The 268083-nt window shown below is 43.5% G+C and overlaps 2 protein-coding genes, 1 long non-coding RNA gene, 1 other non-coding gene and 1 pseudogene across 6 annotated transcripts; 3 read left to right on the top strand and 2 right to left on the bottom strand.

The window, feature by feature from the left end:
• Window positions 1-35598: 35598 nt before the first annotated feature.
• LOC116583799 lies at window positions 35599-35702 on the top strand. Its single transcript, XR_004282905.1, has one exon. It is a non-coding gene; the product is annotated as a U6 spliceosomal RNA (small nuclear RNA).
• Window positions 35703-58706: 23004 nt separating this feature from the next.
• Window positions 58707-68347, bottom strand: LOC116582426. The gene is made up of 3 exons (XR_004282427.1): window positions 68149-68347; window positions 66061-66194; window positions 58707-60138 (listed from the first exon to the last, which is right to left on the bottom strand). It is a non-coding gene; the product is annotated as an uncharacterized LOC116582426 (long non-coding RNA).
• A 15335-nt stretch (window positions 68348-83682) lies between these two features.
• SLC9A7 (solute carrier family 9 member A7) lies at window positions 83683-222614 on the top strand. 2 transcript variants are annotated; one of them, XM_032329784.1, is made up of 17 exons: window positions 83683-84150; window positions 146802-147001; window positions 149912-149989; window positions 155376-155452; window positions 158251-158363; window positions 168231-168336; window positions 168612-168753; window positions 170469-170574; window positions 171874-171962; window positions 172055-172168; window positions 175023-175134; window positions 178942-179095; window positions 188784-188843; window positions 192944-193007; window positions 201095-201177; window positions 213028-213133; window positions 216876-222614. In XM_032329784.1, exons 1-17 carry the CDS (start codon window positions 83826-83828, stop codon window positions 217125-217127), a joined length of 2181 nt encoding a protein of 726 aa, XP_032185675.1. In that variant the 5' UTR covers window positions 83683-83825; the 3' UTR covers window positions 217128-222614. The 2 variants fall into 2 exon arrangements, with proteins under 2 accessions (XP_032185675.1, XP_032185676.1); XM_032329785.1 differs by lacking the exon at window positions 188784-188843.
• A 1407-nt stretch (window positions 222615-224021) lies between these two features.
• On the bottom strand, window positions 224022-251288 carry CHST7 (carbohydrate sulfotransferase 7). 2 transcript variants are annotated; one of them, XM_032330890.1, is made up of 2 exons: window positions 249482-251286; window positions 224022-224459 (listed from the first exon to the last, which is right to left on the bottom strand). In XM_032330890.1, the coding sequence occupies exon 1, from the start codon at window positions 250979-250981 to the stop codon at window positions 249518-249520; it is 1464 nt and encodes a 487-aa protein (XP_032186781.1). In that variant the 5' UTR covers window positions 250982-251286; the 3' UTR covers window positions 224022-224459; window positions 249482-249517. The 2 variants fall into 2 exon arrangements, with proteins under 2 accessions (XP_032186781.1, XP_032186782.1); XM_032330891.1 differs by lacking the exon at window positions 224022-224459 and adding an exon at window positions 241943-242710 and having other exon boundaries at window positions 249482-251288.
• On the top strand, window positions 227137-227683 carry LOC116582994 (annotated as a pseudogene).
• Window positions 251289-268083: the final 16795 nt, after the last annotated feature.

The raw sequence follows: 268083 nt of genomic DNA, 5'->3' as shown, positions 1-268083 counted from the left end.
TCATGGCCTTTCTGTCCAAGTGTATGCTACAATCTCTTTATATCTTAGTTCAGATCCTCTAGGAAGATAACCACATAAGTTGCTGGCCAGTCAATACTAGAATGGTTCTCCATCGGTCAAGTGCACACCCTTGGTCTAACTGCTACAGCTGCAAGGATGAACTTCTCATCACAAACATGGGTGGGGAGCAGATCCTACGAAGGGGGCATGTGCTGGCACCTCTTAACTCCGAAGAGTCCAGACAGAAATTGGTTGATCCTTTGGCCTATCCCCCTTCTTTTACTTACTCCCTTGTGACTTCTTTTCTGTGGAATGCTGCCCTTCATATTCAGCTTAATAGATATACTCAGCTACATTAAAAAGTTGGGTTGTGGGTTTACACCTGGCCACAGGTTCCTGAGAGAGTCTGGGTTCCCATGTGTCTTGACCACAGAAGTGGCACAGTTACTTCTCAGAAGACAGACTTGAAGACGTCTGTCTATGCAGCATGAACAAGTCAACTACCCCAACAACAGCAGCTGGAAAAGTCCCTGTTCTTGAGTTGACCTGACACATACTTGCTCACTCTGCACTCAATGAAGACCACTTGACAAGTGAAGGAGAAGGGACAGGAAGGAGGAAGGAGTGTCCCCATCACTTATCGCTGCTCAGCAAATTGCCTGAAAGTTAAACTGAAACAAAACAATTACTTGCTTTGCTTACAAATCTGAAATTAAGGCGGGGCTCCACAGGGACAATTGAACTCTGTTCTATGATACATGCAGAGCCTCAGTAGGGAAGATTCAAATGCCTGGGGGACTGGCCAGAAATCACTCTACATGAAATCTCAGGGCCTTTCCATGTGCTCTCTCTCCAGCAAGGTGGCCTTCGGATGTTTGGGCTTCCTCTATCGTACTGAGAGCTCCAAGAGTGAGTGTTCCAAGAGACCAAGACATAAGTTGCTAGGCCTCTTAAGATGTGGTCTCAGACGTCATGCAGTACGGCTTCCCCTGAATTCTACTGGTCGCATGGGGATGGCCTTAACTCATGAAGGGAGGCGACTGAACAAGGGAATGAATACTGAAAGGAACTGATCTTTGGGGTGTCATCTCAGAGGCTGGCCACCACAGCGGGAGTGAACTACATCAGTAGTACTACATAATGTACCAAAGAAGATGATTGGAAGGTTAAAAAAATTGCATGGGCACATGACTTTCTTTATTTTCATTGATTTTTGAGCCAGCATTCTTCTCATACTTTAGCTTTTAGGTACTTCTTACCAAATTTCTTTTACTACCTTATTGACTAATTCTATTTCTAAAAGCATCACAAATTGTGTGTAATCAGGTTATAAAGACTTTTTTCCCACCGCTCTTAGCATGGGATATCCTATTCACTGTTGTTGGTAAAATTCTTAATGTAAGCCAAGTAAAAAATATTCAAACGTTAGTACAGGAGAGGAATAACAGGAGAAACAGACTTCTAACTCAGATTGGGGGGCGGATGGAAGAGTCTACAAAGACTTCTCAGAAGTCAACGGATTTAGCAGCATAAAATAAAAATAATTCCAGTAACTTTTTACAGCAAAGCAGTTCCAATGGAACTATTTTTTAAAAAATAGCTTCTGGACTAAAACATTTTTTTCTAGTGGAATTTCCATCTTCTAAATACCCATTTCAATACTTTTTAGGAAAGGGACAAACTATGATAAAACTAAGAGCTAATCAGAGTGTGTTAGTTAATGAAATTTATTTTTATTCTTGGGATTTTATTAACAAAAGAAAGCTGATTGCTCTTTCGCCCAAGCTAAATGAGATATAGTATTTTCTACTTTCCTCTACACATGGAAACAACAAGTAAGTCTTAATCTGACATCTAGAAGATCCCAGCCCACATAATTGCTACTCATCCACATTTGTATGGTATAAAAATAATTCCAAAGTAGTGAAAAAGAAAGATTTGGGCTACATAACTGATGCCACATGGCAAAAGTTTAAGTAAAAGGATATCTAATAACATTTCCTTAATCTTACACAAGAAAATGGTTATTATCCCATATATGGCCAATAGCTAGGTAGGCCTGACACTTCCTGCAACTTCTAAGAATGGATTTCTTTCCTCCTTCACCACCTCCTCCTCCTCCTCTGCCTCCTCCTCTCCCAGTTCCTGACAAAAGTAGAGAAAAGTCAGTGTTCATTCTAGACAAAAATCTTCCCTAAGAGCTGCTCTGCTGCTTTACTATGATGCCCACCTCCTCACCTCCCTTCCGCAACCCCCCAGCTGCATAGTACATTCTAAGACCAGGATAAGAAAGTGACCCAGGGGGGCACCTGGGTGGCTCAGTGGGTTGAGCCTCTGCCTTTGGCTCTGGTCGCAATCTCAGGGACTGGGGATTGAGCCCCGCATTGGGCTCTCTGCTTGGCGGGGAGCCTGCTTCCCCCCTTCTCTCTGCCTGCCTCTTTACCTACTTGTGATCTCTCTCTCTCTCTCTCTCTCTCTCTCTCTGTCAAATAAATAAATAAAGTATTTCAAAAAAAAAAAAAAGAAAGAAAGAAGCGTTCTCTTCTGCATTTCTTTCACGTGTTCCCTAATTCTCATGGTGTCAAGGATGGCATCGAATAAACAGCAATTCACTCTAAAACAGGGAGAAATCCAAGTTTCGTAGGGTTTGAAGTTTGTACAATTTGGGTTGAGTCCTTTTTTAAATTGAGATATAATTGGCATACAACATTATGTTAGTTTCAGAGGTATAAGGTAGCGATTCGATATTCGTATACATTGTGAAATGATCACCGCCATAAATCTAGTTAACATCTTGCCGTATTTACTGTAGAATTTTTTATTCTGATGATGGGGACTTTTAAGATCTACTCTCTTAGCAACTTTCAAGTATGTAATACAGTATTGTATACATAGTCTACATGTATGACTATAGTCACCATGCTGTACGTTACATCTCCAGAACTTTTTCAGTTTATAACTGGTAGTTTATACCTTTTGACCACCTTCACCCATTTTGCACATCCCTTTACCCCCCTCAACTCTGGCAACCATCAGTCTAGTTTTTTGCATATGAGCTTGATTTTTGGTTTTGTTTGTTTGTTTAGATTCTACATATGAGATCATGTGATATCATGTGATTTTGTCTTTCTCTGACTTATTTCACTTTGCATAATGATCTTAAGTTCCATCCATGTTGTCACAAATGTCAAGATTTCATTCTTTTTTATGCCTGACTAATATTCTTCTCTGTGTGTGTATTCGTGTGTGTGTGTACACATCTTCTTCATCCATTCATCCATTGATGAACACTTAGGTTGCTTCCTTATCTTGGCTATTGTAAATAATGTAGCAATGAACGAGAGGGTGCATATACCTTTTCAAGTTACTGTTTTCATTTTCTTCAGATAAAATACCCCAACGTATGATTGCTAGATTACATGGTAGTTCTATTTTTAATTTTTTGCGGAACCTGCATTCTGTTTTCCATACTGGCAACACCAATTTACACTGGGTTGGGTCCTTTTAAGAAAGATAATACAAAATTATGAATAGCAAATTTCTAGGACCCCTACGTACAAGACTTATACAAATGAAGGGCTCTACCGTTTATGTTTCATTAGTTATACTATAAGCTGCCCGTCCAAGGACATTAGGGATATTATTAATTTTGGTGAGTCGGGATCTAAGTTTGCACATACTACATCTCTTTCATGTACTAGTAGGCTTCAGAATGTATATATGACAGCCCATTATACAAGGATTAAGAAGTTTCCTGGCAGTTGTAGATCTGCCACAACTTATGAAAACCTCCAGTGGGAACAGAGAAGTCAGCCAGCTCAGGCTGACGAAAGCCAATCAAAAAGCAGCCACTAGAGTCAGATATGCAAAGAACAAAACTCCCAAACTCCCAATGCAAACTATACCAACCTGTTAACAATCCTTGGAGACTTTCAGACAACCAGAGGTACCAGTTTGGTCCAAGTCTTAAAAAATTTTCCAACGAGAAAGAAAAGTTAGGAACTTGACATTTACATGTGGACCCAGTATTTCAATTCTAAGTTGGGTTTGACTTCAAATTTTTCTTTTTTCAAACTGTTCATAAGACTGATGCTTACACTTCCTGTTGAGACACTGTAAGCTCTTATCGAACCTGCCACATTGTTCTTTCTTGGGAGCCCAAATAAATTCAGTTCCTATATCCCTTGCCCAGCTTTTTATTTTAACAATGGTAACATTCAATTTTATAGTCGCTTACCCCATTTTCTCCTTGTTGATAAGAAACCCTTCCTTGAAAAGTATCCTACCAGAGGCGCCTGGCTGGCTCAATCAGTTAAGCATCTGCCTTGGGCTCAGATCATGATCTCAGGGTCCTGGGACTGAGCTCCTCAGACTGCCTGCTCAGCGGGGAGTCTGCTTCACCATTGCCCCCACCACTTGTGTTCTCTCTTCTTCTCAAATAAATAAATAAAATGTTGTTTTTTTTTAAAAAAAATAAGGAAAATGGGCACCTGGGTGGCTCAGTGGGTTAAGCCTCTGTCTTTGATTCAGGTCGTGACCTCAGGTCCTGAGATCGGGCCCCACATTGGGCTCCCTGCTCAGTGGGGAGCCTGCTTCCCCCTCTCTCTCTGCCTGCCTCTCTTCCTACTTGTGATCTCTCTCTGTGTGTGTCAGATAAATAAAAAATAAATACATCTTAAAAAAAAAAAAACAAAGAAAAAGGTACTACCAAAGTGTGATTTTCACAATATTAAAAACACAATTCCTATACCAATTGACAGTGACCCAGTGTCCAATATTTATCTAATTCATTAACAAGGAAGCCCAAAGGTCAGCAAGTTGGTTCAAAGAGGATATGAGAAGTAGGGCATTGTAGAGTTTCATGAAGAAAAGGGGATATTGAAATAACATTTCCAGCATGGATACAAACATGGTTCACGTCCTAAATGGAAAAAGACACAGGAGATGTGGGATCTTTCCTACCAGGCAGAAAAGAAAATCATCACACTTTACCAGTTTTCTACAAGCTGACTTCTAACTTTACAGACTCATCCAATATCTGAGTACTAATCAGCAGTTTCCTGGATGCCAAGCAAGTTACGTTCCCTCAGAGAGTCAGCTGAACCTTAGCCAAGCTTATAGGAGAGAGCTTCCAGAACAGCACTTAAACGCCATGAAACCATCTTGCTTCTTTCCAGATTTTATCTCATTTTTCTTAACATTATCCCAGAGCGGTGTGATTGTCGACTACTGGTTTCCAGTAGTCAACAGTGAAATCACAAGATTCACAGTTTGGCATTGGTATGGCCCTCAAGAATTCTGGTCTTGAATTCGAAGCCTTGTCGGTTGTCTTCTTTGGGTTTCAGGCTTCCAAAAGAACGTTTCTTCATGATTCATCTTTTTAACCTCTTGGTCCAAAAGTAGACTTCCAAATTAGCCAAAGTGAGCAACTGGTGATGGAATGAGCGGGAACATCTTAGGCTGGAAAAATCTTGGGCTGGATGTATGGGTTGAATTGCATTCCTTCCAAAGTCACATGTTGAAGTCCTAACCTCCAGTCCCTCAGGATGTGACCTTATCTGGAGGTAGAGTTTTTATGGAGGTAATTGAATTAAAGTCAATGGCTTCAGGCCTCCAGAACTGTGTGACCAGGCATTTCTGTTGTTTAAACACCATGCCCCAACCCCCAGGCTGTGGTCATTTGTCCTGGCAGCCCGAGGCTGACTGTAGGAGTTTCCCTTCTGCAATCATGTGGAATGAGGATCTGATCTTGTTCAGACTTGTGATCAGAACATGACTTCTCCCAGTGGGAGAGGTTTAGTATACAGCTATCAACAGGAGTCACGGGATGGTGCTTTCAACTTCTGAAGACCGTTTCACTCCATTTATAAGGAAAAATGTTCCAGTTGGCACATTAGCCATGCTATCCTCCATCAAGATAAGTCCTAACATTCTCAGTGCACACTAAGTCCCCAGGAACCTCCCTGAGAATACCAGAGGCCTTTGCGAGGCCAGTGGATATGATGCGCTACTCTTGGTTCTGGCTGCACACATCTGTTCTCTGGGCCATCTCAAGGCACAAAGACACAGAAAGATCTGAGGAGGGTCTAGTGTTAAGCAGGTTCAACAGGTGCTGATCAGCAACAATTAGGGCAGCTCTGGCAACAGAATACTTGCTGGAGGTGGAGAATGTTCCTTGATCTTCTTGTACATAGTGAAGACACTGGCTTGTTTAAAGCTAGTGAGGTTCCTGTTCTCTATCTCTGTCTCAAATAAATACATAAAATCTTTTTTTTAAAAGGTCTCTTTCCTTTGATTGAATAACTTTATTTATAGGAATCTGATGTGAGGAAATGGCCAGAAATGGGGATAAAGCTTTATGAACAAAAATTTTTATTGTGATATTTTCAGCAATAATTAAAAATAGATACACAAAACATTCATTAATTTGTGATTATTGGGAAATCAGGACATAGGCACCTAATGCAAGCATTTATATGTTTATTTATTATTATTATTATTACATAGGCTCCATGTCCATTGTGGAGTCCAGTGGGACTTGACTCACAACCCTGAGACCAAGACCCCAGCTGAGACAAGAGTTGCAAGCTTAACCGACTGAGCCAACCAGGTGCTCCCAATGTAAACATTTAAAATTAGGTTAACAGGGGCACCTGGGTGGCTCAGTGGGTTAAAGCCTCTGCCTTTGGCTTGGGTCGTGGTCCCGGGGTCCTGGGATGGAGCCCTGCGTCGGGCCTCTGCTGGGCGGGGAGCCTGCTTCCCTCTCTCTCTGCCTGTCTCTCTGCCTACTTGTGATCTCTGTCAAATAAATAAATAAATAATCTTTAAAAATAAATAAATAAAATAAAATAAAATTAGGTTAACAAAATTTTTAAACTGTGTGTGAGAAAATACTCACATATGATGTAGTGAAAAATAGAACACAGGTTGCATATTGATAAAAAACAATGGAAAATTCATATAGGCACAGAAAAATGTGCAAGGAACTATGTTAAAATATTAATTGGGTGGTGGGAATGTAGTGATTATAATTTTATTACTTGTATTTTCCAAAGAAAAATAGGCTATGTGTTATAGGTATAACCTGCTTCACCAAATTATGTTAAAAAACTTCTCAGTTATTCTCTTTCCTCTGTCCTTATAAGCAGATACACCAGTATCTTCCCCCATAGGGAGTCCCCACTCCAGCTCCTACGCTTCCAAGAATCCTGAGGCTTACTCAGAGCAAAGGGCATTACTCCTGGGTAAAAAAAAAAAAAAAAAACCTACATAGAAATCATAACAATTTTGAAACCAGATATAGAAATAATAAGTATTACTTATTAAACCCTGAGTGTGCCAAACACAATTCCAAGTTATTAAATCATTGACGCTTCCTAATGGCTCTATGAGGAGGGACTCTTATTATCCTTGTCTTGCAGATGAGAAATGGAAGCACAGAGAATAACTTGGCCAAGGTTCCATAGTAAGTAGCTCAGCTGAGCTTTGAACCCTGACAGGACAGCTTTGAGCTTGCTCTAAACCACTATATAGGATGCATCCAGCAAGTACTGAAAAATGGGATCCATTCCCTGCTGCTCTTGCTTCCCAAACCCCCCTCCTCACCCCAGAATGGCTTCTGAAGTCTGGTTCTGCCTAAGCAAAGATGCTCATTTTTGGATGGGTCCCTTACAGGCCTTGGTGATGTCCTATCCACAGGCTCAAAAGTTGTGACTCCGTGGTTCATCTTCACATCTGGGCAACTCTCCCCAGCAGAACACCACACCAGGGAGCTTCAGCCTTGCCTACCTTTCTTTACCCTATAGTTCTGGGCTTGGGTTTCGTGCCAATTTCCCTTTCTTCCCAGTGAGTTCTTTCCTGGGATCATTGGTGTCCTCTCCCACAAGTTATTCGTGTGTGTGTGTGTGTGTGTGTGTGCGAAATAATTTATTCTATGCGATTTCCCAAATGCCCCCTCTCCATTAGGTACACATTATCTGAAGCAAAGAGCCCATATACTTCATATCAGCCTTGTTGGTTACTGCACCCGCAGCACTTACTGGGTCATAATAGAATTCGAGGGTACATTCATTGTGTTAATTTTCTTTAATTAAGCAGCTGGCTGACCTATTATGTGATTGGTAGCCTAGGGTTCTGACTACCAGAATGTGTTGCAATTGATCTAGAAATAATTGAAGATACTTCTTCAATATTAACTAGAATTCACACACACACACACACACACACACACACACCCCAAAAACAAAATACAAAAAAACTTTACCTATGAGAGCAGGATCATGTTGGTGTGAATGCAAGTTGGTACAGCCATTTTGGAAAACAATATGGAGGTTCCTCAAAAAGTTAAGAATGGAGCTACCCTATGACCTGGCAATTGCACTACTGGGTATTTGCCCCAAAGATACAAATGTAGTGAAAAGAAGGGCCATATGCATCCCAATGTTCATAGCAGTGATGTTCACAATAGCTAAACTGTGGAAGGAGCTGAGATGCCCTTCAACAGATGAATGGATAAAGAAGATGTGGTCCATATATGTAATGGAATATTGCTCAACCATCAGAAAGGATGAATACCCAGCATTTGCATCAACATGGTTGGGACTGGAGGGGATTATGCTAAGTGAAATAAACCAAACAGAGAAAGACAATTATCATATGGTTTCACTTATTTGTGGAACATAAGGAGGACATTAGGAGAAGGAGGCGGGAAATGAATGGGGGGATATCAGAGGGGGAGATGAACCATGAGAGGCCATGGACTCCAGAAAACAAACTGTGGGTTTCAGAGGGGAAGGGGTGGGGGAATGGATTAGCCCACAAGTTATTCTTAGTTGGAATCACCCAGGGCCTGAGCGACAAGCTTCTATAACCATCGATCTCAGGGAGCCAAAGCTGAATTTGATCCACACACCAAGGAGTATTAAGAGGGTTCTAACTTTGACAAGTCACAAAAAGTTCCCTCACACCCTTGCCTCAGTGGAAGGGGCAGCTTCTATGACTTTCCCCAACATTGACATAATGTTGGGAGGTTGCTGGTCTTAAGTCAAGGTGCGTAGGAGGAGGTTTCTGATACACTTTTACATCAAATGAACACTGCTGCTAGGTGTTACAGCCTGAATTATGTCTTCCTAAACTTCATATGTTGAAGTCCTAACCCCCAGTACCTCAGAATGTGACTGTATTTGGAGACAGGGCCTTTAGAGAGGTAACGAAGTAAAATGAGGTCATATAAGTAGGCCCTAAATCTGATAGGACTGGTGTCCACATAAGAAGGGGAGATTAGGACATAGACAACCTTCTGCATAGAGGAAAGACCATATGAGGGCAAAATGAGAAGGCGCCCATCTATAAACCTGGGAGAGAGACCTCAGAAGAAACCCAACACCTCCGTCTTGGACCTTCAGCCCGCAGAACTGTGAGAAAAGAAGTGTCTGTTGTTTAAGCCACCCAGTCTGTGGTATTTTGTTATGGCAGCTTGATCAGACTGATGCCCAAGGGAGAAGAATGGATGATGATACCAGCAGATGGCATGCAATCCTGAGGGGCATTGTGGGTAGAAGTAGGGAGAAGGTACTAAACCTGGACAGCCAATGACCATGTTGCCTCAGAAGCTTCCTTTCCTCAAGCTTCCTGCATTCTTGTCCTGGCTCTCTGAAGTGGAAGGAGGAAGGAGGCAAAGGGAGACCTGTGACAACTAATGGCCTCAACTTGAGATCCCCCCGAGATAGCTTTTCTCTCACAGTTGTCTTACAAGGTGTGTGTGTGTGTCTGTGCGTGTCTCTGTGTTTGTGTCTCTGTGTGTGTATTTGCCAATAATACTGCCTCCCCTTGACCTCTGCCTTTCCAAGCTTACAGAATCCTTGATTTCTGGTTTACATTGTCCAGTTATTTCTATTTCATGCTACTGCAGCCTTCACTATGAGACATAAAGTAGAGTTTTGTCCTGCTCGGTTTTTACGCTGAGGTCTGAAAATGACATGAGACTTTTGAATCTTGGGTGGATTGATTCTGAACAGCAACAAAAGGCAGAATATGTTAATATGTACAGTGGCAAGACCTAGAAGACGGGTTCATCGCTGATTAATAGCCACACCCGTCCCAACCTCCCCAAGGGAAAACAAGCCAAGTCAGCATATCCCAGTCCAGAGCTAGCTGTTGTGTGAATCAGTATTCTGTGCATAAACTTGTCTCTGCTGGCCTCCAGGCAGTTGGCATGGCAGCTATGACGGTCGCCAGAGTTCTCTCGTGGGGTATCCAGGAAACTCTCATAAAATCCTGGAAAGAAGTGCATTTTCTCCCTTGGTGGCACTGTTGGGGTGTTGTCACCCTCAGGGGGCAGTAAAAGGGAAGAACTGAGTCCAGTAAATACAATCACTTCCAGCCAAAATAATCGAATCTTCATTTTCATCCCATATTTCTCTTTGTTGGCTCAAGGTTAAGGGGATACAATCTGACTTGCACTTCCTTTTCTTACTCCTGGGAACCGTACCAAGAGGCTATGCTTTTTCTCTGCTCTTCTGGTGCTTAGCAGGATTGGAAAATAAGCAGAAGAATTTATTTATTTATTTATTTATTTATTTATTTATTTATGGGCAGGCAGGGGGGGAAAGATCACAAGCAGGGGGAGCAGCAGAGGGAGAGGGGGAAAGCAGGCTCCCCGCTGAGCAGGGAGCCCGATGATGACGACACGGTGCTCGATTCCAGAACCCTGGATCGTGACCTGAGCCAAAGGCAGACATTTAACAGGCTGAGCCACCCAGGCGCCCCCCAAGACCACTAGTTTAAATACTCCAGTTCTAATAACAAGAGAATTTCCTTCATGCATTGTTTGGGAACACGGGAAAAGCTCCTCCCAAACACAGTCTTAAAGCATGAGCCTCAAGTTTCTATCGGGGCTTAGGGTAGAAGGAATCTCAGATAGTAGGAGGTACAGCAGGAGCTTATGGCCCTTCATCCTAGTACTCTGCTCTTATTATGCTGAAGCTACTTTCAAATGTCTGCTTATCTCTTTTTTTTAAAAAAAGATTTTATTTATTTATCGGGGGGGGGGGGAGAGAGCGAGCACAGGCAGACAGAATGGCAGGCAGAGGCAGAGGGAGAAGCAGGCTCCCTGCTGAGCAAGGAGCCCGGTGTGGGACTCGATCCCAGGACGCTGGGATCATGACCTGAGCCGAAGGCAGCTGCTTAACCAACTGAGCCACCCAGGCGTCCCTGCTTATCTCTTTTTTTTAAATTAACACACAATGTATTATTTGCTTTAGGGGTACAGGTCTGTGAATCCTCAGTCTTATACAATTCACAGCACTCCCTATAGCAAATACCTTCCCCAATGTCCATCACCCAGCCACTCCATCCCTCCTACCCCCATCCCCTCCAGCAAACCTCAGTTTGTTTCCTGAGATTAAGAGTCTCTTATGGTTTGTCTCCCTCCCCAGTCTCATCTTGTTTCATTTTTTCCCTCCCTGACCCCCACGACCCCCACTCTGCCTCTCAAATTCCTCATGTCAGAGAGATAATATGATAATTGTCTTTCTCTGATTGACTTATTTTGCTTAGCATAAACCCTCTAGTTCCAACACGTCATTGCAAATGACAAGATTTTGGTTTTTGATGGCTGCATAGTATTCCATTATATATATATACTACATCATCTTTATCCATTCATCTGTTGATGGATATCTGGGTTCTATCCATAGTTTGGCTATTGTAGACATTGCTGCTGCAAACATTCAGGTGCCCATGCCCCTTTGGATCACTACATTTGTATCTTTAGGGTAAATACCCAGAAGTGTGATTGCTGAGTCATAGGGTAGCTCTATTTTCAACTTTTTGAGGAACCTTCATGCTGTTTTCCAGAGCGGCTGTACCAGCTTGCATTCCCACCAACAATGCAGGAGGGTTCCCTTTTCTCCGCATCCTCGCCAACATCTGTCGTTTCCTGACTTGTTAATTTTAGCCATTCTGACTGGTGTGAGGTGGTATTTCACTGTGGTTTTGATCTGTATTTCCCTGATGCTGAGCGATGTTGAACACTTTTTCATATGTCTGTTGGCCATTTGGATTTCTTCTTTGGAGAAATGTCTGTTTATGTCTTCTGTCCATTTCTTGATTGGATTATTTGTTCTTTGGGTGTTGAGTTTGAGAAGTTCTTTATAGATTTTGGATATTAGCCTTTCATCTGATATATCACTTGCAAATATCTTCTCCCATTCTGTCAGTTGTCTTTTGGTTTTGTTGACTGTTTCCTTTGTTGTGCAAAAGCTTTTTTTAAAGTCCCAATAGTTCATTTTTGCCCTTGCTTCCCTTGCTTTTGGCGATGTTTCTAGGAAGAAATTGCTGTGGCTGAGGTCGAGGAGGTTGCTGCCTGTGTTCTTCTCAGGGATTTTGAGGGATTCCTGTCTCACATTGAGGTCTTTCATCCATTTAGAGTCTATTTTTGTGTGTGGTGTAAGGAAATGGTCCAGTTACATTTTTCTGCATGTGGCTGTCCAATTTTCCCAACACCATTTGTTGAAGAGACTGTCTTTTTTCCATTGGACATTCTTTCCTGCTTTGTCGAAGATGAGTTGACCATAGAGTTGAAGGTCCATTTATGGGCTCTCTTTTCTGTTCCATTGATCTATGTGTCTGTTTTTGTGCCAGTACCATATTGGCTTGATGATGACAGCTTTGTAATAGAGCTTGAAGTCTGGAATTCTGATGCCGCCAACTTTGGTTTTCTTTTTCAACATTCCTCTGGCTACTTGGGGTCTTTTCCGGTTCCATATAAACTTTAGGATTATTTGTTCCATTTCTTTGAAAAAAGTTGATAGTATTTTGATAGGGATTGCATTAAATGTGTAGGTTGCTCTAGGTAGCATAGACATTTTCACAATATTTGTTCTTCCAGTCCATGAGCATGGAACATTTTTCCATTTCTTTGTGTCTTCCACAATTTCTTTCATGAGTACTTTATAGTTTTCTGAGTAAAGATTCTTTGCCTCTTTGGTTAGAGTTATTCCTAGGTATCTTATGGTTTTGAGTGCAACTGTAAATGGGATCAACTCCTTAATTTCTCTTTCTCTTGTCTTGCTGTTGGTGTATAGAAATGCAACTGATTTCTGTGCATTGATTTCATATACTGACACTTCACTAAATTCCTGTATGAGTTTTAGCCATTTTGGAGTAGAGTCTTTTGGGTTTTCCACATAAAGCATCATATCACCTGCAAAGAGTGAGAGTTTGACTTCTTCTTTGCTGATTCAGATGCCTTTTGTTTCTTTTATTTGTCTGATTGCTGAGGCTAGGACTTCTAGTACTATGTTGAATAACAGTGGTGATAGTGGACAGCCCTGCCATGTTCCTGACCTTAGGGGAAAAGCTCCCAGGTTTTCCTCATTGAAAATGATAGTCGTTGTGGGTTTTTCATAGATGGCTTTAAAGATATTGAGGTATGTATCCTCTATCCCTACACTGTGAAGAGTTTTGGTCAAGAAAGAGTTTTGTACTTTGTCAAATGCTTTTTCAGCATCTATTGAGAGTATCGTATGGTTCTTGTTCTTTCTTTTATTAATGTATTGTATCATACTGATTGATTTGCAGATGTTGAACCAACCTTGCAGCCCAGGAATAAATCCCATTTGGTCATGGTGAATAATGCTTTTAATGTACTGTTGGGTCTTATTGGCTAGTATTTGGTGAGAATTTTTGCATCCAAGTTCATCAAGGATATTGGTCTGTAATTCTCCTTTTTGATGTGGTCTTTTCTGGTTTGGGGATAAAGGTAATGCTGGCCTCATAAAATGAGTTTGGAAGTTTTCCTTCCATTTGTATTTTTTGGAAGAGTTTCAGGAGAATAGGTATTAATTCTTCTTTAAATGTTTGGTAAAATTCTGCTGGGAAGCCTTCTGGCCCTGGGCTCTTGTTCTTTAGGAGACTTTTGATGACTGCTTCAATATCCTTACTGGTTATGGGTCTGTTTTGGTAATTTATATGTCTCTAGGAATGCATCAATTTCTTCCAGATTGTCTAGAGAAGAATGTGTATTCTGTTGCTTTGGGATGGAATGTTCTGAATATATCTATGATGTCCATCTGGTCCAGCATGTCATTTAAAGACTTTATTTCCTTGTTGATCTTTTGCTTAGATGATCTGTCCACTTAGTGAGGAGGATGTTAAAGTCCCTACTATTATTGCATTATTGTGGATGTGTTTCTTTGATTTTGTTATTAATTGGTTTATATAATTGGCTGTTCCCGTGTTAGGGGCATAGATATTTAAAATTGTTAGATCTTCTTGTTGGACAGACCCTTTAAGTATGATATAGTGTCCTTCCTCATCTCTTATTATAGTCTTTGGCATAAAATCTGATATATCTGATGTAAGGATTGCCACTCCAGCTTTCTTTGGATGTCCAATAGCATGGTAAATTGTTTTCCACCCTCTCACTTTAAATCTGGAGGTGTCTTTGGGTCTAAAATGAGTTTCTTGCAGACAACATATCGATGGATCTTTTTTTTTTTTTATCCAATCTGATACCCTGTGTCTTTTGATTGGGGACATTTAGCCCATTTAACATTCAGGGTAACTATTGAAAGACGTGAATTTAGTGCCATTTTATTGCCTGTAAGGTGACTATTACTGTATATTGTCTCTTTTCCTTTCTGGTCTGTTACTCTTAGGCTCTCTCTTTGCTTAGAGGACCCCTTTCAATATTTCCTGCAGGGCTGGTTTGGTGTATGCAAATTCTTGTTTGTCCTGGAAGCTTTTTATCTCTCCTTCTATTTTCAATGACAGCCTACCTGGACATAGTATTCTTGGTTGCATATTTTTCTCATTTAGTGCTCTGAATATATCATGCCAGTCCTTTCTGGCCTGCCAGGTCTCTGCGGATAGGTCTGCTGCCAAACTAATATTTCCACAATTGTATATTACAGTCCTCTTGTCCCAAGCTGCTTTCAGGATTTTCTCTTTTTCACTGAGACTTGTAAGTTTTACTATTGGATGATGGGGTGTGGACCTATTTTTACTGATTTTGAGGGGGCTTCTCTGTGCCTCCTGGATTTTGATGATTGTTGCCTTTGCCAAATTAGGGAAATTCTCTGCTATAATTTGCTCCAATATACCTTATGCCCCTCTCTCTCTTTCTTCTTCTTTTGGGATCCCAATTATTCTAATATTGTTTCATCTTATGGTATCACTTATCTCTCAAATTCTCCCCTCGTGGTCCAGTAGCTGTTTGTCTCTCTTTTTCTCGGCTTCTTCATTCTCCATCATTTGGTCTATATCACTAATTCTCTCTTCTGCCTCATTTATCCTAGCAGTAAGAGCCTCCATTTTGGATTGCACTTCATTAATAGTTTTTTTTTTTTTTAATTTCAGCTTGGTTAGATTTTAGTTCTTCTATTTCTTCAGAAAGGGATTCTCTAGTATCTTCCATTCTTTTTTCAAGCTCAGCTAGCACCTTGATAATCATCATTCTGAACTCTAGTTCTGATATATTACTAATGTCCATATTGATTAGGTCCCTAGCCATTGGTACTGCCTCTTGTTTTTGGTTGGGTTATTTTGTGTGGTGAGTTTTTACACCTAGTTATTTTATCTAGTAAGAATAGATGAATGAGAGAACAAAATACTAAAAGTGTAGCAATGACCCCAGAAAATATACACTAACCAAATCAGAAGAGTTCCGAAACTCGGGGGAGAATAAAGGAGAGGAAAAAAATATAGAAATAGATATAGATACAGTTAGACCGGTGAATAGAACAGAGCCACACCCTCGATTTTGAGCATATTTTGATCTGCTAGAAGAATCTGCCTCCCAAAATTTTAAAGAAAGAAAAATATATATGTACAAAAATAAGGGCAAATATGATGAAGGGATAGAATATGACTGTAAAGATGAAAATTTAAAAAGTTTCTAAAAAAGGAATTGATAAGAAGTTGGTTGAAAAAAGAAAAAAAAGAGGAAAGAATGTGATCAGACTGGAGACTAGAACAAAGCCATGTGCTAGATTTGGGTGTATTTTGATCTATTAGAAGAAACTGTATTCCAAAATTTTAAAGAACTAAAAATCTATATGTACACAAAAAACAAGTTAAATACAATGAAGAGATAGAATATGACTATAGCAATGTAAAAATTTAAAAATATTTTTTAAAAGTATTGATAAAATAAAATAGTTCAAAGAACATTAACTTGGTGGTGGGTATTAAAGAGGGCATGTATTGTATGAGCACTGGGTGTGTTGTATAAACAATGAATCTTGAAACACTGAAAAAAAATAAAATTAAGATGTTAAAAATGTTAAAAATAGGAAAGGGGAAAATATTTAAAAATAAAATAGGAAAAAATAAAATTTACAAAATTTAACTTTGAAAGACTAAAGGATCATGGGAAGAAGGCCATGAATTCTATGTGTTGCTTTCCCCAGCTCTGGAGTTCTGCAGTTCTCATTGATCAATGAACTTGGTCTTGGCTGGATGTTCTTGCTGATCTTCTGGGGGAGATGCCTGTTGTAGTGATTCTCAAATGTCTTTGCCCAAGGTGGAATTGCATCGCCCTTGCCAGGGGTTGGGCTAAGTAATCTGCTTGGGTTCACTCTCAGGAGCTTTTGTTCCGTGAACACTTTCCATAGAGCTCTGGAGGAGGGGAATGAAAATGGCGGCCTCCCAATCTCCGGCCCCAGAAGAGCCGAGAGCTCAGGGCCCTGCTCCTTAGTGTGTCCTCAGAGAAAAGCAGTCAGTCACTCCCATCTCCCTGGCCTGCGTTTGCCCTTTGAGCTCACCCAGCCTGTGACTGAGCATTTCTATCTCTGGCACTCGGCCCCATTTGGTGTCTCCAAACCCAGTAGATTCCTGCAGTGTGCTCCCTTGACGCTCTTCCCGGAGGAGGGAGGAGGGGGTCTCTCCGGATCTGCTGCTTGTAGGGAAACTGCTCAAAATGCAGTGTTCTGACTGTGCCTTGGATCATGGTTTAAGGTAACCCTGAGCTGAGTGCTCACTCATCAGTTCTGTCTCTGTAATCAGCTTCCTTGCTCTGATCCCTGAGCTCCACAACACTCAGACACACCCGATCCTTCTGTGACCCCACGGGACCTGAGACCACACTGTCCCTGTGATGGCTCCACCCCCACTAAGTCTCTGGAGCGATGTCCCTCAGTGGAGCAGACTTCTAAAAGTTCTGAAAGTTCTAAAAGTTCTGTGCTCCACTGCTATCTCATTTGCTGGGAGCTGCCCCCTGCCCCTGGCCTATCTTCCCAAATGTCGCCTTGGATTTACTTCTTGGCATGTCCTACCTTCCAGAAGGTGGTTGCTCTTCTGTTCCTAGAATTGCTGCTTTTCTTCTCTTCTCTATCCTGTTGAGTTTGTAGGTGTTCAGAGTGGTTTGGTAACTATCTAGCTGAACTCCTGGGAGTCAATGATATTTAGGTCTCCTACTCCTCTACCATCTTGCTCCTCCCGGATGAGGGAAACAACTTGCACTTTGTAACTGGACAGGAATATCATTTGGTGACAGAGAAGGGTAAAAAAAAATGGAGGCTGGTGGCATGACCCTAGTACAGGCCTACCTTCACTCTTGAGGAAACTGCTTCAATCAAACAGCTCCTTGTCCATCTAGCAGGGATGCTTTTCCTATGGAGTCTCATCTTCTAGCTCTATCTGGTTATTTCTTTCCGACTACTGGTTTGTCTCCCCAGTCTCTATCTTGGCAGTACACAGGGCTCCTATTTTTTCAGTTTTATTGAGATATATTTGACATGGTAACATTGTGTAAATTTTTAAAAATTATTTTATTTCTTTAAAAGATTTTATTTAGTTATTTGACAGAGAAAGAGAGAGAGAGAGAGAGAGAGAGAGAGCGCACAAGCAGAGGGAGCAGTAGAGGCAGAGGGAGAAGCAGGCTCTCTGCTGAGCAGGGGACCTGATGTGGGATTCCATCCCAGGACCCCGAGATCAAGACCTGAGCCAAAGGCAGATGCTTAACTGACTGGGCCACCCGGTGCCCCAAACATTGAGTAAGTTTAAGGTGTACAATGTGATGACTTGATACAGGCACATATTTGGTACCTGTATGTATTGCAAAATGTTTACCCACAAGGCCAGTTAACACATCCTTTACCTAACATAATTACCATTTAGTTGTTTCGTTGAGACCATTAAAGCTCTATTCTCAAAGTGATTGTCAAGTACACAACACTTGTGTCACCATGCTGCATATTAGCTTCCCAAAACTTTTTCATCTCATGGGAGCATCTTTTCATCATTTTTTAAAGGTTTTATTTATTTATTTGGAAGAGATCACAAGTAGGCAGAGAGTCAGGCAGAGAGAGAGAGGGAAGCAGGCTCCCCACTGAACAGAGAACCCAATGTGGGGCTTGATCCCAGGACCCTGAGATCATGACCTGAGCCTAAGGCAGAGGCTCAACCCACTGAGCCACCCAGGTGCCCCTCATTATGTTATTTTTTTTTTTAATTTTTTTTAAAGATTTTATTTATTTATTTGACAGAGAGAGATCACAAGTAGGCAGAGAGGCAGGCAGGCAGAGAGAGAGGAGGAAGCAGGCTCCCCGCCGAGCAGAGAGCCTGACGTGGGACTCGATCCCAGGACCCTGAGATCATGACCTGAGCCGAAGGCAGCGGCTTAACCCACTGAGCCACCCAGGCACCCTCATTATGTTATTTTTAACTGCTGCAGGGAAATCGCTATTCATAGCTTTCCTTAGTCATAGCTTCTGTTCTCTCATCAGAGCCACCAACTGTCCAATTATTTTGGTATTCCCCAGTTAAATTTCTCAGATTGGAATATGACCCAGCAAAGTTCTTGGCAGGCAAAATCCTAGATTGTTGGCCTGACTGTGCATTGTTGCTTTTGGATCTGAGGAATCCCTGACCTTCAGTCTAAACATATGTGGCTAACAGGCCATCATAGAGCCTAATGATGCAAGCACAAGGGCTGTCCCTTGAGTGGGAGCTGTGGGTGGGACCCATAGTACACTTGGCATATGGATACAGTGTCCCAAGACTCCAAGGGATGCCCAGGTGGTTCCATAGGTTAAGTGTCTGTCTTTGGCTCTGGTCATAATCCTAGGATCCTAGGATCAAGCCCCACGTAAGTCTCCCTGCTCAGTAAGGATCCTGCTTCTCCCTCTCCCCCTGCCTTTTCCTCTCCCTGCTTTTGCTCTCTCTCTCTTTCTGTCAAATAAATAAATAAAATCTTAAAACAAAACAAAGCAAAGTCCCATGACTCCTGGCATTCAATGAACTCACTGGCTCAGTTACTGTTTACCTACCATCCCATGGATATTTTATATCTCTTCTTTCCTTGGCTTTAATTAAGAGTCTTAGAAATTTTGAAAGCTTACAAAGGCGTAGGGAAGTAACTGGCTGATCTACCGGGCTAAGAAATGTTCTCATTGGCTCTGGATGTGACATTGCTGAGCAGGAGGCTTATACAACAGCTGTGTAATACCTTAAAGCTTGCACATGGACAGCAGAGAGCTTCTTTCCAGGTCCACAGACCACAGAGGACTCCATCTCTGTTCTTCTAGGGTTAATTTTCCCACCACAGGTAAAATCTGTAGACCCTTTTTGGTGTTGTGAGTTTGTCATTAAAGATATGTAGTAAAACGTCAGATCAGGTGTCAAAGACCTTGACAATTACAAGGATAGCAATTCAGTTTTTGTTTTTGTTTTCAACTAAGCAGTCATCTAACTTTGGCTCTTAGAATTTATGAACAAAATGATGATTGAGTACCAACTAGACACCAGGTACTGGGTGCTGGAGATGTATTAGTGAGTGAAACAGACAACTTCTGGCTCTCCTGGAGCTTATGTCTTTGGGCTGTAAACAAACATGAATCATGTCAGGTGGGGATAAGTGCTGCAGTAACTAAGCTTCAAGGATAGCCCTTGTTACCATCCGTTCCTTCCTGCCCTGGGCCTGTGTGCTGTTCTTCCCACTGAGCACTGGGGTCTCTTTTCTCTCTCCTTTGTCTGGGCTGGCCTGTTTCCTTCCTTGACCACAAGTATGTTGCACAAGTGTTGACATATTAATTCTGGGTCTCGCTTTTAAAAATCCTGGCAATGTTCACTTCATCTAAAGTAAAAGCCAGGGGCACCTGGGTGGCTCAGTGGTTAAAGCCGCTGCCTTCGGCTCAGGTCATGGTCTCAGGGTCCCCGCATCGGGCTCTCTGCTCAGCGGGGAGCCTGCCTCCTCCTCCTCTCTCTCTCTGCCTGCCTCTCTGCCTGCTTGTGATATGTCTGTCAAATAAATAAAAATCTTTAAAAAAAAAAATGAATAAAGTAAAAGCCAGCCCCCAAGTAAGAAATCCAACTGTCCCTGAGGCCACCCCTCCATAAGGAACTCCAAACTTGCCATGTGATGGTGAGTCCCTCATGCAGGAGAACCAAGGAACCCGGATGATAAAAAGAAGTGAGCATGGAGCACTGGGTGTGGTGCAAAAATAATGAATACTGTTATGCTGAAAATAAATAAAACATAAATTAAAAAAAAAAAGAAGTGAGGCCAACTCCCAGCCATTATATCCATCCCAGCCAAGGCCCTAGAATGCCTCCATCTCCACCTTCCCAAATGCTGAGTAATTAAAAGGGTGGTTGTTTTAAGCCCCTAAGTTTTGGAGGTGCTTTTTTGTGTAACAGTAGACAGCTGCAACAAATGTTCAGGAGAAGAGTAAATCAGGATAAAGTGAGGTGGAGAGGCAGGGGTCCTATTTTAGAAAGAGTAGTCAGGCGTGGCCCCTCAGATCAGGAGACATTTGAGCAGAAACCTGAGGGCAGCGAGAGACCAGACCATCTGGCTATGTGGAGCAAGTGTATTGCAGGCAGAAGCAAAATTCTGGCACTAAAAGGCAGAAAATGTTTGGAATGTTCTAAGAACGACACAAAGGCCAGTGTAGGTCGAGCACAGTGAGCGAGAAGGTTAACAAAAAATCTAGGCACAAAGGGAGCCGGCACCAGCTCAGGTAGAAACATGACATGGAGTCGAAGGAAGTCTTGAGCAGAAGTGTGACTTGATCAGATTTACATGTAATAAGGGTCACTTTGGAGTGAAGAACGGATTGTGGGGAAGGCAACAAGGAAGCTGGGCAACCAGTTAGAAGGCTATTCTGATCATCCAGGTGAGAGATACTGGCTTGGATCAGGAAGGTAGCTGTGGAAATAAACTGGCTTTTGGTTTTATTTTGAAGGTAGAGCCAGTAAGATGTACTGATGAACTGAATTAAGATAGAGAAAGAGAGGGGATTCAGAGCTGTTCTCAGCACCTGACAGAAGAAGGTTGCTGTTTACTGAGATGGTGAAGAATAAGTAAGGAGCACATGTTTGGATAGAAGCATCATGAATTTCGTTCTGGAAGTGTTTAGTTTGAGGTGTCTATTAGACATCTAAAGGGGTTAAATATGTGAGTCGGGGGTTCAGGAGAGCACTCATGGCTGAGCTGTCGTGGTTGAGGGCTACTTACTATGGTAATTTGAGTCACGGTATTTGATGAGATCAGCTAGGGTTGAACATAGCTAGAGAAGACAAGAAGTCTGAAGAGGGAACCTTGGGGAATATGAGAAAGAACCAGTGACAAAAACTGATAATGAATGGGGTAAGCACTTTCCACCCTATTCAACCCACTCACTAGACAAAAAAACCTCAGAAAACATTGATAAAACAACAGAAGACTCTGGGAGATGGAGAAAAGGTAGACTGATGAGAAACCTCAGAACTTAATGAACAACCCAGTGGTGAGTCCTCCTGTGTGTGTTTTTTTCTTTTTTAATCTTGTACATGAATCATGGCCGGGGCAATTCAGAGCCCCCAAAGTCCAGACATGTTAATGGGTATAGACAAAAAAATACCCCAAAGAAAGTCCACTTGCTCTTGCCAAAGGACCAGGAAAAGGTTAGGTCAGCAGGCCAGAAACATTTCAATTATACCTCCTGCTCATTTCCAGGTGAACACCACAAATGAAGCCACACCCTTTACCCTCTCACTTAGAGAGTGAAAGGAAGATTACTGAGAACAGGGAGCTAAAAAAAAAGGATTTTTAAAATTATGAAATCCTGGGCAGACCTCTGAGCAGCCCATGAATGAATAAGAGAGGGAAAATAGGGGCGCCTGGGTGGCTCAGTGGGTTAAGGCCTCTGCCTTCAGCTCAGGTCATGATCCCAGGGTCCTGGGATTGAGCCCCACATCGGACTCTCTGCTCAGCAGGGAGCCTGCTTCCCTCTCTCACTCTCTGCCTGCCTCTCTGCCTGCTTGTGATCTCTGTCTGACAAATAAATAAATAAAATCTTTTTTAAAAAGAGAGAGAGAGAGAGAGGGAAAATAGATTAAAAAATAAGGACCAGAGCCTCAGGGACCCGTAGGACAATAACAAAATTTAATAGAAGTCATAAACGTAAAAAATCAAGTCGTTGAACAAATCCTAACAGGATAACCCAAAGAAATCCACAATCAGACACATCATAAGCACATTTCTGAAAACCTAAGACAAAGAACAATTTTGAAAGCAGTCAAAGAGAAACAATGCATTACCTATAGGTAGCATTCATAGATTAATCTGTAATTGCCAAGAACTCTAAACAAGTCAAATGTCCTTTAACTGGCAAATAGATAAACTGTGGTACAACCATTTAATGGAGTACTACTCAGCCGGAAGAAAGAATATGCTCTTGATATACACAAAGACTTGAATTCTTTTTCCCCCCTCATTTTATAAGGTATTATGCTGAGTGAAAAAAAACCAACCACAAAAGATTCTATTTATATTATACTCTTGAAATTACAAAATTTTAGAGATGAGAAAAGATTAGTGGCTTCCAAGGGCCAGGGATAGGGTTTGACTATAAAAAAGAGGGTTCTTTTCAGCAACAAAACAGTTTGTGTGCCGATCGAATTGTGTTACATGAATCTATACCATACATCCCACCCCCTCAAAATAAATGCATGGAAGATGGGGCGCCTGGGTGGCTCAGTTGATTAGGCATCTGATTCTTGATTTCGGCTCAGGTCATGATCTCGGGGTCATGAGATCGAGCCCTGTGTCAGGATCCATGCTCAGTGGGGAGTCTGTTTGGGATTCTCTCTTTCCTTTTCTTTCTGCCTCCTCCTCCCCTCTCCCTCTCTCCTTCTCTCTTTCAGATAAATAAATAAGTCTTTAAAAAAACACATGCAAGACTGCTCTGTAGTTTTCTTGTATCCATGTCAGTTTCCTGGTTTTTGTTTTTGTTTTTAGTTTCCTAGTTTCGATTATATACTATGATTATGTCAGATGCTATCATTAGGGAAAGCCAGGTGAAGGGAATGTGGGACTCTGTAGTATTTTTGCAGTGACTTGCGTATTCTAAATTATTCCAAAATAAAAAAGATTAAAGAGAAACTGATAAGGAATAACCAGCAAAGTAGAAGAAGAGTTCAGAGGCCAAAGGACGTCTTTCAGGCAGAACAAGGTGACCATGGGATGTGGTTACATGGAGGCCACTAAGGACTCAGACAAGAAGAATGTTTGTAGAGAAGTAGGGACAAAAGCCTTACCAGAGTATGTGTAAGAAAGCTTGGAGAGAAAGGAAGTGGAAACAATGAGTATAGTGTGGAAAAAAGTTAAGATTCTTTTTGTTAAAAAAAACAACAACAACAGACAAACCAATAAACCCGAACTTAGTAATTTCTGTCTCTCACAGTTGTTTTCATGTTACATAATCAATTCTAAGTCACCATTAAATTTTCATAAAACACCTGATTATTTAACTTTGTAAGTAGGCTCTGGTGTTGTAAAATATATGATGTTTTCCTGCCTTGTTTTGTAGCTCAGTTTTTAAAAATACAATTATGTCACTCTGAGGGCCTCTGAGGGATAAATTATACTACTTGTTAATAACCACGGCAGCGAGGGACTGTGTATGAAGAGAAGACGGAAAAATAATGCAGCAGATTAATTACTAATGTGACACATCTGAATGTTTTCAGCTCTCAGACGGCAGTAATGATCCTGTCTCCTTGACTACCGGCGCTTCTTCATGTTTGTCGTCAAAAACAAAAATGAAGAGACTTGCAGAAGTGTAAGCGGGAATGGTAAGTAGATAATTGCCTTTCCTCTGCAAAAACAAACAAACAAACAAACAAACAAACCCCACTGGAAGGCCCTCCCATCACAACAGTACGATTTGTTACAAACAAATAAATGATATACATTAAAGACAAAGCCCTTAGAAATAGCAAAACTAAGAGATTCGGGTGGCCCTTTCAGAAAAACAAAAAACAAAAAACAAAAAACAAACCAAAGAACTGAGATCCCAACTATAACATTTATCTTGGCGGGGTGGGGGGAGTCAAAAACAATAAAATAACCGAAGAATCAGGTTCAATGCTCTCTGTGATTCTAGCTCGTCGGGGTCCTGGGATGACATCACCACATTTTCATAGTAAATGGAGTTAACGAATGCCCAAGGCACTGTTCTTTCTTTTCTTTCCTTTTTTTTCCAGTTTTATTGAGATATAACTGACATACTGCTTAAGGTGTATAACGTGTGGATTTGATACACTTGTGTATTGCAAAATGATTACTGCTCTAGTGTTTGTTAATACACAAAGTTCTGTTCTTAAGGAATGAGAGGTCGACACCAGTCCATGTGTGGTTAGCAGTTCTGTTCATTTACATCCCACCACAAGCAAGTTTATTTACTCTCTTGCTGACTCACTCATTCATCCATTCATGTATCCAACAATTATCTATTGACTCTGAGGTCACAAGAATGGACAGAGTATGGTTTCTGCTCTTCTCACAGAGACTACCTTCAATAGGGAAAGCATAAACAAACAATTACAAGACAGTATAATAATAGTAATTATTATTTTTCCACTACCACTACCACTGACTGTGTGCTGTCTATGTGCTAGGCGCGATCTTAAATTCTCCTCATGCATCCTCTTGGGGAATTCCCACCACGGTCTTGTGCCTTTTGAGCTAAGTTTTACTATTATTCCTGTTTCAAACATGAGAAAGATAAAACCAAGAGAGTTTTGGTAACTTAACCAGAGTCATACAATTTGGACAATGCCAGGTCTATCTTAACTCCAAAGTCAAGTGCACAGTAAAACAGCATCTGAAGCCTAGGGGCTTAGGTAAGATTTGCTGGACTGGGGAGTGTTAACAGGAGGTGACTTTAGAGAGATAACCTGTCAAGCCCTTTAAGGATTTAGGACTTTATCCTGAGGTCATTTAGGGGCTTAATGCAAGTACCATTTAATTGCTCATGATTCTATTGGTTAGGAATTTGGGCAAGGCTCCTCTCTGCCTGGTGTCAGCTGGCAGTCCCACAAAGGCTGAAGGATCCCAGATGGCCTCACTTGCTCGCATGTCTGGGACCTTGGTGGAGGCTACGGCTGGATGCCTCCATTCTCCACCATATAGCTTCCAGAAGGGCAAAACTGAAGACTGCAAGTCCTCTTAAGGCCTAGGCCTTGAACCGTCACAGTATCATTTGTTTCACATTCTACTGGTCAAAGCAAGTTACAAAACCAGACAAGATTTAAGGGGAGAGAAGTGTGTTTTCCCTCTTGATGGGAGGAGTTGAAAAATTGCATTGAAACCAGGCATTCAGGATGGAAGGGATTGTTGTGGTCATCTTGGGAAATAGTCAACCACAACACTGCTGTGTTTTTTTTTTAAAAGATTTTATTTATTTATTTGAGAGAGAGAAAGAAAGAGGAAGGGAGAAAGAAAGGTGGAGGGCAGAGGGAGAAGGAGAAGCAGATTCCCCACAGAGCAGGGAGCCTGATGGGGGCTTGATCCCAGGACCCTGAGATCATGATCTGAGCCGAAGGCAGATGCTTCAATGACTGAGCCACCCAGGTGCCCCAACACTGTAGTGTTTTAAGAAGGGGTGCTGCTTGCAGGAAGGAGGAAAAAGGGTCCTGCAGTGACCTGGATGACAAGTTGGGTGGCCAGAATTAAAGTGCTGTTCTTCACCTGGTTGACGACCAGATTTGCCTGGAGGAGCTTGTTAAAAATAGAGATTCCCCAAACCTATCACAGACACATTGAATCAGAATCCCTAGGTGTAAAGCTGAAAATATACATTTTAATGCTCTTTCTTTCAACAGGTATTTTATTGAACACCTGCTTTGTGCAACCACCATTCTGTGCTCCAAGGATAAGGTAGTGAGTGAAACAGACAAGGGCCCTGATATCTCCTGCAGGCAGGGAGTAAGGTAAAAGAGAATTGGACCATTTCCTTACACCATACACGAAAATAGACTCAAAATGGATGAAGGACCTCAATGTGCGAAAGGAATCCATCAAAATCCTTGAGGAGAACACAGGCAGCAACTTCTTCGACCTCTGCCGCAGCAACATCTTCCTAGGAACAACGCCAAAGGCAAGGGAAGCAAGGGAAAAAATGAACTGTTGGGATTTCATCAAGATCAAAAGCTTTTGCACAGCAAAGGAAACAGTTAACAAAATCAAAAGACAACTGACAGAATGGGAGAAGATATTTGCAAACGACATATCAGATAAAGGACTAGTGTCCAGAATCTATAAAGAACTTAGCAAACTCAACACCCATAGAACAAATAATCCAATCAAGAAATGGGCAGAGGACATGAACAGACATTTCTGCAAAGAAGACATCCAGATGGCCAACAGACACATGAAAAAGTGCTCCATATCACTCGGCATCAGGGAAATACAAATCAAAACCACAATGAGATATCACCTCACACCAGTCAGAATGGCTAAAATCAACAAGTCAGGAAATGACAGATGCTGGCGAGGATGCGGAGAAAGGGGAACCCTCCTACACTGTTGGTGGGAATGCAAGCTGGTGCAGCCACTCTGGAAAACAGCATGGAGGTTCCTCAAAATGTTGAAAATAGAACTGCCCTATGACCCAGCAATTGCACTATTGGGTATTTACCCTAAAGATACAAACGTAGTGATCCAAAGGGGCACGTGCACCCGAATGTTTATAGCAGCAATGTCCACAATAGCCAAACTATGGAAAGAACCTAGATGTCCATCAACAGATGAATGGATCAAGAAGATGTGGTATATATACACAATGGAATACTATGCAGCCATCAAAAGAAATGAAATCTTGCCATTTGCGACAACATGGATGGAACTAGAGCGTATCATGCTTAGCGAAATAAGTCAAGCGGAGAAAGACAACTGTCATATGATCTCCCTGATATGAGGAAGTGGTGATGCAACATGGGGGCTTAAGTGGGTAGGAGAAGAATCAATGAAACAAGATGGGATTGGGAGGGAGACAAACCATAAGTGACTCTTAATCTCACAAAACAAACTGAGGTTTGCTGGGGGGAGGGGGGTTGGGAGAAGGGGGTGGGATTATGGACATTGGGGAGGGTATGTGCTTTGGTGAGTGCTGTGAAGTGTGTAAACCTGGTGATTCACAGACCTGTACCCCTGGGGATAAAAATATATGTTTATAAAAAATTAAAAATTAAAAAAAAAAAAACTAAATGGACAGCTAAATAGATGAGTAGCTTTGTGGATTCTGTACCACAATCATTCTTTTCAGAAGGAAAACAAATACTGTGAAATTGTAATGAGAAATTGAGAATACAGGTGGAGATGGAAAGAACGAACACATACGTGAAGATTCTTTATTACAGCATTACTTGTAGTAGCAATAGGTTTGTTAAAAGCAACTTTATTGGAATGTAATTTAGGTACAATAAACTACACTCCTCCGAACTAGACAATTTCAATGGACAACACATCCCCTTATTTCTGTCTCCCATTCCCAAGCAACCACCTATTTGCTTTTGCATCCAATTCTTGATTTTGGCTCAGGTCATGATCTCAGGGTCATGAGATCGAACCCTGCATCAGGTTCTGCACTGGGCATGGAGCCTGCTAAAGATTCTCCCCTGCTCCCTCTGACCCCCCTCCCTTGCTCGCACATGTACTCACAAGTGCTCTCTCTCTCTTTCTCAATAATAAAGAAAATCTTTAAATAAATATTATCTTGAAATATTTAGAATTCTATGCAAATGAAATCTATAGTATACAATAGCAATGGATCTTTAAACAACCTGAATGAACAGCAATTGTGTATTTTGTGGTAACTTTATTCAATGAAATACTGTGTAGCCATGGGAATGGGGAGTCAGCTTTTTATGTACTAATTTGGAGTGATTTTCTAAAGCTATTGGTAGGTGGAAAAGGCAAAAGGCATATGCAGAACAGGGCATAGAGTGCACTACCATTTATATAAAGTGAATAAAGAAAAAATATCCATATGTTTGTACGTGCATAGACGATCTCTGAAAAAAGCTGGCAATGCATGTTGCTTCATGGGAAGAGAACTGGGTGTCTGGAAGACAGGAGTAGGAAGGAGACTTTTCACTAAAAATCATTTGGTTCCTTTTGAATTTTGTACCTATTCAAAGGACAACTAAAATTTAAAATTTTTAAATCATAATAAGTACGATGATTGAGAAATTACTCCCAAACTTGGCAGAAGAATGTAATGTCAAATAAAAGGCCATACGTTTCAAATGTTTTTTTGTTTTTTCAAAGACTTTTCAAATTTATTTCAGAGAGAGATAAGTGGGGAAAGGGGCAGAAGGAGAGGGAGACTTTCTTAAGCAGACTCAAGCTGAGCGCAGAGCCTGATGTGGGCCTCAATGTCATGTCCCTGAGATTATGCCCTGAGCCACAACCAAGAGCCAGCCACTTAACCTACTGAGCCACTCAAATATTGCCCCTTCAAATATTTTTTTAAAAGTTTTTATTTATTTATGAGAGAGAGAGAAAGAGAACATGCAGCAGGGAGGAACAGAGGGAAAGGGAGAGAGAGAGAATACTAAGCAGACTTCATGCTAAGTGTGGAGCTCAACTCGAGACCCCAATCTCGGAACCCTGAGACTATGACCCAAGCCAAAACCAAGAGTCGGACTCTCAAGCAACTGAACCACCCAGGTGCCCCAGCTTCAAGTATTCTAATTAAACTTGGTTAAAGTTATATTAAAGCCAAGAAGCCACATGTCTCAATTATCAACTAAAGAAAAAAAACCCAATCATCTGCGAAGAGTGATAATTTGACTTCTTCTTTGCCGATTTGGATGCCTTTAATTTCCTTTTGTTGTCTGATTGCTGAGGCTAGGACCTCTAGTACTATGTTGAATAGCAGTGGTGATAATGGACATCCCTGCCGTGTTCCTGACCTTAGCGGAAAAGCTTTTAGTGGAGAAGGGAGTTGGGGGAAATTGGAAGCGGAGGTGAACCATGAGAGACTATGGACTCTGAAAAACAATCTGAGGGTTTTGAAGGGATGGGGGGTGGGAGGTTGGGGTACCAGGTGGTGGGTATTATAGAGGGCACGGATTGCATGGAGCACGGGGTGTGGTGCAAAAATAATGAATACTGTTATGCTGGAAATAAAAAAAAAAAAAAGAAAGAAGACAGACAAAAAAAGTAATCATGAATAAATCTGTATCAATAAAAAAAAATTAAATTAAAAAAAAAAACCCAAGAAAAAAAACTATAAATAAAGAAGTTGAGGATTGGAATTAAACAAGTTGATCCCAAAATTCATATGGTAAAAAGCAGCCAGAAAATCTGAAAAACAAACAAACAAACAAAACAAAACAAAAAAACCTAAATATGAGACAAGAATCCATCAAAATCCCTGAGGAGAATGCAGGCAGTAACCCCTTTGACCTTGGCTGCAACAACTTGCAAGATACATCTCTAAAGGCAAGGGAAACAAAAGCAAAAATAAACTATCAGGACTTCATCAAGATGAAAAGCTTTTGCACAGCAAAGGAAACAGTTGACAAAACCAAAAGATAACCGACAGAATGGGAGAAGATATTTGCAAATGACATATCAGATAAAGGGCTAGTATCCAAAATCTATAAAGAACTTCTTAAACTCAACACCCAAAGAACAAATAACCTGATCAAGACATAGACAGAAGACATGAACAGACATTTCTCCAAAGAAGACATCCAAATGGCCAACGGGCACATGAAAAACAGCTCCACATCACTTGACATCATGAAATACAAATCAAAACCGCAATGAGATACTACCGCACACCATTGAGAATAGCTAAAATTAACCAGTCAGGAAACAAGATATGTTGGCGAGGATGCAGAGAAAGAGGAACCCTCCTACACTCTTGATGGGGATGCAAGCTGGTGCTGCCACTTTGGAAAACAGTATGGAGGTTCCTTAAGATGTTAAAAATAGAGCTACCCTATGACCCAGCAATTGCACTATGGGGTATTTACCCCAAAGATACAGATGTAGAGAAAAGAAGAGATACCTGCACCCCAAAGTTCATAGCAGCTATGTCCACAACAGCCAAACTATGGAAGGAGCTGAAATGTCCTTCAACAGATGAATGGATAAAGAAGATGTGGTCCGGGGCACCTGGGTGGCTCAGTAGGTTAAGCCTCTGCCTTCGGCTCAGGTCATGATCTCAGGGTCCTGGAATCCAGTCCTGCATCAGGCTCTCTGCTCAGCAGGGAGACTGCTTCCCCCCTTCTCTCTCTCTCTGCCTGCCTCTCTGCCTACTTGTGATCTCTCTGTGTCAAATAAATAAATAAAATCTTAAAAAAAAAAGATGTGGTCCATATATACAATGGAGTATTATGCCTCCATCAGAAAAGGATGAATACCCACCAATTACAACAACATGGACCGGACTGGAGGGGGATTATGCTAAGTGAAATAAGTCAAGCAGAGACATACAATTATCATATGGTTTCACTCATATGTGGAACACAAGGAATAGCACAGAAGATCATAGGTGAAAGGAAGGGAAAACTGAATGGGAAGGAATTAGAGAGGGAGAAAAACCGTGATAGACTCTTGACTCTGGGAAACAAACTGAGGGTTGCAGAAAGGGAGTTGGGTGGGGGGTTGGGGTACCTGGGTGATGGGCATTAAAGAGGTTATGTGTGGTGATGAACACTGAGTGTTATACTCAACTAATGAGTCATTGAACACAACAGCAAAAATGAATTATGTACTCTATGCTGGCTCGTTGAATTTAAATTTTTAAAAATGCTTAAAAAAATCTGAAAAAACAAAAACAAAGTCAAAAAACAAATAAGAGCAACAATAGGGGACCAGAACCATAAGATTTTTTCCCAGAACCATAAGATATTAAAACATAAATCCTTAAGGGTGAAACTAGCATATCAAGAGACAAACCAATGGAATAGAAGAAAAAAATCCAGAAATGGAAATTAATACATGATGAAAGTGATATCTTGAACCAGTAGAAAAAGAGATGGACTTAGTGGGGTGCCAGGTGGGGAGCTGGGACACCTCCTTCATGGGTTCCTTGTTACAGAGAATCAAAAACAATAGTAAGATTGACTTAATCAATCTGCTTTAAAAAAAATCATAATCAGGCATCAGTGATTGTAAGCAATGTCAATGATAAAATAATAAAATTCTCCCTCCACTCCAGTGGCCAGGTGGACTGTTCCCACCTGCACCTTCTTTGGAATTCTGCTGAATGGCTCTTTAATACATTATGTTGGGACAACTAGGTAGTGTCACAGAAAAACAAAGAAAATGACTCAAATAGAGGTTAAAAGCTTTCTACAGCTCTCATGCCCCAGGAAGCATCTCAAAACATGATCGGAATTGCTCTAGGGCAAGGAAAAGAGTATGTGACTTTGGCATTGTCTCGGGTTGCAATTTTCTTTCTCTGGAACTGCTGCAAAACTTTCCATTGGGATGGTTGAGAGAGGTCCATCCAGCTTTTTAGTTCTTTCTTGGGATGGTCAATGTAGTGGGCAATCTCAGTTTGACAGTTCTTTGTGTATGTGTGAGCACAAGAGACAGAGAAAATTAAGCGGGGGGGGGGGGCAGAGAGAGAGAGAGAGAGAGAGAGAATCTTCAATCAAACCAAGGAATAAATGCTCTCTACTTGACATCTTTTAGATCAGATTCGGTCATGAGCCCACTTCTGGAACAATCAGTCTCCAGGGAGAAATGATGGATTGCTTGATTGAAGCTGGGACTTTACATTCCTGGAGAGGACAAAGGGATTAGCACAACTGGCCTAGGCTTCTCAGGACTCACCCTTCAAGTTGGATCACCTTCACACAAATTACATGGGCTGAAGAACAAGAGGCAGGATACCTAAATAAAAGTCAAGAAGTTGGGCGAGGGACAGGTACTGGGTATGTAACCGACAGCGACACCATATATGCTTATCACAAAGTGAGTCACACATGTAGATATTTTATTGCAACAAACTTTTAAAACGTTCTTACAGTTTTATAAGTAAATACAGGGACTCATGAGAAGGCAAAAGAGCACCGTGTTTAAAGGCATGACTGCCAGAGTTCGAATCCCAGGAAACTTGTGGTCAATGTTCTTGAAGTTCACTTTCCCATCATGTAAAATGACAATGGTGATGATGATGGCGACAGTACGGGAAGCTACAGATTTCCTGGGATTGTTGTGAGGAGTACATGAGACGACGGACACTAAAGCAGAGTACAGGATAAGGGCTCAGAATCACCGCTAAGTCATTGACCAATGACTGGAGCTTTTGTGAGAACGAATTTGATTAATAATCGTTTTCTTCGTGTTAGGATCTGATAGTATTTTCTGAGATGTTTCCCACCGATCCAGCCGACTAACGAATGTTTTTCTCTGGTGACATCTATGTGTGTCAGTAAGAACAACTGAACATTCCTATCCCCAGACTCCTGTGGAAAGAAAAGTTTAGGTGAAAATGCGTGGGCTGATCTGCCCAGCTCCACCACCCGAAAGGATCAAACCTATGATAGCATTTTCGTTGACCAAAGACCTTCTCCTTTCTTCACTTTTCAGGGCAACATCTCTAGCTTGACTCTCTTCTTACAAAGGTGGTTAAGCTCTAGAGTCCCAGCAGAGCTTAAATGTTATGGAACTTTCACTTGTTTCTTCAGCTTAGAGAGGTCTCCACATACCCGCGGATATTTCACTGACCCATTGCCTGGAACTAAACACAATGTCTCTCCTCTTCTTCTGACCCGAGGAGAATGCAGCAGAATGCAGGGACCACCGAGGGGACCAAAGTCCCTCCCCTTCGTCTACGGCTTCAGCTCCTCCCATTCTTTCAAACAATGATCAGCGTTTTCTTTTTTTTTTCTTTTTTTTTAATAGCAGTGTTACTTATTTATTTTTTACTTTAATCATTTTTATTAACATATAATGTATTATTTGCCTCAGGGGTACAGGTCTGTGAGTCATCATGTTTATACATTTCACAGAACTCACCATAGCACACACCTTCCCCAATGTCCATCACCCAACCACCCTCTCCCTACCCGCCCCCGCCGGCACCCCTCAGTTTGTTTTGTAAGATTAAGAGTCTCTTACGGTTTGTCTTCCTCCTGATCCCATCTTGTTTCATTTTTTTCCTTCCCTACCCCCCAAAGCCCCCACTCTGCCTCTTAAATTCCTCATATTAGGGAGATCACATGATGATTGCCTTTCTCTGATTGACTTATTTCGCTCAGCATAATACCCTCTAGTTCTATCCACATCGTTGCAAATGGCAAGATTTCATTTCTTTTGATGGCTGCATAGTTCTCCATTGTATGTCTATACCACATCTTCTTTATCCATTTATGTCAACTGTTAGACAAATGAGGCTCCAAGACAGATCCCTTAGAAGACCTTCATTCACCACAGATTGCCACCATTTGTTCAGATTAGACCTTTTATGGTCAGGACAAATCCTAAAATCATCACCATTTGAAATCTGGCTTCTTCCTTCTGTACTGCTCGGTTTACAGTGTAATCTGATTCTTTCTCCATAATCACAAGAAAGCAACTATCTTTCCCAAGGCCGAATTCCCAGAACATGACTCGCACCTTTCCATCAACTTTGACGCCTATCTTCTCAACTCTTACATCACCCTTAAAAATAGTATTTCCAGTGCCACTGACCACACCTGTCACGACAGGACTTTGTAACAGGACGGGTGACTGTAGTGTATGGGTTTGGGAGACAATAAGTCCAATGTGAAGTGGACAAAGCAGGAAGCCGGGACAGGGCAGGGGAGGTGAAAGAAACATTTAATAATGTGTAAAGATATAGTCAGCAACAGTTAATTTCATTTTATTTTTTTAAAATATTATTTATTTATTTATTTGACAGAGAGAGAGAGAGAGAGAGAGATCACAAGTAGGCAGAGAGGCAGGCAGAGTGGGAGGGGGAAGCAGGCTACCTGCTGAGCAGAGATCCCCATGTGGGGCTGGATCCCAGGACCTGAGACCATGTCCTGAGCTGAAGACAGAGGCTTAACCCACTGAGCCACCGAGGCTCCCCAGCAACAGTGAATTTTAATCCCTTACCTCCAGTGTGTGGGCTTGAATATTTATGTGTTTTCACTTTTGCCTAACAAATTCGTTTCCTCTGTAAACACAAAATCTACTCTCCATTCTTGGCTCACTCACTTCAAAATAACCCAAGAGTCTGTAAACTAATTCTTGTTTTATTTGTATAAATTTTATTTTCTTAAAAATGTATTTATATGGAGAAAGAGAGAGAGAGCATGCGCACAAGCAGGGAGTGCAGCAGGTGGAGGGAGAAGCAGTGTCCCAGCTGGGACCACGCCCATGTGGGACTCGATCCTAGGACTCTAGGATCATAACCTGAGCCAAAGGCAGATGCTTAGCCGACTGAGCCACGCAGATTTCATTTTTACGTCTGTGTTAACAACAAACCATGTTGTTTTATGTGGGAATGTTTTCAAAACACTTTAGAAACATTTTGAGTATCAAAGAACATCTGGTATTTTATGTATTACCTACAATCCAACTTATTTGAATGTAATATAACAGCCTCCAGGGAGATAATGAGAACTTTAGACATTTTGGGACTTTTCTTTTGTGCCTTTGCAAATGGAAGTGCCCAAGGATGGAGAGGAGATTTTTTTTTTCTCTGTATTTGGGCAAGGCAGGTGAGAGTATGGTGTAACCTGCACACAGATTCACTAAAATTACTTTCTTTTAAAAACAGGACAGAGGGGAAAATATGGGGGAAAGAAAAGCTAAGTAGCTGAAAGTCTTATCCCAGTGTGGATGATGGGATGGAAAGAGCTAACCCTTCGAATAGGGACCCGGGTCCATAGAAGCATTGATGACTACAGCCAGCAGATGGCAGCAGGGGGCCATGTCAGGAGAATTCACCCACATGGAAAAGCCCTAGTTGGACCTTTGGGCCCAGCCACTGGCATCTACTGGGAATTGGTAGAAGATATGATGCATTTCCCTGTAGAAAACAAAACAAAAAAACACCAGGGTCAGAGTCTTCCAGAAGCTCAGGGTTAGAGTCTGGCCTCGAAAATGAAGGGCCAGCATAGCACAGTGATGACAGTCAGCAATATTATAAACTTCAACGTGGCTAAAAGACTAGATCCCAGTTGTCCTCACTGCAGATAAAAAAAGGATAATTATGTGATGGGGTAGAGGTGTTAGCTAACACCACAGTGGTAATCATACTGCAGTATATAATGCATCAAATCAACATGTTATACCCCTTAAACTGACACGATGTTGTATATTTCAGTTATATTTCAAAGAGTATTTAAAAAAAAGAATAAATACAACAAAGGGTGCTCACTTCTGCAGCACAAGTACGAAAATTGGAATGATAGAAGATTTAGCATGACCCCTGCACAGGAAGGACACGCAAACTCGTGAAGGGTTCCATATTGAATGCAAAGATACAATGAAGGACCCAGAGCCCTTGGTTGCCTTAGTCTGCAAGATGAAGAGGGGTAGGGAAACCCAGGAATGAAGGCACAGGAGTGGGAGGAGGGTAAGTCTGTGACATACAGATGACAGTGGAGAGTAGAAAGCAGGTCAGAAAGGGTAGGGATCATTTCTTTTTGTGTGACCTGGCTGTGGCGCTGATTTTAATGCACTCTAAGAATAAGTGGAAGCAACCCAAATGTTTGTCAATGGATGAATGGATAAACAAAATATGGTGTCTACGTATGGTGGAATATTACTTGGCTTTAAAAGGGGAGGAAATTTTGGGGCACTTGGGTGGCTCAGTGGGTTAAACGTCCAACTCTTGATTTCAGCTCAGGTCTTCATCTCCGTGTCATGAGTTCAAGCCCTGTGTTGGGCTCCATGCTGGGCACGGAGCCTACTTTAAATTAAAAAAAAAAAAAAGAGGGAAGGAAATTCAGATACACATGACAACATGGATGAATCTTGAGTACATTGTGCTAGGTGAAATAGTCCAGTCATGTATACCGTAAAAATACAAATACTACATGAATGTACATATATGAAATATCTAGAATAGTCGAGTTCATAGAGATAGAAAGTAGAATGGTAGTTGCCAGGGACTGAGGGGAGGGAGGAATGGGAAGTTGTTGATTAATAGGTATAGAATTTTGGTTTTGCAAGATGAAAAAGTTCTGGAGGTTGGTTGTCTCACTAACAGTATAAGAGACACATGAAAAAATGCTCAACATCACTAGCCATCAGGCAAATACAAATCAAAACCACAATGAGATACTACTTTACACCAGTTAGAATGGCTAAAATTAGCAAGACAGGAAATGACAAGTGTTGGCAAGGATGCAGAGAAAGGGGAACCCTCTTACACTGTTGGTGGGAATGCAAGTTGGTGCAGCCACTTTGGAAAACAGTACGGAGGTTCCTCAAGATGTTAAAAATAGAGCTACCTTATGACCCAGCGCAGGGTATCTACCCCAAAGATACAGATGTAGAGGAAAGAAGGGGCACCTACACCCCAATGTTCATAGCAGCAATGTCCACAAGAGCCAAACTGTGGAAGGAGCCAAAATGTCTTTCAACAGACGAATGGATAAAGAAGGTGTGGTCCATATACACAACGGAATATTACTCAGCCATCAGAAAGGAGAAACACCTACGGTTTGCATCGACATGGCTGGAACTGGAGGGGATTATGCTAGTGAAATAAGTCAAGCAGAGACAGATAATTATCATGTGGTTTCACTAATATGTGGAACATAAGGAATAGCATGGAGGACCACAGGGGAAGGGAGGGAGCACTGAATGCGAAGAAGTCAGAGAGGGAGACAAACCTTGAGAGACTATGGACTCCAGGAAACAAACTGAGAGCTTCAGAGGGGAGGGGGCTGGGGTAACCGGGTGATGGGCATTAAGAGGAGCGCCTGTGGTGAGGAGCCCTCGGTGTTATACGCAACTGATGAATCACTGAACACTACATCAAAAACTAATGATGTACTATATGCTGGCTAACTGATCATCATCATCATAATAAAAGAGATAACAAGTGTTAGTGAGGTTGTAGAGAAAAGAGATCCTAACGCACTGTAGTTGGGAATGTCAATTGGTACGTTCACTGTGGAAAAAAAACCTCAGAATTTCCTCAAAAAATAAAAAACAGAACTACTAAATGATCTAGCAATCCATCTCTGGTGTATAATCAAAAGAAATGAAATCACTGTTTTGTAGCAGAAGCAGACTCAAGCAATTGTTTTGTTGCGCTGATGCTTTAACAGAATCATGAATATGTGAAAACTTACCAAGTTGTGTATTTTATTTTATTTTTTTAAAGATTTTATTTATTTATTTGACAGACAGAGATCACAAGTAGGTAGAGAGGCAGGCAGAGAGAGAGGGAAGCAGACTCCCTGCTGAGCAGAGAAGCTGATGCAGGGCTCGATCCCAAGATCCTGAGATCATGACCTGAGCCGAAGGCAGAGGCCTAACCCACTGAGCCACCCAGGCGCTCCCCAAGTTGTGTATTTTAAATGCATTCAGCTTATCTTGTATCAATTAAACCAATAAAGATGTTAAAAATTTTAAAAAATTTAAAAAGTAAGGTGTCTATTCATGTCTTCTGCCCATTTCTTAATTGGATTATTTGTTTTTCCAGTGTTCAGTTTGTTAAGTTCTTTATTTTTTTTTTAAAGATTTTATTTATTTATTTGACAGACAGAGATCACAAGTAGGCAGAGAGGCAGGCAGAGAGAGAGGGAAGCAGGCTTACCACTGAGCAGAGAGTCTGATGCGGGGCTTGATCCCAGGACCCTGGGATCACAATCCGAGCCGAAGGCAGAGGCCTCAATCTACTGAGACACCCAGGCACCTGAGTTTGTTAAGTTCTTTATAGATCTTGGATGCTAACCCTTTATTAGATATGTCGCTTGCAAATATCTTCTTCCATTTCATAGGCTGCCTTTTAATTTTGTTGATTTTGTTGACTGTTTCCTTTGCCGTGCAGAAGATTTTTTTTTTTATCTTGATAAAGTTCCAATAGTTCATTTTTACTTTTGTTTCCCTTACCTCAGGAGACATATCTGGAAAGAACTTGCTTGTGGCTGATGTCAGAGAGGTTGCTGCCTGTGTTTTCCTCTAGGATTTTTGGTGGTTTCCTGTTTCACATTTAGGTCTTTCATCCATTTTGAATTTATTTTGTGTGTGGTATAAGGAAATGGTCTAGTTTCATTCTTTTGCATGCTGCTGTCCAGGTTTCCCAACACCCTGTGTTGAAGAGACTGGTTTTTTTCCCATTGGATATTCTTTCTGGCTTTGTTGAAGGTTAGTTGACCATAGACTTGTGGGTCCATTTCTGGGTTCTCTGTTCTGCTCCATTGATCTATGTGTCTGTTTTTGTGGCACTTTGTAATTTACCTAGTTCTGCTGCAGAAATACCTTACCTTGTCAAGTCCTCCTAGCAACTAGTGTGGAAGGGGGTGGATCTCTGGGTTAAAAATAAATGGGTGGGGGGTGCCTGGGTGGCTCAGTTATTAAGCATCTGCCTTTGGCTCCTGGGATGGAGCTCCATGTCGGGCTCCGCAGGAGCCTGCTTCTCCCTCTCCCTCTTGTTCCCCCTGCTTGTACTCTCTCTCTCTCCATCAAGTAAAAATAAATAAAATCTTAAAAAAAAAAAAAAGAACATCGGTGGGCTATATGGAGGAAATGCAGGGAGTGAAGGGGTTAACATGGAACAAAGGGACACATGATAGACTAGGTGGGCAGGCGGCAGATATGGAAATTGAAAGAGGCAAAACAATCAGTTCACCATCTTTCTTGATTCCTCTGTTTTTCTTTGGACGTGAGAGTTAGTGATACAGCCTGTGTTTTCTGTTATTTCTGCACCTCATTTTTCACAAGTTCTGTTCCGAGAAGCAGAAGTCTTCATAATTAAAAGTGCTTGTGTTCAAAGTTGGGAAGGTTACTTACCTCTCTTGGCTTTAGTTTTCCCTCTAATAATAGTTATTATTGAGGTTTTCCTTCTCTCAGCTTGTCTTGCCACATTATTCTTGAGAACATTGTCAACGGCATCAAGCAGGAAAAGAACTTATTTGCAACATACAGGTTTCATGCTTGGTAAAACTTGATGACTTCAAGGGTTTGGAAGAAAACAATTGATGTGAGTGTGAAGTTGGCTGGCCCCCAAAACTTTTCAAAGGTTAGGTGGAAACTTTCAGGGCTGCTTCTTGCCAACCATCTCCAACAATTTCCCTAAAGTTTCTGATTACACTAGCTGGGGTGACATTCTGGGTAATAAAGGTAGAAATTTTCATTAGTTCAACTGAGAGAATTGTAGCCCTATTGAACACCAGAAAAATTTGGCTCTGACACTTCAAGAGGCAATGCTTGTTACATTGGGTACATCCTGACCTGCTGGAGGTGGGGTGTTCTGTTCTTTGCACTCAACAAGTCCATTCTAATGAAAACTTAATGTGGAATTCCTCACTTCTTCTGTTTGTTAACAATATCAATTACTTTAGCTGCTATGAAAATAAAACAACTTCCTTCATTTGGATTTTTCAAACACTGATATGCACTGCTCACTCGAGGGTATCTGGAAATAGTAACTAAAGGAGTTTATCTTATCTGGGGAGAAAATTCTGAGCTTTAAAACTATTTAACTAAGATGACTTGATATATTTTATGGCTAACACAACTGGACCAACCTGTATTCTAGGCTCGGTCAATGCAAAAATAAACAAAAACCTAATGCCAACCAGATTAAATTGTAGAACATTCATACAGCATCTAGGATCAGAAACTGAACCTGGGTGGCTGATGACAGACGTCCCACCTTCTCTGAGATATTTTTGCTCTTGGAATTTTTTTTAAGATTTTATTTATTTAGGGGAGCCTGGGTGGCTCAGTCGTTAAGTGTCTGCCTTCAGCTCAGGTCTTGATCCCAGAGTCCCAGGATCCAGCCCTGCATCGAGCTCCCTGATCAGCAGGGTCCCTGCTTCTCCCTCTCCCACTTCCCCTGCTTGTGTTCCCTCTCTCACTGTACCTCTCTCTCTGCCAAATAAATAAATAAATTCTTTAAAATATATATTTTATTTATTTATTTGACAGAGTGATAGAGAGTGCACAAGTAGGAAGAGCAGCAGGCAGAGGGAAAGAGAGAATCAAGCTCTCCGCTGAGCAGGGAGTCCAGTGTGGGGCTCAGTCCAGGACCCTGGGATCATGACCTGAGCCAAAGGCAGCCACTCAACAGGCGTCCCTTTGCTCTTGGATTTTTAAGGATGACCTTGACTCATTTGTCTTGTACTTGCCTCTTGAAGCAAAGCATATAGTGGACTAGTATTAATTGTGTTTTTAGGCAGTGCCTGGGTGGCTCAGTGAGTTAAAGCCTCTGCCTTCAGCTCAGGTCATGATCCCAGGGTCCTGGGATCGAGCCCCACATTGGGCTCTCTGCTCAGCAGGGAGCCTGCTTCCTCCTCTCTCTCTGCCTGCCTCTCTACCTGCTTGTGATCTCTGTCTGTCAAATAAATAAACAAAATCTTTTTAAAAATTGTGTTTTTAATCCGGGAATTCTCTTTTTGATTCTCCAAAAGAGAGACTTTCTCTAGGCCATTTCCAGGTTCCTGCAGAGCCAAATGATTCAGGAGAGCATATTCTGTAAGTGTGTGTAGACAGTTCTGAGAACTTAGCCCAGTAAGCTTTGTGATCCATGTGTTCTGGTTACTATTGCTTGGTAACAAATTACTGCCAAAACTGAGTGGCTTATTATAATCATTTTATTAGGCCCCCTAGCTTTATAGGTCAGGAATTCAGACAGTGCACAGTGAGAGTCATTTTTCTCTGCTCTGCCATGTCTGGGACCTTGGCTGGGAAGACTGAAAGGCTGGGGCTGGAACCATAGGGAGACGTCTCCAGTCACACATCTGTTGGTTGATGCTGGCTGTTGGCTGGTTCCTTAGGTAAGGATGTTAACGAGAACTCTGCTATGTGACTCTTCCATGTGACCTGGGCTGCTTCACAGCATAGTGGTTACAAGTCAATCACAAGCCCGTGGCAGTTCAAAGAAAGGGGACACAGGTTATACTTCCTAATGGAAGGAAAAAAAAAATTGTGGGTGGATGTGTGTGATGGTTAATTTTATACATCCATTTGACTGGATCATGGGGCACTCAGATATTTGGCTAAATATTATTTCTGTGTGTGTCTGTGAGGATGTTTCTGTGTGAAGTCAGCAATTAAGTCAGTGAAGTCAGTGAAGTGCTTTGCCCTTCCCTCTGTGGATACGTATCATCCAATCCATCGAGGGCCTAAACTGACCAAAAAAGTGGAGAAAGGGAGAATTTGGCCCTTCCTGCCTGATTGTTTGAGGTGGGACACCCACCCTGTGTTCCTGGTTCTCAAGATTTTAGCATTAATTCCCTCAAGGTTCATCCAAATTGTGGCAAATTGCAGGATTTCCTTCTTTCTCAGAAGAGATAATGACTGGGTGAATAACGGTCCTGTGTGTGTATGTGTGTATGTGTGTGTGCACATATATACCTTATCTTCTTTATCCATCCGTTCATTGACAGGAATTTAAGTTGTTTCTATATCTTGGCTGTTGTGAATAATGCAGTGAACATGGGAATGCAGATATCTCTAAGAGATCCAGATTTCAACTCTTTTGGATATATACTCAGAAATGGGATTCCTGGGTGCCTGGGTGGCTCAGTGGGTTAAGCCGCTGCCTTCGGCTCAGGTCATGATCTCAGGGTCCTGGGATCGAGTCCCACATCGGGCTCTCTGCTCAGCAGGGGGCCTGCTTCCCTTCCTCTCTCTGTGATCTCTTCCCTTCCTCTCTCCTACTGTGATCTCTCTCTGTCAAATAAATAAATAAAATCTTAAAAAAAAAAAAAAAAGAAATGGGATTCCTGGATCACAGGGTAGCTCTATTTTTTATTTTTTTTAAGGAACCTCCATACTGTTTTCCATAGTGGCTGCACCAATTTACATTCCCACCGACAGTGTAACAGGGTTTCCTTTTCTCCACAGCCTCAGCAGCACTTGTTATTTCTTGTCTTTTTGATGATAGCTATTCTAATTAGGATGAGGGGGGATCTCACTGCGGCCTTAATATTAATTTACCTGATGATTAGTGATGAAGATCATCTTTTCATGTATCTGCTGGTCATGTGTATATCTTCTTTAGAAAACTGTCTATTTAGTTTCTCTGCCTATTTTTTAAAATTGGGTTAATTTTTTTTCTATTGAGTTGTATACGTTCTTTATATATTTTGGCTATTCACCCCTTATCAGATGTATGATTTGCAACTATTTTCTCCTATACTTTTGGGTTGCCTTTTCATTTTGTTGATTATTTCTTTCACTGTGCAGAAGATTTTTAGTGTGATGTAGCCCCACTTATTCATTTTTGCTTTTTTTACTTGTGTTTTCACTGTCATATCCAGGAAACTGCTGCCAAAACCAATGTCAAGGAACTTTTGCCCTATATTTTCCTCTAGGAGTTTTATGGTGTCAAGTCTTTTTTTTAAGATTTTATTTTATTTATTTGACAGACAGAGGTCACAAGTAGGCAAGAGTGGCAGGCAGAGAGAGAGGAGGAAGCAGGCTCCCTGCTGAGCAGAGAGCCCGATGTGGGGCTCGATCCCAGGACCCTGGGATCATGACCTGAGCTGAAGGCAGAGGCTTTAACCCACTGAGCCACCCAGGCACCCCTAAAAAAGCTGAAATGGAAGGAAAACTTCCAAACTCTTTCCAGCATTACTTTGATCCCCAAACCAGACAAAGACCCCACCCAAAAGGAGAATTACAGACCAATATCCCTGATGAACAGGAATATCAAAATTCTCACTAAAATACTAGCCAGTAGGATCCAACACTACATTAAAAGGGTTATTCACCAGGACCCACTGGGATTTACTCCTGGGCTGCAGGTTGGTTCAACATCCACAAATCAATCAATGTGATACAATACATTAATAAAAGAAAGGACAAGAACCATATGATCCTCTCAATAGATGCAGAAAAAGCATTTAACAAAGTACAGCATCCTTTCTTGATTAAAACTCTTCACAGTGTATGGATAGAGGGAACATACCTCAATATCATAAAAGCCATCTATGAAAAACCTACAAGTGGGGCACCTGGGTGGCTCAGTCGTTAAGCATCTGCCTTCAGCTCAGGTTATGATCCGAGAGTCCTGAGATCGAGCCCCGCATTGGGCTCCATGCTCAGTGGGAAGCCTGCTTTGCCCTATCCCACTCTCCTTGCTTGTGTTCCCTCTCTAGCTGTCTCTGTCTCTGTCAAATAAATAAATAAAATCTTTTTAAAAAAAGAGAAAAGCCCACAAGACCATCATTCTCAATGGGAAAAAGCTGAGAGTTTTCCCCTAAGGTCAGGAACACGGCAGGGATGTCCACAATCACCACTGCTATTCAACATAGAACTAGAAGTCATCACCTCAGCAATCAGACAACATAAAGAAATAAAAGGCATCTGGGTAGACAAAGAAGAAGTCAAACTCTTACTCTTTGCAGATGACAGGATACTCTATGTGGAAAACCCAAGATTCCACTTCCAAATTGCTAGAACTCATACAGGAATTCTCACTCAGAAATCAGATGCATTTCTATACACTAATGATGAGACAGAAGAAAGAGGAATTAAGGAGTCAATGCCACTTACAATTGTACCCCAAACCATAAGATACCTAGGAATAAACCTAACCAAAGAAGCAAAAGATCTGTACTCGGAAAACCATAGAACACTCATGAAAGAAACTGAGGAAGACACAAAGAAACGAAAAAAAATGTTCCATGCTTGCCATCAACTTTTTTCACAGAGCTGGAACAAATAATCCTAAAATTTGTATGGAACCAGAAAAGACCCTGAATAGCCAGAGGAATGTTGAAAAAGAAAACCAAAGTTGGTGGCATCAACATCTTGGACTTCAAGCTCTATTACAAAGCTGTCATCATCAAGACAGTATGGTACTGGTACAAAAACAGACACATAGATCAATGGAACAGAATAGAAAACCCAGAAATGGGCCCTCAACTGTATGGTCAGCTAATCTTTGACAAAGCAGGAAAGAATATCCAATGGAAAAAAGACAGTCTTTACAACAAATGGTGTTGGGAAAATTGGACAGCCACATGCAGAAGGATGAAGCCAAACCATTTTCTTACACCATACACAAAAGTAGACTCAAAATGGATGAAAAGACCTAAATGTGAGACAGGAAACCATCAAAATCCTAGAGGATAACAGAGGCAGCAACCTCTGTGACCTCAGCTGCAGCAACTTCTTGCTAGACACGTCTCCAAAGGCAAGGGAAACAAAGGCAAAAATGAATTACTGGGACTTTATCAAGATGAAAAGGGTTTTTTTGCACAGCAAAGGAAACAGTCGACAAAACCAAAAGTTGACCAACAGAATGGGAGAAGATATTTGCAAATGACATATCAGTTAAAGGGCTAGTGTCCAAAATCTATAAAGAACTTACCAAACTCAACACCCAAAGAACAAATAATTCTATCAAAACATGGGCAGAAGACATGAACAGACATTTCTTCAAAGAAGACTTCCAAAAGGCTAACAGACATATGAAAAAATGCTCAACATCACTAGCCATCAGGGAAATACAAATCAAAACCACTATGAGATATTATGTTACGCCAGTTAGAATGGCAAAAATGAACAAATCAGGAAACACCAAGTGTTGGCAAGGATGCAGAGAAAGGGGAACCCTCCTACACTGTTGGTGGGAATGCAAGCTGGTGCAGCCCCTCTGGAAAACAGCATGGAGGTTCCTCAAGACGTTAAAAATAGAGCTACCTTATGATCCAGCAATTGCACTATGGGTATTTACCCCAAAGATACAGATGTAGAGGAAAGAAGGGGCACCTGCACCCCAAAGTTCATAGCAGCAATGTCCACAATAGCAAAACTGTGGAAGGAGCTATGATGTCCTTCAACAGATGAATGCATAAAGAGGATGTGTTACTATTCAGCCATCAAAAAAATAAAATCTTGCAATTTGCAACACCATGGATGGAATTAGAGGGTATTATGCTCAGTGAAATAAGTCAATCAGAGAAAGACAATTATCATACGATCTCACCGATATGTGGAATTTAAGAAACAAAACAGGATCATAAGGGACAAGAGGAAAAAAAACAAAACAAGATGAAACCAGAGAGGGAGACAAACAATAAGAGACTCTTAATCATAGGAAACAAGCTACTGGAGGGGAGGGAGGTGGGGGGATGGGGAAACTGGATGATGGACATTAAGGAGGGCACATGATGTAAAGAGTGCTGGGTATTATGCAAGACAGATGAATCACTGACCCCTAACTCTGAAACCAATAATACATTAAATGTTAATTAACTGAATTTAGGGGCACCTGGGTGGCTCAGTGGGTTAAGCCGCTGCCTTCAGCTCAGGTCATGATCCCAGGGTCCTGGGATCGAGCCCCGCATCGGGCTCTCTGCTCAGCAGAGAGCCTGCTTCCTCCTCTCTCTCTGCCTGCCTCTCCACGTACTTGTGATCTCTGCCTGTCAAATAAATAAATAAAATCTTTTTAAAAATGTTAATTAACTGAATTTAAATTTTAAAATGTTAAAAAAACAAAACCCTGGAGTTCTCACCAGGGCCTTTGGGGCCCACCATGGTGGGGTGTGCCCACCTCTCCAGCCTCCTCTCAGACCACCACCCCCCTTTGCTCACTCTCCTCCTGACACACTCGTTTTCTTTGCTGCTTCAAATATGACTTCAGAGCCTCACACTTACTGGTGCATCTGCAGGGAACACCTGGCACAGCTCATTCCCTCTCTGCACATGTCTGCTCTCTCCTTAGCCCCTCCCTGCCCATTTCACCTAAAGAACTCCAGCCCTACATTCCCTTCTGTTCCTTTATCCTGCTTTACTTCTCTTTGCCACACTAATCACTACCTGTATTATCATAAAGTTTGTCTCCCTAAGTAGAATGTGGGGTTCGTATTTTTGTTGTAGTTCACTGCTTTTCTCAGACTCAAAACAGTGCCTGGCACATGGTGGATGATCAGCAAATATTTATAAATGAACACACACATGAAGAAAAACAACTCAAAAAAAGTGATCAAATAAACTTGTTTGTTGCTCAGGTGTTAAAAAAAATTATTATAGTTCTCAGTGTACAGATCTTTCAACTCCTAGATTAGATTTAAGATTTTGTTTTATTTCATTTTATTTATTTGAGAGAGAGAGAGAGAGAAAGCAACAGAGGGGAGAGGTCAAAAGGAGACACAGACTCCCCGCTGAGCAGGGAGCCGGATTTGGGCCTCGATCCTGGCACTTCAGGATCATGACCTGAGCCCAAGGCAGTTGCTTAATGGACTGAGCCGCCTAAGCACCCTCCTTGATGAGGTTTATTCTTAAGTACATTATTGTTTTTGATGCTCTTAAGAATACGATTATTTTCCATAATTCTTTTTCATGTGTTTCTTTGTTAGAATATAGAAATGCAACAGTTTTCTGCATGTCGATTTTGTATCCTGCAACTCGATTGAATTTGTTCATTAGTTCTAGCAGGTTTCTGGTGGAGTCTTTAGGATTTTCTGCATATGAGATCATATCATCTGCAAAGGAAGACAATTTTACTTCTTTATCAATTTGGATACTTATATTTAAAATAGAAAATGTCTTTGTTTTATTTAAATTCAATTAGCCAACATATAGTACATCATGTTTTTGGTGTAGTGTTCGGTGATTCATCAGTTGCATATAACACCCAGTACCCATCACATCACGTGACCTCCTTAATGCCCATCACCCAGTTACCCATCCTCCCCGCCCCCCACCTTCCCTCCACCAACCCTCAGTTTGTTTCCCAGAGTCACGAGTCTCTCATGGATACTTTTATTTGCTTTTCTTGTCTGATTGCTCTAGCTAGGACTTCCAGTACTATGCTGAATAGGAGTGGTGAGAGTGAGCACCCTTGTTTTGTTTCTGATCTTAGAGGAAAAGCTTTCATACATTCATCATTGAGTTTGATATTGGCTGTGAGATTGTCATACATGGGCTTTATTGTGTTGACATATGTTCATTCTATATCCAGTTTGTTGAAAATTTTTAACGTGAAAGGATGTCATATTTTGTCAAATGCTTTACTGCGTCTATTGAAATGATCATCAGCTTTTTATTTTTCATTCTATTAATGTGGTATATCGCAACTATTCACATGTGTATGTTGAACCATCTTTGCATCCAGGGGTAAATCCCACTTGATCATGGTGAATGATGAATGAATGGTACTGCTTTTTAAACTTTTATTTGCAATTGTTTATTACTAGTATATAAATACAGCATTGATTTTTTAAAAATTGTTGTGTGTTGTCCTTGTATTGAATCACTTTGCTAAACTCACTGATTAGTTATAAATCACTTTATGGATTCTCCGGGATTTTCTATGCAGATAGATATCATGTTGTCTATAAATAGAAACTGCTTCATTTCTTTCTTTGAAATCTGTATCCTTTTAAATATTTATCTTGCCTATTGCTTTGGCAGGACTTCCAGTACCGACCCTATTTGTAGATAACATGATGAATTACACACCAGGAGCACATGGGATTTATCCTGGGAATGCAAAGCTGATTCAGTATTCAAAATCAATCAGCAAATTTCATCATATTACAAGAAGAAAAAAACCCACATGATTATATCAATTTATGCAGAAAGGCATTTGACAAAATCCAACATCAGTTCCTCAAAAACAAAAACAAAATCCAACAACAAAAACCTCTCAGCAAATCAGGAATACAAGAAGCTTCCACAATCTGGTAAAGGGTACACACACACACACACACACACACACACACACACACACACACACAGGAAATTGTATAGCTAACATCACGCCTCATGGTGAAAGTCTATGGCTTTCCCCTAAGATCAGAAACAAGATAAGAACGCCTACTTTCACCACACTACTTGGAATCAATATATTGTTTTCTTTCAAGTGAAATGTAGCAACTTTATAACTGGCACTGCAGCATTGCTTTCAGGCTAGGTGCAAAAGACCTGAGAGAAGATAAAGAAAAACATAACTGAAGATTTCCGTGCTTTGCATTTCAGAGCTTTCCCACCCCTCAAGCCTGAACTAGAGCACTTCTTTCGGAACTTTTTTTGTCAGTGTTAAAGCTCCCTTATGGGTTTTGGGCTGCATTGAGGACAGGGGGGCGCCTGGGTGGCTCAGTGGGTTAAGCATCTGCCTTCCGCTCAGGTCATGGTCCCAGGGTCCTGGGATCGAGCCCTGCATCAGGCTCTCTTCTCAACTGGGAGTCTGCTTTTCCCTCTGCCTACTGCTTTCCCTTGCGTGGGTAGGTGTCCTCTCTGGCAAATAAATAAACAAGATCTTTTTTTAAAAAACTGCACAAAAATGTGTAATTTGCCATCTTAAAGTATACAGTTCAGGAGTGTTAAATATTATTGTACAATAGTTCTCCAAAACTTTTTCACTTTGCAGAACTGAAACTCTACCCATTAGACAACTCCCCGTTTCCCCCTCCTCCCACCCCTGACAAACCACCCTTCTATTTCCCGTTTCTATGAATTTGACTACTTGTCATGTAGTCATGTAAGTGAAATTATCCGGTATTTGTCATGTAAGTGGATTCATCCAGTATTTGTCTTTTTGTGACTGGCTTATTTCATGTCACACAATCTCTACCAGCTTTATTTATACTAAATAAATTATTTTTAAAAGGATTTCACTTATTTGTTTGACAGAGGGAGAGAGCACAAGGAGGCAGAGAGGCAGACGAAGAGGGAGAAACAGACTCACTGCTGAGCAGGGAGCCTGACTCAGGGCTTGATCCCAGGATCCTGGGATCATGACCTGAGCTGAAGGCAGACATTTAACTAATTGAGCCCCCCAAGACGCCCCTGAATAAATGATTATTTTAAGCCACCAAGTTTTGGGTGATTTGTTATGCAATAATAGATGGCTGATAAGGGTCCATCTGATAAAGTTTGTTTCCTGAAAGGAAAAAACATTTTTATTTATCCATTGAAGGTATTGTACCTATAAAAGAATTAAGAAAATCAGCTTATTTTGCTGATAGTTTATAACACATTTGTTTTTTATTGTTATTATGTTCAGTTAGCCAACATAAAGTATATCATTAGTTTTTGATGTAGGGTTCAATGATTGATTCATCAGTTGCTTATAACACCCAGTGTTCCTCACCACACGCGCCCTCCTTAAATACCCCTCCTCCTGTTACCCCCTCCCCCTCACCTCCTCCCTCCTGTAACCCTCAGTTGGTTTCCTGGAGTCCAGAGTCTCTCATGACATTTTCCCATTCAGTGCTCCCTCCCTTCCCCTGTGGTCCTCCATGCTATTCCTTATGTTCCACATATGAGTGAAACCACATGATAATTATCTGTCCCTGCTTGACTTATTTCACTAGCATAATCCCCTCCAGTTCCAGCCATGTCGATGCAAACCGTAGGTGTTTCTCCTTTCTGATGGCTGAGTAATATTCCGTTGTATATATGGACCACACCTTCTTTATCCATTTGTCTGCTGAAGGACATTTTGGCTCCTTCCACAGTTTGGCTCTTGTGGACATGGTTGCTATGAACATTGGGGTGTAGGTGCCCCTTCTTTCCTCTACATCTGTATCTTCGGGGTAAATACCCTCAGTGCAACTGCTGGGTTGTAAGATACCTCTCTTTTTAACATCTCGAGGAGCCTTCATACTAGCAACTCTCAACATATAATAGAGTATTAACTATATCCACCATGCTGTACATTAGAGCCCCAGAATTTTTAATCTTGTAACTGTAAGTTTGTACCTTTTGACCAATATCTTACCCTACCCTCTAGTTCTTGGCAATTACCATTCAACTCTGTTTCTGAGGACTTTTTTAGATTCCACATATAAATGAGATCATACAATATTTTGTCTGACTTATTTCAGTTAGCATAATGCCCTCAAAAATCCATCCATGTTGTTGCAAATGGAAGGATTTCCTTCTTTTTCATGGCTGAAATAAACACATTCATCCATTGACAAATACTTAGGTTGTTTCTATATTCTGGCTACTGTGAATAAAATTGCAGTGAATGTGAAAGTGTAGATATCGCTAAGATTCTGACTTCATTTCCTTTGAATACATACCTAGAAGTGGGATTATTGGATCATATGGTAGTTCCGTCTTCTAATTTTTTGAGGAGCCTCCACACTGTTTTCCACAGCAGCTGCACTAACTTATATTCCCCCCAACAGTGCTCCATATTCATATACTGATTTTTAACAAAGATTTTATTTATTTATTTGAGAGAGAGAGAGAGCACAAGTGGTGGGGAGTAGCAGATGGAGAGGGAGAAACAGGCTTTCCACCAAGTAGGGAGCTCGATATGGGACTTGATCCCAGGATCCTGGGTTGATGACCTGAGCTGAAGGCAGACGCTTAACCAACTGAGTCACCCAGGCACTCCAGTGTTCCACATTCTTGCCAACGCTTGGTGTCTCTTGTCTTTTTGATTACAGCCATTTAAGTGGGTGTCAGGTGATATGTCATTGTGGTTTTGATTTGCATTCCCTGATTAGTAATGTAGAGCATCTTTTCATGTACCTCCTGGCCGTGTGTGTGTCTTCTTTGAAAACTGTCTGTTCATGTCCTCTGCCCATTTTATTTTATTTTATTTTATTTATTTTTTTTTTTAAAGATTTTATTTATTTATTTGACAGAGAGAAATCACAAGTAGATGGAGAGGCAGGCAGAGAGAGAGAGAGAGGGAAGCAGGCTCTCCGCTGAGCAGAGAGCCCGATGCGGGACTCGATCCCAGGACTCTGAGATCATGACCTGAGCCGAAGGCAGCGGCTTAACCCACTGAGCCACCCAGGCGCCCTCCTCTGCCCATTTTAAAATCAGATTCTCTCTCTCTCTCTCTTTTTTTTTTTTTTTTTTTTTTTTTTTTTTTTTTTTTTTGCTATTCAGTTGTAGGAGTTCCTCAGGCACTTTGGATATGAATCCCTTATCAGATCAATGGTTTACAAATATTTTCTTCCACTCTGCAGGTTGTCTTTTCATTTTGTTGATTGTTTCTTATGCTGTGCAGAAACTTTTCCATTTGAGGCAGTCTCACTTATTTATTTTTGCTCTTGTTACTTGTGCCTTTGGTGTCATATCCAATGTAACATATTTCAAGAACACTGCTTGGACTGGATCAAACATGCGGTTGGATAGTGTAGCCAAATTTTTGGAGCTTTAATTTTCACTGCTTGGTTCAAATTGGCTCTCCATATAAAGAAACAGGAACTGATGTTTAAAATTCATTTCATATGGCAGTGCACTTACTAATTCATAGGGTTGGGAGGGAACTTCATAGAATTTTTATTTAGTTCCCGTCTTCAAGCAGACTTGTACTTGACAAATAGACAGCAGGCCTTTTAAAGAGACTAGCAGATTTTTCTTACAGAAGCTATGTTATAGTGGTTAAGAGCAACTGGTCTTTAAAGTTAAACCACCTGACTTTAAGTCTGGTTTATACTATGAACTATCTGTGTGACCCTAGACAAATTATTTGCTTTCTTTGTGCTTCACTGGCCTCATCTGTGAAATGAGGATAGTGATAACACCTACCTCACTGTCCCCTAGAGGAGTAAACACACACAAAGTCATAGTAAGCACTCAGTAAATATTTACCTTATTAGTAAATCACTCCAGTGTTTAATCACACCTTCAATATATAAAACTTTCCTAAGCTTTCCTCTTTTTTAAGATTTTATTTATTTATTTGTCAGACACAGACACACACAGCACAAGCAGGGAGAGTAGTGGGCAGAGGGAGAAGCAGGCTCCCTGCTGAGCAAGGAGCCTGTGTAGGACTTGATCCCAGGACCCCAGGATCATGATCTGAGCCAAAGGCAGATGCTTAACTGCCTGAGTCACCCAGGCGTCTCCCTTAGCTTTTCAATATGTGTTTCTAAACGCATATTACAGAACTTAAAAAAAGAAGAACCCCTAAGGGAGAGTCTCATTTGAATTTTACCTCCAGCCATGAAGATAATAGTGTGTTTTCATTTAATAAATATAGACTGAGCACCTAGAATGTGTTAGGCTCTGTGTGAAAGGAATAAGAGACAACATTCCTGATCTTAAATCTTGCATCTTTTTATCATAATGGAAGAAATAAAACACATAAATAAGCCAAACCAAGATAGCCATAGATTGTAAATTTGCTAAGACAGAAAGAAACAAGGCACTGTAATAGAAAATACCTAGCCGGTGTAGGGCAGGAGTAGTACCTAGATATAGGGTCATCATCGGGGAAGTTGTTCCTGAGAATGACACGTCAGTGGAAACTGGGAGGATAAGTAGACAGACACAAGGTGTGGGCAAAGGAACAGGTGGTAGGCATTTTTAGGAAAGAGAACACCTAGAAGCAAGCCCTGAAACAAGGAAAACATGCCAACATGCCTCTTCTCTATTTCTCCACTACTTAAAAACACCGTGAAAGTCATTGTTAGCTGGTGAAACAGAAAACTGCTACCCAGACGTCTACTTTCCATTATTTCTGTCATTTTATTTCATTCATGAGCTGATAACAGTGTTTCATGATTACAGCAAATTGTAAGGACTGTGTGTACAAGAGCAAGAATTTAGACTCGCAGCTGAGGCTGTTCTGAACACATTTGATGACACGATGTGGTCAACTTAACCATCAGTGCTGCTCCTCCCACTCATCTTCCAAATGATGTCACCAGTCACTTCATTGTTGAAGCCGGAGCCAGAGGACCCACACAATCACCAAGTCTGGTCACTTCTCCCAAGTCAGTCTTTCATGCATCCTCATTGTCATTAATTTGGTTCAGTTCTTATCACTTATTTCTTTTGGAATTACAAAATGTTCTCTCCTGGCTGGTGTGGTGCATTGCGGGAGTGGCCACAAATAATTTCTGCTCATTCCATCATGAGAAGGACTCTTGTTCTCCAGTCCTTGACCCTGAGCTGGCCTTGAGACTCGATGTGCAGTTGATACAACATTGTGTGAGTTTCAAGAGTGAGGCTCAGGGAACTTGCTCTAGGACCACTTACTACCACTGCCATGTGGATAAAGCCAGGCTAGCCTGCTAGAGGAGGAGAACCCATGTGGAACAGAGATGAACCATCTCATCTGAGCTATCCTAGACCAGCCAGCCCCCAGCCAACCCACCCACTGATAGTAAATACATGAGCCCTGTCATGTTCCCACAAGGTTGGCTTAGATCAGCAGACTTGCCCATCTGAGCCCAGTCTACATCGTTAAACCACAGAGTTGTGAGATAAATAAATATGTTTCTTTTTTTTTTTTTTAAGATTTTTATTTATTTATTTGACAGAGAGAGATCACAAGTAGGCAGAGAGGCAGGCAGAGAGAGAGAGGAGGAAGCAGGCTCCCTGCTGAGCAGAGAGCCCGATGCGGGACTCGATCCCAGGACCCCGAGATCATGACCTGAGCCGAAGGCAGCGGCTTAACCCACTGAGCCACCCAGGCGCCCCAATAAATATGTTTCATTAAGCCATTAAGTGTTGGGGTAATTCTTTCCATAGAAAGAAGCTAATTGATAAAACTGACTCCCTGGCTTCCAGTTTGGGCTCTACCACAACGAGTGGTCTTTCTAAAACATGACCCAATTATGATGCTCCCCAACATTCTCCTATTGCTTTTGTGCAAACCCCACACTTGTAGGTCATGTTTTATCTTTCACTATAATTTCCTGCAGTTGCCCGAGGATAAATTTATTTTCCACCTCCGTGCCTCTGGGAATGCTTGTTTGGGGCTGCACTAAATTCACACACTGAAGTCCAACTCCCAGTACCCCAGAATGTGACTGTATTTGGAGATAGGGACTTTGAAGAGGTAAGTAAGGTAAAATGAAGTCATATGGGTGGGTCCTAGTCCAATATGACTATCGTCCTTTAAGAAGAGGATGTTAGGATCCAGATAGTTACAGAGGGATGACCACGTGAGGACACAGCAAGAAGGAAGCCAACTGCAAGCTAAGGAAAGAGGTCTCAGGAGAAACTCCACTGCTGACACCTTGATCTTGGACTTCAAGGCTCTGGAACTGTGGGATAATAAATGTCTATTGTTTAAGCCCCCAAGTCTGTGGTATTGTGTTATGGCCACCTTAACAAACTAATACAATGCCATTCCTTCTCCCAGGAAGGTCTTCCAAACTTCAGGGTGCCCGCACCTTCTGCTTCTTCAGCTGGCTAATTCTGACTTCACACTGAACATACTGTTTGGGGGGAAGCCTTCCATAATCCCCTTCAAGCTGGTTCAGTGGCTCTGGTCTGTGATTCCTCCCCTGTATAGTACATTTAACCAAGCATATTGAATTTTTTGTGTGTGGCAGTAGCGCCTGGGTGGCCCAGCTTCTTGAGTGTCTGACTGTTGGTTTTGGCTCAGGTCATGATCATGATCTCAGGTTGTGAGCTCGAGCCCTGCCTTGGACTCCACACTCAGGAGGGAGTTTGCTTGAGATTCTCTCCCACTCTCCTTCCCTCCAGCAGTGCTCTCTCTTTCACTCTCTCTAGAAATAAATAAATAAACCTTAAAAAATTTTTGTGGTAAGAATACTTAACATGAGATTTACCCTCTTAACAAAAGTATAAGTGTACAATACAGTGATTTTAACCATAAGCCCCATGTTGTACAGCAAATCACTATACCTTAATCATATTGTATAACTGAAACTTTATACTTATTGAACAATAATTCCCCATTTCCGCCTCCTCCCAGCCACCAAAACCACCATTCTACTCTCTGCTTCTATGTGTTTGACTATTTTGGACACCTCATGTAAGTGGAGTCATGTATTATTGTCCTTCTGTCACTGGCTTTTTTCACTTAGCATAATGTCCTCCAGGGTCATCCATGTTGTCACATATGGCAGGGTTTAGTTCCTTTTTAGGGCCGAGTAATATTCCACTGTGTGTTTATATCACATATTCTTTATCCATTCATCCACTGATGGACAGTTAATATTGTTTCCACACCTTGGCTACTGTAAATAATTCTGCAGTGAACACAGAAGTGCAGATACTCTTTGAGATCCTCTTTTCATTTCTTTTGGATCTATACCCAGAAGTGGGATGGCTGGATCATAAGGTAGTTCTAGTTTTTATTTTTTGAGGAACCTTCTTACTATTTCCTAGAGTGGCTTCACCATTTTACATTCCCACCAATAGAGTATAAGTGTTTCAATTTCTCCACATCCTTGTCAACACATGTTATCTTTTGTTGTTGTTGTTGTTTTTAATAACCACCTTCACTGTGTGATTTTGATTTACACTTCCTTGATGATGAGTGATATTGATCATCTTTTCATATACCTATTGATCATTTGTGTGTGTTTTTTAGAGAAATGCTTATTCAAGTCCTTTGTTCATTTTTTTAAAAAAGATTTTGTTTATTTATTTGACAGAGAGTGAGATCACAAGTAGGCAGAGAGGCAGGCAGAGAGGCAGGCAGAGAGAGAGGGGGAAGCAGGCTTCCTGCCGAGCAGAGAGCCCAATGCAGGGCTCGATCCCAGGACCCTGAGATCATGACCTGAGCCAAAGGCAGAGGCCTAATCCCCTAAGCCTCCCAGGTGCCCCATTTTCTATTGGTTATTTCTTTTCTTTCTTTTATTATTATTATTTTTTTTACTATTCAGTTGAAGGAGTTCCTTATGCATTTTGTATATTTCTTTAAAAAAATATTTATTGATTGATTTGAGAGAGAGAAAGAGAGCATATAAGTGAGCACACATAAGCAGGGGGAGGGGCAGAAGGAGAGGGAGAGAAAGAATCCTTAAGCCTACTCCCTGCTGAATGCATAGTCAGATGGGGCGGGGGCTTGATCCTAGGACACTGAGATCATGACCTGAGCTGAAATCAATAGTTGATAGCTTAACCAACTGAACCACCTAGGTGCTCCCCTTTGTACATTTTGGATATTAGTCTCTTCTCAGATAGTTTGAAAATATCTTCTCCCATTCCATAGTTTGCTTGTTCACTGTCGATTTTTACCTTTTCTGTGCAGAAGCATTATAATTTCATGTGGTCTCTGCCCTCTAGATTGTGAACACCTAAGGGCAGAGTGTGCCCTTCACATGTTAGCCTCAGTGCCAAACCGAGTGCCTGGCACACAGCGTATGTTTAATAAATGCTTGTTGGAACAAAATCCTCCTCCTCCTGCCTCCACATCTTCTCAACTCTATGTATTTGTTTGTTCATGCTGCCCCCTCACTTGGAATGTTCCTCTGCACATCTCCCCAAACCCAAACCATATCTAAGACTCACCTTAAAAATCATCGTTCAGAGCAAAATTTCTCCACTGCATCAGCTAGAAGTAATCATGCCTTCCTTTGAATTCCCCTTATTTTATATGTAGCTCACTTAATGGATGCTTGGCTGTCACATTGCCCAATATCTGAACTCCCTATTTTTGTTGCTCCTTCCATATTTTTGGAAAGAGCTCACTTTCCATTGTAAAATCAGAAAAGTTGGTGCTTGCTTTGCCTGCCTTCCCTGAGGCTAGGGGGCTCGCATGTGACCAGGCTGGAGCCAATAAAGCACATCTGCCTGGTACTTCGTATTGGAAGCTGGAAAGGTAAAGAATTTTTTTTCAAGATTTTATTTATTTCTCTGACACACACACACACACACACACACACACACACACACAGAACACAAGAAGGGGAGAGTCAGTGGGAGAGAGAGAATCAAGCTTCCCATTGAGCAGGGAGCCCAATGCAGGACTCAATCTCAGGAGCCTAAGATCATGACCTGAGCCGAAGGTAGATGCTTAACTGACTGAGCCACCCAGGCACCCTGAAAATGGAAAACATAAAGAATTAACAACAGTGAGGAACCTGTCTGTGGGTAGTGATGGTGACAGCAACATCTCCAAGGCAGCAATGCCAATGAGATGCCAGGACCCTATGGTCATGGTCTCAACTGCAGCCTCTAGGAGTCACAGGAAGCACCAGGGGTGCTCCTGCTAAATGCTATGGGGATGCAGTTTGGCCTTTTCTGACTGCCTTGCTTCCCTTGGCCTCTACTCATTTTCTGAGTGTGCTATTCCAGCCTTGCCAATGGCTCTATGGAAAGCCGGCATTTGTGGCTGGAGCGGAAAGGTCCTGACCTATAAAGAATGGTAAGTTCTTACCTCCCACTTGTCAGAATGGCTACAGTTAACAACTCGGGAAATAACAGATGTTGGCGAGGATGCCGAGAAAGGAGAACCCTCCTACACTCTTGGTGGGAATGCAAGCTGGTACAGCCGCTCTGGGAAATAGTATGGAGGTTCCTCAAAAAGTTGAAAATAGAACTACACTATAATCCAGCAACTGCATGACTAGGGATTTACCTAAAGGATACAAAAGTATTCATTTGAAGGGGCACATGGACCCCTATGTTTACAGAAGCATTATCAACAACAGCCAAATAATGGAAAGAGCCCAAATGTCCATCAACTGATGAATGGATAAAGAAGTAGCACACACACGCACACGTGCACATGCGCGCGCGCGCACACACACACATGCACATGCACAATGGAATATTACTCAGCCATGAAAAAGAATGAAAACTTGTCATTTGCAATGATGTGGACGGAGCTAGACTGTATTATGCTAAGTGAAATAAGTCAGAGAAAGACAAATATTGTATGATTTCATTCATATATGGAATTTAAGAAACAAAACAGATGAACTTGGGAAAAGGGGAAGAAAGTGAGAAGGAGGCAAACTGTAAGAGTCTCTGAACAAACTGAGGGTTGATGGAGGGAGGGGGTAGGGTATGAGCTAAATGGGGGTGGGCATTAAGGAGGGCACTTGTGACAAGCACTGGGTATTACACGTAAGAGATGAAGCATTAAATTCTACACATGAAACCAATTTTACCATATCTATTAACTAGCTAGAACTTAAATAAAAACTTGAAACTAAAAAAAAAAAAAACAAAGACGAATAAAAGAAAGAATGGTAAGGCCTTTGAGGGCAGGGTGCTGATTCATTGAATTCACTACCTTCATTGAAGAACTTGTACATAAGATAAATTCATTAAATATTTCCTGATTCAATGGAAAGACAGTGATTCTATACAGAAACGAATTATTTTTAGCTCTCATTGGTGTTAGCTTTTTGCAGCTCTCAATATCGATTCTTCTTGATATATGGACACTTACCTTCAACACACTCCATATTTAGAGAAAATATGTTAATTACTGAAATTGATTCTATTAGACTTTACTGGCCACTATCGACTAGAGCTTATCATATATATGCTATCATATATATGTTTCTCATTTAGAGTTAATCGTATATATGATTGACCCCAGATAGTTCAGTATTTGGTGAAATGAAGAGTTAAGAGGAATACTTTGATAAAAATTCTTTCATGATCTGTGAAGAATATTCTTTCATGAATATGAAGAAGGAAGAAACTTGGGCAGAAGACACACTTTTTCCAGGGCTGATCTTACATTCATCCATGCATAAGCTAGCAGAAGTTTACATAGGAAGAAAAGAATGTTCGTTTTTTCTTTTCTTTTCTTTTTTTTTTTTTTTACTTTAAGATTTAACTTTAATTCCAGATAGTTAAGTAGGTGATGGGGATCAGGGAGTGCAATTGTGATGAGCACAGAGTGATGCATGGAAATATTAAAGAGTGATGTCCTATGCAAACCACTGTGCATGTGTTTGATTATAAACATGGTTTTATCCCACCCCTGGATACATTGAATTTAATGCACAGATGGTAGAAGAGGAAGCTTATCTTGGTCAGTTCAAACAAAACTGAAAGAAGTAAAGATTCAAACAAGTAATAGTTGGACACAAACTTTCTTGTTTTGTTCCTGTTTTATCTATTTATTTTTTACAATATATTATTACAGTATTATATTACAATATTGTAGGAAGAAAAACCACCCAGATGACAGATGCCCACAAAAATGTGAAGCTATAGCAGTCAATTTTGTGAGACTATGCCTATTACACAGAAACCTCTCTGAGGGCTCTAAGCCATAAAAATCCTCCAGTTACCTGATTATACCAAAAATCAGGTAGCTCCCAAAGTCCATTATATGCCATTCAAAGACGGTTAATAGAAAGTAGAAGAGAGATCAACTCTATTCTGTTTTGGTTCATTATTTTCTGATTTTCACGTGTATTTCTGCAGCACCTGGCTCTTTTTCCAGGCCTGCCTATTGCTTCAAATAATTGCTGTGACATTTTTCTTTTCTGGCTCTGGGAGATCATGGAACATAATTGGTTTGGAAGAATTCAGCATGGCTTTAGCTTCACGGCTTGTTTTTTTTGGTGAAAAGAGGAACAGAATAAACCCCTGTAGTTTCAGTTTTAGTCCGAAACAAACATGGCTCTTAAAGGGAAATGCACACAATTTGGCCATTGGAAGGTGATTTAAAAACCACCTTTTTCTTTCTAGCTTCTTTCAAAATACACTGTATCAGTTGGGGACGATTTAGGCTGGTGTTGTCAACTAGAGATGTCTTGATGAGCTATTCTAAAACTCTGGCTGTTTAACACATTAGCCACTAGCTACATGTAGCTATTGAGGACTTGAAATTGGGCTAAGTGCATGGAGGGGCTGAAAATTTAATTTAATTTATTTTAATTAATTCAAATTAAAATTTAAATAGTCACATGTGGCTACTACATCACATAACTAGTAGCAAGCCAAAGAGCCATAAAGCCCTCTGGTAATACTATTGAGATGCAGTCCTTCACATGTTTCTGTCCCAGTATTATTAGTATGCAGGCTTTGATTCTTATGCTCCTTGCCTCGTGGCTGCAAAGGACCATTGTGCCTTCAGCCATTGGATCTGCTTTCCAGGAAGGAAAAGGAGGAAGTGGAAGAAGGAAAACCTAGAAATCAAAGAGTGGGAAATAGAGTGCTTAGTTTTTATGGCCTCTGTAGTAGAGGTAGGCAAAGAGAAAATCAAGTTTGGATCAGCCAACCTATAACGTCTGTCTCAACTTCAAAATTTATAAGACCCCCCATGGATTACAGAGAAACTAAATATGCACTTAAATAAAAAGAACTGATTAGGTAGCTGGCTGGCAAGGGGACAGGCAGATAGCTGGAAACTACCCCAGTGTTTCTGGTGTAAAAGTAACTGTGCCCGTTTTCAGTTTATGAAATCCGAGAGACTTAAGTACAGAAAGAAGCTATGAATCTAAGATCACACAGATAATACCCTAAGGAGTAGAGATTCTCAACCTTGGTTGAGGAGTGCAATTACCTGGAGAGGTTTAAAAAGTCCCAATGCCTAGACTGTACCCCTGACTAATTAATTCATCCTCAAGGGGAGGTGTTTGGAGTGTAGCTAAGGCTGAGAACTGCATTGTGGTTGCTTATTGCTGCATAATAAAAATATTCCAAGAAGAATTACACAACACGAGAAGAGACTTAGGGAACTCAAAGACTCTATCAAATGTAATAACATTCATGTTATAGGAGTCCCAGAAGAAGGAGGGGCAGAAATTTTATTTGAAGAAATAGTAGCTGAAAATTTCCCTAATCTGGGGAAGGAAACAGATATCCAGATCCACGAGACACAGAGATTCCCCAACAAAATCAACAAAAGCAGATTCACATCAAGATGTATTGTAATTAAACTTGCAAAATATAGTGATAAAGAAAAAATTATAGAAGCAACAAGACAAAAGAAGTCATTAACTATGAGGGAAAACCCATAAGGCTAGCAGATTTTTCAGCAGAAACTTGGCAAGCCAGAAAGGAGTGACTTGACATATTCAAAGCGCTAATGGAGAAAAAGAATACTGTGACCAGTAAGGCTGTCATTCATCCTAGGAGGAGAGATAAAGAGTTTCCCAGACAAACAGAAACTAAAGAAGTTCATGATCAGTAAAACAGCCCTGCAAGAAATACTGAAGGGGACTCTTTGAGTGGAAAGGAGAGAATGCAAGTGGCAATATAAGGATAGGAAACACAAAAACAGTAAAAATGAATATATCTGCAAAACAATCAGTCAAGGAACTCACAAAAAGCATATAAAATATAATAGCATGTGCCTAAAGAGGAGGAGGAGAGGAGAAAAGAATGGGTTCAAATTTAAACAACCATCAGCTTAATATAGACTGCTATAAGTAAAAGAGGTTATGTACAAACCTAATAATAACTACTAATCAAAAACCAGTAAAAGGCAAGCAAAGGGTAAAGAGAAAGAAATCCAACCATATCACTAAAGAAAATCAGCAAAATGTGAAAGAGAGAAAGACAAGACAGGAAAAGAAAGGATCAGAGAAAATCTTCAGAAACAACCACAAAACAAGTAATAAAGTGGAACTAAATACATATCTTTCAATAATTACTTTGAATGTAAATGGACTGAAGAGTCCAATCCAATGACACAAGGTAACAGAATGGATAAAAAACCAAGACCCGTCAATATGCTGCCTATAAAAGGCTCATTTTACACCTAAAGACACCTGCATATTGGAAGCGAGGGCATGGAGGAATATGTCATGCAAATAGATGTCAAAAGAAAGCTGGAGTAGTAATACTTATTTCAGAATAAGATAGACTTTAAAACAAAGACTCTAACAAGAGACAAAGAAGGATACTACATAATAATATAGGGGACAATCCATCAAGAATATATCACAACTGTAAATATGTACCACACACAGGAGCAACCCACATGCATAAAACAGTTAATAACAAACATAAAGGAACTAATTGATAATAATACAATAATAGTAGGGGACTTTATCACCTCAATCACATCAATGGACAGAAAATCAACAAAGAAACAATGGCTTTGAATGACACATGGGGTGCAGATGGACTTAACAGATACATTCAGAACATTCCATCCTAAGACAGCAGAATACACATTCTTTTCAAGTGCATATGGAATGTACCTCAACATAATAAAGGTCATCTATGAAAAAACCCATAGCTAATATCATCCTCATGGGAAAAACAGAGCTTTTCCTCTAAGGTCAGGAGCAAGACAATGATGTCCACTCTCACCACTTCTACTCAACATAGTACTACAGAGAGCAAAAAGAAATAAAAGACATCCAAAGTGGTAGGGAAGAAGTAAAACTTTCACCCTTTGCAGATGACGTGATACTCTATAGAGAAAACCCAAAAGACTCCACCCCAAAACTGCTAGAACAGATACACAAATTCAGTGAAGTCATAAGATACAAAGTCAATGTACAGAAGTCTGTTGTGTTTCTATACATCAATAATGAAGCAGTAGAAAGGGATATTAAGGAATCAAGCCCATTTATGATTGCACCAAGAGTAATAAGATACCTAGGAATCAACCTAATCAAAGAAGTGGAAGACCTGTACTCTGAAAACTATAAAATACTGATGAAAGAAATTGAAGATGAAACAAACAAATGGAAAGACATTCCATGTTTATGGATTGGAAGAACAGATAATGTTAAAATGTCTATACTATCAAAGTAACCTATACATTTAATGTGATCCCTATCAAAATACTAATGGCATCTTTCAAAGAGCTATAACAAACCATTCTAAAATGTGTGTGGAACCACAAAAGACCCTGACTAGCCAAAGCAATCTTGAGAAAGAAAAGCAAAGCTGGAGACATCACAATGCCGGACTTCAAGTTATTATTACAAAACAGTATGGTGCTGGCACAAAAATAGCCACATAGATCAATGGAACAGAATAGAAAACCCAGAAATTAACTAGCAACTATATGGTCAATGAATCTTTGATAAAGCAGAAAATACTACCCAATGGGAAAAGAATATTATTTCCAACAAACGCTGTTTGGAAAACTGGAAAGCAACATGCAAAAGAATGAAAATGGACGACTTTCTGATACCATACACAAAAATAAATTCAAAGTGGATGAAAGACCTGAACGTGAGACCCAAAACCAAAAAATCCTAGAAAGGAACACAGGCAGTAACAGGTAGCAACTTCTTTCCAGATCTGTTTCCTGAGGCAAGGAAAACAAAACAAAAAGAAGCTATTGGGACTCCATCAAAATAAAAAGCTTCTGCACAGTGAAGGAAACAATCAACAAAACTAAAAGGCCACCTACAGAAAGGGAGAAGAGGTCTGCAAATGAAACACCCAATAAAGCATTAGTATTCCAAATATAAATAACTTATAAAACTCAACAGCCCAAACCCAAATAATCAAAAAAAAAAAAAAGTTCAGAAGACATGAAGGGACACTTCTCCAAAGAAAACATCCAGGGGTTCAACAGACACGTGAAAAGATGTTTGTCACTTCCCATCAGGGAAATACCTTCAAAACCTCAATGAGATATCACCTCACCCCTGTCAGAATGGCTAAATTCAACAACACAAGAAACAACAGGTGGTGGTGAAGGTGTGGAGAAAAAGAACCCTCGTGCACTGTTGGTGGGAATGCATACTGATGCAGTTACTGTGCAAAACAGTATGGAGAGTCCTCAAAAATTTACCAATAGAATACCCTATGATGCATTAACTACACTACTAGGTATTTACCTAAAAAGTACAAAAACACTAATTCAAAGGAATACATACAACTCTATGTTTACAGCAGTATTGTTTACATTAGCCAAAATACGGAAGGAACCCAAATGTCTATTGATTGAGGAATGGATAAAGAAGAGGTGGTTTATAGAGAGAATGGAATATTATTCATCCATAAAAAAGCATGAAATCCTGCCATTTGCAACAACATGGAAGGAGCTAGAGAGTATAATTCCAAGTAAAATGAGGCAGAGAAAGACAAGTACTGTGTGATCTCACTCCTGTGTGGAACTGAAGAAACAAAACAAATGAACGAAGGGGAAAAAAGAGAGAGAGAGACAAACCAAGAAACAGACTATAGAGAACAAACTGATGGTTACCAGAAGGGAGGGGTGGGGGTAGGGGTAAAACAGGGGATAGGGATTAAGGAGGGTACCTGTCGTGATGAGCAATGGGTGATGTACAGAATTGTTGAATCCCTGTATTGTACACCTGAAACTAATATAACACTGTAAATAACAGCAGTGACAACACCCCAAATCTGGAATAGAACCCAATATTCCACAGGGGAATGCCAATGCTACTGCTCCTTGGGCAACACGTCGAGTAGCAAGGGTGTAAGAGGATTCAAATCTCAAGGCTGTTAGCTGTGTCTTTTAACTGCTCCCAACCAAGTATAGTCATTCAGAGTCCAGTCCTTGCTGCCTTTGTGAGTGTGTGTGTAGTAGGTAATAAAAAGTTATTAGAGGGGCCCCTGGGAGGCTCAGTTGGTTAAGCGTCTACCTTCGGCTCAAGTCATGATCCCAGGGTCCTGGGACTGAGCCTCGCGTCAGGCTCTCTGCTCAGTGGGAAGTGTGCTTCTCCCTCTCTCTCTGTGCTCTCTCTCGCTCGCTCACTCACTCACTTAAATAAATAAATAAAAATCTTTTCAAAAAAAAGTTGTTAGAAAGAAAGCACTCACCTCTTCCAATAAAAAGATCAAAATACCAGACTCAGGAAGTGAGCACAGAAATAACAATTAAGCTTTTAGAAAGAACCTATGGTTTTCTTAAGCACTCTGTCGTTTCACTAAAAGCTTGTCCTGGACAGCCTGGGACTGGGTCACACAGTGAGGCCCAGACTCTAATTCTAGCTTTACCACCAATTACCTGGGTAAGCATAGGTAAATGACCTGTAGCCCTTAATTTTCAGATCTGGAAAATTACGTAAATGCCAATCTTCCCCAAGGTCTCTTTCAGGTCAAACTCCCTCCACAACCCACAGTTTCAGAGAGCAGTTACACTTGTTTCACTGAAAGTGTATGTTTGTCCCCAAAATGTAACCAAAGAGACAGTATAGCATTTCTGAGGGACTCTGGCGTGCCCTCCTCCTTTGTTGCCTCAGTTAGAAGGACCTGCCCCAGGCTCAGTCCTTTCCAGAACTCTTCCATGTCAACCTTAATCCCTCCATGCCCCAGCCTCTCACCATGATACCACTGGTCCCTCGGACAGAGGCCATAGGTCCTTCAGACACTAATTTAGGACCTTGAATTCTGATAAGGAAACCATTTCTCCATTCAAAATTTTTGGCCTCTATGCCAGAATTAATGTGATGGGTAATTGTGTTTCGGCTGTGGTAACGCTGTTTAACAAACAAACCCAGACTGAGTGGTGGTACACAAGTCATTATTTCTCACTTGTGGGCTCCAGGGTTGGTTTGGGAAGCTCTGCCTTAGGCTGCAGGTCAATTGCAGATCCACTGTTTAATTCTGATAACAGCAGCTACATGGGTCACGTTTTCTTTTCATGGCCATGGCAGAGGCCCAAGAGGCCCTAAGCCGAATGAGCACTTTGGCACCTCTGCTCAGGTCCATCGAGGGAAGTGAGTCACATGACCAAGTCCAAAGCCCGTGACACAAGGAAATCTACTCTCCCCCACCCCTTACTGGGGGTCCCCGCAAAGTCACATAGCAAAGGGTATGAAGATCTAATTTCTTTTTTTTTTAAGATTTTATTTATTTATTTGACAGACAGAGATCACAAGTAGGCAGGGAGGCAGGCAGAGAGATAGGGGGGGAAGCAGGCTCCCCGCTGAGCAGGGAACCCTATGTGGGCCTTGATCCCAGGCCCCTGAGATCAGGACCTGAGCTGAAAGCAGAGGCCTAACCCACTGAGCCACACAGGAACCCTGAAGATCTAATTTCAATAAAGGGAAGGAGTAAAGAGTGGGGACAATACTCTTCTCTATGTTTTTCTCCCCAATATTTTCTTATGAAAAAGTTCAAACACAGAAAATGTGAAGGGATTTTATGGGAAAAACCCATATACTCACCACCTAGATTCTATAATGAATGGTTCACTGCCACTTTATGGATGACATTGGCCATCTATTTCTTCACCCCTTCATCACTCAATCTTATTTTTGATGCGTTTCAACGCAGCTCGCGCACATCGGTGCATTTCCTCCTAAATATTTAAGTATGCATAAAGTTACCTATAATATAGCTTGCAGTTCAATTTGTTCCCTTGAGGTAACATTTACAAAAAATATAACAATGCACAAATCTGAAATGGACCATTCTCTGAGTCTTGAAAAATGCTTGTACCTGTGTATCCCAAACTGTGCTCTAGATACAGAACCCTGTTATCGCCTCAGAAAGTTCCCCGGGGACATAGATTTTTTGGTAGTTTTCTTTTTTAATCTCACAAATGGGTCAACTGCAGATCCACATGAGGTAGTCTAAAAATTGCCCCACGGCTAAGCAGAACACAGAGGAATGAGTGGAAACACAATGAAGCAGGGGACACAGTCATCTTTCCGGGGGCTGCCTGAGGCTATGGCCTGAATGACAGATTGCTCACAGAATGTGTGTGTGTTTTACAACTATTTTGAGAGCCTTTTGGAACTGTTGCCACTCTCTAGTGAACACAAAAATGCTCACCCTCAGATCTTTTTTTTTTTTTTAAGATTTTATTTATTTGACAGAGATCACAAGTAGGCAGAGAGGCAGGCAGAGAGAGAGGAGTAAGCAGACCCTCTGCTGAGCAGAGAGCCTGATGCGGGGCTCGATCTCAAGACCCCGGGATCATGACCCAAGCCGAAAGCAGGGGCTTTAACCCAGTGAGCCACCCAGGCGCCCCATCACCCTCAGATCTTTGCACAACTTAGAAAAGGTCCCCTTTTCCAAATGGAAGTAGCCCCCACTAGGGCATACTCTTGGTGAGCAGGAGGTTCCATGGTTTCATCCCAGCGACCCTGCTCTCCCCTGAGCTAGCACTCTTGACCACACAAGCATGCCTGAGGCCCTGGGAGAATGCTCTGCTCCAGGCTTGTGTGCTTGGTGTTGGTGAGATGGTGGTGAGAAAGACAGATGTGATTTTTGGCCTCAAAGAGCCTGTGTTCAAGTGGGACCAACTTCTATTATAGGTTGTACAATCAGCGGCAACTTGGATATAACAATAGTTAGAATTCAGGACTTAGAGTTGTTAAGTGAACAGTCTACTATATCTATCTATCTACCTACCTACCTGTCTATCTATCTTTAGAGAGAGGAAATGCATGTGCAAACAGTGGGGTGGGGGTGCAGAGATAGAGGGAGAGAGGGAGAGAGAGAGAGAATCCCAAGGAGGCTCCATGCTCAGTGCGGAGCCCCAAATGGGAATGGAACTCACAACCTCCAAGATCATGACCTGAGCCAAAATAGTCTAACACTTAACCGACTGAGCCACCCAGACACCCCAATAAGTGAACAGTCTAGAGTTGATAAAGACAGACTGAAAATCCTTGAAGTCCAGATACAGGAAAACACTGACTCTAACCCACTTGCAACTGATGTCCAACAGGACTGAGAACCACTTCTTAATCACATCCTAAGGCTTTCTCTTAATGGAGAGAAATCAGAAATGAGAATTGGATCCCTTGGGTATATTATTCATTGTCTGTTATCAATACGTTCATATTTTGCTCATTGTTAGTGAGTCATTTCATCATGCATGCTAAAGCATTCTCGACGAATCCTCTCCACTTCCATTATTTGTAAAGTCCCAGGTTGAAAGAATCATTTCAAAAGGTTTGTCTCATTAATGCCTTCAGGAGCCCAGTAGCTTCTGTACCTGTGTGAAGCCCTCAGTCTGAGAAAACACAGAGCGGGTGGATCATGGGGAGCTGGAGAGTCCATGCCCCTTCACCGTAATTCAAATATACCAAGTAAACAGCCAAAAATAGTGACAACAGTATTAATAATAAAATAAAAGTGCTGGCAAAACAAAACGTGCTTTTGGAATCGGGTTGCCTAATCAGGGACCTATGAGGTCTGTCGATAGAAATGTACACTTGGTGTGCCCATTGGACAGACCAGGTAATTGGCAGTAACACCTGATACAGAACAGGCGATGGCCCTGTAATTGGGCCCATTCTTACCTTAGATTCTCTCCCATTTTTCTCAGGTAGAGGAAATCTGAAAGTAGGCTGTCCATGAATGGTATAGGATCTTTGGACTGTCACTGGGGACATGGTCTCTTCCCTTTTTGTCCTACTGTACTCAGCGTATAGCTTCCATCTTCGAGGTCACCTCATGGTCCAAGATGACAGGTGGTGCTCCAGCCCTCAAGTTTGTTTTCCAGGCCGGAAGAAAGAAAGTAAAAGAGGAAGGATGAAACGCCATACATTGTTAAGGATCCTACCTGGAAGACCCACCCAATGCTCCCACTCACATTTCACTGAACAGACCTTAGTCCCATGGCCATAGCTCACTGCAAGGGAGGCTGGGAAATGTAGGGGTTTTTGTTTGTTTGTTTGTTTGTTTGTTTTTGTCTTTCCTTTTTTAAGCTGGGCACATTGACAAGGTTTCAGTTACTAAGAAAGAGAAGGATAGAAGGAGATATTGCAGGCTGACTAATTATCTCTGCCTTTGTTGCAAGTAAGTGGCACTTACTGAAACTACTCTGCTTGTGGGAGCTGAAGAATAAACCCAGTATAAAGATTATTTGCACAAGGTTGGTCTTTATTTTTTCCAGAAGTCAAGAGAAATGCACAAAATACCAAATTAACCTTTATTTATTTATTTGTAATGAACCATTTTCAAGTGAACAATCCAGGGGCATTCAGTATGTTCACAGTGTTGGGCATCCATCACCTCTCTCTGGTTCCAAAACATTTTCATCACCCCCAAAAGGAAACCCTGAATTCATTAAGCAGCTACTCTCTAGTTCCCATTTCCCCTAGTCCCTGGTAACCACAGATGTGTGGTTCTGTCTCTACAGATTCATCTATTCTGCATAATTCATATGAATGAAATTGTACCACACGTGTCTGGCTTCTCTCACTTAGCATTGTGTTTTCAAAGTCCATCCACACTGTAGCACGTGTTTGCACTCGTTCCTTTTTGTGGCTGAATGTAAGAGGAGAATCTTCTTAGCAGGTGCAGTCCCCAGCCCCCCACTCCGCCGCCACTCCATGCCACATTCTGAACCAAGGCCCCAGCAAAAATCGGATGCCTTGTACTTGGGTCTATGGTGTTCTGAGTATTCTTGCTGAGACAGAAGTTGGTATGAGTACCAAGACCTTGGCCTATGTATCCTTCCCCATAGCTAATGTATCCTCTATTTTCTTTGAAGCAGCAAGGTGCCCTTCTGAGGCTCACAACTGCCCTCAGCCAACCATGACAAACCTGTCCCTTATCTTCCCAGCCTCTCTTGTAGCCGCCAAGCTCCGGGCCATGAGATGTAAGCAGAAACTGCTGGGCAGAAGGGGTCCTTCCACCTTTTCTTGCTCTGATGGTAGGCCTGATGGTTGTACCTGTCTTGCCATCACAAATGCTCAGCCGTGCAGCAATCCAGTCCTTACATCCTTGAGGCCTCAAGTCTACCCTAGAGAGCACTCCTGTTACAGGAGAAAGAGAAATGCCTATTTGTTTCAGCCACGGGGAGACAGGTGTTCTGCTACTTCCAGCAAAAGTATGTCTAATGAACCCGCTGTGCTCCTTTTCAGTGATCAGTTTCCCGAGACCCATCAGAGGCAAAAATTACAGCTGCCGTGGAGAGAAGGAAGATGCTTCTGCAGAGGGCTAGATTGTGGCCAACCTCCGACTAGAGTCTAAGACAGCATTTTTCTAGCATGGCTCTTGAATCAGAAATACAATCTGTTCAACTTCATACAGGCATGAAAGCAAGAGTGCCCGGGTCTTCCTAGCTCTTTCTGCCCCTCTTGCTTAAAGAAAAGGATCATCTCTTCATCCCCATGGTCAACGTGGATGCTAAAAAAGAACTTAAAAAAATGCAATACCTACATTTTGCTTAATGTTGTGAGACGGAAGCAGATAGCTAGAAGGGACAAACCTGAGCTGTTAATAAATGCTTTAAAGACTGTCTTGCGCTCCTAGCAAGGTCTTTGTGATTTTAAAACATCTTGCTAATAAGGGCATTTTCTCCAGTATGTGCTTAAATATTTTCAGATTACTCGAAGATAATTAAAAAGGAATCTTGAGGTTTCCCAATGCTTTGCTTAAATGACTCACATTTAGGGGAATCTCAGTGTGGATAATGAGAAACATAAAACAAAACTAGGAGTGCCTAGAAGTGACTTTGCTTTTGTTCCAGAGAATCTTCATTTTGAAATTGAATTAGGAGGGATTTTTGGTCCTTGGAAATAGAATAAAGAATAAAGCACTCTGATTTGAAGATGATAAAATAGCTGGGGGGAAAAAAAAGCCCAAACCTATTATGTTATATTTAAATGTATATTTTATTTAATTTGGAACATATTACAGGATTATTGTAGCATTAAATATATAAAAGATATTTAAACCCTTTCTGTTTTCCAGGACTGGACTGAAATTTAGCTATATATATTTACCAACAAAGATCGTAAGTGGTTCTTGGCAACTGCTAGTCCATAGAAACAGAGCTGCAAAAGTAAGATGGGGCAGAAAAGACAGTAGATAAAAGCAAATGATAAATGAGAAGATATGAATTCTAAGAAAAGTAGATGATCAAGAATCTACAAGAGGTACCTTAGAAACATACAGAAGTCACAAAACAACTTCCAGTTAAATGGCATTGCAGGTATCTAGCTAAACATTACAAAAAAATGACCTCTGTTTTATTAATATACATTGAATATTCAACAGATGTCTTTGAACATCCACTATGGACCAAGTGTTGTGCTCAACATATTGGTTGGCAGGACCTAAGACAAACACAAAAAGCAACAATAAAAAAAAAATACAACAAGGGCACCTGGGTGGCTCAGTGGGTTAAGCCTCTGCCTTCAGCTCGGGTCATGGTCTCAGGGTCCTGGGATCGAGCCCCACATCGGGCTCCCTGCCCAGCGGGGAGCCTGCTTTCCCCCTCTCTCTTCCTGCCTCTCTGACTAATTGTGATCCCTCTCTCTGTCAAATAAATAAATATATTTTAAAAAAATACAACAGCAACAAGGACAACAGAAAGACATCCCCTGCTTCCAAAGAGTGTAATGAAAAGTGGGGACATCAGCAAATAATCAGGTAACATGATGCAATATGGGAACAGTCTCATATGTAAGTATACTCAGGGTATTTGGAGGAAAATATCAGAAAACAGACATAATCTAGATTAAGGAGGCTTTCTGGAGTGGGTAGTGTCTGAATTGGGCTTTCAACAACTAACAGCAGGTGCCGGGCAAAATGATCAGTACTACAAAAAGAGGAGGCCTACACAATAGCCCAGAGGTATTAGGATTTCTTCACACTTCCTTGAAAGGGAAGGTGAGAGAGTAGGGGCCGTCACCAGAGATGAATCGAGAGAGGTAGGCAGGGGGCAAATCACAAGTGTACTAGTCAGGACAAGCTTAGGTTTTTAAAAAAATTTTTTGAGTATAGTTGATACACGATGTTACATTAGTTTCAGGTGTACAACTTAGTGACTTGACAGGTTCATCCAAGTGTAGACATCGTAGCTACCCTCTGTCCTGTTATGACACTATTAAGGCCATAGCTACACTCTGTCCTGTTATGGCACTATTAAGGCAACTGACCATATTCCTTACTCTGTGCCTCTTATCCCTTTGACTTACTCATTCCATAACTGGAGGCCTGGAGCTCCCTCTCCCCTTCACCCATTTTGCCCACCCCCGCCTTCCTCCCCTCTGGCAATCATCAATTTGTTACAGATCTGATTCTGCTTTTTGTTTGCCTATTCTTTTTTTTTTTTTTTTTTTTTTTAAAGAGCCACTTAGAAGTGGACTCAAATGGTAGTTGTGTTTCTCATTCTGGCTTATTTCACTTAGCATTATATTCTCTGACTCCATCCATGTTGTTTCAAATGGCATGACCGCATCTTTTTTATGGCTGCATAATATTCCTGTGTGTGTGTTTTCTTTATCCATTCATCTATGGGTGCACACTTGGGCTGCTTCCATAGGGATGCATATATCGTTTCGAATTAGTGTTTTTGTTTTCTTTGGGTAAATATCCAGTAGAGGGATTTTTAGATCATATGGTATTTCCACTTTTAATTTTGCGTGGAACCTCCATGCTCTTTTCCACCATGGTTGCACCAATTTACATTCCCCCTAACAGTGCACTGGGGTTTCTTTTTCTCCACATCCTCACCAACACTTGGTATTTCTTGTCATTTTGATTTTAATGACAGGTGAGGTTTTACTGTGGCAACAACCCCAAAGTTTAAAAAAAAAAAAAAAACTGCCTCTAGACTATATGTCATACATGGGCTCTTCTGTCTTATAATATTACCATCTCAAGCTGAGGCTTCAGGATTCACCCCTGCAGGGGAAGACAACACAGAAAATCACACACCTGCTCTCAAATACTTCTGCTCAGAAGTGATGCTCATTACTTCCTTCATTTCACTGGCCAACGCGTGTTGTAGAACCACCACAAGCTTCAGGGAAATAAAAACTGAAAAAGTCCCTGTGTTCAGAAGGAGAAGGGAATTGGACATGTGGCAGATCACTAGCAACATCTACCAGAGGCCTTAGGCACCACACTTAAGAATTTTTATTATCCTCAAAATGCAGGCACAATTCCAAACAGAGGCAAAACAAACACAAGAAACTCAGCCATACCCCTGGTTGTCCTCTGGTTTTATTTATTTTTTATTTTTATTATTTTTTAAAGGTTTATTTACTTGAGGGTGGGGGAAGTAGGGGCAACTGTGAGCTAATCCAGAGAGAATACTAGCAAGAAGCAACCACTATTGCTAGGGCTAGGAACACAATAGGGAAGAGGTGGGGTTACCGGAACCTGAGCAGTCAGAGGAGAGGCCCAATGGAATTGATTTTGGGGCGTTCTAAGAGGCTAGGTTGCTGCTGCCGAAGCAGGTTCTGGAAGGATCTAAATGAAACTGGAGGCTGCAGCAAACCACTGCTGGTGGGGCAAAGCAGTTAGAAATAGCAGGAGTATGGAAGGAAGCCCTCAGCCCCTCTTGTTGCCTTCCACTCTCCCATAACAGCCTCCCATCGGTAGAACCGAAAAGGATACCCCACCACGGTTCCAGCTTCCACACCCCTGGCCCCCGGGCATTTAGCAAACCCCTCATTCTCTGTCTATCCAGCCTATGATCTTCCACTCCCTGGGGTACACCACGCTCCCTAGTTGGTGTCCCATTCTTCTATCACCCGCATCCCCAACTATCTGTGTTATGTTGCAGATACATTGGGAGCGGCGCCCAAGGGGTTCAGTTGGTTAAGCGTCCGATTCTTGATTTCAGCTCAGGTCATGATCTCAGGGTCACGAGATCGAGCCCCACATTGGGCTGGAAGCTCAGCATGGAGTTCTACTTATGCCCTTACCCGGTTCTGCTCCTCTCCGTGCTTTTGTGTGCTCGTGCACCACTCCCCAAATTAAACAAAGAAAATCTCAAAAAAAAATTTTGGGGGAGAAATCACTCAAATTAACATCCAGTAAAATGTATTTTTTAAATGTGCAGTTATCTGGCTGGGGATCCATAGCTCAGGGGTTAGAGCACCAGTCTTGTACAGTGGTCTGAATTTCACACAGGCACAGAGTCCCATAACGACCACCACAATCAGGAAGCAGCACAGTTTTGTCACCCCCAAAACTTCCCTTGTGCTCTCCCTTTCTAATTACACCCTCCCTCTCTCACTCACCCCCGGCAATTACTGATCTGTTTTCCGTGACTTTTGTTTTGTCTTTTTCAGAATGTCATATAAATGGAATCAGACGGCATACAAGCTTTGAGACTAACTTCCACTCCGCATCACACCTTTGTAATTCACTCAAATTGTTATGTATGTCAACTGCTCATTCCTTTTCATGGTGGAATAACATTCTATCGTAATGATGTGCTAGAGTTTGTTTATTCTTTTCCCCATTGAAGGAAATTTGGGTTGTTTCCAGTTTGGGGCCAGTACAGGTATCCCCTGCTTTTCCAAAGTTCTTGTCAAGCGACTTCACTTTTATGGCAGGCCTACAATAGTGCCTGTTTTGGCTAACAGAAAGAAATCCAAAGAGGATTTTCACTTTTATGGGAAAAAAAAAAAGAAAAGCAAAATATAGCATTCAGGGTTTGTTTTGGAGGGAGCCATTAATCAGGGAAACTCGCCCCCTCCCCCCGCCCGAGGAGCAGCAAGAATGGCCCCGCCAAAGTCCTTCCCTGGGAACTACACTCAGCATCTCAGCATCCAGCCACAGGACCTTTGCATTGGATCTATGAGCATCTGTGCTTGATCTCGATTTATTCTGTACATCCATTAGTGAAATGTGTTGTGAGATACCAGAAAAACCTAAGAGAGGTTATTTCTTTGTGTCTGAGAATGCTCAAAAAATTTTTCCATATAAATTAATAACAACTGTTTGTTCACTTCATGTCATTTCAGCTTATAAAGTTCTCATAGAAATGCTCTAGTTTTGGATAGCAGAGGAAACCTGTGTAAATAAAGCCACTATTAACACTCATATGCTGGTTTTTGTATAAACAGATCATTTCTCTTGGATATATACCTATGAGTGGGGTGTGCTTGCTCTTATGGGTAAATGCATGTTAATTTTATAAGGAACTGCCCAACTGTTCTCCACAATGGCTAGAATAGTCTGCATTCTGACCTGTGCTTGGTATTGTCAGTATTTTCATTTAAGACATTCTAGTAGGTTGTAATCATGGTATTGATTTTTCTTCTCCTAAGTGGCTAATGATGTTAACTCTTTTCACATCATTATTTGTCATCCACATATCCTCTTGTCTGTGCAAGTCTTTTGTTCATTTTTCAATTGAGTTTATTGTTTGCATATAAACCTCTAATTACTCTATTTTTTTAAAAATGTACTTTCCCCCTTTGAATTGCTTTTGCACTTTTGTCAAAAATCAACTGACCGTATTTGTGTGTACACAAGTCTCTGGACTCTCTTCTGTTACATTGATCTATGTATCTATTCCTTCACCAATACCATCCTGTCTTGATTGCTTCACACTTTGAGGTTCTATAGTGAATCTTATATTGAGTAGTATGAGGTCTTCAATTTTACTCTTCTTTTTAAAAATTGTTCTGGCTATCCTAGTTACTTTGACCTTCCTATTCATGTTCGATTTCCCTTGTCTAGATTTACAAAAAATTCTGCTGGGATTTTTTTTTAAGATTTTATTTATTTATTTATTTGACAGACAGAGATCACAAGTAGGCAGAGACGCAGGCAGAGAGAGAGAGGAGGAAGCAGGCTCCCCGCTGAGCAGAGAGCCCGATGCAGGACTCGATCCCAGGACCCTGAGATCATGACATGAGCTGAAGGCAGAGGCTTTAACCCACTGAGCCACCCAGGCGCCCCTCTGCTGGGATTTTGATAGGAGTTGTATTAAATCTGTACATCACTTTGGAGAAAATTAACACGTTTTCTAGGGTTAGTCTTCCAGTCCACAAACATGGTAGGTCTCTCCATTTATCTAGTTCTTCTCTGATTTCTTTCATGAGCGTTTTGTAGTTTTCAGCATATAGTACATGTTTTGTCAAATTTATCTCTAAGTATTTCCTTGTCTACTATTGTGAATTACATATTTAAAAGATTTCATCTCAAATTGTACATTGCTAATATATAAAATATGATTGATTTTTGTGTGCTGACATTGGATCCTGAGACCTCGCTTAACTTCATTTTCTAAGTAGGAAATCATATCATGTATGATTACATCTCCTATAAATAGGAGAAATTTTCTAATATCATTTGAAAACTCCCTTTTCCTTCCTTTCCTTTGTGTTCCTTCTGAATTTTTTTTTGTTTTTCATCTGCCCCAATATTCCATTTAAATTTACATACTGTGATTTTTGCTACATGTATGCCTTTTATTGATCTTTCCTGCCTTACTGCACTGGCTTGGAGTTCTAATACAGTGTTGAATAGGAGTGATGATAGTGGACTTTCTTGCTTTTTCCCCCTCATCTTAAAGGAAAGAATTCAGTCTTTAATCTTAAGAATGATATTAGCAGTGTTTTTTTTATGAGCTCTTTATCAGGTTAAGGAAGTCCCTTTTATTCTTATTTTGTTCATAGGTATTATCATGAGTGGATGTTGAATTTTGTCAAAAGCTTTCTCTGCATTAACACAATCATGTGCTTTTTTGTTTGTTTGTTTGTTTCTTTAGACAGTTGGTATGGTTGATTGCATTGACTGATTGCCTCACATTGAAACAGCCTTGCAGTCTCAGGATGAACACCACTCAGTTGTGGTGTATACCTCTTTTTTAACCCAAGATTTTATTTTTTTGAGAGAGAGAGAGAGAGAGAGAATGCATGCACATGCAAGTAGGGGCAGCAGCAGATGGAGAGAATCTGAAGCAGACTTCCCCTGAGCATAGAGGCTGACAGGCGGCTCAATCTGACAATGCTGAGATTATGACCTGAGCTGAAACCAAGAGTCAGATGCTTAAATAACCAACTAAGCCACCCAGGCACTGCATACTTCTTTTGCTACATTGTTAGATTCAATCTGGTAATATTTTGTTGAGGATTTTTATGTCTAAATTCATGAGAGATATTGGCTTGTAGCTTTCTTTTCTTGAAATCCTGGGTTTTGATATCAGGGTAGTATTAACCTCATAAAATAATGGCTCACTCTCTTGTATTTTCTAGAAGGGTTTGTGTGGAATTGGTGTTATTTCTTCATAACATGTTTGGTGGGATACGCCAGTGAAACCACCTGGGCCTGTAGAATTCTTTTTTGTAATGTTTCTGACAAGTTCAATTTCTTTTCTTTTGTTTAAAAGATTTTATTTATTTATTTATTCACCTATATATCTATGAAAGAGTGAGAAAGAGCAGGAGGAGGAGAAGAGGGAGAGGGAGAGGGAGAGGGAAAAGCAGATTGCATGCTGAGCATGGAGCCGAATGGGGTCTTGATCTCAAGATCTCATGATCTCAAGACCCTGAGAGCATGACCTGAGCTGAAATTAAGTGTCCCAATTTCTGCAATAAGTATATGTAGTATGCTGAATTACGGCCTCTCAAAAGACATCTATATCCTAAATTCCAGAATCTGTGATTACATTACTTTAATGGTAAAAGGTACCTTGCAAATGTGATTAAGTTAAGGATATTGAGAAGGGGCGAATACTTGGATTGTCTGAGTAGGCCCTAAATGTAATCACAAGAGTCCTTAAAAGGGGGAGGCAAAAAGGTCAAAGTAGAAATTAGGAGATGTGACATTGGAAGCAAGTGGTTACACTGCTGGTTTTGAAGATGGAAGAAGGAAGGTCACCTAGATGGCTCAGCTGGTTAAGCATCCCATTCTTGGTTTCAGCTCAGGTCATGATCTCAGAGTCACACGATCAAGCCCTGCATCAGGCTCAGTGCTCAGTGAGGAGTTTGCTTGAGATTCTCTTCCTCTCCCTCTGCCCCTTATGCCCCCTCAAATAAAGTCTTAAATAAGAGATGGAGGCTGGCATGCCTGGGTGGCTCAGTCCGTTAAGCATTTGCCTTTGGCCCAGGTCATGATCCCGGGATCCAGGGACTGAGACCCGAATCAGGCTCCCTGCTCAGTGGGGAGCCTGCTTCTCCTGCTCCCTCTGCCTGAAGCTCCCCCTGCTTGTGTAATTTCTCTTTCTCTCATTCTGTCAAATAAATAAACAAACAAATAAATAAATAAAAGTCTTAAAAAAATAGATGGAGGCTTAAAAAAAAAAGGAGGGGTTGCACTTGGGTGGCTCTCATTTAGTTAAGCATCTGTCTTCAGCTCAGATGATGATCTCAGGGTCCTGGGATCAAGTCCTGAGATTGAGCTCTGCATTGGGCTCCTTGCTCAGTGGGGAGTCTACTTCTCCCTCTCCCTCTCCCTCTGCTCCTCCCCATCCCTCTCCACCACCACCTCCAACTCTAATTGTGTATAATCAGTATAATTATGCTCTCTCTTGTTCTCTCTTTATCTATCTAAAGATAAATAAATAAAATCTTTTTTAAAAAGATGGAGGAAGGAGCCATAAGGCAAGTAATACAGCTCCATAAGTGGAAAAGGCAAGGAAACGGATTCTTTTCTAGAGCCTCCAAAAGGAGCCAGCTCTGCAGACACCTTGACTTTAGCCCAGTGAAACTGATTTCAGACTTTCGTTTCATGTGCACTTAAGGACAACATGTATCCTGCTGTTGTTGAGTGAAATGTTATATAAATGTCAATTAGATCCAGCTGGTTGATGGTGTTGTTCAGATCTTCTATACCCTTATTGATTTTCTGTCTGTTAGTTCTAGCTCTTACTTGAAGAGTATTAAAGTCTCCAACTCCAATTGTGTATAATGCTTATTTTTCCTTTCATTCCTGTCAACTTTTGCTTCATGTATTTTAAAGCTCTATTATTAGATGCATCCAGGATTGTGTGGTGGACGGTCCCTGAGAAGGTGAGTCCCAATGAACTCAACCCTTGATGTTCATACTTTTCTGTAATCATCTCCCATTGAATGGGGTCAAGACCGGGCACATGTTTTTAACCAGTAGATTATGGCAAAGGCGATGGGACATCATGATCTCGATTAAGTTATGTTATATGGCAAAGATAATGAAATGCCGCTTCCATAATTATGTCTTATGTAAGACTCTCTTAGCAGATCAGCATGAGAGATCATCTTTGTTGGATTGATAAAGTAAGTGGCCATGTTGAAGAAGCCCACATGGCAAAGAACTTCAGCCAGCTTCTAGAAATTAAAGATGGCTTCTTATACCCGAGGGTGGCCTCCAATGGACAGCCAGCAAAAATCCAGGGTCCTTGGTGATACTGCTGTAAGGAAATGAATTTTGTCTAAACCTGAATGCATTTGGTAGTGGATCTTTTTCCAGTCAAGTTTATGATGACACTGCAAATGCACATGCAGGTTAGGGTGAACCTAGGAGCTCATAAACAACTCTACAAAGTTGTTTTCCCAAGTTGCTCCCTCTCCAAGATCTCGCTGGGACTTTGCAGTTCCTTGGAGTTCCCCTTTCAATCCTTTGGCAAGAAATCTGAGGGTTTTTTTTCTAAAAGATTTTATTTATTTATTTGACAGAGAGAAAGATCACAATTAGGCAGAGAGGCTGGCGGGGTGGGGGAGGGGAGCAGGCTCCCTCCTGAGCAGAGAGCCTGATTCGGGCTTGATCCCAGGACCCTGAGATCATGACCTGAGCCAAAGGCAGAGGTTTAACCCACTAAGCCACCCAGGTGCCCCCAAATCCAAGTATTTACTTCTCTCTCCCATCTACTTCCTGCAACTTCACCTATGTCTGGAGGCAAGCAACAGGAGGACCAGAGAGAAAAAAACCATACATCAATGGGCATCTGCCCTCACTGACTTGGGACCATGACTATTCTAAACCAGAAAGGAAGGTCCCCCCACCCCCCACCGCTTCCCTCAACATTTTAGGTCCTCGATGGCACTGCTCCCTCCATTGTTACTGTTGACTCAGCTGCAATGAGGGATTGCCTATTAGCTAGGGTGTGAGAGAATGGAAAAAAGAAAAATTGGTGTACTTCTCTACTCTCTCTGAACCTTGGGAGGTCTATTTTCTGCTTTTCCTGGTGCCTTCCCTGTCCATGTCACTGTCCCCTTCTGGGTTTGGACTGCCTTGAGTTCAGTCCAGTGGCTACTGGAGGGAAAAAATTGTAAACACACTGCCTGTTGTTTTACTTCAAATTCTGGTGCTCTTCCTCAATTTACCTGGTATAATTGATTTTTTTAGAGTCCTCCAATGGCTGATCCACACATTCTGTTCATTGGAAGCGAATGGGTTGAATGTGATCCTTCTGTGTTAAATGGAGTCGGAATGCTTGCATTGTAAGGCTTGTTTTCATATACAAACATGTATAATAACTGAGCATTTTCTTTGGTGTAGATTTGTGAATACTTGGGACACATCTTTTCATACTCTACCTAAGGCAATCATTATAGTATAAATATTCTTCTGGTTATCTCTTGTTATGGAAGAAATCACACTTAAACTTAGTAGCTTAAAGTAATATAAATCACTGTGTTGTTATCTCATAGATTCAGGCATTGATCAGGCTCAGCTAGGTGGTTCTTCTTTGGGAGTGTCTCGCGTGTTTAGCATAAGATGGTGGCTGGGAATAAAATAATTGGAAGACTCATTCATACAGGTGCATGGTATTTGGGCTGGGAACACTAAAAAAAAACCCTGTGGCTCCTCTGGTGTTTGTCTCTATGGCTATGTGTCTCTCTGTGGTTTCTCTAGCATGGCAGCTTCAAGGTAGATGGATTTCTTTTTAAGAATGGCTCAGCTTGGGGTGCCTAGGTGGCTCAGTGGGTTAAAGCCTTTGCCTTCAGCTCAGGTCATGATCCCAGGGTCCTAGAATCGAGCCCTGCATCGGGCTCTCTGCTCAGCGGGGAGCCTGCTTCCCCCACCCCTACCTGCCTCTCTCCCTACTTGTGATTTCTGTCTGTCAAAAAATAAAATCTTTAAAAAAAAAAGACTGGCTCAGCTTTATTGCGATATAATTGACATATAACATTATGTAAGCTTAAGGTATATGCTGTGTTGATTTGATCCTGCAGTATGATTAACACCTTAGTGTTAACTGATACCTCCATCATGTCACATAATCACCATTCCTCTCTTTGTGGTGACCTCATTTAAGATCTACTCTCTTAGCAACTTTCAAATATATGGTACAGAATTATTATCCTAATGACAACACTGCATTAGAGTCCCAGAATGTATTCGTCTTGTAACTGCAAGTTTGTGTACCAGCACATCCCTATTGCCCTCACCGCTCAGCTCCTGGTAACCAACATTCTACTCTCTGTTTCTACAAGTTCAGCTGTTTTAGATCCCACATGTAAGTGAGGTCATATGGTATTTGTCTTTCTCTGCCTGACTTATTTCACAGACTTATGGGATCTTGAGATCCATCAATGCTGTTGCAAATGGCAGGAATTCCTTCTTTCTCATGGCTGGATGGCCCACTGTATGTGTGTGTATAGCTGTATCTATATATCTCAGTCTCTCTCTCTGTGTATATATGTATATCATATTTTCTTTATCTAGTTATTTGTTGACAGACACTTGTTTCCCTACCTTGGCTATTGTGAATAATGTTGCACTAAATATGGGAATGAAGATATATCTTTGAGATCCTGTTTTCACTTTCTTTGAATAAATACCCACAAGTAGAACCTCTGGATCATGTGGTAGTTCTATTTTTAATTTTCTGACAGACCTCTGCACCGTTTTCCATAGTGGTGGTATCAATTTACATTCCCACCAACAGTGCATGAGGGCTCCTTTTTTTCCACAGGCTCGTCCACATTTGTTGTCTCATGTCTTTCTGACGATAGCCTTTCTAACAGGTGTGAAGTGATATCTCACTGTGGTCTAGATATTTTACATGGCATCTCAGGACTCCAAAATGAGTGGATAGCAAGAGTGTGAGAGTGAGTCAGGCAGGAACTAGATTGTCTTTTATGACAGGGTTTCACAAGTTTTGCAGTCTTTATTGCCACATTGTATTCTTTAAGGTAGTCACAAGGGTCCAGTGAGGTTCAAGTAGGGGAGGGAACACAGATGCCACCCTTTGATGAGGGAGTGGCAAGTTCTGGAAGAACAGGTGCAATTGGAAATACGATTATGGGGAGTTTTTGAAAATACGATCTGCTGTAAGTACTAAGAAGTCTGCAGAGAGACATTCTGTCCTCAACTTACAGGAACCCAAGAGTGTGTAATATTAAATATGATCAACATCATCAGTTTTCAGAAAACGTGGATTTTAGTAAATCTCCAGAAATTGGATCATCTTCCTGTTGTATAATTTTCTCTGTGGCTCTCCAGGTTTTTGGTGTTTGCAATTTCATTGGGAACCTGCATGGAGCTTCAAGCTATATGGATTTTTACAGGAGCTGGGGGCAGTCTGGACCAATAGGGAACAATGCTAGCTAAAATCTTTTTTTAAATTTATTTAAATATTTTTATTTATTTATTTGACAGACAGAGACCACAAGTAGGCAGAGAGGCAGGCAGAGACAGAGGAGGAAGCAGGCTCTCCGCCGAGCGGAGAGCCCGATGCTGGGCTCGATCCCAGGATCCTGGGATCACGACCCAAGCCAAAGGTAGAGGCTTTAACCCACTGAACCACCCAGGCGCCCCTGCTAGCTAAAATCTTGAAGACAGTCCTGTGCTTTAATGAAGGTACTAAGCAGCTTGGCAGAGTGTTCACCTACAGAGGAACCTGGAAGGCTTCAGTGTTGCAAATATCCTTAATACCTAATGCCATCCCTACCTTATTCTTATTACTCTTTATTCTTTTTAGTTAAGCTCCACTTTCTTCAAGAAATTCTCTTAAAAATGCAACCCCCCTGGGAGAGAAAACATGAACTGTTGGTGTGGATTTCAGAGCAGTTCAATAAACACTTATGAGCATAGCGTTAGGCACTGGGAATCCAGTGATTAAGAATTCCATCACTCCAGGGGTGCCTGGCTGGCTCAGTAGGTGGAACATCCAACTCTCCATGTTGGGGTTATGGGTTCGCGCCCCATGTTGGGTGTAGAGATTACTTTTAAAAAATCTTTAAAAAAGACAATTCAATCTCTTTTCTTCCTTGATCATAGGAACAAGGTGGATTGAAAATTCTAGTTCCTGAGGAATTGGAGACTTTATCCTCCAGAGTCCGCTTTATAATTTTTTTTTTTTTCTAGAGCTGTCCCAAGAATCATCAAAGATTCCCCGGGCTACCATAAGGTCAACATAAAAGGGCCACCAGTATAATCTCCACCCTCACCCCCCTGCTGCTCATCTAGGAGGAATGGCAAGTGCTCGGTTCCTTCTGGTTCAAACCTGTTCCCCAAGAGGGCTGGTTACACAGTCCAGAATAAGAAGTCAGTCTATTCCCCAAGTGGTGAAAGAGGTATTTGAACGCTTGCTCCCCATTCCAAGCCCTTATCAGTCCCCACTTTGGGACAGACTTAGAGCAGAGGTTTGAATGAAGCCTGGTTGAGTCTGGGAAGCCCTGAAAGCTGGAAGGTACTGTGAGAGTTGTGGAAAGAGAGGTGGAAGGGGCAACGTGGCTTCGCGAACCTTCGCTTCCCCCAGGGTGCTCGCTCCCCACCTCCCACCCCTTGACTGGGCTCAGGACAGCCGCACCCTGGCCTGAGACGGACCACTTCGCTGGGGGCCCCAGAGACAGGACCCAAGATCGCACAGCGCGCGAAACCAAGCTGCCGCTCCGGCCAGGCACCGGCGACCTCTGGCGTCGCATTTAGGAAGCGCGGCGGCGACTGCCCAGGGACGGCCCCGCGACCCCAGACGGCCTGGCCAGGTACGCCGGGACCGGGTGAGGAGCGCAGGCAGGCCGGGGGCCGACGGCCGCTCCCCTGAGTTGGAGGGCCCCAGCCCAGTGAGTTTAGGCCTCGGCGAGAGCGCTCGGCACCGCGCGGCGCGGCGCGGCTGGGGGCCGAACAGGTGCGCGGGCGGGGGGCGGTGCTTGGCGATCCTGCGCACTGCGCGCGCCCCTCCCCCACGCGCCTCCCGGCGCAGCCCCGGCCCGGCGTGCGCGGCGGGGGGTGGGGGGGGAGGAGCTGCGGCGGCGGCGGCGGCCACTCGGGCAGGTCGGCGGCGCCGCGGGAAGCCGCCGACGGCGCGGGCTGTTGGTCCCCGCGCGCAGGAGGCGCGGGCGGCCCGGGGACCATGGAGTCTGGTGACGCGGCGCGCCTCGGCCCGGGACGGGCGGCTCGGTCCCCGCCACCGCGGCTGCTGCTGCTGCCCCTGCTCCCGTTGCTGCTGGGTCGGGGGCTGCGCGTCGCGGCCTCGGCCTCCTCTGGGGCGGCGGCTGAGGACAGCAGCGCCATGGAGGAGCTCGCCACGGAGAAAGAGGCGGAGGAGAGCCACCGGCAAGACAGCGTGAGCCTGCTCACCTTCATCCTGCTGCTCACGCTCACCATCCTCACCATCTGGCTCTTCAAGCACCGCCGGGTGCGCTTTCTGCACGAGACGGGGCTGGCCATGATCTACGGTGAGCAACCCCCCGCCCCCCACCGCGCCCACCACCCCGACACCCCTTTCGCGGCCCGGCCGCTGCGCTCCCCCCGACCCCGCCCCGCGCTCCCCCTTCACTTGCCAACGTGTTTCTTTTCCGTTTCTCGCTGCGACGGGGTTGGTTCCCAAGGTCAACTGTCTGCATTTTCTGGCTTTCTGTTACCGTTAAAAAGAATTCCAGCCCATTTCGATGTTGCTTCATCGGGGAACCAGGAAAATGAAAGGGACGGAGGTGGCCTGGTTCTGTCCTCCGGCTTCTGTTTCGCGCCCCTCTCTTTCCGCATCGCGCTTCCGCACCCGCCCCCCTCCCCCCCACCTCCACCCCAGTTCAGCCCAACGGGGTATGTGTGCTGCGGCAGGAGGTGGGTGACTACCCTGGGGACAGAGTCACCCCAAGAGGCAGGCCCCAGTGAGAGTGGGGCGAGGGCTGAGGGTTTCTGGGTTTGGGTAAGGGTGGCCCTGGGGGCCTGAGGGATGCCACACATCCGTGGTCAGCGTGGCGTGAGCGCCCACTTCGGAAAGCTATGTTCCTGGGTCTCTTGTTAACAAAGTCGGAGCCTGGAGTGCCGTGAAAGGTGAGCGTGGTCCAGGATCCAGAGTGGTGCACTGCCATGGTGGGGCCTAGTCGGGTGTATGGGCACACCTCCCACTCTTATGTCCAGGTGGGACGTTATACCCAGGTACTTGACTTCTCCAAGGGAAGAGGAGCTTTTGTGTTCTTCAGATTGTAACATGGACTTGATTTTGAAGATACGTTTATAAGTGGACGAAGAGGAAAAGTAGTGGTTTTAACTCTGGGGTCAGCTGTCTTTTGTTGTGAAGGGTGGGCTGATGCCACCATCCTTTTCTGGATTTAATGACCTATGCTGTGTTGGGCACAGAGTGGTCAGCACAAATCTGCTGTGATTACATGGATGTCAGTTAGCTCTCATCTGAATCATCCCTCTCACCACACCCCACCCCTCATTATGACTCCAAAGGAGAAACAAGTGTTCACTTTTTGATTTGAATTTAGTGGAGTTAAGGCCCAGGGGGGTATCTTCATGGGAAATAGATGAGCCCACCTCTGACTCTTCCCAGTAAGGGAACATTTTACTTCATCACTTTTACTGGAGGGATCTCTCCATGCAGTTTCCATTTGGGGTTCCCTGATAAAGCATGGAAAGCTGACACCTGAATCTTTAATGTGAAAATTACCCTTGGCCCTGGGCCTTGCTTCTCAGGGCTCTTGATCAGTCGTTGACAGCCCAGGCTCATGGCCACCAAGGTTACAAAGTGCTTTCAGGAGCCCTCTAATTTTAAAGAGGTAGAGGCCTAAACAGATCTGTCATTGAAACAGGACCAGGTCTAAGACTGAGTTGGGATGTTGCCAATTACAGACCTGAACTCAAGCTTCAGCCTCAATACCTGGCCATTCTTGAGCTCTGCGGTTTGTATCAGTGGGTGACAAATGACTAATGCCGGGGCTGCAGGTAAGTTAGGAGGTGTACCGCGCAGATAACAGGGTGGGAACTGAAGCATGTTGTCATTTCAGGTGCTCGACTCTGAGAGATAATGCAAATGAAGATTTGCCCTTCTACGTCTATAGAGAACCATGAACATATTTTTATTTTACAGCCTCTAGATCCAACTCATTAAAGCACAGTGTGAAATATTTCTAGAAGGTAGATTGGACAGGCTCATAAATACATGTTCAAGCACATGGAAAATGAGGATTTAAAAATATTTTTCTTTGAGGGAGGACTCCATGTTTTTAGGAGCTCAGTCACCTTCATCTTAAGGCCTACAAGCAATAGTGGAATTTTCCTCCGCTGATACGTACTTTTTAAACTCATCTCAATCTTTTAGTCATTGGGGCCCTGCTGCAGTGTACCGTGTCATTTTGTGGTACTGAGATCTGGTTCAATTGATGATAGTTCTGAAGAGGCAACATCATCTCATAACATTCTGTGTCATTTTGCTCTGTCTTTGGATTTTCATGTTACCCTGAAATATACTAAGAAATTTAGTTTGTCAATATGCAATGTCCTAGGTTCTGCCAAATACTAATATTTTGATGTGAATATTTAGCCTGTAACTGTGAGAAAACAGTTCTCTGTCTCATGGATATTTAGTCTTGTGTTTTAGCGCACACACGCCCTCCATCGGAATTCTAATGTCATTTGATTATCTAATTATTCATTATTTTCTGAAGGCTCCTGGGATAGGGATTCTGATTTTTAAAAATTCAGTATGAAAATCTTTGAACGCTTAAGTGAATATAGTACAGATTTTCAGGACTTCTCTTCTTTAATCATAGTGAGAAAACAGATTTCATTTCTTGGTATCAGTGGAGGAAGTGAGTAATTGTCCCATTGCCTCTGAGTAATAAAGGACAAAAAGGCGTAAGGAAACATTTGTTAAGTATCTGCTGGGTGTCCTGTGCCCAGCTTAATTTCTGGAGGTAATTTTCAAATGTTGGTAAGTTTTTATGAGTGAAAAGTGTTCAACTACAAGTTTCAGAACTCCTTGAAACTTAAAAAAATGTTAATTTCTGCCCCTTTAAAAATATTTAAGTGACACTTTAATCTGCAAGGGAAAGCTTTAATATTTATAAATTATGATAAATAATTATATGTTTATATATATCCGTATCAAAATAAATTGTGATTCTATGAGTTTGCTGGTATAAAATATCTCTGGAAGGACAGTCAGTAGACTAGTAACGTTGGCTTTTTTTGTTGGAAAGGAAGTAGGTGGCTGTGACATGAGGTGGGAGGGAAACATCACTGTATATTCTTTTGTGCTTTTCAATTTTTGAATTACGGAAGCCGAATAACCTCTCCATGTGTTCTTGTCTCCATTCTGTGGCATTTTGATGGCATTTTAAGATGCTCCTCAAATCATCCAGTTTGATGCCCACTTCTCCCCATTTTAAACTATATTATGTTACCTGTTTTCTGTGACCTTTTTAAAAAATGATTATATCCTCCTTTCTGTGACCTTTCAACTGTTGATTGTACCCATGGAACTTCTGGATCCCTGTGCCTGGCATGCAGACCAAACGGGAAAGGGGAAAGAGATTACCTTCCTTTCCCTCTCTCCTTTTTATTTCACCATCTCTGACGAAGAGTCATGTTTTACTAGGAGTGGCTTGCGCCGAGAGTTCCCATCTTAAGCAGAGGATCCAAGGACAATACCAGACACACTGTGAATGCTCAGCATTTAACTGGCAGGGGACAGTTAGAAGCACTGCTCCCTGAAAACAGACCCAGGTAGGTGTAAGGGCCGGTGACCACAGACCAGACCCTCCGGGAATGTGAAAGCAGCAACCCCGCTCCCCTGCCTCCCAGGCCCTGTGCTGGGAACTGCGAGAGGCTGAGAGGCCGTGGACCAGAAGCCAGAACCTGGCACCCGTCTAACCTGTTTTGTCAAGGCAGGGAGCTCCCAGCTGTTTGCCCCTGCATGTGACTAAGGGCCATCCGAAAGTTCCCGGACATGGCAAGTGTTGGAGGTGGGAAAAGGTGGTATCAACGGACTGTGTCCATTAACTGTGGTTCTTTCTCATGTGGATGCTGGTTCCACTTCCCTTGTACTGTTTGTGACAGCTGATACAGTTCCAAAATATCTAGCTTGGCCCTGGCAGCCCACCACCTGCTTCTCGCTTCCTCCATGCCTATCAACTTTACAAGTATGTGTTGGTCAGTCTCCCACCCTCCCCCCCCCAGGTCCCGTGGACCACAGACTCCTCATTGCCTTTCAGAGTTGAATGGCTAAGTGCAGCCCAAGAGGGGTTTGCAGGCAAAGTCTGCAAGGGGAAGGAGGACCCTCTGAAGTAACATACAGTGAACGTTTGAGCCTGTGTGTGAGGGAACATTTCGGAGCCACCCTATTCGTGGCTAATTGGGAGCCCTCAATTGTTTTTGGTTTTGTTCTTAAGAGCCCGTCACTTTGGCCCCAGTTCGGGGCGACTCCATATGGTCTCATTTTGGCACCACATTCCTTGGGTTCAGATGCTGCCTCCGTTACTGAAAAAACTCCATAAGACTGGGTAAACTCTCTGAGCCCCCATTTCCTCTTTTCAAAAACAGAGACAGCATCCTTCACCTCACAGGATTATTGTATTATTGAGATGTTGTAAAGGTCAAGTGCATTGTCTGATACTTACACACTTGGTCAGCACTACTTCTCATTCCCAGTTCAGACTGTGTGATTCTTTGGTCAGCTTCGCTACTTGAGGCTCATTCAGTGGAGACCGCTGTAGTTTAAAAGTGCATCAGCATTCAGTTAGTGGGGATGAGGGACAATGACTTTTTTTGGGGGGGTGGGCTTTTTGTTAATACCTAGGAAAAATTTACAACATACCTACTCTACTCTTGTAGCCAGCATTCTCAATTCTTGGACTTTGTCCTTCAGAAATACCTGCACTACCATGTTACATAGATGGCCATATTTCTTGTCGCAGAAGCAAATGGCTATCCTCAAGAAGGCACTGGTTAAGTTACAGCCCATTCCTGCTGAGGAACATTATGCAGCTGGTAAAAAGGAAGTGTTGTGTAGCCACCCACACATATCGTTGTGGGAAAAAACAAGGCACAGAATAGTCTGTATAATATCATCTCATTTATTGTTTAGAAATTATGTAATGTATGCACATAACATTTAAATATGATGTGTGCTTCTCTGGAAACCGATGCAAACTTACTTAGCTCTGGTTATCCTAAGGTTGTAGAACCAGTTGCTGGGAGAGTGGGAGGGGAGGTGTTACTTTTTTCCCTTTGTACTCAGAATTCTGAGTGGCCTGAAATTTCTATGACACTGACACATTATTTTTGCAATGCGAACGTCATTTAAAAATAAAGCAAATAAGGGTGCCTGGGGGGCTCAGTGGGTTAAAGCCTCTGCCTTTGGCTCAGGTCGTGATCTCAGGGTACTGGAATCGAGTCCCGCATCGGGCTCTCTGCTCAGCAGGGAGCCTGCTTCCCCCCTCCCCCGCCTGCCTCTCTGCCTACTCGTGCTCTCTCTCTGTCAAATAAATAAATAAAATCTTAAAAAATAAAGCAAATAACTTTAATGTAGCAAAAAACACATTAGAACTAAGAGAACACAGTTATGCAGTTGGTTAGCATTCCCCTTGGGTATTGAGATGTTCTTTTTAAAGGAATGTTTAGGTGTAAAGAAAACTTGTAGTTATTTAAAAGTAATAAATGGAAGTAAAATATATCTTAAAATGAGAAAGTGACATTTCCTGAAAGTGTTTCTTAGAACTTTCAGAAGGTAACCTTTTTGGAATGATGTAATTAGAAAGTCATCATTTCACAACCCTTAGTGATGTAGACAGTGATTTTCAGTGAATTCCAAAGCCATAGGGGAGAGGTGGTTGGGGAACGTGGTACTTACACGGTGCCAAGCATCACACCACAGACCCCTTGCCTCTCACAGAGGAAAGAAGGCATCTTTACAGCAGAGAAGTCTGGCAGTCACCATTTTCTATCTAAGTCGTCAAATTTATCCTTGCTCCTTGTGGAACTATCTAGTAGTACCTGTCTCCTGATGAGAGGCAGTAGGAACCATATAGCTTTACCTATGTAGTATTCATCCTCCAAATGTTTTATCTGAATCAAATTGAGGTTTTAGGCACATCTTCTGGTTTACAGGAAATATAGGAGATAGAGAAACAAGTTATCAAATACCATGTGAAAATAATTAGACATATCCCAGGCACAGGGTAACCTACAAGACCATTGTTCATGTTTCTTCAAGAAGTCCATGTGAAGGGAAACAAAAAGTCAGGATAAGTGTCTGTTATGGACTGAATTGTATTCCCCCTCCCCTAAGATACATATGTTGAAGTCCTAATCTCTAATGTGATGCTATTTGGAAGTTGGGTTTTGGGGAGGTAATTAGATTTAGATGAGGTCATGAGGGTAGAACTTCTGTGATGGGATTATAAGAAGAGGAAGAGACCAAAGCTCCCTGTCTCTCTACCATGTGAGGATACAGTGAGGGGACAGCCATCCACAAGCCAGGAAGAGGGCTCTAAACAGAAACTGAATCTGCCAGCATCCTGATCATGAACTTCCCATCCTCCAGAACTGTGAGAAATAAATGTTGTTTAAACATGTTTAACTATGGTCTTTTGTTCTAGCAGCCTCAGTAGACTAAGACAGTGTTCTAAGTTAATGGAGACCAAAAGGCATAAGCAGTCATTGTACAGGAAACTTGATTGACTCCTAGTTCATGAAAATAAGATATAAGATGTTTTGGGGACAATCAGGGATGTCTGAATACGGGCTTGGTGTTAGATGACATTAGGGAATTACCGTTATTTTTTTAGGTGAGATAATTGAGGTTATACAGGAGAAGGTGAATATTAATTGGAGTTGTAAGCTGAAGTATTCAGGGGTCAACTGTGTGAGTCCTAATGCATGCAACTTACTTTCAAAAAGTTCAGTAAAAAAAAAAAAAAAATACACATACCACCTATATATCTGGGTGGTGGGTGAAAAGGTGTGTTTTATATTCGTCTTTCAACTTTTTGTATGTTTTGAAAATTTTGTTAAAATAGAAGATGGGGGAAGATGTTAACGTCCCTGTTAATCTGTTAGCTGGTAACCTGTTAACCTGGCTCCCTGAAAGGACGTACAGGTGAGGCAGGATACAACCTGTTACTCTCATTAAACTCTGACATTGAGTAATGCTGTTTGACATTAGTTTATAGGAGATGTTAGACTTTCATGACTTGAGAATCAGTAACAACTTCTTAATTTTAATTTTTTTTGTTTGATTTTAAGGGTCACATATCTTTTGAGAAATTGCCTCTGTTCCACTTGTAAGATAGTAGGTGTGAGGAGACTTTTCTCTTTTGATTAAAGCATGCTACCTGGCTTCTCATCAGCGTGGATATTTGTTTTAAGGGAATGCTAGCTGGCAGAACAGACCGACCCCAAATTCCAGTGGCCCACCATAAGAACAGTTCATTTTTAACCCATGTCATGGGCCAGTGGGAGAGTCTGGCAGGTGGCTCTCAGTGTGGTCATTCAAGGACCAGGTGTCTTCCAACCTGTGCTTTCCACATCCCTTGAGGCCTTGGAACTGTCCCGCTCCAGCCAGTGAATGAGAAAAGAAAAAAGAGGCTCACATGGGGAAGAGTTTGTGCTAAGCCTAAAAGTGCTGGACATCGCTTTGCCTGCTTCCATTGGACAGAACTTGGCCAGGAGGCCACATGTAACTGGAAGGGAGGCAGGGAGATAGAGTGTATCTGGAGGAAGAGGAGTGGGTTTGGAAAGAAGCTAGCCAGTCTCTGATGGAGTATGTGCTGAGCACTTTGTCACACATAACCCAGAAAAGGGAAGTTGTAGTAGGGTTTGCATGCGGTTGTGTTGTTGTTGATGATAAACTAAATTTTTCAAGTAATCCAGTTTGAAGAGAGTATTTTTTTAAGATTTTGTTTATTTAGGGACGCCTGGGTGGCTCAGTTGGTTAAGCAGCTGCCTTCGGCTCAGGTCATGATCCCAGCGTCCTGGGATCGAGTCCCACATCGGGCTCCTTGCTCAGCAGGGAGCCTGCTTCTCCCTCTGCCTCTGCCTGCCATTCTGTCTGCCTGTGCTTGCTCTCTCCCCCTCTCTCTCTGATAAATAAATAAAATCTTAAAAAAAAAGATTTTAAAAAAAGATTTTGTTTATTTATTTGAGAGAGAATGTGAGAGAGAGAGAGTGTGAGAATGAGAAGGGGGAGGGGCACAGGGAGAAGCAGAGTTCCTGTGAGCAGGGAGCCCAATGCGGAACTCAATCCCGGGACTCCAGAATCATGACTTAAGCCAAAGGCAGTCGCTTAACCAGCTGAGCCACTCAGGCACTCAGAAGAGAGTATATTCTCCTGGAATTTATGAAGTTGTTTCAATACACTTATCAACATTACCCTGGAGCTTGTTAGAACTAGCAGGTCTGGCCCCAGACTTACTTAGAATGTCTCAGGGTGGGACTCAGATATCAGTCTTTCAGTGCATTGACAGGCTTTTAAAAAAATATTTATTTAGAGAGAGGGAGCATGAACAGGGAGAGGCGCAGAGGGAGAGCGTGTGAGAGAATATCTAGCAGACTGCTGAATGAGGAGCCCGTGGTGGGGCCTGAGCTCATGACCCTGGGATCATGACCAGAGCTGAAATCAAGAGTCAGATGCTTAACCAGCTGAGCCGGCCAGACCCCCCTAGCAGGGTTTTGTTTGGTTGGTTTTTTGTTTTTGTCTTTTAAGTTTATGTTTGAAACTCACTACTGTAGAATATTTATTTTCAGCCTTTAAATACATGCACCATGTTGCTCGTAAGGAAATAATTGTAGAAAAACAGCAGCTGTTTTTTTGAGTACCTGCTGTGATCGCCAAGCACTGTGTTAAGTATTTTGTGTACTTTAAGCCATTTAACCTTCACATCAGACGTATGAAGATGGTATTGTTGGTCCCAACAATTTGCCAAATGAAGAAATTGAATGTTTGGTCTAGGAGCCCATTTGTTTAGGGCCATATGTTGGAGATCGGTAAGTGGGAGTCTACTGAAGGAGTCTACTGAGTCTACTGAAGGATGAGATGGTTCAGGATGTGTTTGGCCAGAAGAGAGCAGAACCTGAATCCCGCCCAAAGACCTTGTTCTGGGGGGTCTTGGAGGGAAATCTATGTTTAGAGTATAAAATAAAGCGAAGTCTTCCTTCTTAAAATCGGGGTTTTGGCTCCAAACGCCAATGTACCACTGCTGGTACATTGAGTGAGGCTGGCCAATTTGGAATACTGGATTTTCTTAGGCTAGGTTGGCTGCGGGCCCTTGGATCCAAGTAGAGCCAAAATGCCTGTTTGTTTTCATCCCACAGGTGTTATGCCCTGATTGTGTGGGCCCTCCTGATTCATGTATTGAAATCCTAACCCCTAGTATGATAGTGTTAGGAGCTATGGCCTTTGGGAGGTAATTACGTCCTGAAGTTGGAACTCTCATGAACGAGATCCATGCCCTTATAGAAGAGACCCCAAGAGCTCTCTTTCCCAATGTGTGCATATATGATGAGAAGTCGGCAGTCTGTGGCCCAGGAGACCTTCATCAGACCTGATCATTCTACTACCCTGATCTTGTACTTCCAGCCTTCAGAACTGTGAAAAAAATAAATTGTTGTGGTGTATACATCACCCAGTCTATGGTACTTTGTTAGGGCTGGCCTGAGCAAGACAACATGGTTGAAGGCTGCCAGTTGTTACAGGGGAGAACCCAGAAAAACCATCAGCGGTTGTTCAGAGTGGCTGTGCCAGGCCTTCTCAGGTGGGAGCAGGTGCTTAAAAGCTTTCTCCCCTCTAGATGCCACTATCGCAGAGGTGGGGAGGCAGGTGAAACATGGTCCATCGAGCTCCTAGGTCTCCCTGCTCTTCCTACGCTGGTTCTCCCAGGCGTATCGTAGTCTCCTCGAGAGCGCTTCCAAAAGACGAGGGAACAGAAGCTTGAATGACTGCATAGGCAGTCATCTTCTGTTTACTGATGTCTCTTCTGTCCCTAGCATAGTGACAGACACATAGTAGGTGCTGTGGAAATATTTGCTTAATGGATTCTATTTTGTCTAACAAAAATAAGGTGCTGTTAACACTTCTTAGAATTAAAGGTCCTTCCTTCAAGTTCTCATGCCTCAGATTCACACTGACAGTCAAGTTTCTGAGAAGGAAAACGGTATGTGTGAAAACATCTGCCTGAATCACAGCAAGCTGTTTCAGGCAGGACAACGAAGGATAGGTGAGTATATGTTCACCAGAAAATTGTGTATTTAGCTGATTAGCCACATGGTTTTTACATTTTTTATTGTGGCAAAATAATACAGCAAAATTTTCCGTTTTTACCATTTTCAGCTGTACAATTCACTATCATTAATGGCATTTGTAAACTTGAGTGACCATCACACCACTCTTTCCAAAAAATTTTTTTTTGTCACCTCAAGCAGAAACTCTGTACCCATTAAACAACAATGCTTCATTCCATCCTTCCCCCACTCCCTGATGTCCTCTAATCTAGTTTCTATCTCTGCGAATTTGCCTCTTCTAGATCTTTCGTACAAATGAATTCATACACTTTTAGTCCTGGCTTACTTGAATCTGACTCTTTGACTTGGCACAATATTTTCAAGGTTCATCCGTGTCATTGCCTGTATATGAGCTTCACTCCTTTCTGTGGCTGAATAATATTCCGTTCTGCATTTTGTTGATTCATTTATCAGTTTGTGGACACTGGGTTGTTTCCACCTTTTGGCTATTATGACTAATGCTGTCATGACATGCAAGTATCCATTTGGGCCCCTGTTTTTCAGTTCTTTTGAGTATATACCGGGGAGTAAAATTGCTGAGTCATATATGGTGATTCTGTGTTCAGCTTTCTCAGGAACTGCCAAACTGTTTTCCACAGCAGCTGTACCATTTTACATTCCCACCACCAGAGTTCCAGTCTCTCTACATCCTCTCCAATACTTATTTTCTATTGTTCTTGGTTTTTGTAGTCATCCCAGTACTTGTGAAATGGTAGCTCATTATGGTTTTGGTTTTCATATTCCAGTTGACTAATGATATGGAACATCTTTTCATGTGCTTATTGGCTGTTCGTATATCTTCTTTGGAGAAATGTTCATTCAAGTCATTTGTCCATTTTATTTTATTTTATTTTTTTAAAAAAGATTTTATTTATTCATTTGACAGACAGAGATCACAAGTAGGCAGAGAGGCAGGCAGAGAGAGAGGAAGGGAAGTATGCTCCCTGCTGAGTAGAGAGCCCGATGTGGGTCCCGATCCCTGGACCCTAGGATCATGACCTGAGCCGAAGGCAGAGGCTTTAACCCACTGAGCCACCCAGGTGCCCCAATCTGCCCATTTTAAATTGGGTTGTCTCTTGTTAAGTTGTAGGAGCTCGTTATATATTCTGGATGTTAACCTCTTATTAGATATATGATTTGTAAATACTTTCTCCTAGTTCATGTTGCCTTTTTACTCTATGATAGTGTCCTTTGATGCACAAAAGGCTTTAATTTTGATGAAGTTCACTTTACTTCTTTTTCTTTTGTTGCCTATGCTTTTGGTATCCTCTCCAAGAAATCTTTGCTGAATCCAATGCCACAAAGTTTTCTCTTTCTGTTTTCTTTGAAGAGTTTTATAGTTTTAGCTCTTAAATTTGGGGGTTTGGTCTCTATTGAGTTAACTTTTATATATGGTATAAGGTAAGGGTCTAAAATTTATTTTCTTTGTATGTGGATATTCAGTTATACCAGCACCACTTGTTGAATGTCCCTTCCTCATTGAATGGTTTTGGCACCCTTGGCAAAAATCAATAGTCCATAGATGTGAAGGCATATTTCTAGGCTCTCTGTTCTATTCCATTGGTCTATAAGTCTGTCCTTATAACAGTATCACACCATTTTGATTATTGTGGCTTTGTAGCAGGTTTTAAAATTGGGAAATATGGGTCCTCCAACTTTGTTCTTTTTCAGAATTATTTTGGCTCTTTGAAGTTCCTTAATTTTCAATAAAATTTCAGGATGGGTTTTTACATTTCTGCCATTGAGATTTTTTTCCAAAATATTCTGTTTATTTATTTATGAGAGACACAGAGAGAGAAAGAGGGAGGAAGAGGGAGAAGCAGGCTCCCCACAGAGCAGGGAGCCTGTGGGAAGCCTGATGCAGGACTCGATCCCAGGACCCTGGGATCATGACCTGAGCCAAAAGGAGACACTTAATTGACTGAGCCACCCAGGCACCCTCCCACTGATATTTTTTAAAAAGTATTTTATTTATTTGAGAGAGAGAGAAAGAGAGAGAGAGAGAGAGCATGAGCAGGTAGAGGGCAGAGGGAGAAGCAGGCTCTCTGTTGAGCAGGGAGCCCAATGCAGGACTCGATCCTGGGACTTTGGGATCATGACCTGAGCCAAAGGCAGATGCTTAACTGACTGAGCCACCCAGATACCTGCTATTGAGATTTTGATAGGGATTGCATTGAGTCTATACATTGCTTTGGGTAGTATCATCATCTTAATGATTTTATGTTTTCTAGTACATGAACATAGATATCTTTTCATTTATTTAGGTCTTTATTTTCTTTCAGCAATGTTTTGTAGTTCAGTGTACAACTCTCGCACTTCCTTGGTTAAGTTTATTTTCAAATATTCCTTTTTATGCTATTGTAAATGAATTTGTTTTCCTAAGTTCCTTTTTGGATTGTTCATTCCTAGTGTATAGAAATACTAGAAATATGACTAATTTTTTGTTGTTGACTTTGTATCCTACAGCTTTGTTGAATTTGTTTGTTTTCTCTAACAGTCTTTTGGATTCTTTAGAGTTTTATATGTATAAGATCATGTTATCTGCAAATGGAGATAGTTTTACTTCTTCCTTTCTAATTTGAGTGGCTTTTATTTCCCTTTCTTGCCTAATTGTTCTGGTTAGAACTTCCAGTCCTGTGTTGAATAGAAGTGGTGAAAGTGGGCATCCTTGTCTTTATCCTGATCTTAGGGGAAAAGCTTTCAGTTTTTCACCATTGAGTATGATGTTACATGTGGGTTTTTCACATATGTCCTTTATCACTTTGAGGAAGTTCCTTTTTTTTTTTAAGATTTAATTTATTTGTCAGAGAGAGAGAGAGAGAGAGAGCGAGCATGTATGCACAAGCAGGGGGAGTAGCAGGCTGAGCAAGGAGCCCAATGAAGGACTTGATCCCAGGACTTTGGGATCATGACCCAAATCAAAACCTTTTAAAGTGCTGCTGAATCTGGTCAGCCAGTATTTTGTGGGGGACTTTTGCATCTGTATTTATAAGGACTATTGGTCTGTAGTTTTCTGTTCTTGTCACCTATTTGTTCTTGCTGTCAGGGTAATGCTGGCTTCATAGTCTTGAAATATTCGCTCTTCTTCAATTTTTTGGAAGAGTTTGAGAAAGGTTGTTGTTAGTTCTTTAAACATTTGATAAAATTAACCAATAAAGCTATATGGTCCTGGGCTTTTCGCTGTTGGGAAGTTCTTGATTACTGATTCACTCTCCTTATTGTTATGGGTCTGTTAAGAATTTCTCCTTGAGTCAGTTTTGATAGTTTGTGTATTTGTAGGTATGTGTGAATTTCATTTAGGTTACCCAATTTGTTGGTGTACAGTTATTCATATTATTCTCTTATAATCATTTTAACTTCTGTAAGGTTGATAGTCATGTCCCCTTTTTCATGTCTGGTATTAGTAATTTGAGTTATGTTTTTTCTTAGTTACCTTAGCTATAGGTTGTCAATTTTGTTGATATTTTCAAAGAAGCAACTTTTGGTTTTCTTGATTTTTTTTCTTCTATTCTTTATTTTATTTGTCTCTTTTTTATCTTTTTTATTTTATCTCTTTCTGTTTTCATTTTCTTCCTTATTCTAGCTTTGGGTTTGATTTGCCTTTTTTTTAAAGTTCCTTCAGGCATACAGTTAAGTTACTGATTTGAGATCCTTCTTCTTTTTTAATGTAGACACTTCACAGCTAAGAATTTCTCTCAGCACTGTTTTTGCTGCATCTGATAACTTTTGGTCATTATGTTGTTTTCATTTTTCCCAAGGTATTTTCCAATTTCCTTTGTGATTTCTCCTTTGACTTACTGGCCAAGAGTGCATTGTTTAATTTCCACACATTTGTGAGTTTTCCAGTTTTCCTTCTGTTATAGAGTTCTAGTTCATCCCATTGTGACTAAAAAAGATACTTTGTATATTTTTAGTCTTTTTAAGTTTATTAGGACTTGTTTTGTGACCTAAGTTATGGTTTATCCTGGAGAATGTTCCATATGTACTTGAGAAGACTGTGTACTCTGCTCTTGTTGGGCAGCGTGCTCTACGTGTCTGTTAGGTCCAGTTGGTTATTTGCTGCCAAATCTAACTGTAACTTTTATACCAGGCTCTGAGTTACACTTGAAAACTCGAGTGTGTTATACTGGGCTGTTTTGCCCCTGGAACTGATGAAGATGTTCATGACTACAATAGATAAGGCACTGCTTGGGATTCTAGGGGAGGCCAAAGAATAGGCAGTACAGGTCCAGAGAAAGGGTTTGAGGAAAAAGTTAAGATTGAAAGTACCATTTATATTTGGTAACTGCTTGGGCATCTGATAACTGACCACACATTTAGTGATTTGTTAGAAAGACTAATGGGATTTGGGGCATATATAGTCAGAGTGATGATTTATTTATTTCAGAGGATAAATAGCAGGATCAACAAGGGAAAGATGTAATGAGTGGAGTCTGGAAGAGTCTACATGTGGGCTTCCTAAGCTCTCCCTTAGAGGATTCGGGGTAGGGTTTCACAGAACAAGCTTCTTCCTCCAGCAAATACAGCAACACATGTACTGGGTTTCTGCCTAGGGAAGCTTGCTTAGGACTCTGACTTTCTCATTAAGGGCTGATCAGGACTCTTACTGAAATATCTGACTCCCAGAAGGAAAGCACGTGTTTGCCATAAATCACATTCACAAAAACAACTTAGCCAGGCTGGTATGGCAGAATTCAGTGTCCTAGGCACACAAAACAACGTTATCAGTCAACATAGGGAGTATTCTGTACACCAAGTTCAAACGGGCTATTGCAAGGATCATTCATGCAAGCAGGCCCTCCTAGAGATCACAACATCAGGCCTGTTATGTTAACATTATCCTGCAGAAAAACATGTGGCATCAAGTGACTGTAGCTTTTCATGTTCCTGACGTTTCTTTAGCTTCATCCACACTCTTTTATTTTTAAAATAATTAGTATTTTTAGATTTATTAATTTTATTTTTGTGTGTGCATATGTGTAAATGTCTTTATTTCACCTTCATTTTGAAAGATGTTTTTGCCGAGTGTAGCATTCTAGATTCATTTTTGTTTTTCTCCTGTCTCCATTTCCTGCTCCATTATCTTTTTGCTTATATCATTTCTGAGAAATGTGATGTCAGCTTTGTCTTTATTCCTGTGTATGTAACATGTCTTTCTCCTCTGGTTGCTTTTCAGATTTTCTGTTTATCACTGGTTTTGAACAATTTGATTATAACTTACCTTGGTGTCGTTTTCTTTGTGTTTCATGCACTTGGGATTCATTTGTTTTTTTCGGTGTGTGTTTTTATAGTTCTCATTAAGTTTGTAAAAATTTTGGCCGTTATTTCTTCAAATGTTTTTTCTGTCCTTTCCTTTTCCCCTTCAGAGGCTCCAGTTACCTGTATATTAGACCCCTTCTAAGTTGTTACACAGCTCACTGATGCCTTTTCATATTTTCAGCACATTTTTTTCCATGAGTTTCATTTTGGATAGTTCTTTCGCCATGCTCTTGACTCATCTTTTTTTCCCCTGTAATATCTAATCTGACATTAATTACATCCAGTGTATTATTTTAAAGATTTATTTATTTATTTGAGGGGGGAGGTCCAGAGGGAGAGTCTTAAGCAGATTTGGCTCTGAGTGTGGAACCTTAAGTGGGGCTCAATCTCATGACCCTGAGATCATGACCTGAGCTAAAACCAAGAGTCAGAGGCTTAACTGACTGAGCCACCCAGGCAACCCCCATCCAGCACATTTTTCATCTTAAAGATTATAGTTTTTGTGCTCAGTTCTTCCATATCTCTGTTTAACTTTTTGAACATATGTAATTTGTTACAATAATTGTTTTAATGCCCTTATCTGCTGCTTCTAAAATTTGGGTCAGTTTCATTTGATTGCTTGATTATCCTCCCAATTATGGATTGCGTTTTCCTGCCTCTTTGTATGCCTGCTAATCTTTAGTTGGATGCCAGACATTGTAAATTTTACCTTGATAGATGCTGGACATGTTTGTGTTCCTAAAAATCATCTTGCACTTTGTTCCTCGATGTAGTTAACTTGGAAATAGTTTGACCCTTTGGGGTTGGTTGGTCTTGCTTTCATGATTCGTTAGATACGTCTGGAGCAGTGCTGTTTATTCTCACGACCGAGGCAAGACCATCCTGGTTATTCTACCCAAATGTCCCGTGAACTGTGAGTTTTTCCAGCCTGGCTAGTGGGGACAGGTACTGTCCCTGTAACCTGGTATCATTCTCCCTAATCCTTTCAGATTGTTCTTGCTGCATCTGCATATGCTGATTCCTCCTGAATACCTGAGGGAGAGACCCTCTGTGGATCTTCAGGATTCTCTCTCTAGGTCTCCTTGCTGGTCATCTGTCCCATGAACTCCAACCGCCTTTGTAGACTCTCAGTGTTGTCAGTTTAGGGAGTCACCTAGCCTTTGTCTCAGTTTCCCCTCCCTGCTTTGTGGCTTAGAAACTCTCTTAAGGCAGTAAGTTGGAGCAATCATAGCACTGACCCCATTTTCCCCCCATCTCTCAGGGATCAGTTCTTCATTGCCTGATGTCTGGTGTCTTGAAAGCTATCATCTTGTGTATTTCTTTGTTTTTGTTTCAGGCATGAAGATAAATCCAGTCCCTGTTTCTCTGTCTTGTCTGAAAGTGGAAGCCTTCATTTCATAAAGGAGTTTTGTTGTTGTTGTTGTTGTTTTGGTCATTGTAACACCCATAGATATACACTTTGTCTTTTGGTATTTTTTTTTTTGAACTGTGGACTTTATATGTATGTCTGTGTGTATATGCAGTTACATGGGTTTGTGTACCCACAGACACACATTTAAAACAAGTCTACCATGAACTATCATATTCTAGTCTAGGAATATGTTGGCTACTGTACATTCTTGCTGTTGAGAGAACTGGGGAGAGAAACAGTTGCATTCATTAGCAGAGTAGGCTGTGAATGAGCCAGAGTGATTCTCGTCAGTGGTATGAATGAGAGAATTGTCTATTTTCAGTGGCAGTGTTCTATGGAGTGTTTGTGATGGCACCGAAGAGAGACACAGTCAAGATGGTAATCTGTAGTGATTTTTATCTATTGTGGGGAAATCTGGTAAAGGGTAAGCTCTGGTGTTGCAGATGAAGTCCTCCCAGTCCACTCAGGAAAAAAGAGGCAAGTAGTTCAGTAGGGTGCAACTGTGAACCAAGGCATTGGAAGACCTGAGAAGCCAAACAGGGTGCACTGAAGCAACTGGAGGTCAGCAAGAGCAGGCAGCCACTGTCACCCCTAGGGCTGACATAGGGAGAAAGGGGAGCCCAGGAATACGGTCACCTGGCAGGAACGGGAACCACTGTGGGGGCTGCCTAGTGAGACATGGGGCCTGGAGAGAGGACCGTCTGGTGGAGGCTTCAGCCATGGAGATCACATGGCTATTACTTGAGGGAGGGAGAGGGACAGAGGGGAAAGAAGGAGAGACGGAGAGAGCTCAAGCATGTGCTTCTGCAGCAAAGAGATGGCAATGTCCTGGCTTCTTTCCTCTCCCACTCTAGTCTCTCACTGTGCTGGCCATTGGACAAACCTCACTGGAAGTCACTTGGAAGGGAGCCTGGAAATGCAGTTTACTGGGGTCACCCCTTCCCCTCCCTGCCCTGTCCCCTGGAAATGTAGCAGAGCATGGAAGGGCAGAAAATGGATCTGAGGGCACAGAAGCCCAGGGCTGGCATGATGACCCTGGCTCAAATTAAAGGCCTCTTCTGGAGTGTGGTATATCTAATCCCTGGGTATGGCCCAGAGGGGAGGAGAAAAGCTGCATGGTCAGACTCAAAAGAACCACTGTCCCTCTCAGTAGACGCTGGAGGGAAGGAAGCTAGGTGGATTTGCTGTGGTAACATATGCCTAAAGGACGGGACGATGTAATTATGATGAACAATTATTCACATTTGAAATGTTAGGGATATGCATTGAAAAAAACCCACATTGACTATTTTGTATACTTACCTATCAGTGCCCTTTGTATAGTATAATTAATATTATGACTTAACATACACATTAATATTTGTAGGCAAGGTGGTAGGTATTTCTGGGACAGTATCTTTTTTTTCATAGGGCCACCCTAACAGTGATACCCTAGGATATCTAAGCCCCTTTTTGATGAGTTCAGCCAGGAAGGCTGTGCCTGTCGAGGGTACTCATCTCTCTGAATCGTGTTATTTAGTTTTGTAGCAGTATCTCTTCAATTTCTACAATTCGGGTAGTGTTTGGAAAATTCCTAATTAGAGTTGGGTTTCTGTGAAAGAGGACAGCTTTGGGGAGTAGGTCACTGAAGCACCTGCTGTGTTCTGTCCCCTCTGCTAGTATAGAGGGCCTGCTTGGGCCAGTGCCATAAGGTCAAACATGCGAGGCAGGTTTGAGCATTTTCCTCTACCTCAGAAGGCCAAATGGGCATCAAGCATTTATGTGTTACAAAAACATACAAGTTTATGAAAACAAGCTCTTTCATTGGAATTATAGCAAATCAGTTATATCAAAGTGATCAGAATCTGTGATTAGATGTCAGTACTGTAGGACCCATCTTTCTATGTTTATCTGATTAACAAAAGTTCAGTGTATTGTTATAGTGCATTATAATTCTTGACACGGTCTTTAAGTATTTCAAATACCTAATCTTTGTGGGAAAGGGCTGCATATAAGATATAAGTGCACTTGAAAGTGAATCAGCAGCCTTCTAGTTTCACCTCAGAGATACAGGCCATAGAGCTCCCACCCTTCCAACAAGAAAAAAGCTGGACAGATTGGAAACCCGTGACTTCTCTTGAATGCAGCAGAAAACTGAGATTTCAGGGCATACAACTAACCCCAAATCAGGAGAGCTACAGGAGCCACTGCAGGGAGAAATAGGACTTGAACATTTGCTTACCCAGGATGGACACTGCTGGATGTCATAAGCCAATAAGATTTTTAAAAAGATTTTATGTATTTGTTTGTGTATTTATTTATTTGAGAGAGAGAGAGAGAGAGAGCGCACAAGAAGGAGAGAGAGGGAGAAGCAGGCTCTCCACTGAGCAGGGAGCCCTACACAGGCTTGATCCCAGGATCCTGGGATCATGACCTGGGCTGAAGGCAGATGCTTAAGGGACTGAGCCACCCAGGCACCCCAAGCCAATAAGATTATTATTTTTAATGAATTGCTAAAGGCTGGTGGCCAGAGGTAGAGGAGGTTCTCCCCCTCCTGCACACTTTTCCTCCAAGATCCCCACCAGATGCTCATGAGGAAGATTATGGAGAAAGTTTCTCCCATACACTGGCTGGGATAGGGGAACAATAGTCAATGCCAAAATCTGCCCAGATATGTCTCTCCATCTCCCCAAGGAGCAAAAGTCTTAATCTGTAGGAGGAAGGGTGACAAAAGTGAAGCATTGGTGGAAGCCTTCTGTAGCTGGGGAAAGAGAACAGGAAAAACAAAAAAAGTCTACTTTTGGTGGGAGGAAAGGAATACCTACTGGTCCTGGAATCATGTTTTGAGGACAATCAGGAATGCTTATGAAGGCCATAACCCTAATACTCTACGGTCACAGTGCCTTCTAATATTGAGGATTAATTGGAACATAAAAGAATTGCCCCCATCTCCCACCTCCCCACCACTGAGCTAAGCATCAAAGCACTACTACGTGCATTAAGTGAAAATAGCATGATATGATGAATTATTAATGTTAAGTGATAATAGACATGATAAAATGAAAGCACACACCAAAAAATGCTCAATAAAACAGAGAAAGCAGGAAAAGAGGAAAAAAGAAACAGGACAAATGGAACAAATTGAAAAATAGCTGGCAAGATGGTAGATTTTAATCCCACCATATCAGCGTTCACTTTAAGTGTGAAAATGTGAAAAAAAAAAAAAGTGTGAAAATGTGAGTGGCCTAAAAGAGAGCATCAGACTGGATTTAAAAAAGAATACAACTGCTTGCTATTTATAAGAAACCGACTTTAAACCTGAAAAAAAATTACAAAAAAAATTATAAAGACGTGGATAGATTAAAAGTCAAAAGAAGGATAATGACACATTATGTAACACTAAATAAAAGAGAGCTGGAGTAGCTATATTAATTTCAAATGAAGTATACTTCATAACAAGGAATATTAGGTACTTTATACCTACAAAATCATTTTACCTTTACTGTATAACATAACATAATTACAGAAATGATATCCCATCACTTTTGCCTTATTCTTTTGGTTTAGAAGCAAGTTCGAAGTCCCACCTCTCCAGAATTTAGGTAGTCCCGCTTTGGGTCAGTCTGGTCTGTATGAATTGCAGTTACTGTGGTTTAGTTACATAACACCAGTCTCCTGACAACATGATTCACATTTCTGGTACCATTCTCTGTTAACTGCACAAAGTACAAGCTTTACTTCACTCCAGAAATCACTATTATAAATAACAAATGCACATCAGGATCAGTGACCAATCATGTCCTTTCTTTCAAAGTCTGTCTGTTGTTGGTAGACAGTAAAGCATGTAGTTGGATTGCCTCCTTATTCCCTAAAAACGCCTAACAGAGAGGAGATTAGCCAACAAAGAAGCAAGAAAAAGTGATAACACTGGAAGAAAAATTTATATCAAATGTAAATGGAGTTGTAGTTGACCCTTTTGAACTGCACAGGTCCACTTACACGTGGATTTTTTTTCAATAAGTACAGTACTATAAATACATTTTCCTTGTGATTTTCTCTCTTTAAAGGATTTTATTTATCCATTTGACAGAGAGAGCACAAGCAGGGGAAGTGGCAGACAGAGGGAGAAGCAGAATCCCTGCTGAGCAGGGAGCCTGATATGGGGCTGGATCCCAGGACCCAGGGCTCATGACCTGAGCTGAAGGCAGACGCTTAACCAACTGAGCCATCCAGGCACCCTCTTATGATTTCCTTACAACACTTTCAGTTCTCTAGTTTACTTTGTTATGAGAAGCTAGTATATAATGCCTACAAAATATGTTAATAGACTACATTATTAGTAAGGCTTCTGGTCAGCGGTAGGCTATTCGTTATGTTTTGGGGGAGTCAGAGGTTATACCTGGATTTTTGACTGCATGGGGCGTCAGTGCCCCAATGCCTATGTTGTTCAGGGGTCAGCTGTTTAGACGTAATAGCCGATAGCAGAAACGTTGACTCTGCCACCATTTGAGAGACTCTAGATAACAGCCAGAAGAACTCAGAGAAGGGGATCTTACTGATGTAAATGAGCAAAGTGATTGTGATGAAAGGCCTGAAGGTTTCAAAGGAAGTGGTGCCAGCAAAAGAGTTCCTCAGATTGAAGGAGCTCTTGGAGCTATTTCAAGACATTGAAAGTGCTAAGGATATAATGTGGAAGCTGATCCTGACCTAGGAAGAAGTGTGACCATTTGTTATGGCATAGAAAAGATCCTTGCTCTGTATTGTAAGTTATAGGACAAGAAAAAGAAAGCAAGCACTGTCAAAACACTCAATAAGTTTTTTTTTTTTTTTCTGAAGAGATAGTTTTAGTTCTCAATATTTCTGAAGTTTTAAATTATGGTGCAATAAATAAATACTAGTTTTATTATCTTTTCATTTTCTCTTTACATTTATAGCCAAGAGTAAGAGTCCCTAATGTTTTGGCAACATTTTTTAAAGACCACAGGACAATTATATTTTTTCCCATTGATTATTTGGATTGCTTTTATTCCTTTCTTTATATATATATATATATGTGTGTGTGTGTGTGTGTGTGTGTGTATATATATATATATAGAGAGAGAGAGAGAGAGAGTATGCACATGCGCACATGCTTGCGTGCACACACACACACGCAGAGGCAGTGTGGGGAGGGGTAAAGGGAGCGGAGAGAGAGAATCTTAAGCTACCCAGCGTGGAGCCCAACACAGGGCCCAGTCTCACAACCCTGAGATCATGACCTGAGCCCAAACCAAGAGACTGAACCATCCAGGCACCCCAAAATTGCTTTTTGTGCTTTCAGTTCAGCATGTGTAGTCATTTCTGTGGTTCCCAGTACCATGCAGGACTGTCTACACTATTCAGCAATTAAAAAGAATGACGTGCTGATTCATGTTAAAACATGGACGAACCTCGGGACGCCTGGGTGGCTCAGTGGGTTAAGTAAGGCCTCTGCCTTCGGCTCAGGTCATGATCCCGGGGTCCTGGGATCGAGTCCCGCATCGGGCTCTCTGCTCGGCGGGGATTCTTCTTCCTTCTCTCTCTCTGCCTGCTTCTCTGCCTGCTTGTGATCTCTGTCTGTCAAATAAATAAATAAATAAAATCGTAAATAAAAAAACATGGACGAACCTCAATAACGTCATGCTCAATGAAAGAAGTCATACACAAAAGGACACCTACTATGTGATTCCATTTATGTGAAATATTTAGAAAAAGCAAATGTATAGAAACAAATTAGCGGTTGCCTGGGGCTAGAAGTAGAAACGATATTAACTGTAAGTGGGTACCAGGGAATCTTATTAGGTTAATGGTGGTGATATTTGCATGACTTGGTAAATTTACTAACAAAGATTGAATTGCACACTTAAATTGGGTGAATTTTATGGAATCCAAGTTGTTTTTTCTTGAAAATGAAGGTGACGGGGTGCCTGGCTGGCTCAGTCTGTGGAGTGTGTGACTCTTGATCTCAGGGTTGTGAGTTTGAGCCCCACATTGAGTGTGGAGCTTACCTAATAATACCTAATAATAAAATCTTTAAAAAATAAACGAAGGTGAACATATATTCCCAGATAAACAAAGACTGAAATAATTTGTTTCTGACATATCTGCCTTAAAAGAAGTACTAAAATAAGCCTTTTAGGCTCAAAGGAAATGACATTGGACAACAACTCAAATGCACACAAGGAAATAAAGACTACTGAAAAAATGTAAATATATTAGTAACTATAAAAATTGCATAAATATGTATATTTTCTCTTGTTCTCTAATCTTTCAAAGAGACATAAAATTGAACTAGACGAATGCTATGTTGTTAAGTTTGTAGCAAATACAGATGACATTTTAAGATACTAGCATGAAGGAAGTATATGAAAATGGAGCTAGGATCAAAGAAAGTTTCAATTTCAATAATTCTTTTTTAAAAAAGATTATATATATTTACTTGAGAGAGAGCAAGCAAGAGAGAGAGAAAGCATGACCAGGGAGGAGGGACAGAAGGAGAGGGAGAAGTGGGCTCCCTGCTCAGTGGGGAGGGTCCCAGGACCCCAGGATCATGACCTGAGCTGAAGGCAGACACTTAACCTTACTGAGCCACTCAGGTGCCCCAATTTTAGTAATTCCTTACTGAGATTAAATTAGCATCACACTGAAGTAGACTGGAGTAAAGAGGACTATTATAATCATAGAGCAACCACTATAAAAATGAAAAAAATAACTAAAAAACTAGAGTGAAAAAAACCCCAAAGCAATTAAGATTATGCATACAACCAAATAAATATATGTACATACATATGTATGCACATGTGCACACACAGAAGGTGCAGACACGTGCGTGTGCGCATGAGGCTGGATGAAGAAGTAGCAAAGATCCAAAGTGACATGAAACATATAGAAAATATGGTGGTCATAAATCTAACCATTAAATGTGACTGGATGAAATGCTGCAGTCAAAAGGCAGGAATGGTCACGCTCCAAAAAAAAGCCCCAGAGACTCAGCTATATGCTGTCTGAAAGACACAAGCTTTATAGATAAGCATTTCTCAGCCTTGGTACTGCTGAAATTTCAGACTGGGTTATTTTCTGTTGAGGCGGGTGTCCTGTGCATTGTAGGCAATTTCGTAGTATTCCTGGCCTTTTTAAAGTACACATCAGTGGTAACTATGCCCTTGTGATAACCAGAAATTTTTCCAGCTGTTGCAGATGTCTCATGGTGGGGGGAATTGCTCTCAGCAGTGCTGGGAGCCGTGCTTTAGGTTAACACACACACACACACACACACACACACACACACACACAGGATAGAAAAATAAATGCCCGCTAACACTAATCATAAAAGCACTGGAGTAACTATATTAATATCAGGACAGACTTGAAGACAAGAAATATTGTTATAGTCAAAGAGGGACACTTTATAATGCCATCAGAAAGATAGAAAAATAGTGAAAAAGTGAAGGTATGCACACCTAAAAACAGAGCCCCAAAACACAGAAAGCAAAAACCGAGAGTCTTGACAAGACAGATATGCAGTTCAACAATAATGGGTAGGGACTTCTATACCCTTTTCCCAATAATTGAAAGAACAACTACATTAAAAAGTCAGGAAGTTCTTAAAAGATTTGAACATCATCATCAATGTGTGGGATCTAACTGGCATTTATAGAACAAAACAGCAAAATACACATCCTTTTTAAGCACACATGGAACGTTCTGCAGAATAGATTCTACATGTGGCCATAAAACATGTCCTTATTAAATTTTAAAAGATTAAAATCATACAGAGAATGTTCTCTGACCTCAAAAGAATTAAAATTAGACTCAGCAACAACCAAAGAAATTTGGTAGATACCAGAATAGTCTTTATAGTTTTATAACATGTATATATAGCCCTTAATAATTTGTTTCGTCTTGCCTGTTTTTGCCCTTCCTGAGTCATATATATATATATATATATATATATATATATATATATTTTCTTTTTGAATACACGGTACCAGTATAAAAGCAAATTTAAAAGAGACACATTGAAAAAGGCGTACCCTATTTATCCTCTTCTACCTATTCCTCCTTGACGTTGTAGTGACCACTTTTATTAGTTAACTGTTTGATTTTGTGTTTCTTTTCATAAATAAAAGCAAATACAAATATATGTGATAATTTCACCTTCCTCTGTGTAAGGGAGTATACCATGTGTCCTGTACTGTACCTGTGATTTTCACTTATGTTGTCCTGGAAGTGTTGCCATATCAGGTCAAAGACGTCTTCATTTTTTTTTTCTTTTATAACTGCAAGGTATTCTGTTGTGTGGAGGTATCATGATTTAGTCCTTTGTTGGTGGGCTCCAGGGTTGTTTCCAGTCTTTATATAAGCGAACTACTGTACCAGATAACCTTGAACACTTTATCCATGTGTGGTTGTTTCTGTGGCATAGATTCCTAGAAGTAGGATTTCTGGATGAAAAGGTAAAATGCATTTGCAGTTTTGGATGATATGCCAGGTATCTTATTAGAAGTTGTACCATTTTTCACTCTTACCAACAGTGTCTTGCCAACAAGGTCTGTTGTCAAACTTTTGGATTTTTGTCCATTTCAGAGATAAGAATGTGGTCTCAGTGTTGATTTAATTTGTATTGCTCTTATAAATAATATCTTTTCAAAAGCTTAAGAGACATTTGTATTTTTCTGTGAATTGTGTATTTGTATTTTTGGCTGAATTTTTTCTATAGACTTGTGGGTTTTTTTTTCTTGATTCTAGGAGCTTTTTATACTTTTAATGCTTAAGGAGATTAGCCCTTTATTTGTGATGAGTTGCAATACTTTTTCAGTTTGTCTTTTCAAAAAAAACTTTGGTTATGTGTTTCTCCCTCTTACAAGTTTGCTGTTGGCTTTCAAGGAGTTGAAGTTTTCAAAATTTTCTTTTAAGATATCTGGATTTCATCATTAGAAAGGTACTCCCCAGATGCCTACCCAGTTGTCCCAACACCAATGACTAAAAAATCCATATTGAGCTTGCTGGTTGGAGATGACTTCTCTATCACATCCTGAACATCTGTATGTATTTCTGGACTTTCTCTCCTGGTCCATGGTATGCCTCTATTCATGAATTAATGCCACTGATATTAATATTGTGCAAATATTATGGTTGAGGCCTTTAGACTATTTTAAAATCTGGTAGGGCTAATGCCACCCATGGCTATTCTCTCCGGCCCCCACCCCGAGTTTTCTTGGTTCTTATCTGTTTAGTTTTATAGGTGACTCTGTAATCAGCTTGTCTGGTTCCTGTCCAAAGGCCTATTGGTATTTTTATTGGAATAGCATTAGATTTAGGAATCAATGTGGGAAGAAAATTTTTAAAAAGTTGATTCTAACTATTCAAGGGCTTCCTGTGTCTTTCCATTTTTCAAGACTTTTGTGTTCTTCAGGAGTGTTTTTGAGTCTTCCTCTTAAGTTTTACATATTTCTGGTAAGCCTTACTCCTAGATATTTTATGTTTTTGTTACTGTTACAAATGAGGTTTTCTTGTTATTTTTTTTCTTTCCTCTTTTTTAATTTATTTTTTAAAATTTCTTTTCAGCGTAACAGTATTCATTGTTTTTGCACACCACCCAGTGCTCCATGCCATCCTTGCCCTCTCTAATACCCACCACCTGGTTCCCCCAACCTCCCACCCCCATTGCCCCTTCAAAACCCTCAGATTGTTCTTCAGAGTCCATAGTCTCTCATGGTTCACCTCCCCCTCCAATTTCCCTCAACTCCCTTCTCCTCTCCATCTCCCCTTGTCCTCCATGCTATTTGTTATGCTCCACAAATAAGTAAAACCATATGATAATTGACTCTCTCTGCTTGTTCTTTGTATCTTTAAACTGTATTGTTCTGGGTTTCTTTTCTCTTAAATTTGCTTAGCCATATAATTTTTTATTTGCTTTAATCTCCTTTTAATAGCCCTGGATATTTCCTGAAGATTGCCAAATGCTTTTTACTGTATTTCTGCCTTATAATGAAGTAGCTTGAAAGTTAATGTAAAAATATCAAAGTACTGAAAATGAATTAGGGTTTCTAGTGTACATGTTGGTAATGGTGGGATTTATCATAGGAGCTTGCAGGCAGAGAAGGCTGAACCCAGAGTGTATTTTGACATTGGTTTGGTAGAGGTTGACTGATCATAAACCAGAATTTGAAACCCTGGAAGTTAGCAGACTGATCACTTGTATTAAGGATACACTTAATAACTATTTTGTCTAATTGTTGGACGGCAAGTGTTAAAAATCAGTATTGTCCAAGACCAAACCAAAACATCACCAGCTTAGAGTGAATCTCTGAGTTAAATAAAGTTGTAATTTTATTCAGGAATACATAATTAATTGCAATTTTATTTAAAATGTCAGTATGGCACCTGCCTGACTTGGTGGAGCATGCGATTCTTGATCTCAGGATTGTGGATTCAAGCCCCATATTGGGTATAGAGAGTACTTAAAAAAATTAAATCTTTAAAATAAATTTCAGTTGTATTTTTATTTTTAATTGTTTTTTTTAAATTTTACTTTTTAAGTAATCTTTACATCCAGCATGGGGCTCAAACTCACAGCCATGAGATTAAGAGTCCTGTGCTCTACTGACTGAGTCAGCCAGGTGCCACAGTAGCCATATTTTTAAAGTTTGACACCACAGAGCAAAATTTCTCAGCACTATCAGTGCTAGATTGCATGGGAGTTCCTAAGGTCATGTGAGTATGGTACCAAAGAGATAACTACAAGTTAAATGCAACTCGAAAAGTTTGTTTTGTGATAGTGAATGGTATTGTTCCAGAGAATTCTACAGAGATTAAAATTATGTTATGATCAAATATCTATTATTCTATCTTGTATTGTTACTTGAAGTTTTAGACATTTGTTGATGTCTAAATAACAGATATATTGTTTTTCCTAACTTAGTGATTGCACTCTTAATTCATTAATTCATTCAAATATTCCCTGTCTTTTTACTTATTTCTTGACATTCCTTTTTAAAAGTCAGGCTTATTGAGGTATAATACACACACACACACACACACACACACACACACAAATTCATTCCTTGTAAGCATACAGTTTGATAAGTTTTGGCATCCACATACGCTTGTATGTCCACCCCCAACGTCAAGATCTGGAACGTTTCTATCCCCCAGAAGTGTCTTCATGCCCTCCTCTTACTCTAGCCCTTGGTAACTACTCATCTGTCTTCTGTCACTACACTTTTGCCTTTTCTAGAACCTCATGTAAATGAAATTATATCTTAGGTAACTTTTTGTGGCTAGCCTCTGTCAGTTAGCGTGGTACTTTTGCGATTCATCCATGTGATGTGTGTCAGTAGTCAGTCCCTTTTGTATTGCTGAGCCGTGTTCCACCGGGTGGCCGTATCACAGCTGACTTACACATTCCCCATCCGTTGAACATTTGGGTTGTTTTCAGTTTGGGGTATTATAAATAAAGCTGCTGTGAACATTTGCCTACACATCTTTGTGTGGGCATGTGTTTTCCTTTCTGTTGGATAAATACCCAAGAGAGATTTCTGGGTTGCATGGTAAGTGTATGTTTAATTTTATAAAAACCTGGCAACCTTTTTGCAAAGGGACTGAACATTTTTGCATTCCCAACAGCAGTGCATACATTTCAATTGCTCTACATTCTTACCAACTTTCGTTATTTAGAAATTTTTAATTTTAGCAATTCTAGTGTGAAGTAGTATTTTTATTATTGTTTTAATTTGCACTTCCCTAATGATTAATGGTGTGGAGTGTCTTTTCTTTCTTTTTTTAAAATTGTATTTTTGGGGGCGCCTGGGTGGCTCAGTCTGTTAGGCATCTGACTCTTGATTTCGGCTCAGGTCATGATCTCAGGGTCAGGAGGTTGAGTCCTATGTCAGGCTCTGCACCCAGTGGAGATGAAGCCCAGCACTTAAGATTCTCCTCCCTTACCCTCTCCCTCTGTCCTGCCCCACCTCTCCCTCTCTAAAAAAAATAAAAATTAAATTGTATCTTAAATTCCAGCATAGTTAACATGCAGTGTTATATTAGTTCCACATGTACAGTATAGTGATTCAGCACTTCCATAGATCACCCAAGGCTCATCTCGACCAGTGCGCTCCTTAATCCCCATCACCTATTTCACCCATCCCCCACACCCCTCCCCTTATGCCTGTTTGCTCTCTGTATACCTTTATAATGCTCTGTTCATACTTCTGGTCCACTTTTAATCCTTTTTTTTTTTTTGCCTTATTGGGCTGCATTTTTTATATTTTTCTGGGTACAAATCCTTTATCAGATAAGTGGTTCACAATATTTTCTCCCTGTGGCTTGTCTTTTCATTTCCTTAACACTGTCATTGGAAGAGAAGAAGTTTTAGAATTTAATAAGGTCCAGTTTATCTGTTTTTTCCTTTATGGTTTGTACTTTTTGTGTCAATCTTAATACATTCTTAATAAGCTAACTGTTTTGTATGGAAAATCAGCAGCACTCGCAGTCATTAATCAGTACTTTCTTCTTAGAATAATAAAGGATCTACTGCTAGAGAGACCGGTAGAATTTGTGCACATAAAACACATACGGCAATCTGCACTCCAAGTTACAAGTAGACTGGGTAGTAAGCGCAAATGGCATGCCTTGTTTATAGTACTCGTGCTCTGCTGATCCTGTGTGATACCATCGCGTGGCTGTTGGTCACGAACAGTTAAGGAATACTGAACATGACATTGCAGGAGACATTCAGTTACTTCTGAAGACCAAAGCTGATTTTTGTCTAAGTCAAACTTTGGGATATCCCTAATTTATATTGATTGCTTTTCAAATTGAAGTATGGTTGACACACAGTGTTACATTCATTTCAGGTGTACGACATAGCAATTGGACAAGTCTAGATGTTGTGCTTTGCTCCCCACAAGGGTGGCTACCCTCTGTCACCATACATGCTAGTACCATACCGGTGACTGTATTCCCTGTGCTATACCTTTCATCCCCATGACTCATTCATTCCATGACTGGAAGCCTGTATCTCTCTCCCACTTTCACCTGTTTTGCCTACCATCCCTGTTCATTGTGTGTGTGTGTGTGTGTGTTTATTTTGGTATTGTCTATTATTTGTGGATTTCATTCTTCCCATAAAAGACCCAAGTAAGCCTAATCATGATTTTCACAAAATTGAGTATTGAATACTCAAGTCTTTGTGACTATCTACTGTACAGGGATCCAGACCTTACTCACAGGGACTGCTGTGGGAATGCGATGTGGATGGGATTATTAAGAAATTAGCCTTCTGATCCCTCACGGGCTGCTGCTTCCTCTTCTGGGAAGTGAGAGAGGGTTTTGGATGAGGCTTTTGTTGTCTTTAACATTTCTTGGGTGTCCTCACTGTCATTCAGATAATTGAGACTTTGAATATTGCAGAACTTTCCTTCACCACAGCAGAATAATTGTGACTCAGCTTTATTAGGTGCTTAAATGCAGTTAACGTTTTGCTGAGTTTTTTTTTAGTATTTAAGTGACTATGCTAGGATACCAGGTATGGGAAGAAGATATAAAGGAGAGGTTTCTGCCCCTAATGAGCTGATAGACTAAGTGGATTCCAAGTACATACAGTGCACCAAAATCCAGGTCCGGCTGTGTGGCTGACATTAGAGCATGTGGGGCTCAACTGTGCGTTGTAATACATGTCATTAAGAACTGGGTTGACATTAGCCAGTGGAGGCTTGGGTGGATTTAGGCCCACCTGAGAATGACCTTGGCCTCCCATACTCTGTGCCTGTGAAGACAGTAGAGTTAAGGTAACCTGGCTTGGGGAGCTATGCACTGGTGTGTGGACTGGGGGCCTGCGTGACGCTGGTATACAGAACTTGTGGGAAAAGAAGCCGTGGCTTCTCTGTATCAACAAGCTGTGTGGGGAAGGGGACAGAAGAAGCAGCATACCTGAGGGACTACTGTGCCCCCCCTCATTGGAGACAGAGTCTCTGTCCCCGATGTATTTCCAGTCCTGTGTCTTCTAAAGGTGAGCACATGTTCTACTGAAAACCTCTTTGGGTCCCGGGAGACTGGTTGCTGGCTTGAACCCATCAGAGCTTGGAACAAAAGGTTAGCAGTACAAGCTGGGGAGATGGCTTTCGAGTGATTGCAGTTGAGGAGAACGGGGACTGGAATCAAGGCTATAGCGACGAGAAGGTGAGGAAAGCAGTGCTGAGACTCCTGCTAGCACTTCTAGCCGGTAGTCTAGCGCAGAAGGGAGACCAGAACTCCGGCTGTAGCTCTGGTGAAAGGTCCGCATGGGGCCAGGGGCTCTTCCTAATTGCGTAAACATTTTAATTTAATTTAATTTTAAAAATTTTATAGTGCTGGATATGTACCAAGTACTATTCCAGATACTTTATAACTCTTGCCTCATTTAATTGCTCATACCAACGCACTGCTGGTTACAGTCTCCTGGCGAGAATGGTGAGGCCCAAAGAAGTGGAGTAGCTAGTCAGTGGTGGAGTTGTGATGTGAACTCGGGCACTCTGGCTCCAGTGGCCCTGCTCTGAGCCCTTCCAGTTCTCTAGCTTCTGTCCGCATTCTTCATCGGAGGACATGAGTGGAGTAGTTTCTTTTTCAAAATGTCGTTGTTGGTTACTGAGATCGCTGATACAGGAGACAGCCGTCCAGGTTCATGTCCTTGGACAGTGGCTGAGAGCATGGATTCCTAACACAGTGTCTGGGTGAGGAGAGCCCCTATCCTTTGGCTTGTACCCCTCCATGTCCCACTACCAGGGAAGCCCCGCATTATAGTCATAGGACCCCACTTCTCATCTGTTGACTCCCCCCCTTTGCTATTGTGACAGCCCCACCTTCAAAATTCCTGGGATCAGAAGGTGCATTTCCCCCTCTCCTTGGATCCTTAGAGCCTTTGCAGGGCTCGCAGCTGGGATGCCCCCGCAGTCTCCTGCTTTGCCTTTGTGGAGGGGAGCAAGCGAGTTTGCTTTGTGAGGAAACCCAGGCAAAGATCTGAGCAATGGGTGTGCACCTGGGGCTCGCTCAGGGGTTCAGATGTTGCTTGGTCATGGTTTTTTGCCCTTTCTTGGAACCATCTCCCAATGTTAACACACGGGCTCTCCCACCCAGGCCCTTTATTCATAGCAAAGGAAATTGTTCTGTTTTGAAGATGAGCCTTATAATGCATGAATTATCACATTACCTCTTATGCGAAGGCTCCCAGTTACGTGTGGTCACGATTTATGTATTTTATTCTTCCTTCTTTTGCTGGATGGGTGGTTCAAAATAGCTTTCTCATCATGATTTTTATTCTTTGCTACAAAGCAGCGATTTGGTTTCTAGGTTGACGTTGTCAGCGGCCTGGTGTTTTATCCCAGCGCACCAGCTTGCTCGCACTGCTGGCTGAACGCAGACAGCTGAAATACATTGATCGAGCTGTTGGTATTTTGTCCTACTTTGTATCCAATGAAGCAATGACAGGTCCCATTCTGTGACCCATGCTGTGAGTATCCGTTGTTTCCATGTGGTGGCTGAAAATGATAGAAGCTTACCCTGCTTACTAGGGACCAATCTTCTGGAGGTTCCCTCCACCCCTCCGCTTGCAGCCCACAACAGAACTTGGGTGTGGCATCTAGTGACTTAACAACCCTACTGTCGCAGTGGCCCACAAGCACAAAGAAGGACTAACTTTGTCATATAGGAAAATTTTGGAGCCCTCGAATCATCTGCCTCTGGTCATGTTTCATGGCTTTATTGGATTGTGTCCCTGGGAAGACTGGGATCAGCACCTGTCTCTTAACCTGGTTGCTGTCTTCTGTACTCTGGTTCTTTATGGGTAATGCCTAAACCAAGCGTCACAGATGGGGTTGATAAAACTCTTTTTGTTTTCTGCACGGAATTTTAGTTTTTACAATTAATCTTAGAACAATTTAAGTAACTATGGTTTGGGGAGGAAACAGTTCTCACTTGTGCATGAGAAACTCTCTATTGCTCTGCGCTGTGCTCTGTTTTTCTGGAAGTGACTATTAGCTGGATTAACAAGCATCATCACAGAAACAAAGTGTTTCTTTAAAAGCCATAGATTACTGCTTTTACATTTACAAAAACTACAAGCAGGCATTTCTCCCTTAATAGGAGGGTTTAAACAGATGTTTAATCATTATGGCAGTGACAATTCTAAAACATAATGAAAACCCAAGGTAAGGCTTTATGGTTGTTTCAAAACCCGTATTCATAGAGTACTTCTATGCAAGGGGAAGACCTTTGCATTTTGGGGCCAAGTGCGATTAAAGCTGTTTACTCTGGTATGCAGTTACCCCTCACACCCTCCAAAAAAACAAACAAACAAACAAAAAAAAACAGAGGGAAATTTTTTTAGAGCCCAGCATCATCAAAATAGATTTTTAGGGGGTGCCTGGGTGGCACAGTCACTTAAGCATCCGACTCTTGGTTTCAGCTCAGGTCTGATCTCCTCGGTTGTGGGATTGAGCCCCACATGGGGCTTCTCTCTCAGTAGGGAGTCTGCTTGGACTCCTCCCCCGTTCGTGCACTCTCTCTCTCTCCATAAATAAATGAATCTTTAAAAGAATAGATTTTTGGTTTATCAACTCCTAGACTAGAATGTAAACCCGTGTTTGATCTAGTGTTTGGACAATTAATAGTTTAAACCATTACGTTATATATTGACCGAGGATATGGGAAGCAAATTCGAAAAAAAAAATATTACTCACTGGTGAATGTCACCAACTGCCTTCACTAATTGCACTTGCCACAATACATCATCGTCTCTTCTCCTCCCAACCTTCACTAGATCATAACATCCATAAAGGCAACCCCCTTGATTGCCTTGTTCCTGATTGCTCAAATACTGGTTGCATGAGAGTCTCTATAGTCTTCGGTGGGCTGTTGGTGAGGTGTGGAGAGGATGGTCTTCTCTCAATCCTGGGCCTTTGCTTTGGAAGCCAAGCTGTGTTTTGATAATTATAATCGCTTAAAACCTTGCAGCATCTGAAGATGACTCTGCAGGAAATTGAATTTTGAAGCAAACTTAATTTATATCTTAGAAGCTTAATCGGGGACTTTTAAAAAAGAGAATCATTTACTTCTAGCTTGGAAGCCAGAGAACCCAGAGGCTGATGGATGTGCCCTTGTCCCTCAGTCTCTTCTCTTGCAGGTCTGATTTCTATCCAGGACAACATTGACATTTTGCATCTTTGAAAATTCCACTGTTCTGGCTGATTAGAGTGGTAAAGTGGAAACACGCCTTGTGTGTTCTCTGCCAGAATTACCAGTAAAGTCTCTTTCTGGCAATTCTCTTTAAATGACTGAATTTTAGAAATGGAAAGAGCCTTGTCAATTGGAGCACTTGAATCTAAGCAGATTACTCTATTAAAACTCTATTAAGAATAAAAACTGTTTCCTGGAATTTTGTAAGACCAACTCAAAGTTAAATCAACTCTGTCTTCAGATGGGATCACAAAGATCATCAATACAGCCAGAAGATGTATTCTTGAATCTTTCTTAATATCATTGTGTGAATTTGGACCAGGGGTGATCAGTCTTGTGGGAATGGTGATTTGAAGTCCTTTGTTCAGGCTGTTTGTTCTTACATTTGGATTTCCTTGTACAAGGAGAGTTCACCTTCACCATCTATCTACTCATGTATTGCTTTCTACCACCTTTTTTGGAGTGATTTTGCTGTGGGAATTCAGGGTATAGACTTGCCAGTCTAAACGTATAGGTGGTTTTGGCTTTGCCAGATCATCTCAGAGATTCCTGGGTTTATTCTGATGATGTGCTCCAGTAGATGAGGTTCTCTTCTTTTCTCTTTTGCTCTTTTGTCTTCATTTTTCTTTTCTATTCTCTGCCAGTGCTGTGAGGGAGGTTTTGGATGACAGTGTTGCCAGGATGATAGTAAGGTGTGCGCAGGGAACACTGAAGTGTTTAAGATGATGAGTGTTTATGTGTGAGGGGCAGATGGTGGTAGGAAGTGAAATTGGAGAGAGGGGCAGATGCCAGGTCTTTTTGGTTCTTGGACACCATGTTTCCATGGGCAGTGACGTCAGAATTTTAAGCAGGGCTGTGACACGACTAGCCTTATTTATGTGAGTCATAGAAATTAGTCAGGTAGTTGTTGGAGAATGGATGATTAGGAAACCTGGTAAGAAATTATTGTGGAAAGTCCAGGCAGGAGACTTGAACCAGAGGAAAGATGGTAGATTGGGTTGGGGATGAGTAGGGAGAGCACTAGGGTTGGCAGGACCGGGAAAGGAAAGGATGTGCCACTCGGTGGTGCCAAGCCTTTGTGCTAGAATGAGGTAATCATGGGAATGCTTGAACCGGAGCTGTTTTCTGAGGAAAGTCTTGTTTGTGATTTTAGAACCTCTCTTTGGCAGGCAAGATTGATTGATTGACTAATTTTTTTGTAGCAAATAGCTTTACAACTGACACACCTGGAAATGTAGCTTTGTAGAGCTTCGAAGTGATCAGCTATTGAAGTCCTCAGTAATGACCATAGTCATGTTAGTCATTCATCTTGCTCAAGTCAAAAGCAGCTGAAAATACTGGTATTTGCAAAAGTAATGTTCTTAGAGAATATATTACTTACCATGTCTTCAAAAAGTAATTTTAGCCAAAACGTCAGGAAATGACAGATTGGACCATATAATATTGCCCTCCAGTATGCCATCCACAGAATTGCTTGTATAGAACCAAACGAACATCACGCCTTTAGTTTTTTCTGAGCTTTAACTTATTTGTGGAATGCCTTTGCATTTTAAGAAAAATGTTCTTAAAGCTATTGTTGACTTTGGTGGCTCCCCTCTCCCCAGTTTCTACAAAAACTGAGACAGAATCTTCTTAGAGCAGCAAAATAACTTTGTGATTTATCAACACTTAGGCTAGAATAGGAAACGCATGTTTATTCTTGTGTTTTCTGTTTGGCTCCTGTCAGAAAATTGCACAAGCTTTAAGCTTATTTTCTATGGTTTCCCTCAGATAATGTTTTTATTAGGCTTTTCTTCTGTCCTTTGTCTTACTATGTTCATTGATGTTTTAACTGGATTTGTGTTTCTACTTTAATCAGTTGGAGTAATATTCAAAGTGTGTTTTTAAGGAGAATGAAAATTTGGGATGCCCCTACATCAGTATTTATTAGGATATTTAAGAGGACTGCTTAGATTTCCTTGAACAGCAATTCTTTTCTTAATGAATCTTTATTACCCAAACATAATAGAAATTAGCAAAATTTAAATTAACAAAAATTTAAATTAACAAACTTTAAAATTTTTTAAAAAATTAACAAAAATACTAAAGTGATTTTGTGGTACTATATGGAACTTATACTCATTTGGCCCCTGGTAGAATTCATATCGATAATATACGTGTCCATTTTATAGGACTTGGAGAACCATTCGAGCATTTTCCAGGAATATAGACTGCAGTTATTTTATACATAGCTCCTGTTCACAACACTGAAAAATGTGACACCCCCTTCCCAATTATTTCATTATTTCTTTGGGAAAATGCAATTATTGTGGTGAATGTGTTTTTGCATAGCTTATGTGACCAGATGTCCAGGATGAGAACAAAGCCTAGGGTTTTTGTTTTATTTCTGTCCTGGGCAGCCCTTGTCCTTTTGATCATGCTTCTGGCTTTATCTGGAAGCCAACTGACTTTAGGACAAGGTGATTTTCCATTTACCAAAACATCAAGAAACTGGAATCAGAAACAAAACAAAGAGAGAGAGAGAGAGAGAGAGAGAGAGAGAGAAATGGAAAAATGAATTTTGAAAAACTGGATTATCAAAATAGTTTCAAATAGGATTTGAAAGTCACTTGGGAATTATTTGCTTGTGGATTATCAGAGTCATCCCTTCCTGTTTGGGTGTAAATCATTTAGCTCTCCAGTTTGCTGCTGCTGCTGGGTATTTTGAACCAGAAGTTAGTACTTTCACATAGGCTTAGGGTCCTCAGAGCTATGTATTTCAAGTGTTTTTCAGGGTGAGTCAGTGGGGAGTTCCAGAGCAGATTTGGGCAAAGTAATTACTTCCTCCCCTCTAGGCTTTCATAGCACCTGCCTCTACACTAGCACCTCCTGCTCTGAGTTAGAGCTTTTTGTCTTCCCAAGCAGGATCCTTTCTTAGTCATCACAGGGCTCTCAACATCTGGTGGCTGAGTAATGCAGGCAACAGAGAGCCCTTTCTTGGATCATTTCCACTGGTGATAAGCTCAGGTGCTCTAAAAACAAACCTCTTTACCAGGTGTGATAGGAAGGCAGAGTTCTCCAAGGTGTCACACACACACACATAGACATGTATGCACGCACACACGTACATTGTTTGGTCTACCAGTTAGCCGCAGGCTGTGTGGCCAGCCAGGTCCGTGCATGTGTGGGCTGGCTCGGAGTCACTGCTGAAGTCCTCCTGCCCACCTGTACATGAGCAGACTGCTGACTAGCTCTAGATTTCACCAGCTTAATTCACAAAATAAAGCTCAGACGTGCCCTGCCTGCTCTAGAGGGCTTTTTGCCAGAGAAGAATAAATAACATATATATATACAGACTTCTCAAGACTGAAAAATACACTCTATGTGACATTTTGTCATTCTTAACTAACCAAGGGTGATGGCACCTTCACAAATTTGGATTCAATCCGGAACCAAACCTTCTATCACTGGACTCATATTTTGACATCAATGATCATGATATTAACAACATTGTAACCGTTTCCAGGCACTAAGTGCCCTCGAACCATTATAGAGAAAAAGCTGTTTAGCTATAAATATACCGAACCTGTCAAGTTGGTTTGGTGTTTTCGTTGTTGTAATATCCTTATGTGGAGGAAGGGGCTCGGGGTGTCTCTAGAGCCTCTTTTATTAAGTACTAATCCAATTCATGATGGATTCTGCCCTCATGACTGAAGCACCTGCCAAAGGCCCCTTTTCATATGATATCATCTTTGGGGATTAGGATTTCAACATATGAATTTGGGGTAGGGGGACACAAACATTCAGACCATAGAAATCAGTATTTTAAAATCTAACTTAGCAATCTTTTTTCAGCATGCTTTCTTCCATTGACCATATATACTGGTCTTTCCTTTCCTCCTTGGAACCAGCTTTACCATTCGACTTGTTTCTTAATTAAGCAGTAAATAGCTTTGACATCTGCTCACTATTTTTATGAGACTCTTGTTTTTGACTCTTTGAAATTTATCCTTTGACAAAAATGAGAACCAGGAAATAATGTGTACTGTGGTTAAGCCCCAATCATCCCCCCAATACCATTAGTCCATGACATACTTAGTATAATATTCAATTAAACTGTACAAAATTAGTCTGTTGTAGTGATAGTAATTTTCAGATAATGTAAAGGAATTTTTTTCTTAACTTTTTTGATGACAGGTAGGATTAATTAGAGGATGAGAAGAACGTAGATAGTGGGAGGCACTTCTAGTTATTCCGATAGGGCATTTTACACATGCTCAATACTGTTAGACATTTGATCCCATTGGTTCTTTATGGTCCACATTTATTTCAGAGCTTCTGGTGTTTTTTTTTTTATGTAAGTGGATTCTGAAACATGACTTTCATATTTCCACAAACATTAAATCAGCAAGTACTCTTATGAACACACCTGCTTTACAAGAGAAGAAATTAAGGTATGAGAGGTAATTTGTCCACAGTCCCCAAACTAGTAACTGAGAAGCAGAGATTTGAACTGAGGCAGGAATTCATCTATATAATTTCACTGAAGCAGACCTGTCAATTCTGGCTTTGCCAATAGAGCTCATTTAACCTTGGCTGTCAGGAGGGAAAATTGAGGTCCAGAAGGGCTCAAGCAATTTTGCCCAAGGTTCATTAGCTAGTTAGTAGTGGTTGGGGCATTCAGGTGTTTATTGTATGTCTGGTACTGTGCTATTACATGTGGGAATACAATATGAAAGAAATGTATAGACCCAATTCTCAAGGAGTTTGCAGCCTAGTTAGGGATCTGGAATAAGGTAAGAACTGGGCTAATCTGTGATGAAAATGAATATGGATTATTTTAGTATGTAGAGTATTGGAGAAATGAGATACCAATGTGAACAGGGAACTTGGGTAGGCTTTAGAGAATTGAGGTTAATCCAAGTGAAAAGAAATTTTGTGAAAGTACAGAAGTAGTGTAAATGCATCTACATGTCTAATATATATACTGGATGCACATACTAATTTGCTTGGTGAATGAATCTCTACTTCAACAAACTTACCTTCCAGTTTTACAATTCTCTCTTCCACTATATCTAGTCTACTGTTGAACTTGAAAATGAAATAAGATTCTAAGATCATGTTTTCCTGTTTTAGAGTTTCTGTCAGTTCTTTCTAAAATCTCAACTTTTCTCCCCATGCTATTCTTCTTAATACTTTTTCTGCTATATTTTTTTTTGCCATAGCATTTACTGTGTTCTTTTCTTATGTAATTTACTTATTGCATTTCTTCTGTTTCTCCTCCCCACTTCCCAATAGAATATAAAGAAGTTCCACGAGAGCAGGAATTTCTGTTCGTTTTGTTCACGGATTCATAGCCCCAAAGATTAGGACAGTGCTTGGTACATAGTAAAAGCTGAAAACTCATTTGTTGAACAGATGTGTGGTTTTTAAGTGTGGAGACAATGATGAAACCTAGCAGGTCAGATAGAGGGGGGAGGTCCTTGTAGAACATACTAGAAAATAAAGTGGGGGGGCAGAATGCATTCATTATGGCCAGATTACAGAGGGTAGCATGTTTTGAGGGAAGGTTTAGGGGTTCACTACAATAGACACACATATTATTTATAAAGCTGAGCAAAATCTTATAATTCACTTGTCATCTGGGAGACATCAGGAAATAGCAGAAAGAACTCTTGCTTTGGAATTAAAGCACATGAGTTTGAATCCTATAGTTTCTCTGACCAGATCAGCTATATGACCTGAGGCAGGTTATCTACTCTTAAAGATCTTGTTTTCTCAACTGTTAAGTATGGTAAAATAAAGTTACCTCATAAAGTTATGGTGAAAATTAAGAGATAATGTTATAAATAAAACCTTTCGAATAAAGTGGATATTCAGTAAGTATTTCTTATTCTGCATGAATTGATTTGAAATTATTTTAACGTACTAAAACATACTTTTTCTGTTTGAGGCAAATTACTTAGAGTAGTAGGAGGAAGCAGATGACACTGGGGTGGTGTATTGTAACTGTGGTTTAGAAAAAAAAGAACTACCAAATATGAGTAAAAATGAAAAGAAGATACTATGTTTGGGTATTTCAGAGCCATGGAAAAAAAAAAAACTCACAGAAATAACCAGTATCTTTTCACTTCTCCAAAATGGTTTGGTACCTTCAGTTAACTACGGAAGAGAGGAAAATCCCCTAATAAAACCAGAGTCACTAATAATAATGCCTCCAAAAGTACCGAACCATCCGGAAGGTACCAGGCTCTGGGGAAAATCAGCCTTTCCTTACATTCTCCTGGGTGTCTCCTTCTGGGCATGAATCCCATGCCAATGTCAGCCTGGGCACTAACCTGACCCTCTAAAGAAAATATTTTAACATTAAGTCCTCTACTCATTAAGGGTCAGCCAAGGAAAACATCCTCCCAGAGAAGCCTTGGACATTTTCTATATACTGGTTGTTAAAGACGTTATTATCCTTTTTTTTTTTTTTTTTGGCTAAGTGAGCCTTGAGACAAATTTGTTTTAGAATGAGGATCAAGCAAACATTGATTTCCCTCAACTGGTTTATTTCCTTCTATCAGATGATGTGACTCAAACAGCACCCAAGGCTTTCTTTCAGTTGTCAGGAAACCCAGCACAGGCTGTGTAATGCTTTTATTACAATCACAGAAAGTCTGGGAGGATCATACATTTCATTCCTCTTTCTTCATTAACATTATCCCTTTCTCTTCTTTTTTTTTTTTTTAAGATTTTATTTATTTATTTGACAGAGAGAGATCACAAGTAGGCAGAGAGGCAGGCAGAGAGAGAGAGAGGAGGAAGCAGACTCCCTGCCGAGCAGAGAGCCCGATGCGGGACTCAATCCCAGGACCCTGAGATCATGACCTGAGCCGAAGGCAGCGGCTTAACCCACTGAGCCACCCAGGCGCCCTATCCCTTTCTCTTCTAACTGGCTTGCTGTATGGGACATGAAAGGCTTTGCCAGACAACCGGCCTGTACCTGAGACTGATGATGCATACCGCTTAGCATTTCATGGGCTGACCTGTTGCTCCCGATGCCATCCAAACACTTTGTAAATAGAGTGTCTTCAAAAGACCCAGGTGTCTAATGGTAGGGGACCCGTTTATTAAATGTCGTACATGCATACACGCCACTGAGAATGAAGATGCTAAATTGGAAAGGAAATTGCTCTTAGAAGCACTTACAAGAGGCAAAACACGCCCCTGACCGGCAGTGAACGCGCATACACATAGGTTTGGAATGTAGATAGCTCTCAAAAACGTAACATTGAGTCCGGGGAGAAAAAGGGGAGGCAGCCCACTCTACCCAGGAAACGTGGCACAGAAGGCCACTTGTCCCTCAGTATCTGCTTTCCATTTCTTCTATGGGAATGGGCTTTTAGAAGGAGGAATGTCTTCCCAGAAAGAAGACTTTTCTTCTCTCGCCTCTCTTGCCATTGGATGCAACCGTGTGACCAGGTCCTGACCAGGCTGGGGTGTGAATGGGGGTCGTGTGCACAGTGTAGAGGCGCTCCCAGTAAAGGGAAGGGGAGAGCCTTTCCTTGTCACCTTCTCAGTTCGCTTTCCCCGCAATGTGGGTCTGATGGGGAGAGCCACGCCTGGGGGTGGTTGAGCAGGAGGACAGGGGTGCTGCCGTCTCATCCCGGGAACCCTTCTGCTCTGACTTGTACATGAAAGAAAAAAATGGGCTCCTGTCTCAGGTAAGCCACTGGTATTCTGGTCTGGGTCCCAGCAGCTGAACCTGTTTCCTCATGCCCCATGATGCTATTTCTGGAAGTTAAAAGAAGCAAAAAACTATTCTGTATTTGTGGATATGTATATTTTAGCAAGGCTTGGCCTGGCCAGAGGCTGACATGAGTGGTGGATGCCACAGAGGCAGAGGGAGGGGATGGAATGAGGGAGAGCAAGACTACAGCCGGCTTTCCCTCTCTCTCCGCTGTGTCCTGCCCTGTCATTTGTGTCCAGGCAGGACAGTCAATCAATGAAGATGTCCGCATGTGTGAGATTTTTGTGAGTTCTCACGCCAAAGCTATTTCTTGCTGGCTTTTAACAGTGACTTTGGCTCCTGTCTGAAGTAAGTGACTGCATTTGGAGGACATATTGGTATTATCTGGTCCCCCCATCAAACAGACACCGAGGACACAGCCATGGTTGTTATCACAAGAGTGAGCTGCGAGATGGAATTGGGAAAATAGTTGCTTTTGCAGTTTTCTGTTAAGGCCTGTGGCACAGATGTTGCCAGAAGGCTGGCAGGCTACAAGAGCCCACACAGGTAGCATGTACTTTGGCCCACACAAGAGAAGCCAACATTGTCAACAGCCTGGGTGACTCTGTCTCTCAGGGCCAAGCTCAAGTTCATCAGGCCCAGAGAATCTGAACCTAACCAGAGTGCAGCGTTTAGACAAAGTAAACTGTTTTCTCTGTGTTGACAAGCAGCAGACGACTCTATGTAGACCTCAAGCTGTCAGAAGGTGACTTAGAGGACAGAGTAAGGACAGAAGCAATTGGCTGTGATGTGCCTGTATCTAGACTGGAAAAGGCCAATGGTTCCATCTCCTTCGTGGGGACAGCCTTGTCCCTTCCCCCCTCACAGCTGTCAGCCAGTGGTCATATGGGTCATCTTACCATCCGACCTTTGGAGATCTGCTTTTCTTCTTTTCACAGTATTTTTCCAAAGTGGATACCACACAGTGCACTGGGTTCTCCCCAGATGAATCGAAGGTGCATTCCAACTCGGTCACTTTGCAGTTTGGGGATTTCCAGGCCTTTCGAGGCTCATGAACTGCTCATCTCCTGGCTTATTCCCCTAATTTACCTGTCCCATCTGCCATCTGGCACTTTCACTGGCTATCTGAGGAAAACTTTCATTCTCTTACCTTAAAGTCTTGGGGACCCTCACTTCTGCCCCCACCCTCATTACAGGTGCATTCTGTGATGCTTTTGGTGGTATTTTTGGATGCGTTTCTTCCTGGCACATAGGAGGGTCTTCTGTCGACTCAGCTGTTCTGGCTTTCATTCTGTTTGCCTTAAGCATAGAGTTACCCAAAATCCAGTCCCTTGATCTGGTAAGTTTCTTTTGCCCTCTCGTCCGTGACTTCAGATACCTTCTTTACATAGCTGGCTTGCAGGTGTTTGTATTTAGTCTTGGCTAGAATTTCTGTAACACAGTCCTGAAACTCATAATTTATTTAAATGAATTTTTGATAAGATAATAGGTATTGTAGTACAAAATGCAGAAGTTCCAAAGAGACAACTGAAAAGAAGCCTCTGTCCTTGGATAGAAATTTATCCAGTTTTCTTCCTTGGAGGCAAATGTTCTCATCATTTGGGCCATTTCCCCTCGAATGTGCCATACTCTGAAATCAGTGTATGTGATGGCAGAGTTAGCACCTTCTGGGTTTTTTGTTTAAGATTTTTATTTACTTATTTATTTGAGAGAGAGATAATGCATGCACACACAAGAGCGGGGGGAGGGCCAGAGGGAGAGACTCTCAAGCAGACTTCATGCCAAGTGCAGAGCCCGACATGGGGCTCGATCCTGGTACCCTGAGATCGCAACCCGAGCCAAAACCAAGAGTTAGACGCTCAGTCCACTGCAGCACCCAGGCACCCCAGCACCTTCTGTTTGTAGCCCTGGCTTTCCCACTGGATGTTCTCACTTCCTGTAAATGCTGTCCATACTTTACCAGCCACCTCAGCTCAAAGCCTTGGTGTTTTCTTTTACTTGTTTTTACCCTTTTGTGTCATTTATATCTTTTTATTCACTATATTTTGCTGCCTTATTCTTCATAGTGTATTTTGCCACAGACTTTTCTTTTCTATCACACTGTCCTGTCAATAGCAACCAACTTGGAACCTCCCTGCTCATGCAATATTTGACAGTCCAATGATTCCCCTGAGAATGTGAATGTCCACTACTGTACTGTAACTAGAGGAATGTTTGATGGATTGTCTACACGATGCTTTTTTGTTTGCACAGCTCACCTTCAGCTGGATCGTAGGCTCTCAGGACAGGAATCACTGTGTGCTATTTCTGGTGTATTCCTTTTAGCACTTTACATAGTCTTATACATAGAGCCCACTCTCAATATATATTTGGCAAGATGAGCTGAACACTATTTTTTGTTGGTTTAAGTAGATGTGGGCATTTTGTTTTTAAAAATGTGGGGGAAAATGTGGCACCTGGGTGGCTCTGTTGGTTAAGCATCTGCTTTCAGCTCAGGTCATGATCTCAGGGTCCTGGGATAGAGCCCTGTGTCAGGCTCTCTGCTAAGTGAACAGTCTGCTTCTTTCCCTCTGACCCCCCCCACCAAGCTCGTGCGCTCGCTCTCTTGCTCTCTCTCTCTCAAAAGTAAATAAATAAAACCTTTAAAAAAACATGGATGGGCGCCTGGGTGGCTCAGTGGGTTAAGCCTCTGCCTTCGGCTCAGGTCATGATCCCAGAGACCTGGGATCGAGCCCTGCATCAGGCTCTCTGCTTGGCGGGGAGCCTGCCTCGCCCCCACTCTCTGCCTGCCTCTCTGCCTACTTGTGATCTCTGTCAAATAAATAAAAATCTTTTTAAAAAATGGAAAAAAGTGAGTGGCAGGGAGTGTAGTGGCAAGAGGTTGTAAAGATAGCTAGCTATATTTTTGAACATTTGTTACCTTTTCTGTTACTTGACCTTTTATCTTTTCTTGCTCTGTGATAGTGCACCACTTTTCTATCCCAGGACCTCCCATGACACTAGCTGTGCTCCTCCCCTCTTTTACTTTCCTCACTAGTTAATTTATTTACCTTGCTTTGAAAACATCTTTCCCCTACTAGAATGTAAGTTCAGGGGCGCCTGACCTGCTCAGTCAGTGGAGCATGAGACTCTTCATCTCAGGGTTGTAAGTTTGAGCCCCACGCTGGGTGCAGAGATTACTTAAAGAAAAATACAATCTTTACAATGTAAGCTTAAAGCATTCTTGGCCCTACTAGAATCTAAGCCCTGTGAGGGCAGGACTTTTTCCATTCATGTTGATTGCTGTATTCCCAGGGCCTAGCCTGTGGTAAGCTCCTCAATAAATATTTGTTGAATGTGTAACCTGCTGAGGTGCCAGCCTGGTGTATTGTCCTTAAGCTGATTACTATCAGCCCTCCGAGATATCTGTGTTCTGCTCAGCTGTACTCAGTGTTACTCAGTGGTGATGCCTCGAGGCCAGAATGACTTTTTTTTGTCTCTCTTCAAGCAAAAGCTGTAGTTTGGGACTGAGTGACTAAGCTGCTCTTGGAAGGGAAGAAACAGACAAGGTAGTTGATGGTGCTAGAAAAAGGTGCTGGGCTCCGCTTTCCATTGGCTGGCTTATTCTCCAAATTCCCCACTTGTATTTGGCTAAGCACTTTCTAGTGCCTTCAGTAAAGGTGATTCATGTCCCTATTTGTTGTTCTTACCACAGATTAGGTCTTTTTTGTGTGACTTAAATTCTCCTCTTATGGTTTGAGTCTTTTTGGATTCCTCTGTTCAGGAGCTGTCCCTGGGACATAAAGGAGGCTGACTGGGCTTGAGTTTGAGCCTTGAGTCATTTCATCTCATAGAGAAAACTTCTGTTTTGTGGCCACATCTTGCCCACCTAGTCAGCCAGCTGCTGTGACTATTGGAGCAGCGGGTCCCATCCCCTTTGGGGACAGTCAGGAAGGCCTTGGCAGGAAGGCAGAGCTGAGAGGGTGCCGGCTGAATGTCGACCCTGGCTTTCCAGGAGGGGCTGCCTGGCCTCCCTGCCTCAGGAGAACCCCTGCTGTGATGGGGCTGGGGGCGGCTGTGCCCCTTGCCAGTCAGATAATCAGCTCCAAAATGAGGTTTATGTCCTTTGTGAGAACTGAAAGCACTAAGATGGTATCAGGAAAACCTCAGGACCTTTTAGAAGGGGCACAAAGAGATCAACAGATTGTGACTTGCCATGGAGTAGAGGCTTTTGTTGCCTAGATGGCGAGGAGCCACTGGAAGACAGTTAAGCTGGGCAGAGAGGTTTATTTTAGAGTTACTGGCCTCCCAGTGGTTTTGTGGTGGCTCACCGAGGAGCGTGAGGTGGCCACGGAGGAGGTCTAGGAGGCTCTCTAAAAAAGAGAAAAACAACTCATGTGAGAAGAATGTTTGCCACTGTGCAGACCTCGGTGTCTGCCTGTGGGCGACTGACGTGGGGCTGACTCACAGGGAGACAGCTTTCCCGGAGACAGGGATGGGGAGAGGAACGGTGCTCACAGGGAGGACTGACAATTACATCTTGCACCAGTGGAGTGAGGGGTGTTGGGAACATTTGGAGCTAAGTTTCTGGAGTGAGGATGGGAAGATCGCGCTGGATCTACAGTTGCCGGAGTCCCTACTCTAAATCTTCATGTTGGATAAAGTCTTATACCGAAAAATTGCTAATTATGGAAAATGTCAAATACATGGAAGTTGGGACAATACTATTATGGTATTGTGATTTGTAATAAATACATATTTGCTGTTCGTTTCTGGCACAGAGCCCCTGAAAGCCTTGGAATTTCCTAAGTGGAAGGAGCTGCAATGCTGTTTGGACCTTTCCTAACAAATCCCTTCCAACCACACCCCAGTTTATGTTAATCAGGGGGACTTTAGGAGAGCACCTGGGCTTGAAGGCTGGTTGTCAGGGAACTGACCTTGTGATTAGAGGGCTGGACCTTAGGTCCCACCCCCTGACCTCAGGGGAAGGGGAGAGGGAAAGAGGGGCAGGAGGTTGAATCAGTCACAGAACGCCAATGATTTAATCAACTGTGCCTATGTAATGAAGCCTTCATAGAAATCTAAAAGGCTGGGGCTCAGAGAGCTTCTGGGCTGTGAACACATGGAGATGGAGGGAGAGTGGCCCACTTGGAGAGGAGATATAGGAAGAATGGTTCACTTGGAGAGAGTCTGGAAGTTCCTAGATCCTTACCCACACTGCCCTATGTATCTCTTCCATCCGACTGTTCCTGAGTCCTATCCTTTTATAATAAACTGGTGATCTAGTGAGTAACAAGTTCTCTGAGTTCTGTGAACTGCTCTAGCAAATTAACTGAACCCAAGGAGAGGGTTATAGGGATCTCTGCTCTGTAGTTCTGATCTATATCTGGTTGGTTAGAAATATTAAGTGACAACCTGGGCTTGTGATTGGCATCTGAAGTGGGCTGGTGGTGCAGGGAAGGGGGGTGGTCTTGTGGGAATGAGTCCATAACCAGTGAGATCTGACGCCATATCCAGGTAGATCGTATCAGAACTGAACTGAGATGTAGGACACGTAGCTAGTGTCAGAGAATTGCTTCGTGGTGTGGAAAAAAAAAAAAAACCCACACAGAAGTATAGTAAACCACAACCCATGTACCTATTATCCAGTTTCATTAATTAGCAGCTTCTGGTAAATCTTGTTTATTAATCCATATTCCCCACAGCTACTCCTCTCCACAACACTGGCACAGAATCCCAACTTTTATTTGTAAATATTTCCGTATTTATTTCTAAAAGATAATCTTTTTCTAAGATTTATTTATTTGAGAATGAGAGAGAGTGGTGGGGGCAGAGGGAGAGACTCTTCAAGCAGGCTCCCTGCTGAGCACGGAGCCCAGTGTGCAGCCCCATCTCATGACTCATGAGATCATGACCTGAGCTAAAACCAAGAGTCAGACGCTCAACTGACTGAGCCACCCAGGTGCCACAAGATAAAGAATCTTTAAAAAATATATAGCCACATCTTCTTTATCCATTCATCTGTTGAAGGGCATCTTGGTTCTTTCCACAGTTCGGCAACTGTGGCCATTGCTGCTGTGAACATTAGGGTACAGATGGCCCTTCTTTTCACGACATCTGTATCTTTGGGGTAAATACACAGGAGTGCAATTGTAGGGTCACAGGGAAGCTCTATTTTTAATTTCTTAAGGAATCTCCACACTGTTTTCCAAAGTGGCTGTATCAGTTTGCATTCCCACCAACAGTGTAAGAGGGTTCCCTTTCTCCACATCCTCTCCAACACACGTTGTTTACTGTCTTGTTAATTTTGGCCGTTCTAACTGGTGTAAGGTGGTATCTCAATGTGGTTTTGATTCGAATCTCCCTGATGGCTAGTGATGATGAACATTGTTTCATGTGTCTGATAGCCAGTTGTATGTCTTCTTCGGAAAAGTGTCTGTTCATGTCTTCTGTCTTTTTGTTGATGTGATTATCTGTTCTGTGTGTGTTGAGTTTGAGAAGTTCTTTATAGATCTTGAATATCAGGCCTTTGTCTGTAGTGTCATTTGGGAATATCTTCTCCCATTCCATGGGTTGCCTCTTTGTTTTGTTAAGTGTTTCCTTTGCTGTGCAGAAGCTTTTGATCTTGATGAAATCCCAAAAGTTCATTATTGCTTTTGTTTCCTTTGCCTTTGGAGATATATCTTGAAAGAAGTTTCTGTGGCTGATATTGAAGAGGTTACTGCCTATGTTCTCCTCTAGGATTCTGATGGATTCCTGCCTCACACTGAGGTCTTTTATCCATTTCAAGTTTATCTTTGAGTATGGTGTAAGAGAATGGTCGAGTTTCATTCTTCTACATATAGCTGTCCAATTTTCCCAGCACCATTTATTGAAGAGACTGTCTTTTTTCCACTGTATATTTTTTCCTGCTTTGTTGAAGATTTTTTGACCGTAGAGTTGAGGGTCCATATCTGGGCTCTCTACTCTGTTTCACTGGTATATGTGTCTGTTTTTGTGCCAACACCATGCTGTCTTGGTGATCACAGCTTTGTTGTAAAGCTTGAAATCAGGCAACGTGATGCCCCTAGTTTTATTTTTCTTTTACAGTATTTCCTTAGTAATTCGGGGTCTCTTCTGGTTCCATACAAATTTTAGGATTGTTTGTTCCAGCTCTTTGAAACGGAATAACATGGAGGACATTGGGAGAAGGAGAGGCGAAGGGAGTTGGGGGAAATTGGAGGGGGAGATGAACCACGAGAGACTGTGGACTCTGAAAAACAAACTGAGGGTTTTGGAGGGGCGGGGGTAGGAGGGCTGGGTGAGCCTGGTGGTGGGTATTATGGAGGGCACGTATTGCATGGAGCACTGGGTGTGGTGCATAAACAATGAATTATGGATCACTGAAAAATTAAATTAAAAAAATAACCACAATACTTTATTATCCCTCAAAAATGATAGTAATTTCATATCTGTCCAGTGAGTTCACATGTCCCCAGTTTATTTGTTTTTGGTTTGATTTAAGATGCAACTAAAGTCCCTACAACTGTATTTGGTTATTATGTCTCTATGTCTCATTAATCTGTCTTAATCTGTAGTTTTGGATGGGTAACTTCCCAGAGCATTCTCGGTCCTATTTGTGTGAACCCAAACAATAACTAGCACTTGAACAAAACAAAGAGGTGGAGGAATATGAGATAATGTAGGGTTTCTCTTAGTCGGAGGAATGATTTTTATGTTTTTTCTCCCCCGAGAGGCATGACACTTTTAGGAAGGCTTGAGAACATTCTCGTATTTGTAGCCTCTCTCCTGCATTTCATTTTCCACCCTTCTACTGCAGACCCCTTCTTAGCTCTGAAGTCTCTGGTCTCTGCTTCCTGTGGGATAAAAGTCTGCACTCGGGAGCCTAGCTTCCAGAGAAGCTTCTCCATCTTCCTTGAGCCAGTCTCACTCCTTGACACTTGTTCTCGGCCCTTCCTCTTTCTCTCAGTGTGGTCTATGTTTTGGCCATGCTTCTCTGGTTAATATTCCCTTCCCCACATCATGCTGAGGACTTTCTCTAAAATATACCTCTCTCTTCTTTCACCTGCAAAAGTTTGCCTCATCCTGGAAGGCCCACCTGAGAAGTCACCTTTTCTGTGAAGTTTTCCTCAACTACTTTTTCACCCAAAAGAATGATTCATCCTATTCCCCACTATGTCACCCATTGATGCCTCTGTCTTATGGTGCTTGTCCCAGCTGGACTGGCTTTATCATTAGTTATGTGTTGCCGGACTGGTGGGGGTCGGGTGGTACTGGTAGGGGCTCACCCAAAGCCCTCTCCTCCTGGAAGGCAGCATACACCTATTCAGTACCTACTCTTAGAAGGGCCAACGACAGATTTTCTTTTTTAAAAAATTTTATTTATTTAAATAAACTCTACACCCAACCTGGGGCTTGAAGTCATGATCCTGAGGTTAAGAGTCGCATGCTCCTCTGACTGAGCCAGCCAGGCACCCCCAGATTTTCTATTATAGCTTTTCCATTGTGTGTTTTATTTTAAAATAATTTTATCAAGTAGGCCATTAAATATGGTATAGTCTTGAGCTGGGTTGAACTTAAACCAGGGAGTAATTACATTTTATTCTGCTCTCATAAGCACCTAAAAGATTTTGCTGGGAATATGGTGTGAAGTGTTTCTTGATGTGTCATTAATGTCGACTCTTGTTATTGACTTTGGATACTTCCCAGACACCAATTTCATGACTCAAGAAATTGCAACAAAAATACAAAAGTCATCTTTGCAGATGCTGCTTTGCTGCCTGCCAAAACTTAGACATAAGGTGCAGAGGGAAAAGGGCATTGCATTCACAGTTTGGGGAACTGATGTTTCTGTACGTGTATAATCTATTCATTGTATTTGTCATCAGGTTATCATTTTTGATTTTCATGATCTCATTCTTTCAGCAAATATGTCTTGAATGATGACCATGTTCCAGACACCGTGCTTGGTTCAGTGGAGCTTGCAGTCTTGTGGGGAGGACAGACTTGCAGTAACACTTAGGTAGGCACCAGCAGCCCAGAGGAAAGTGGCTACCTGTGCGCCAAAGCTGGTGCAGTTCCAGATGAATCCCCAGGTGAATGGGAACTGGCCAGGTGCACAGGGGAGGGCACAGTGGGAACTGGGAGACAGGCCTAGTAGCGTGGACAGCATGTCCCGAGAGCAGAGAGGTTGGAAATGGCCTGCCTTACTTCAGTATTAGCTATCATTTTGATTTCTTTTAAGATTTTATTTATTTGACAGAGACACAGTGATAGAGGGAATAAAAGCGGTGGGAGTGGGAGAAGGAGAAGCAGGCTTCCCACTAAGCAGAAAGCCCAATGTGGGGCTTGATCCCAGGACTCTGGGATCATGACCTGAGCTGAAGACAGACGCTTAACGACTGAGCCACTCAGGTACCCCTATCATTTTGATTTTTTAAAAAGATTTTATTTTTCTTATTTGACACAGAGAGGGAAATCATAAGCAAGCAGAGAGAAAGGGGGAAGCAGTCTCCCTGCTGAGCAGAGAGCCCCATGTGGGGCTCGATCCCAGGTCCCTGAGACCATGACCTGAGCAGAAGGCAGAGGATTAACCCACTGAGCCACCCAGGTGCCCCTCATTTTGATTTTTAATAGGAGATATATATACTGTACATAGTAGAAAATTCAAATAGCTCCAGAGTGAAAATTAAATGCTACCTTTCCTCTGATCCCTAGCTAACTCAGTTCCCCTCCTCAGAGATATCAGTGTTAACACCTTTGTGTGTCTATCCTTTTAGGGAATTTTGCTACATTTACAAACCTGAGATAGATTTTCTTTTTCATTTCCCATGTGAAAGGTAGCATGCTATACAACTCATTCTACACCTTGCTTTTTTTTTTTTTTTTTTTACTTAAAGCATTGGATATAGCACTGCTGCCTTCTTTTTAGGATAATGGCTACAGATTCCATTATGTGAAGGGACCACAATGTCTTCAGCCAGTACCCTTTGGAAGAGGCATTAGACCTCTTATAACAATGTGCTGTTACCCATCTCGTGAAGCTGATTGGAATAAGTGAGCAGTAGTCCCAGAGTGCAGAGCTGACGGTCCTAAACATATTCACCTCTTAGTTCAGATTCTGTTAGCAAACAAAAAGTCTAGCATATTTGTAAAAGAACCAAATAGAATTTCAAGAAGCGAAAACTAGTAATTGACATTGCAGACTCAGTGGATAGGGTAACGAGCCGAAGAGAGAACTGGCAAACCAGACAGATGGATCTGAAGCAATTATCCCGACAGTGGTGCAGCAAAACGGAAGGAAACGACACCCAAATGCTCAAACGTGACACCGCGGTGACACACGATGACCAGAGCCACATTTGAACGTGGATGGCTCTCATAAGCGCATTCTGGGGTGATAAAAGCAAGTCACCGAATAATCCACATCACACATAATTCGAAGACATACAGAATGAAACAACATAGATCCACAATTACACTCTAAGGGCATAATAAACACCCCATTCAGGTTAGTAGCTTCCAGAGGGTGGGATGATGAGGGCAAGTTCAGATCTGGATTGGGAAGAATATAAATGGTGCTTAGCTCTCTTGGTAAGGCGCTGTTGATTAAACTCAGTGATAGCCCCCTAGAGGTCTGGTAGACCACTCTTAGCCTGATAAAATCTTGTGAAGTATATTAAATACACAAAATAATGTATAAAACTGGAAAAGTGGAATAAACACTTTACTTACTGTCCAGCTTAAGAAACAAAAATTACCAGTTCCTTTGAACCCCCCATGTGTATTCTTTCCCAATTATATTTACTCTTTATCCCTTATAGGTACTATACTTGTATTTTTGAGTGTCTGATATATTTCATAATAAAGTTTTTTGTAGTCTTACTCTAGTTCACTTACTGATATAGGTCATCATCAATTTAACTTTAAATCTTTGTCCTTCTTTTTTTTTTGAATTGTTGTATCAATCATTTGAGTTAAAAAAATATGTATTGTGTGCCTCTGATTGAATTTCTAAACACAGTACATTTCAGCATTTTCCTGAGTAGGTACTGTTTTAAAAGCATTAATGAAAATTAATCTTTTGTCTGGCTCCATCAGTTCTGATCAGAGAGAACAGAGGTATGGTAGTTTCTTGGTTAGTGCCCTAGGAAAATACTTTTTTTTAAAAGATTTTGTTTATTCACTTGAGAGAGGAGAGAGAGAGCACAAGTAGTGGGTAGAGGGAGAGGGAGAAGCAGACTCCCCGCTGAACCGACAGCCTGACTTGGGGCTTGATCCCAGAACCTGGAGATCATGACCTGAGCCGAAGGGAGACACTCAACCATCTGAGCCACCCATATGCCCCAAAAATACTTTCTACAGAAGTCTGAGTTCATACCGGGAGGGCAATATGGTGAAAGTCTCCTTTGGAAGATTAAGAAGAGTCATCATGATGGTGGTATAGGAAAAGAGAAGACAGAAACCATCTGTGGAGTGGTGGTTAAGGACCCTATGTTAGAGCAGTGGGACCTTAACTTCTCATCTGTAAAAGAAAGGCTTCCTAGTTGTGAGGTCAGGTGGGAGTTAGCTGCAAGGCTATTATTGGTAGTCTAGAGAAGCCCCCTGTGATTTCTCAGAAAGGCAGTATATTAGGCAGCTCGGGACTGCTATTAACAAAATACCATAGACTGGGAAGCTTAAGAGAAATTTATTTCTCATAGTTCTGAAGGCTGTAAGTCTGAGATCAGGGTACCAGCATAGCTGAGTTCTGGTGAGGCCTCTCTTCCTGGCTCACAGACAGCCACCTTCTCGCTGTGTCCTCATGTGGCCTTTCCTCTGTGCATGTATGCATGGGAAGATGGAGCAGGTGTCTCTTCCTCTTCTTATAAGGCCACCAATACTATCAGATGATGGTCCCCCTTAATGACCTCACTTAACCTCTATTTCCTCCTCAACAGCCTTTCCTCCAAATTTCAGTCCCGTGGTTGGGGTGACGGGGGTTGGTTAGGGCTTCAACATAGGAAGTTTGAGAGAACACAGTTCAGCCCATAGGAGATAATTTATTTTGGTTAATAGTCTTTGAATTCAGGTGAATTCTTAAATAGGTTTTGTTTTCTTTAATTTACAAAAATATACCTTCATCAGTTAAAACTTTGGTGAGTATGGTTCTGTTCATTTATCAAAACCCCACCTTCTCACTTGCGTGTGTCTGTATATTTGCATTTATTTCAGTTTAAGGCTCAGCCATCCCTCAGTTACTGCAGTCACTAGAGCAGCAAATGTAGTTGCTGTTGTGTACTCCAGTTTCATGGCTCTCAAAGATAACTGTGCTTAGTGCGTTCGTTTATTTGCAATATTCCTTAACTTTCAGAGCCTCTAGGTACGTAGATTCTATAATATGCCTCATAAAAGCCATTGGAAGGTTTTTTTTAACCTGTGAGAGTACTTGAATTGTATTCATTAATTTGTGCCAAATTCTAAAGGCTAATAAATGTGAGTACCCTTGGATTTTATGGCAGGTAAGAGATTGAAAATAAGTAGCTGCTTTCTTGAGGTTCAGAACTAAGTATCTTTTCCTATAATTCACATAAGGTAATTCTTTTTAACAGGTGACTACTGTCTAATGTCCCCCTAGTCTACTGTCATTTATTGTGTGGCTGTGGTGGGTCAGATGCAGGAATGAGTGCTCACTGAGCCTTGCCCTTGTGAGAATTAGCGCTGGGTATATGGCGGGGGTAGTTAAAACAACTTCACAGTGCAGTGTAGTCATTGCTCTGACAAAATGGTCACTATAAGAGACTATGTTCTGGAAATGCCTGGTGAGCAGGGCAGTCGCATACAGTTGTGTAGGTTGTGCACTGAACAATTCCAGGGAGCATCTTTCATGTGGAATTCTATGAGGGCAGCCCTGATTGTGGAGAATCCAGTCCAGTCCTGAGGTATCAGGAAGGGCTTCCCTGCCTAGAAGAAGTGACAACTATATTGTGACTTGAAGGTTAAGTAGGGCTTAACCTTGTGAGGATGATTAGGAAAGACAGCGTGCGGAGAGAATTGCAGGCAGAAGCTCAGAGGAAAGATTGATGAATTTATGTCAAAGAGTAGCTGGTGTTCATCTGAAAGTTGGCTTAGCCTTTAAAGAGCAGCAAACAGGTCAGAAAAACGGGTGACAGTCCACTATAGTAACCTTTGTAGGCCTTTGGCAGTTGACTTGAATTTGATTAATGTGTTTAATTGAAGGGGAAATACACAAAACAGCTGTTAAAATATGTTGAGTGATGACTTAGCCAGAGGTGCTGTCCTTGATTTTGGAAAATGGCAGAGTATGAGGCAGAAACAAATAAATCATTTACCTGACCTAAAACAGAAAAACAGTACTATAATTTGAAAGGTCCTTAGACCTAATCCATGAATTTGCTGGCTTCCCATTATCTTCCACTCAGACATATCTATGAATTTCATTTTAAAAGCATTTTTAAGAAAATGTGTTTAAGAATATGGGTGGTCATCTATACCATTGTTGTTCGAGGGGTTTAATTGGTGATACTCTATTCCCTACCAAAATTTTGAACCAATTGGGAGACAAAGGAACCAGGTCAAAATGTCTCATTGATTAGTGGCAGAGGTTGGAGAGTGTGGTTTAGGGGTGTGGCAATTGTGGGATTACTGAGACTGTAACCCTAGATCAGGCAGAAAGAATCCCTCCAGCCCTGGAAATGTTGAGCCAGCATAGGCCCCACCTAGAATATGGCAAGTGTAATCATCCTACACTTGGGTACCATGTTGGACTCCTCTAGTTGAAAGTTCAGTCATGGAGCCTAAGTCTCCCTCCCTGGTCCTAGATTTCACTGAAAGGCTCTTCTACTCTTTCATTCTACACTAGAATGAGGATCTTCATTTTATAAAGATTGTCAGAAGGGTATATGGTATATGGTCACGTGTGGAGAAGTGCTGTATGGCACAGCAAGGATGGGAAGGTTTTGGGGTGGCTTACCCAGGAGCTTCATGGGACAATACAATGATTTTTCCCATATCTGGTTTTATTAAGCAGATATCTAAGACCTAAGATCATTTTCTTTTTTTTTTTTTAATTCCTAACTGTGACATTCCATATTTGGGAAACTACTTATAATTGATGGTCATCTTGAATCACAAAAATGTGTTCCATCTTGGCCTCAGTCAAATCTCTCTGGAATGTCACCTTCTGGAGAAGAGGGGCATTGGATTGGAGGTCAAACTCTTGACTGATGGGCTTGATTTGCACTATTTTAGTGTCTCATACACTGGTCAGGACAAGACAGAACTTGTGTCTTAATGAGCTATGGACTCGTTTCTTTCTTTCATCAGTCGTCCTCTATCGGGGTAGCATTACTGCCAAGCTGGCTATTTGGTGAGTCACAGATTTTCTGGTATATTAGCAAGAGTTATCAGCTGTGGAGCAACTGGAACTCTCACTCACTGCTTGAGGGGAAGGGGTTGTCACAAAATGGCATAGTAACTCTGAGAAATGGTTTGGCGGATTCCAATAAACACACACTTGCCCTGTGACTGAACATCCCCACTCTGGGTATTTACTCTAAAGAAATGAAAGTCCATTCACGTAAAACCTTGTTCATGGATGTTCAAAGCAGCTTAACTTGTGCTTGCCAAAAGCTGGAAACAAGCCAGCTATCCCTCAGCAGGGGAATGGATAAAGAAACTCTTGTATATTCATACAGTGGAGTCCGAGTCAACTGTCAGAAGGAGTGTTAATTCACTACTTGGGTGAATCTCAAGGTACACAGTTTCCCAAGTGGGAATAAAATTTGGCAGTTTTTAAAAATAATAAACATAAAAAAAATAATAAACACAGATTTACTATATGACCCGGAAGTTCCACTCCTGCATATCTACCCTAGAGAAATGAAAACGTATCTCCATGGAAACTTGTATGCAACTATCCAGAGCAGCATTATTCATAATAGCAAAAAAGTAGAAACAACCCAAATGCTTATTTGGTGAATGGATAAGCAAAATATGGTCTATTCATATGGTAGAATACTATTCAGGAGTCAAAAGTAGTGAAGTACTGCTACTTTCCACACAGATGAACCTTGTAAACATTACACTTAATGAAAAAGCCAGACACAAAAGACTACATACGTTATGATTCTATTTAGAGGGAATGTCCAGAAAAGGCAAATCTATAGAGGCAGGAAGTAGATCAGTAGTTGCCTGGGGCCGAGAGTAGGAAGGAGGAAGTGATTACAAATGGAAATGTTTCAAAATTATATTTACTTTCTTCATACACTGTGTAACTGGGTGTGGAACAAAGTGCTTTCTTTTCTCAGAATTTCACATGACGCTTTTGAGCTCAGAACAACCCCCGTGTGCTCTAAACAAGCCCACAGTGGTAGCCAGACCGAACTGGTGATCATCTACTCCCAACTGCTCATACAGTGGAAGTGAGACCTCCTTAGAGAACAGTGCGTCCATGTACCTGTTCCCCAACTCCTTAACAAAGGCTTATTAATAGAGACATCTAAATATTACAGCAGGTGGATGGCAGTCTAGAATTACAGCTAGCTGAGCGTCGACTTGTTCAACTATCCTCCCAACAGCTTCAGTCACAAAAGCAGGAACTGGCACCTGACTCCTGGGGCCTAGTTTCTTTAATGGCCACAGGGGGTTTTGAACCACACTTTGTCCAAAATTAAATTCCTTCCTCATACCACCAGTTTTTGGATGGGCACGTATATCTGCTGTATGTTGGGGGTGGGGGTTAGTCTTCCTTTTTTTTTTTTAAATTTTATTTATTTATTTGACAGAGAAAGAGATCACACGTAGGCAGAGAGGCAGGCAGAGAGAGAGGGGGAAGCAGGCTCCCCGCTGAGCAGAGAGCCCGATGCGGGGCTCGATCCCAAGACCCTGAGGTCATGACCTGAGCTGAAGGCAGAGGCTTAACCCACTGAGCCACCCAGGCGCCCAGTCTTCCTTTTAAAAATTAGAAAAGTTCGGGGTGCCTGGGTGGCTCAGTGGTTTAAGCCTCTGCCTTCAGCTCAGGTCATGACCTCAGGGTCTTGGGATCGAGCTCCGCATCGGGCTCTCTGCTCGGCGGGGAGCCTGCTTCCCCCTCTCTCTCTGCCTGCCTCTCTGCCTACGTGTGATCTTTCTCTCTCTCTCTGTCTAATAAATAAAAAAAATCTTTAAAAATATACAATAAAAAAATTAGAAAAGTTGGTAGCTGTATGCCATTAGCACAATATGCTAATACAGTTGTGAAGCGAGTTCTTTTCATACCTCCAAGGTGAAATGGTCTTCAGGTGTTTTTTTTTTGTTTTTTGTTTTTTGTTTTTTTCTGAAAAAGTCTTTAATTTTTGCGTCTCTGGAGTCTGCCATCTTGTTTTAAGCCCTGTCAGATGTCAAAGGAATTTCATCTATCTTTGCTTTCTGTAAAAGTTTGAAACCGCATTCTTCCCTGATATTCGTCATATACCTATGAAGTCAGTGATTGTTTTTCTTCAGGAGCTGACATCTTACATGCTACGTTTCTGGGCCACATATATAATAGGTCATTTCTCTTTGCAATACAGAACACTATGGTGTTCATCCAGTAAAATCTTAATGCCTCTGTTGATTTACATCATTTTTTTTTTTGGTGGATACTGACTTTTTTTGAGCTTTAAAAAAACCTTAATGTTGTATTTTAATTCCTTGTAACTAGGACCTTTTTACAGTTCCCTATCAGAGGATGTCTTCCAGATCTAGCAGATAAAAATATGCCATTTATGTTTCTTCTACACCTTTATCCTTTTCTTACCAAAATGCGCCTCTGCAGTTCTAATATCTTACTCTTTTTTGAAGTGAAAGACAGTAAACATGAACTTAATATCATAACGATGACTCTGTTCCTCTGTGCCATGAACTACAGTGATAATAAATATGAGTCTAAGATGCTTGAGAAGTAACTCGAAGTCTACCTTGAGTTAGCAGTGTATCCTGTTGCTTGGTACCATTTCGGTCAAAACTATCAGGATGGTGGTGTCCTTGCTGTCTTCATTGTTGTCCTTGTTGTCTTTGCTGTGGTGTTTTATGTTGCCACATTTTCCCACAAGGGAGCAGCAGCATCACCTTCACTGTCTCCCATCTTTAAAATGGGCGCATTGGGCCCAGGTAGAGAGGGAAACGTTTTATCTGTCTATACAAACAGTATTCGTCTGTTAATAGCACTCCTAGTATGATAGTGGTGGTTACTGGGAGAGACTGTGAGGGCATTTCCTGTAATTGAGGAATTTGTCTGCAAATATAAAACTCCTATAAGGAAAAAAAAGAAAACCTCCTGTTTCCCCTTTACACAGTACTCACACCCAACACTTCTGTAACCAGATGTGTGGGGATTTTCCCACACCAAGCAGTTCTCCAGCTCTCATGTGGGTAGTCACTGAGAGGCCTATGATTCAACTCAATTCTCACACTACCTGGAGACGGCATCCGCTCCCACAGGGTAAGGGCTCAGTCCCACAAGAGCCCCCCCTCTATAACTTCAGATGTCAGTCACAAGCCCCAGGTGGTCACCTGTGCTTCTGGCTGACCAGCTACACATCAGGGGTTCCCATGACACCCTCCTCAGGTTCAGTCATTTGTAGAATGGTTCAAAGAACTCAGGAAAATAGTTTACTTATTTTACTGCAGGCTTATTATAAACGGATATAACACAGGAACAGCCAGATGGAAGAGATGCCTAGGGCAAGGCATGAAGGAGGGAGTGCGGAGCTTCCGGCCGTGTGGGTGCACCACTCTCCCCGCGCCTCCACACCTTCACCACGCCAGAAGCTCTCTGAGCCGGCGTACTTTGCGGATTTTTATGGAGACTCCCGTTACTTCAGCATGGTGAATTAAATCACTGGCCATGTGATTAACTCTACGGCTTGCCCCCTCCCCTCCCTGGAGTTTTGGCTTGGGCTTTAGTCTTTCAACCCCGTAATCATAAGGTTGTTACTTTGGCAACCGACTCCCATCCTAAGGACAGTCCAGGAGCCCCCAGCCACCAGTCATCTTATTAGCACTTATTAGACACTTATCTCTCCCGGAGGATTCTGAGGGCTGTAGAAGCTGTGTATCAGGAAATTGGGACAGAGGCCAAGTATACATTTCCTATTGTAAATGACAGTATCACGCCTCCTCTTTCACTAGAGTAGCAAGAATCTTGAAGGCCCTGGGCTAGCATGGCTTACCTTCTAGTTCCCTGCATCAATAATGAGGTAACCCATGAAGAAACAGTGAGTTATGGGAAACAGCCATTGATCTGGGAGGAGCACAGTCTGCTGCTGTAAATGATTTGCTTTGGTTTCCTGATGAAGACACTGCAGTTAAATTGTGTAACAGGTAGCCTTCAGACTCTGTGTTATGATGAGTGTCGAAGGGCCATGGAATCGTCTCTTGTCCTGTAAAGCTTGCTCAGAAAATCACTGCCTGACCAGGGAGTGAAGAAACAACAACAACAACAAAAACAGATAGGAGCTCCATGTGGCATGGAGAGCAACCCAGAGAACCTTGAGCAGAGCCCCACTATGGCGACCTCAACACCGTTATCCCCAGCGAGGAGCCGCGGCTGCCACAGCTGGCCCCGGGCACCAGTCCCAGCGTTGTGACCCTGAGCAGCTGTGCCACCACCCAACGTGGCTCTGTGGGCAGGATGGAGGGAGTGAGGGCCCACTGGCAGGGACAAAAAGGTCATCGTGACAAAAGTATCAAGAATGGTAAAATGGTTTAGTATCAGAAACAGGTCTGGTTTCATCCACAGGAATGACATGAAGCGATACATGAAGCCATACTTGTACATGAGACTGTCATAAAGATAAAGAAGCCCCAGGAAGCACCTTCCCAGAGCAGAGGGTGAAGAAACCATGGGGTTCGATGTTCTTGACGGAGAAAAGGGTGTGGAGGCAGCAAATGTAGAGAATGGGGGGAAAGGAAGAGGACACCAGGCCCAGCTGTGCGCACCTTACACCGTACAGAACCCTTCTGAGTGTTGACCAGGGTCTTCCTGGCCTCCTGTGTAGGGAGAAGCAAGAAGGGCGTTGAGAACCTGGGTACAGGAGAACAGGGTAGACGGGGGCACACAGGATCCCTCAGGGTTAGAGACTGCGATTCTCTAGGACAGCCATGAAGGGGAGCAGGAAACATCAAGAAGGGACCCAAGGCCAGCAGCCACCTCAGTGTAGGGACCTCCCCAACTCCAGTTAGCAGCACAGACACCCAGGAAACCCTGCCGCCCAAGCTGGCCAAGAGACCGCAGCTGGGAAGTCCATTCAGAGGCTGAGCAGGGGAGACTTAAGTGCTGGCTTGCCATCTCCCATGTTATCCCGGTTAGTAACCCAACAAGAAAGAAGAAATGAGTATGAAATGGCAGCAGGAAGACCTGAACCAAAGATTGGTGCTGAAGGCCTCAAGTGCTTGCCCTTTGACCTGATGACCAGAACGATCTGCATTACGGGGTTTTTGTTATTTGTTCCCTGAAGACAACATCTTTTTTTTTTTTTGTGGTATTGACCAACATGTTTTTCTTTAAAGGCTGGCTTTTTCTCCTACACCTTTAAAGGTTTTGAAACTGTTTTCTATCTGGTTGAGACTGTTGAGAACCTTGTTTTGTAATAAACTTTTATAATTTGATTTTTTCATGAAGGTCAACAAGCTGCAAGTATTAATACAGATCTTTAATAATAATGATGATGATAGGGGCACCTGGGTGGCTCAGTAGGTTAAGCCTCTGCCTTCGGCCCAGGTCACGATCTCAGGGTTTTGGGATCGAACCGCACATCGGGCTCTCTGCTCAAGGGGGAGCCTCCACCCCCCCACCCCCCACCTGCCTCTCTGCCTACTTGTGATCTCTCTCTCTCTGTCAAATAAATAAATAAAATCTTAAATAATAATAATAATAATGCAGTACTGACAAATAGTTTGGATTAAAGAACCGTATTTTTCTAAGGGCGCCTGGGTGACTCAGTCTGTTAAGCATCTGCTTTCGGCTCGGGTCATGATCCCAGCATCCTGAGGTCGAGCCCCACATCAGTCACCCCGCTCAGCCAAGAGCCTGCTTTTCCCTCTCCCTCTGCCCACCCCCCAAGCTTGTGCTCTCACTCTATCTCAAATAAATAAATAAACCTTTAAAAAAATCTGTTTTTCCATATTTCCCATATTGTTTGTTCTTCTACAATGTCTTGTGAGTTCTCATATGTCTTGGTGATAAGAGAGATTATAGAACATTATGCACAGAATATAGTAAATATAGAACTTTCTTTTTCCCATGGAACTTCCTCCATTAGTGGCAAAACGAGATGGGGAGCATGTTTACCATTCTTTTAATACCGCTAGCAAACAACAGAAGATAGAAGTCAGAAATCTTCTTCCTAAGAGAACCATAGAAAGTGTCTCATGGCAATTTATGTTTTCTTCACATATAACTCACTTTTACTGCAGCATGTGGGACCCCTGTTCAGGACCAAGGGAGCCACATTCCTTTGCTGTGGAATCCCATGCTTATCCACAGGTTTGCTGGGGTTTTTTCCCCCCTAATGGGAAACCCCACCTATGAATGGAATGAGACCTCAAGACTTGTAGCTCATTATTTTAGCTATATCCTAGCCCACAGCTCCAAGAAGACAGCTCTACAGTCCTCAGATCAGGATCATAATAATTTGCACTGGAGTGTGGAGCTCCCCGAGAGACAGAATTACTTCCTTCATGACACCCAGCAGTTGAAATGACCTAAACAAAAGCATTTCTTTTCTTTCTGTCTCCATACCCCCCACCCCTTCCTCTGGTGTGTGGCAAAAAGCAAGTTGCATTTTTAGGAGCGAGAAATTCTTGTGGCCTGGTCCTTGCTGGCAGATGGCCACAGGCCTGGCCTGAGGGCTGTTGCTGGTATAGATCAAAGCTTGGCAGTTCTGCTTTTTGCTGTCCTTGGCAAGAAAGGCTTTGCTTCTTATCATTCCATCTTCCTCCACCAGAAGCCCAAGAAACGAGAGACATGATCTCTTGGAGAAAATACTCAGTGCCATAATAACCAGGAAAGGTGCTGTCCAGCCTCATCCTCCTGGTGCAGGAGGGACTCATGCGGGACGATGTTAACCCTTTGGAGGGAATGTGTATCTGCTCCTATAATACACACTTCATGCCTGGGCTCTAAGATGACCTTTGCGTTTCTTACTTGTTGCAAATCGACCATGTCATTATGTTCTCTTTCTGTCCTTCCGTAGGCCTGATGGTGGGTTTTTTTTCCCCCTGCACTGTTTCAGGGCTCATCGTTGGGGTGATCTTGAGGTACGGCACCCCTGCCACCAGCGGTCATGACAAGTCACTCAGCTGTACTCAGGAAGACAGGGCCTTCAGCACCTTATTAGTGAACGTCAGCGGGAAGTTCTTCGAATACACCCTGAAAGGAGAAATCAGCCCTGGCAAGATCAACAGTGTGGAGCAAAATGACATGCTGAGGAAGGTGAGCTGGGGTGCACTAAGCCACTGGGGTCCTGACATGGTTTTTGACTTTCTGATTCCATGTCGGCCTCATGGAGAGAAATCCTTTCAAACTCTTGGAGCATGGGTAAATGTTCCTGGCTTCCAGTTTTGCTAGGAAGTTTTGGGGCTATGATGATGAGAAGAAAGAACCAGATGGAAACCTGAGCCTGTGAGCCTTGTCAGGATCAGGAGCTGATGTGGCCTGCCATGTTATGTAAGGGGGTTTGGACATCACCACTCAGCCTATCTCGCCACGCCCATCGCTCCTTTACTATGTCTCTTGCTATGGTTTAAGGATGGGGTTGTTTCTTTCTTAAAATAAGATGGGTTTCACTCTGGGCTCCTGAGTGGCTCAGTCAGTTAAGCATCTGCCTTTGGCTCAGGTCGTGATCCTAGGGTCCTGGGACTGAGTCCTGCATTGGGCTCCCTTTTCAGAGGGGAGTCTGCTTTTCCCTCTCCCTCTGTCTCTTCCCCCACTCCTGCTCTATTAGTCTTTCCCTCTCTCAAATAAAGAAATTAAAATTTTAAAAAGATTGGTTTCACGTTAAGCTCATTTATTCAGTGTTCCCAATTGTAAGTCTTAGTTCTTCCTGGTTCTTTTGCTGTATTCTACGAATATTTATTTAGTGCCCATTCTCAGTGGGCAAAGGCTTAATGAATCTTTGGAGGGGAATACCTTGTTGTCTTAGAATTTGAGCCCAGTAACTGTTTCTCATTTGATGTCGAGAGTAGCTAGAATACACAACAAAAGGATCATATATCTCTTCACTCAGGTGATTTCCAAGAGAAGCAAGGTATCTGTATTTATCCACATATACTCTCTAACTGTATAGACCCAGGCTTATCAGCAGGGAGACTTTTGTCTAAGCTCTGGGCAATCTAGGCCTTAGGGAGCTTCTTTCATAAAGAACAAGGCTAATGTGTGCAAAGGCTTGCGGTCAAAGGCAGGATGTAGCCTGTGTTCCACAAATTAAATTCTTATTGTTTTTAGGATCTACCCTAATCCTTAAGAAAATTATTCTCAACCTGGAGCATTAAACATGTCCATCTTGTCTGTGTCCTTAAAGGCAGTCCTAGCGAACTCTTTGCCCTCAACCACTCATAAGAATGCCTGGGATTTTCATAAACATCTGTGAAATTAAATGCCACTGAGAAAGATACTCGGTGTAATCACCATGCTCATGGCTTTTTGAAATGGCAGCTTGAGTCTGTAGTGGATAGGATGGGGGAGAAAAAGGAAAAGAACTCAACCCATTTCCATCTTTTAGATCATAATAGAAGGTGATGTTGACTTTTGCTCCTATTACCTTTAGGAAAATGTTGATTCACATACATTCTGTTTAAACTTTGGCTGCATGAATCAAAGGTGGGAGAGCATACAAGGCTGAGATGATTGTTGTTAGCTGAGGGAAGAAGAGATACGCTGAGGTGGCTCCCTGCACAGTACTGGAGTAGCTGGCAGGAAACTCTTGTGCTGGTCCCATGTGACTGTGGCCCCAGCATCCTCATACTGGGTATTGTCCAAAGCCCCTTCTCATTCTGACAGTCCCCATTTTTCATACTACCCCTGTCTTCAGCAAGAAGATGGAATAAAATGAAATTTGTGAGAACCATTTCTCCCAATGGTTTCTCGGTTAACATTTCCAGTTTCTGAAGAGAAATGCTGACCTTTTTTTTTTTTTAAAGAGACCGAGAGCAGTGTGGGGAGGGGCAGAGGGAAAGGGAGAGAGAGCATCTTAAGCAGGCTCCTTGCCCAGCATGAAGTCCCCCAAAGCCCTCCCTCTCATAACCCTGAGATCATGACCTGAGGCAAAATTAAGAGTCAGATGTTTAACTGACTGAGCTACCCAGGCACCCCCTAACTTGACTTTTAATAATTAGAGTGAAGTTTTGAAATTAATTTCAGTAAGAGCCAATCAATCTACCAACATAAGCAAATTATTTAGAAAGTTTGAGGGAAATATAGACTCCTTAATTCTTTTCTGGATGTGATAAGATTTTGCTCTTTAATAGTTTCAGAGTGATTTCTGGGTATCAAGCCTACAAAGTAATTTTAGTCCCCCTAAACTGCTGAATTTTCATGGTGATGTTGAGAAAGCCACTAGCATTGTTGGCAACCCTGATCCAGGCCACATCAGGTTTCCCAAAAGGCTGATCACTCAAAAGAGACTTAAATTCAATAGAATGGTGTCAAAAGCCATTCTTTGGGAGGGTCCAGAAAATTAACCAATCATAACAGCGTCTTTTATTGATTTGAACCATCATAAAAGCTTGATGAAAATCAAGGTGTTTTTATTTCTCATTTAAAAAGCATTGGCGTGAAGCTTTCTGTGAGTCCTCACACTTGCACTGAACTGTTCCTTTTAAATAGGAAGTCGGAGTGCTGTGTGGAGAAGAACATGGCCTTTGACAGGGGCATCTGCGGCATCACTCTTGTGACGAGTCTGCCATCTTTCACATTTATCTTATCTGCTTCGAACATTCAAACGTTTTAGCCATTGGCTTCAAATATTAAGCAGATATTATACCACCAACTGGTATCTTTTAAAAAAGATTTTATTTATTTACTTGACAGAAGGAGATCACAAGTAGGCAGAGAGGCAGGAAAAAAAGGGGGGAAGCAGGTTCCCTGCCGAGCAGAGAGCCCGATGTGGGGCTTGATCCCAGGACGCTGAGATCATGACCTGAGCTGAAGGCAGATGCTTAACCCACCGAGCCACCCAGCTGCCCTGCACCAACTGGTATTAAACTAGAAATGGACTTTTCTCCCTTTCTCTTTTTTTTAAGCAGGCTCCATGCCTGACACTGGACCTAAACTCAGGTTCCTGAGCTCAAAAGTCAGATCCAGACAGCCTCCTACCCTTGACTTTTTTTCTTTTTAAACTTTCAGGTAACGTTTGATCCAGAGGTCTTTTTCAACATCCTTCTGCCTCCCATAATTTTCCATGCTGGCTACAGTCTAAAGAAGGTAAGAGATTTTTGCCGGTATTTCTTAAAGCACGGGAATCTCTGTGTTAACGTACCTACATAATTTTCTAGTTTTTCCTTTTCCCACATTGCTTATTACTGTGTTCTGCACCCACTCAGAGACTATAGTTGTCTCATCATCCATGATTCATCTGTTTTAAAATCAGGAGCGCTCCTACATCGCCGGTAGGAACGTAAACTGGCGTGGCCACTCTGGAAAGCAGTTTCATGGTTTCTTGCAAAACTGAAGTTGAAACTACCACACGACCCCATGGGTTTTTCCTGAGGATTTCCTCCCAGAGGAATGAAAACTCACGTTCACCCAGAAGCCCATATTTCATTGCTCAGAGCAATTCAATTCATAATTGCCCCAGTCCAGAAACAACCAAAATGTCGCGCTGTAGGTGCATGGTGAAACACATGGCCATACCTCGAAGGTGTTAGGCTGAGGGACAAAAAAAAAAAAAATCTCACCTCAGAAGGTCACGTACTGTATGATTTCATTTATATAGTGTTCTAGGCAGGACCAAAGTATAGGGATGTATAGGGATGGAGAACAAAGGGTGGGTCCATGAAGCTACCTATATGATAAAAGAACACAGAACCATTCACACACTTTGTCCCAATGTCGGTTTCCTGGTTTTGATCTTGTACTATGGCTATATGAGGTCTAACTGGTAGAGGAAACCTGGTGAAGGTACACAGGACCCCTCCGTACTATCTTTGCAATTTCTGTGAATCTGTAATTACTCCAAAATAGAAAGTTGTTTTTTTTTTTTTTCTTAAAAAGGCTATCCATCTGTATCCTACTCTTCCTCCAGATTTAGGTTTTCTGGACCAAAGGGTATATCCTTTTTCTGACCGCTCTGGGGGGTTCCGGAAGTGTGTAAATCTGTATGGCAGTGATTGACACGTGACAGACAGGAGGTGATTTTATGGTTTTAAGTAATGTTATCCTCTATGTAAGTGAAGAATTTGGGAACTCTGTATCAGAGCGAATGGGTGATAAATAATTTGGTATCTTAAATAACTAATATTAATGTATCATCAAGGTCATAGTTGCTTTAAAATGAAACCAAATCACTGGTTGTGAAAGCCATTCTAAGGGCTGAGAAATACTTTCGGTTCAGCAGAGCCTTCCCTGTGTCAGCCTTATTTTCCCAGAAGAAAAACAAATAACAGGCTTTGCCAGTTACCAATTTAAGTTGTTTTTGAAATGCCAGTATTTTGGGCTATCTGCTCTTAGTTCAGTCTCTTTCCTTTTTAAATAGTCCTTACAGTGGCACCGAAATAGTGGTTCTTACAGGGTTTTGCCATCTGTAATTAAGGCTGCCGTCATTTAAGCGTGTAATAATAACCATTCCACCACTTCGCTGTGGGTATGGAAACAGATACATTCAGACCCTTTGACCTATGCACATGTAGTTGTCATGCGGACATGAGCTTTTTTTTTTTTTTCTTTTTCCAAACTTGAAAAAATATCATTGGAATCGGCTTCGATTTTGTGCTACCGCTCCGTTTGCTTCCAGGGCCCATTGTCAGGGACAGAATTCACCTAGAGAAGCCTTCATGTCTTGTGAACTCCTCCCACCAAACTCTCTCTCGGGCTCTCTCTCTCAGTCTCTCTGTCTCTGAGTCTCATGGTAACATTCACCAGTGAGGAATGGGAGGAGTAAAAATACAAGTCTTAGAATAGTACACCTTCTCAACCTGATCTGTCTTGGGTTCATATTCTTGAAGACTTTGCCAGGGCTATGCCATCTCCTTTGTCTCTTTTTGCCATCCTGAAATGGAGAAGGAAAAGTAGGGCAGACTGAACTAGTCATGGCCATGGAAGCCGCACATGACCGGCCAATTAAAAAAGAAGATGAAAGACCTAGGATTCCACTAGTATCCAGGACTTAGGACTGGGAATTGCTGTACTTTCCTCCCAAGAAGGGTGTGGTAGGAGTCGAGAAGGGTGGCTGGTGCAGTGAGTGTGATTCCCTGGAAAGACCCATTTTCCGGGTCTGGTGCTGCCATTTGGTGGATGTGGGACTCTGGGTGCCTCACACCGCACCTTTGAGCCTTAGATGCCTCTCATGCACAGTGGTCCCCCGAGCACCTTCGTGATGGGGTAGCTGTGACAATTGGATGGGCTCCTCTGTGTGAAAGTACTTCATACACTGTGAAGCAGAGAGTCGAGTGCTAAGTGTAGTAATACACAAGTAAGTGACAGGGTCTACCTTTCTTGCCAAGGCGTAAAATTCCAGTTCCTATCAACAAATCTGAATGGCGATGGGTAATTATGTGTGTATGTGTCGTATGTGTGTGTGGCATTTTAGAATATGTTATGGGTGTATTTGGACTGGCAGATTTCTATTCCTAATTTGTGTGTATGTGTAAGTGCTTTTATTTATATGGGTCAAAGATATCTTTGTATATCAACAAATACACATTTAAGATAACAGTTTCAAAGGCTCTAGTTCATTATCACAAATCATTCAAATATCTATTGTTGCCCATTTAAAATATTTTCCTTTGTTGATTTTCAAATGAATTTGTGATGGAAATCACCCTCACATGGGCCCTGGAACAATCTCTGAGATGAACAAGACCGTGAGAGAGTCACTGGGCAGTGTGGAGTCAGCTTCTCAGACGTGCGCACTGACACCAAGCCCTCCTCTCAGTGCGGGCCGGCCCGGGCAAAGGCACACATGTGGCACGGTGGCCGCATGGTGGGGCTGGAGGTCTGGTGTCTGTGCACAGGCTGTCTGCTTCACTCTTCAGTGGGACCCTCTGGACCTGAGCATGGGGACTCGCTACACAGACCATGAATGCTAAAAGCAGCATGCTCTATGTGCAGCCAACACTTGCACCCCCCTGCACACTGGGGCCACTCAGCTCCCCCGCACAACCACACTGCAGCCAGGAAGGCCTCCCAATGATGCTGGTCCTCCTGTACCCGCGGTTTCCTGGCCAGTCCTGCCCCTGGCAGGCCTGGGAGCTGTAGTGCGCACCTGATCCTGCCCTCCACTCCCTGCATCTGCACCCCTCGACCACCCACAAGATCCAGATTCTCCGCAAGCCCGCGGACTAGGGCTCAGGTTCAGCTCTACCTGCAAACAATCTGAAGCACAGACCCATCTTTCCACTAACATGTGCACTGTCCTCTCCAGGTGGGTCCTGGGCCTCCCTCATGCCCAGGTCCTTCCAGCCCAGGAGCTTGCACAAGGGCACCAAAGGGTGCAATTTTCATTGTCCCTTGCTCCCACACCCAGCCCGGGGACCAAATCCAGCATGTCCTAAAATCGAGATGCCCTCGAGCATGGCACTGGGGACCAGGGCCTTCTCACCGAATACTCAGGGATAATTAAATCTCCACCAGGCTCTAGTCCGCACCCGCTTCATCCCTGGCCCCCACAAACACTACCAGATCTTTGGCAGCCCACACTCCCGGAGAACCAACCTCCCAGGAGGAGAATCTGCAGCTCTTACATTCCTGATTTTTTGTTTTGGCAAATATGAATATGAATTCACTTAATGAACTCAAACCACCTGTCGAGATGGTTCACCTAAACGAGAGCTGGGTGGCAAGGGAAAGCAATTCTGGCATTCAGATCTGTCCCTGGATACGTCATGAGTTTCCTTGGTCTCACGTCTCTGTCTTCATAGACCCCTAGCCCTCCCCGATTTAAGCCCTTGATGGAGTTTTTAAAGGCAATTACGCTCACAGTTGTTGATTCTTTTTTTTTTTGGAAATCTAGCTTTTGCAAAACATGGGTGGCTAAATACATTCACTTAAAGTAAAAGACTGCGGATAGTGACTCACTTAAAAGGCAAACATAACGTGTTCGTAATATACACAGGCAGCACCCTCACTTGGTGACTGGCGGTGTGGCAAGCCCTTGAACAATTCTCTTCTGAGCAGGAAGCTTAGGGGCACTAGGCATTTCTTGGCACCTTCTTCACAGCAGCAGGGAGGGCCAAGCACTGGGGAAGGCTGAAGTCAAGGCCCCATATCATCTGCTTAGAATACAGGCCAGAGGACACCCACAGCACTCCATGTGGTCACACTTCCTGGTGGCTGCTTAATCCAGGCTGAGTTCTTCCTAGGCCCTGTCCTTCCCTGAGGCAGTCAGCAGGCACACTGGGACTCTTTTGCCTTTTAAAATTATTTATTTATTTTTAAAAAAGACTTTATTTATTTATTTGACAGAGACACAGAGAGAGAGGGAACACAAGCAGGCAGGAGTGGGAAAGGGAGAAGCAGGCTCCCCGCTGAGCAGGGAGCCCAATGCAGGCCTGGATTCTGGGACCCTGGGATCATGACCTGAGCTGAAGGCAGACACTTAACTGACTGAGCCACCCAGGTGTCTCGCCTCTTAAAATTTTTAAATAAAGTATTCCCGGCCCCCATCAAATTAGGATGTTTTGGGGGTTTTGTTTGTCTGGTTTTGTTAAATGGTTTTGATTGGCCAAATAAAACAGCCTGTGACTTAAGGAGTAAGAATTGTGGCTTAGGGTCCCAGCAACAGGGATTTTCCCCATCACAATATCCCACAAGCCTAATGACTTTATGAGAAGTAAATCTGTGTGTGTGTGTGTGTGTGTGTGTGTGTGTGTGTGTGTGTGTATTAAGGTAACCAGTGGATATACAGAAGCATTGAGAGGATTGCAATTTTGCCATCTCTTTTTGAATGATTGCTAAATCTTATATTGGTATAAGTAGCTACAGATATATATATATATATATATATATACACACACACACACATACACACGTACATACACACTTATAAATTTGCCTATCTTAAATGCAACTATTCTTCATTTCTCCATTTCCATCTCTTTTGGCCCTCTTTCCCAGGCTCCACAGATTAATCAAAAAGAATATCAGGAGACACTTAAGATGCCTTGAGACCAGATACTTAGGACACAGTTTTCTGACACTGAATGAAGCGGAAAGCCCTTTAGGCATCACTTTCATACTTTATCAGTTTCAAACTCCTATCTGTAATGATCTTCTAAGGTTCACCAGACCTGGAAGCAACTAGCTGAATCACTAGAGTAAAAGAGTAAAATAGTTTGGGTTAGATCTATGAAAATGGTCTACTTACACACACACACACACACTTTCTCTCTGTCTTATTGTAACTTAATATAATCACAGTGGTTTTCTCTGAAATTTACTAAGCCCTTGCGTGCTTACTCAGTGATTAATAGGACCAGGGATATTTTAAAAGCACAATGTTTATAGCTCAATAGCATTATTCTAGAGTAACTTCAGTTATTACTTGTTACAGTGGAAGCCATAAGTAAAATTTCACTTTTAAGAGACTTTTGTTGTGTTTCTTATGCTCAGTATCAAAACTCACAATGTGATTCCTGCCTCTTGTTTTATTCAGAGACACTTTTTCAGAAATCTTGGGTCTATTCTGGCTTATGCTTTCTTGGGGACTGCCGTTTCCTGCTTCATTATCGGGTAAGTTAACTCTTTGTCAGTAATAAAATTAACACACTTTCCAAAGAGATGAGATCCACATGGGTCCGAGAGCCCGGTGTTTTCCCCAGCTATACTGAGATGCAGCTGACCAATCACATTGCTGTGAGTTTCAAGTGGACAGTGTGTTGAATTGATATATTTATAAATTGCAAAATCATTACCACCATAATATTCGCTACCACCTTCATCCTGTCACATAGTTACCATTTCTTTCTTGTGATGAGACCTACTCTCTTAGCAAAATTCAAGTATATGACACAGAATTATTACCGACAGTCCTCATGATGTACCTCAGGTCCCCAAACTTGTTACTCTTCTAACTAGAAGTTTGTATCTTTTGGCCAACATCTCCCCATTTCCCCCATCCCCAACCCCTGACAACCAGCAGAGTCCAGGATTTCGATGTTTAGGATGATGGCGGTTAAGATCTAGAGCCACGTCATGCAGTGGTAGCTGTTAGCCCTGTGTAGCTATTCAAATTAAGATTAAGCTAATTAAAATGAAATAAAATTTACACCTAGTCCCCAGATCTTGTTTCCTGATAACATCCTACAGTAAAAAGAACCAGGGGCCCCTTGCAGAAATGGCTGATTCTAGGGCTGGGGCAGCAAATATACAAGATAAGAATAGAGCATATCGTCAGGCCAAGAAATAAAGAAGCGCCCAGAAAACAAACAAACAAAAGGACATGGGGAGTGTCAAAGAGGCGCAGAGCCAATCTGAAAGCTCCCCTAAGGCCAGTGGCCAAAGAACGACAAAATAAATAACATTGTACTGGACACAGACTATAAAGTAAACATTTGAGTCTTGACCGATGTTAATAACTGATTGGATGAATAAATACATGGCAGAGAAGTGACCCATCTCCTGCACAGAAGAATTCCAAATAATTTATGTCGACCCCCGGCCCTGCCAGAGAGGGAGCTTAACGTCCCCTCCTGCTTTGGTTGCAGGCTGTGCTTAGTGACTTTGTCCCACCAAGGACAGCAGGGGAAAAGGAGGAAGAGAGTGTAGCTTGCTGGTGGGGAGAGCCTGACAAACACCATGTTGGCTAGATTATCAAGGTCAGCAGCCATAGTGGCAAATCATGCTGGGATGCTGCACCCTCGGTGTTTGTGATGAGAGTGGCACTTTCCATCCCCAAAACCCGTCACCTTGGTGTAATCGTAAGAAGGAAAGATCAGCCGAGTCCAAGTGGGGACACGTTCTACAAAATACGCTACCAGTATTCCTCAAAATTGCCAAGGTCATCAAAACCATGCAAAGTCAGAGAGACCATCCCAGCCAAGAGGAGACTACAGAGACACGATGACTAAGTGTCATGTGGGATCCTGGATGGGATCCTGGAATAGAAAAGGGACATTAGGTAAAAGCTCAAGGAAATCGGAATAAAGTATGGACCTTAGTTACTTTTTAAAAAATGAGCTGGAAAGCTGGAGGAGATAAAAGGCCAAGGGCATTTTGTGTCATCAAAATAGGAGGGGCTTGGACTTCGTCCTTTAAGAATGAGAGATTAGCTAACTGGTATTACTGGCAAGATGGGGAAAGATTGCCAGAGAGCAGCCCAGCACCCAAGTCTGTTTGTGGTCAAAGGAAATGGACAGGCAAGTGTAGTTTCAGGGAAAGTCTGAAAGGAAGGGGAAAGAAGCCTTCGACGAGCAATAAAAGGCAAATCACATCTGTCCCACAGAGTTACTGGGAATCAAAGTTGAACTGTTTAAGTGTCTGGAACAGTGCCCGGCCCCCAGTATGGAAGCACTGAGTTATACCTATGTACTGTCCAAAGGATTCCATTCTGGAAATAGTTCCTGAGCTCCCAGCTTAGTCAGTCTGTTGCTCTCGGCGCCCAGGATACAAAGGTGAGCCACAGAGTGGTCCTGACTGGCAAGAATATTATTATTAGAGTGTTAGCTGTAGGGTACAGTGAATCCATTTTGGGGTTATTTTTACTCCCCTAACCCCTGCAGCTGCCCTCCCCCCACACCCTTACTGACATGCACCAGGCCTTTTAACACTCGTCACTCCTCCCATTTTGTAAGCTCTCCTGTAGGAAATGTGCTCCGGCCAAGTGGAAATATTTAACTCAGGAGTCTATCTTGGACCATGTCACATCCTGCATGGCACGAGAAGGGCCACCGCTGGCCTGCCCCAACCCCTGCAGAGAAGGCAAGGCTGGATACACCGACGGGTGCACTGAGATTTTACTAGGACATTTACAGCGTTTAGTTCCTTTTTCCTTTGTTTTCTTTCTTTCTTTTTTTTTTTTCAATAATTCTTGGCAAAGAAGTTTGGTCGCTTGGACCTTCACGGCCTGCCCATGTTTGTTTTTCTCTCTAACTCGTCCAGCTCTCACTCCTTTGCACAGCTTTAAACACACCGCCTTACAATCCCGTCAGTTTTGTTCAAGCCGTTGAGTACACACCGTGAAGCGTGCTTTCCCTTCCCTTCCCCTCGATTACCCGGTGGCTTCAGAGGCCTTAAGGTTGTTGCTAATCGAGGGCCCTACTTGATAGTTGGAAGTAACCACGGCTTTAAGAAATGGAGTGGTGTTCACATGTTTCAGCAAGAGGTCATTAACGACGCACCATTACTTGGTGCCAAAGTCTTATTTGCACGCGTTCCTGGTAAGTGTCCAAGGACAGCAGCTGCCCAAGGTTTTCACTGATCACCCGTAAAGTGCAGTACTAGGGGCTACTCTGCTCGCATGTGAGCCAGTGTGCTCCATGAGGAGGGTTTTCGTTTTCTCTTGTCACACACTCTCCCTCTGCTCCTTACAGAAATCTCATGTACGGTGTGGTGAAGCTCATGAAGCTCGTGGGGCAACTCTCGGACAAATTCTACTACACGGACTGTCTCTTCTTTGGAGCCATTATCTCTGCCACCGACCCAGGTATTCGGCATTTTTGGCTTTGTCATTGTGACATTCCATTATTTCAATCTTAAACCATTCAGAGCAACCAGTAATTTTGGTCACAGTAGGGAGACTGTACAGTCAGCATGGAATGGCGGGGGAGGAGATCAGGAAGTGGTCTAACAGTTAGATGGCTTTATGAAGGGTATGTGTTTCCCTTTTGTTTTTACTATTATTATTATTATTATTAAGATTTTACTTATTTGAGAGAAGGAGAGACCACATGTGTGTGTGCACATGTGCATGGGCGGGGTGGGGGGGAGAGTCAGAAAGGGAGAAGCAGACTCCCCGCTGAGCGGCAAGCTGGATGTGAGGCTCGATCCCAGGACCCTGAGATCATGACCTGAGCCAAAGGCAGAGGCTTAACCCATTGAGCCACCCAGGTGCCCCTTTATTATTTTTGTGTTGTGCTAAAAAATACATAACGAATTTTACCATCTTCATCATTCTTAAGTGTGTACAGTTCAGCAGTGTCTGTTCACACTGTTGTGCATTCAACCTCCAGAACCTTTTCATTTTGCAAAACTGGAACTCGGTATGCATTAAACAGTAACTCCCCCATTTCCACCTCCCTCCAGTCCCCAGCAAGCACCATTCTTCTCCCTGTCTCTGTGAGTGTGACTATGGTAGCTACTTTATAGAAGGTGGAACTGTACAACACTTGTCTGTGTATGTGTCTGGCATGTTTGACTCCACGTAATGTCTTCACAGTTCATCTGTGCAGTAGCACGTGTTGGGGCTTCCTTCCTTTTCCAGACCTAATAATATTCCACTGCGCGTCTGCACCACATTCTGTTTACGCATCTGTCCACGGTGGACACTTGGGTTACTTCTGCCTGTATCTCCCTTTTGTCTTTCATTTTTGAATGTCTAATATGGCCATAATTTTTACACTTTGACTATCTTCTTCCTCAGTATTGTGCTTTCATCTTCATCGAGGAAATCATATCATTTCATATCATTTTCATTTAAATAAGACCTTTTCTTTTTTTTTTAATTTTATTTATTTATTTGACAGACAGAGATCACAAGTAGGCAGAGAGGCAGGCAGTGAGAGGGGGAAGCAGGCTCCCCGCTGAGCAGAGAGCCCGATGTGGGGCTCGATCCCAGGACCCTGAGATCATGACCTGAGCCGAAGGCAGAGGCTTAATCCACTGAGCCACCCAGGCGCCCCTAAATAAGACCTTTTCTTAATGGGCGTGCACACCGATACCTGCAGTGACTGTACTGTCCTTTGTAAACTCTTTTTTTGCTCAGTGTTCCTGCATAACAGCACACCGTGGCCTGGTTCCGATTCATAACTCTCTGACCTTGTACTTTCCAAGTGTCAGTCAAACTATTTCTTCAAAGTGGAAGCTGCCCCGCTCTGCAGCTCCAGAACAAACAAACAAAAAACCTCCCTTCTCCAAGTTGGAACCTACAATTAAATCAGTTCACATAAAGCAGTTCTAGCTAGTCCTTCCTCTGATGTCAACCACTGAGAGGACATTGTAGGCAAAGAACGTACAGAGAAAAAGTTGGTGCTGTCCCGGTAATGGTGGTGCAAAGGCCTTCTCACCATCGGGGTGCCCTCTAACATTCTGGATAGTAATGGTTTTAAAAATACTAAGAATCTCCCCACCACACAACTGCACCATGCCTCGTGGGGAGTCCTCCAGATCAGTGTGATGATAGACATGGTCTGTGTTCTGTGCCCAGTCTGGTATGGCAGCCAGTAGCCACATACGGCCACTGAACCCTCGAAATGAGGGGTGGTGCAACTGAAGAACTGACTTTAAAATTTTATTTTGTGTTAAGTAATTTGAATTTAGATAGCTACACATGCTGGGGCTGACAGTTGTGTGGCTCTGAAAACTGCCACTGTTCCAAAAACCATTGACCTCTCTTACTGCCATACTTTATTCCAAACACTAAGTAAACTGGTATCAAAGACTTGGCCGGTTGAAGCACCCTGGGTTTGGAAAAAGAGTGCCGGGGGCGCCTGGGTGGCTCAGTGGGTTAAAGCCTCTGCCTTCGGCTCAGGTCATGATCCCAGGGTCCTGGGACCAAGCCCCACATCGGGCTCTCTGCTCGGCAGGGGGCCTGCTTCTCTTCCTCTCTCTCTTCCTGCCTCTCTGCCTACTTGTGATCTCTGCCTGTCAAATAAATAAATAAAATATTAAAAAAAAAAAAACGAGTGCCGGGAAGTGGAGTTGCAGGTGGAAGTTTGAGTCCGAGACCCTCCAGCCACTGACCAGGTGGGCCTGTGCACACCTTCTCTCCTCCGTGTCAGTTTCCTCATTCAAGAAGTAGGATTAATGATACCTATTTCCCAGGGCTATCATGAACATTAAATGAACGAACACATGTAAACCATTGACCATAGCATCTGCTAATCACGTCAGTCTCTATCCACATCTGGCTTAGGCAGAGATTTCTAAGACAGGTGTTTAGTCTCTCTGAAAACATACTACTAACTATACTCATCTGTAACTTAAAAAAAAAAAAGCTTTTTAAAAAAAATTTATTTGAGAGAACAGGGGTAGAGGGGCAAAGGGAGAGGAAGAGAATCTCAAGCAGACTTCCCGCAGAGCAAGGAGCCCAGTGTGGGGCTCGATCTCGCCACCCTGAGATCACAACCTGAGCTGAAACCAAGAGTCAGATGCTTAACCAACTGAGCCACCCAGGTGCCCCCTTGTCTATAACTTTATTGCTAACTTCTTACACTAGTACCACCATTAAGCAAAGGGAAGTTACTGTCATATAAAGTTCACTTCATGTTGTTTTCTGACCTATTAGTATTGCTTCATTTAATTGGATAGAAAGGCTTATTTTTTTTTCAGATTATCTTCCTAATTGTTTCCTTCCATTTAATGCGTCCATGCTGTGGTAGAAATTAATGGAAGGCATCACTATGACACAGCGTTGTTATTTGGCCTGTGAAGATTGGCACAGTAAGGGTTTTATATAAATGAAAGTTTTAGAAGGTTGAAAGTTTAAGCTTATTAAACACCGGAACATTAACTTTAACTGCTTTTTAATGGAAATCTTTCTGAAATGTGGACTGTTTTTGTAAATTAAAAGCCTTTTACCAACTTCCTAAAAATCTATCGTTTGAAAACTTGGGCCATAAAAGAAATAAAAACTTGAGTGTAAAGTTAGAAGGGGCCAAAAGACCAGATTGACTCCTTGTGTCTGCTACATCAAACCAAAATTCCGGTATCGGTATACGTAGTGGTCTTGACTGATAATGAAGAAATCCGAGTCCTTGTCCCTGAGTACATCACACTGGGCTCGAGACACCAGTCTTCCGGTCTTCCTGTGGAAGGGGACACCATATGTGTGCGGTTGTGTAGGTGGCTCTGTGACCCGCAGCCACCTTTCTTGTGTGGTTATGTGTCGGGGCGCCACATGGACTATTACTTTAGACAGACCCACAGCTCAGCAGAGGAAAATGTACGTTTTCCACCCAGAGCACATCTCCAACAGCCACCAGAGAAAATGACTTGCTCCTCCTTGCCGTGCATCACGAGGAAGTGGTTCCTCTCATTTTGATTCTATCACTTTTACGCCCCTCGTAAACTTGACCAGGCCTGCTCATGGGCTTGTCAGAGAGTAATTCTCTAGTTGTGTCACCAGGGCTGCTTAGTCTCTTGCATATCCTTTGTGACTTTGTTCCAGTATGCCACCTGCCTACACTCTCTGCCTTTACTTATTCAGCTGCTCGATCCCACAGCTCTTGAGTCAAGCCTGGTTTGTGTGTAACGATACTCACCACTCGTTACTGAGTGTTGGCAGGTGCTAAGTGCTCTTCAGTACACAGATGAAGTGCTCGGGGACAACTTCATGCGTTGAATGAGCAGATTCAGGTTCTTGAATTTTCCTTCGTCCTACATCTGCCCTCTTATTTTTTCTCACTACTTTCCAGAAAATGCCTTTATCAGAGATCTTCAGGCAATTACCTGGCATTTCTTAGTCCCTGTCTGGCTAGAAACAGCCCTGGTGACAGCTCTGTCTGATTTCAAGGGTCCCTCTGTTGGGGGAGCAGCCCCTTTACTCTCTACCTTGAGAAGCCACTCACCCAGTCTGTCACCCCCTCCATCATCTTCCAGTTGTCCCCACATACACTGCTTCTCTTGCTCAGGCACAGCCTGGCTCAGGAGGGGCACACGGGGGTCCTTGCATTGTTCTATGAAGGGATGGGCAGGGAGAATGAGAAATTGAAAATCAGAGGAGCCCAATTAAGACCGGGACCGTGTAATTGTTCATTGCTATGAGTATTAACTCTGTAAGCTGTAAGCAAGCCTTTCTTGTCACAAGTTAAGTGAGCTAGCTGTACATCTTTGTTTTGTTTTACTACTGCTAACTGTAGAATTGCAGGAAAGTGGTGTTTAAAGTCAAAAGGGCTCTTGAAAATCATGGCGCTCAACCCCCCCTGCTTCACTAAATCTTTGGACTTGGCTGTGAGCTAAGTTCTCATAGCCCATTGGTGGCTATGTGGAATGGCTTCTGTTTCCCCCTCCAGATTAACTCACCACCCTTCTCCACCCTCTTTTGGGCTCCAGGAGGCTGATTTGTATGGAAGATTCCAAAGTTTCCTTTGCTGTCTGGCTTCCCATTGGATTTGTCCAGAGGGGAGCACCAGTGGGCAACTGGAAGGAGGGTAGAGATGCAGGGTCCTGTGGGCTGGTTGTGTTCCTTGATCAGGGGACACTGATCTATCAGGGGACCCTCTCTGCATGGCTCCTGGCTCAGGCAGTCATGCCTTCTCTGGACCCTCTGGGCCCAGGCATAGTATAGGATAGTCCCTGTTTTCAGCAATACATACTATCTCTCTCTTGTGGTTTTTCCCATACTCTGCCCACATTTCCATAAACACTCCCTTCGTTAAATACTTCTCAAATTGCTCAGTTTAAGGGTCTTATCTCTCTCCTGCCAGGACCCTGACTGATAAAGTCCTGGTTCCCAGGTCTCCTGGGTTGCCAGCCCTGTGTTCTGTTCATTGAGATTAGCCTCCACCAGACTTGAGTCCCCAAGTGACTGGTGTGACCAGAGGCTCCAGTACCAAGTTCGGGTGGACATGTCATATGAGCAATGGCTAAAACTTCGCTTGGGTTCAACCACTGAGATTTTGGGAGTTTCTACAGCAGAAAGCAGCCCATCAGACAGGGCCTGTTTTCTCTTCTCTGAATTAGGGGAAATGATAGTACTACCCACCTAGGGGTGAGGACTAAAAGAGGTTATAAAACGTTTGTCATAGTGCCTGCTTTTTGATTAGTCCTTATTTTTGTTGTTATTAGCATTGTCAATTTTTCATCAATATTGGGTTAAAACATTATAATTCTTTTTTTAAGATTGTATTTATTTGAAAGAGCAAGCATGAGCAGGGTAGGGGCAGAGGGAGAAGGAGAGAGCCAAGAAGACTCCCCGCTGAGCTGGGAGCCCAGTGAGGGGCTCAATCCTAGGACCCATCAAGATCATGACCTGAGCCAAAGTCAGATACTTAACCAATTAGGCCACCCAGGTGCCCCCAAACAAGATAATTCTTATGTCACATAATGCTAAACTAGTAGAATAAAGGTTTTATATTAGTCTGGTTCTTCAGAGAAACAGAATTAATAGGGGTGTGTGTGTGTGTGTGTGTGTGTGTGTGTGTGTGTGTGTGTGTGTGTGTACACACATACGTGTGTGGAGAGAGAGAGAGCAAAAAAGTAAGAAAAGAGATCAAGTGAATATGAAGAAGTGGCCATATGACTGTGGAGGCTTAGAAGTCCCCAGATCTGCTGACTGAAGGCCTAAAAACTGGGAAAGCCAATGCTGTCCTTCCAGTCTGGTCCAAAGACAGGAGGAGACCGTTGTCCCAGCTGAAAGACGGGAAGCAAGAGCAAAGTTTTCCTCACTCAGCCTTCAGCCAACTGGATGAGTCCGACCAACAACGGGGCGGGCAATCTGCTTTACTGAGTCTTCTGACTCAAATGTTAATCTCATCCAAAACCTCACAGACAAACCCAGAATCATGTTTAATCAAATATCTGAGGCCTCATGGCCTAGTCAAGTTGACAGATAAAATTCACCCCCACAGGTTTTCTGGAAGGACCCACAGATACTGTTCATATAATAGATACTCCAGAAAATAAGAATTTTTTAGCCAAATCCCCCAATTTTTTTCCTTTTGTGTTACTTGATAAACTGTATTTAAGGATGGATAGAAGAGACTGACCTTGTGTCTTGTGTTATGAAGATGACATGTCCTCCAGGAAGTATGCCTTCTGGCGATGCCCCCCATAGTGATTCGAGCATGTGGATGTATAATTACCTGGAGCAGCCTCGTGACAGAGTCCACATCTTTCCTCTCCAAGCTGTTCTTTGCTTCCTCGCAATAAATGAATGAAACTTTTTGAAAAGGAGAGAATGATGGGAACAGTGTAGTTTTAGAATCTTCCTTAAGCCCTAATAGAAAAGGAGGAAGCAGGACAGCAGGGATACAGCTGGTTGACAGAGTACGTATGGGTCCCCAGATATTATCTGCTGGGGTCAGACCACCAGCAGCGACGAGACTCGGGTCGGAACTGCAGCTGTGCAGGTGGAAACGGGGAACTTTCCCCCAAGTATTCACGCTCAAAAGGAAGGGTCCCCACTCAGAGTAAAGAACTTGGTAGGTATCGGATAGCAACAGTGAAAGCTGGGATGCACTACACAGGCTCCAATCTGTGGGTGACAGCGAGGACACCCGAGGAGGTGTGAGGCTGCTGAGGTGACCCGAGCCCTCAGGGCTCTTGAAAAATACCCAGTGAAAATCTCTCTGGAAGGACAGAGCCACTCCCTGAAAAGGAACCGCTAAGGACCACAGACCCTGCGTGACAGGGCATCAAAGGAGAAAGAAAGCTCAGACACCCATGGAGAAAAGAGACCAGAGGAAGTATTTCGTGAGTATTAAGGGTGGCTACGCTTGGAGGCCGCATTTTCAGTATTTCAATGTAAAACCAGCAGAGGGAGCCCTAGAGCCACGAAACGAGGAAAACTAGTCTGGGTCTTCCCCTTCCCACCTTCTTAAAATGAGCAGCTCGAAGTGGATTGAGATCCTACTTCATGCAACCATACTGTAAGAAAAAATGAGGATAGCCCCTCTGAATAATAAAGTTGCAGATAATTAAGTAATATCAGCAAAATAGGGTACCAAAGCAGAATATTACTAATATTTCGATAGAAGCTAAAGGAAATTCAGGGGGTACCTGGGTGGCTCAGTTGGTTGAACTTCGGACTCTTGCTTTCTGCTTCAGTCATGATTTCAGAATCATGGGATCGAGCCCCGCGTCGGCTCCGCATTCAGCACTGGGTCTGCTTGTCCCTCTCCCTCTGCTCTCCCCTGCCCTGGTAACTTGCTTGTGCTCTCTCATTCTCTCTCTCTCAAATAAATAAAATCTTTTTTTTTTTTTTTTTAAAAAGGAAACTTGGAAAATGATAGAAGTTATGAAAGCACTGTGAACATCAGGATTGGAAAATTCAGAACTGAGAGGAGTAAACAAACGATAGGCATCGTGGATAGAGTTGACAGAGAGGAGCAGATGAGGAGCCCAGGCAATAAACAAGATGTAAAAAAAAAAAATTTCAAAAACTCAATTTAAAAATGGACAAAACCTAAGCAGTAGTGTCGGGGAATAACCTTGGGTGATCAAACTGTAAGGAAATGCAGGAAAATGATTACTATAAAATGAGGTTGGTGGTTACGTTTAAGTAAGAGAAGGGGCTTGAAATTAGGATGCAGCATAGAGGTGGGCTTCTGGTGGGGGCTGGCAAAATTCCATTGCCTGCACTGGGTGATGGTTAAAAGAGGGGTTAGCTTGTAATAACTCACAAAGGTAAAATATTCGTTTGGGTTTATTTTCTAATTGTGTGTGTTAGTAATGCCTTTGGTTGCAAATAACGGAACAAGCTGGTTCATAGGAGCTTAAATAGAGAGTTGTCTCTTTTACCTTACGTCCCTCAGCTGGTGGCCCAGCTCCCGCGGCAGTCAGGTGTCTGGGCATCCCGTCTCTCCAGGGCACTGCCCTTGTGTTTCAGATGCACATTTGTTGCCCACTGGAGGCGAGATGACTGTGTTACATCCATCTGTCCACTGTCCTCCAGGCAAGAAGAAGTGATAATCACTGCAGGAGAAGCTGGGGAGGCGAGCTTTTAGTTTTTAAAGTCCTTATGGTAGAAACGAATGAAGCAGAAGGTGGTTGGGCGTGAGTGTGGAGAGGAGCCTGCCTGCCTGCCTGCCTGCTGAAACAGTTGTTTATCTGGAACAGTGGTACTTCACCAAGAGGGTGGTTTGTGCCCCTCAGGATACATTGGCAACGTCTGGAGACACATCTGGCTGTCCCAGTCAGCCGGGAGCATGTGACGCTACTGGTATCTAGTGGGTAGAGGCCAAGAGTGCTTCTGCACATCCTACAGGGCACAGGGCAGCCGCCCACCATCAAGAATCCACTGGCCCCAAATGACCGTCATGCTGCGGTTGAGGGACTCTAAAATGCCTTCACGGGGACAGGGGGTCCAGACTAATGTAAATCATTAAATTAATAATACTAACACATTGTTTGTCTTTTTTTTTTTAATTTTATTTATTTTATTTGACAGAGAGAGAGATCACAAGTAGGCAGAGAGGCAGGCAGAAACAGAGGGGGAAGCAGGCTCCCTGCTGAGCAGAGAGCCCGATGCGGGGCTCGATCCCAGGACCCTGAGATCATGACCTGAGCCGAAGGCAGCAGCTTAATCCACTGAACCACCCAGGCGCCCCTGTTTGTCTTTTTTAAAAAGATTTATTTATTTACTTTCAAGAGGGTGAGAGAGATGGTGAGGGAGAGAGCGAGTGGGGGAAGGGGCAGAGGGGGACAATATCCAAGCGAACTCCTGCTGAGCACAGCGCTCTGGGGCTTAGTCTCACCATCCTGTGAGATCAGGACCTGAGCCAGCATCAAGTGTCAGACGCTCAACTGACTGAGGCACCCAGGCGCCCTCATTATTTGTCTTTTTACTTTCATTTTTTCACATGTGTCTAGTGGAGTAGGGTTTTCCAGAGGCTGCATAACATGCGCTGTTGACTATCTGGTGGTCAAGTGCTGAAAGAGATAAGAGAACCATCAGTCTTCCACTAGTCTAGATACTGAAGAGAGCTGAAAAACTATCAAACAAATGGCTCTCTTCTCACTGATTTTTTTTTTTGTTTTGGAAAATATAATTATTTTTCATCAAAAATATGTACGTTAAGGGGTGCCTGGGTGGCTGAGTTGGTTAAGCATCTGCCTTCGGCTCAGGTCATGATCCCAGGGTCCTGGAATCGAGCCCCAAGTCGGGTCCCTGCTCAGCGGGGATCCTGCTTCTCTCTCTGTGCCTCCCCCCACTCATGCTCACTGGCGCGCTCTCTCTTTCTCTCAGATAAATACATAAAATCTTTTTAAAAATAAGTACATTAACATATGATGGGGTCTCTTCCTAGTTTTAAATGCATAAATATATTTTTAAAAATATTTAAATTTTGGGTTCTGTGAATGCAGTGGTCAGTGGGAAAAGGGTTTCTGCCTTTAGAGAGATTTCACTCTACCAGTGGAGCCAAACACATTCACTGTGATTATTCCTTAAAGTTCTGTAACAGAGGTCATTTCTGAGTGTGATGGGATTGCACTGGAGAGCGCAGGGTGACGAGGTGGTGTTCTTAGGATGGAGCCTCCTATCAGACCTCACTCAGATCAGGACAACTGTCATTTTCATTTTGTTTCGTTTGTCTCCCAAACTGCCCTGTTCTACCAAAGGTAGGAATTGGCTCTATACGTTTATACGTGGCTTAAGCTGCAACTCACTGATATGCTTCCTGCCCATTTTTAGTGACTGTACTGGCAATATTTAATGAATTGCACGCAGACGTGGACCTTTACGCACTTCTGTTCGGGGAAAGCGTCCTGAATGATGCTGTTGCCATTGTCCTGTCCTCGTAAGTAACAATATTACTCTGCCCCGGGGGAAGAAAGCCTCCGGCTTCCGGAAGGCTCTGGGCTCAATTCAGACGCTTATCTTAAAAGTGTTAAAGATTGAACCAGGTGTTTTTCTCCACTGATAAAGTTACGCTGCTTTGTCCACTTGGCAGTGATCCAAATGCTGATGGCAGCATGACGCGAGGGCTGTGGGGGGAGTGCTGGGCTGAGTGTGGATACCATTGTATAAAGTGAGCGTGCTCCGTTTTAACTCCCTCTTCTTTTTAAACCCCAGGTCTATTGTTGCCTACCAGCCGGCGGGGCTGAACACGCATGCCTTTGATGCTGCTGCCTTTTTTAAATCAGTGGGCATTTTTCTAGGCATATTTAGTGGCTCTTTCACCATGGGAGCCGTGACGGGCGTTGTGACTGCTCTAATATCCTTTCTGTGCTTTCTGCCCCTGCCTGGGCAGGATTGGGTGCTAGTATACTCGCAAGAGCAAGGTCTCAATTCTTCCTCTCAGAAATGGTTTCATTTTTTTTTTTCTTCCAGAAATGAATCTTTAATCGATGCTTCCAGTAGGGTCAGGGGGTAGGGGTGGGGGCTCCTGAAATGTGTCCCTTTGGTGAAATGTGACAGTCGAGTATGTAGCTAGCTAGGCCTCTGAGAAAATGTCTGGGAGTGTGACTCTAGCCTTAGCTCCATCCCCACCTCTGCATTCTCTCCCTCCGGCAGAGCAGCTGGAGATAGGAGTTTGGGGAGGACATTGGTTTTGGAGTCAGGGAGAGAGCCAGGAGGCCGGGAGGGAGCAGGCCGGAAAGTACTGGAGCCTGGAGCCTGCCTTCAGCTGTTGTGGGTCACATGGGCTACTGTGGCGGTAACTGCCTGGGGCCGTCAGTGGCTGTTACTGCAAGGTAGCCTCCCTTAAGTGAAGGATTGTATCCTATTCACTTCAAAAACCAGCCAAGCAACAGTAAAGCAAAGCACGGGCTGAGCAGACCACCCCTCGACAGGTGTGCAAAGTACTTTGTCAAATGTTCTTTCGGTGGCATTTAGATCCCCACTGTCCAGTACGAAGCCACAGGAGCCACAGCTGCCAGCCACGTCATCTCAGCCTGCAGTCAAAATCCAGATTATCACTGAGATTTCATACGTGCAATTTCTATAATTAAACCTCTGCAACGTGGCACGCATTTTGCTATTGCAGCATCTCCCAACTCAGACTAGCCCTACTTCCGGTGTTCAGGAGCCCCTCGTGGCTAGTGGCTACCCTACTGGATGGCCCAGATCCATCACTTCCTTCCCCGAGACCCCCATGATGCCCTGGGGACTCAGGCTGCTCGGTGAGAGCACTCAGGAAAGGCTTCCATGCTAGCGCACTGGAAGGGCAGTGTTAGGAGGGGACTCTCTGTCCCGAAAGTGACACCAGTACCAGGAGTTGTGCGTTTTATTTCTTCATTTCTCACGTATTCGTGAGGCACCTGCTGTTGGCCTCAGGTCATAGTGGCCCACAGAGGTCAGAGTCTCACTGTCCTCATCTCCCTCCCCAGGCCCTGCCTGAGGTACCCCCAGTGCTGTTAGAACTCCCTGCCAGTCACCCCTCAGGCCGACCGAGCCCCTCAGAGGCCTGGGCATTGTAAGGAACACAGAAAACCTACTGACCATTGCTTTAGAAGACTCCATTTTTTAAAGACCGCTTTATTGAGGTAAAATTTGCATACCATACAATTCACCCTTTTGAAGTGTACAGTTAAATGGCTTTGGGTATGTTACATTACTATCTTTTTAAATTGTGGTAAAATACGTATAACACAGTTGGCCATTTGAAGCATTTTAGGTGTATAATTCAGTGGCATTAAGTACATCCACATTGTTCATGCCACTGTCCCCACTGTTTCCAGATCTTTCTCATCACCGCAGACAGAAACAATACCCTCCTCTCTCCTCTCTCCCAACCCTTGATAACCTCTTTTCTACTGCAAAACTTACTTTTTCTTGCTTTAAAAACCGAGCAGCAGCCTTGGGGCCCCCAAAAGAAGAGTTGTAGGGAAAGGATAGCCCTTAAGGAAGGGGGTTCTGGGCTTACTGAGTGTGGTTCTTGGTGGCCCCCATAACTTGTTCCCGGAGCCAAATTCCTTGACAGAGGCCCACGTGACCAAGTTTACCAAGCTGCACTGCTTCCCCCTCCTGGAGACGGCACTCTTCTTCTTGATGTCCTGGAGCACCTTCCTTTTGGCGGAAGCCTGTGGCTTCACAGGTGGGTTTTCACTACCTGTGGGCTACCCTTCCCCTCCTGGCAGCCAGAGCTGTGCATACTGGAGGGGACCTCGCGGAACTGTCCGGTGGCGTTCATTCAGCTCTCTCATAGCGTCTGCATGGAGGGTTGCTGAAGGAGGCTGGTGTTCTGCCTGAGGAATAGTTTTGTTTCCCAGAGCTACACATTTTTAAAGGATGAAGTTTATTGCTTCAAGCTCAGCTGTTTCTGAGTACTGGTTCCAGTTGCAAGCAGATGTTTAGCTGCAGAGGTTAATGAACATATTAACCTCTTAACAGTTATCATCCCTTAGATTGCTGCTTCTTTCAGGAACAGTAAAAAGCAACATACAAAATCTGTATCTTTGTAAGAGTAACTTTGTATCTACTCTGATGAATGTGAACACAGTTCATCCTTGTTTTGGCTCTGGTTTGTTTTATCATTATTTTCCAATGCTATGTGTTTATGATGCCAGTTTCATGTATTAGTACAAGTAACCTTGTGGTTGTAGTTCTTCCCATTCTCTCATCAAAAAAAAAAAAAAAATCACTGAATTTTTCCACTAGAAAACTCAAGTGCGATTGCTATACATAATCCAGGTAGTTGGGAAGCCCTATTAATTCTCTTTTCAAAATAATGCAACATGTCTTTATAGGTAGCCCTATAATATACCCCACTTCTTTAAACTTTGGCAATTATCTGTAAAGGTCAAGGCACGGTCCAGGTGCATCAGTTGTCTTGCAAAACAAAATGGTTACCATTAATCCTAAATCAAGGTAACCAAGCCTTGGGAAAAAATGGCACAGTACTCCGGATCCATTTTGTCTGAAACCCTAGACCATGCACAAACAGAAAGCAATTGCTCGCAATTAAATTCATTGGTTCTAAGAACAGAGGAGAACATGGCAAAAGGATATGATGGGTCCCATGGATATGAGGTGCCCCACAGCCTCTTTGAAAGAGTGAATGCTAAATGCCAAATTCAGTGGGAGTTTAGAGGAGAGAGAATGCCTTTAAAACTGGAGCAAGGAGGGAATTCAGGCACCTTGGCTTTGAAGGAAGACAGTCAGAAGAAGGGAAGGTTGGTATGAGTGGTGGGGGCAGGCCATAGGAAAACTTTCCAGACTGTTCCAAACTTTTGGTAATAGGAAACTTCCCAAACTGTTCAGGAAGCTGGATATATTGGGCTTGCCCACGTGAAGTTTTTGTTTCAGTGGGGATTTTTTTCCTGCTTCATTTTTTCCCCATTGATTCTTTTTTCTTTCTTTCTTTCTTTTTTTTTTTTTTTTAATCTCTCACCAGGTGTTGTGGCTGTCCTTTTCTGCGGAATCACGCAGGCTCATTACACCTACAACAACCTGTCCGTGGAGTCACGCAGTCGAACAAAGCAGGTGAGAGCAAGCCCTGGGTCTTCATGAGTCAGTTGTGCATACAAGGGAGGCGCCCCACAGAGTTTACGGCTTCCTTTTCCCATCCCGTGCAGCTCTTTGAGGTGTTACACTTCCTGGCAGAGAATTTCATCTTCTCCTACATGGGCCTGGCACTGTTTACCTTCCAGAAGCACGTTTTCAGCCCTGTGTTCATCATTGGAGCTTTTGTATCCTTTTTTTGGTTCTACTGTTTTGTCTGTGGACAAGTGATCACTGCTGGGGAAGCTATAATAAGAATTTCTGTTTGGGGTGGGTGACTGAGCCAGCGCTGGTTCGTGATGGTGTTTTCCTGATGAGAAAAAAAAAGGCTTACAAGATTCATAAAACTCAATGGATTCAGTGGAAAGATCGGCTTTCATCTGAGGCTGTCCTCTCTGCATGTTCTGTGTAACACAGTTTTCCTGTTAACCTGGGGCATGGCAGGTGGTAGCTTGTTTTATAGAACACCCTTCTTATTTATTTTATTTATTTATTTTCTTATTTATCTTAACTTATGTATTTATTTATTTATAAAGATTTTATTTAGTCATTTATTTTAGAGAGAGAGAAGAGCATGCATGTACCTCTGCATGCAAGGGGAGGGGCAAAGGGGGAGGAAGAGGGGGAAGCAGACTCTGCGCTGAGTCCCGACATGGCACGTGGGATGTAGGACCCCGAGACCGTGACCTGAGCTGAAATGAAGAGTCAGATACTCAACCAACTGAGCCATCCAGGTGCCCCATAAAGCACCCTTTTTAGCAGATCTGCAAGTTGGCCACTGTGTCAGTCCCAGAATCATTTTTATTTCATTGCTACATGAATTCCAATCCAGAAGGTTCCCAGTTTGGAAGAGGTGAAGGTTCTGTTACTGCACAGTAACTGCAGTACTGTTACAACTGCACAGGCAGCCCTTCCTCACACTGCCCAGAGAGGCCTGCCGGCAATGAATCCGCTTTCCCTGGAGCATACCGGCTGTGAGAGATCACAGTGGAGAAGACTCCCTTTATTTTTTTCCAAAAAAAAAAAAAAGAAAAGAAAAGAAAAAGGAGAGGAAGAAAAGACAAAATGGAAAAATACTTGGTTCCTTGACTTAGTTCCATGGTGAATGCAGTTTTTGGAAGGGAGACACTGCTTAGGGATTGGCTTCTCTGAAGAAAGGAGGGACGCGAATGCCCAGCTGTGGGTGCACAGCTCACAGTTTTGCTCGCTTGGCCTCCGATCCTATTGTTTTCATTGACGTGAACTCCTCTGGGCCTTGGAATGGTGGCAGTTCAGCTCAGCCTAGATTTGTAAACACTGAGACAGCGTCCCCTATTGCTGGGCCTTTACGCTTGCTTTTTCTGAGGCCTCATGGGTAACCTTTAAAAAAAATAAAAATAAAAAAAGGAGTGTTTTTCTCTTCTGGGCTTGAGCATCAAGGGATACTCACCAAGCAGTTGGATAGTGACTGTGGCTGGCCTATTGCTGTGAGGGGTCCTTCTGGTTAGAGTGTGATCTCCTTCACCTGGGGCTCTTTTGGATGGATTTACATACTCACCAAGACTGACAGCTAAAAACCTGGAGGATCAGCGTTCTCATTCTTGCTCCAAAAAGACCTCACATGCCCTCTAGATCTGTATTCGGAGCACAGCATCTGGGGAGAGAGAGTGAGAGGAGCCCTTGTTTACAGAGGAGGGCCTTGCGGGGAGGGTGAGCTGGGGGTGGGAGGGAGCCCCCTGGGAGTCCCGCAGGCCCCTTACCACTTGAGGACCTTTGCGTGGCTTCTGGGATAAAATGTGCTTTTTAAGCGCTACCTGTTTCTTTCTGTTCGAAACAAAACAACACAACACAGAACCAGAGGGGTTGGGAGGGGCACAGATTGGGAAAAAAAAAGCAGCTAAAAGCAGAAAAACAGTCCTTTACCCTGGAGGAGGCAGAAGACAGTTCCGCCCTGGCTTGTATCTGAAACAGCTGCAGCTCAGGCAGCTGGTGCTCGGCTGGCCCAGAAGCTCCCTGTTCCCGAGGCTCCCACGGCGGTTTCCTTCTGCGACCAGGGCAGCATGCAACTCTCTGCCAGACTCTAAACTCAGCAAGTGAAGGATAACCCGTTTCCCTGAATTCTTCACTGTCCACAGCTTCCACACTCCCCCATTTCCATGGCTCTTCCCTCTGGAAGACTTTTAAGCCACTTAGGTAGAAAAATCTCCCCCTCCTGTTGAGTCTTAGGAGGGTTAAGAGTGCTCCTTCAGTGGCCCGAGTCCTTTGTGTGTCCGCACAAAGTGTCTCACTTGTAGCATCTTCCTGGTCCTTTCGGGCCCCTGCTCTCTACTTCTGACTGAAGCATATGCACTCTTACCCAGGACATTTGCTCTTTACCGTTTGACCTGGAGTGTAGGCGTTTGCTCTTTTTGTGACTTTCCTTCTCATGGAGCCCAAGCCACGATTCGCTCCTCTCAATGCACCCCCCCCCAACCCCTGCCATGGTGCCTGAGCTTATTTCTGGACTCATTTTTAGAGAGATGGAAAACTTGGTCCACATCAGTGTGATTAAATCAATAAGTTATAACAGAGATGCCTGGGTGGTTCAGTCGGTTAAGTGTCTGCCTTTGGCTCAGGTCACGATCCTGGGGTCCTGGGATCAAGCCCCGTATCAGGCTCTCTGCTCAATGGGGAGCCTGCCTCCCTCTCTCCCTTTGCCTCCCCCTCTTCCTCTGCCTCCTCCCCGCTGCTTGTGCTCTTGCTCTCATAGTCTCTCTCTCAAATAAATAAATAAAATCTTTAAAAAGAAGAAGTTACAACAGCCCATTAAAAGGTTCAAAATGAACTCTGATGGGAGCCAGAATGCTGGGAAAGCTGTCTAACTGAATCCCCACTTGCTGCTGAGACTTGTTTCAGGGGAGGCTGGACAGCTTGGCTGCCTCATGCGACCATCCTGGTCTTTGTGCAGTTATCTCCTGGTCATGAGGGATCACAGCATCACTAACATTCTCTGCTCTGCCAGAGGCTCTGGGAAGTTGCCTTTCTAGAAAGCTGTTGGGTCCTTAACCTCCACCTGGTGGTCAGGTCGCCATCTTCCTGGGCAGAGCTGCGCACATCTACCCGCTCTCCTTCTTCCTCAACTTGGGCAGAAGGCACAAGATTGGCTGGAACTTTCAACACATGATGATGTTTTCAGGTAAAAAACCGCACATGTCAAGAAAAATGAGTTTTATTTGGCAGGAATGCTAGCATGATTAAAATATCATCAATAAGGTCCACGAAGAGCCAGAAGTTCAGACACCTGGTTCTTTTGTATCCCTGCAGTGCTGGGTAGGCTGACATACATGCTAGAGTTAACTCTGGTTTTGCAAGCTATACTACTAAATGTGAACATTCTCCCCCAAAATAGCCGCATCTTCATTTTTATCTCTACCACCCATGGGACCTATAGGTATACAAGTATTTAAAGTGCTTGATTATTTTCTGATCGGTATTCATAACCCTTAATCTTCCAGAAGGGCTCCAGACTTAAAATTTCTAGGTCTTTAATGAGAAAGAATATAGGCCAGGTCGCTCAGTACCTCCCAGCTGCGGTATCCAGTCTTGTAAAATAATGAAATTGAGCTACTTAGTTGAGGTTCCTCCCAGCTCCAACTTTCTCTGAAGCATAAAACAACACAAAACCAACCAAACCGAAAAACCACTTGCATAAGCAAGATGAGCCCCACACTGGAAATTAACAGCTGTGATAGTGCAGTTTGATCTACACTGTCTCCCACATCCACCACCCTCCCCCGCCACCCCATAAAGCTCAGAAGTGTGCAGAAGCCACCAAGGGAACAAAGGACAGTAAAATACGCAGAGGTAAAGGAAGGAGAGAGCAGCTGGCCTGAGCTGATGGTGCAGTAAGCGCGCAGTAAGCGTCAGTCATCATGGATGAGACCCAAGTTAGACGGTCTTTGTAGAGCAGAGGGAGAAGATGGTGGGGCCGCCGGAGGCCACAGGGATCCTTAAAATTACCTCTGTTTTCTGTGGGGGATGGGGAGGAACTGCGCAAGAGGCAAAGTGAGTAGCAGCCCTTGACTGCAACGTGGTGGTTCTCGTGGGGGAGGGGGATGTCAGAGTCTTCTGGAACTCTGGGCAACAGGCACTGCACCACGAAGCAGTTGCTCTGTCTGGTGCTTGCTTACCTCTGCACTGAAACAGGCCACCTGCTGCAGTGAGTGCATCCTCTTTATAATGCAGCACTCTGGGTTCTGGAGGGGACAAAGACTGCTTCCTTGCCAGACTCCCAGTCTGACGTGGGGGAGGCAGGTGAGCAAAGAGCTAACTTCCTCTGGAGGGAGCGTGACACACTGCAATCAAGATGGGGAAGAGGAGGGCCTGGGGCCATCTTTACCAAGGGGGCAGTCTTCATTCTGGGTTTGCCAGAAATGCGTCTCGTGAGGCAGCAGGTTGGACAATCAGGAGAGCGTTGCCAGGCTTTTTCCAGGAAGGGCAGCAGTGTGCTTTCGCTGTAAGACACAGGGGCTAATGCAGAAAGAGGGTCAGGTTGGATGGGGGAAATTGCATCTAGGCTGCTGGGAGCTCAGGTGGCATCAGAACCACCTGTTGGGCTGGTTAGAGGCCCTCGAGGGGCCCCACTGCCAGTGTGTTTCTGCAGGTAGAGGGGCCCCAGGAATGGACACTTCTCACGTATTCTTGGCTGCTTCTGCTACTGCTTCTAGTGGTTTGAGGACCACACTTTGAGAACCACTGTTGGAGTCTGGACCCCAAGGAAGCCCCATTGCTGTGCCCAAGAGGTTGGGCTTGACTCGAGAGCAGTCGGGCAACTTTAGAGGTTTCTGAGAAAGGCATGCCAAGGTCCTCCTTCCATATCAAGAAAGGGCTGCTGGGAAAGAGCGAGGCCAGCTGGAGATAACTCTACCTGGATAAATTTAAAGTATGTGCATTATTTTCTGTACTAAAAGACTGCGTCGTACACAGCTATTTAAAGATACCGTCTCCTTTAAAAGTTACTTCCTGCTGGGAGCAATCTCACCATTGAAAGGAACTCAGCTCTTTAAAGTGATGAAAAATCCAAGGCTTCTCTATCGTACAGCATACAGTGTTTACCTGATAAAATCAAGACGACTGTAGCACATGTTTTCTCTCTCAGACCCCCATGCTTTGTTCTTGGAGACAGCATCCTTTTAGAGGCTTAAATATTGATTATTGACAATGGTGGCTGTCGGTGTTCTAGATGTGCCTAAGTGTCTCCCTAGCACAGATTAATAGAAAACATTAACTTTGTTTTTTCATGTCATTTTTGGGGAGTCATTCTGCAGTGAATTGTGAAGTTCTCAGATTAGCGAATTTGCAAAATTATCAGGAAAGGTAGGAAACTACACAAACAGATACAGTGCGTATAACTTTTCTTGCTCTCATACAACATACACAGTTGTCATGTGCCCCCCCTCCCACCGCTGGTGAACAGGAGCTCATGCCAGGTATCTGTTGAAGACCATGGAGTCACTCTTTACTTTAAAACAAATGAGTGTGCTTTGAAAAAGGAACAAAAGAGCTTAGAATGGCAAACATTAAAATATGGGTGTTTAATCTTTTTTTAAAAAACAAACAATACTGGGGCGCCTGGGTGGCTCAGTGGGTTAAAGCCTCTGCCTTCAGCTCAGGTCATGATCCCAGAGTCCTGGGATCGAGCCCCACATCGGGCTCTCTGCTCCATGGGGAGCCTGCTTCCCCCTCTCTCTCTCTGCCTATTTGTGATCTCTGTCTGTCAAATAAATAAATAAAATATTTTAAAAACCCAATATTTTATTAAATATAACATAAGTAAAATCTAATGCAAAATAAAAGTATGAGAACTCACATAAAAGAAGAACAAATATTTGTGAATATATATTAAGAATATTCACAATTGTTTCAGTTCCTTTGTTAGTGTTGCACTATGTAGATCAAAACATACGCTTTTAAAATTAAAGGTAAGAATATAACTTAACTGCATTAAGTTAATTTCTATTTGGCGGGGTTTTTGTTTTGTTTTTTTAGTCAAGTTGACACACAATGTTTATGTTAGTTTCAGATGTAAACATAGTGATTCAACTTCCCTATGGGTTGTGTTGTACTCATTCTAAGTATTTGGTGCCTAATCTTAATGCCCGTTAATGTGGGTGAAGGATCAGCGAACTGTAGTCCTGGGGTCCAGTCTGGCTGCTGTCTGTTGTCATACACGCCACGGCTCAGAATGGCTTTTACCAATGGACATCTACAGTCCGCGTCATGAGAGGAGACACTGACTTTGAAATCCAATCAGGTGAAATCTCATCCTCGAAGAGAATCCCACTGTTTGCATTAACGCACCTATATTACAACAAACTGTACTCAGTTATTATGAATCCATTCTTGGTTTTTGTCGATAAGATTTTGTGGGAATCTGTTTTTTTCTCTTATACATCAGTACCTGCACAGTATTCTTTACTTTTTCCCCCCCTTACCCTATAAAGCCTAAGATCTCTAATATCTGACCATTTACAGAAAAAGTTGCCAGCCCCTTATGTAGATCAAGTTATGTCGTTGCTTCTCTGTGTGGCTTTGCTAAGGAAATGCTGACCTGCTCTGTGGTTCATGGCACAGAAGCCACAAATATGCATTTGCCACATTCATACCTAGCCTGCTGCTTCCATTTATGATGGGATCACAGACCTAGAGAGCTTATGTTTTTATTTTTTATTTACATTTCTTTTTACTTCATGTTCCTAGCAGAACTATTTTAGCAATAAGAGCGTGTTGTTGTCCTGGAATGGGCCACACAAAATAGTGCAGTGTTCTCCTTACATTATGGGCATTTTGAAGAAGTCCAACAGTAGAAAACCATATGCCCTTAAGTTTCTTCTTTCCAAATGAGACAGCACGTGGGGTCCAGCCATTAGCCCCAAGTGGCAACAGTGCATTCGAGGATACACATTTGGCCTTGTAACCAAATCTTCTTCTCCGGTCCCTGCAGGCCTCAGGGGGGCCATGGCATTTGCACTGGCCATCCGAGACACAGCATCCTATGCCCGCCAGATGATGTTCACGACCACGCTCCTCATTGTCTTCTTCACCGTTTGGGTCATTGGTGGAGGCACGACGCCCATGTTGTCGTGGCTTAACATAAGGTCAGTTTGAAACCATGGTCAGTTTTGTGTCTAACTGGATCACTTGTGCCCACCCTGGTGCAGGGGTGTGTGTGTGGCGGGGGAGACAGCTTAGTGTGTAGAAGGTTCTTAACAGGGTTATGTTGGGTTGGGTTTGGGGGAGGGATTGAAAATAAAAAGCAATGAGTAAAAATTCAGAATATTGACTTTTCCATGAGAAAAAAAGAAGGTGGGTGTGAAAATTTCTGTCAGTACGGCAACACAAGGCCTTAGAAACACCTGGACCTTCCTAGAACAGTGACACTAGGGCAAGAATTCCAAAGTCTTAAAGCTGCAGGCAGGAGAACGGATGCCACTGCCGGCAAAGTCAGGCAGTGCACATTCCTGTGAAATCACACCTCTGGCCTTCAGAGCCACCTCATCCACCAGAAACAGAAAGAGGCAATTCGAGTTTTGTTTCTAGGAGGAAACTGTTTGATCTGTTTCTTGCTGAGGCGTACCAAAGAGGTGATATTTCCTGTGTCACCATCCTCTGTTGCAGCCTCATGCATGTCCCCTGCCTGTGGTTTTGCAACTCAGTCAGAACTGAGAGCCCTGACCAAAATTTGACTTTTTGTTTTTTAAGAGCATTTGAAGCCCAGAGGGGCTGGCAAGCTCCAGCACATTAGGGTAAGGAGGGCACTGGAACAGAGGTCAGGCATCCCAGAGCCTAGCTCTGGCTCTGGTTCAAGGCAAGCCCTTCACATGTCTTTGGACCTCAGTTTCCCCAAATGCTAAGTGAAAGCATGCCAGCAGACCTTTTGCAGTCCCTTCAGCTCTCAGTGGGTGTGCTGTGCTCATGGGAGGCACCCCCACCACCTCCATCCATTTTGGAGTGTGCAGAGGGTGAATGTGATCAGGAGACAAGGCTCTCGGCGCACGTGGGTGTGAAGAGGAATTCTCTGGAAAGCCACAAGGTGGCGATGTTTTTCTGTTTTTCTTCCTCTGCCAGCTTTTAATTCACATTCCTTTCTCTGGAATATAGAATGCCCAGACAACTGCTGCAGAGCCTACCTTAGTTTGGGGGGGTTGAGACGGGACTGGAATTTGGGAGAAAACTGGAGTTGGAGAGACCTCCGTAACCCATCAAGGACTTTTGTCTTGATGGCAGGCAGGGATTCCTGGGCTTGGCCTCTGCCAGCTGCACCGTTTCTGGCCTGGCAAGCCTCAGCCTCACATCCTCAAGGGTCTGCAGAAGCTACTCGGGGCTGATCAGTGGCAGTCCCGTAATAGATAACACTTGTGTGACACAGGCGTTGTACAAGATGCTGCGCCTGTATTAAGACAATCTTCACAGCATTCGGTAGAGAAGCTACAACCATGCTCTTCATTTTAAAGTTGACAGAACTGAGGCCCAGAGAAATAACTTGCCCAGGTCACAGAGCTTTTGGGGGATGGGCTGGGATTTGGACCCCGGCAGTCTTGGCACCCAGTCCACAGGCTGAATTGCTGTGTCCGACCGCCTGTGAGAAGGTGGGTAGAGTTGGGCACCTCTGTGTCGTGAATTTGGGATGACCAGAACTTTGAGTTCCTGGTATGAATCTCAAGAGTTGTATTAAGGAAAATAATTCATCATGGGAATATGAACCTAAAGAAAATGGACGGCTTTTTGGCTCTAAACCTGACACATATAATGGTACCATCTTTGTTCTGTGTTAAAGGTAAGAAAGGAGGTTTACCCGGCACACAGTTGAGAATCTTTAAGAGTCTCAAGATTAAGGGTGCCTGGGTGGCTTAGTTGGTTGGGTGTCTGCCTTCGGCTTGGGTCATGATCCTAGAGTCCTGGGACAGAGCCCCACATTGGGCTCCCTGCTCAGTGGGAAGCCTACTTCTCTCTCTACCACTCCCCTGCTCTCTCACTCTATCATTCTCTCAAATAAATTAAATCTTTTTTTTAAAAGGTTTTATTTATTTATTTGACAGAGATCACAAGTAGGCAGAGAGGCAGGCGGGGATGGGGGGGAAGCAGGCTCCGCGCTGAGCAGAGAGCCCGATGTGGGTCTTGATCCCAGGACCCTGAGATCATGACCTGAACCGAAGGCAGAGGCCTAACCCACTGAGCCACCCAAGCACCCCTCAAATAAATTAAATCTTTAAAAAAAAAAAAAAAGAATCTCAAGACTGACCTCTGAGATTACTTTCTGTTCCTATTTGTCTGGTCACTCAGTAGGTACCTGGATGTTCAGAGCCTGATTAAATCATGTTGGTTTTTTCATCCTGGTTTATAGGCCCTCCCACACACTACACACATGTATAGGCAAATAATTTCCCACCAATTGGAGAGTTGACTTGTGACATTTTGCTCTTCTGATAACCCTTTTCCAAATTGGGCCACTCAGATTGTCCTTTCCAGAACTGAGAGTGTGTGTAGCTTTCCCTGAGGCACATAAGCTGTATATACAAATATAATAACTTTATCATCATGGAAAATCCATGTAATGTACAGATAGCACCTAGAACATAGCAGCTAGTGCCCATAGAGGAATCGGGAAATGATGATGTGTATGACTGGGCATAGGAGAGATCTCATTTCTCCACATCCTCGCCAGCATTTGGTGTTACCACTCTTCTTTTTCTTTTTTAAGATTTTATTTATATTTGACAGACAGAAAGCACAAGTAGGCAGAGAGGCAGGCAGAGAGAGGAGGAAGCAGACTCCCTGCTGAGCAGAGAGCCCAGTGCGGGGCTTGATCCCTGGACCCTGGGATCATGACCTGAGCCAAAGGCCGAGGCTTTAACCCACTGAGCCACCCAGGTGCCCCTGTTACCACTCTTCTTCATTGTAGGTCTAATAGGTGTGTGGGTGTACCTCCCTGTGGCCTCACTTTTACATTTCTCTAATAACTAATGATATCAAGCATCTCTTTGTGTGCTTATTGGCCATTCTTGTATCTTCTCTGATGAAACACCTGCTGAAACTCTTTGTTTTCTAATCAGATTGGGTTTTTTTAATTGAGTTTTGAGTTCTTTATTTATTATAGATACTAATCTTCTGTCAGAGATGTGGTTTGTAAGTATTTTCTTCGAGGTTGTGGCTTGTCTTTTAATCCTTTAAGTAGAGTCTACCATAAAACACAAGTTTCAGTTTTGAGGGAGTGCCATTTATCTTTTTTTTTTTCTTTTATGCACCGTGTCTTTGGTGTTACATCTAAGGACTCTCTGTCATCTAGGTCCTGATTTCTTCTGTGTTATCTTCTAAAAGTTTTTTAGTGTTCTGCTTGACATTTAAGTCTGTGGTCCATCTTGGGTTGATTTTTATATAAGATACAGGTTTAAGTTAAGGTTTTATCTTATTTGCCTAAGACCATCCAGTCGTTCTGGCAATATGTTTAAAAGACTGGTCTTAGGGCAGCTGAGTGGCTCAGTCATTAAGCATCTGCCTTCGGCTCAGGTCGTGATCCCAGGGTTCTGGGATCGAGCCCCACATCACACTCTCTGATCCGCAGGCAAACTGCTTCTCCCTCTCCCTTTGCTGCTCCCCCTGCTTGTGCTCCCGCTCTCTCTCAAATAAATAAATAAAATCTTTAAAAAAAAACTAGTCTTACTCCATTGAATTACTTTTCCTCCTTTGCCAAAAATCAGTTGGCTGTATACACGTGGGTCTGTTTGTGTTCTGCTCCACTGATGAATGCATTCAACCCTCCACCGGGACCACATTGTCCTGATAGCTATTGTTACGTAATAAACTTTAGCATCATGTGGGGCAAGGCCTCCCATGTTATTCTTTTTTCAAAATTGTCATAGCTGTTCTAGTTCCTTACCATATATATTTTAGAATAACCTTGTCTATCTCTAAAAAAAAAAAAAGTCACTGAAATTTTCACAGGAATTGTGTTAAACCTATATATCAGTTTGGGGAGAATTGCCATCTTTATTATGTTGACTCTTACAATTCATGAATGTGTCATGTTTCTTCATTTATTTAGATTGTATGGTTTTCAGCATACAGCGCCTGTCCATGGTTTGTTAGATTGTTTTTTTTTTTAAAGATTTTATTTATTTGACACACAGAGAGAGAAACCACAAGTAGGCAGAAAGGCAGGCAGAGAGAGGGCAGAAGCAGGCTCTCTGCCAAGCAGAGAGCCTGATGGGGGACTCGATCCCAGGACCCTGAGATAATGACCTGAGCCGAAGACAGAGGCTTAACCCACTGAGCCATCCAGGTGTCCTGGTTTATTAGATTTATATCGAAGTATTTCTTCTTTCTTGAGCAATTATAAATACTGTTCTATATTTTTTTAAGATTTCATTTATTTGACACAGAGAGAGATCACAAGTAGGCAGAGAGGCAGAGAAAGAGGAGGAAGCAGGCTCCCTGCTGAGCAGAGAGCCCAATATGGGGCTCCATCCCAGGACCCTGAGATCATGACCTGAACTGAAGCCAGAGGCTTAAACCATGAGCCACCTAGGTGCCCTAAAGGTTTTATTTATTTATTTGACAGAGCACAAGTAGGCAGAGCAGTAGGCAGAGAGGGAAGAGAGAGAGAAGTAGGCTCCCCTCTGAGCAGAGAGCCTGATGTGGGGCTTGACCTCAGAACCTTGAGATCATGACCTGAGCCGAAGGCAGACGCTTAATGACTGAGCCACCCAGGTGCCCCAAGACCAGATGCTTTACGGACTGAGCCACCCAGGCTCCCCACTATTCTATCTTTCCAGTCTCCATGTGTTCACTGCTAGGGTATAGAAATACAATTGGTTTTTGTTTTTTGTTTGTTTTTTAGAGAGGGAGGCGGGGAGATGAGTAGAGAGAGGGAGAGAGATAATTTCCAACAGGCTCCACGCCCAGCATGGAGCCAGATGCAGGGCTGGATCCCACGACTCTGAGATCATGACCTGAGCTGAACCCAAGAGTTAGACGCTTCACCGGCTGCGCCACACAGGCAGCCTGGTTTTTCTATGTTGATCTTGTATCCTGTGACCACACTGAACTCATTTATTAGTTCTAGGAGGGTTTGGTTTGGTTTTTAACTTACTTGAGATTTTCTACATAGGCCATCACATCATTTGCAAACAGAGGCACTTTTATTCCTTTCTTTCCAACCAGTGTTCCTTCTATTTCCTTTTCTTGACTCACTGCTCTGGCTAGGACTTCTAGTATGACGTTGAAAAACAGTGCCATGAGCTGACATCCTTGCCTTGTTTCCAGTCTTAAGGAGAAAGCATTCAGTCTTTCACTAATAAGTGTAACATTAGCTGTCGGGTTTTTGTAGATGTTTATCATCATTAAGTTGAGGGAATTTCTGTCAGTTGCTAGGTTTTTGAGTGTTTTTGTTCTTATCATGAACAGGTGTTGAATTTTATCAAATGCTTTTTCTGTATCTATTGATGTGATCATATTTTTCTTGTTTAGCTTGTTAATATGGTAGGTTACATTGATTAATTTTCTTTTTTCTAAGAGAGAGAGTACATACATGAGTGGGGGAGGGGCAGAGAGAGAGAGAGAAAGAATCTTAAGCAGGCTCTACACCCAGTGTGGAGTCCGATACAAGACTTGATCTCAAGACCCTGAGATCATGACCTGAGCTGAAATCAGGAGTCAGGTGCATAACTGACTGAGCCACCAAGGCACCCCCCTTTTTCTAAAGTAATTTTCAAATATTTAACCAGTCTTACTTCCCTAAAACAAACCCCAGTTGGTTATGGTGTATAAATTTTTTATATATTGCTGAATTCTATTAGCTATTATTTTTTTTAAAGATTTTATTTATTTATTTGACAGAGATCACAAGTAGGCATAGAGGCAGGCAGAGAGAGAGAGAGGAGAAAGCAGGCTCCCTGCTGAGCATAGAGCCCGATGCGGGACTCGATCCCAGGACCCTGAGATCATGACCTGAGCCAAAGGCAGCGACTTAACCCACTGAGCCACTCAGGCGCCCCAGCTATTATTTTCTTAAAGATTTCTGTGCTCTGTGTTAATGAGGGTATTAGTTTACTTTTTCTCTTTTTTTGGTACTGCCTTTTTCTATTTTTCTGTTTTCCTTTTTCTATTCTATTTTGTACTGCCTTTTTCTATTTTACCAATCTGATATTGGTATCAGAGTAATCTGACCTCACAAAACGAGCTGGGATGTGTTCCTTACTCTTCTGTTTTCTGGAAGACATCGTGTAGAATTTGTGTTAACTCATCTTGGAAGCTTAATGGAATTCTCCAGTAAAACCATCTGGTCCTAGAGACTTCTTTTTCAAGAGTTTTCAAATTGTGAAGGCAATTTCTTTAGTAGTTACAGGGCTGTTAAGATGATCTCTTTCATAGGGCACCTGGCCTCAGTTGATTAAGCATCCAGCTCATGATTTCAGCTCACATCATGGTCTCAGGGTCATGGGTTTGAGCCCCACATTGGGCTCCATACTCAGCGGGGAGTCTGCTTGAGATTCCCTTTCTCTCTCTCTCCCCTCACTCACATGCTTGCTCTCTCTCTCTCAAATCAATCTTTTAAAAAAATTATCTGTTTCATATTTGGTGAACTGTGGTAGTTTGTGAAATTGGTCCTGTTTCATCTGAGTTGTCAAATTTACGTTGTTTGTAGCATTACCTTATTATTCTTTTCATATCTGTGACATATCTAGTAACACTCCTTGTTTCATTCCTGATATTGGAAATTTGTATCTACTCTCTTTTTTTCTTTCAGTCTGCTACAGGTTTGTCAATGTTATTGATCTTTTCAAAGAACCAGCTTTTTGTTTCATTGATTTCCTATATTGTTCTTCTTCTCTCCATCTCTTTGATTTCTGCTCCTATCTTTATTCTTTTCTTCTTTCTGTCCAGCTCTGCCCAGACAGCATAATGAAGCAAATAGGTAAACAACAATTTTGGTGTCAGTACTTTGCATTTTCCAGATTTGTTTAAATAGTGATTGTCTAAGTATAGAAACTGACATTTATAGAGATTACATGAAAAGAAATTCCCTCAGAAATAAAGTAATGAGATTCATTGGTTTCTCTGGCCTGTGGTTTCTGATGTTACTTCATGAATATGAATCATTTATGTGAACCAGGTTCTTATTCTAAAATTCTTCAGAAACCCCCTGAAGTTCAATGTGGTGTTTTGACCTCTATGACCTAAGTAAAATCAACACCTACCTGTTCCTTATTTCTTCAGGCTACGGACAGAGGCCCTTAGGAGGTGTTAAGTGGCTGCTCAGAAGTCAGAAGCCCAGGGTGGGATTCTGAGTTCCACCATAAATAATGAGGAGTTAGTTGTGATTTTTAACCATGGCTAAGTTCTAGTCTGTGTGTAAAGTAAAAATGAACGTGACCCAGATCCAGAGCCAGGTTACTGCTTTCCAGAAATCCAACGTATCTTTTTAAAATCAGTATGTGGTGATTGATACTTTAAAATATGATGGCGAGATGCTCAGATTGTTTTCTGGTAATGCACAAACTACATATTTTTCTTAGTCCCTTGAGCAGATATTGTCATTCATACAGGACGTAATGTTGGCAATTTAACAAGGTGACCACAGGACTGTTTCAGCAAAGGAGCCTGCTATGTGTGCAGAGCACATTTGGCAGCATGGTGGCTCTTTGGAGCCGCCAACTTCAGGTGACACACACATGAGATGGTGGTGAAGGTGGGGTCGGAGTGGCACACACCCAGGCATCCGGGTAGCCCTCACACCCCACAACGCAGCCGTGCAGACACCCCAGGACAAGGAAGGACACTCTGCTCAGTATAATCCTGTTAGACTGAGAATTTACAATTTGCCAGATACTGTGAAGAGTAAAGGTAGGGAGAAGCCCTGAGCTCTTTATGTAATAGCATTTGTAACTGGATATTTGAAGAGTTTGTAAGGATGCCAGCGTGTAATTGTAGGATGGATCCCGGGGCGTCTGGGTGGCTCGGTTGGTTGGGAGTCCGACTCTTGGTTTTGGCTTAGGTCATGATTTCAAGGTCGTGGATGGAGCCCCTTGTTGGGCTCAGCATTAAGTCTGCTTGGGTTTCTCTCTTCCTTTCCCTCCGCCCCTCCTCCCCCCCCCAAAATAAATAAATCTTTTTTTTTTGTTGTTAAGGGTGGATACTGTGAGGTGAAGAACTGGGGCTCTGGGGTCTAAGAGCCTCAGCCACAATCTTGGTTCCACCATTTTCTACTTTTGTGACCTTGGGCAACTTATTTACCTCTTTGACTCAGTTTCCTCACCCATTTAGATGGGGACAGTAGTGCAAGGATAAAATAAATGTGATAAAGAATTCTCTCATGAAACGTACCATCTGAAAAAGAAATAAAGGTACCATCTGGCACATAGTAAGCATTTAGCATCTTTTAGCTATTAATTATTATATATTATGTATGTTATGTATAACTTTATTATGTTATCATTACAAATCATAACATCAGTACTACTCCCATTGCTATTATTATTATCAGTGAATCTTACCTTAATGGAGTCCAGTTTGCTTTTCTGGAATTGGTTACAATTTTTCAGTAGTATAGTAAAATAGAGAATCTGCTGTAAGTCACATTCTGAGCAGGTGACTTGTTAAGATACTCCTTAGGAAGCATAGCTCATTCTCACTTGCAGATTCCCAGGGATTTCAGTAGAATAAGAAGTTGGGCATTATCTAGCACAGTGTTTTTCCACCTTGTTTTCATTGTTGTTCCCCTACAAGGAGCCCTTCAAAAATGTTTTTCTCCCGATTACCTCTTCCAGTGAAATCTTAATACCACAGATCTAGAAAAAAAAAAAATAGCACAGATCTGCTGTAGACTTGTTTATGTAGGATCATGCTTTAGAGGGTATAAGGCATTGTAATGTCTAAAACTTTTTGTCTCACAAGAACCAATTTTCACACCCATGGGGACAGTGCCACCCCCAACTGAAAATACATGATTTAGTGCAGTGGTTCTCGATTGAGGGCAGTTTGCCACCCAGGGACCATTTGGCAATGTCTGGAGATAAAATTTTGAGTTGCCTCAACTGGGTAGGGGGCTGCTACTGGTATCTTGGGAGGTAAAGGCCAGCGCCTGAAGTGTCAGTAGTGCCAATATCGTGAAACACTGCTCTTAGTCTGATGGCAAGGTTCAGATGTACCTGAATACAACCCAGAAATTGTTAAAGCAGGTACGAAGGGACCATGTCAACTCTAAGGCACAAGAGAAAGAGAAGAGCAGAAGTTGAGTTCCTGACCTTCAGGAACCCTTGGACAACACAGTTTACTTGTGTCCAAAAAAAAAAAAAAAAAAAAGGCCATCTTTGTCTTCTTAAGTATTGTTGCTGTTTTCAACAATATGGTGCTTTTTGCTCTTTCTGTCGAATATGTGCCAAAATATGTGTAAACACTTCAAATATGTGTTTCATAACAACTTTGTTTTCTGTTTTTCCTATGGATGTACCTTGTGCTATGGAACAGGTGAATTCCTGAAAACTTGTATAAATTCATTTTCCACGAGCTGCATGTATTCCTCTGGTTTCCTTACGTGATCTTTTGAGAGGCTTCCTTTCCTTCTCAGTTGATCCTCATTGGGCCTAGCTCCTAACATTGTTGCTTTAAATTTAAATTTAGCACCCTCTCTGGGTTTGAGAGAATAGGTACAGTTTCCGAGAGGGTACAGATCTCTCTTCAGAGTGAGTCCGCCTGTTCCTTGATGGGCGTGGTCCGGGTCCTGTGCCCAGAGCTCCTGGCTCCCTTGTGCTCCCTGTCACACTCACGTTCCCTTCTGCTGCTGCCCAGAGTTGGCGTCGAGGAGCCGTCTGAAGAGGACCAGAACGAACTGCGCCGGCAGTACATCAGGTGACATGAAGAAATCCTCAGAAACAAATTAACTGGGCCTGGCTTTTCTCCTCCTTCTAACCTGACGTGTTTCTCTTGATGACGTTTTGTCTCTTTTTTCCTTCCTGTGTGCGCCCACCCTCTGCCCCTTTCAGCCAAGGGGCAAGAGGTCGGGTCAAGTCTAACCCCTTTTCCACCCTGTCTCTGGGTTGCTTGCTGGCTCGGTGTTCCTGAGGTTCCGTTCTCTGTCCCTGCATACTGGGCAGTGTGTGTCCCCACCAAAGCCGGAGTTGGCAACGGTCTCCCCTCTTACACAACTGAGCTTAGTGGCCAGAGCAGTCCATTCTCAGAGCTGCAGACACATCTTTCACAAAGTCTTGGTTATGATCTACTAAACAAGGCTGTTCACTCATGAAGAGAATTAGGATTTGGTATGTCAGCCATGACTGGGGTAGGGCTTACACCATCTGAATGAAGTACCAGTGCTTTTGAGTAGTTTTTAAAGTATGTAAGTGCGTACTCGTACCTTATGGGGAATCTGAAGATACAAAAGCAGTTTTGTTTTGTTTTTTAAAATCCCAGAAGATAAAGACTCTGGTAATGCAGTTAGGTACTCAGTGTCCACCCATGTTCATGATCCGATTAGGCTTTGGGGAGGGGGCGATGTAGGGCATGCAGAACAAAGACTTTAATGTTTCCTTTGCCCTTTCTGCGTCTATATCAGCGTGTGTTCTTCCCAACCTGATTCTCAGTGCCAGTAGGTAAATCAGGGCACAGTAGGCTTGAGCTCTGTTCCTCCCACTGTGAAAGGATGTCACTCTCTGAGGGCGGTGGAGAGAACAGCCCTGCTCATCACCGGCATGGATGCTGTGAAATCACCGGGCTCCGAATGGGCCGTAACGATGTGTATATAAGTAATGGAAGCTCTTAAGATCCCTGGGTTCATACTTTCTTTCTGCTGTTTAAAACACACACACACACACACACACACACATACACACATATTCACTTTTTGGAGGCCTGAATTTGGTAGTACTTAAAGTGCAGAGGAAACCCTTTCTTTTGAAAGGACCACCTTCAGGGTGGTCCTTTGGGCAAAGCACAAGTTATTACACTTGGGACATGAGAGCATTCAGACTGTGATCTGGAGTTCAAGGTTTTACAGTAGTCTTGCAATGATTTAGGGCCTCAGCCATTCACATTTTTGAAAAATCTCTGGTTAAAGTAGAACACCTCTAAAATTCCTGGGATTTCCTGGCATTTTAGATGGCAGCTCGTCAGAATGTACTTATACTCATACCAGAAAGGAAATTATTCATGTTCTTTCTATGTGTTTTCATTCCAGAATGATTGAAAACAAAAATTAGTTTGATTGCTCTATTTTCTCACTTGGCATGACTCTGAATGAAATGTAAGGTGCAGCAGTAGTCCTGTAAGCCACCTTTCAACTGCTTAGGGTCTGGCCGCATGTGGCTGGTGGCTAGCACATCGGACAGTGCAGATCTAGAAAGCTGCAGTAAGTTCTGCTGGACAGCGTGGATCTAGAATCATTCCCGAGTTCCCCCGAACAAAACACTGAACATCACGAGTTTGCCATAAGGTTAGGGTGGCCCTACTTTCGTGATGTTATCAAGTTATTTCACCGTTTCATGCTTTGGTATGTTGAATTCTGACCTGGTCACATGGGCCCAGGATAAATAGACGAGTCCCACCAACACTGCCAGAACTTGAATGAAATTAGTCACAACCTAGTCTTCATAAGCAGTTCTTGGTGAACAGAATTTAATTCTTGTTAACCAAGGTTTTTTTTTCCTTTCAATAGACATTAGTTAAAGGCATAGAGGGGGCTAAATTTCATTTGGCAGCTTTTATTATATTTGGTTTTATTTTCGTTATTGTAATACAGGGCATCCTTAACCTTTTCTCCTACTCCCAGTCTTCCTATTTTATGTAGGACAGTAAAGTCAACTTGTTTTATCTTTGCTGACATGGAAGCCATTTACAAAGGCTAATTACACCTATTTCAAAATTCACAGTATAGAAAGGAGAGATCATTAGTGCCAGACCTGGACTGCCACATTCTTGGCCAAACTGTGCCTCATACCCTTCAGATCAGATAATCTCATTGCTCCTGCCCCACAGTCTGGTCAGAGCTTGTGGTTAGGCTGAGGGCTGCTGTCACCTGGCATTCCGGGAGGCTGTCGGAGAAAGAGCAGGGTAACGGCACTCTGCCCCTCTGAGTCTGCACTGGGGAGCTCATCTGAGTAAACAAGTCTGCCGTGAAGTGGCTTTGTGCTGCTGTAGGCCACAGAGCAGGGCCTAATGTTGGATTCCTAGCTGTCGATACCACAAGTGCAGACCGAGCTACCAGACAGAGGACTCTTCTCTGGGGGATTGTGTGTTAAGAGTGTCTGAAACAGGTGAGGTCTCAAATCAGGAGCTAGGAATTCCATATGTGACCTCTTAGCTAACACTTTGATACACTAGACACATCAGGTACATTGAGACTCTGGTGACACTTTTGGGGGACAGCCCTGAATTGGCGTGGGTCTTGTGTCAGAAAATCTCTGTGAGACTTGTTTTTCAAAAGTCCTCAAATAACATCCAGTTACGAGGACAAGCCTCCAAATCTCAGACTCTCCAGCCTCAAAGCAGCCCCTAGACACATAGCAAAGTCCATTGAACTCACTGCAAAAATTGTACCAAAGCCCAGGCCCGTAGGTAGGAAATCTGGTGTCAGGTACCCTAGAGTTTAAATAGAGCAGAAACTGGTGTCACAGGCACTCAATAAAGATTTCCCAAATACATGAATTCATCTTGTGGTTTTAAACTTCGCCTTCAGCAACATACGGGCTCTCTGTTCCCTTTCCCTCCATAGTTCCCCCTTTCCAGGGGCACACACCTCGGATTAGTGCTTAACAGAGCTGTGCTAAGACAGGGTAGACGTTGGCTTTCAGCAGTGGGCCCATCTCTGCTGTCTTCTGTTTTCATTTTCAAGAAATAACGTGGGCATCATAGGTAGGAAAGAGGGAGGGAGAGGAACATAAGTAAGGTGTGCACACATGGGTTTTTGTAGTCTGCTGTCCGCTCACTGGAGCCATCACCCCAGTACTGCACTGCCAAGACCCTTGGGTGAAGCCGTTCGGCACCTCCCTTCGACCTTGAGTCAGACCTGCCAGAAGCCATGTTCTTGGTTTACAGTTCTTTGCAATACTGGAGAGAGCATGGGAAGGCAGAGAATTTTCCTGTCCTCTTTGTTTTCTCCACCCTCCCCCTGTGATCGAGGTCACAGTCCTCCACCTCAGGGTGAGGAAGGTACAGGGATGAAGAATTAACAGGTGCACAAGACAACAGCTGGTGTGTTACTAAGCCAAGACGACTACCCTAGTCAAAGCATGGGATCTGTTGTAAGTGGATTTTGCCACTTTGCTTTTTCTTTCTGTCTTCAGTTGTTGATCTTAAAAGAGTCACTTCTCAGGTCATCTCAGCTGAGAGGACGTGGGGGCACCAGGATAAGACATTAATGAAATGTATGCCCAAGTATTTAGGGGACGTGTACTGATGTCTGCAACTTTATTTGAGTGCATCTAAGAAGTAAGATGGATGATAGAGAAGTGGAGAGATATGCGATAAAGAAACTCTAGCAGTATGTTCATGGTAGAGGCTCTGTGGTGGGGTATATAAGTGTTCACTATAAATTCTTCCGGCACCACCCTGGTTATATGAAAAATGGTGGAACAGAAATTTAGGGAATGGAAAGCAGGTCAGGGCAGACATGAGGAAGCAGCAGAAGGGAAAAGGCATGGGGCAATGAGCCCCATGTTTGGATAACTGGGACCTTCTGTGCAGGAAGACAGAGGGACAGTTGGGTGCCCTACCCCAGTGGCCTCGTGTAGGCTGTAAGCACATAGTACCACTTGCCTCTCCTGCCCCCGGGATCTGACATGGAACATGACCTCTTTCTCCCAACTTTTGCATGACAGCCTTCCTCTTCTAGCTAACTACTCCTTCCGCTTCCGGAAGATGGCCGGCCTCTTGGCTACTTCCAGCCAGCATGGCTGCCGTGATCCAAGCTAATGCTTTCCCTTTTTCTCCTTGTCTCTCTCCCTGGTGACTTACAGAGTTGGTGTTGACCCCGATCAAGACCCACCACCCAACAATGACAGCTTTCAAGTCTTACAAGGGGTAAGTCACAAGAGGTGCTTCTTCAAGGGAAGACACTGTTCTAAAGAGCTACAATGTAGTGAGCACTTACTATAGGCCGGGTTCTCTTTACATGGATTTCCTCACCGTGACCTTGATGGCAGCCTTATGAGGGAGGTCCTCTTGTCCCCATTTTGCAGATTAGAAGCTGAAGTTTGAGAGTCTCAGTGAGTCATCAACAATCAGAGGATTAGAAAGTGATGAAGCCGGGGTTATTCCCTAGGGTCGGCATTTTTAAAACACCATATGGAGGGGGTATGCTAGCCAGGAAGAGCATTCCAGCTAAGTCCCTGACTGCCTGCCTTCTGAGAATGGATAGACAGGGTACACTGGTGACTGGCTCACTGTCCCCAGGTCAGAGTCTGTCTGTAGTGCCCAGGCAGGGGAAGGCGGAGGATGGGGTCTGACTCTCCAGCCCAGGGAATCTGAGGAGGAGAGGAAGGACGTGGGTGATTTCAGGCCCTCCCGCTCCTCCTAGGCCCGGGATCCTCTCCTGCTGAGTTCCCCACAAGCCCAGGAACGGCTGAGCAGTGGCCCTCACCCTGACCGCCAAGGGCAGAAGGTCACCGCCAGGTGGACCATTAGGGCTTAGGCAGGGTGGTGGCAGCAGTGACAGCCTGGGACAGCATGCTGGGGAAGGAAGCTGTCGAGGCTGGGAACAGAGGAGCCCCGTGGCAACATTGAGTGTGACGAGCAGGGACGTGTCCCCGCTGCTACGGAGAATCCTGACAGAGTCCACGTGGCCGAGAGGAACATCCTGGCCTGCAGTTTGGCCATCTGTTCCAGGTGCTGTTGCTACGTAACCATGCAGAGGAAAGGGAGCGACAGTTTCTTTCACTCACTCACGGATCCTGTAGTTGGCGCTTTGGAAAGGGCATAACAGGGGTAGCTTGTCCTTGCTCCAGCAGGAAGCTGGGGGCTGGACTCGGCCAGAGACTCGTTCGCTCATCTGTCTGGCGCCTGGGCTGGGAGGACCCGAAGAGGAGGACAGCCAACAGCAGTGCCCACATGTGGTGCCTGCACGTGGCCTGGGGGCACTGGGCCCCTTCCCCGATGACTCAGGACTCCTGTAGCTGGGCACTGCCTTTTCTGACCTGATCCTAAAGGTCTCAGGACCTTCCGGTCACCTCTGGGACTCACTGGTGGTCGCACTTGAGTTGTTCAAGCCAGCTCAGATGCAACGGGAGGGGAGACAGATCATAACCTCTTCATGGGAAGAGTATCAGCGAAGCGGCAGGCATGAGTGCAGGCTGCCACAGGAGCCTTGCTGTGTCCCTGGGGTTTGCTTCCTCTCACGGCCGGCATTTCCTGGGCTGGCAGGGCTAGGTGGAGAGAGGCTATGCTAAGAGCAAAAATGTGTTACCAAAATGTTACCAATGCCCCCCTCCCCACCGAGTCCAGAACTCTTGTGCAGGGTGGCAGAAAGCCTTACCCAACCAGACGCACGCTCCATCTGTGACCGTATCCGGTGTCGCTTTCTCTCCAGTCAGTGGAATCGCACTCCATCCTAAACCTAGTCTCTGTATTTCAGACGCCAGAGGACCTAAATGACTCCAGCCCTTGAAGCCCATTAAACAAGTGTTGCCCATGGTGGTGCCCTGTGGGGCCTGGGAGTGCCGCTGTGGCTTTTCCTGATTTCTCTCTCTTTGAGGGTGGTCATGTCTTAGTGGCAGTGCCCATTCAGGGTCTCAAAGCCACAACCTCTGAAAGGGCAGGACATTCTAGGAAGAGTTTTCAGTGAGCTTCGTGGGAGATGATCGGATGCCCACTTGAATGGTGCTCCAGAGAAATTCTTCTTGAAAAGTTGCCATTGGACCCTAGCTTGGATTAAGGAGTTTAGAAACCGAGGGTTTGGGAATTGTGTACCTGCAAGCTAATTTAGAGTCTAACAGGGAGATCTTGAAACTCACCCTGAGGAAACCTGGGTGAAGTGTCTTTCTTTCACTGGAAGGAGAAGAAGGGCTCTGGAAGGGTACAAATGGCCTCCTCCAAAGCTTCCTCCCCAGGTCCACAGCTGGTCTAGATGAATTTTGTAAGAAAACAGGCTAATTCCAGCTGGATAGCCAGGGTTTGGACAAATTTCATCTTATCGGTTCCAGACTCGTCAGACACCCCCAGCCCTTTTGCTGTTTGTTTGGTTTTCATTGCTCCTGCCGCTGGATTTAAGCATCTGTGAAAGGAAAAGCATGAAATGGTTTGGTTGCTTTCCTGTAGCCAAACTCACCTTCCATCTCATAAGAACTTCACATGGAGACACTGGGCTTAGAACTAAGTCACAAGCTTGCTGTCACTGTTCCATGGAAATGTTGGAGACAGTGGGTCCTGAGTGTTAAGGGTTGGGGCAGTGCATTTAGTGTGGGCAGTGACTGCTCCCTGCCCCAGGCGGAGTGTGTTTCAGAAACCTCCCTAGGTGGGCCTGGGTCTTCAGTGTCCTCGATGGCTCCCTGGGGGGACCTTTGGGCCAGTTGTGAGTGTGCCCTTGGTGGTGACTTCTGCTGGACTCCCAATGGCACCCGGTGGCCCTCCCTAGCCAGGAGCTGGTGTCATGGCTTTCCCTTAACCTCCCTCCTTCGGAGCCTCATACAAAGTCATGCCGAGGGCCTTCAGAATCCATTCCACGGACGCTGTGAAAGTCTTTCAAGATTGCTGTCAGACTGGGGGGAAAAATGCTACTTCAAGCTTGGTTTCCCAGGGCACCTTCTTAAATAGGACTCATGTCCTTGTACTTAACAGGCCTTAAATCTCTCAGACCTCCTGACCCGATCTTCTCAGTCCAGTGAGCCACTAACAACTGGGCTGGGAGCACTCAGTGGTCATGAGCTACAATAAAACAGAGAAATAAATGGGCTTCTCATTTTTGGGTAAAATCCTGGGTTCTTGCAGTTCCCCTGAAGTGGATCCAGGTCACATGCTTAGTGATGTCATGAAACTGCAGTCATAAATGGGGAAAGTCCAGATGTTTGTTCCCCATCAGAAAAGAAAGGGCAGTTCTCGTTACCTCATTATCTAAATGATCTCCCTAAAAACAAAGAGGAAAGTGACATTTTGATGGAAATGAATTTCTTAGGACAACGTGATTTTCCTCACTGGTTCTAGAAGCCCAAGAGTTCTGGCTACAGAACTATACAATATTAGCTCATGTGGGAGAAGGAAAGGAGCTTTTGGCTAGAACTTCTGGCTTTGTGTGAGGGAAGCATAAGAATATTGTGGGCAGACTTCTGCTTCAGGTCCCTGGCAAGTTTGACTCATTAGAACAAAACAAAACAAAAAACTCAGTTACTTTGTTTCTCCAGAGGTCTTGGTGACTCTGCAACCAAAACAAAAACAAACCCAGCTGGAATCAAGCTGCCTGGGCTTGGGGGTGACCTCCCATTCAAGGGGGTGCCAGACAAAGACCTCATTCACTTCCATCTCCAAGTTAACAGAAGAGCACGCATTGATGAGGCTGCTTTGGAGTAGCTAGGAGCATGAATTCGAATTTATCCTAGCTTTATCATCTCAGCAGGACCAGGCCACAAGCAGGATATGAGTGGCGTGTGGAGGAAAGGGTTGTGGTGCGCGTGTGCGTGCGCTCCCAAGTGCACACGAGCACACAGAAAATCGGCTGTTTATAGTCACATTGACATGTAACTTTCTGGGTCCTTCCCCAGTTTTCCTCTAGGCTGAAATCTGATACCCAGTTACTTAAATCTTTGACTTCAAACAGTTGCGGAAGGGCCTTTTCTCAAATTCCTCCTCTTTGTCCCTACCAACACCAAGCTTTTCTTTTTTGTTCTTCTGATCCCTCACCCCATCTCCCCACCCCCACCCCTTGGTCCCAGACTTCCCTTTTGGCCTTTCTTTTTTTTTTCTTAGAAGTGCAGAATTCACATTAATTTAGTCATACATTTGACAAATACTTCCTGAGCACCTGTTATGTTCCGGACAATCTTTCAGGCCCTTGGGATACATCTGCAGACCATACACATGAACCTCCATTCTTAAGGGTGTGGTGACAGTGTGATGAAGGGGACGGTAAGGGTGGAGAGTGCCAAAGGTGAGGTCCATAGATCTGTCCTCGTTGCTCCGAGTGTCCCCGTGGACCAGAAGTCTGGGTATCCTCAGAGAGCTTATAAAAATGCAGACCATCAGGCCCCACCGAGACCCACTGACTCTGAACCCGCATTTTAACAGGGTTCCCAGGAGGGCCGTGTGCCCATTCCTACTTTGAAAAACCCTAGACATTGTGGAGCTCTCGATTCCCTGTTTTTAAAACCTGTTATTACTCCCTTGTGAGAGTCGTTGGCTCCACCATCCCAAGGACAAGAATAAGAAAGGCCCAAATTGGGTCACATCACTTCCTTGCTTTTTTGCTCTGCATTGGATTTCTAAGGCCACTGCAATAAATTCCCGCAGACTCAGGGGCTTAAGACACTGGTCTTATATTCTGTAGGTTAAAAGTTTGGTGGGCTCTTCTGGTTTCTCTGTTTCAAGGCCGAAATTAAGGTGTTGGCGGGGTTGGGCTCTGGGGGAGAACCCACTGCCAGGGTCATTCCGGTTGCTGGTAGAATTCAGTTATGTGGTTGTAGGACTAAAGTCCCATTTCCTTGCTAGGACCATTGGCCCTGGGTCAAGATCGCATCCTAGCAGCACCTGCATGTGCTGGTTCATGGCCTCCTGTCTTCAAAGTCAGCAACAGCTGGAGAAGTCCTTATCACACTTTGTATCTTTCCTGCCTTTTCTTCCACTGCAACTCTCTGACTCTTTTGCCCTCCTTGTCTACTTTTAAGGGCCTGTGTGATTGCATCGGCCCCCTGGAAAACCTTAAGCCCATCTCCAAAGCCCCTTTGGCTATATAGCATAACATACGGGCTCCTGGGGTTAGGACAGAGACTTCTTCGTGGTGGGGGATGGGGGGAGAAGGGAAGTATTCTGTTCCATCTCTGAAAAAAACCATAAGCTGTTCTCATTACTGTAATGACCTTAACTTGGAAAATTTGTATCTTTTAACAATAAGAATGGAAAGAAAGATAACTCTGTCCAGAAATCATTATTTATTAGTTCTAGGAAAAAAAAATTCAAAAATAGGACCTTTGTCATTCCTCAGTTTTTTAATCTGCCTTCTTTTTCTTCATCGCATTTGTCACCATATGTCTGTGTGTCTTCCCCTCTGGAAAAGGGCTCTTGGAGAAGCAAATGCTAATCTCATTCTTCTTTGTGTTTCTGGCACCCAGCATGGTGCCTGGCACACCTTTAGGTGCTTAATGAATGCAACAAATATATATACACTCATTGTTACATCCTTGAAAAATGGGGATAAGGAGAGTCAGTGATATTTTCTTAAAGGGGTTTCTCTATTAATAATGTCAACAAAAAGTTTAAAAATCCCTTGTGTTACTCATAAGAACAGAGAGTAGAGTGGGGGTGACCAGGAGCTGGGGGTTGGGAGAGTTGGGGACATGTTTAAGGGTACAGTCCTGTGGCTAATAGATAAGTTCTGGAGATCTAATGCACACCGTAGTGAGTATAGTTTGCAGTACTCTTATAAACTGCAAAGTTGCTGAGAAAGTAGGTCTTAGTTGTTCTCATGGACAAACGGAAATGAAAATTATGTGAAAGGGCACAGATGGCAGTTCATGCTAACGTGGTAATCCTACTGCAACAGATGAACGTATCAAACCAACACATTTGTACACAGTAAATTGACCCAATGTCGTATGTCAGTTACACGTCAATTTAAACTTGCCCAGAGTCATACAGCAAGACAGTAGCACAGCCAGGAGTAGAGCTAGGATCTGGACCCATGTCGTTTGTTGAGAAAGCCTGTGATATTCATATCTATACATGTTGGTGTGTTCTGTTGCCTTTGAAACATTCTCAGAGAAGCCAGCCTTGGACCCAGCCTCGAAAAATGAATAGGGATCAGCCAGGTAGCTGTTGTAGGTGGAAGAAAGTGACCATCTGAAAGGATGCTTCAGGTTCTAAAAGCAGCCTGGGCCGGGGCATAAACCCTCCTATAGGAGTGCAGGTTTGGGGGAGCAGGGTCCCCACCTTTTCTGCAGGCAGCACTTAAAATGCAAGGCAAGTTGTTCTAAACACACAGCCTGAGGAGGGGGCTGCCTATTACAGGATCTGCCTGCACCCACACTGATCCCTGCTCAGCCCTAGACCGTTTGGAGCAAGAAGGGGGCCCCCAGATCCCGTCCTTCCGGGGGCTTATCGAAGTCTTCTGTAGCTTTGTAGGGGTGACGTGGCGGGAATGGAGGCGTTCCAGGTGATGACACCTCATTGTGGTTTGATGGAGGTTAGGAGGACAGAGCCAGGGTTTGTCGTTTTTATTGCTGTTTTAGGGGAGGGGCGGATGCACCTGACTCGGGGGGACTTGTCTTGTGCCTGATGGCTTATGGTACCCTTCCTGATCACGTATGTCTCCGTGTTAGTCTCTTCTTTAGTTTGATTCTACAGGCATTTAGAACCACGAGCTTAGAGCCTATCACTTTATAAAGAACCATTTAATTTTTTCCCAGTCAGTTGAGCAGCATTCTGAAACCTCCCTTGAGTTGTCATTAGGCCAGCACCTAATTACCTGAAGGAATGACCATGATCTGCAAATGGAATTTCTCTGCCCTCTTTCTTCACATGATTTCTAAAAATGGGAAATATAGTTGGTCTCTGGGAATATGCTCTCTCTCTCTCTTTTTTTAATTTCCTCATCTCCAGAAGGGCTCATTTAACCAAGCCATTTCCATATGTGTCCCTAAACATTCTTCAGGTCCCCTAGGGACTCTTTTTGTAAAAAATAACCTTTGTTATGGGAAACATTAGGAAATTAAATAGTGCCTGCTGATTTCCCTCCCTTGGCTTGTCCTCGTGCTCTCCCTTCTCAGAGATCTCTGACCCAAACTATCTCAGTCACAGGGGGAGCTCACATGCGCTGCAACGTAGAGCTTCTGGGAATTTTGGCTCATTGTGTGTTTGGCTGTTGTCAGCTGCCTTAGAGTTGCCTCTCCCTGTATCGTTCCAGGGGTGACGACAAAGATGGCTGTACCTCCCAAGCGGTCCCTACTTCCAGAGCTTGTCATCTAATGACACAAAATGCCACAGTGGTCTCCCGTGACTGTAGTTAGTCTGCCCTTGAATAGTAATAGTTGCACACAACAGATGGCCCAGGCCTCAAATGAATGTTCGATATTGCATGTCATTTTGCAAACTAAATGACAGGGACGTTTGAGTTGGAAAGGAACGAGAGGAGTAACCACTTGAGGGAAGCTGAAATAACAGGAGTGCATAGTTGCCTGGCTGGCAGAGTTGGTTGATAGCCCGACTCTTGGTTTCGGCTCCAGTCCTGATCTCAGGGTCATGAGCTCAAGCCCCATGTCGGGCTCCATGCTCAGCATGAAGTCTGCTTGAGATTCTCTCCCTCCCCCTCCCTGGGCCCCTCCCACTCATGTGCTCTCTCTTTCTCTCTCTCAAATAAATAAATAACTTTAAAATAATAGAAATAGTTCCGGCCCCATTCCCTTGCTTGCTGCCCCCATCATCCTAAGGCTGCCAGGGCAACAAGTCACTGGCCCAGCTGGAAGGCAACGTAGATGCCTCTGTTAAGGACGACCACGAGCCCGGGGCTGATACGTCAGGGAACGGTCAAGCATGACTTTCCCAAGCCAGTTTTGGGGAGACTTGGGAAGTTGGTTTTATAGAGGCTTTCTTCAATATTCCCTATAGATCAGTTTCGGCCCATTAGGATCAACACTATGTTAGCGTAATCAATCTGCTAAAAGGCACTCGGAGAAAATTACAATAAGAATGCCAAAAGAAATTTTGTACTGCACTGAGTTGATCTGCCCACAGACATAACCAGGCCTTTTTACTTCAAGGGTTGATATGTCTTCCTTTTGGATTTATTCATTTTCTTTCAAGGTATTGCCTCCTAGTATATCTGAAATTTTGATGATATAGGATGTTTGACTCTGAGCTCAGAATCCTTAAAAGTTATCGGTTAGTAAAGAAGCTTCCCCTCCTCCCAATACACACACCCAATTTCAATCCCTTTTCTGCAACTAAACATCTGTTTTCTTGTTCGTTCTTAGGATGGTCCAGATTCTGCCAGAGGAAACCGGACAAAGCAGGAGAGTGCATGGCTCTTCAGGCTGTGGTATAGCTTTGACCACAAGTATCCTTTTCAGTGGCTTCCCTGTATTTGTGAAATACCAATAATGAAGTTCTCTTGTTGTCCATGAATGAATTCTGATAAGTAAGGAAGACATGTGCTTGGTACAGGTATAGTCAGTCATCTCTTAGGCCAGAGGCAATGATCATTCAATCACAGGTAGTCCTGGCGAGCAGCACTCTGGCCAAGAGGAGTGTTTTATGTCATTAGGGTGGCTAACCCACAGGCTGATAGTCTCATGTGGCTCTTAAGAACGTTATGTCTGAGGGAAATAAGCCTGTGTAAATGAATTAGTTAAATTTACGCAATGAACCATGCTGTGGTCAGGAAGGGTAGTAAAACTTGGGTAGTTAATCCATGTGGGGAAGAGAATTCCTGTTGGCCGAATGGAAGACAAGTCTGATCCATGTCTCAGCTGGACTACTTGCAGGCAGACTCTGTTCTAGTAGATTCACCTGTTCTCCAGTGGAAATTAAAATCCAGAAGTTAAACTTCCATAATTTAAGTTGACATAGTGATCAAATGGATAGGCAGTACAAAGTCAGGAAACTTTAAAAGTGTTAAAAATTATTTTGAAGCCTAAGATCCATATAGAAAAGTACACAAATCTTGGGTGCTCGATGAATTTCACAAAATAAACACTGAACACCAAGAAGGTAAAAAACCGGGGCACCTGGGTGGCTCAGTGGGTTAAAGCCACTGCCTTCGGCTCGGGTCATGATCCCAGGGTCCTGGGATCGAGCCCTACATCGGGCTCTCTGCTCAGCAGAGAGCCTGCTTCCTCCTCTCTCTCTGCCTGCCTTTCTGCCTACTTGTGATCACTCTGTCAAATAAATAAATAAAAATCTTAAAAAAAATAAAGAAGGTAAAAAAACCAAAGTCTTCAGTTCCCCACATGCCATAACCCAATTACCAACCCTTCTCTCTAGATGTAATCACACTCCTGACCTCTAGTAACACTTAATAGTTTTCTCTGTTTTTTGGACTTTGTATGAATGGGACTACAGAATATATATATTTTAGCGTCTGGTTTATTTGGCTTGACATCTTTTGTGCGACTCTTCCATGTTGTCACGTGTAGCTCGAGTTGATCTGTTTTCATTGCTATATAGAATCTGGCTGTATGAATATACCACCATTTATTTATCGTTGATTGTTGATGAACATGTAGATTGTTTCTAATTTGGAGCTAGTTTGAAAAATACTGTTATGAACATTTTTGTATATGTCTTTTGGTGCATCTGTACATACATTTTTGCTGGGAATATATCCAGGAGTGAAATTGCTGGGTCATAGGACATGCATAGGTTCAACGTTAGGAGTTAGTGCCAAACAGTTTTACAAAAACGGTGGTACCGCTTTACATACATACTCTCCTTTCATGTATGACAGTTCTAGTTGCTCTGCGTCCTCACTGACCATTGGAGTTGTGAATTGTAGCCATTCTGTTGGGTTTGTGGTGGTGTTGTATTGTGGTTTTAATTTGCATTTATCTGATGACTAATGAGGTTGAGCATCTTTCCATATATTTATTGGCCATTGGTGTGTTCCTTTATGAAGTACCTGTTCAAGTCTCTTGCCCATTTTTCTATTGGGTTGTCTGCCTTTCTCTTACTGTTTTTAAGTTTTCATTAGGTATTCTGGGTAGGAGTATTTTGCTAATTATATATGATCAAAATATCATCTCTCCTTGTGACATGCCTTTTCACTTTTTTTTTAGTTTCAACATAATTGCTACAGGTTTTTTTTTCCAACATAATTTACTACAGGATTTTTTTTTGCCTTTTCACTTTTAAATAGAACCTTTTGATAAACAAAAGGTCCTAACCCAATTTATTGATCTTTTCTGATCAGTAGTTTTTTGTTTTTTGTTTTTTTTTAAAAGATTTTATTTATTTATTTGTCAGAGAGAGGGCGAGAGCGAGCACAGGCAGACAGAGTGGAAGGCAGAGTCAGAGGGAGAAGCAGGCTCCCTGCGGAGCAAGGAGCCCGATGTCGGACTCGATCCCAGGACGCTGGGATCATGACCTGAGCCGAAGGCAGCTGCTTAACCAACTGAGCCACCCAGGCGTCCCAGTAGTTTTTTTTTTATAAGCATATATTTTTATCCCCAGGGGTGATCAGTAGTTTTTATGTCTTCTTATAAAGATCTTTGTCTATGCCAAATTCATGAAGCCAGTGCCTGTTTATCTTCTAGAAACTTTATCGGTTATCTTCTGTACATCTATTTTTTTTTTTTTTTTTTACTGAGTGATGGACATGGGCAATGAAAAAGTATAGAGATTGGGGTGCCTGGGTGACTCAGTGGGTTAAGCCTCTGCCTTCGGCTCGGATCGTGATCCCAGGGTCCTGGGATCGAGCCCCACATTGGGCTCTCTGCTCAGCGGGAAGCCAGCTTCCTCCTCTCTCTCTGCCTGCCTCTCTTCCTACTTGTGATCTCTGTCTGTCAAATAAATAAAAATAAAATCTTAAAAAAAAAAGTGTAGAGATCTTTGAGATGTTCTGGATGAGGCTTTTGTCCTTCAGAGCAGATTAGCTTACATCTGATCAGTGGCTAGGCACTAGGGGCATTAGCAATTTCAGATCACCATAACCCAATCAGAAATAAAGGTGACTTAAAGATGGGAGTCAGTTCCTGTGAGGATTAGTCTGTTTTCTGTTGGTCTTTTTTTCTAGGGTTCTAACATAGAGCCTATGGTGTTGGCATAGCCTTCCTCAGAAGGATAGCACTCCAGTTTTCATCACATTCAGTCTGTCTTTGTGGGTCTGCCAGATGCTCTGCTCAACTTCTCAGGTACCTTTTGGGGAACTATGGCTCACCAAGTGCCAGGCTCACCTCTTGGGTTTCTTCCTCCAGATTCTGGCCCTTTTTGCTGCCTTGGCATCTTGTGCAATTAAGCAGACAATTTTGTTGTGTTTTACCTTGCTCAGCTTTTCTAGTTGTTCTCAGTGGAAATGATGGTTCAAATTACTTTATTTGCTATTAACTGAAATAGAACCCCCAGGGATTTTTAAAAGCCATATGTACTTTGTATACATTGTCATTTGGATGCATTATTCCCTGGGCTTGGAAAGGACGTGGAGAAAATTGGAGAGAGTTCACAGAAGAGAGGCAAAATGCTAGTGATAAGAAGTTGATTCTTATGGGCATTCAGTACTCCACATCTATCCATTATTGATAGATTGTTCAGACACAAGATCAATAAGGAAACATTGGACTTGAACTACATTTTAGACCAAATGGACCTAAAAGATCTATAGAACATTCCATCCGACAGCAGCAGAATACACATTCTTCCCAAGTACACATGGAACAGTCCCAGGAAAGATCATATGTTAGGTGACAAAACACATCTTAGCAAATTTAAGAAGACTGAAATTACATCAAGGATCTTTTCCAACCACAGTGGTATGAAGCTAGGGAAACTGGGAAGTTCACAAATGTGTCGACAATAAACAGCACACTTCTGAACGATCAGTGGACCAATGGAAGAAATCAAAAGGGAAATCAGAAAATATCTTGAGACAAATAAAAATGGAAAAACAGCATACCAAAACTTATGGCGTGCAGTAAAAACAGTTCTAAGAAGGGATATAGTGATAAATGCCTCCTTTAAGAAGAAAAAAAGATCTCAAATGAACAACATAGCTATACCTCAAGGAACAGAAAAAGAACAAACTAAGCCAAAAGTTAGAAGAAGGAGAGAAATAACATACATCAGAGCAGAAATAAAATAGAGTCTAGAAAAACAATAGAAAAGAGCAATAAAACTGAGAGTTGTTTTATTGAAAAGATAAACAAAATTGACAAACCTTTAGTTAGAGTAAGAAAAAAAAGAGAGGACCGAGATAAATAAAATCAGAAATGGAAAAGGAGACATTACAAATGATACCACGTAAATACAAAGGGTCGTAAGAGACTGCTATGAGAAATTATACACTAAAAATTGGATAACTTAGAAAAAATGGATAAATTTATAGAAACATGCAACTTACCAAGACTAAATGAAGAAGAAATAGAAAATCTGAATAGACCAGTAACAACAAGATATTGAGTCATTTATCAAAAAACTCCCAACAAAAAAAATCCCAAGACTGAATAGCCTCACTGATGAATTCCACCCAACATTTAAGGAATTAATACCTTCTCAAACTCTTCCAAAAAACTGAAGAGGCAGGAATGCTCCCAGACTCATTTTATGAGGCCTGCATTGCCCTGACATCAAAGTCCAAGGACACTACAAGAAAAGAAATTTACAAGCCAGTATCCCTGATGAGCATAGACGTAAAAAATCTCAACAAAATATTAACGAACAGAATCCAGTGGCATATTAAAAGGATCATACACCATGATCAAGTGGGATTGATCCCTCAAATTTAACAGTGGTCCAAATCAATAAATGTGATATACACCACATTAACAAAGTAAAAATTATGTCATCATCTCAACAGATACAGAAAAAGCAAAGCAATTTTTTAGGGGGGTAGGGGCAGAGGGAGAGGAGAGAATCTCCAGTAGATCCCTTGCTGAGTGTGGAGCCTGACGTGGGTCTTGATCTCAGGAGTCATAAAATTATGATCTGAGCTGAAACCAAGTGTCAGACGCTTAACCTACTGAGCCACCCAGGCACCCCTAAAGATGACATGACCTTATATATAGAAATCCCTAAAGACTCCACCAAAAAACTCTTTGAAAACTAATAAACTCGGTAAAGTCAGAGGATATAAAGTCAACATACAAAAACCTGTTGCATTTCCATATATTAACAAAGAACTATCCAAAACAGATATTAAGCAAACAATCCCAGGGCACCTGGGTGGCTCAGTGGCTTAAACATCTGCCTTCAGCTCTGGTCATGATCCCAAGGTCCTGGGATCGAGCTCTGTGTCAGGCTCCCTGCTCCGCGGTAAGTCTGTTTCTTCCCTTCCCTCTGCCTCCTCCCCTACTGCTCATGCTCTGTCTCTCTCTCTCTCTTTCTCTTTAATAAATAAAATCTTAAAAAAAGAAAACAATTCCATTATGATACCATCAAAAGCAAATACTTAGGAATAAATGTAACCAAGTAGGTGAAGATCTATACACCGAAAACTAAAAAGCACTGATGAAAGAAGTTGAAGACACACAAATAAATGGAAAGATATCTGTGTTCATAGATTGGAAGAATTAATATTGTTGAAATTCCCATATTACCTAAAGCAATCTACAGATTCAGTACATCTCTGCCAAAATTCTAATGATGGCAGTTTTTTTTAAAGGTTTTATTTATTTGAGAGAGAGAAAGAGAGCACCCACAATGGGGGGGGGACAGCAGGCAGAGGGAGAGGGAGAAGCAGGCTCACAGAGCAGGGAGCTCAATGTGGGGCTCCAGCCCAGGGCCCTGGGATCATGACCTGTACTGAAGGCAGACACTTAATGACTGAGCCACCCAGGCGCCCCTAATGGTGTTTTTTTTTTTTTTAAATAAAATAAAAACAGGGCGCCTGGGTGGCTCAGTGGGTTAAGCCGCTGCCTTCGGCTCAGGTCATGATCAGGGTCCTGGGATCGAGTCCTGCATCGGGCTCTCTGCTCGGCAGGGAGCCTGCTTCCTCCTCTCTCTCTGCCTTCCTCTCTGCCTACTTGTGATCTCTCTCTGTCGAATAAATAAATAAAAATCTTAAAAAAAAAAGTTTTAAATAAAATAAAAACAAAATCATAAAATTTGTATAGAACCACAAAATACCCTGAATAGCTAAAATTCCATGGAGCAAAAAGAACAGAGCTGGAGGCATCACACTTCCTGATTTCGAATTATATTACAACGGTATAGTGGTCAAAATAGTACAGTATTAGCATTAAAACAGATAGACCAGTGGAACAGAATACGGAGCCCAAAAATATACCCTCACATATTCAATCAACTAATCTTTAGCTAAGGTGCTGAGAATACGTAATAGGGAAATGACAGTCTCTTTAATAAACAGCTCTGGGAAAACTGGATATCCATTTGCAAAAAAAAATGAAATTGGAACCCATCTTACACCACTCACAAAAATCAACTCAAAATGGTTTAAAGACTTAAATGCAAGACCTGAAACCATGGAACGCCTGAAAGAAAACGTAGGGGAATGGTCCTGGCAATGAGTTTTTGGATTTGATACCAGAAATATAGGCAACAAAAGCAAAATAAACAAATGGGCCTACATCAAACTAAAAAATTTCTGCACAGAAAAGAAAACCGTCAGCAACATGGAATGACAACCTGGGGGATGGGAGAAAATATTTGTAAATCATATATTTGATAAGGGATTAATATCCAAATTATATAAGGAACTCCTACAACTCAATAACAAGAGCCCAAAGACCCCAATTAAAAAATAGGCAAAGGATCTGAGTAGACATTTTTTCCAAAGAAGACATACACTTGGCCAGCAAATACATGGAAAGTTGTTCAACATCACTAATCATCAGTGAAATGCAAATTGAAACCATAATGAGATCTCACCTCACATCTGTTAGGATGGCTGTTATCAAAATGTCAAAAGATAACAAGTGTTGGGAGGATGTGGAGAAAAGGAAACCCTTGTATGGTATTGATGGAATGTAAATTGATGCAGCCACTATGGAAAACAGTATGGAGCTTCCTCAAAAAAATTAAAAACAGAACTACCGTATGATCAGGCAGTCCCACCTATGGGTATATATCCAGAGGAGATAACATCACTATCTCAGAGGTATCTGCACTCCCGTGTTCATAGCAGCATCATTCTCAGTGATGAAGATATGGAAACAGCTGAAGTGTCCATCAGTGCACGAATGGATAAAGACGTGTGTGAGTCTGCATGTATATAGTGGAACATTATTCAGCCTTAAAGATGAAGGAAATTTGGCCATTTGGGACAACGTGGTGGAACCTGGAGGACATTAGGCTATGAAATAAGCCAGGCACAGAAAGAAAAATACTGCATGATCTTACTTATGGGTGGAATCTAGAAAAATCTAACTCATAGTAATAGAGCAAAGAGTAGTGGTTGCCAGGGGCTGGGGAGTGGAGGAAGTGGAGAGATGTTGGTCAAAGGAACAAACTTTCAGTTATAAGATGAAAAGTTCTGGAAACCTAATGTACAGCATGGTGAGTAGTTAATGATCTATACTAGAGATTTTCTAAGGGGGTAGATGTTAAAGTCTTCACACCAGACGCACGGAAAAATGGTAAGTATGTGAAGTGATGGATATATTAATTAGCTTGATTGTGGTAATTGTTTCACAATATATACCTGTCTAAACATCTCCTCGCCTTTAATACCTGTAGTTTTGTGTGAGTCATACTTCAGTGAAGCCGAATGTGGCCGAAATTGATTCTTTGAAGAGCAACAGGAGTGATCTCTAAAGTCTCTGAATGTAAAGCTTAGTGGCTAGGATTTCTGCTTGTTTAGTTTGGAGGAGAGAAACTAGGAACAGAAGCAGGCACAGAGTGTCTGAAGAAGTCGATGAGGAAGGGGCCCATGGTTCATTCTGTAGCTCCACAGATGATCAAACAAGAAAACGTGGGCTTTGGCTGTATCAAAAGAGGGTTTCCCTGGATGGGAATGAGCCCCACAAGCCAGTAGGAGCAGGTGTGGTACCTCCTTCACTGAATAATCCTGACAATGGAATAGACCAGCTTGCAATATAAGATGAGAGACTCAGCATGCACACCAGCTCCCTCCTTATTCCCGGAGCTCCTTGGAATCGCAGAAGAAATATTTTGGACTACTTGCAAGACCAAAGATACACAGAATTGTAGCAGAGAAAACCATAGCCCAAGACCAAAGCGAGGCTCAGGCCAGTTTGTCTAGGTGATTTATTGAAGAATGTTTTTAGTAACAGCTCCAACAGGCATTTCCTGTGTCCACAGATCAACCGGTAGCTGTTAATTTTCTCTTCAAGCCATAGCTCTCTAAAGAAAGTAGAAATACTGCTTGGGAAGGGCTTGGTAGAGAAACAGATCTTGAGGCCACCAAAGATTTTTCTCCCTAGAGTAACCTCCCCTGCCACCCAACTTTGACATGGTCAGATTCCCCACCTGCTTGAGAAACTGAGGAAAGACATGGGGGACATGTCAAAGTAATGAATTCCTATATATCTACATGTATGTCTTAAATATACACGTGTGTGTGTGTGTGTGTGTGTGTGTGTGTGTGTGTGTAAACTCTCCACCCAACACGGGGCTCTAACTCTTTACCCTGAGATCAGGGGATATTTGTTCTACCAACTGAGCCAGACAGGCGCCCCCCCCCAATATTTATTTTTTAAATTTTTCTGATAAAAGCCTTAGAGTTGAAAGGCTTTTCCAGTTACAATGTAAGAACAAGCTATTAGAAAAAGAAGCGAGCAAACAAGAAGAAACTCTTGGAAATTAATAAGGTTTCTGAAATGAACCCCAAAATGTAATGGATAGTTTAATTACATGGTGGAGACCAAACTGTCGATCTGGGAGATGAAGCTGAGGGAAAAAAAAAAATATGTGAGAATTCGAGCACAAAGTCAGAGATGTACGAGAGAAGAGTTTCAAGATCAAGAGGTCAGAGCCACATGGTCCAGAGTCCTTTAACAGAATCTAAAAGAAGGTAGAGATGGTGGAGGAAAAGAAGAACCAAAGAAATAATGGAGCTAAGGGAAGATTCTTGTCTCCAGAGTGGGGGGGCCGGCTGGTGTGAGTGGCATGAATGGATACATTGGAGCATTCCATAACTAAGGAGGAAAAGCAGGACTCATGAGGCTTCCAAAGAAAAAGACTGGAAGCCTTTAAAGAGAAGAATCAGATGTGGCATTAGCAAAACCGAATGTTAGAATACCAGCTAGCATTGTCAGAGTTCTAGGTTGAAAAGAAAAAGCCTGAGCCTAGAATTCTACCCCCAAACTGAATGGGGGGAAGGAAGGAGGGTGGCTTTCAGACATCCAAGAGTTGAGAAAGGTTAACGCTGTGCAGACTCTTTAAGAAGGGGGAGAAAGCCAACAACAACATAAGGATCAAATAAAACCAACATCAGATTCAACTAACGGGACAACATTGAGGAAGTAGTGATTGTTTTATAACCCAGAAGTGAATGAGATCAAAATGAAATTAAAAGACAATCTTGTATTTCGTAAGACACTCAAAATGTTCTCTTCTCACTAACAAAGTTTAAATGACACTGTATTACATTTCCTTGACTGGTGTTCTAACCATGGGGCACCTGGGTGGCTCATTTGGTTAAGTGCCTGACTCTTTTTCTTTTTTTTCTTTTTTAGGTGGGCTCCATGCCCAGCACGGGGCCTGAACTCACAACCCTGAAATCAAGACCTGAGCTGAGATGAAGAGTGAGACGCTTAACTGACTGAGCCACTCAGGCACCCCTAGTGTCTGGCTTTTGATCTCAGCTCAGGTCTTGATCTCAGTGTTGTGAGTTCAAGCCCCACACTGGGCTCCACACTAGGCATGGAGTCTACTTTAAAAAAAAAAAAAGAGTGCTGTAACCACTCTGCTTGGCTACAGTGAATAATATTTATATAATAATATTATTTCAAATGCTATTTAGTGGCTTTTAACATTTAGACTCAGGCCATGGACAAAGTATAGAAGATTTACTTATCATTTATAAAATAGAATGTAAATGTTATATATATATAGATATATATACACCTATATAGATATATACACACCTATATATATCTATATATATTTCTGTTATATATATATAGATATATATAGGTGTATATATATCTATATAGGTGTATATATATATCTATATATATATATCTGTATATATATATATAGGTGTATATATATATCTATATATATATATCTGCTGTATAAAATTAATTATAATCAAAATTAGGAAAAACTTGAAGAGGCAGGAGTATAAATGAATTAAATGTACCATCCTTTGTAGGAGAGAGTTTAAAGCCTCTGACTAAATTTTTTCAATCAAGAAATAGAAAAAAACATATTCTAGTGGTGTACACACACACACACAGAGTGGAACACTACTCAGCTATAAAAAAGAATAAAATCTTGCCATTTGTGACAAATGGGTGGATCTTGAAGTTATCGTGCCAGGTGAAATAAATCAGAGAAAAACAAATGCTACATTGATTTCACTTAAATATGGAGTCTATAAAACAAAACAAACAAATATCCAGATTCACAGATAGAACAGATTGGTGGCTGCCAGAGGGGAAGGAAGTTGGTGGAGTGAAATGGGTGAAGGGGATCAAGAAGTACAAACCTCTTCAGGCGCCTGGGTGGCTCAGTCAGTTAAGTGTCTGCCCTCCGGCTCAAGTCAGGATCCCAGGCTCCTCGGATCGAGCCTGTGTCGTGCTCCCTGCTCCGCAGCGAGTCTGCTTCTCCCTTTCCCTCTGTACTCCCCATTATACTCTTGCTCCCTCTCTCTCCAATAAATAAAATCTTAAAAAAGAAGTACAAACTTCCAGTTGCAAAATAAATACGTCAAAGGGATATAATGTACAGCATGGGGAATATAGTCAATAATACTGTATTTTGTATGATGACTATGGTGACAGATGGTAACCACATTTATTGAGGTGATAATTTTGCAACAGATACAAAGGCCAAATCACCATATTATATACCTGAAATGAAAATAATACTTATGTCAGTTATACCTCAGTTTAAAAAAAATAAAGGTTTTCAGTGAAGTCGTAATGGTAATTACCAGAAAAACTGGTGGGGATAGAGACTTGATATTTCATTTTTGCCCTTCAAAGAATCTGCATATTTAAAAATCTATATGTAAATAGCTTTTTTTCCTCTTTTAAAGAAGTTGTAAGAGGGCCTTTTATATTTGGGGACGTGAGAACTTGTCTTTGAACTACCCCAGGCAGGACACTGAAAGGTAGCCTTGGGGTTCCTGTGTGCGTCTCCATTATTGCTTCCACAGTCCAGCCCTGCTGTCAGCTTTGCAGCCGGACTCAAAGTAGCCGACAGGCCAGCAGGGGCCATTCCCAGAAACGTGGTTGGAGGGCAGCGGTCAGATGGGGCTGGTTTGGTTTCGTGAAAGGCTGTAGCAGAGCCCACACCTCGTCATTTTGGGAGTGACTCTCTCCGAGAAGGATTCCCCAGATCCTGAGGTACAGATGACTAGGATGCCTCCTCACCTTCCTTTGAGTTCTCTCGGCTATTCCTACCATGGCCATGGCCGTGGCCATGTGAGTCTCTGCTTTCTCCAGAGTGCTGGGGCTGTGGATACCAGAAACAGCCCAGGCACTGTCATGAGATGAGGCGTGCTTCATGGGGCTTCCCACAGGGGCTCACACGTTTGGTGGCACAGAAGTCCACGGACTGACCAACCCGGAGCTCTTGGGACATTCAGCCACGTCTAGAGACACTTTTGTTGTCACACCTGGGAGAGGGGTCGTAGTAGGTAGAGGCCAGGGGTGCAGCCTGGTGTTCTACAGGATGGGGCAGTCCCCTGGTGTCCAGGTGGAGAAGCTGATACACTGTCTCCTGTTTCCAAGGCATGAGCTGGTTGTGTGTCCAAAGCTGGAATGCTGATTGAAACCAAAATTCTCATTCAACATAACAAGCAAGTGAGAAGGATGCTCGAATGAACCTCAGATATTCTTATTGCCTGAGAAGTGGGAACTGCCAACCCGAGAGTTACCAGTGAACGCTTTGGGCTGACAGAGGATGGTTTAATCTTTGATTCAGACTATTGTAGACCCCAAGGATTTTCTGTAGCGTACTGGTTAAATGGGGGCATTTAACCAGGAGGGTGGGGAGAGGCCTTTTGTGGGTAGATGTCTGGATGATTTACTCTGGGGGATTTCTAAACATGTTGTGTGGGGTGTGGGTCTTCTCTGCAGACATTTTTTCCTTAATTCTCTTTTTAAAGTTACCTGAAGCCCATCCTCACACACAGCGGCCCCCCACTGACCACCACGCTCCCAGCCTGGTGTGGCCTGCTTGCTCGGTGTCTGACCAGTCCCCAGGTATACGACGTAAGTACAGCACGTGAGGCGGGTTTTCCTGCTCGCTGTCCCCGGGGAGTATTTTCTCCAAGCAGAGGGAATCTCTTGCCTCCAGATCCACTGGTTTTGCTTCTCTGAATAAGATGATTAGAAATGGCTGACTTATGTTGATCTGTTTTGCACAGTAACAGAGAAATCTTCTATCTGGGCCGTGGGGCCCCGTCACATCACAGCCATGGTGTAGTAGAAAGAGCACTCGATCTGGAATCAGAGCAACTAGATTTGAAGCTAAGCCCTGAGGCCATTTAAGTATTCTGTGCCTTGGTTTTCCTATCCATAAAGTGGGCCCAGTTGCACAGGCTGGCTGTGAGATTAAAGGCTAAGATATAGAAAAACACTGTGAACCACAAAGTCTTTAGCAGATGTGAGGATTCTTTTTTGTGTATGCTTTATTTACATTGATGTGGTTAGGTCCTTTCCGTTTTCAGATTCAGACTTAGCACAGTATGAAAAGAATATCCACACTGGTGGACATCTGAGCTCTGGGGCTGACTTGTGAGCTCTTCCTGTGGGTTGCTGGGCAGAGGGGTGGGGAGGGCAAGCAGCTCTCCACATAAAAGGACTAGAGGAGAGGGGAGAGGCCCTTCTTCCTCTCTACTCTGCCTCCCCAATCATCTGGTCACGTACACAACCATTCTGCCCTAGGAGAGAAGGACTCCTTAAATTTGTGTAGAGCTTTACAGCTCACAAAGGCCAAGTTTATTCTCTTGGCCATACTGTAAGTAAGCTGCTACTACAGGGTTACAGAAGAAGAAAGTGCCTAGGTCCCAGGATTAGTAATTGGCCACCCTAATGCAGATTTCAGAGAATTTGTAAATAACCTGCAATTGACTTGATTGGTGTTGAGAAAGCAGAATGCAAAGCTCAGATCTGAGAGAGAAGGCCCCTGACCAGGTCAGTTCTAATGGGGCGGGGCAGCGGGCTTGGGAATGATCGTTGGCATTCGGGTGCTACAGAGGGTCAGGGGGCATAGCTGGGTGGTGGGGGGCGCTGGGGTCTGGTGTGCTAAGGAGCAGCCTCCTCAGAGATGGGGCAACTTGGTCAAGAAGCAAGAATCCCCCATACTGCCCCTGCTGCTTGGGGCTGGGGTCCCGAGCAGGGTCTCAGCTGCACACACAGTGAGGCTTGCTATTGTCGAAAGTGGGAGCATAGAGTCTTTGAAAAATTAATTGAGGAAATCCTAGGTGAGAGAGGGGAAGGGTCCCCTCTGGAGTTTGGAGCCCAGTGAGGGTCTTGGGCTGGGCTGCTCTCGCGTGGCTGTTTGACACACTGTAGTCCTCACCTGTCACCTACAGAGTGTTGGTACTTTTGGTTTCATCGGGTGGTGTTGAAGATGTCCCTCATTCCCTATTTGCACTTACTCTAAACCACTCAGGTTGAATATCCACCTAGGAAACAGGGTTCTGCTGTTCATGATGTTGACCGCTGATGGTTTAAAATAGGCACGATCCTGCAACACAAGTGTTTGCAGGGTTCTTTGACAGCATTCTCACGGCAGCCTGCAGTAGACAGCTGGTTGCATGATTATACAGACCTCCAGCTTAACATCTAGAATTCAAGGAAGTGGACTGGTTTCATCACCCGCGCATCACATTCATTAAAGCTCTGATTTGGAAATCCCTCTCCACTGGGTTTTACAATGTCCTTATTTTGGGTACTCTTTGTCCAGGCTTGTGAGTTTCGTAATGGAGTGGGTCAACAGCCAATCTTGCTTTCTCCTGTCGGTGAATCTATGCCTGGCTTCCCACTGCCAGGGGTCAGCGTGGGGCCACACAGGGGCTGGTGTCTGGGGGCAGGGGTGCTTGGCTGGGGCTGCGGTAGGGGGCGAGGCTGCATCTATGGCATTTCCCTCCGTACTGTTGCTTCACATTCCTCTCTGTCCTCGAAAGCTGCGTGCCAGGAGAGGCTCCCCCTGAAAACGGAGAGCCAAGAGCCTCGGCTGCGGTATTTTGACAGAGATGAATGAAAATATTACTTAGCACTCACAGGCATGGGAGGAATGGAGCATGCTAAAACAGGGAGCGTGAGCTCATTTCTTGTTAGGAAGACTATGGCAGGACAGATGGAGCTTTGGGACTTTCTAAACCCTGATGGTGAGGAGGAATATGGGGAGTTTGGAGTGAGTTTTGGGAGTACGTTCTGCCTGAGTAGAGGATTCTTACTCGGTTGCACATTTGCACTCTACCTCATTCCGTGAGCATTTGGGGCTGCGAGCAAGAAGAGTCGCGCGTGCTTGCCTGTCAAAGCCGAAGCATTGATTTTAGTGGAGTCGCGCTGTGGAGCGTGGAGAAGTCGACATCACTGGGGTGCAGTGTGGAAAGCAGGCTTGTGCTTGTCACCAGCGAGCACACGCAGACAGGCTGGGCCTGGAGGAGGGGGCCGGCACTCCTGGGGGCGGAATGCATTAACCAGGTGCTCCTCTAGCTCCTGCTGTGGCTTCTGCGCCTCAGGGAAGGGCACCAAGAAGGGTGGGGGAGTGCAGGCTTGCCGGGGAGAATGTGCCCGTGGCCTTGGGCAGCATGACTGGTGGGGGAGCGTGGTGGGGGGCAGGAGGCTGTCGGGTATGCCAGTCCCATGTCCTGCATCCAGGACACCTTGTGGCTGAAACAATGCAGGGGCTCCAGATGCCCTTTGAAGAACAGTTGGGAACTAGGAGAGCGAGAACAGTTTAGCCAAAGCATTCCAGAACTGTGTTTGACAGATGTGCCATGGGGGCAGCAGGGGACCGAAGCACCCCTCCTTTTGCTGGTGAAACCCATTAGAGGGTGAAGGATTGTGTCCAACCCGGCGCGGCTTCCCGAGCCCTCCCCGTGGGCTGGGAGTTCTGAGAGGCTGCCATCTGTCTCCCGCCCAGTCTGGCGTCCTGATCTGCTCTGCAGCAACAGCGGCTCAGCATCAGCTGCTGGCGGGGCCGCTTCTGGACCCATCCTCTCTGGGGGCCTCAGAAATCCCACCCCTGCTTCCTATCAGCTGGACCACCTGGGGTTAATTCCATAGGTTCTCTTAGCTCCGGTCTCCTTGGTGACAGGAGTGTTCCTGCCCTTCCCAGGCAGGGAGGGGTAAGGGTGGGAGGAGAGCTCAAGTGGCCTCCCTGGCAGGCCTGAAATACGTGCTCAAGAAAATGCTCCTTCCCTCTCCACGTCTCACTGCATCCATCAGAGGGCCTCCTGTCGGGGCTGGAAGGGTGTGGGCTGCGAGGAAGGGGTTCTTCTATGGGGACTGGAAAACAATCCTAGTTGGGCTCTGTCTCAGCCCCTCAGTGGCTAAGACAAAGAGTAGTTCAGATGCAAACCAGGTGCATTTAGGGTGGTTTGTGTGGGGCGGGAAGCCCCCTCAGGAGACCTGTCCAGAGAAGAGAGGGACCCCCAAACCTCTTTGCACCTTTGCCCAGTGACTTTGCTCCTCCTTTTTTTGTGGGTTGGGAAGCTGAAGGCCCAGGCTGGCCTCCCTTTCTTTCCTTTTGGCACTAACCCTGAGCTGTCAGGCGTTTAAAAATCGGAAGTGCTTCCTGAGCTTCAAAGCCCTGGTTTGGGCAATGGTGCCCTCCCTTGAATAGCACTCAACAGTTGGCATCCAGTAGCCACACCAGAGGCTCAAGGCAGGCAAGTTTCACAAGCCCCAGTTTTCAGAAGAGTGGTTGAGGTTGAGGTTGGCTCCAACCCGAGCAGAGATCAGTCTCCCATTTGCTGTTTTCATTTGTTGCACTTTTCAGAACCAAGAGCCGCTGAGAGAGGAAGACTCAGATTTCATCCTGACCGAGGGTGACCTCACCTTGACGTACGGGGACAGCACAGTGACTGCAAATGGCTCCTCGGGCTCCCACACGGCCTCCACGAGCCTCGAGGGCAGTCGGAGAACCAAGAGCAGCTCAGAGGAGGTACTGGATCGAGCCCTGGGAATAGGAGACCAGCCGGTGTCCAGTCGGGGCACGCGCCTAGTGTTCCCCCTGGAGGATAATGCGTGACTGCCCCCCCCCACCCCCAGGCTGCAGCGATGGGGCAGCCCACCCGTGCGGTGAGGATGGCTGCAAGCCCAGGCTTGTCTGAGCCAGGGCACTGACTCAGTGGAACTAATGCTTCTGTTTTATTGAGGTCTGAAGCTCTCTTAACATTTAAAATTTAACCCAAGATGCAGACAGTGGGGCTTAAGTGTGTCTACATCAAGACAAATGCAGACCCATTCCCACTTTCTCACATAGTAGTGTGCTGTTCCGAGTCAAACAAATAGCATGCTTTAACGGTCCAACTCATTCACCTGCGGAATCCGAGCCGGGCGCAGCAGGTGTGGGGAGGCCTCCCAGGAGAGGCTTCGGGTCCGTACACAGCAGTGCAAGCTGAGCTGGCTGCAGGAGTAGCCAGACAGGGTCAGAGCAGGCTGGAAGAACGGTCCCGAAGGAAGGCCACCGAGACCGGACCTCCAAAGGTCATGGGAAGCCAGTGGTCAATGGGACAGAGCTCAGGAGGAAGCAGTCAGTGCGGCAGCCCTAGCACGGATGGCTGCGGGACTGTGAACTCATGTCAGGCTTCTGGACTTTTTGTGCCACTTGGGTTTCCTGTAGATGGAAGATCAGAACTCTATCCGTGAACATTTCAACATGGGGAAAGAATTGGAATTCCTTCTCTGGAAATCTCTAGGAAGAAGTAGCTACTGAAATGTTGAAAAACCAAAGGCAAAATTGTGTCATACTGTTGGGTTTTTGGAATTAATCCGAGGACAGAAGAAACTGTTTAGAGGCTGATGAACGAAAATCGGTCACTTCTTCAGGGCCACCACCGAGGTGACTACTGTGGGGTTTAGGAATAACACCAAAATGTGTGGGATGCTTCTCTCTGGGGACGAGAGAGCAGCAAGGAGCCTAGGAGGCAATAAGCTAGTCTTCAGAGTTGGGGCAGAAGGAACACACTGTGAGAAAAGTTGACCATAAAAGACAAGATGCTGTTCTAAAGACAGAGTAGAAGTCCAAACTTTGAGCTACTAAATGCATGGAATGTCAGTGGCCAGGAGAAGATTGAGAGGCAAGTCAATGGAAAATTGAGCATCGTTCAGTCCAGTGGACACTTAGTCTGCTTTAAGGTTAAGAATCTAGATGTCTTAACACCGAGTGCCATGTAGAGAAGGGTCGTCTTCTTGGTATCTGGGGAGGCTTGTACCGGCTTAAATGTGTGAGTATGATTTGAAATCTAAGTGTTTAGTTTTGGTTCTTTGTGGGTGAGCTGTTCTGCGTGGTAACTAAAATACTGAGAGAGCTCTTGGAAACCAAGTTTGAGATTTTCCCTGGGTCTCTATGCTTCAGTGCTGGTCTCTTAGAAAGAAAATCCAGAAAGAAAATCTTAGAAAGAAAATCCAGTCTCTTTAAAAAAAAATGCTTTCATAAAATGTGGCCATTTTTCTTATTGTGGCAGACAAAATGGCGGCCCAGTCAAGTACACCCATAATGAAACCAGCCATTTAATCTTCTTAACTCACATTTTTAATGGTTAATATTTAGATAAGACATTACTGCTTTGCTTTTTGAATTGATAATTTGTGCAAAACAGGCAAAAATTACTAAGTTGAGCCATATGAAATTGCCGATATCGACCCATTTTTCAAAGTCAGAAGTGGCAATTTCATATGGTTCGATATAATAGAATTAAATGATTTTTATTCCCCTCCTTCCTTTCTATGTACCTTACAGTCCATTTTGGTTTTCTCATGGGCCTCCATGGGCTTTGTAAGCTTAAAAAATGAGCTAAACCACCTAACTAAACCCGTAAGGCTCCAAAGTACCCAGGCTAGTGAAGGATTTGAGAAAACCTCTGCCTCAGAGCCAGAGAAACAGGTTTTTTCCAGAGCCGCTGGAGGTCATCTGTGTCGTGGGGTCAGAGTGTAGGGAGAAGCTCCCAGGCTTGGCTTGTGTGCCCAAACCCAGCACAGGTTTTATTCAGTAGTTATCTCAGTAATGACCAGTCATGCCTATAAACTCGGAAGGTGAGGAGGCTTTCCTGTGTGTTATTTGTGGAGGTGGAGGGAGAGGCTGGTCCGCTCTTTGGATGGGTCTTATAAAGCCTTGCTTGCCTCTTACGTTGCTTACTTATTTCATTTTGGAGGGAAGAAGCTACCAGAAAAACCCTGATAAGGTTCTCGAAAAGAGCCAACCAGGTAGAACCCCCTCTTTGTTCATTCAAGTCAAGGCTTTGTTGTCATTCTGGTTTTCCAGGAAGCTTTCAGCAAATCAATAAGAAATTGCCCTCATAAGGAAGGAAGGTAACTAGAGTTCTCCAGCCTAGTTCTAAGTCAATCCGTAGATTGTTGTGTTTCCCCCAAAAAAGGTCTTATAGTCTTGACTGCAAATGTTTATTTGGACCTACTATAAGTAAATGGAGATTTGCCAAGATCAAAATTTTGCTAGGGTTGTAGTTATTTGGTTGGATTTTTTATTCAGTGGATTAGAGTAAGTCAATGACCTGTGGCCCTAACTTTTGTTTGCAAGATGTGGAGAATAATCCTGACCTTATCAGGGGTCCTGGAAAAGGAGCCTGTTCATCAAAATGCTTCCAGCTTCTAGAAGCTTTATGCCTATGCCGAGAGGAGAAGAATGGGTGCCACAAAGCCCCAAAACCATCTAGCTCAGGACTGACTCTCTGCTGCCAGTCTGGCATAAATCAGATTGAAACTGCTGAGTGCATCCAGTTTAACCTCTTATAAGTATATTTTTTCTGGGTTGGGGGGGGTGACAATTCCACAGAGCTGAGTGTCCTAGAGCACAGGTTCTCAACCCTGGCTGCACATGCAGAATTATCTGGCTAGTTTGTTTGTTTGTTTGTTTAAGTATCAGTGCAAAGGCCCTGTGCTCAGAGATTCATAGCCAGCAGGCTTGGAGCAGAGCCTGGCTTCCATGCTTAGTGTAGATCTTTAGGGGTTCTCCTGGGAAGCCAGGCTTGAGAGCCTTTTAGTCCAGAACTTGCCGTGGCACCTGTTTGGAACCTTGAAGAATGGTCTAGCAGACTGAGTTTCCTCTTGTTGCTAGTCCTCTGGAACAAACCGAGCATCGAACAATTACTATAGCCCAGACAGGTGCAAAGGGATTTTGTGCACATGGTCTGTGCCGAACTCCTGAGTGCACTCCGTGAAGCACAACCCTAAATGTCACCTTTGAACACATTAGTGCAGGGAAAGGAGTGATGGGGGACTTGAGTGGATGGACTGGGTGGGTGGTTTTGGTTAAAAACCTATCGTCTTTGCCCCCTTCCATGGAAAGAAAGGGGTTCGGTCTTCACAGAGTAGCTATCGGGTGTGAAGGCTTTGGAGAAGTCGTCTCTTCAGTATAGCCTGCGATTACTCGGAGTCCCCTTTGCAGTCCAGTCAGCTTGCTTTCTTGTCACACCTGGCTTGTCCCCAGGCCCAAATCCCTGCTGGACTCCTCAGCAGAGGCGTGGGCCCGTTTCATGCGCAGAGTGCAGGCGGCGGGGTGAGAGGAAGCTCAGGACCGCTTGGAAGTCACGAGGCTGTGGTGTCGGCAGACTCCTGTCCGGGCCGGCAGACAGGCGCTGTGCACTCCAGCCGTGCGTGGTCATACTCGCTTTGGGGACTAGAGGAGACCTGAACTTTGTCTCCCGGAGAAGGAAATCTGCCCTTGAAATGAGGCTGCCGTGCTGGAGGAGGGCAGATGCGATCATACGGCCTCTGCCCATCCCTGGGGCGGCCGAACCAGCCCCCATGCCCTGCAGCCCCAAACCCTCACTGCGACATCAAATGTCTCATCAGGCAAACAGCAAGGAGCTTTCAGGTTGTGCTGTGCTCTCTAGACCAGAGGACATTGTGGTTGGGGGGACAAATGAAGTCTCTTAAAAAAACGCAAGAAACGTTCTCTCAGCTGGCCACGAGCATTTCAGTCGAGGACGATTTCCTTCCAAAGTAGAGGGGCTGTTTCATGGCACGTTCACAACCCCCACCCCCAGTTCTCTCGCTCCTCCTCTGTGTCTGCTGGGGAAGTCAAGGTCATATTAAGGTGTCAGATACTTTAACATGAACAGAACAGTTTCCAAATGTAGAAACACCACTGATGCCCTGAGGGGAGACAGACTGGCAGGCAGGGCCGCTGAGCGGCTCAACAGAGGGGAGACTCAACCCCTCGGGCCCCGAGCTTGGTACCCATTGTGAGTTCTGAGAGGTGTCTCGGCACGCTGCTTTCCCCATCTGTTGTAAAAGGTCATCCGGAACGAGGGTTTCTGGAAAGCCAGCTTGCTGATTCAATAAGTGCGTGACTTCTCACCCGCAAGGGAAATGGGGAACTTGAGGAGTTTCATGCAGGCCTCTTGATGCTGATTCTGTGGATGAGCTCGTGTAGGAGGGAGTCTGTCACGTGCGTTAAAGGGACACTGCTGAGCTCCCGTCCCTTCTGTTGGTCTCTGTTCAAGTGTCAGATGCGGTTCTCTGCTACAGTAGCGCTGAAGGAAATCTAATGGCCAAGAGTTAGAAACAACCCATCCGAATGCTGCTTTCACTCTGGTACCCTGAAGGGCCCTTCCGCCTTTCTAAAACCCAAAAAGGACAATATACAGAGGAACACTCCAGAAAGCTTTGCTAGTCTCTAACTAGGAAAAGCAAGTGGGCTCTTTGACAGTCTTTTCAAAACCAAACCGAGGAATCAGCCCCTTTTCCCAGTTTCAGTGCTCCTAAGTAGGGCTTTTGTTTTGTTTTTAAGCTAACAGACATGTCTCGCCGCCCAGTGCGAGCAGAACTCGTGAAGAGCAAAACCAGTTTTTGATGTTCATTGTATTTTTGTAAGGCAGGGTAGAGCCAGGGCCCACATGGAACACCCAGGCAGCCAGTTGTCTGCCACATGAGTCTGGGAGAAGAGAAGGCAGGCCCGCCTGTCTGGCCAGATTTTGAAAAGCCCTGAAACTCACGGGGCGCCCCTTGAGAGAGGCCACCTTCTCTTTAGGATGGCCGCCTTTGAAATAAGGGTTAACGGAATTCCTGCCACAGGTCAGGGTCAGCGGTCGGGGGCCTGTGGATGTGGGAGGAACTCAGACTGAAGGGGCCTTGTACATGGGAAGAGGAACTCTAGCTGTGCTGTTGACAGCATGGAAAGCAGGTAAGGCCCCAGGGCAACTGGGTGACCGTCCCACCACTTGGACATCTGGGGTGGGCTTTGGGGAAGTGGAGGAGTGATTTCCGGGTGTGGGGGTGTTACGTCTGTGGATTTGGAATTTATCCCTGAAATCACTTGTTCAAAGAGCAACTTCCCAGCAGAAGCCCCTCCTCCTAGGTTGTTTTTTGATTTTTTACATAAACTACATCTGGTCCTTCTCACTTAGGAAGTTTCACTCTGTCCCATAAAATGATTACATGGTAATGCCACCAAGATTCATTTAAAAGGTGAAAAGCAATTTTTAAAAAGAGGATAGGATGAATTTAACATGGGATATGACCTTCTGGGGAACTTTTTTATAGAGAGTTTACATGTGTAATTGGGGAGAATTTTGTCTTCTATTTCATCAGTAGCAAACCGGTGGTTTTTATAAAATTAACATTATAGTATGCTATATAAACATGTTATATGAAATAAAAGTATGCTGAACTGTGAAAAAGTAAAGACTTGGAGTTATCGGCAACCTTTATGTGCACTAAGGCAAACCCGCAGTTAGGCCCCCAAAGTGCTACCCTTCCCTACCATTTTACTTTGTTTGCCTTTGTGTGTATGTTTAGATTGATACTGTAAAGCTAGCTATATGTTTTCCTGCCCTTGACTGACATTTAACACATTTTTCTCAAAGCTTTTTTTTTTTTTTTTTTTTTTTTTTTACAAAACTCAAAATAAAAAGATCAACTGGCTGAGCTCATCTTCTTTTGCATTTTAAAAGTATGGCGTGATCCTTAAGTCTGTTTCTTGGCCTCATGGTGGGGGGCGGGTTCTTTTCTGGGTGGAAGCTATTCCTCTCCAGGTCCCCTAAACCCAGGATTGACAAATTAAGGCTAGCTAGACCCTCTGGACCAAATCGCCCCCCCATTTTTGTAAATAAAGTTTTATTGGAATACACTAGGCTCCTTCATTTGCGTAATGTCTGTGACAGCTTTCATGCAGAAAGCTGCATGTGACGGGAGTGAGCAGGGATTTGTGCATTAAGCCTGGACCGTTTACTATCTGACTTCCTACAGCAGAGGATTTTGCCAACCCCTGATTTAGGTGCTTGTAAATCTTGAGTTTTAAAATAGGGTCTAAAAATCACTGCAGCAGACTTCTGAGATGATTTAAATGTGCCTAAAGAAACACTTTATATCTGGTCTGTGTTGTGACTTCTCCTGGGCTACAACAGTCATAAACAGACTCTGAGTGTTGGATAACTGCTAAGATCCCAGAACTCAGTACAGCTTCCATGATAGTCTTCATGAATTCCTTTGTATGTTCACTAGCTTTTCCCCGAAACACACAACTGAACTTCATCAAAAAACCCGCATCCTAGCAAAACAAAACAAGTCTTGTCATTAACATTGACTCCGGAGTCATTTCATGGTAGAATTATGAAACCACCAGACAGAAAAAACTTGCAAGAGAAAATCTGTCAGCTCATGAGGGTTCTCCCACCACAGGGAGAGAAAGTCCTTTTTTAAATTTTTTTTTTTTTATTTATTTGACAGAGAGAGATCACAAATAGGCAGAGAGGCAGGCAGAGAAGGTGAAGGGAAGCAGACTCCCTGCTGAGCAGAGAGCCCGATGCGGGGCTCGATCCCAAGATACTATGATCATGACCTGAGCTGTTGGCAGAGGCTTAACGCACTGAGCCACACCCCAGGAGAGAAAGTACTTCTTATGAAATTGATTTAGGGGCAAGTGTAGGGGGAGCTCTTTGGAAAAACAGCTGAACAAGTCAGATTTAAACCAACCGCACTCAGACCTTTTATTTACTATCAAGTAATTTAATCAAGATACACAGGACTGCACTGGGCCCTTATTCACATTGACCTCTTGTCCAGACACCCGCTGCTGATGGGAAATGGTACCCGATCGTGTCTCTTCTGTTCTGAGAACACCTCCAGCAGAGGCAGGCAGGTTCCGGCTGGGACGAGAGCTCTTCCTACTGGATGGCCAACATTACCCACACTGTACTGTCATTTCCTTACTGAAAACTTCCTTTCCTCCAGTGTGTCAGTCGTCCCGGAACAGCTTGCGACAGTCCTGCTCTGCCAGCCACATGGCAGTTGGTCCCAGGCCGAGTCCCCCCATCTCTGCCTGTGTGCGAGGCTGCCTCCCCCGTGCAGCTCCTCCAGGGCTGGGGTGACACGCTGAGTGCCCCGGTTTGTGCTGACTGACCTAGAAGGGAAGGAACAAAGGACATTTTGAACCTCAGAACTCAGAAAGCTCCAGACAGAAAGCCTGTTGAGCTCTGCTGATAAAAAGGCCTCTTCATTTTTAAAAAATTTTTAAAGGTTTTGACAGAGACACAGCGAGAGAGGGAACACAAGCAGGGGAGCAGGAGTGGGAGAAGCAGGCTTCCCACTGAGCAAGGAGCCCAATGCGGACTCGATCCCAGGACCCTGGGATCGTGACCTGAGCCAAAGGCAGACGCTTAACCAACTGAGCTACCCAGGCACCCCATGAGGACTATAATCTTCCTTCTCTAAGCCGCATCTTCCAGGGCTGGAAATCCAGCCCAAATCAGGAACTATCATTTCTGCTCTGGGGACAGGCTGGGAGAAAATGTGACCCAAGAGGGGTTTGGTGAGGATGAAGATGGGGAGAAAGGGGGGGCAACTCTGCCAGTATGACTGTGCTCTCTGCAGTGGCTGCCGGGGGGTGGAAGGGGGCACCTGATGAGGTGAACAAAACGTTCTGAGACCTGCTGGGCAGAGTTGGGGAGGAGGGCGGGGGGAAGAGCTGGGATCAAAGCTGTACCCTCAGGCACTGACTGCATAACCAGTCCTCCTTCACTTGTGTACTGGTTCACTCGTGCCAAGTAAATCACACCAATGACCGCTCTTCTGTAAAGCGGAAGCTGCATATAAGTGGCAAGTCCGGCCATTGTCAGATTTCAGTATAATCTAGTTTAATAAAAACCAGTTTCCAGAAGGGCTAACTCTGGTTCTAGATAAAACAGAGCAAATGCCTTTCTCCTTATTCCTTCCACAAAGAGTAACTAAAATCCCCTAACATGATACAGATGGCAAAGGTAAGATTCTGAAGGGTGGTGGAAAGAAGGCCGACTGACTGCAGACCTCGGGCAATGAGGGACACAGAGCAGTGAGTTCCCTCCATTTTCTTTCTGCTTCCCCCATACGCTGGAATAGACACTGAGGACACCAGCAGGCCAGAAATGCATATGGTCCCAGACCAAAAAGCCCCAAGAAAAGCTCATTATTGCTAGCTAGAGGACAGGGAAAGGGTCAGCCTAGAAGCCGGAAACTGAGTGCCAGACACACAAAATCCCCCCCTTCCTGTCAGCAGAGCCCTAGTGGGAGGCGAGGACTTCTAGAGTCCTACCCCTACCCGGCAGTAACCAGGAGGCGCACCCCTTCCTCCACCAGCAGTGTCGGGGGAGGCTTGCTAAACCAGAAGATCTAAAATAAAATTCAGAGATTCAAATGTATCCCAAATATTTGGGACACCATTAAAAAAATCCCTTGTCAAACCAAGAACCAGGGAAATTTCAACTTGAATGAGAAAAGATGAGTGATAGACGCTAACACTGAAACAACACACATTCTGAAATTACCCTCTCTCATCAGTATGCTTCAGTTAGCCATTAGGAACACACTTGAAACAAATAAAAAAATAAAGTCTTGGCAAAGAAATATATAAAGAAAGCACCAAATGGAATTTTTAGAACTGTAAAGTACAATAACCAAAATTTTACAACCTCCCTGGATGGGCTCAGTAGCAGAATAGAGATGACAGACTAAAGAATTAGTGAATCTGAAAAGAGAGCTGTAGAAATTATCTAATATGAACAGCAGAGAGAAAATAGGGCGAAAAAGGATGAGCAGAGCCTCAGGGACCTGTGGTACTACAATAACTGACCTATTCATTTCATCAGAGTTCCAGAAAGAGAAGGACAAGAGATTGAAGCTTAAAAAGTACTTGAAATAGGGCTGAAAAATGCCCAAATTTGGCAAAATGTGTAAACCTATAGATTCAAGGAGTTGAGTGAACCCCAAAACACAAAGAAAGCTACACCAAGATACAGCATAATCCAAGTTCAGGGAAGACAAAAAAATCTTGAGGGCAACTAGAGAGAACTGATGCATTACTCACAGAAGCAATGATTCGAATGTCAGTGGATTTCATATCTGAAAACATGGAGACCAGAGGATGTGGCACAATAGTCTGTAAGGGCTGAAAGAAAATGACTATCAACGCAGAGTTCTGTATCCCATGAGAATATCCTTCAGGAATGAAGGTGAAATAAAGACAATCTCAGATGAAGGAAAACTAAGAGAATGTGTTCCAACAGAACTGCTGTAGAAGAACCACTACAGGAAGTTCCTCCAACAGAAAGAAAATGATGAAAGAAGGAAAAGAAGCATCACAAATGAAGAAAGAACAGCAGAAAATGGGACAAAATTTAACAGACTATTCTCTTGAGTTTAAAGAATTATTTTGACAGTTGAAGCAAAAGTTATAACACTGTATGATGCAGTTCTATATATATATATATATATATATAGAGAGAGAGAGAGAGAGAGAGAGAGAATTACAAAGGGGACAGGATAAAGGAACCTAAATGGACATGGTTTGTATACTTCCACTTGAGGTAGTGAAATGTTGAGACCAGTAGATTGTGATTAGTTGCATATGGATGATCTAAAGAAAGCACTATAACAAGCATACAAAGAAAAATACTTTAAAACACTGCAGATAAAATGAAGTTCTTAAATGTATTCATGTAACTCACAGGAAAACACAAACAGGGAAATGGGAACAATAAACAGAGGGAAAAAAGAAATCAAGTTTTAAAAATGGCAAATTTAAGCCCTATAATATCAATAATTACATTAAATATAAATGATCTAAATTCACAAATATACAAAAAAGAGACCAGCAGAATGGCTTTAAAACATGACCCAACAACATGCTGTCTACAAGAAATTCATTTCAAATAGGATATAGGTGGGTTGAAAGTAAAAGGATGAAAAGGATACACCATAGAAACGTGAATTGAAAGAGAAGTAGGTGGTGTGAGTCCTCGACACTTGCCATGAACGGGTCTAATGAGCTGTGGACATATGCTAAGTCTGAGGTCAACAACTGCTTACAGGTTTGCAGCTGAAACTGGGTATGGCTGTAAGCTCAGACAGTTGCAGATCACTAAGTGTCCTTATGTTGCAGTAATGCTAACAGTGGCAGATCATTCAGGCCAAGTAAATAAAGAACAAGTCCTTTGAAATGACAATTTCAGAATTTCTACAGGGGGTTCGAAGGAATTGCTACAATTATTGAAACTATGTGAAAACTGATTACTTGGTTGATAAATTGCTATCATCGTTCTAAAATCACAGGCTTCACTTTCTGCAACAAAACTTCATAAGGACCAAAGTATATTTATGGAATGAAAACTGCATTTTGGTTTTTCCAATTTTAAAATAATAATCAGAAGGAGGGCACCATGTTATGATGAGCACTGGGTGTTACATGCAACTAATGAATGGAACACTACATAAAAAACTAATGATGTACTATATGTTAGCTAGCTGAACATTATATATATATATATATTATATATATATAAACTATATATATAATATATTTAAACAATATATATGTAAACTATATATATTTTTTATTTTTAAGGGAAACTATATATATATATATATATATAGTTTTTTAAGGGAAACCATATATATATATATATATGGTTTCCCTTAAAAATAAAATATTAATCAGAAAAACAGGAATTAGTGGTGATCAATGTACAACTTTCTGAATGTACTAAAAGCCACTGAATCAAACACTTTAAAGGGTGAACTCTATGTATGTGAATTATATTGCAATAAAAAACATCAGATAAAAAGGGGTGCCTGGGGGACTCATTCAGTTGAGTATCCAACTCCTGATTTTGGCTCAGGTCATGATCTCAGAGTCATGAGATCAAGCCCTGCATCAAGCTCCATGCTGGGCATGAAACTTACCTAAGATTCTTGAGCTTCCTCTCACTCTGCCCCTTCCCACCCCTCATGCTCTTTCTCTAAAATAATAATAATAATAATAATAATAATAATAATAATAATAATAATAAAGAAGAGTTTTATCAGATAAAATAGACTTGGGAGTAAAGAAAATTACCAGTAACAACAAAAGACAGTACATAATAGTGAAAGGTTCAACCCACCAACAAGCCATAGCAATCCAAAAGGTTTACATATGCAGCAAACAGAACTTCCAGTTTCCTGAAGCAAACCTGAAGGAACAGAAGGAGAAGCAGACCTGTCCACGTTTATACTTGGAAACTTCAATACCACTCTCTCAACAATTGATAGAATGACTAGACAGAAAATCAACAATGATATAGGGAACTAAATAATGCCATCAACCAAACAAGACTCAACTGCCATTTATACAACACTCCACCTAATAACAATAGAAACACGTTCTTAAAAAAAAAATTATTTGAGAGACACACAGAGAAAGCAGAGTGGTGGGAGGGGCAAAGGGAGAAGCAGGCCCCCCACTGAGCATGAGCCTGACATGGGCCTCAATCCCAGGACCCTGAGATCATGACCTGAGCTGAAGACAGATTTTTTTTTAAAGATTTATTTATTTATTTATTTGACACAGAGAGACAGTGAGTGAGAGAGAGAGAGAGAGAATGCGCAAGCACATAAGCAGGGGGAGTGCAGAGGGATAGGGAGAAGCAGGCTCTCCACTGAGCAGGGAGCCCATCATGGGGCTCAATCCCAGGACCCTGGGATCATGACCTGAGCTAAAGCGACGCTTAATGACTGAGCCACCCAGGCGCCCCTGAAACACATTTTTTAAGCATGCATGGAACATTCACAACATAGGCCATATCCTGTTTTTCATGAAACAAAATTTCATGAAATCTCAACAGATTTTGAATAATTGAAATAATAACAGAGAGAGAATATGTTTGCTAATGATGGAATCAAACTAAGAATCTATATCTAAAAAGAGGAAATTCTCTAGATGCTTGGGAATTAAAGAACACACAGAATTCTAAGTAATCCATGGAATATTAAACAATACATTGAATTAAAATGAATATGCAACATATCAAAATTTATGAGACACAGCCAAAGCAGTGCTGAGAGGGAAATTTATTGTATTAGATGCTTACATTACAAATGATGTAAGGTCTCAAATCAGTAACCTAAACACCCACCTCCAGAAACTAGGGGAAGATAAAAATAAACACAAATCAAGCAGAGGGAAATAAGAGCAGAAGTCAGTAAAACTGAAAACAGAAAAACAACAGAGAAAAATCACTGAAACAAAAAACTGATTCTTTGAAAAGATTAAGAATTGGATAAATCTCTACCAAGTTTAAAAACAAAAAGACAAGACACAGATTACTAATATCATCAATGAAATAGGAGGTCCCACTATAGAACTCACAGACATTAAAAGGATAAAAAAACATTAAGAAAAATTCTACATACATAAATTTGACAACTAAGATGAAATGGACCAATTCCTCAGAAAACACAAACTACCAAAATTCATCCAATATGAAGTAGATAATTTGAAAATATAGACCTTAAAAATTGAATTAATCATTAAAAGACTCCCAAAGAAGAAATCTCCAGGCCTATATACTTTCAATGGAGAATCCTACCAAATATTTAAAGTAGAATTAACACTAATTCCACACAACCTTTTCCACAAAATTATGAGGCCTGCATTACCTGATACCAAAACTAGACAAATACCCCCCCAAAAAAACCAGTATCTCTCATGAACTTAGATGTAAAATCCTCAACAATTAGTAAATCAAATCCAACAATATGTGAAAAAATTTATATATCAAGACAGAGTGGATTTATTCCAGAATGCTGGTTCAGTTTCACTAATCAATCATGTAACTCACCATGTTAACAAACTAAGGAAGAAAAATCAGACAATCACATCAATTGACACAGAAAAGGCACTACCATCCATTAAAGGCATTTAACATCTCTTCATGATGTTCAGGAAACCAGAAATAGAAGGAAACTGCCTTCAGCAAACCAGGAATAGAAGGAAACTGCCTTAACATGATTTTTTTAAAAAAAATTCTACATAAAACTACATCTAACCTCATTCTTTATGGTGAAAGACTTAATGCCTTCCCCCCTAAGATCAGGAACAAGGCAAAGACCTCCGCACTTGCCACTCTTATTCAACAGAATACTAGAAGTCCTAGCCAATGAAATAAGGCAAGAAAAGGAAATAAAAGCCATAGTGACTAGAAAGGAAGATATAAAACTGTCCCTATTTGCAGGTGATAGGATTACATACATAGAAAATCCCAGGGAGCACACACACACAACCAAAAAGTGAATTCAGCAAGTCTGCAGGATGCAAGATCAATATTAAATATTTGATTTATATACACCAGAAATGAACATTTTAAAACCGAATTTTAAAACTCATACTATATACAATCACTCAAAACAAATGAAAAACTTAGATATAAATCTAACAAAACAAGTAAAGGACTTGTATGCTAAAAACTAGAAAACACCAGTAAAAGAAATAAGACAAGATCTGAATCAGTAGAGACACATGACAGTGTTCATGTTATCAGAGGACTCAACAGGAAAAGATGTCAGTTTCCCCCCAAATTGATCTGTATAGAGATTTTAGAAAATTCCTGTCAAATTCCTGCAATGCTTTTTGTAGATATAGACTATCTTATTCTTTTTTAATAAAGATTTTATTTATTTGACAGTGATCACAAGTAGGCAGAGAGGCAGGCAGAGAGAGAAGGAAGCAGGCTCCCCACTTAGCAGAGAGCCTGATGCAGGGCTCGATCCCAGGACCCTGAGATCATGACCTGAGCTGAAGGCAGAGCAATGAGCCACCCAGGCACCCCTAGACAAGCTTATTCTAAAATTTATGTGGTAAGGCAAAGAAACTAGAACAGCTACAGCCTTTCTGGAAAAGAATAAAGTTGGAATAATCATTCTATTCAGTGTTAAGATACATATAACTGTATTAATCAGAACAGTGTGGTATTGAAGGACAGACTCATAGGTCAGTGGAGCAGTAAAAGCCCAAAAATAGACCTACATATGTTTATGGCTAACTGATTTTTTTTTTTAAAGATTTTATTTATTTATTTGACAGAAAGAGATCACAAGTAGGCAGAGAGGCAGGCAGAGAGAGAGAGAGAGGAGGAAGCAGGCTCCCTGCTGAGCAGAGAGCCCGATGCGGGACTCGATCCCAGGACCCTGAGATCATGACCTGAGCCGAAGGCAGCGGCTTAACCCACTGAGCCACCCAGGCGCCCTGGCTAACTGATTTTTGAACCCCCCTCCAAAAAAAGGAAAAAGCAATCTACTGGAGGAATGATAGTCTTTTCAGTAAATGGTGCAGGAGCAGTTAGACATCCACAGGCAAAAAACTAACCCTTTCACACTTTAAACAAAAACTAATCCAAAATGAATCATAGAATTCAATGTAGATAGAGATAAACTTATCCTAAAATTTATAAGGAAGGATAAAAAATACAAAATGTTTATCAGAAAACATAGGAGATAATCCTCAGGACCCTGGGGCTAGGCAAAGAGTTCTTAGACACAGCAGAAAATGCACAATCCACAAAAGAAAAAATCGCAAAGTTGGACCTCATCAAAATTTACGAACTTTTGATTTGTAAAAGATCTTGTTAAGAAGATGAAAACACGTGATAAGACACAGGCTGGGAGAAAATATTTGCAACCACCTATCTACCAAAGGGCTTTTATCTAGAATATATAAATAACTCTCAAAATTCAAGAGTAAAAAACAAACAATCCAATTAGGAAACAGGCAAAACACCTGAACCAACATTTCACCAAAAGGAGACGGGGATGGCAAATAGGCACACCAAAAGATGTTCAGTATCACTAGGTGTTGGGAAAATGCAAATGGAAACTACAAGGACCTATCGCTATACACCTAATAGAACGGCTAAAATACAACACAGCAACAACACCAAATGCTGGTGAGGCTGCACAGAAATCTGATCTCTCATATGCTGCCGGTGGGAATGTCAAATGGTACAGCCACTCTCAAAAACAGTTGGGTTGTTCATTGTAAAAACTTAATATGTGTTTACCATAGGATCTAGCAATTGTACTCCTGGGCGTTCATCCAGGAAATGTTATGTCCGCACAAAAATCTACGCACCAATATTCACAGCAGCTTTATTTGTAACAGTTAAAAACTGGAAGCAATGCAAATGTCCTTCAGTGAGTTAATGGTTACACAAGCTGTGGTACATCCACACCATGGAGTACTACTCAGCAACAAAAAGGAATGAACTACTGATACATGGGACAACTGGTGAACCTCCAGAGAATTCTGCTGAGAACAGATGATCTGAAAAGATCACATAGTGCATGGTTCCACTTATCTACCAATCTTGAAGTAACACAATTATAGAGATGGTGAAGAGATTAATGTTTGCCAGGGAAAGGTGGGATGGGGTGGGGGTCTATGATTATAAAGGGGTGGCCCAGAAGATTTTCTTTATGCTGATGGAACACTTCTGTATGTTGACTGCGGTACTATTCACACATATCTATATGTGACCAGATTACACAGGCCTGTGGACACACACACAAATGAGTGCATGTAAAAACTGTCTAAAACTGAGGTCTGTAGATCGGACCAACATCAAATTCCTGGTACTGATAGTGACCTACGCAAAAGATGTGAACTCTGGGTAAAGCTGGGTGAAGGATACAGCAGACCTCCCTGTACTGGTTTTGCAGCTTCCTAGGGGTCCATAATTATTAATTTAAAAAAAAAGTTCCTCTGCCCCTGTTTCTTTGTGCAATGTGTTCAGTTCTCTGTTTGGGTTGTTTTAAAGACCCAGCAAAAACGTGGCAGTAACTCAGGACAATTTTCTGTCAATGACTCGCCAAGTGCGAAATGTTGCCTGGTCAGAGCCCACGTCCCGACGAATGTCCCATTTATGGAGGTACTACCGGCCCGACCCCTGGACCCCAATGCACTCTTTAAATCCTTTAACTAAAAATCTTTCTTTTTTTTTTTTCTAAGATTTTATTAATCCATTTGACAGAGATCACAAGTAGGCAGAGAGGCAGGCAGAGAGAAAGAGAGGAGACAGCAGTCTCCCTGCTGATCAGAGAGCCCAATGTGGGGCTCGATCCCAGGATCCCAGGACCACGACCCGAGCTGAAGGCAGAGGCTTTAACCCACTGAGCCACCCAGGCGCCCCTAAAAATCTTTCTTAAAAAATTCATTTTATCTCCCTGAAAGCTGCTTTCCACTCACGTTCAGATTCTTTTTTTTTTTTTTTTTAATCAAATCACTGGCCATCACTTCTCGGCCTTTTGGCTAAGATCAAATGTATCAAATCACTGGCCAGATAGTGTGGGAGGAGAAGAGCTCTGAGAGCTCTGTGACTGCCCCTCTGGGGTCCATGAAGAACTGCGCCGGAGTCCGGCCCGTCTGAGCTGGCAGTGCACTTTGTGCCCACAGCAATCTGACGAGGCCGTTTCCTTCTCTGCGCTGCAAATGGGTTCCTATCCTCCTACGGTTCCTGAACGTCACTGAACCCGGGCAGGGATGCTCAGACACCTTCCAGTTCTGATGTCTACCTCCATGGAGCCTACGGCCTCCAAGCAGAACCTAAAAATAAACCCTCTCAGTTAATTTCCTAACATTTTCCCATTATTTTGGGTTGTGGGTCTTTGTTGTTGTTTTGTTTTTTTGTTTTGTTTTTCCTTTTTTAAGATTTTATTTATTTGACAGACAGAGAGCACAAGTAGGCAGAGAGGCAGGCAGAGAGAGAGGAAGGGAAGCAGGGTCCCTGCTAAGGGAGCCCGATGTGGGGCTCGATCCCAGCACCCCGGGATCATGACCTGAGCCGAAGGCAGAGGCTTTAACCCACTGAGCCACCCGGCGCCCCAATGTTTTGCTTGTTTTTGAAAGAGAGAGTATGTGCACAAAGTGGGGGGTGGGAGAGGGAGAGAGAGAGAGAGAATTTAAAGAGACTCCCAGCTGAGCATGAAGCCCGAGGCAGGGCTCAATCTCACGACCCTGAGATCATGACCTGAGCCGGAAATCAAGAGTTGGACGTTTAACCCCTTAAGCCACCCAAGCGCCCATTGGGTTGTGTTGAAAACATAAACATATCCATGAATTCTTAATGTGCTTTTCTCCCAAATTCTTAAGTCCCCGATGTCCAGACAAAAGACTAAGGTTTTAATTCACTCCAGATCTCATTCCTCACAATACTTTGGAGCCCTATTCATTTGAAGCTACGAAGTATTCAACTTTATGTGCCAATTTAAAAACCAAACCCTTGGTTTATCAGCAAGCTACAGTGACCAAGTACCTAGCATTCCCCCCACCCTTTTTTCAGCTGTTGGATGTTTGACAGTGAAGAATTCAGTTTGAAGCTACTGAACTTCTTAGTTCAAAGGATTCCCATTTACCTAGAATCTGGGGAAAATAAAAATGTTTACTGCAGCCTCTAGCACCTGAAATGAGTTTAGACCCTTCTGGATATTCTGAAGATGAAAGTATTTCAAGACCTCTCGTGGGCTCTCTGTCCTGTTCTGTCAATCTGCGTGTCTGCTTCTGTGCCAGAGCCACACTGCTTTGATGACTTCCCCTTTGCAGTACGCTCTTCTTCAAGATTGCTCTCACTGTTCCGGCAGCGTCTCTTCAAGTTCTGTATAGATGTTAGGACTATTTGTTCTAGTTTTGTGAAAAGTGCTATTTGTCCAAGAAGACATAAAGATGGCCAACAGACACGTGAAAAGATGCTCCAGGGACGCTTGGGTGGTGCAGTCCGTTAAGCATGTGACTCTCGGTTTCGGCTCACGTCATGGTTTCTCAGGTCCTGAGATCAAGCCCCAAGTCTGGTTCTGCATTCAGCGCAGAGTCGGATTAAGACTTTCCCTCCCTGTTTGCCCCTCCCCTGCAAACTCTCTCTCTCTCTAATAAACAAATGAATATTAAAAAAAAAAAGATGTTCGACATCACCAACCACCAGGGAAATGCACCAAAGCCACAATGAAGACACTACCGCACACCGGTCAGATTGGCTCGTATCCAAAAGACAAGAAATAGTAAGTGTTGGCGAGGATGGAGAGAAAGGGGAAGCCTTGTGCACTGTGGGTGGGAATGCAAGTGGGTGCAGCCACTGCAGAAAACAGTATGGAGTTTCCTCAGAAAGTTAAAAGAACAACCCTATGATCCAGCAGTTCCATTTCTGGGTATTTAGCCAGAGAAAATGAAAATACTAACTCAGAAAGACATACGCATCTCCATGTTCACGGCAGCATTATTAACAGCCAAGACATGGAAGGAGGCTTACCCTTCACACTACTGAGACTCTAAGAATCTCAAGATTAGAGGCACCTGGGTGACTCTGGGTTAAGTGGTTGCCTTCAGCTCAGGTCATGATCTCACAGTCCTGGGATCAAGCCCCGCATCAGGCTCTCTGCTCAGCGGGGAGCCTGCTTCACCCTCTCCCACTGTCCCTCCCCCTGCTTGTGTTAAGTAAATAAAAATATTTAAAAAGACCTATCCTGTATGACAACAGAAAACAGACAGTAAAACTGTCTTAGTACAACTAATTTACAGAATTTTAGAGATTCCAGTATATCACCGTTGTGTGAAGCACTCGAAAAGGGTTGTTCTCAAAATATGTTGCACTGAGGTGTGAAATCTTTCCTTACCACTCAATTCACAAATTCGCTTGCACTTAAAAAAAAAGAAAGAAAGAAAGATCATCTGGGGCACCTGGGTGGCTCAGTGGGTTAAGCTGCTGCCTTCGGCTCAGGTCATGATCTCAGTGTCCTGGGATCGAGTCCCGCATCAGGCTCTCTGCTCAGCAAGGAGCCTACTTCCTCCTCTCTCTCTCTCTGCCTGCCTCTCTGCCTACTTGTGACCTCTGTCAAATAAATAAAATCTTAAAAAAAAAATCATCTGCTTAAAGATTCAAAGTCATACTCCAAAGACCTGGGTGTATTTGACCTCCTTTGCTGCAGTTGCCCTGGTCTTATAGATGACCAGCCGGGTCCTGCTTGCGGGCTGTCCCCCACGAGCCCGGCGGCCATCGAGGGGAGCATCGGAGCCCCACCGTGTCCCCGCGGGCAGTTGGCTCGGCGGGGCTCCCGGCGCTGCGGAGGAGCAACTCAGGAAGATGGAAGACGCTCTTAGCATTTTAATCACAGTTTTGTCGACCTTCGAGACCGGGAAGGGGGAGGGAGGAAGAACGGACTTCCTGCTGGCGTTCAAGTTTGAGAAGAGTCAACCAGAGGACTGTGCAGCCCCGCCGCTCTGGGCGGCGCTCCTCACCGCTCGGGGAGGCCGGTACCCGCGCCCCCCTGCCCGCACCCCCCAAGGACACTTGCGAGCTTTGCGCGAACGTCTCACTTCCCTCCTCCATCTGCACTTGTAGATTTTCAGCCGCCCTTCTTCCAAGCGTTTCTGGGCGTCGTCGCCTCCGGAGGTACCCCTCACCCCCCAGCCACCCGTCCCCGCCCACACACTTGTGCCAGGTGAGGCACCCTGGGGGGACGACCACAAGCTGCTTCACAGATGCTCCGAGTCAGTGCCGGGCCCTGGTGCCTGGGCTCAGATTTCCGGGCATTCAGCCGGGCCGTTATCACAGGCGAATGACTTTCCAGCCCATTGTGACAGCCTTCCTCCTGGACCCACTCCAGGACAAATGGGTCGCGGACGGGCGTTAGTCTTCTTTTCGGGGGCCACGGGTCCTCCGTGGGGGCTTCTCCCAACACCCCTCCCCGGCCCCGGCCTCTCGGGAGGAGGTTACTGCCCAAGATCATCTGTCACCCCTGACGACCAGGCTTTCTTAACCTTCCTGTTTTCACCTCAAATCAGTGATATGCAGGGCTAAGGAAAACGGAAATGACTGACAATGTTTACGAAAATAGGGCCATTAAGTTGTTGGGGGTGTTTGTTTTTTTTTTAAGGGAGTTGCTTGGGGATAACGTGAAAATACTTGAAAACGCAGAAATGTCAAAGTGCAAGCATCCCCTCACTGTGACTCTCAGGCAAAGTGTAATAGGAAACATTTAGTTTGCTCAGGCAACCGCACCCCCCAAATTGCCTAGAAATGTACTTAAAGAGCCTAAATGGTATAAAGTATTTCCAGACTTCCAGTGTGAAAAATAAAGTGGCAGGGAGAGGGGGCTGTTGGCAGTACATTTGCACTAAGTCATACTTTAAACATCCTAAACAACTCTCACTTCAGGTGAAAACGGAGTCAAACAAAACAAAACAAAAACCCAGACAGACAGACAGACAAAACTTTCTTGCCTGGGGAGCAAAGGGAGAAACTAAGGGAGAAGCCACCTTGCTGGGAGCCCAGGTGGAGATGAGCTGCCCCCCAGCCCCTTGCTGCTCAGTGAGTGGAAGACTCCCTTCTCTGCTCCAGAATTCCAAGGAAAACCTCAAGCCATGTGAGGCATTCACTGGTCAAGCCCCAGAGTCAGCCAGGGCAGAACTCAATGGCCATTACATTTCCTCACCAGTGACAGGATAAAATAATAACATGCTTCTAGTTTGATCATGCTCCCCCACCACACACACCCAAGAGAAAAACGTCCCAAGTTTCTGAGCTCACTGGAGAACAAAATGAATGTGCTCCAAACCAGTATTTATGAAACCTGGAAACAGCTGAGTCTGCTTAGTCGGCTTTTGTTTTTTTTCCTTCATTGAGCTGCTCAGAGGTATAATTTTAATTGGCATACATAATTGCTTTTGTGAGTAAAGTCGTTCCCAACTCAAATAAAGGAACTGAGTCAGTAGCTTAGAATAAGCATTTGATCGCCCACCTGCTCGTGTTTGTCATCTACCAAGTGGGGGGCAGCCGGGGTTAGTGGGGGCTCAAAGGCTGGGAAGTGACGGGAGCTGGTGTCCGTCATTCAGGCAGCCCTCTGGCCCCCACAGGGGCTATTGGTTAATGGAGTGGATGAAGGTGGGGGTGGGGGTGTCACTGGGGTGGGCCTCCGCATTCAGCTGGGAAGTCTGCTCCAGATTCCCTCTCTCTCTCTCTGCCTGAGCCCCCGCCCCCAAGCCCTTGGTTCATTTGCTCATTCTCTCTCTCCAAATAAATAAATAGATCTTTAAAAGCAAAGGGCTTGGGGTACCTGAGTGGCTCACTGGGTTAAGCCTCTGCCTTCTGCTCAGGTCATGATCTCAGGGTCCTGGGATCAAGCCCCGCATGGGGCTCTCTGCTCAGCGGGGAGCCTGCTTCCCTTCCTTTCTCTCTCTCTGCCTGCCTCTCTGCCTACTTGTGATCTCTCTCTGTCAAATAAATAAAATCTTTAAAAAAGTTTTAAAAAAATAAAAGCAAAGGGCTTAACAGCAGAGAGCAAGTTCATGTTGGCACAGGATGTGGGAACAGGTAAACCAGCCCTCCCCCGGGCCCGCAGGACTGCTAGCGACTGCCAGAGACTGCCGTATTTAGGAGCAGGGCTCAAATTTTTCCTGAGCTCAGAACTATTTCATTTTCCCTTTGTTGAGAAATAAAAAAATAAAATGAATTTAAAAGGCACTCAGTAATGCTGGGAATTCTGTTGTTCTCTGGCAGGGTGTGTTCGTGTGGGTTTATTTTCAGCCAACCATGTCCTCTTTGCAAAACAGTCCCCTTTGCCATTCCTTGCTGGGGAAAGCTGGGGGAGGGGGCAGAGCGCACAGGAGGGCAAGAACTGTTTGCAGAACCTGAAAAATGCATTATTTTCCTTTATTACCTCCGTCTTGGTGATACCTTTTTCTAGAGCAAGAAACAGCTTCTGCTTTATTGCTCCTACAGCCCGTATATTCAACAGATGCCAGCTGTAGGCTGTGTAAAAGGAAGTCCTATTTTTGTTTGATTTTCTTTTTAATTTAAATTCAATTAGCCAACTGATAGTACATCATTAGTTTTCGGGTGTAGTGTTCACTAAATTATCAGTTGTGAATCACACCCGCTGCTCACCCCAACCTGTGTGCTCCTTCATGCCCATCCCCCTGTTACCCCGTCCCCCCTCCCCCTCCCCTCCAGCAGCCCTCTCTTTCCTAGAGTTTAGAGTCCTGGAGGTCCTATTTTTAAAAAATTATCTCAGTTTTAGTCTTTTTGGCTTACTGTTCCCGTAATTTCTCTGAAGCACTGACGAGTCCTTTCTTGTAAAGCCTGGCCTCAGTCATGCGGCTGGGGAGTGACCCCAAAAGCTCTGGGGTCTTTTTCTCTACTGCTCCCCTGATCTCTATGCTCTAGAAGAACTGCTTCAGTTAGCCCCCCAAGTTCATGCTGGGGGCTGCTCCTATCGTCCCTCAGTTGGTCATCTTTACAAAAGAACTCACCGTCTCAAGCCGCTACCAGCTCCCCATACCTCCCAAGTGACTGTCGGGTTCTATTTTCGACTTTCGGTTCAGGCTGGTTTCTCTGCTTCCCGCCTGCTGTTACCATGACCCAAGGACACCCATCACACAATGTTCATCTCTCCAAGCTGGCCCTTGAGACACTGGCATGTCAGACCAGATTTGAGGCCTCTTGCTGGCAGGGCCCAGGGACTGCCCTGTGCCTTCTGGGGCTCCTTTTAACACCTGCTTTAAGGGCTTAACAGAAAGCACTTCCATTCCACACACAAACTGCCCCCCTCAACCCCGTCTGCCTCAGTGGCTGTTTCCAGAACGTCGTTCTGTGGCAAAGCTCCTTGCCTCTCACGTTGATTTCAGGGGAGGGGAGTCTGTTCCCTCCGAACACCGTCACTCATTCTTGAAGGCGAACATGGTGGTTGTGCTTATCGCCTCTCAACCCCTGAGAAATAGCCACTGTCAGCCCCGATGCTCTCCGATGGGTCTTTACTGTGAACGAGGCCAGCTGCAGAGGTCACACTGGGTTGCTGGCAAGGTGCCCGCAGGCTGGGGAGGCAGGCGAGGAGCAAAGCTGAAGGGTTCCAGTTCTCACGGAGACATCACTGAGCTCTGCGACTTTTCTCCAATTGAAACTGCTTCCTGTTCAGCTCCCAAATGGTTCTCCACTTCCCCGTGTTCTTGAACTTGGGCCAGGGCTAGTTCTTAGTCCTTACTGTTCTTATTCTATACCGCACCTAGGCAGAAATGCTTCTTTGAACAGAAAATTCCTTCAGCTCCACTAAGAGGCTGAGGAGCCAGGAGACCTCACAGAGAGCTTCATTTCTAAGTCACCTTGTTCAGCTGGAACAGTGGGGCCAGAAAAATGAGACCAGCTTGGCTTTTTTACTTTCTATTCTTCTCTGGGCTGTTCACATGGAGGGCAGCCTGAGAAAAAGCAGACTGAGGAATTTTAAGCCAGCTGCTTATAAATGTTTTTTAAAAGCATTGCTCGGACTATTTATATTACATTTGTATTCATGGGAAGAGAATCTCTGCTCAGACTAAAAAAACCTCTTTGAAAACCCTCTGAATCCTGTCTGGACAACTGCAAATGGGCACTTCTCCTCTCCCCTCCCAACCCAGACTACAAACAGGGCTCTCAGGAGCACAGAGAAAACATAGCAAGGGTTAAATCTTATGTAGAAATCAGCCAAATCCGGGGTGTCTGGGCAGCTCAGTCGGTTAAGCGGCTGCCTTCGGCTCAGGTCATGACCCCAGGGTCCTGGGATCAAGTCCCTCAGCATCCAGTTCCCTGCTGGGCTGGGGGGAGCCGGCTTCTCCCTCTCCCACTCTGTCAAGTATTGTGCATAGTTTTTTTTAAAAAAAGTGATCAGGTTTTTTTTTAAGATTTTTTGTTTATCTCACAGAGATCACAGTAGGCAGAAAGGTGCGGGGGTTGGGGGGAGAAGCAGGCTCCCCACTGAGCAGAAAGCCCGATGGGGGGCTCAATCCCAGGACCCTGAGATCAGGACCTGAGCCCAAGGCAGAGGCTTAACCCACTGTGCCACCCAGGCACCCCAAAAGGTGATCAGTTTTATTTCAAAGCATTTCCGGTCCTTCCATAGGATCCCAGGAATGCTGCCTGCCAAATATATGGGGGCTGCAGGAGGGCTAAGAAGGAGATTTCGTCTGGGCATCCTGGTCACTACAACCCAAGGTGCAGGCACTCCTTCACCATCTGAGATGCACTGTGGGGTCAGAGAGAGCCAGGGTTCAGGCAGGAAGCATTTTTCCACCCACCACACTAGCCAGAATGAAAATATTCGGCAAAATCCATGTTGGTGAAAATCTGGGACACAGACACTCCCAGAAACAGCTGGTGGGAGTGAACACTGGTGCAAGTTGGAAGAACTTTACCTCTCCAAATGCAAACCGTGTACACCCGTTGCTACATAAGGTCACCCTACTGAAGATGTTTTTCTTAGAGATATACTTACATGTGTGCAAACGACACTACAGAAAATGTAGCAATGAACTGTTGGGACTAGGAACTGGCTGAATATGTTATAATACACTCCTATGGTGTTTAACTAGGCTTTGTTATTTTATTTCCATAACCTCTATTTTAAAAAAAAAACCTAAGTACATTTTATTTTATTTATATTTTTGGGGGGGCAGGGAATGACAGAAGGAAGAGGGGAGAATCTCGGGCAGAGTCCTCGCTGAGCACGGAGCCCAATGTTGGGCTTGATCTCATGACCCAGAGATCATGACCTGAGCCAAAATCAAGAGTCGGACGCTTAACTGACTGAGCCACCCAGGCACCTCTATTTCTGTAACCTTTAGATCATACCTCACAAATAAGATTTTGTCACAGCTGGATTTAGTGGAAGCAGAGCAATCAAGTCCACGATTTTCTGCAACACTGGTACAAAAAAGGCCAGGGAACGATGCCTTAGAAAAGATGATTCATAAAAGACCATCAGAAAAGCCCCTAAGCAAAAGCTAAATAATTCATCATTATGTTTAATATGAATAGGTACAGATTTATTACAGTGAGCTGGCATTAAGCTCCTTGCTCAAGCCCATACATCTTTCCAAAAACATTACGGATCCTCTAAAGGATAAATGCATGAACTCAGCAGCACTTTAGACGCTGCTAGCTGCTGGAACATTCCATAGAAAAATGGAAAACAATTTTGTGAGAAGACGATGGCAACAAACAGCAGCCAGTATTCTCAGGCTTTCAAATTACCAAAGAGCATATACAATTTTAGTCTAGAAAAAGTCCGCATTTTTTTTTGAAAATTCAAGTTTTAGAATGAAAAGCAACCTCCCCTCCCCTCCCCTCCTTAACAGGCACAGAAATACTGGAAAAAGTTCCTAAAAATCCAGCTACATAGTTTACAGAAAGAAAAACATGGCCTTATTAGTTATTAAATGCAGTCCACCCACAGGCTCTTCAAACACGGGTGCTGCTCGGGCCTTCGGCTGGTGGCCAGGAGCTGGGAGGGTGGGCGGAAAGCAGCAAACAAGTTCCCCCGATGTGTTTTCTCCAGCGCCTGATGGACTTCAGGTACCTGTCCAAAATAGAGATTTAGGAACGCCTGGGTGGCTCAGTCGGCTAAGCATCTGCCTTCGGCTCAGGTCATGATCCCAGGGTCCTGGGATTGAGCCCTGCATTGGTCGGGGTGGGGAGCCTGCTTCTCCCACTCCTTTGGCTGCTCCCCCTGCTTGTGCACACGGCTCTCTCGCTCTCTCTCTCTCTCTGAGGCAAATAAATAAATATTTTTAAAAACCAAATAGTGATTGAGAATCTGGAATTTGTGAATTCTTTTCACTGTCTTCTTCAAAGTCACGTTTTGTAAAATCTTACCATTGCTGTCCGGTTTCTGAACTTGAGCAGAAACCCGTTTCGGTCAAGCACCACTAACTGCCCACAAATGATGGGAATGGACGTTGGTGCGGCCACTTAATGGGAGATGGTGTGGTGGTTCCTCAAAAAAAATGAAAAATAGAGCTGCCCTGTGATCTGGGAATTCCACTGCTGGGTATTTATGCAAAGGAAAGATAAACACTAACTAACCCAGAAAGATATCTGCTCCCCCATGTTCACTGCAGCGTCATTCACAGGAGCCCAGCCCGAGCAGCCACCTAAGCACCCATCAACGTGTGAATGCACAAAGACAACGTGTCTTGTCTCTATACAGTGGCATATCAGGCAGCCATAAACCAGAAGGAAACTTGTCACTTGTGAGAGTCTGGATGGACCTTGAGGATAATACGTTTACGAAATAAGTCAGAGAAAGACAAATACCGTAGGATCTTCCTTATATGTGGAATCTGAAAACAAACTCATAGAGAGAACAGGCTGGTAGTTGCCGGAGCCAGACGGCAGGCGATGGGCGAAAGGGGTGAAGGGAATTGAAAGGCACACACTTCCGGGTCGAAACTGAATGATTCGTGGAGATGTCATATACAGCACAGCGATTGTAGTTAATAACACCAGAAGGCATATTTCAAGGTTGGTAAGAGAACAGATCTTTTTTAAAAGTTCTCATCCCAAGGAAAATCATGGTTAACTAGGCTGTGATCCTTTCACAATATACACAAATACAGAATTACCACAGCGTACACCTGAAACTAATATGACGTTCTAAGTCAGTTCTATCTCAATGGAAAGCATTTAAGGAACTAAAATTGAAAAGACTTAACTACCCCCCAAAGGGCAAAATACGTTTGAACTTGCAGAAAACGTTTTCTAGACAAATACCACAAGAAATGTATTTCTTCTAGGAAATACATGTGGTTGCTTCTAGAAAGTAAGACTCGTGGGTGGTATTTTATATCCTTCTGTGATAGCACTGTTGAACTCTTTTTCACCATGTGCTTATAGGATTTTGAAAAAAACTTGGGGGTGTTAGTCTCAACATAGCACCTGATTTCAATCCGCTGTGTTATCCTTGTCAATTATCCAACCTCTCTGGGCTTGTTTCGCTGTCCACAGATGGGGATGCCACGCACCTCGTAAAGTGCCCCCGAGGACTAACAACACACATGAAGCGAGTAACACCGTGCCCAAGAAAGGCGTGAAATAAACGTCACCTCCCCTTAGCTCTGAGGAACCCTGGAGATCCTCTTAACCTCCATTCTTACTGGCAAGAACACTAAAGCCAAAAAGGTTTAGGGGCTCACCCCAGGTCAATCAGAAGTAACCAGGAGAGCCAGGCCTTCAAACCTGTGTTCCCATACCCTAACATAAAAGCTGATTTCATACACACTAAGGAATGACTCTGGAACTACCCCGTGGCTACACCTCACTTTGGTAGGACCAGCCTCCTCTCCTGCCTCCTGCACCAGACTCGAGGAGTCTGGATTTTTCCCCAAACACCAAATCCACCAGTAACTGAGGGGGTCCTGCCTGGGAAGGCAGCCCCATACGGGAGCTCTAATTATGTCTCAATCAAAGGCAGCACTAACCCCGCAAGGAGAAAATAAGGATTTGGATGTGGGTGTGTTTTAAGAAAGACTGTTCCATCTTACTGTGCAGGTCAGCTACCCAGATATCCATCTATGTGTACCCCGCCCATCCATACACCCCATCCTAACTTCCAGCCCTCTGACTTGAATACAGCTCCTGCCTTGACTTAGATCAGGAGTGAGTTTGTTTTTTTAAAGATTTGTTTGAGAGAGGGAGAGCACACGTGTGCAAGAGCGCAAGAGCAGGAGAAGGGGCAGAGGGAGAGGGAGAAGCAGACTCCTCACTGAGCAGGGAGCCAGATGCGCAACTCAATTCCAGGACCCTGAGATTATGAGCTGAAGGTAGTTGCTTAACTGACTGAGCCGCCCAGGCACCCCTGACTTTGAGTTTAAATGGATTTTGTTGAATGACAAATTCTATGTGGGGACAATATTTGATGAATGCCTGTTCTGTGTTTAGGCAAGAGGTTCTCCTTTGAGTGATATTTATGCCTAAGCCCTTTGGGGCATAGTATACTGATGAAGATGAAATGACACTGAAAATGCTTTGGTGGGGATAGGGTGGTAGCTGGTCCTGTCTTTTTCTGTTTGGATGGTTTCCTTAGAAAGCAAGCTTTCTGACCATTGCATTACTAGTCTACTAACCTCCTTTCCTGAATGTGTTCAAAGTGTCCATCTATCTTGTCTAGAACAAAGACCAAGGAGTCTTAAATGCCTACCGGAATGAAATCTTGGGGCCTCCCCAGGGCAGAGGTCAAAGGGAGACATGCTGAAAAGGACAGGACAGTGCATCTGTCTGTTTGGAACAGTAGCGGATAGTGGGCACAATGATGGATTACTAGTAAGAAGCTAGAACAACAAAGCATTTGAAGGCATGTGAGAGGGTGATAAATGGAGCCGTGAATAACTGAAGACAGTTTTTCTCTTTTCATATTTCCACCCTCCAGCTGCCTGGAGCCTCACAGCTCCAAGTTCCTTTACATAAATTGCTATGGTAGACACTCCGCTGCTCATCCGCAGCCCCCCAGTCCCCTATCTGGATATTGTTCCAGGGGAAACAGCCCGGCCCGGGGCCATGGGCCAGGACCCAGGGTCCAGTCCACGGTTCTTGACTTTAGCTGTCTGGGCACAATCAGCACAGGAGCTTTTAGACCACCCCAATGCCCGGGCAGGTGAACAAGTGCTAGCCAGTGCGAAATCGTAAGAGGACCTCAGCTGGGATGCGGGGTGGGGGTTTGGGAAGGTTTTATCACCAGATTGAAGGAAAGACACAGGAGGGAAGACTCCTCCACCCCTTCCTCACTCACTAACCAGCTTCCTTCCTCCCTTCATGTTAACAACCCTGCATAGTTGTGTGTGGAAGTGACGCTTGCTGCCGAGGCCACCATCCGGGGACAGCCAGAGAAGACGCTGGTCAGTGAAAGGCAAGAAGGTGGAAAAGAGAGGAAAGGGCCCGAGTCCTTGGTTTCGGGTGCGGCGGTCCCCACCCAGCCCTGAGAAATGGTGTCCTGCCTCCCTGCCATACCCTGGCCATCTGGTAAGGCCCGTCCAGAAGTTGCTCAGGTTAATTCACCGGTAGCCCCCTTCACTGCCGGGCTAGGGGCTGTCACCACCTAGACCCCCAGGCCTGACCTTTACTGCCTCCTGCTTGTACTCACTGACCCTTTGTCCCATGTTTTTCCTTAAGCTCTTCTTCCCAGCTTCTCTTAAGGCAAATGGAAACCAAAAAAACGCCCCCGAACTAAAGCGACCACCCGGACGTGACCTCCAGCCAGCCCAGACTGCTTTGAGCATAACCCCCGAGCCCCACTCACCGATGTGGCGATAGACCATGGAGTGACCTCTAGAATGACCGACAGCTACCTTTACTTCATTGTGACCCTAAAATCTCCATCCAAGGAGGACCGCAAGCCTCCTTTACAGAGCAGACGACGTATCGGCAGGTTGCCTTAAATAGCATGCGTGGCCTTATGCCCGCCTCTCCAGATGATCCCAATGTTCATCCTAACCCCAAATAAAAGGAACCCATTCACCGCTCACCCTTGCTCGGTGAGTCACGGCTTTGCAGGTTATTTCCCGTGATCTTATTTGATGCAAAGTTTCCTTTGTGCAACAACTCCACCTGGTGTATCTGTGATTCACCAAGGGTCCAGCTCCCGGTTGGCTCAGTCACACGCGTGTGGATGATGCCCCGCGGGAGGCCAGCCGGGGGAGGGCGGCTGTAGAGTCACTGGCTTTCCTGTGCAGGTGCTGTCGGCAGCTCAGGGGTATTTTATAGGAGTCGTTCAGCAGCTTGAACTTATTCATAATAAAGCTAAGTGTGGGGCGTCTGGGTGGCTTAGTCCTTAAACGGCTGCTTTTGTCTCAGGTGGTGATCCCAAGGTCCTGGGATGGAGCTCCACGTCGGGCTCCCTGCTCCTCGGAAAGCCTGTTTCTTCCTCTCCCACTCACCCTGCTTGTGCTCTCTCTCTCTAGCTGTCTCTCTATCAAATAAATAAATAAAATCTTAAAAAAAAAAAAAAGCTAAGTGTGTTTCCCACCCCAGCCTAGACTCTTAGCCTGGCCCAGGTGCCAAAGGTGCTGCCAGGGGACTCTAAGGGGGCCAGGTAAGGAGTGATGCTGAGCTTGGGGCTCTAACTCCCATGCGGTTTCCCCTCATGCTCACCAGGCCAGGTGTGACTTTGGGCCGGTGACCTGACTTAGAGCTCTGAGTCCCAGACTCCTCATCTGTAAAACTGACAAATCAGTTAAAATAATGACACCTGTACAAAGCCTAGCTTGATGCACGGCATGGGGGTGGGGGGTCGGGGAGGGAGTCCATCCCCTTTCCCAGAGGAGAGTGGGGCAGATTTTCTGGCAACTTCTTGGTGGATCAGGAAGGTTATCTTTCTAGGAACCAGGAATACACACATTATAACGAATCCACTGGTTGGTGGCAATGTGGTAAGAGCCCAATAATTCCAGCAGAAGTGTGGGAAGAAGGGCTCAGTCACCAAAGTATGGAGAAGCCTAGAGCCTGCTCCCAGATGTCCCTGCAGCCCTACAAAGGAAGCCTCCCTGGCCTTCGGGACGGGAAGGCAGCACCAAGGTCCCCCACCCAGATTCTAACTTCCTGGAGGAAGGACGCAGATTGTACCCTCTAGCCTCCTCTCTATTCTATTCTCTTGCCTACCTCGCCCCCGTCTGAGCTCAGTCGAGGCTAGTAAAAAATGAAAACAATGATCAGCCGTCAGTTCTTAAAGCCATAAAATGCTGCAGAATTAGTTCTGGAGAGGCTTTCCCTAGGCCTGGGAGGGAAGGGGAGGGGCCATTATGTTACTTACATCTGCAAAAACAGGATTAGCAGATGAAAGGATGTTTTTGTTAAGATGTGACAAGTCACCCTGTGCCTTACCTTCCTTTGCTCTGGAAATCAGGAAAGAACACAGACTTCCTAGCAATTACAGAAACTGACGGAGAAAACCCCTTGATTACTGGGAGAAAAGTCAGTTTCCGTAAGCACAGGCAACCCTGGGCTATGAAACAACCACCAAATCCATCCTCATTAACATCTTCAACTTCCTCCTCAGAGCTTCATCCCAGGGGAATACTGAATTACACTATAAAATAATGAATGGAAACTTAAGTCACTTCCACCCACTCGGCCGGGCTTTTTTTCCTCCTCCTCCGGACTGCACAGGGCAGAGGCCTGCCCCCTTCCAAGTCACACAGAGTTTGGGGAAACGCGCTCCCATCCCGCTAACTAGACTCCTAAGGTCAGCATGGTGCAGAACAAAACTCTTTCCTCAGCCCAACAATGTACAGGCCAGACACGGACCCAGACACTGAACACATGCCAAGGTCATTTACGCCTCATCTTAGCATCTTTAGAGAAAGAACACAAAAAACTGGGACCCAGGGGGCTGTGTGTTTCTACAGCCAAAGCTGCTACTGGCACTCTAAGATTCCCTCTCTCAGAGGGACAGGGCTGGGTGCAGAAAGCCCAGCCCTCAGGTCTTGTCGGCACTAGAGGAAGCTGACTAGGCAGCTTTGGTGACCTGATGTGAATGGGGTATGGTCAAATATCCTGCCAACGCCAGCCATGGAGGGGGTGGGCAGGGAGATGCTCCACCAGCCAGGGGAAAGCAAAGTCCATTCTAGGCAGCTATCCCACAGCATGAGACACACACGTGTGCAAAAACTGTTGCAAGTAAGGCCTTGTCTATACCTAACACTTGCCAACTTAGAAGGCAAGGCCCGGAGCTGCGCTTTACGGATACAAAGGTAGAGAGTAAGTATGAAAGAGATTTGGGGTAGGGAGGATCAGAGTCGATAACTTTGCACCAAATCCCACTTTGGGTTTACTCCGTGCCTGCAAACACTGCTGCAATGTTTCCCCGAAGGAACATATTGGTGTCAAGATAAAATCAATCAACCTCAAATGGTCCCCGAAATCAGATACTTTTCATGTCAATTTCCAGTCTCAAGTTCCATTATGACGGTTGCAAACCTTCTTTACTCTCCCCAGGCCTCTTCCCTCCTCCAGCCCTCTTCTCTCGCCCTCTCCTCGCCCCAACCTCAACAGGTGACCGACCTTAACTCCTACTTCATAGCGGGGGCTGAGAGTGCGGAGACCTGGGTTCTGCCTCAGCCAAACTTAACCCCTCTCGTCTCAGGGCCCTCCTCTGAGGGGGCAGGTGGCTAAGCTGAAGACCCCGAAGAGTCTCCTCCAAATTCTACCAGCCGTGCTTTCCCACCAGCTCAGATTTATTCAGGGACTACAGCATCCACTCCCCCCCACCCCGCCCCACCACCGCCCCTTTCCCCTGCAGGCTGGTCTGAGCTCCCCCAAAGACCTTTCCCTGCCCCCAACCCGCCCAGGGCCACCTTACCCGGATCCGTCCCGCGGGCGCGTGTGAGGGAGCAGCCTACGTGGCGCCATCGGCCTCAGTGTCAGGCGGGCTCTCCTCGTCCACGGGTTGCTCCAGGTCGCCCTCCTCTCCACTGCGAGGGTAGGCCAGCAGGCGCATGGCTGGAGCGCAGGCCGCCTCCACCTGGCGAACCTGCTCTCTGCTCAGGCGCTCGCGCCAGGCGTGCACGGCCTCGCGGGCGTCCCTCGCCGACAGGTGGAAAGGTCGGTCGGCGCCGTAGGCCGCGCCCCGCGTCATGTTGAGCGCAAAGGCGTCGAGGGCGGCGAGCGCGCGCAGCCCGGAGAAGCGCAGCAGGCGGCGCAGCTGGGTGCGCGGCTGCCGCACCAGGTCCTCGTAGCGCAGCCTCAGGTAGCGGCGCCGCAGCCAGGCGGGCGCGCCGCGCGCGAACAGCAGGTCGCGCAGCCAGGCTTCGCAGATCACCTCGAGCGCGCCGGTCAGGAAGAAGTCCGCGCGCGGCGCGGCAGGCAGGGCACGGGACTGGCCCCCGGGCCGAGCGCCCACGCCGTGCGCCAGTAGCACGCGGTGGAAGCGGTCACCCCGCTGGCGGGTGCGCAGCACCTGGATGCTCTCGCGCAGCAGCCCCTGCCTGGACTTGAGGCGCGAGTTGTGCACGGCCCGCGGGTCGCGGAAAAGTTGCACCACCTTCAGATTGAGGCCGGGGTCACGCAGCAGAGGCACCAGCACGCCCAGGTCGAGGAGGCGCACGTCCTTGATGACTACCACCGGGTACTTGCGGCACTCGGCCTCCAAGGCGCGCAGAGCCACGGGCGGGCAGCTGCGCTCGCAGGCGGCATCCTCGACGAGGCCGACCTCAGCGCGGGCACGGGGGGCGCCGGGGCACAGCGGCGGCGAACAGATGACCTTGTTGGTCCGCCAGCGAAAAAGGGCGGCCGTGGTGAGATTGGCCGCGCCCGGGGCGCGCGCGGCCGGGTCCCCCGGTGGCGCGTACAGCCGCAGGACCGAGAAGTCGCAGCGGAAGAGCGAGCGCAGCATGTCGCGCAGCGCGCCCTGCAGGCTTTCGGCGTCGCCCGGATACAGCGCCTGCCACAGATGCCACATGGGCTCATACAAGTAGAAAACGTCCGGGTGCTGGTTAAAGAGCTCGCCCAGGAACGACGAGCCTGTGCGCCAGGTGGCATGCACGTAGATGTGCTGCTTCTCGCGCGACACCGCCTCCCCGACGGCGCCGCTGAAGTTGCCCGGAACCCCGGGGGACAGGCCCGCGTTGCCGCCCTCCTCAGCCGGCCGCGCCTCCCCGCCCTGCTCGCGCTCGCCCGCCGCCGCCGCCTCCAGGCTCCAGACTCCCAGGCTGCGCTGCACGCCTGGGCAGTGCCCAGCGCCCTTGTCACCGTCGCGGCCGCCGTCCAGCACGGAGGGGATGAGCAGCAGCACCAGCGTGTACAGCACCAACAGCAGCGCGAACTTGCAGTACTCCCGGCGCCGCCGCCGCCGGCCCTTCATCGTTCACCGAGCCCCCCACCCTCCGAGCGGGTGGGGCGCCCGTCCTCTCCCCTTCCTCGGAAATCCCGTCCCTTGTCCGCTCCTCCGGCCTCTTCAGGCCCCTCTGCGCCGGCGGGGGGTTGGGGGGGGGGCGCGGACCGGAGCGACCAACCGACCCGGGCCGCGCATCCAGAAGGGGGAACTTAGGAGGCGGTGGTGCCGGTGGCGGCGCCCCTGCCCTCTCTCGGCTCAGCCGCTGGAAAGCCGCCTATTGGCTGGTCCGGCCGCCGCCCGCCCCGCCTTCAGCCTCGCGGCTTCTCCCCGCCTCTTCACCCGCCCGGGATCGCCCACAGCTCTGCCAGATCTGGGCGGGGTTCCCGCGGGGTGGGGACGATGGATGGGGCGCACCGAGCCAGACCCCACCTTTCCCCAATCCCTCGGTCGTGAAGTCAAGTCTTCCCGAATTGACTTCAGGCAAGGGAGGGGCTCCTGTGGACGGAATGTACCCAGGGACTGGACACGGACCCCACCCGGAGAACTCCACCGCCTCTCCGGTTTTTATGTCCCCTGCCCGGTCATCTCTGTCGTTGGCCGACTCGCCTCCATACTATTGAGAGCGGGGCTCCTGGCCTCTATCCACATCCAGCGCCCCCATCAGCCCCGGGGTGGGTGTTGCTGAGCTCTGGATGGAGAACTCCTCCGCTAAGACAAAGATAACGCAATCGCACACTTGAGCGGTGGACCGGAGGGATGGGAAGAGCTAAAGCGTTCCCGCAGGGCCATTAGTCGTTAAGACGCAGCTTTTGCGAACTTTTAAGTGTTGTGTTCTTCAGGGTCTTTGCCCGCTGAGGGCTATGCGCATTTCTAGACACCGTGAAGATCCCTTCACTCGTTTGTAAAATGCAGATAATTTTTAGCACCTCCGTACCTCTTGTCGTTGTGAGATTTGGAGGGGGGCTGTCATTTGTCACCACCGCATAACCTCGCCTGTTCTGACACGTGAGCAGAGAGACATTTATAGAACTGGAGTGGTAGGATGGTGGACTTTCTCAGGAGCTCAGTGTTTAAAGAAAAGTACCCATAAGCAGCGATCTGTCCTCGAGGATGGATGAAAAAGTGACAGGAAGTCATAGAGGCAGATTAAGCGTAAAGTTCCTGAAACCCAAAAGAGAATGAAAAAGGATAATTGTTGCTGTTTCAGCAGGATAATGAACAGCCCCTTGGAAGAAGGTGTTGTAAGGTTATCAAAAGCTAGAAAGCAAACCTACTCATCTCCACCAGGGGAAGGTGTTCAAATGGGAAAAGTGAGAACATCTCCCCAAAGATCTCTGGTCTTTTTCATCACAGAAACTACCCCATCCCTGAAAGCACTCGCTGCAGCCTCCTGCCTTCTGTCCACAATTCCCTGGCCTTTCAGCCATTTGTTCAAATCCTCTCCATTCTCCAACCTCATTGACCACTTCCTCCACTTTTTCTTAATTTTTCATATTTGGCTAAAGGACCCCAGATCATTATTTTAGTAACAGCCAATAACCTAAATTCCCTGGCTTTCTGTCTTCTTAGTAGTCGTTTGGCAACATCCCCCTGTTAAACCCTGCTTTGGGGTTTCTCCCTGCCTGCAAACACTGTTGCAGGAAGTTTCCCCTCAGGACAGATAAAGTTATCATCATCCACCTCAAATGGCCCCTGAAATCCTATACTTTTCCTGTCAATTCCTGGTCTGGGGTTCCATTATGACAATTTCTTTTTATTTTTTTCCAATTTTTTTAAAAGATTTTATTTATTTATTTGACAGAGAGAGATCACAAGTAGGCATAGAGGCAGGCAGAGAGAGAGAGAGAGAGAGAGGAGGAAGCAGGCCCCCTGCTGAGCAGAGAGCCCAATGTAGGACTCGATCCCAGGACCCTGAAATCACGACCTGAGCCGAAGGCAGCGGCTTAACCCACTGAGCCACCCAGGCGCCCTCCATTATGACAATTTCAAACCCGCTCTGCTCTCCCCAGACCTCTGACAACCCTCTCTGCACCCGCCTCCCTGTTTTCAACAGTTGACCTTACCTCCTACTTCATAGAGAAAATGAAACTGTTAGGCAATTTCTCACTTTCCACTGTCAGAGCCATATATCCACTTACCTCTGTACCCATCTTCTCCTTTGTGGCCAGGATATTATTTTCCAGTATTAAAGCTATGACTTTTTCCTTCCCCGTGTTTTTACTTTTCCCTCCTGTCCTCTTTTAAAGCAAGTAGATGGCTCTCTGTGCACCTGAAGGGAGGAGATGTGGCTGAGCAGAATGCAAAAAGTTGCTAGTGTTTCTTTCCAAAAGCCAAAACTCCAGTAGTGGAGGGTGTGGTTGGTTTTTCAAATAACCGCAAAGTTTTCCCCTCCACTCTCCCCACCCTTTGGTTTGCCTACCCACACTGACTCTGGGATGGCCTTGTGACTTGCATGGGCCAGTGGGACAGCAGTAAACATGACACAAGCAGGGGCTTGAAAAATGCTTCCACCGTGGGGATTGCCCTCCCGCTGCCCTTGGGAACCGGGAAATCATGAGTTGAAGAAGCCTGGGCTAGCCACATGGCTCCAGGAATAAGCTGTCCTAGCTGAGCACCCCCTCCGACCACACAGGCTGACAACTGGCAGGCAGGTGAGAAAGGATAGCCCGGACCAGTGTTTCTCAAACGTTAATGTATACACAAGCCACCTGGGGATCTTGTGAAAATGCAGAAAAGCATTCATTAGGCCTGGTGTGGGGCCAGAGAACCTACATTTCTAACTAGCTCCTGGGTCTGCTTTTCTGAGGACCACACTTGGAACAGAAAGATGCTACACTCTCCCACCCCAGCCCAGCTAACCCACAGGATTGTGAGCAATAATAGATGTGCACTGTAAGATACTAAGTTGGGGGGGGTTGTTACGCAGCAAAAGCTAGCTGATGCAAAGAACGTGTGAGAGTTTAGAAGAAGTGTCCTGGGGAAGCTGGGGGAAAGAGCGGCACTCCGCTGGCTCCTCCCCCAGGCTGGGGGTGGCTGAGGAGAAAGTGAAAGCTATGGGCCCCACAGCAGAGGACACCTGAGCCCTTCTTCCTGGCAATGAGTCGGGGAAAAGCAGAATTCAAGAAGTGGCTATATGGTTTATCTGACAGTTTATCTGACAGAGACACTAACCCAAACATACCTTGGCTCCAGACACAACTTGGAGGCAGCAGAAGGGCCACAGAGATGGTGTTGGTGACATCTCAGGGGCAGCTATGTGGACCAAAACCCAATGATCCCAAGACCCCAGATCTATGATACAACCCATATTGTAGAGAAACCCTAGGAATTACTAGGCAAATTGCCAGCCCAGCAGAAAGCTCACTCAGAAATAAAGCTGCTGGGGCGCCTGGGTGGCTCTGTTGTTCAGCGTCTGCCTTTGGCTCGGGTCATAATCTCAGGGTCCTGGGATTGAGCCCCCCATTGGGCTCCCTGCTCAGCAGGGAGCCTACTTCTCCCTCTCCCACTCCCCATGCTTGTAATCCCTCTCTCACTATCTCTCTCTCTCTGTCAAATAAATAAATAAAAACTTTTAAAAAGAAAAGAAAAAAAGACACAAAGCTGTTTTCTAAGAGGTCAAGGCTTCCAATTTGGGAACGAATCAATCACGGGGAGGAAAGGCACAGCACAGGGGATATAGCCAATGGTATTGTAACAGCGTTGTATGGTGACACAGGGTAGCTGCATTTGTGGGGAGCATAGCACACCATAAAGTTGTCAATCACTATATCATACACCCGAAACTAAGGTAACATTGGGGCGTCAACTGTACTTCAGTTAAAGAAAAAAAGGGTTTTTTTTGCAAAGTGGTTTTTATCACACCTAATTTAGTAAATCTGCTACCCCTTTCGTCTTTCTGGGACAACAGAGTATGCCCCCTGCCCCTGCTATCCATCACCATGACTCCTTCCTGTTAATTCAATCACACACCCTCAACCAGAGTATTCTCTCCAATGTGAGAATTAAACATAGTTAAATATCCCTCTCTATTTTTTTTTAAGACTTTTTAAAATTTATTCATTTGAGAAAGAGAGAGAGAGCACAAGGAGGAGAAGAGGCAGAGGGAGAGGGAGAAGCTGACTCTGCGCAGAGCTGGGTTCTGAGCTGAGAGCCCCATGCAGGTCTTAATCCCAGGACCAGGAGATCATGACCTGAGCCCAAGGCAGATACTTAACCGATTGAGCCACACAAACGCCCCTAAATGTCCCTCTCTCTTGGAAAAAAAAAAAAATCACAGCCTCCCTGGTACAGCCGCGACTGACACATGCAACACCGTTACCGGAATCAGAAGGTGACCTCTCCAGGCACAGGAAGTTCAAAAATGGGCTGACCACCTTGAAAAAAGGACCCCACCTTCGGGCCACATCCCCAGGCCAAAGTGTACAGCTCAGATGCGGAGCCCAGGCTGGAGCCCCGCAGGGTTCCCGCCTGGGCTCAACTCCTTCTGCCCCGCCCTTAGCCGCGCCCCTGCCCTGCAACCACGGGTCCCTCTGCCGGAACCTCACAGTCCAGCTTCTTGCTGGGGCTGTTTCCACTCTTTCTCTCCCTGCCTTCATTTCCTACTCCAAACTCAGCACGCTCCAGCCTAGACTCCGGCCCCATATTGCTACATGAACAGCCCCTTCTAAGCTTCTCAGTGACTTCCATGTTATTGAATCCAGAGGACATTTTCCTGTCTCATCTCACTTGACCTTCCAATAGAATCCAACGCTTGACAGCTCCCGCCTCCAAGTTCTCTTCTTTCAGTTTCTGGCACATCACACTGGGCCCGTTCTCCTCCCATTTTAGAGCTGCACCTTCAGAGCAAAGCGTTTGGGAGACTAAGCTCTGTAAAACCGCGATCTTAGTAGTAGGGTTATTGGACGAATTACATTCTATAAGATGTATAGATAGATAGAGCCAACAACAGTGCATGAAACGCAGTAAACTTCAAATGTGAGTTACTGTGAGTGTCGCTGTTGTGGCAAGCTCGTCCTCCTCCATTGGATGTTAAAATATTAGCATATCTTCCGGTTCAGCCCGAGGCCCTTTTGCTCCTTGCTCTTGTGGTGTCTTCAACAAGCCCAGACTGACATTTCCTGCCCAGACCACTCCTTGGAGTTCCGGACTTTCAAATCCAGTTGCCTACTTGACATTCCTTCTTGGTGGCCTCAAGGTCATTTCAGTGTTAATGCGTGAATGGGGGGCAAAATCATCTCTCCTATTACGCATTCAGAAAAGTAGGAATTGGTTTTGGCGCCTCCCTCTTCCCCCGCCCCCTTCCCTCAATCCAACCCAGGTTGGTCAGGTTCGTTTTACCTTATCATGTCCCCTTTATCCATTCATTTTTCCTCCGTCGCCAGTATTTCCACCCTAGCCCAGGTGACCGTCCTCTGTCCTGTCTCTAAAAACTGCTTAGCCTGTCTCTGTTTCCACTCTGCCCTCCTTTGACTTTATTTTAAAATTTGTGTATTGATTTTGGAGAGAGAGAGAGTGAGGTGGGGAGGGGCAGAGACACTCTCAAGAAGGCTCTGTGCTGAGCTGGGAGCTCCATGCTGAGCGGAGCTCCATCTCAGGACCCCGAGGTCAGGACTTGAACCAAAATCAAAAGCCAGGCACTTAACTCACGGAGCCACCCAGGCGTCCCTGTCCTCCTCTGATTCTGAATTAGTGGTTTATTTCAGTCATGTCCATCCTCGACTTGGAATCTGTCATGGCTTCCAACTGGTCTTAAAGACAATCATGAAGGCTTATAAATGGAGTCATTAGGGGTCTTGATTGGAAGAGCTTATGATGGTGTTGAGCACCTGGTAGATGTTCAATAGGTATCCGTTGCCTGTTTGACTGCTGAGAGAAAGCGCCTTTTTATTTTTTATTTATTTTTTTTAAAGATTTTATTTATTTATTTATTTGACAGAGAGAAATCACAAGTAGTCGGAGAGGCAGGCAGAGAGAGAGAGAGGGAAGCAGGCTGCCTGCTGAGCAGAGAGCCCGATGCGGGACTCGATCCCAGGACCCTGAGATCATGACCTGAGCTGAAGGCAGCGGCTTAACCCACTGAGCCACCCAGGTGCCCGAGAAAGCGCCTTTTTAAACCTCTGGTCTTTGAAAGCAAACCACTGACAATTTTTTTTGAGGGAGTAAGTAACATCAGCAGCAATGACTTTGCACAAACCATCTTGCTGTGATCTGGTGGGTGGGGGTTGAGGCAGGAAGACCTCTTGGGACAGACGGAGAAGAGAATCGGAAGTGGACAGCAGCAGTAGGAAAGAAGCGATGGACAGAGCCTAGGAGGCAAGATCTGCAGGCTCGGCTGAGGGAAAAAAGTGAGGGCTTGGGCTGCGAAAAAGAAAAAATATATATTCATTTTGATTCATCTATTCTGGTTCCTTTTCTGTTTTTCATGAGGTTTTGAACATTATAAACAAAATCACATCTTTAATACTTTAAAAACCCCGGGCTTAGACAATGAACTTCCTCAAAAGGGGCTGGAACTTTCCTTTGCATTTTTTTCCTTATCTTGATATTTATTCAAAAATATGCATCAAATGCAATCATGTGCTGCGGTTGGGCTAGGCTGAGGAGATACATGGGGACAAAAACTAGTCCCTGTCCCTGCTCTCAAGACCTTTCCAGCCTAAGAGAGGAGACCAGCTTTAACTAGTTCAAGAAACTTGGGCCACTTAGCTATTCTTGGCAATTAATATTTCCATATAACTTGAGTATCAAGTTGTCTAGATCCAGAATAGGAGCTTATAGGTATTTTTATTGAGAACATGTTAAATTTGTAAAATAATTTAGGGAGGAGGATTATCTTTAAGACATTGGTTTGCCCTATCCATGATAAAAAAAAATATCTTTCCATTAGTTTAAGGCTACTTCTGTGCCTTTCAGGAGTGTTCATGGTTTTTTTTTTTTTTTTTTTTTTATTTGTCAGAGAGAGAGCGAGTGAGAGCGAGCACAGGCAGACAGAGTGGAAGGCAGAGTCAGAGGGAGAAGCAGGCTCCCTGCAGAGCAAGGATCCCGATGTGGGACTCGATCCCAGGATGCTGGGATCATGACCTGAGCCAAAGGCAGCTGCTTAACCAACTGAGCCACCCAGGCGTCCCAGGAGTGTTCATGGTTTTGATGAGGATATTTCTTGTTCAATTTATTCCTTTTTTTAAAGATTTTATTTATTTATTTGACAGGACAGATCACAAGTAGGCAGAGAGGCAGGTGGAGGGAGAGGGGGAAGCAGGCTCCCTGCTGAGCAGAGAGCCCGATGCGGGGCTCGATCCCAGGACCCTGAGATCATGACCTGAGCCGAAGGCAGCGGCTTAACCCACTGAGCCACCCAGGCGCCCCCAATTTATTCTTAAGTATTTTATCTTCGTGGTTGCTATTATAAATGGATTTTTCTCTAAGATCACGTCTGATACCTGGTTATTGTATACATAAGGCAGTTGATTCCTGAATGTTAATTTTGTATCCTGCTAACTTACTGAATTCTTTCATTGTTTGAGTTAGTTTTTAATATCGACTGTAAGGGTCTCCAGGTATATTATCATGTCACCTGCAAATAGAAATGGTTTTACTTCTGTTTTTCAAGCTCTTGTGTCATGAATTAATCTCTTTTGTCTCATTCTACTGGCTAATACCTTCAGTTTAATGGTAAATAGTCACTGATGAAATGGGTATCCTTACCTTGTTCCTGATCTTAGCAAAAATTCTCCTAGTGATTCTCATTATGGCAGAGGCTAGGGTTAGGATTAAGGTGTATACACTCACACACACACACAAACACACACATGCACACACACACACAGACACATATTTTATCACATGAAGGAAGTATCCATCAATTTCTATTTTCTTGCATTTTTTAAAAGATTTTATTTATTTATTTGACAGAGAGAGAGATCACAAGTAGGCATAGAGACAGGCAGAGAGAGAGGAGGAAACAGGCTCCCCGCTGAGCAGAGAGCCCGATGCGGGGCTCGATCCCAGGACCCTGAGATCATGACCTGAGCGGAAGGCAGAGGTTTACCCACTGAGCCACCCAGGTGCCCTCCCTTCTTGCACGTTTTTAACATTAGAGAAGAGAGTTAAATTTTGTCAAAGCCTTTTTTTTTTAAGAACCAATGGAGATAATCATATGATTTTTCTCCTCAGATATATTAATACGGTATATTATGTTAACAAATTTCATAATATTGAGCCAACCTTCCATTACAGGAGCAAATCCCAATTAGACGTGGAGTATCATTTACTTAATGTCTTGCTGGACACAAATTTTTACTTTGTATTTAGTATTTTTGCACCACTATTCACAGTGGGAGAGGGGCAGAGGGGCATAATTTATAATTTTCTTTTTTTTTCCTCTTTTTTTTTTTTAAATTTCTTTAAAATTTTATTTATTTATTTGACAGACAGAGATCACAGACAGGCAGAGAGGCAGCCAGAGAGAGGAAGGGAAGCAAGCTCCCCACTGAGCAGAGAGCCTGATGCGGGACTCGATCCCAGGACTCTGGGATCATGACCTGAGCCGAAGGCAGAGGCTTTAACCCACTAAGCCACCCAGGCGCCCCGTAATTTTCTTTTTTGTGCTATCTTTGTCTTTGTTTTGGTTTTGAGATGTAGTTATTTATTTATTTGAGAGAGAGAAAATATGCGAGTGGGACAGGGGCAGAGGGAGAGGGAAAGAGAATCTCAGGAAGACACCCCACTGAGCGCAGAACCTGACATGGGGCTCAGCCTTGCAACCCTGAGATCATGACCTGAGCAGAAATCAGGAGTCAGAGGCTTAACCAACTGAGCCACCCAGACACCCCTCAAGCTGTCTTTTTAAGGTTTAAAGATTTGTTTTCAAGATTATACTGTTTCCTTAAAAGAAAATAAATGTTTTCCTTAATTTTCCATGCCTTGGAATAACTTATATACAATTTGGACAATCTTGTCTATAAATGTTTGGCAAATTTCTCCTGTGGAACCATATGGGCCAACAGCTTTTTTGGTGAGATAATCCTTTTATAATTTCAAAGAAATTGATTTGTTTAGGCCTTGTCTCTCTAATGGGTCAATTTTAGCAAGTGTGTTTTCCTAGGGAATTACCCATTTCATCTATGTTTTAAATTTATTTGCATAGAGGTCTACAAAAGGTCTCATGACTTGAGATTTTTCTTGTGTCTCAATGATTCTTTCCCTCATGTCATTTATGATTTTGTATATGCCTGCCACCCTTTTTAATTCTTGAAACATTAGAGAAATTTCTGCTAAGATCAGGAACAAAGTAAGGATATCCATTTTCTCCACAACTATTTAATGTTAAACTGGGGATAGTAGTCAGTACAATAGTGGTTTCTCTATTTCATTAGTTTTTTCAGGAAAACAGGACTCTGATTTACTAATTCAAGGTAAAAACATGTCCAGTTCTTTCTTTTTTATCTCATTAATTTCTTTTTTTATTTTAAGGGTTTTTTAAAGATTTTATTTATTTATTTGACAGACAGAGATCACAAGTAGGCAGAGAGGCAGGCAGAGAGAGAGGAAGACGCAGGCTCCCTGCTGAGCAGAGAGCTGGATGCGGAGCTTGATTCCAGGACCCTGGGATCATGACCTGAGCCGAAGGCAGAGGCTTTAACCCACTAAGCCACCCAGGCGCCCCTTTTTTTTAAAGATTTTTTTTTAAGGATTTTATTTATTTATTTGACAGACAGAGATCACAAGTAGGCAGAGAGTCAGGCAGAGAGAGAGAGAGGAAGAAGCAGGCTCCCTGCTAAGCAGAGAGCCGGATGCCAGGCTCGATCCCAGGACCCTGGGATCATGACCTACCTCATTAATTTCTGCTTTTAACTTTATTCTTTCCTCTCCATGCTTTTATTTTACTCTGTTGTTCTTTCTGGTGTTGAGTTGGGAATTTAGTTCATACAATTTTATTTCGTTATTTTTTCATCTTTACTGATATTATTTATTTATTGACATTTGTTGACAATGCCTAAAGGTATGGAGTTTCCTCCAATCACCTCTTTTTGTTATCTTTTTCTCTTTAAAAAAATTTTTTTTCAGTGTCCAATCACTTCTTTAATTATATCCAATAATTTCTGATATGTAGTGTTTTCATTAACATTATTTTTTTAATTGCCTAATTTCATTTTTATTTCTCTTCCTCCCAAGAATTCTTTTTTTTTTAAAGATTTTAGTTATTTGGGACGCCTGGGTGGCTCAGTTGGTTGGGCGGCTGCCTTCGGCTCAGGTCATGATCCCGGCTTCCTGGGATCGAGTCCCGCATCGGGCTCCTTGCTCAGCGGGGAGCCTGCTTCTCCCTCTGCCTCTGCCTGCCATTCTGTCTGCCTGCGCTCGCTCTCTCGCTGATAAATAAATAAATAAATCTTTAAAAAAAAAAGATTTTAGTTATTTATTTGACAGAGAGAAAGATCACAAGTAGGCAGAGAGGCAGGCAGAGAGAGGGGGAAGCAGGCTCCCTGCTGAGCAGAGAGCCTGATGCAGGACTCGATCCCAGAACCCTGAGATCATGACCTGAGCCGAAGGCAAAGGCTTAACCTTAGGCCACCCAGGCGCTCCCCTCCCAAGAATTCTTTAACAGATTTTTAAATTCCCAGGTAGAATTTTTGGTTTTATTGCATTATGATCAGAGAGCATTGTTTGTAATAGTTCTACCTTATGCAACTTACTGGTACTCCCTTTGTGACTTACTGTATGCTCAATGTCTATGACTGTCATGTGCACTGGAGAATTTGTATTCTCAGTTATCATGGTGCAAAGCTTGATGTATCTGTAATTATATACCTTATTAATTTGCCACTTAGGTCCTTTGTATTCTTATTTACTTCCTGTCCATTTGATCTGTCTTGTGTTGAAAGTGGTATGTTAAAAGCTTCCTATCATTAATGTATCGACATCCATTTCTCTTTGCATCTCTTGCAACTTTTGCTTTATAAAGGGGATTGCTGTGGTTACTCCCTTTTTAACCAGCGTGGTGGGTATAATAAGGAGCCACTCAGATCCCCCTTCAGGCCACTTTTTACTTCAGCTGCTGGGAGTGCCCTCAGATACCAGCCCATGTTGGGATTGCCTACGTTGAAGGACCTGCTTTGCCTAAAGTCATGCTTCCACTCAGGGAGGCCCATACCTAGTGACTGATTAATGCAGGCTTGTAAGACCCCAGGCCTCTCCCTTCCGCTTCAGACAGCTCTAAATGGCCATCCCATCTTCAGAGCGCCCTACAGGATCAGCCAAGGCCTCCCCTGAGACAGCATCATGGCTCCACCTGTGTCTGGGTCCAAACCGACTACCTTCCCATCCCCTTCCTTCCGCAGGCGCTGGTCCTAAGAGGGGATCCTTCATAAAACGCCAGCAGGATGAAATCCATTTCAGAGTCTGCCACATGATCACCTGCCGTGAAGAGTCCAGAGGGCTGTGAATAATGCAGAGAATCATCGCAGCCCTGGCCCCTGCCCCCACCACTACCTTGAGAAAGCAAATGCTCGAGCCAGTGCTCAACCCTCGGAAGCAGTTGTCTCTGGTGAATTATGTTACTATCGCCAAAGACCATAGCGGAGAGTGGCGGTTTGCACCATGTCTTGCCTGGGTGTAGGGAAGATTTTTTTCCTCATACACATCTCAAAATCCAGTGGCCCTCCTGTCTGAAGAGACACTGAGGGAATCCCCTGCCCCCATTTTTTTATCTTACAGGCTGACGTCTCCGTGGAAGCAGACTCTGGGATGGAGATTAGCAGCCAGGAGATTTATCGCAGAGGGCTCTTGAGATCAACACCTGTTAAAGGAAGGAAGGACGCAGGATTGGGCAGAGAGAGAAGCTGGGTTGCAACAGGACCCCAGCAACACTTTTGGTTTACCACATGGGGACCTTTGCAGAGGTAATGGCTACTCAGAGTTGTCCCAAGTTGAGGGAACAGGCCCCATGTCATTCAGTTATTAGAAGCAGGCTGACCCATAGAGGGAAATAACTTTGGGTGACGCTGCTCTCTTCAGGCAAGGCAATCCCTGAGGAGGCTGACAGCTGAGGGCTTTCTGTGGGCACCACTCCCAGCAGCTGGGGAACATTTCCTTTATTCCTAAAGGAGAATCTGGACAGTATCCACCACACTCTGACATTTTCAAAGATTTTTTTTTTCAGGGAGGTCCCCCACATTTCATTAGGGATATGGCAGAAGAAGAGGCTGGAACAGAGCAGCCTTGTTGTTGTTGTTGTTTTTAAGATTTATTTCTTTACTTGGGGGGCAAAGGGAGAGAGAGAATCTCAAGCAGTCTCCCTGCTGAGCACAGAGCCCGACTGGGGCTCGATCTCACGACCCTGAGATCGTGGCCTGAGCCAAAATCAAGAGTCAGATGCTTAACCGACTGAGCCACCCAGGTGCCCCTGAGCACCCTCATTTTCAGTAACAGATAAATTAACTGCAGGGTAGGGATGAGGGTGGACAGTGTGCAAGGTGCTTTACTATAGACCAAAAAAACAAAAAAACAAAAAAACAAAAAAACAAAAACCAGTGAAAATATAGACAAGCCGACCCCAGAGACAGGGGCAAGGGAGGGCAACACCATCCAGACAGCAGCGACAACCAGAGTTTTCAGTCCTCTTTACTATCTCCCAAAGGGCAGAAATGGAGACTTCTGTTGAAATCCAATTATGACTCACGGTCCCTTTGTATTTTCTAATAGAAACATAAATCAGCAAACAAACATTTTCTGGGCACTGCGTTGTTTCTTTTTTTTAAGATTTATTTATCTGAGAGAGAGAGAGAGCAAGTAGGGGAAGGGCAGAGAGAGACTCTCAAGCAGACTCCATGCTCGATCTCATGACCTTGAGATCACGACCTGAGCCGAAACCAAGAGTCAAATGCTTAAATGACTGAGCCACCCACGACCCCCTCAGATTTCTTTCTTGAGCTCTAGCTCGTCTTATATTTCCATTTCTGTCTCAGCCCCTTCACCTGGATGCCTCCCAGGCACCTCAAATTCATTTTATCCCAAGCCAAATTCTTTACGACCATCCATAAATCTACTATCCTCGTGAATTTCCTGTTTCGAGTAATCCGGTCATTACATACCAAGGTGCCAGAATTAGAGAGCTCACAGGCCTTTGTGCAAGCCTCCCCTCTTCTCCAGCACCACGTCCATTCATTCACCCTGGCCTGTACAGTTGACCATGTGAATTTCTCTTAACTATGCCTCCATCATTAGCCTTTTCCTTCTGCGAGATGTCACCATTCATGAATCCACACTGTTTTCCTCTCTAGCTTTGTGTGATCCACCATCTCTCTCTTTTTTAAAGATTTTATTTATCCATCTAACAGAGAGAGAGCGAGAGAGCACATAGTTAGTTAGGTAGGCAGAGCAGCAGGCAGAGAGAGAAGCAGGCTCCCCACTGAATAAGGAGCCACATGTGGGATTCAGTCCCAGGACCCTGGAATCATGACCTGAGCCCAAAGCAGACGGTTAACAGACTGAGCCTCCCAAGTGCTCTATGACCGATTATCTCTTAACTGGACTCTCCACCCCCAATGTTTAGTACCTCCATACCTTTATAAGACAACTCTCTGAGGCCCACAAGACCAAGTCCATACTCAGCACACCTCATAAGGGTTTTCATAGCGCTGTCCTTACTTAGCTTGCTTTCTAAGGGTCTCAGGCTGGCCTCAGCCTATCTCTATGTTTTCCCTTCCTCCAACTTCCTTCCTTATTCTCTTCCATCCTCCATTCGAGCTCTGTCGGCATGCTGTGTGTTTTATGCTGCACACTCTACCCAGACTATTCCAGTTTCAGCAAAAATGCCTAAGAGTTTGATGCTTCCAAATCTGAACTCAAGTTGTTCCTTCTACCTGAAACGCCCTTTGTGCACATCTCAATGTGATAGCCCACTCAGAGCTGAAGCCCCCCATATAAAGTTCCTTCAACAGAATTAATCATTCATTTTCTGGGTTCCCATGGAACCTTGTGCAAACCTGCACTGAACTACCTCTTGCATATCACCCAACTTTGTTTCCCTTACTAGACAGACTCTGAGCTCTGCAATTAAACTTGAAATATAATAGATGTTCAACAGATGTTTGGTTTGAACTCATGAATTTAATAGTCCTGGTCTAGCTAGCACATTAAGTGGAGACTACTGATTACATACACCAAAGAATGAATTTAAATTAGATGCTGTACTCTAGGTTGGAAACTAGGGAAGCAGACATTAATGTGTTGAACTTAAAAGAAGGGAGAAATGGTTCTAAAGATCTAATTTGGGGGGCGCCTGGGTGGCTCAGTGGGTTAAAGCCTCTGCCTTCAGCTCGGGTAGTGGTCCCGGGGTCCTGGGATCGAGCCCCGCATCACATCGGGCTTTCTGCTCAGCGGGGAGCCTGCTTCCTCCTCTCTGCCTGTCTCTCCACCTACTTGTGATCTCTGTCTGTCAAATAGATAAATAAAATCTTTAAAAAAAAAGATCTAATTTGGGACAGAGAGGAATGAGTGGGCTACATGGAAGAAAGAAATGATGAGAAATCAAAGAGACATTATTTAGAGACAGATCTGCCCTCTTTATAATTTTGTCCTCACTCTTCTATTTTTTGCATATAGGCAGGTTGATGTGACCTGGTGCCAAATGAGAAAACATCTAGTAAAAACACTATGCTACTAGAGGTTGAAGAAGTTGAAAATTTTTACTGTCTATATTAGTGATTTTTCTATTGTTCTTGGTTTCCTTTATAGATGTAACTTCTTGATTAATGCTTTTTTTTTGGTAAAGGAGTTCAAGATACAGAGAAATAGAGAAAGGATAAATGAAACAAAGACAATTCTATTTTACTCACATAGCTCTCTGGTTCGTCTGGACAATTAATCCATACTCTATAAAATGTCACCATCTGCTGGAGGAAGAAAATATGTACAATTCAACTTCATTGTGCGACTGTTACTTCTAGTCAACATGATTAACTACTTAGAACTATATAACTTTTCTTTCAGCAAGATGATTATACTAGTTCAGCCAGTGAATAATTACCAGATCACATAGACAAATATTACTCACCACTGTATTCGAAGATATGCTTTCTCCAATAGGCAATTCAGACCAAGTATCCTTTAAAATGTTTTAACAAACAGCTATTTCTCAGGACCACTTGTATTCTATTTTCAGGTGTTTGTAGTTAGCACTTAATATGGAAGTATTAGGTATTCAAATCAGCTACTGTACAGGGGTGGGAGGGATGGGGTGGCTGGGTGATGGACATTGGGAAAGGAATGTGCTATGGTGAGTGCTGTGAATTGTGTAAGACTGATGATTCACAGACCTGTACCTCTGGAGCAAATAATACATCATATGTTAATAAAAAGAAAAAAAAATAAGCTACTGTAGAGGCAGGACTTCCAGAATGCCTTAGTGAGAAACTCAACAAATCCCTTCCTCAAAAAGCAATGATAAAACTGACAAAGGTGCAAAAACAACCACTTCAGGACTCTGGACACTGACTAGAAGGAGAGGAAAGAGAGAGGGGGGCAGAAATAACATTTCAGAAATAGTGGCTAAAACCACGCTAAATTTGATTAAAATCATTCATCTACACACACAAGAAGTTCAATGAATTCCCTGTAGGATAAACACAAAGAGCTTTGAACCTAAACATCATATTCAAACCATTAAAAGCCAAAGCTAAAATCCTGGAAGCCACAAGAGAAAATGACTCACCACGTACAAGGAAACCACATCACCTACAGAGGGTTCACAGTGACTTCTCAACAGTGGAGGCCAAACGCAGCAGTAAGATGTATTCAAAGTGCCAGAAGAATGGGGAGCAAGGGCAGAGACTTAAGAACATTTTAAACCAACTAGATCCAACAGACATCTAAAGAACAGTCTGTCTGACAGTAGAGTACACATTCTTCTCAAGTGTCCATGGAACATTTTCCAGGATAAACCATATTCTAAGCCACAAAACAAATCTCAATAAATTTAAAAAGATTAAAATAATACAAATATTGTGTATAACCACAAGGCAAGGAAACTAGAAATTAATAACAGAAGGAAAACTGAAAAAATTCACAAATGTGTGGAAATTTAACAACCAATGTATCAAAGAAGAAATAACAAGAAAAACTAGGAAATATTTTGAGCTAAATGAAGCTAAAAACACAGCATTTCAAACTTTATGAGATACAACAAAAGCAGGACTCAGAGGGAAATTTATACCTGTAAATGATTACATTTAAAAAGAAATATCTCAAATCAACTGAACTTCATACCTTAACAAACCAGGAAAAAAAAAAAAAAACAACAAGTGAGGAAGTCCCAGTAGTTTATTTTTCCTTTTGTTTCCCTTGCCCCAGGAGACAGATCTAGTAAGAAGTTGCTATGGTCGATGTCAAAGAGGTTACTTCCTGTGTTCTCCTCTAGGATTTTTGTGGTTTCGGGTGTCACAGTTAGGTCTTTCATCCATTTTGAATTTATATTTGTGGGTGGTGTAAGAAAGTTGGTCCAGTTTCATGCTTTAGCATGTTGCTGTCCAATTTTCCCAGCATCATTGGTTGAAGAGACTACCTTTTTCCCATTGAATATTCTTTCCTGCTTGGTTGAAGATTAACTGACCATGTAGCTGTGTGTTTATTTCTGGGATTTCTATTCTGTTCCATTGATCTACCTGTCTATTTTTGTGCCAGTACCAGGCTGTCTTGATCATTACAGCTTTGTAATAGAGCTTGAAGTCCAGGATTGTGATGCCTCCAGCTTTGCTTTTCTTTTTCAAGGTTGCTCAGGGTCTTTTGTGGTTCCATGCAAATGTTAGGATTGTTTGTTCTAGCTCCTTGAAAAATGCTCATGGTAATTTGATAGGGGTCGCATTAAATGTGTAGATTGCTTTGGGTAGTATAGACATTTTAACAATAGTTTTCATCTGATCCATGAGCATGAAATGTCTTTCCATTTCTTTGAGTCCTTTTCAACTTTTTTTTTTTATCAGTGTTTTATAGTTTTCAGGGTACAAGTCTTTCACCTCTTTGGTTAAGTTTATTCCTAGGTATCTTATGGTTCTTGGTGTAATTGTAAATGGGCTTGATTCTTTAATTTCCCTTTCTGCTGCTTCATTATTGGTGTATAGAAACACAACAGATTT

This window comes from Mustela erminea, chromosome X, assembly GCF_009829155.1.
Source record: "Mustela erminea isolate mMusErm1 chromosome X, mMusErm1.Pri, whole genome shotgun sequence".
Taxonomy (NCBI): Eukaryota; Metazoa; Chordata; class Mammalia; order Carnivora; family Mustelidae; genus Mustela; species Mustela erminea.
Note: the sequence above shows the minus strand (reverse complement) of the source record. Positions and strands in the feature narration are given on the sequence as shown.

What these genes read in the sequence shown, in the direction of transcription:
- SLC9A7 (XM_032329784.1), top strand. Translation starts at nt 83,826, where the DNA reads ATGGAGTCTGGTGACGCGGCGCGCCTCGGCCCGGGACGGGCGGCTCGG. An exon ending in GGGGCTGGCCATGATCTACG is followed by an intron (nt 84,151 to 146,801) that starts GTGAGCAACCCC and finishes GCACTGTTTCAG; the next exon opens with GGCTCATCGTTGGGGTGATC. An exon ending in TATCTCTGCCACCGACCCAG is followed by an intron (nt 158,364 to 168,230) that starts GTATTCGGCATT and finishes GCCCATTTTTAG; the next exon opens with TGACTGTACTGGCAATATTT.
- CHST7 (XM_032330891.1), bottom strand. Translation starts at nt 250,981, where the DNA reads ATGAAGGGCCGGCGGCGGCGGCGCCGGGAGTACTGCAAGTTCGCGCTG.